This window comes from Loxodonta africana, chromosome 10 (assembly GCF_030014295.1).
Source record: "Loxodonta africana isolate mLoxAfr1 chromosome 10, mLoxAfr1.hap2, whole genome shotgun sequence".
In the NCBI taxonomy this organism is placed as follows: Eukaryota; Metazoa; Chordata; class Mammalia; order Proboscidea; family Elephantidae; genus Loxodonta; species Loxodonta africana.
This window is the reverse complement of record NC_087351.1, coordinates 109908027-110129277: the sequence shown is the minus strand read 5'-3', so window position 1 is coordinate 110129277 and position 221251 is coordinate 109908027. Positions and strand designations below refer to the sequence as shown.

The following is a 221251-nucleotide window of genomic DNA, read 5'->3' as shown; positions in this document are numbered from 1 at the left end:
TCCTGTCCAGGTCCAGGTCCTCCAGCCTTTCTCCAGCAACCCTGAACCTGGCAGGGCCTGTGCAGCACCCTGTGAGTTGGGCTTCCTTTGTCTGTGACTGAGAAGAGAGGGTGCTTCCCAGCTTTGGAGGCTCTGCCCTCAGGTTCCTTGGAGATGTCCAGGTGACAGTCCTGAGCCAGCAGCCAGAAGACTCAGGTTTGAGTTCTGGTTCTGCCTCCAACTTCCTGTGGGGTCTGAACAAGTCACTTCCCCTGTCAGGGCCTCAGTGTCCATGTCTGTCAAATGGGAGCAATGATCCCTCCACGCAGGCTTTTTGGGGTTGCTCTGAGGGTCATATAAACCCTGGCCTCCAGGCTGTGACCAGCAGAGAACTGGCCCGGAAGGATGATGGAAGATATCTGACGATGTGCCTTGGTGGGTACTGACCCCTGCCAGACACCGTGGGGGGCGTGGTGAAGGGTCGTGATCCTGTCGCCATGACTCTAGCACTTGGCTCAAGGTGGGCACTCAGCGTGTGTGGAGCTGACCTGAAGAATAAAGGAAGCTGAGCATGGGTCTATAGGAAAGGGGTCTGAGTCCCTACGAGTGCCTAGATTTCAGACTTAAACCACACCAGCCACCATGTAGGCCACCTCGTCCTTGTCCTCTAAGAACTGGGCATCCAAGCTCTAGGAGCACATTTAAACCTTGGGTGTGGGTCAGAACCAAGGGGCTACTGAGGCCCTGAGAGGCCCAGGGACAGGCTCAGGGGGGTCTTAGGGAGCCAGTCTGGCCCTGGGCTGGAGGCTGCACTGCCCCCTTCCCTGAGTCCCCCTAGGTCCCCTGGACACAGTACCCTGAGAGTCTCTGCTGCCGTGCCCTCTGCCCAGGAGAAGCAGATGCCAGGACGTGCAGGAACACCGTGGCTGCTAATTAGTCACATCATTTTTGGCATCTCACACAGCCTCGGGGACTGGAGAATGTCATTGTCAAAGTATTTTTGAATATTTGCCTTCTCAGCAGAAGATGCTGTGAGAATACTCCGTCTTGCATATGGCTGGATGATAACAATAATAACAAGCAGCAGGAGCTGGAAGGATCTGGGAGCTGGGGAGAAAGGTCTGGAGGAGACCCTGGCACCTCTGTGTGACCATGAGGCAGAGATCCGGCCCGTCTGTGCCTTCTCATTGTTCTTGCCTACAGAATGGCTCCTTCATTTCTCAGATATCAGTGGAAGCCCCACTATGGGCAGGCCATGCTCCAGGCTCTGCAGAAACAACAGTGAAGAAGACAGACGGACACCACTGCCCTCAGAGGGCTGCCATCCAAAGGGGGAGCCAGACAGTAAAAAGTCAAATAAAGAACACATAGGGTATGCTAGCTGGTGACTCACGCAAAGAAGAGAGCCAGGGACAGGAAGAGGGTGTGTTGGGTTGGGGATAACCTTTTTCAAGAGGATGGTCAGGGACAACCTCACTGAACAGAAGGCATTCAAGTGAGGATATGCAGAAGGTAAGGGAGTGAGCCAAGGGGATAACTGGGTGGAAGGGCATTCTTGGCACAGGGAACAGCATGTGCAAAGGCCCTGTGGTCTGAGTGTGCTTGGATGATTTGAGGATCAGCAAGGGGAGAAGTAGGACCAGGGCAGATGGCAGGGCAGGAGATGGGCTCCAGGAGGTCACGGGGGCCTGCTTGTGTCAGGCCTTGTAGGCCACTGGGAAGCCTTTGTTTTCATTCTAGGTGAGGTGGGAGCCACTGCAGGGTTTGGAGCGATGGAGTGACATCCTTTGGTTTCTGCCTTAACTGGATCTCTCTGGTGCCCCATGAGTTAAGAGCAGAAGCAGGAGGCCAGTTGCAAATGTCCACGTGCGCACCCCCACTGGGGTTGGGGGATGGAGGAGTGTGAGGTGGCTGGATTCCGGATGTGTCTGGAAGCACCACGACAGGATTTTGTTCCCTGGGGGTTGTGGGTTTGAGAGCAGGAGAGGGGTCAAGGGTGCCTCTGAGGTGAGTAAGTGGGAAGGTATAGCCAGAATGCAGTGCCAGCTGGGGACAGATCTGGGAGTTCTCGGAGTAGGAAGGCTATTTAAAGCCATGAGCCTATCTGAGATCACGAAAAGGGTGAGCGAGAGAGCAGAGGCCCAGGGGTGGGTGATAAAAGCAGCACCTGCGCTTGGGGCAGCTGGGAGCCTGCATGGGGTGGTGCTCAACCCAGCACAGATATTTCATTATTATTATAACACTCGTGTCCGCAGTTCAGGCCTCTTCATCACAGGTTCCTCCTCTAGGGCCTTGGGTCATTGTCCTCCAACCCAGGCCTTGTCCTTTAGACAAAGGAGTGGGGTGGGAATGAGAGGGATGGTGAGGAGGGTCCGCAGCTGTGTCTGGATCCAGGGCCACCCTGAGCAGACCATCACTCGCTGGGTCTGACCCTTCTGGTCTGTGTTGGGGCAGGCTGAACTAACCGGTGTCTCGTCATCCCCTGAAGGCGGGCCTGGTCTCGGAATTTGAAAGCCCGGTTCTAGCTTTGGTCCCTCCATTCTTTCTCTTTTATTAATTTTTTTTATTGTAGTAAATATATATGACATAACATTTACCTTTTTAATCATTTTTGAGTGTACAATTCAGTGGCCTTAAGTACATTTACAGTGTTGTGTAACCGTCACTCCTATCTATTTCCAGGTCTTTTTTTATCACTCCAAACAGAAACTCCATACTCATTAAACAAGAGCTCCCCAGTTCCCCTCCCCCCAGCCCCTAGTAACCTCTAGTCTATTTCCTGTCTCTCGGCATTTGCCTATTCTGGGTATTTCATATAAGTGGGATCATCCAACATTTGTCCTTTTCGGTTTTTTTTCACCCTGCATAAAGTTTCCAAGGTTCATCCATGGATCAGAACTTCATGCCTCTTTATGGCTGGATAACATTCCATTGCATGGATCTAAGGAGCCTTGGTGGTGTGGTGGCTAAGCACTGGCTGCTCACCGAGAGGTAGGAGGTTTGAACCCAGCGGCTGCACCGCAGGAGAAAGATGTGGCAGTCTGTTTCTGTGGAGATCTACAGCCTTGGAGACCCTATGGGACAGTTCTGCCCTGACTTATAGGGATGCTATGGGTTGGAATCGACTCAGAGGCAGCGGGTTTGGTTTGCAGGTTTGTATGTATACAAACCAAAAAATCAAGCCCATTGCTGTGGAGTCGATTCATGGTGACCCTGTGTGTGCAGGGTAGAACTGACCCATAGGGTTTTCTGGGGTGTCATCTCTCTGGGAGTAGACTGCCGGGCCTTTCTTCTACAGTGTCACAGGGTGAGTTCCAACTGGCAATCTTTAGGTTAATGAAAAACAAAACCAAACTTTTGCTGTAGAGTCGATTCCTTGTGGCGACCCTGTAGGACAGAGTAGAACTGCTCCATAGAGTTTCCAAGGAGCTCCTGGTGGATTCAAACTGCCGACCTTTGGTTAGCAGTTGTAACACTTAATCACAATGCTGCCAGGGTTTCCTTTAGGTTAGAAGTTGAGTGCAAACCACTCGTGCCATCCAGGAGCTTTGATGTACACAGATCCCGTCATTCTTGGCCAGCTCTGTGACCTGGGGCAAATCACTGCCCCAGCAGGACCGTCTCCTACCTGTTTCATCAGGTTCTCAGGAGGAAGCTTAAATATTGAGTCACTTCTCACTGGATGGGGCAGGGCTGGCCCCCGGGCGTGGGCCGGGAGCACTGGGCACGGATTCCCTGCTTAGGAGAAGGAGGGTCTTTGGAGTTAGGATTGCTTCTCAGCTTTCCTCACTGACAGTGTTGGATCCAACTTCAGCGGGTTACTTGCCCACCTGATTGTCAGCCCCCAGATTTTGTTGCTGTTGTCGGTTCTTCTGCTGTAACAAATTTGCTTCCTGTCCCTTTCTTTTCATTTTGCTGGGGCTGGGATGGAACGGGAGATAAGTGAACAGACTCCGCTACCACCTTTCCAGTCATTCTGTATGAGAACTTGTACAGTGTCCTAACAGCCCTTTGGGACAGGCTTCAACCCCTTAGAGGGGACAGCAGGCAAGAGAGGTCTGTACAGGGCCCTCATCTGGGGAAGGTGGAGCAGGCATTTGTGAAAGGGTTCCAGTGTTGTTCGTGATTTCCCTGTCTAGCCTCCCCCAGTGCACCCACCCAGAACCTGAGACGTTTACCAAGGCCCACTCTGAACCAGGCCACATGGGAGACAGATGTGGGACTCGGAACACCGACATGCTTGGAGGAGGAAGTCTGGGCGCGATGGAATGGGGGTGGGGCTGAGAAGGATCCCTGCCACTTGGGCCATGACAGTCCCTCCTGTGGAAGTGGCCACACTGGCCTCACCTTCCCCTGGTCACCCCTGCAGCCTGCAGCCTGAGAGGGAGGAAACTGAGACATGGTCTTCTCTGCCAGGCACAGGTCCATGCTGGAGTCTGACTATAAGCAAGCAAGACAGGCAGAAGCCCTGTGCCAGGAGGAGTCTAGTGAGGAAGAGATAACAAACAAGCAAAGAGTCACAACCGTAACTGAGATAAGACTGAGTAGGGAGGGGCCCTGAGGGAGATGAGTGGACTGGGAGGCTGCCTGAGGAGGTGACTTTCTGCCTGAATGAGGAAGAGACAGCTGGTGAAGACCCAGAGAAGGGTGTACCAGGCGGAGGAGCCCAAAACCAAACTCACTGTCATTGAGTTGATTTCGACTCACAGGGTTTTCCAAGGCTGTACTTTCTCCCAGGCTGACGCATCTTTCTCTCTTGGAGCAGCTAGTAGGCTTAAACTGCTAACTTTTCGTTTAGCAGCCGAGGCTGAAAGAACAGCATGTGTGAAGTCCCCGAGGCAGGATTGGAGAGGGAAGCAGAGAGTAGAGACTGAGAAGGGAGGTGGCACCAGGTCCCATGGACCTAGCAGCCTGCTCACTCTGAAGGGTCTGAATTTTATCCTTGGAATGGCATCAGGTAGTCCCAGGTGGAGACGGATGGGGGAGTTGTAAGCCAGGGAAGGATTGATCCAATCTGTTTTGAAGATTAGTCTCTGTCTGTGGAGTGGAGAGGGTATCCTGACATCTAAGCTTGTAGGGGAAGAGGGATGGCCGGGGTCTCCTGACACCCAGGACACTTTTGTGTGACTGCTGACCTGACTGGGCACTGCCCTGCCTTAGGGAGGCCCCATATGGCTCTTCTGAGCCAGGGCACCTGCGGGCACGAGGCAAGTGGGAGCTGGTGCAGCTGGGCCTGGCCCGACCTATCGTCAGCGACCTGTCGCCGGGACTAATAGGCCACTCTGAATTCCCACCCCCACTTCCATGACCATCAGTCTCTGTCTGTCTCGGGGGGAATTGAGCTGTTTGGCCCTTTCTGATCCAGTGTCCTGTGGGGGAGGAGGTTGTCACTCCTACTGTCACCCCGTGGACGGGGGCGGGCCCTCGGACAGGAAACCACAAGTTGGAAGGCAGTTTCTAGATGCAGCAGCGTCTAAAGGTCTGGGGGCAGTAGGGGGCAGGCCAGAGGGCCCGGGAAATAGCTCATAAGCCAGCCTCTGCCAGCCCACGGCCACCTGGGAAGCCAGAGCCATGCTCAGCATTTGTTTCCCTGGCAATATGTCTGCCCTCTTGCCTGGGTCTTGTTCAAATGTTCCAGCCTGACCCCAGGACGACAACAAAAACAAAACCTGTTGTGGTCGAGTCGATTCTGACTCATAGTGACCCTATAGGATGGAGTAGAACTACCCCATAGGTTTTCCAAGGAGCAGCTGGTGAATTCGTATTGACAACATTTTGGTTAGCAGCCTAGCCCATAACCAGTACGCCGCCAGGGCCCCAGGACACCACCAGCGGTGGAAATTTAATAAGCCAGTATTGTGTTGAGGTTCCGTGCTGGGTGCAGGGTCCCAGAGACATGGGACCACAGCTGGCCTCAGGGAGATTACATTCTTGGGGGGCAGGAGGAAAGGCAATTAGATAACCCAGGCATCGGGGCTGGACACGGACCTGACACGATCAACCAGGCCAGAGGGCTCCCTGGAGGAGGCAACTTGTAAACTGAGACATAAAGAATGAACAGGCAAAATTGGGACTGCATGCTCAGGGGTGGGAGCAGCACCCCTGGACAGCCCCAGGAAGCAAATGTTCCCTCAAGGTGGGGAACCTTGAGTCAGACTTGGGACTAGGAGAGTCACTCCCCTCCCACGTGGAGACTTCCTTGGGCCACCTTTGGGGCTGGGGCTGGGTTCTGTCACACCTGGTTCACCCACACGCCTGTGGTCCCTGAAGAGAATCACCTGCGAGGCCCCCAGCCCCATCCCTACTGCCCACCCCCAAAACGTCTGGGGGAGGCTTCCTTGACGGTGAGTAAAAACTGCTCCTGAGGGTATTTAAATTAAAAAATAAAAGGCAAACCCGTTGCTGTCAAGTTGATTCCAACTCATAAGGACCCTAAAGGACAAAGTAGAACTTCCAAGGAGTGCCTGGTGGATTCAAACCCCTGACTTTTTGGTTAGCAGCCAGCCGAGCTCTTAACCAGTGCACCACCAGGGTTTCCTATTTAAATAAAGGGCTAGGCAAACTGGGAAGGAAAGGGCAAGAGGAGCCTGATGCTTCATTTCCCAAACCACACCCTCATGGAAAGCTCCCCGTTCAGGCCACCATTTACTCAGTGTTACCAGACTGGAGTTGGGGCTGACAAATCTGTCAAGCGGGGGCCTGATCAAACAGGAGCGCTTGGGAGGAAGAGCCCTCCGATGGCCTGTCTGTGCAGTGGGCTCCCCAGGGCACACCACCAGAGTCAGAGCTCACCAGCAGCGCCTGTGTGGAGGCCGAGTGGGGAGGCTGGTTCCCCTACACCCACATGCCAGGGACTCACCAAAGCCTAAAACAAACCTATTGCCATTGAGTCAATTTCAATTCCTAGTGACCCTGTAGGACAGAGTAAAACTGCACCATAGGATTTCCAAGGCTGTAATATTTATGGAAGCAGACTGCCACGTATTTCTCCTGTGGAGCAGCTGGTGGGGGGTTTGAACCGCCGACCTTTCGGTTAGCAGTAAAGCACTTAACCACCAAGCTACCAGGCCTCTCTGCCAGGAATGCAAACAAACCCAAATACACAGAAATGTGAAGCCCACATCTGATGTGTCCACTGTGTGCTGCTGCTTCCTCTTCCTCCTCCTCTTTTTTCTGTCTTCTCCTCCTTGTTCCTCTTTTTTAAAAAATTTAATCCTATGTTGTGAGCAGCTTTACTCAGATAAAATTTACATACCATACAACTTACCCATTTAAAATATACCATTCAGCTGTTGTTAGTATAGTCAGGGTTGTGCAGCTATCACCCCAAAAAGAAACACAGTACCCACTGGCAGTCACTCACCATCCCCCCAACCCACCATTTCTTCCCTCAGCCCCTGACAACCACTAATCCACTCTGTCTGGACATTTCTTATAAACGGGATGATACATGGCCTTTTGTGGCTGTCTTCTTTCACTTAGCAAAATGAATTCAAGGTTTATCCGTGTTGTAGCGTGAATCAGTATTTTACTCTTTTTTAGGGTGGGATATTATCCCATTGTATGCATGTACTGCATTTATTCATTGATCAGTTGTTGGACATTAGTATTGTTTCCACTTGTTGACTATTAAAAATGATGCTGCTATGAAGAAGTTTCCTGAGTAAACTGAACGCTTTGAAGGCCAGCATAGTGTGGGGGGGGGGGGAGGGGGGTTTGGGGACCTTGGTTTCAGGGGACACCTAAGTCAATTGGCATAATAAAATCTATTAAGAAAACATTCTGCATCCCATTTTGGAGAGTGGTGTCTGGGGTCTTAAACGCTAACGAGCGGCCATATGAGATGCATCAATTGGTCTCAACCCACCTGGAGCAAAGGAAAATGAAGAACACCAAAGACACAGGGTAATTATGAGCCCAAGAGACAGAAAGTGCCACATAAACCAAGCCTACATCAGCCTGAGACCAGAAGAACTAGATGGTGCTTGGCTACAACCAATGACCACCCTGACAGGGAACACACAAAGAACCCCTGAGGGAGCAGGAGAGCAATGGGATGCAGACCCCCAAATTCTTATGAAAAGACCAGACTTAATGGTTTGATTGAGGCTGGAATGACCCCGGAGGTTATGGTCCCCAGACCGTCTATTAGCCCAAGACGGAACCATTCCTAAAGCCAGCTCTTCAGACAGGGATCGGACTAGACTATGGGATAGACAATGATACTGGTGAAGAATGAGCTTCTTGGACACATAAGACTATGTTGGCATCTCTTGTCTGAAGGGGTGATGAGAGGGTAGAGAGGGTCAGAAGCTGGCTGAATGGACACAAGAAGAAATAGAGGAGGAAAGGAGTGTGCTGTTTCATTGGGGGAGAGCAATTAGAAGTATATAGCGTGGTGTTTATAAACTTTTGTATGAGAGTCCAACTTGATTTGTAAACTTTCACTTAAAGCACAACAAAAATTTTTAAAAAATGATGCTGCTATGAGCGTTAGCATACGAGGTTTTGTGTGGGTATGTTTTCATTTCTCTTGGGTATATACCTAGGAGTGGAATTGGGTCATATGGCAACCCTATGTTTAACCTTTCGAGGAGCTGCCAGACTGTATTGCAAAGCAGCTGCACCATTTTACATTCCCACCAGCAGCGTATGAGGGTTCCAATTTGTCCACCTCCTTGTCAACACTTGTTATTGTCTGTTTTTTTGATTCTGGCCATCCTAGAGGTTGTGAAGTGGTATCTCATTGTGGTTTTGATTTGCACTTCCCCGATGACTAGCGATGTGAGTCTCTTTTTGTGTGCTTGTTGGCCATTTGTATATTTTTTTGGAGAAATGTTTATTAAGATAGTTTGTGGTTGTTAGGTGCCATTGAGTTACTTCCAACTCATAGTGACACTATGTAGGATAGAATGAAACACTGCCCGGTCCTGCACCATCCTCATAGTCGTTGCTAAGTTTGAGCCCATTGATGCAGCTGCTGTGTCATCCATCTGGTTGAGGATCTTCCTATTTTTTGCTGACCCTCTACTTTACCAAGCATGATGTCCTTCTCTAGGACTAGTCCCTCCTGGTAACATGTCCAAAGTACATAAGACGAAGCCTTGCCATCCTCCCTTCTAAGGAGTATTCTGGCTGTACTTCTAAGACAGATTTATTTGTTCTTCTGGCAGTCCATGGTGTATTCAGTATTCTTTGCCAACACCATAATTCAAAGGCATCAATTCTTTTTCAGTCTTCCTTATTCATTGCCCAGCTTTCACATGCATATGAGGCGATTGAAAATACCATGGCTTGAGTCAGGCACACCTTAGTCCTCAAAGTGACATCTTTGCTTTTGAACACTTTAAAGAGGTTTTTTTGCAGCACATTTGCCCAACGCAATGTGTCATCTGATTTCTTTTTTTTTTTTTATTGTGCTTTAAATGAAAGGTTACAAATCAAGTGAGTCTCTCGTACAAATATTTATATACACCTTGCTATATACCCCTAGTTGCTGTTCCCCTAATGAAACAACACACTGCTCCCCCCCCCCCCCGTATTTCCCGAGTCCATTCAGCCAGCTCCTGTCCCCTCTGCCTTCTCATCTTGCCTCCAGACAGGAGCTGCCCACATAGTCTCATGTGTTTGCTTGAGCCAAGAAGCTGACTCCTCACCAGTATCATTTTCTGTCTTATAACCCAGCCCAAACCCTGTCTAAAGAGTTGGCTTTGGTAATGCTTCCAGTCTTTGGCTAACAGAAGGTCTGGGGACCATGACTTCCGGGGTCGTTCTAGTCTCAGTCAGGCCATTAAGTCTGGTCTTTTTACGAGAATTTGAGGTCTGCATCCCACTTTCTCCTGCTCCACCAGGGATTCTCTGTTGTGTTCCTGTCAGGGCAGTCATTGGTCATAGCTGGGCACCATCTAGTTCTTCTGGTCTCAGGCTGATGTAGTCTCTGATTTACGTGGCCCTTTCTGTCTCTTGGACTCATAATTACCTTGTGTCTTTGGTGTTCTTCATTTTCCTTTGCTCCAGGTGGGCTGAGACCAATTGATGCATCTTAGAGGTCTGCTTGCTAGTGTTTAAGACCCTGGATGCCATTCACCAAAGTGGGTTGCAGAATGTTCTCTTAATACATTTTGTTATGTCAATTGACCTAGATGTCACCTGAAACTGTGGTCCCCAGATCCCCGCCCCTGCTACCCTGGCCTTCGAAGTGTTTGGTTGTATTCAGGAAACTTCTTAGCTTTTGGTTTAGTCCAGTTGTGCTCATTTGATTTCTTGATTGCTGTTTCCATGGGCTTTAGTTGTGGATCCAAGTAAAATGAAATTCTTGACAACTTCAATATTTTCTCCATTTGTCATGATGTTGCTTATTGGTCCAGTTTTGAAGATTTTTGTTTTCTTTATCTTGAGGTGTAATCCATACTGAAGGCTGAGGTCTTTGATTTTCATCAGTAAGTACTGCAAGTCCTCTTCACTTTTAGCAGGCAAGGTTGTGTCATCCACATAATGCAGGTTGTTAATGAGTTTTCCTCCAATCCTGATGCCCCGTTCTTCTTCATATAGTCCAGCTTCTTGGATTATTTGGTCACCATACAGATTGAGTAAGTATGGTAAAAGGATACAACCCTGATACACACTTTTCCTAATTTTAAACCACACAATATCCCCTTGTTTTGTTCCAATGACTGCCCTTGGTCTATGCACAGGTTCCTCTTAGCACAATTAAGTGTTTTGGTATTCCCATTCTTAGAAATGTTATCCATCAGTTGTTATGATCTACACAGACAAATGCCTTTACATAGTCAACAAAACACAGGTAAACATCTTTCTGGTATTCTCTGCTTTTAGCCAGGATCCATGTGACATCAGCAATGATATCCCTGGTTCCACATCCTCGTCTGAATCTGGCTTGAATTTCTGGCAATTCCCCGTTGATACACTGCTACAACCGTTTTTGAATGATCTTCAGCAAAGTTTTACTTGCATGTGATATTAATGATATTGTTTGATAATTTCTGTATTCTGTTGGATCCCCTTTCTTTGGAATGGGCACAAATATGGATCTCTTCCAGTTGGCTGGCCAGGTAGCTGTCTTCCAAATTTCTTGGCAGAGATGAGTGAATGCTTCCAGCACTGCATCTGTTTGTTAAAACATCTCAATTGGCATTCATCAATTCTTGGAGCCTTGTTTTTTGCCAATGCCTTCAAATGTCAATGCCTCCAAAGCTTGGATTTCTTCCTTTAGTATCATCGGTTCTTGATCATATGCTACATCCTGAAATGGTTGAAAGTTGACCAACTGTTTTTGGTACAATGACTCTGTGTATTCCTTCTACTACACAACTGTCAGTTTGTTGTACTGTGGTGGCTTGCATGTTGCTGTGATGCTGGAAGCTATGCCACAGATATTTTAAATACCTGCAGGGTCATCCATGGTAGACAGGTTTCAGAGGAGCTTCCAGACTAAGACAGACTAGGAAGAAGGACCTGGCGTTCCACTTCAGAAAAAATTGGACAGTGAAAACCTTATGAATAGCAGTGGAACATTGTCAGATATAGTGGCTGAAGATGAGCCCCTCGGGTTGGAAGGCACTTAACATATGACTGGAGAAGAGTCGCCTATCCTCAAAGTACAGTCTACCTTAATGATGTGGATGGAGTCAAGCTTTTGGGACCTTCATTTGCTGATGTGGCATGACTCAAAATGAGAAGAAACAGCTGCAATCATCCATTAATAATCAGAATGTGGAATATATGAAGTATAAGTCTAGGAAAATTAGAAGTTGTCAGGAATGAAATGGTATGCTTGAAGATCGGTATCCTAGGCATTAGTGAGTTGAAATGAACGGGTATTGGCCTTTTTGAATCAGACAGTCATATGGTCTACTATGTCGGGAATGACAAATTGAAGAGGAATGGCGTTGTATTCACTGTCAAAAAGAACATGTCAAGATCTATCCTGAAGTGCAATGCTGTCTGTGATAGGATAATATGCATATACCTACTAGAAAGACCAGTTAATACAACTATTATTCAAATTTATGCACCAACCGCTAATGCCAAAGATGAAGAAATTGAAGATTTTACCAACTTCTGTAGTCTGAAATTGATCAAACACGCAATCAAGACACAATGTTAATTTCTGGTGATTGGAATGCTAAAGTTGGAAACAAAGAAGAAGGATCAGTAGTTGGAAAATATGGCTGGTGATAGAATCAAACTCGGAAATCGAATGAGAATTTCTCAGGACCAAGGACCTATTCAGATACTTTACCCATTTTTAAATTAAGTTATTTATCTTTTTATTGTTGAGTTGTAGAAGTTCTTTGTATATTCTTTACACAAGTTCCTTATAAGACATGATTTACAAATAGGGTCTCCCATTGCATGGGTTGTCTTTTCACTTTCTTGATGGTATCAGTTATAGCACAAAATTTTTAATTTTGATGAAATCCAATTTATCTCATTTTTAATTTTGTTGCTTGGGCTTTTGGTGTCATATTTAAGGGGGTTTTGCCTAACTCAAGATCAAAATGATTTACTTGTTTTCTCCTAAGTGTTTTATAGCTGAAGCTCTGACAGGTGTGTGATTCATTTTGAGTTATGTACTGAGTTAGTAAGGGTCCCGCTATAAGGTCGCTATGAGTTGGAATCAACTCGATAGCAATGGGTTTGGTTTTTGGTTTTTTTTTTGGGTGGCACAATCGGTTTGTGCTTAACCACTAACCTGAAAAGGTGGTGGTTTGAACCCATCCAGAGGCACCACAGAAGAAAAGGCCTGGCGATCTGCCTCTGTCAAGATTATAGCTAAGAAAACCATATGGAGCAGTTCTACTCTGTAACCCATGGGGTCACCATGAGTCAGAGTCAACTTGACAGCAATGGGCTTGGCTTGGTTTTACTGAGTTATTGTTATTAGGTGCCACTGAGTCGGTTCCAAGTCATAGTGACCCTGCATACAACAGAACAAAACACTGCCTTGTCCTGTGCCATCCTGACAATCGTTGCTATGTTTGAGCCCATTCATTGTTGCAACACTGTGTCAATCCATCTAGCTGAGGGTCTTCCTCCCTTTTGCTGACCCTCTACTTTACCAAGCATGATGCTCTTCTCCAGGAACCAATCTCTCCTGATAACATGTCCAAAGTATGTGAGATGAAGTTTCACCATCTTTGCTTCTAAGAAGTATTCTGGCTGTACTTCTTCCAAGACAGACTTATTCATTCTTCTGGCAGTCCATGGTCAACACCATAATTCAAAGGTATCAATTCTTCTCAGCCTTCCTTATTCATTGTCCAGCTTTCGAATGCATATGAGGCAATTGAAAACAACTTGGCTTCGGTCAGGTGCACCTTACTCCTCAAGGTGACATTTTTGGTTTTTAACACTTTAAAGAGGTCTTTTGCAGCAGATTTGCCCAACGCAATATGTCATTTGATTTCTTGACTGTTGCTTCCATGGGCGTTGATTATGGATCCAAATATAATGAAATCCTTGACAACGTCAATATTTTCTCCGTTTATCTTGATATTGCTTATTGGTCCAGTTGTGAGGATTTTTGCTTTCTTTATGTTAAGGGGTAATCATAATGAAGGCTATAGTCTTTGATCTGAGTTACCAACACTTTAAATAGCAAGATCTAGCAGCAGTTCTAACAACTTGAGTGATTTAGAATAGAGATGAGGATAATGCTCTAACTGAGACTAGAAGGACCCCAGAGGTCATGGTCCCCAGACTCTCTGTTAGCCCAAGACAGGAACCATTCCCAAAGCCAACTTTTCAGACAGGGATTGGACTGGACTATGGGATAGAAAATGATATGGGTGAGGAGTGAGCTTCTTGGATCAAGTAGACACATGACACTATGTGGGCAGCTTCTGTCTGGAGGGGAGATGAGAGGGCACAGAGGGTCAGAAGCTGGCCTAATGGACATGAATATAGAGAGTGGAGAGGCGTGCGCTGTCTCATTAGGTGGAGATCAACTAGGAGTATATAGCAAGGTATATATAAATTTTTGTATGAGACTGACTTGATTTGTAAACTTTCACTCAAAGCACAATTAAAAAAAAAAAGTGCCTGGGATGGCTAAAATTCCTGCCTGAAGCTTCTCAGGTTCTGAACAGTCTTTTGGGGACTTGTTCTCTCCCACAACTAGCTTCAGAGCTGGTCTGTCGTACTTCTGCCCCCCAGCTCCTGCCCATACCCTGCCCTCTGCCTGGCTCCATCCTTGGGGAAGTGGTTCCTTATCAAGCAGGATTTTCAAACAAGCCATCTAATAATAATGATGACAATGAGATACTAATAGCAATAAGAATTATAAACAGTGTGTGTTTAGAATTAGGTCTTTAGCACACCTCATTACCCCTTGCTTTCCCAGCTGTCCTAGGAAGGATGCCTGAGATGTACCATTGGCCAGCTGCATGACTTTAGGCAGATTATGTCATCTCTCTGTACCTCAGGGCGCTCACCAGATGGGATTATCGTGTGGATTAAAAGAGTTTACGACTTCAATCTCAGAGCAGAGCCAGGCACACAGTCCCATCCTAAAGACTGGCTATTATAGCTAGGCCTTTCATAGGCGAGGGGAAGGGCTATCTCCTCTGCCTACAATCACTGCCCCTGCTCTTCACTGGGCAACTATGTAGTTATTCGCATCATTCAGGATTCTTCGTGTTGTAACAGAAATTCAAATTGCCCCATTTTAAGAGCCAGGATGTCAAGCCTAGCCTGTGGGAGGTGACTGACAGCAGGGAGAATTTAAATGATTCTGTCAGGCCTCAGCCACCTTCTCCCCACCTCCACCCTACTTTTTCATAGACTGTTTGGGGCTGGGAGGTCTCCCTCTGTGCAGGCCAGACTAGGCCATCCTCATCTCAGAAAAGGAGAGGTTCTTTTCTATGAGTTCCCAAAAAGAAGTCCCAGGAGGGCCTTGATTGGCCTGACTAGGTCATGTGCCCATCCCTGAACCAATCACCGCACCTCGTGTGCTGGGGGAGCTCTGATTGACCAGAGCTATGTCATGTGCAATCTGGTTGGGAAACCCCAAGCAAAACACCTGGAGGTAAAGTGGGGGAGGTTTCCCTAGGGAGATGCTGATCTGAGAAAACCAATGGTGACTCTTCATAGGGCACATTTCAGGTCTTAGGTGGATGCCACTTGCTTCAGGAAGCCTCTTTTCAACAGGCTCCTGCTCTCACAGCACCTAGTATTTCCTGTCATTCATTCATTCATTCCTCACTGAACAAATACTTGATAAGCACCTACTATAAGCTAGGCACAGAGAAGGGAAGAAGGCCCAAGTGGAACCCCAACATTTACCAGTTGGAAGGAGGGGGTGGAGGCTGTAAAGGAGACTGAGGGAGAGCGGTCAGTGAGGGAGTAGAACCAGCTGAGAGTGGTGTCCAGACTTCAGAAAAGTGAGGGAGTTTCTGGAAGCAGTGGTCAACTCCTGAGGTGCTGCTGAGAGGCTATGTGAGTCTAAGAAGTGACAGCTGTATTGGGCAGCCAGGCGGTTGTGGGTAGCCTTTGCAAGAGCTAAGGGATGGGAGGAGTGGTTGGGAGAGGAGGGAGTGACAAGGTGAGTGTAGACCAGTCTTTGGAGAAGGTTGTCCGTGGAGGGAGTAGAGAAATGGGGAGGAATCATGAGAGTGCTTGGGTGCAAGGGAGGCTTTCCCCATTTTGGAAGATACAGGAACACAGGTGTTTGCTGATGGGCCCACCCAGGGGAAGGTGAGAGGCCGCTGCCTGGTGCTGGAGGGCAGTCAGGGGTGGGAAGCAGGAGCTAGATGCCTGAGGTCAGGGTGGGAAGGCCTGAGGAGGAGGTGGGCATGGCAGGGAGGTTTGTCAGTTGGGAGACTGGAGATGACATCCCATCTGATGGCTTGGGTCTTTCTCCCTGAAGAGTGAGGTGAGGCCATTGGCTAGGAGCGAGGGCAGAGGGGCCATGGGTGGTGAAGGAGAGAGGAAAAGGCCTGAAATCTGTCTTCAGTATGGGAGAGTCAGTGAAGAATGGGGCTGCTAGGGCTGTGTGGAGTGCCAGTTTGAGATCCACCTGCTTGCGTATAGCTGCCCTTCCCCCCAACAGTGGGCAGGGCAGGAAGGGGGGTTTCCCCCAGGGTTGAGGGTTCCCAATGGTGAGGGAGAGCGGGGGCAGGGGAGTTGGACTGTAAAAATCCATCATGCTGGGAGGTAGGTACTATTATCTTCCTTTATCAATGAGGAAGCCATTTTTAAAGGGGTTCTCGGCCAATATAGTATCCGTGTGGCTTTGGAGTCAGACAGCCGAAAAAACAAGACCTGGCACATGTTAACCAAACCACTGCTGCCCAGTCCATTCCAACTCATAGTGACCCTGTAGGACAGAAGAACTGCTTCAGAGGGTTTCCAAAGCTGTAAATCTTTACGGAGGCCGACTGCCCCATCTTTCTCCTGCAGAGCAACCGGTGGGTTTGAACTGCTGCTTTTGGTTAGCAGCCAAACACTTAACCACTGCACCACCAGGGCTCCTTAGGTATGCATGTTAAAACAAACAAAAAAAAAAAACAAAAAACTTGCCGAGTTGTTCTGACTCATAGCAACTCTATAGGACAGAGTAGAAATGCCCCTTAGGGTTTCCAAGGAGTGGCTGGTGGGTTTAAACTGCTGACCTTTTGGTTAGCAGCTGAGCTCTTGTTCACTGTGCCACCAGAGTTCCTTAGATATGCATGTTAGGTGTCAATAAATATTTGAAAAAATTGAATGGTTGGAGTGTCAGGCCACAGCCAGGAAGTGGCCCCCACCTTGAGTGTTGGTGGGTGGGGGTGAGGGGTCCCCATGTGTCTTCTCATTCCTGCTGCCCTAAATAAATGGATCAGTATAATCTTTGTGCCCTTGAAGGTTAATCTCCCCAGGGTGCGGTAGAGGAACTCATAGACACCAAGGAAGCAGGGCAGAGTACTGGTAACCTCATTCCTCAAACGGTGGTGTCACCAGATGAATCACGGCCACGCGCGGGGCCCCTTCGAGAGGCGCTGGCCTGGGAGTGCCGCTGCTGGCTCCTCGCCCTTGGCCTTCTGTCTACACCCCGACCCAGGCCAGCTCAGGGAGCATCCCAGGGGCATACACCTGCAGTGCCCAGGGCTCAGCGAGGAGAAGGGCGTCCTTGTGGGTGGAGCATGACCCTGAACTTGGTGGGGGCAGGGCTCTTCCAGAGCCAGGGCTTCCAGCCCTGCTTCTGAAAGGCCATTTCACCCTAAGTGAACATGGTCAGTTCAATGAGGTTAGTAATGCCGGTTCATGCTGCAGAAAATGTGGAAGAGAAAACCTTGATTACTTATGCTGGCTTTAAAACCATAAAACTCCAGATTTCTCCCTGTAGCTATTTATATCCTGAGCTGGTGTAAACTGTCCCCAGATTAAGCTCAGGTTTGAAGTAACATCGAAGAAATATAGCCATCCTCTGCTTTTTTTTTTTTAAGATTTCATTTATAGACCTCTTAATTACCTATGAACAGAGCGATGTTTTTTTGGGGGGGGTTGATGGGGTTGGGGGAAGACACAGGCCTCCCAAAGGAGTCACACTCCCCTCCCCACCCGCCATCCGGCTCTAAAGCAATCCCTGGCCGGCCAGAGGTCGCTGTCCAGGGCAGGGGTGTCTCAGGATGGCTCTTGGCCGACCCCCACCCGCTCCGTGCCGCCTCGCTCCTCCTCGCTGGGGGGCCGGGGCGAGTGGAGGAGGCATGGCCAATAGCAGATCCGGAAAAGTGGCTCTGCCTCGGAGGAAGTTGGCCCTCCTCCCCTACCGAGGGCTTAGGATGGAAATAGCTTCTTCCTCTTTACCCTCTCTGGCCCCCAGCCCATTTCTGTAAGTCCTCCTCCCATTTCTATAAGTGCCCCCCCCCCGACAATTTGGCCCCTTTCATTTGTCTCTAAGGATGGCTCGAGTCGTCCCCGCTGTCCCGGACACGGCGTCCTGGTAGGGCCCCCGAGCCGCTGGGAGCCCCTCCCCGCAGGCCCCCGCAGCAGCGACGAGCCGGCCACTCGGGCGACCCCGCGACTTCTAACCTCCCCCGATCCAATTAGCCAAGAGCACCACAACCCCGAGCTCCCAAACTGCTCCCTTTCTCTCCAGGGGAAACTACCATTTGGGAACACTGTTCCCTTGCACCACGGCTCCCCGGCCCTGGGTACAGCCCCGGGCCCCTCGGGAAAGGTGGGGGTGCAATTAGTTTCTTCCAATTAGTTTCCCCTCTTTGTATAGATCCCATTCAAACTGTGGAATGTAGTCCTCCGCGAGAGGGGAAAAATAGTCCCGACCTTGTGTTCCATTTCTGCTCTCGCGTCGGGAGTATTTTACTTTTTAGAGCAGATGGGACTCTCAGTGGGGCCCTTTGCAATGTGGGGGCAGAGGCCGCGGGTGCACGTACAGGTGGGAAGCCGGGGGCCTCCGCAGAGGGGAGGAGGCGGAGAGGGCAGCTAACTCCTCGCTATTGCCTAGAGAGATGGATCATGGGGCGTAGAGAGATTGCAAACCTCAAACCACGTACAGCGGGCGATACGCGTCAACCGAACCTGACCAACGGAAGCCCGGAGTCTCCCCCTCCCCGCGTCCCCGCCCTCTAGACGGACGGGAGCCGAAAGCCAACCACACTGCCGCCTGCCGGCCATGTCCCAGGAGAGCCAATGGGAACGCGAGGGGGGCGGAGCCCCCGGCGTCGGGTTCGGCTGCGCGCGGCTTCCCCTGCTCGCCAGGCCCCGCCCCCCTCCCCGCTCGCTGCTCCCGGAGTAGTTAGAGCCGTGAAGTGCGGGAGGCGCTGAGAGCGAAAGTTGCGCTCGGCGCGGCGCGGGGGGCTTGAAGCGGCTCGGCGCTCCGCCCGCCAGGGCCGTCCCCGGCCCTCACTCGAGTCCGCGGGCTCCAGCCCCGCCCGCCCGCCCGCCCGCCCGGCCGGCCGGCCCTCCCGCGCCCCCTCCCCCCGAGCGGCGCCCCCTCCTCAGGAGCCGCGGGTCCCGCCGATGCCGGCCATGGTGGAGAAGGGCCCCGAGGTCTCAGGGAAGCGGAGAGGGAGGAACAACGCGGCCGCCTCCGCCGCCGCCGCCTCGGCTGCCTCAGCCTCGGCCGCCGCCGCCTCGGCCGCCTCAGCCAGCCCAGCCTCGGCCGCCGCCGCCGCCGCCTCGGCCGCCCCCAATAACGGCCAGAATAAAAGTTTGGCGGCGGCGGCGCCCAATGGCAACAGCAGCAGCAACTCCTGGGAGGAAGGCAGCTCGGGCTCGTCGAGCGACGAGGAGCACGGTAGGTGGCTGCCCGCCCCGCCGGGCCCCCTCCCCGCCGCGGCCGCCTCCTCGCCCGCTGACCGGCTGCTCTGCTTCCCCCGCAGGTGGCGGCGGCATGAGGGTCGGCCCCCAGTACCAGGCGGCGGTGCCCGACTTCGACCCCGGTGAGTAGCGCCCCGGGCCGGGGCCGCGCCGAGACCCCGAGGGCTGCAGAGCCGGCCGGCAACTTTCTTTTTGTGTGTGTGTGTGTGTGTGTGTGTGTGTGTCCGCCCTGCCGTCCGCGGGGGGAACAGCAGGGTCAGGGCGAGGAGGAACACAGACACGAACGGTGCTGCAAACGTGGGGGGCCCAGCGCGCCCCCGCAGGGGTGCAGCAGGCGGCCCCGGGGACGACCACACCTGGCCTGGGGGACCGAGGGTCCGGCCAGGTGAGCTGCGCCCCGGCCCACGGAGGGGTCGCGGCGGCGGTGACGGAGAGTTGGAGTCCTGCCTGCGAGCCCCCGGCGCCTGGGAGAGCCATCGCGTCGCCTGGGAGCCCCCTCCTCGCCTTCCCAAATGTTGCCCCCCACGCTTTTCCTCCTGGCAGTCCCTGGGCGCTTGCTTGCTCCTGACTCCCCCTCTCATCCTAAGGGCGACCCCCCCGCCGCCCCCCAAAAAAAAAAAACCCGTTAATAGAAGAAGTGTGTTTCCAGAGAACGCCTGCCCGGGGAAGAGAGGCTCGCGAGTGGCAGTTCGATTTTAGGACCTATTTGTGTATGTGTCTTTCCTTTTTCTGAAGGGAGGGCTTGTGAAAGAATAGAGCCATCAGAAGCTTTAGCCCCACAAATGATTTCCACCTACAAGGCATCCCTACACCCTGGAATAGAACATCCACTCCCCTCCGTGTTATTCTGTGTGCAAGCAAATTTAAAGTGGTACAAGAAAAAAAAAAAAAATCTCATCAGACAAAGGAATTCGTCGGATTTTAATGCTGTGAGATTCTAGCCCGGCTCTGTATGAGACTGTCTCCAAAGGTTGTTGGTACAGAAAATGTTTGAAAGGAAGTGGGTTTTATTTCAGAAATGAAATTCAAAAGGGAATCTTGTGGAGCTGGAGTTAACAGTCCTCCTGGTTGGAGGGCTTTAGAACTGGAGATTCTCAACACTGGCTCCATCAGTAGTTTATTTGAAATGTGTAATGTAGAAAGGTAAAAATGCTTCTCCTTGGAAACAAGATTGCAGAAAATTGCAAGAATCTAGTCCTTGAAAAAGGTGTGATCCCTTTTAAGCTGTTGTTAAGGTACTAAACTCTGGGTGTTCATGGAAGTGAAAATACACGGGGATGTCTGGGTGAGCTGTTGAGCACTCTGGAAATAAATGACTTTTCCCAGATTGGCTTTCTAAATTTTGGTCTGTTGATTTAAATCTCCTAAAAATGTATCTTTCGACACCTAGATTTGTATCGCTTTTAAACCCACGTTACTCTTGATAGTTTCCCCTTCCCCCACATCTTCCTTTTTTGGTAGTGACAGCAAAGGACTAGGAGGGCAGGCTTTTTCTCTTCTATGCGTGGTTCCTCCATTCCTTGGTTGGCCACCAGGGGAAGCATGCTGTTTTTGGTTACTTTTCGGTTGACCCTATCTTCTTTTTGTAGGTCAAGTCCATCTTTGATTTAATACGCAGAATATAAAACTTGTCACCGTTTCCCACACATACTGTTTTTAAAAATCAACTACCACAAACATTTTAGTAATTTCGGTTGATTTTTGGTACATTTCGGTTATATTAATTTTGAAAGCTTTTACTTAAATATGTTGGATGTGACTGAGGAAAAGGGCTTATTTGATGTCAGCCATGGAAATTAGATTTTTAACATTCTTTTAAGTATTGGTGTTTATCTCTGTGTTGTTAGGGGTGAGGCCGACTTCTTTGGAATTGTACTCTTCTTTGAAACAGCGAATGTAGTAGGACCATGTTTTGAACTGCCCTTGCACTTTTTGATGGAACATGGACAAGCATAAACTTGATAGAGACCTGCTGTTCTAAAAAATAAAACATTGTAGATGTTCTGGTGCATAGTCTTAACTGCCAGTTGCTTGAATCTTTGGTATTAACATTTCCATATTTCTTACTTTGTGTTTGTTTTAACCTGGAAAGGAATCTTAAGTGGTGTGAAGTTAATTTCAACCCTGTTTTGCCAGTCTGAGCAGCTGGCATATATTCTTAGAGATGATTGAAAGTTGTGAGACTTTACTATTTCCTAGTAATTTTTAGGTGTGTTCTCATTTGACTTATAAGGGAAGGAAAGACTTTCATTTTGGGATAGAAATGGTATACCATGTTTGTTTCATGGCAAAGAATTTATTTTAGGGCTTTAGACTTAAGACAGGTTTTTGCCATGCGTACAAGTAAGGAATAACATGAAATCAAGGATGTGATTGTTAATGCCTGAGTTTTGGACAGAATTTGAACAGCCAGGTGGATGCAAAACTCATCAGAAAGCTATTTTTTTTCTCATCTTGTTTTTAAACTCTCTCTGGTAAAGATGTTTGAATGGAAGAAAGTGATACTCAATTTTTTAAGTCCGATTTTTGCTTAACGACAGTATCTCAACTTGACCCTATTTAGCTTTAAGAACTGATGGTTGGGGCAAGAACCACCTGACACTATATGGTTGGAGGAAGATTCTGTTCTGTCATCCCGTAGAAACAGTGAATGAAGTAGGTGGAGCACTGTAGTCCTCAAATGCTGATTCAGCTCGTAGACAATGCTACGTTAGTGGTGTATGGCATAACGTAGTAATGAAAGTACCAGTTAGGTTCACAATGAAGGAGAAAGTCTTATTATTTAGAGTTAAAAACAAAGGCCAGAGTACAGCACTACGCCTTTCACTTAGGCTTTGTTCTCAGTGTGGTGTGCAGACTGTCTTTTCATGCTCTGTGGCATAGGATTTCTGTTGTCACTGGTTTCTTTTAGAATTTAGTGATGACAAGAGAGAATAAGGTAAGAGGGAGGAGTGCTTACTCTGGCCTGCCTCTGGTTAGTTCTTTCCTCCACCAGCAAAGCCTAATCTATTTTGATTAGTGTTTTTCTATACAAGAAAGTGAATATTCCCGTAATCTCACCCGTAAGTGTACAAAGGAAGAATCTGTAACCTATTTCTTTTGTTATTTATTTGGTACTCTTACCCTTTACTGTTTTCTAGCTGTAGGGGCACCACGATGGGAAGATTAGCTCAAGTTCTTTTTTTTCTAAAGCATGTTAGCAAGTCAGCTTTTATTCCTAGTTGGTTTTTAGTTTGCTAATAAAATTAGGATTCTTACAGAAGAGAAAATTGTTTTCCTGCGAGAACTTTGTGGTTTTGGCTTTAACATTTAGGCACTTAGTACATTCTGAATTACTTTTTGTGTATGGTGTGAGGTATGCGTCCTGCTTTGTGTTTCTTGCATGTGGAGATCCAGTTTTGCCAGCACCATTTGTTGAAGAGACTGTTCCTTCCCAATTGGATGGACTTAGCACCCTTGTCGAAAATCAGTTGTCCATAGGTTTAGGAAATTGTTAATGGTGAATTTTTTTTGAGGTAATGATTTTTTAAAAAAGCAACCTTTATTTTGAACATTGAATCTGATTATACTTAATCAGATTTGAAAATTTGTGGTTGTCATTGCCTTAACTGTCACTTCAGAGTTGACTTGTATTAGTAATTAGCCTTACGTGGAATATGAAATAGATAGTTTTACTGAACAAAGTATCTTGACCTATTTTCGTTTGTTTTCATTGGTAGTTCTGTGTTTCTCTTTGGATCCATCGTCCTCTTTGGTTTCATTGTAGAAAGCAATTTTTATAGATAACCTAAAATTCGTAAGCCATGGTGAATGCTTAGTGATTTAAACAGACTTTAACGCTGTGTTCACCCAGATGAGAGGTCAGGGTTTTAGCAGGTAATAATACATCCTGTGAGCGTTCAGCTTCATTAATTAGTGTGGTAGAGAGACACCAAGGTTGATTGTCAGGAAATTGAATATCTTGTTGCTGTGACTGAGAAGGTGGTATAAAGTGGAACTGGTTATTTTATCTTCAGGGGCCTCTATTTCCTCAATCATGAATCAGGGGTTTTTGTCGTCATTAATAGTCTATGATCATGTCAGTTAAAGAATAATGTCTTTTTAAAACTCATATTCCTTTTGGCAGCAACATAAAGGAGACTTGAGAACTTGGTCTGTGAGAGTCTGTCAAACCTGGGTGCAAACCTAGCAGTGCCTCTTGCCTAGTATGTTCTGACCCTGGTCTAGTTACTTCACTTTTGCCTTTGTCTGTAAAGTGAGGATAATAGACCGTCTTCCTCAAGAGAAGGAACTAACTGAGCTAATGAGTAAAATGCTTAGCACAGTGCCTGGCACACCGTGAATGCTAAGTTGAACATTTTACTGCTGTCCTTATTATAATTATTGTTTATATAACTTTGGTTGCCAGGTAGTGGTGCCTGCATTGCTTGCTTTACTTCACAGGTAAGATTAGATTGTAATGAAGCCATTGATTTGGGTGAAAATCATGCACTGAGATATTTGAAGATGATTGCTTTTAGGTTAAACACACCTGCTGCACGTACTCTTTTCTGGAAGAGAGAGGACTAGTCTCAAACATTCTGTATAGCAGAAGAGAGAACAGTGAGGTCTAGAGAGGATAGGTAAACTTGTTAAAAATCAAATTTGTTTTTCAAACCTTTTCTAGATAGTGCAAAAAAGAAACCTTGAATTCAGGCCTGGGCTGGAGGAAGTACACATTAACCAGGTTCTGAGTTTTGGAGTTTTCTCTCTAACCTTTCAAGTTCTTGTCCCTGAGAGTTAATGCTTTCGAAGAGGGGTTCTGCCACATTACATGCTTCCATGCATGATGACCAGGATTCACAAATTAGGCTGCTTGAGGCTGACTAGGGCAGAGTTGTTTTAAAAGCAGCGTTAAAGGTCATTTGTACTAAAGAAATTTAGGCTTCCTCTTAGAAGGTCATTTTCCTTGGCATTATGAAGTTCACTGGTGCAATTTGGTTGAAAAAAATCGTCATAGTCTTTGGAGATCAAACATCAAAGTTCTGTCCAGGTGACTATTTCTCCCAGTTTGGCAAACTTTTAATATTTTTTACTTTCCTCATTATATAGAGTCTTGGAGTTTAGTTTATAGTTTAGTACTGATTTTTTTCTGAGGCTCCATGCATATTGTAAAAATAAGAAATGAGGCTTTTTTTTTGTCCCCTTACCCTAATGGAAGACAGATGGTATCTGCTAAGGAGTACATGTTAAGTAGGAGCCCTGGTGGCACAATGGTTAAGCTCTTGGCTGCTAACCAAAAGGTTGGCGGTTTGAACTGACGCAGTGGCTCCTCAGAAGAAAGGCCTGGCAGTCTGCTCCTGTAAAGATAACAGCCTAGAAAACCCTATGGGGCAGTTCTACTCTGTCACGCGGGGGTTGCTGTGAGTCAGAAATGGACTCTGCAGCACCTAACGACAACATGCGCTCAGTTAGTATTTATATTCAAAACTTGAAATCACTTTCTGAGTGAGAGAATCTCTGTAGCATTTGGTGATTAGGACTGGATTAATTCCTGTAGCTTTAAATAGCAATGCGGAAAATGCTTTTGACCCTAGAAATGATAGGGATATAGTCTTGATATAAGCAGTTTCTTCCGTTGTGTGTTCCGGAAATTTTATTAGTGCATATACCCAATTTCTGGTTGGGATTTATGGTTCCTGTTGACTTCCTAAAATGAAATATTTTAAAGTTGGCTTAAGGTGGCCAAAAATGTTTTGCTAACATATTTTAAAATAACTTTAAATTGTCACTTAAATGAAATGTTAGTAGTAAGCTTTAAAACTTCTGTTTTCCCCCAATTAATTGAACTCTTTAAAGATGTTGATCTTAGTAAGAATTGCACAGTGGACATAATTCTTTGAAGTTTCTGGATTTCCTGTACTTCAGGGTCATCAGAGAGTAAAGTTCGTCTAATTAGTGCCCATCTAATCCAGCCTTTCTGTTTTCTAGATTATGAAAGTAAGGCCTGGAAAGATAAAGTGACTTGAGTTTGTCTTGCATTACTTTGTCATTAAAAGTGTCTCAAGGTAGCCTGTTTACTTGAGTCCATATGAGGCCAAACTTTGAACTTTTATACTTCTGGGTGTTATAGAGCCTTGTTATTCGGTGCAGTAGTTGGGAACAGTGATATGTGTTCTTAATTTTAGAACCAGAGCTAAGGATTAAACTTTAAAAAAAATTGAAATGATGAGATAGTTATTGAGTATAATTTAAATGCCTTTTGGCAAGTGATCATAGAGTAGTATAGAATTAAAAAGACAATGTTATTAAAAAATTAAGAAACATTTCAGACAGAGCAGAAAATAATGCATACACTTATGTACCTAACACTGTGATTAAATGGTGTTAGTATTAGGCTATATTTGCTTCAGGTACAGTTCAGGGCTAATCTCTCCTTACTATGTGAAGTTGATTTCTATAATTTTTGTGATAGAACCCATCCTCCGAGAAGCAGATGCCAAGACAGAATTACTGGATGTGTAAGAGATTCTCTGGGTGAATGCCTGTGAAGGATAAAGCGAAGAGAAAGGAGGTTTAGACTGCAAGAGCTTTCAGCCCTTGATGCAGGTTTGACCCCTATGAAAGAAGAGAGGGAAGGAGGAATGATTGGATAGAACAAGCTCAGACTCCGGTACAGCTCCAAGAACATCCCAGTCACAGCAGAGATTGTTAGGGAGCCCATTGGGCAGGAGTGGCTGGGCTCTAGCACACCTGCTTTGTTCAGCTGTAGGCTGGGAGCAACCTGGGGACAGCCTACCTGGCCTTGGTCGGAATCCTGCAGGGGATCCTGAGGGTGCTGGGCAGTTGGGGGCTGTCAGCTGTAACTACATTCCTCACAGCCTGTTCTCTTGAAGGGAAACCTGAGTGGCACACTCACCAGGTGGTCACGATTCCCATGCATTCTCTTTGTACTTGAATACATACCTATGTACAATAAACAGTATATTTTATTGTTATCAAAATCTTCATGTAAATGAAATCAGGTTGTACATTTCCTCTTGTATCTTGTTCTGTTCACTTAAAATGTTGGAAGTACATACATGTAGATGTTGTTAAATCATAGTAATCTCTGTGAAGTAGTCCTCTGTATGAATAAGCCCTAGTTCATCCATTCTCTTACAAAGGCTTGGTGGGAGTATTTATATTTTCTTATTATAAGAGTACTGTAAGCGTTATCACTGTACACACATGCAAAGGTTTCTCTGGGGCATAAGCTGAATAGATGTGGTGTAGGATATGCAGTTTATTGCACTGTGGTGGTTTGCATGTTGCTGTGATGCTGGAAGCTATGCCACTGGTATTTTAAAAACTAGCAGGGTCACCCATGGTAGACAGGATTCATTGGAGCTTTCAGACTAAGAGAGACTAGGGAGAAAAGGGCCTGGTGATCTACTTCTAAAAATATTGGCCAGTGGAAACCTTATTAATAGCAGCGGAATATTGTCTGATAAAGTACCAGAAGATGAACCCCTCAGGTTAGAAGACACAAAATACGACTGGGGAAGAGCTGCCTCCTCAAACTGGAGTTGACCGTAATAATGTGGATGGAGTCAAGCTTTCGGAATCTTCATTTGCTGATGTGGCACAACTCAAAATGAGAGGAAACAGCTGCAAACATCCATTAATAATTGGAATGTGGAATGTATGAAGTAAAAATCCAGGAAAATTGGAAGTCGTCAAAAATGAAATGGTATGCATAAAGCTCAATATCCTAGGCATTAGTGAGCTGATGGCCATTTGAATCGGGTAGTTGTATGGTCTACTATACCGGAATGATGAAGTGGAATGGCATCACATTCATCGTCAAAAAGAACATTTCAAGATCTATCCTGAAGTACAACACTGTCAGTGATAGGATAATATCCATACGCCTACTAGAAAGACCAGTTAATAAAACCATTTTTCAGATTTATGCACCAACCACTAATGCCAAAGATGCAGACGTTGAAGAGTTTTTTACCAACTTGGGCAGTCTGAAATTGATTAAATGTGCAGTCAAGATGCATTGATAATTACTGGTGATTGGAATGTGAAACTTGAAAGCAAAAAAAGATCAGTAGGTGGAAAATACTGCTTTGGTGTTAGAAATAATGCCGGAGATGGCATGATAGAATTTTGTAAGACCAACGACTTATTCATTGCAAATACCTTCTTTCAATAACAAATGATGGCAATAGATAATATACATCGCTGGATGGAATACATAGGAATCAAATCAAGTAAATCTGTGGCAAGAGTCTACAGGGATGCTCAATATCATCAGTTAGAACAAGGCCAGGGGCCAACTGTGGAACAGACCATCAGTTGTTCATATGCAGGTTCAAATTGAAGCTGAAGGAAATGAACACAAGTCCACAAGAGCCAAAGTACAACCTTGAGTATATCCCACCTGAATTTAGAGACCATCTCAAGAATAGATTTCATGTATTGAACACTAATGATTGAGGACCACTTGGGTTATGGGATGACATCAAAGATATCATACATGAAGAAAGCAAAAAGTCACTAAAGAGACAGGAAAGAAAAAAAAGACCAAAGCAAATGTCACAAGAGCCTCTGAAACTTGCTGTTGAATGTAGAGTAGCTAAAGCGAATGGAAGAAATGATGAAGTAAAAGAGCTGAACAGAAGATTTCAAAGGGTGGCTCAAGAAGACAAAGGAAATACGCAAAGACCTGGAGTTAGAAAACCAAAAGGGAAGAACATGTTCAGCACTTCTCAAGCTGAAAGAACTGAAGAAAAAATTCAAGCCTCGAGTTGCAACATTGAAGGATTCTATGGGCGAAATGTTGAACGATGTAGGAAGCATCAAAAGAAGACAGAAGGAATACACAGAGTCACTGTACCAAAAAGAATTGATGTTCATCCATTTCAGGAGGTAGCATATGATCAAGAACTGATGGCACTGAAGGAAGAAGTCCAAGTTGCCCTGAAGGCACTGGCAAAAAACAGGGCTCCAGGAATTGACAGAATACCAATTGAGATGGTTCAACAAATGGACGAAACGTTTGAAGCGCTCATTTGTCTATGCCAAGAAATTTGGAAGACAGCTACCTGGCCAACCGACTGGAAGAGATCCATATTTGTGCCCATTCCAAAGAAAGATGACCCAACAGGATGCAGAAATTATCGAACGATATCGTTAATATCACATGCAAGTTAAGTTTTACTGAAGATAATTAAAAAAATGGTTACAGCGGTACATCGACAGGGAACTGCTAGAAATTCAAGCCCGATCCAGAAGAGGATGTAGAATAAGGGATATCATTGCTGATGTCAGATGGATCTTGGCTGAAAGTGGAGAATATCAGAAAGTTTACCTGGGTTTTATTGACTGTGCAGAGGCATTTGACTGTGTGGATCCGATAACATTTCGAAGAATGGGAATTCCAAACCACTTAATTGTGCTCCTGAGGAACCTGTACGTAGACCAGGAGGCAGTCTTTTGAACAGGAAAAGGGTATACTGCATGGCATAAAATCAGGAAAGGTGTGCATCAGGGTTGTATGCTTTCATCATACTTACACAGCCTGTATGCTGAGCAGATAATCCGAGAAGTGGAACTATATGAAGAAGAATGCAGCATTAGGTTTGGAGGAAGACTCATTAAAAATCTGCGATATGCAGATAACAGAACCTTGTTTGCTGAAAACGAAAAGTACTTGAAGCACTTAACTGATGAAGATCAAAGACTACAGCCTTCAGTATGGATTACAGTCAACATAAAGAAAAATATCATCACATCTGGACCAGTAAGCAGTATCATGATAAGTGGAGAAAATGTTGTTAAGGATTTAATTTTGCTTGGATGCCCAATCAAAGGCCACGGAAGCAGCAGTCAAGAAATCAAACGATGTATTGCATTGGGCAGATCTGCTGCAAAAGATCTCTTTCAAGTGTTGAAAAGCAAAAATGTCCCTTAGAGGACTGAGGTGCACCTGACCCAAACCATGGTATCGTCAGTAGCTTCATATGCATGTGAAAGCTGGACTGTGAGTAAGGAAGACTGAAGAAGAATTGATGTGTTTGAATTATGGTGTTGGCAAAGAATATTGAATATATCGTGGACTGTCAGAAGAACGAACAAATATGTTTTGGAAGAAGTACGGCCGGAATCCTCCTTGAAAGCAAGGATGGCAAGACTTCGTCTCACATACTTTGGCTGTGTTATCAGGAGGGTACAGTCCCTGGAGGAGGGCATCATGCTTGGTAAAGTAAAAACAGGAAAACCCTCAATGAGATGGTTTGACACAGTGGCTGCAGCAGTGGGCTCAAACATAGTAATGGTTGTGAGGACGGTGCAGGACCGGGCAGTGTTTTGTTGTGCCGCACATAGGTTTGCTATGAGTCGGAACTGACTGGATGGCAGACAACAATGATAACACCAACAGCAGTATGTGCTCGTTTTCAGCTTGCCGAAATGCTTTCTGGACAGGTACATTCCCACTAACGAGGCACAAGTTCCTTTTTTCTGCCCCATCTTTACCATGGGGTTAGATTTGTTAAATTTTGCCCGGTGGTGAAATGCTATTTGTTTTGTGGTTTACACTGCCATTTTTCTAATTACAAGTCACGTTAGTTATGTTTTCCTTTTCCTGTACTTTTTGGCCCTTTGTGTTTTCCTCTGTGAATTGCTTCTATCTTTCGCTGCTTTTCTATAGGATTTTGTCTTTTCCTTACTGCTTTGTGTATATATATATATATGTGTGTGTGTGTGTGTATATATATTTGGATACTGACCCTTTGTTAAAGTTGCGTGTATAGAGTTTTTGTTCTCTCCAGTATTTGGGAGGATAGAGTAACTTTGATAAGAAGAAATAAAAATATATCTACTTGACCGGAGACTCTGCTCAAGGACTGCCCCTGTAATAATTGTCACCAGGATGCCTGGTTTCCAAGATGAATGTCATTGAGAATTAAGACTTTTTTTTGTTTTATTTCAAATGAATGTTATTCAGTTCCTTTTGGTGTGCTGTTAACTGGTTGACCCAAATTACAGTGCAGATGACTTGAAAAGCTCCGGCTTGATTTTTATTCAGCGTGTAGTTAAAGTAGCACACCAGTTAGAAGTTAAAGTTATGGCTCTAATTCTTACAGTGGTCAGTTAGTTTCCCACAAAGGTCAAGATGCTATGATCTCTTATGGATTTGTTGCTGATTACAAGGGAATGGTGTGTAGACGGGTAGGTACAACTTGTAGTTGGTAACAGAAAACCCTCAAAGGAAAGACCTATTAATGCTGGGTCAGTGTAGTGCTTACTGTGTGCCAGGCTGGTTTGAATACTTTATGAAATCATTTAATCCTGGTAACAATCATATGGGGTGGTTATAGCTGTTATCTTCATTTCCAGACGAGGCAGCAGAGGCACAGAGATGTTTTGAGTTATGGTTCAACCCAGTAACTTGCATGCCACCAGTTGTAAGATGTATTACTATTTTATGTATCACTAAGAAAGAAAAAAAACTCCAAGATGCCATTAATTGTGAGATGCAATCAGATTTCAATCTAGTGTATTTCAGAGAGAGTCAGCCAGAAATGCTCTTTAAAGAAAAACGTTTAGATAGAAACAGTGCTTTGTTGGATCACTTGATGTTTCCATGTGGTCCCAAGTGTAGTAGAGTTTTATGTTTAGGGTTGCTGAAATTTGCTTCATGTCTGTTATGTTTCCTTTTACTAGTAGTGAAAACACAGATGAAATGGGAGGTATCTGGCTCGGTTAATTGGGAACAAATTGGAGTGAGCTGCTTTGCTTCTGCGTGTGTATTGAAATAGTCATAGCTTAGAATACAATTTTTTTTGTGTGGGGGGGAGTAATTTCTTGTGATTGTCTGGGTAACTTAAGGTTTCCAACTAGCGTTATATAGGCCACCCTTTAGTTTTAACAGATGAAAGAGTATAACATTTAGATATCTTCTGCCTCAGTCCTTATATGTGTTTTTTAGGTTCAGCTGTGGAATGAATTTAAGAACCATGTCTTGAATAAAGTGTGAAATGATAAAATATCTAAGAGAGTATTTTTAGAAACCTTGATTTCACCTGTACAGCTAGGTTCTAGTTTGAACCCCTGTTGAGAATTTGCATTTCTAACAAGTTTCCAGGCAATACTAATGCTGCTGGTTAGGGACCAGTTCTGAGAACCACTGGTAGAGAAGTGGTGCTCAGAATTTATTATACTTAGGAATCACCTGGGGATCTTTTTAAACTGTAGCTTCGATTCAGTGTGCCTGAATCGAAATACAAATTCTCAGCTGGGGTTTGAACCCAAACTAGCTGGTTGAAAGCCCTGTGAACAGCAAATGTAGCTGTCTGGTTAGTATTATTCTGAGGCGAATTTCCCTTTCTTGCGTATTATTCCCATCCTCTCTCCCCTACCAAAAAAAAAGAGAAGAAAACAAAAGACACTGAGTTACTTAAAACCAGTGTATAGATATAGTTCTTGGTGTTATTAGGTGATTTCGTTCTGTCTTTCAGTGGCTAAGAAAGACTACTTGATGACCTTACGTCTGAAAGGTTAACTTGAATTTTTGGGTTGGGTAAACATTTTTATTCACCTGCACTTAGGGTATTCCTGTGCTGTTTTATACACACACACACACACACACACACACACACACTCACTCACTCACTCTCTCCCCCTCTCTCTATCCCTCACTGTGTTACAGTTCCTGCTGTACCTTCACTAGTGTACAAGCTTCTGGGATTGGGGCTTGTTTTGCTTGTAAACTTAGCATGAATATGGGGAGATCAGTGTAGGAGGAGGAGTGTAAGTAATTATCTAGTCTCCTCTCCTGGAGGAGCTAGCGGGCTCGTGCACATCTGGCCCCTTTGAGGGCGGTGGTGTCAGTTTTTGAGCCCTCAGTAAAGTGTGTCTTAAAGTGTATCATCTTCTGCTAGCTTGTCAGGACTGAAGAGTGGTTCAGCAGTTCATGTTGCTGCTTTGTGAACATGGGCTTGACATGGCCAGCTTTTTAAATAAGCATTTTGTAATGGACATTTGACATTTGAGCACTGAGTATAATTATTTAAAAAATGAGCTTTTAAAATGCAATTAGAAGCTGATCTTCCCCCCCACCCTGTTTTTGTGCCTTTCTTATAATGAATTGGTATGAATTAGAGAGATGTACATCTTGTACAAGATATATATATGTATGTATGTATTTTTTTGTATAGGGGAAACACATAATAAAGTTAGCCATTCAGTAGTATTTAGTACATTTACAATGTTGCACAACCACCATCTCTCTGTACAGTAGATTCTTGTTATTCTCAGTAGTTACAGTCTATAAAGTTGCCTCAGACACTGAATTAGTGAATTCTGAACCATTGTTCCAGGGGAAGTACAGAGTTAGGGTCCTGTGAGCCTCTGGCCATGACATTTTCATCAACCTGTTGATATATAATCTTGTTTTATGTGTGTTTCCGTTTAAAGACACCTTATTTAATATTTATTGTTGATTCATTAACATTGAACTCAGTGCCAACAGCACTATAACTCATGCCTGAATGAAGCTTATCTAACATTTGCATTCTCTCTTTTAGGCACATCACAGCCTTCTTGTACTTAGGAACACAAGGCAGTACTTAGGCACTATGCTTGGGGGCCATTTTAAACAGCAAAATCACCAACAAAAAGCACAGAAATGCAAAAAGCCTGGCACTAAATAAGCCCCAGAAGGGACTCTTGTTTACAGTATGAGAGCTGAAAGAAGAAGGCAGAGTGTCACCTTGTTCAGCCTCAACTGGGACATGTATGTCCGGCCACTCAAGGTTTCTGAAGCTCTGTGAATGACTGCAAAAGTGCTGAGTATTGATTTTGGAGTTACAAATACATTTTAGTGAGTAGGCAAATTCACAAATAAAGAACGCACAAATAATCAGGATCAAGTGTAGTTCCAAAACGTTTTCATCACCCAGAAGAAAACTGCATACCCGTTAACCAGTTACTTCCCTTTCCTCAGCTCCTGGCAACCGCCGAACTGCTTTCTGTTTCTATGGATTTACCTATTCTGACTATTCCATATAAATGGAATTATATAAAATGTGATCTTATGTGTTTAGTTTCTTTCACTTAGCATAATGTTTCCAAGGTTAATTCACATTGTAGTATGTTTTTTTTAATGACTGAATCATATTCCAGTATATATGGATGTATGAATATGTACATCAGAATTTGTTTATCCATTCATCTGTCGATGGACACTGGATTGTTTCCACCCTTTGGTAAATAGTGCAGCTGTGAGCATTTGTGTGCAAGTATTTGTTTCAGTACCCGTTCTCAGTTCTTTTGAGAATATCCTTTGGAGTTGAGTTGCTGGGCTGTATGGTAGTTCTATATTTAACTTTTTAGAGAACACTAGACTGTTTTCCAACAGTGTCTGTACCATTTTACGTTTCCACTAGCAACGTATGAGGTTCCAGTTTCTCCACATCCTCACTGATGCTTTTTTTTTGAATTATTGATAAAATACATTCTTCTTTTCTCTCCTTTGAGTTAATTTACAGAGCAGAGGTTCATTATATTCCTTCGGTGTGTATAGGGCAGCATTAGGGGTTAGAATAGAGATTAAGATCCACTGTCTGCCCTGAAGGAGTTCCACCTAGTGGAGGAGTTAAAGGAAAATTCTGCTGAGGGAGATGCACGGAGGATAGTGTGAGACATGGTGGAGTCCCTGGATCCTTCCTGAGGTAGAAACCTACGCCCTAAGAAGTGAGAGTTAGTGTTCATGATGTTTATTAGTTAAAAAATTTAATGTTATGTAATACCTGTAAATGTTATAAAATCATTTGTTTTAAAAACGCTAATCTTAAAATTTCAGTCTAGATTTTCTTGTTGTCTAGAGCTGTATTGTCTAATGATGTAGTTATTTAAATTTAAATAAAATAAAATAAATAATTTAGTACTTCCATTGCACTAGTCACATTTAAAGTGCTCAGTAGCCCTGTGTGGCTACTGACTACAATATTGGACAGTACAGAATAGAATATTTGCATTATCTCAGACAGTTCTCTTGGACAGTATTGATCTAGAGATTCTGATAAATTGAAAGCTTCATTGTTACTGATTTTTATAATTAATTCAGAAGTCTTGCCTCTTTGATCAAGCCGCCTGATAAAATGTGAGATGGGTACAGCTAATCAGGTATTATGTCTGTATAGTGAATTCTTACTAGTAGATAGAGTATTGGTTAAAATATTGGTATTGAAGTATTCAAAATAAGGGTCTCAAAAAGCAAGTAGAAATGGAAAGCTTAGGAGAGCTTTGTTTTTTTTGGTGGTTATTTAGTAGCTACTAAATAAAAAAGATCTTTAAGATGGATGGCTTTATTAAAAGTAAATGTAGGACTTAAAAAACCAACAGTATAAAGGTTCAGTCTTGTCTTAAAAGATTAGATTTTTAAAACAGCTTTATTGAGATAAGCTGATGTACAATACATGTACATATTTAAGGTGTACAGTTACGTGTATATTAGGCTGCTTGAACTCTCTCCACTTACTGATGCTCTGTTCAGTTTTTAGTCTTTTTTTTCTGTTTCTTTTGAATATTTTCTATTGCTGTATCTTCAGGTTTACCAAGCTTTTCTTCTGCATTGTTTAATCTGCCTTTAATCCTGTCCAGTATATTTTTCATCTCAGACTTCATAGGTCTTATATCTAGAAGTTCATTTGGGTCTTTTTAACATTTACTTAATGTCTGTTTAACATGTTCAGTTTTTTCTCTAACTTCTTGAACACATGAAACACAGTTATAATTGCCTTAGTGCTGTTATGTACTAATTCTATCATCTGTGGGACAGTTTCAGTTGATTTTTGTCCTCATTGTGGGTTGTCTTTTCTTTGCTTCCTTGCTTATCCCGTAATTTTGTTTGGATGCCAGACATTGTGAATTTACCTTGTTGGGTGCTGGTTATTTTTGTATTCCCATAAATATTCTCGAGTTTTGTTCTGGGACATGGTTAGGTTACTTAGAAATAGTTTGATCATTTCAAGCCTTGTTTCTTAAGCCTCCTTAGGTGGGATCAGAGCAGCATTTAGACTAGGGCTAATTATATCCTATTACTGAGGCAAAATTCTAGTGTGTTCTCTGCCTGATGCCCCATGAACGATAAGGTTTTCCCTTTGGCCTTTGGGAACAGGCACTATTCCTGTCCCTGTGTGAGCCTCGTCGATTGTTCCCTTTGATTCTTTTGGGTGGTTCTTTACCCAGAAACCTTGAGTAGTTTCTTTATAGGTTTCTGCTGATTGGTACTATGCTGAATACCAGGGGTGGGCGTGCATCTTTTTCTGGATCCCTGGAATACTCCTTCTGTACGGCTTTTTCTCTGCTCTGATATTTTGCGCTACAAACTCTAGCTACCTTGGCCTCCTTGGACTTCTTGCTTGATCTCTTCTACTCAGGGAGACTGCCTGACTCTGTCCGAGTTCCCTTTCCCCGGGCTGCTGCAATAAACTTGGGGCAGTTGTAGGATTTATCTCATTTTCCATCTCATCAGGGATCATGTACTTTGTTGCCTGATGTCCAATATCTTGGAAACTGTAATTTCAGATACTTGTCTGGTTTTTAGTTGTTGGAAATGAGAGGGTACGTCTGCTCCATGTTACTCTAGCTTGACCGAAAGTGGAATTACGTATTTTGTAAAAAAGGAAAGTAGTGGAATTACTTATATTCCCTTCTCTTTATTGTTGTCGTTAGCTCCTGGTGACTCGATATAGAACGGGGTGGAAGCAAAACACTGCCCAGTCTTGCACCATCCACGTAGTCGGTTGTGGATCAGACCATTGTGATCCATTAGGTTTTTATTGGCCGATTTTCAGGAGACCTCCAGGCCTCTCTTCCTAGCCTGTCTGAGTCTGGAAGCTGCTGAAGCCAGTTCAGCATCGTAGCAGCAGCTAGCCTGCAGTGCGTGAGGTGCATTGACTTGGGAGTGGAACTTGGGCCTTCCATGCTGGGATTCTGTCACTCAGCCACTGATACATCACTTCTCTTCGTTGGGAAACATTACTGTTTGTAAGTTGTCTCTCAGCCCTAACCTATTCAGTTTCTTCTTAAAATCGTTATGACTTTTAAACTTTTAAATTTGGGTTTTATGTTCATGGAAATGTTCTGTTTTTAGAAACCAGAATACCAAATTACATATTTTTATATAGCCACTGTTCATTTCAATATTTGTGATAAAATGCTCAGTCTGATGATTATATTGTTAATCTATCCTAGAATTTCCAAAGGAGGATAGTTCTTTTAAAATTAACTATCCTTTTAAAAATAAGTTATGTAAAAATTACTACTTTTAATTAATTTACTTATGAGAAGAGTGTAATTTAGGAAATATCTTTGGACTGTCATGGACCTCTTTCTTCCTGGAATATAGTCAAGTTGAGTATTTGTGCTTGTGTGTGTGTGTTCCTTCGAAACACTTAGAGAATTTTTATTATCCCCTATTCATTTTTAGCTAGCTGTCTTAAAATTTTGAACATTTGGTGCTTTCATATGCCATCTTTCAATACTTCTAAACTGAATTAGGACTTTACATATCAGCGGATGAACTCTAATTTTGAGTTGCTACATGGTGGCTCTGCTTGCCTGGCAACAGGTCAGTTTCCATGGCATTGCCATTTTATACAGCATTGTTAGTGCAGCTAAGAGGCTGGGGGTGGGGTGGGCTGCAGGCCCCTTACCCTGCTTTAATCTAGAATACTGAGCTTTTATCTGGCTTTGCATATTAAGTTTCTGGGTCATAATTCTTTTTATAGATGAGTTTATTGCTGTTAAAAAAATTTTGATGAACCATATTTTCTGCCTTATTAAAAACAATTAGTACTAGGGCGGTGAAAGTGTTGATACCAGCGATTTGAAGTGTAGGTTCCACAGACTTAATGCAGTTGAGGCAAAGCTAATGATCATTGGGCATTCTGAAAGCATGAAACTTACTTCAGTTCGACACGGCCGTTGGTTGACTGTTTAATTGTGAAGAAACAACACAATTTAAGAACAGTTAATTACTTGAAGATAGAGAGGTATCACAGAGGTATGTAAGAAGGTGCAGCAGGAACATGGAGGTGTACCTAAAGAGGCAAGAGAGAAAAGTCTGTGATGATACTCAATAAATGTTGACTGAATTATGTGCTAGAGTTTCATTTAATCTCCAAGGTCCTATATTGCGTATTTCAGTGAATGGTACTATCAGTCAGCAAGTCACCTAAGCCAGAAATCTAGGAGTCGCTGTGGCCTCCTTGTGCTCCACATCCAAACTGTAGTTAAATTCTGTCTCTTCTGGCAGCTTAAGAGCTTTCAAACCCATCCTCATTTCCTTCCTGAATTACTCTAAGGGCATCCTCTCACCAGAATTTAATTGCATTAGGACTAGGATGTCTCTTGTTTTCACTATTTCTTACACAATGCCTAGGACAGTGCCTGGCACTTATTAAAAAAAATTAAAAAACCGAACCTGTTGCTGTTGAGTCGATTCTGACTGTCCCATAGGGTTTTCAGGGAGTGGGGGTAGATTCCAACTGCCAGCCTTTTGGTTAGTAGCGGAACACTTAACCACTGAATCACCAAGGTACTGCCAGGCGCATAGGACATGCTTGAATATCTTTTCTACCTTTGGTGAATCCATTCCTAAAGCTCTCCTTAACACTTCAGTCTAATCTTTCCAAATGGCAATTATGTTCGCATCACTTTCTGACTTAAAGTCCTCCATCGTCACTCACTAGCGAGTAATGATTCTTAAAGGTGGAGTGTTGTTGATGTTTGGTACCATCTAGTTGATTCCGTGTCATAGCGACCCCATGTGACGGAGTAGAACTACGCCATAGGCTTTTCTTGGCTGTAATCTCTCTGGAAGCAGAATGCCAGGCATTTCTCCCATGGATCTCTGGGTGGGTTTGAACTGCCAACCTTTTGCTTAGTTGCAGAGCGCTTAACCGTTGCTCCACCAGGGCTCCCAAGGTGGAGTTGTATAGTTTAAAAATGCATGATCAGTATCATATTTTATATTTGGCAAAAAATATTACAGTACTGCTTTCATAATACAAACATTAAAGGAGGGTGTGATTTAAAAAAATTTTTTTTTAGTGTATCAAAAAGAGACATGAGTCTTTAATGGCTGTTAAATCTTCGCATTTAAAAATAAATTCCAAATGGGGGGTGACCACTAATGAGTATGGGGCTTCTTTTGAGGTGATGAAATGTACTAAAATTAGTAGTGGTGATGGTTGCACAATTCTGAATATACCTAATAACCACAAAATTGTATAGTTTAAAAGCGTGACTTTTATGACATGTGAATTACATCTAAAAGCTGTTACTGAAAAAATAAAAATAAATTCCTTAGCTTGAAACACAAGGCCTGCCCTCCATGATTTGCTTCTTGCCTACCTCTACAGCCTACCCTTACACTTTCTCCCCTTATCAGGTAGCTTCTAAGTGTCAGTTACTTCAGCCTATTCGTGAGCCTCAAAAAGTCAAGCACTCCTAGCTGTAGAACTCTGTATCTAAACATGGGGCTCCCTCAGCCTGAAGTACCTTTCTGTTGCCTGCACCTCTGCAAAGCCTTCCCTTCCATACCCAATTTCCTCCACCCCACTCTACCTCCAGGGCTTTTAGAGTACCTGGTGTACCTTTGTCACATGGCATTTATCATACCAGAGTAAGCACATCATGACTTTGGAAAATAGTAGGTACCCGATAAATGATTGTGTAATATACGATTTTATTTTCTATAACGTGCAAATACCACTTAAAAGCAAGCTTACTAAACTTAAATTGTGGTACAAAAATACATATAACAGTATTTGCTAATTCAACATTTTTTGCGTGTATAATTCAGTGATGTTATGTTGTGCAACCATCACCACTATTCCTTTCCAGATTTTTCTGTCATCTTTAACAGAATCTCAGTATCATTGCATTGCATTGCATTTTAATCTACAGATTTTCCCCTCTGTTTTTTCTTGTAATTTATTTGTTGACAAACATTGTCTTACTAACAGTTATCTTGTTGAGTTTCTCTCATTCTGGATTTTGCTGATTGCATCCCAATGGTGTTCTTAACACGTTTCTTTGTCTTCTATGTTTTCTGTCAGCTGGTAGTTAGATTTAAAGGCTTGATCAGTATGTGATTAAAATTATTTTTGGCGAGAACAGTTCTTGCCGAAAAGTATTTTGACTGCCCTATTTAAAATTTTAAAATTACAGTTTCCACCACACTTTCTTATCCTGCTCTTTTTGTTTTTCATCACATTTAACACCTTCAAACATACTATAAAGATATATGTTTTTAATATCTGCACTGGAATGTAAGTTTCACAAGGAAAGACATCTTTGTTTTGTTTACTGCTGTATCCTCCAGGGAAACGCTGGTGGCGTAGTAAGTACTACAGCTGCTAACCAAAATGTCGGCAGTCCAGATACAACAGGTGCTCCTTGGAAACTCTTGGGCAGTTCTACTCTGTCCTATAGGGTTGCTGTGATTCGGGATCAACTTGACAGCAACGGGTTTTGTTTTGGGTATCCTCAAGTGCCTAGAACACTTTTTAGCACATAAACAAAGACAGAAAAAACCCATTGCTGTCGAGTCCATTCTGACTCATAGCGACCCTATCGGACACAGTAGAACTGCCCTGTAGGGTTTCCAAGACTGAAATCTTTATGGAAGCAGGCTGCCATATCTTTCTTTCAAGGAGAAGCTGGTGGGTTCCAATTCACCAACCTTTCAGTTAGGAGTTGAGTGGTTTAACCACTGTGCCACCAGGGAGTCTTTTTTAGTACATACCCATTCAGTTGCTGTCGAGTAGATTTCCGACTCATAGCGACCCTATAGAACCCCAGAGTATAACTGCCCCATAGGGTTTCCAAAGAGCAGCTGGTAGATTTGAACTGCAGACCTTTTGGTTAGCAGCTGATCTGATCTCTTAACCGCTGTGCCACCAGTGCTCCATTTTTAGCACATTGTTGTTATTGTTAGGTGCCATCAAGTTGGTTCCAACCCATAGCGACCCTGTGTACCACAGAACGAAACACTGCCCGGTCCTGTGCCATCCTCACAGTCATTGTTATGCTTGAGCCCATTGTTGCAGCCACTGTGTCAGTCCATCTCATCGAGGGTTTTCCTCTTTTTCAATGACCCTGTACTTTACCAAGCATGATGTCCTTCTCCAGGGACTGATCTTTCCTGACAACCTGTCCAACATACGTAAGGCGAGGTCTCGCCATCCTTGTTTCTAAGGAGCATTCTGGTTGTACTTTTTCCTAGACAAATTTGCTTGTTCTTTTGGCAGTCTATGGTCTATCCAAAATTCTTCACCAACACCGCTATTCAGAGGCATCAGTTCAAAGTAAAGTACTATGATGACATGTGCAAAGAGCTGGAGATGGAAAACCAAAAAGGAAGAACATGCTTGGCGTTTCTCAAGCTGAAAGAACTGAAGAGAAAATTCAAGCCTGAAGTTGGATTAGCGAACGGTTCTATGGGGAAAATATTAAATGATGCAGGAAGCATCAAAAGAAGATGGAAGGAATACAGAGCCATTATACCAAAAAGAATTAGTCAACATTCAACCATTTCAAAAGGTGGCATATGATCAGGAACCGATGGTACTGAAGGAAGGAAGTCCAAGCTGCACTGAAGGCACTGGTGAAAAACAAGGCACTAGGAACTGACGGAATATAATTGAGATGTTTCAACAAACGGATGCTGCACTGGAAGTGCTCACTCACCTATGCCAAGAAATTTGGAAGACAGCTACCTGGCCAACCAACTGGGAGAGATCCATATTTATGCCTATTCCCAAGAAAACTGATCCAACCAAATTCAGACATTATTGAACAATATCATTAATATCCCATGCAAGCAAAATTTTGCTGAAGATCATTCACAGGCAGCTGCAGCAGTATATCGACAGGGAACTGCCAGAAATTCAGGCCAGATTCAGAAGAGGACGTGGAACCACGGATATCACTGCTGATGTCAGATGGATCCTGGCTGAAAGCAGAGAATACCAGAAGGAAGTTTACCTGGTTTTATTGGCTATGCAAAGGCATTGGACGGTGTAGATCATAAAAAATTATGGGTAACGTTGCGAAGAATGGGAATTCCAGAACACTTAATTATTCTCATCAGGAACATGTACGTAGATCAAGAGGCAGCTGTTCGGACAGAATAAGGGGATACTGATTGTTTTAAAGTCAGGAAAGGTGTGTGTCAGGGTTGTATTGTTTTCACCATACCTATTCAGTCTGTATGCTGAGCAGATAATCTGAGAAGCTGGACTGTATGAAGAAGAATGGGTCATGAGGATCAGAGGAAGACTCATTAACAACCTGCGTTATGCAGATGATACAACCTTGCTTGCTGAAAGTGAGGAGGACTTGAAGCACTTACTGATGAAGATCAAAGACCACAGCCTTCAGTATGGATTACACCTCAACATAAAACAAAAATCCTCACAACTGGACCAATAAGCCACATTACGAATAAACAGGGAAACGGTTGAAGTTGTCAAGAATTTCACTTTACTTGAAGCCACAATCAACACCCATGGAAGCAGCATTCAAGAAATCAAAAGACACATTGCATTGGGTAAATCTGCTGCAAAGGACCTCTTTAAAGTGTTGAAAAGCAAAGATGTCTCTTTGAAGTCTAAGGTGCACCTGACCCTAACTTCGGTATTTTCAATTGCATCATATGCATGTGAAAGCTGGACAATGAATAAGAAGAATTGATGCCCTTTTGCACATAATAAAACCTCTTGAATAAAGAAGTAAGTGAATTCAGAGTGCACAGAACTGGGTGAATAGATTGTCCTACACCCCACTACTACGTACAGGAAAGTAAAACTTTCTATGAGAGTACTTGCGCTTGACAACGTTATTAGAAAACAGTGTGAAATCCTCTGGGATTTGGGCAGTTAGAAACTCCAGAGGTGGATTCTGGAGGAGGGGCTGTGTGAACAAGCTCCACTCCTTCCTCTGAGAATAACCTTCCATTTGGTTGCTTGTTGATACTGTTTGGTGCCACCGAGTTGATTCTGACTCATAGCAATCCCTTGTGACAGAGTAGAACTGCTGCATAGCGTTTTCTTGGCTATAGTCTTCACAGGCACAGATTGTCCGATCTTTCTCCCAGGAAGTCTCTGGGTAGGTACAAACCACCAACCTTTCAGATACCAGCCAAACATTTAACCCTGGCGGTGCCAGGGCTGTTTGGTAGCTGCCAGGAATTTGTTGGCTCTTTAAAATCCTAGCTCAGCTGGAGACTTCCCTTAGCAGAAATTCGGAGAGTGATCCTGTGCTTAGGGCAGGATTGTCAGTCTTTCAGTCTAGAGGCTTCAGCAGAAGTTAACTGGAAGCCCCAGAACTTCACGTGCTCCTGGCAAGACCTCCCAGCCAACCCATCCTCATTTCCCTCCTACTCAGAGCCTCTCCATCACTACAGTATTTGTCTTGGGACCATCACTATTGATCTCATCATGTGCCCCCTGCTTTTTTTTTTTTTTTTAATAATTTTATTGTGGTAAAATATATATAACAAGTTTTTGCCATTTTGCCCATTTTGGTATAGTTCAGTAATGTCAGTTGCATTCACTGTATTGTGCGACCATCACCACTATTCATTTCCAAAAGTTTTTCATCACCCCAGGCAGGAACTCAGTATCTCTTAGGCAGTAACTCTTCATTCCCCTCTTCCCTCCAGCCCCTGATAACCACTAATCAACTTTGGTCTCTATGTATTTTCCTGTTCTAGATATTTCATATAAGTGGGGGTCATATAATATTTTCCCTTTTGTGTCTGACTTAGTTCACTCAGCATGTTTTTAAGGATTGTCCCTGTCGTGGCATGTATCAGAATATCATTTCTCTTTGTGGCTGAATAGTGTTCCTCTGTATGAATATATCATATTTTGTTTATTCATTCATCTGTTGATGGATACTTGGGTTGTTTCCGTCCTTCGGCTGTTGTGAATAATGCTGCAATGAACATTAGTGTTCAAGTATCTATCTGAGTCCCTGCTTTCAGATTTTTTTTTTATCTAGGAGTGGAGTTGCTGGATCATAACAATTTTACGTTTAACTTTTTGAGGAATCACCAAGCTGTTTTCCACACCAGCTGCACCATTTTCATTCTCACCAGCAATGCATGAGAGTTTCAGTTTCATCATATCCTTGCCAACACATATTTTCCATTTTTCTAGTAATAGCCATTCTACTGAGTGTGAAGTTGTATCTCATTGTGGTTTTGATATGCATTTTCCTGGTGACTAATAATGTTGAGCATCTTTTCATGTTCTTATTGGCCATTTGTATATCTTCTTTGGAGAAATGTCTTTTCAAATCCTTTGCCCATCTTAATTGGGTTGTTTTGTCTTTTGTTGTTGAGTTATAGTTCTTTCTATAGTCTGGATATTAAACCCTTATCAAATATATGGTTACCAAATATTTTCTCCCATTCTATATAGGTTGTCTCTTCACTTTCTTGATAAAGTCTTTTGCACAAAAGGTTTTAATTTTGATGAAGCCCAATTTATTTTGTCTTTCGTTGCTCATGCCTTTGATGTCATAGTTAAGAATCCGTTGTCAAAACAGGAACTTGAAGCTTTACCGCTATGTTTTCTTCTAAGAGTTTTATGATTTTAGTTCTTATATTTAGGTTATTGATCCATTTTGAGTTAATTTTTGTATTTGGTGTGAGGTAGGGGTCCAGCTTTATTCTCTTGGGTGTGCACATCTAGTCGTCCAGTTCTCGTGCACTTTTTTCTTAGTTATCCTTAACCGAGAGAGCCAGGACTCGTAGGTCATCCCTCATTCCATGAATCCTGAATTCTCTAAGACTCTTCACATTTTCTTTTCTGATCCCACCTTCCACTTCGACCTTCTTTTTAAGCCTTTTCACTGAGCTTTCTGAAACGTAAGGTACATGAGCGAAATCCCTTTAACCTGCAGTTTTTTTTTCTGTGAATTTTCTCTCACATTCTTGTTCTAACTGACACTAGATTGTCTCCTGGTGACAGTTCTCCTGCAGCTCTCTCAGGGAGTGCTGGTTTTTGCCCCCCGCATCTCTCGTATCACTGGGTCTAGAAGTGGGATATTCTCCTTGTACTATTGATATTTTCATACCATTTTTCTCTCCTCTCTAAAAGGGCCCCTGCTATGAGTATCATGTCATCAGATTATACTACTTACTACAGCTTTGGCTATAATTGGCCTTTTTACAGATCACTTTCTTTCATTCATTAAACATTTGTGTGGTCCTGACATTAGAGGAGGACCCCTTCTCATTATGGAATCTCTCTTCTTATCTCTAGTAATGCTTCTTGCTTTAATGTCTGATTTGTCTAATATCAGTACAGCTTTGCCAGTTTTCTTTCTGTCAGTGTTTGCTTTTTTCCATTTTTTTATTTTGACCTTTTTTTAAATTCTGATGTTTTAGGTATGTCTAAACAGGTTTTGATCCAAATCAAAAAGCAAATCTTTGCTTTTAACTAGAGCTTTTAGTCTTGTTTACAGCTTCGGGACTGCACTGGTTTTTTTTTTTGTTTGTTTTGTGGAACAGCTTCGTTTAATGTAATTTCTGATATATTTGCATTTAGATCTTCTGATTCAGATTTCAGATTGTCCCACCTGTTCTGTGTTCCTTTTTCTTTCCCTTGGAAAAGGGATTCATTACTTACTACTCTACTCCCCACCCTGCTCCTTTAGCCCTGTAGAGATATGCTTTTTTTTTTTTTAATACCGTAACTATTAATGGTATCCTGAAACTGAAACCAAACTCACTGCTGTCAAATCAATTCCGACTCACAGCAACGCTGTAGGACAGGGTAGAACTGCCTCATAGGGTTTCCAAGGAGCAGTGTATTCAAACTGCTGACCTTTTGATTAGTAACCTAACACTTAACCATTGTACCACCAGGGCTAGTGGTATCCTAGAGATTACAGTTTACATCCTTGATTTATTAACCTAATGTTAATTTGATACATTTATGCTTTTGCAGGGCAGTGCAACTTCAGAACATTTAAACTCCAGTTGCCCTCTTTCCCCAAATGTGCCATTCTTGTCATGTGTTTTAATTCCAATAAGAAACTATTACCCTGTTACTTCATTGGATTTATCTGTTAAATATTTGCCTTTTTTGTTGCTCTTCATTCCTTATTGCGTTTCTATCTGAGTTTACTTTTTTCCTGCCTAAAGAATATCCTTTGAGATTTTTTTAGTGGGAGCCTGCTAGAGATGAATCTGAAAATGCTTTTACTTTCACGTCATTCTTGAAGGGTATTTTTGCCAGGTAGAATTCTAGCTTGGCAGTTAATTTCTTTCAGTGGTATTTCATTGTGTTTTGGCTACCATTTTTTTGTAGTATTAGGATAACTGTCAGTATAATTGTAATCTGCCCTTTTTTTTAAGGCTGTTTTGAATTTTTTCTCTTTGGGTATATTATGATGTACCTAGGTGTGAATTTTTTTTTTTAACTCTTATCAGGATTCTTTGGGCTTCTTGATTTTGTGGCTTGCTGTCTTTCATTATTTTCTGCAGGTTCTCAGTCATTATCTATTCAAATATTGCCTCTGCACATTTTCTTTCTGGGATTCTAATAACAGAAATGTCCTGCATCTCTGCCTCTTAGCCTCTAGTCTATGTTTTCTAGTTTTTTATATCTCTGGACTTCATTTGAGATATTTTACTCTGAGCGGTTTTTCTCCTTTTGCCTATAATTATCTGCTGTAAGGAGTCCCTGGGTGGTGCAGTGGTTAAGTGCTCAGCTACTAACTGAAAGGTTGCAGGTTGGAGTTCACTCAGAGGTGCTCTGGTAGAAAGGTCTGGGGATAGAATTCCGAAAAAAACAGCCATTGAAAACCCTGTAGAGCACAGTGGTACACTGAAACGCATGGGGTTGCCATAAGTCATAGTCAACTCAATGGCAGCTGGTAATCTGCTCTTAAATCCGTCCATTGAAGTCTTAGTTTCGGTTGTGTAGTTTTTGTTTTTTTAGTTTTAGACTTTCCCTTTGGCTCTTTTTTATAGCTTTTGGTTCTCTGCTAAAATTGTGAACCTTGTCTTTTGTCTTCTTGAACATGGTAAGCATAGCTATTTTTAATTCTGTCTGATAACTCTAGTATCTGGAACTCTTGTGTGTTTCAGTTTTATATTTCCTCTGATTTTTGTTCATGGTGTATTGTTTTCTTCTTCATGTACCTGGTAATTTTTTATTGTGTGCTCTACATTAAATTGGAAACCCTGGTGTCGTAGTGGTTAAGAGCAATGGCTGCTAACCAAAAGATTGGCAGTTTGACTCCACCAGGCGCGATTTGGAAACTGTATGGGGCAGTTCTACTCTGTACTCTAGAGTTGCTGTCAGTTGGAATTGACTCGACAGCAACCTGTTTGGTACATTAAATTTACAGATTTGCTTATAGAAATAGTTTGAGGCTCAGGGTAATATCTTTTTTCAGATTGGATTTGTATTTGCTTTTGCTAGACACTAGCTAGCAGCTTTTTTTAATTTTGTGCTTTAGGTGAAAGTTTACAGTGCAAATTAGTTTCTCATTCAAAAATGTATACACAAATTGTTTTGTGGCATTGGTTGCAATCCCTGCAATGTTTCAGCGCTCTCCCCCTTCCCCTTTATACCCCAGGGTCTCCATGTCCATTTGTCCAGTTTTCCTGTCCCTTCCTGCCTTCTCGTCTTTGCTTTTGGGCAGTTGTTGCCCATTTGGTCTTGTATACTTGATTGAACTAAGAAGCACGTTCCTCATGTGTGCTGTTGTTTGCTTTATCGTCCTGTCTAATCTTTGGCTGAATGGTGGACTTCGGGAGTGGCTTCAGTTCTGAGTTAGCAGGGTGTACAGTGGCCAGAGTTTTGAGGGTTCCTCCAGTCTCTGTTGGACTAGTAAGTCTGGTCTTTTTTTTTTTTTGTGAATTTGAATTTTGTTCTACATTTTTCTTCTGCTTTGTCTAGGACCCTGTATTGTGATCACTGTCTGAGCAGTGGGTGGTGGTAGCCAGGCAACATCTAGTTTTTGTGGGCTGAGGCTGGTGGAGGCTATGATTCATGTGGTCCATTAGTCCTTTGGACTAATATGGTCCTTGTGCCTTTGTTTTTCTTCATTCTCCTTTCCTCTGGACAGGATGGGACCAATGGTTTTATCTTAGATGGCCGCTGTTAAGCTTTTAAGATACCAGATGTAGCTAACTAACACTCAATCTAATTTTAAGACTTAAGATAAAAAATAGATGGTTCAGAGCTGAACTGAAGTCTCTTTGAAGGTCTGTCTCCTTCAGTTTCATTCTTAACTCCTAGGCCACAGCCTTTTGGGGTCCACCAATAGAAAGTGCAGTTCACTGGCCTCTGTCCCTTTCCCATTTCTTTAGTGACAGTCCCTGGAGCCTGGTATCTGCTGCCTTAGCCCCAAGAGGCTGTCAGAAGCATTCTCAGATTCTCAGCTTCTTGGCGGTCCCCTCAGTGTTTCAGACCAGGGCTTTGAGCTGATTCAAACTGGTTCAGTCATGGCCAGTGACGCAAAATCAGAACAGACCTGAGTTTTTAAAATTTGAATAAAGCAGACCAATGACCAGAGCAGTAAAAATTATGGGTCGAAGCCCTAGAATGGGAGACTTGGAAGAGGCGTAGTGAGCCCTTTCAGGAGCCTGATGCGTGAGATTGAATTATTGCCAGAACTGTGGAGAGTGACACATATTCAAAGTGGTGCAGCTGGCCGCCATCTTTGCCCTGAGCACCGCTGTTTCCGACTCTGCTGGTCAAGAGAATTGGTTGCTATGCAATGCTTATGCTATCCTTGTTTTCTAAAAGGAAGATTAAGTTTTAGCAGGGCTTTGTAACTTTTCCTGTTCTGGGTATTATTCTGGTGCACCCACATTTAAAAAAGTCTGAACCGTTCAGGTTTTGCATTGTTGGCCATGACTGAACCAGGAAGAATTGGTATGAAGCCCTGGTTTGAACCCACCCAAAAGCACCTTGGAAGAAAGACCTGGCGATCTCCCAAAAGGTCACAGCCTTGAAAACCCTTTGAAGCATTGTTCTGCTCTGTGCACATGGGGGTTGCCTGAAACTGGCAAATACCTTGGTGGGGAAAGGTGGCCCCAGTAGCTGGACTTAACCTTCTTGGGCCTCAGTTTTTCCTGATGCTTTCAAGCAGATGTTTAAAATATTTTGTTCAGTTTCTCTAGTATCCTAAGTGGGAGGGGATCTGAATTAGTCTGCTAGTACTAGAAGGAAAGTGGCTTCTTTCTGTCACTTAGTCCAGTACAAACTCTGTCATAGTCCTTTGTGACTTCCCAGAACTACTGTGAATGGCTGCCAGAAATTGAGCAACCCAATGACCCTGATCCTTCAAAAACCTTGGCTCTTTAATTTCTTAATCTCCTTTCCAAGGATCCTGTTCTGCACCCCACCTCGGCCACCTATCCTGTTGCATTCCCATCATCTGAAACTCCTCTATCAAATCAATTTTAAACTTAGCCATTTGACTACCTCTTCCTGATTTTGCCAGCTCACACTTTCCAACATCCCAGCTCCTGCCGGCTTCAACCTAACCATGATCACCAGTTCATGAATCCTACCACCTTTTTCTCTGATTTTCGCATGTCTTTTTTTCCCCTCTTTACTGACCTTAAATTCCATAGGTAGTCATTATAATCAGGCCTTTGTGTACCACCTGTATTCTACTCTCTTGTATTCCTCTTCTTTCATCTACTTCATTTGCTAAGCCACAACCTGCATCTTAGATTGGAGTCCCTACAAAACAGTATAAGGCAAAACTTATCTGCTAACAGGGAAGCCAGAATGAGGGGGAAAAAATAGGGATGCGGGGAAGGAGGGAAACAAATACAAAGAGGCACGTTACTGAGCTGGCCATGGCTTCACAAGAAACTTAGCCGGTTGCCTGGTCACGCTGGAAATCCCTGGAGATGGCACCTCTCAGTACAGTCCCAGAGAGCAGCTATGTGGGAAGGATGGCCATGAAACTTATTTGTTGGCTCCTCATCTCTTGTCTCTGATCAGAGTTACCCCACAGGGTCTTAACTGTTCTGTACTTCCGGGTTGTGTTACCTGGTCTCTTCAGGCAGCTGCTAGAGAAGCAGCAGCTGAACTTGGGCGTTGGAGCTGCTATGGTTTCTGCTACAGTAGATATGATGAAGGCCACCAAGCCCAGCCCTACTGCTGGGGGAGGTAGAGATGGCTGGTGGTGTTAGATGAGACACTGTAGTAGGCTGTGACCTTATGGTCCTGGGAAGCTTGTAAGCTCTTGCTAGGACAGCTGAGACTGATCCAGCTGGGAAGTGGAGCAAGAGGCTGAGGCCCAGAGAGGCCAGTAGGACTGAGTGGATTTGAGGAAAGGGTGAATGGACTGCATCTGATACATCTTGTTTAGTCTAGCTTTTTGCCCATTCTGTGCTTCCATCTATACAGCTGAATGTGGCTGGAGAAACCATGCTGACTACCCCACTTTAAAGTCATGATCACCAAAATCACGTAGGCCTATTGAGGGTTACATTCTGTTTTCTTGTTCCTGTTACTCTCCTAGACACTAGTTTAAATATCTCACTGTAAACCTCTCATTTGTCCTTCCCCATCCTCCTTTTACTTCACTGAGGAAATGAAGCAATTAGAAGAAAACTTCCACAGGGTCCCACTACCATATGTGCCACCTCCTCACATCTGTGCCTAATACTTTGGCTTATCTTCTGTAACTATTTACGCCCCTACCCATTGCCATCGAGTTGATTCGGACTCATAGCGAGCCTGTAGGACAGAGTAGAACTGTGCCATAGGGTTTCCAAGATTGTAAATCTTTACGGAAGCAGACTGCTACATCCTTCTCCCATGGAGCGGCTGGTGGATTTGAACTGCCAACCTTTTACTTAGCAGCTGAGCGCCTAACCACTGCACCACCAGGGCTCCTTGTTTATGCTTCCAGCTAAGGCTAACCCCTCTGCATGTGTACTGGACCTGTCCCCTCCTGCCCACTCATGGACCTCACTCCAGTAATTCATCCTTCATTTGCATCATCAGATTTTTTTTTCTCTATCGTTTTTTTATCATTCTTATCAGCATACAAACTCTGTTATTTCCCCCTTGTTAAAAACAAAAACACATACTACAATAATTCCTCTTGATCATTGTCTATATTCTGTCTCCAATTTCTTCTCCTTTCTTTTGAACACATTCTGGCCAGACTTTCACCCCCGTTGCTCCTTCAAAATTGCGCCAAGGTCACCAGTGACCTCTGTGCTGCTAAATCCAGTGGTGAGTGTGCAGTGTTCACCTTATTTGACCCGTCTGTCCCAGGAGACTCACTTTGTCACTCTCTGAAATTTACTTGACATCTAGAACAAGAGTGCCAGTACAGTCCTACAGGACCCCTGAGGTCAGCTTCAACTACTCTTTCCTTTCTCCACCCAGTCACGGTGGCCTGCTTGCTATTTCTTGACCATTTCTGGATATGCTCCTGCCCCAGGGCCTTTGCACTCATTATTCTTTTGCTTGCAGTGCTTTCTCCCCCTTTGGAATCCTTAGGGCCCACAGCCTTATTTCTTTCCCATCTTCATCAAAATGGTACGTTTTCAGTGAGACTTCTGCTGGTCGATCTATCTAAAATTTCAGCTGTGTCCCTGGCACTTCCTGTACCCTTCCCTTGCTTTATTTTTTTCTCATTAGTTCTTATCATCATCTAACATACTTCCTTGTTTATCTTGTTTACTCTCCGACTCCTCTAGCTAGAAGCTCTGTGAGGTGAGGGCTTTTTATCTTGTAGCCTCTTACATTCCCAGTTTCTAGAATAGTATCTGGTGTAAATCTGGCTCTGAATACAATAACAACTATTTTTTTTTTTTTTTTAAAAAACATGGACAGAAACTTTTCCCAGGAAGTTTACAAAATATAGGTTTCTGGCTTGAAATTCTCAGCAATGAATACCTTTATTGGCTTACAAATGCCTTTTATAGTCACTGTGGAGGAGCTGATGTAATTCTGAAGTCATCTCGCCAACCTTCTCACCTTCTTCCCTTTTAGCTCCTTGTGTGTGTGTCTAAGAACCAGCACTATGCTAAAGAGCTCTATAAACATGATCTTATTTAATCCTCATAACAATCCTGTGACATTAGTGGTATCATCCCCCTTGTACAAATGTTGAAACCAAGACTCAGAAAGCTTAAACAACTTGCCAGAGGTCTCCAGTAGTAAGTGGCCAAACCTAGTGTAGGGTGTTTAATGTCAATCCTATATTCTTGACTTATTACACTGTATACCAACTCCTTGATATAAAGGTGTCATTTCATTTTTTGTCATGTAAGAATTAGGGGATCGCGGGCAGGTTATTTAACCCTTTTAAGCCATACTAATATACCCACTTATATCTGTTCAAAGTTCCTGCTTAGTATGTACTCAGTACAACATTAGGAATCCTCTCTAGGATCAGTGAAAAAATAAAATTTCTTCTAAACCTCCAGCCATTCTCAGTGTTTGCCCTCCCAGATCTTCCTCGGACCTTCCTGTTAGGTTCCTGGATCTGAAGTACTACCTTGTCCAGAAGATTGGAGGCTAGTGATCATTGCCATCAGGAAGGATCTTATACTTTCTGGCTCAAGTTCTCAGCCGTCTCCACCCACCTCTGGGGGTTTATTCACAGGAGTACCTTTCTCCCTCATGGAAGTGTAACTACTGTAAGATTTAATGGCTTAAAATAGCAACTATTATTTCATGATTCATGTTTAACTGGGCAGTTGTTCTGCTGGTCTTACTTGGAGTGTCTCGTGGTTTTATCAGAGGGCAGCTGGGGCTGGTGTCATCTGGTGGCTCCACTCTGATGCTCCCATGACTGGCCCTCTCTCCCTCTCCACCCCATGTACCCTCAGGGCTATTTTTTTTCTAGTGGGAGAAGTCTCCATATGGATAGCCAGACTTCTTTCATAGTGGCTAGGGCTTCCAAAAGCAAGCATTCCAAGGGGGAGGAAGTTTCAAGAGGGAGGAAGCTGAAATTGCTAGACCTTTTAAAGGGTAGGCCCAGAACTGGCACACATTACTTCTGCTACATTTGCTTGGTTAATGTGAGTCACAGGCCAGCCCAGATTCATTGTGAGAGGGAACTACCCAGGGCATGGTTCTTTGGGAGTAAACTAGCTACTGTATCATCCAAACTTTTGAGAATGAAGAGGGGTCTGTTAATAATCAACGCCAGTCTGGGGTGTTAAATGCTAGCAAGCAGCCATCTAAGATGCATCAGTTGGTCTTAACCCACCTGGATCAAAGGAGAATGAAGAACACCAAGGACAAAAGGTGATTACGAGCCCAAGAGACAGAAAGGGCCACATGAACCAGAGACTACATCATCCTGAGACCAGAAGAACTAGATGGTGCCTGGCTACAACCAAAGACTGCCCTGACAGGGAACACAACAGAGAACCCCTGAGGGAGCAGGAGAGCAGTGGGATGCAGACCCCAAATTCTCATAAGACTAGACTTGGTAGTCTGACTGAGACTGGAAGGACCTCGGTGGTCATGGCCCCCAGACCTTCTGTTGCCCCAGGACAGGAACCATTCTCAAAGCCAGCTCTTCAGACATGGATTGGACTGGACAGTGGGTTGGAGAGGGATGCTGGTAAGGAGTGAGCTTCTTGGATCAGGTGGACACTTGAGACTATGTTGGCATCTCCTGCCTGGAGGGGAGATGAGAGGGTGGAGGGGGTGAGAAGCTGGCGAAAAGAACACGAAAAGAGAGAGTGGAAGGAGAGAGCAGGCTTTCTCATTAGGGGGAGAATAATTGGGAGCGTGTAGCACGATGTATATGGGTTTTTGTGTGAGAGACTGACTTGATTTGTGAACTTAAAGCACAATAAAAATTTAAAAAAAAAAAAATTACGCCAGGTCAACTAGGTGTAAACTGGGGCTGTCCAGGACTAACCCGGACATATGGTCATCCTAGTCATGTTTATGCCCTGGAGAAAGCAAGAGATAGGTATTTCCTTGAATCTGTTGTGCATTTCTGAGTATGAAAATATGGCTGTGGGTGGTTCTTATATTTAAAGGTAACACTTTCTATTGAACATGGCCCCTAAACACAACCCAACAACTATTTGGGTGCTCGGTGATGACAAAGAGTTACCTATTTTAACACTGGAGTGTCTCAAATTACATTTTAGCCTTCCTAGAATATGTCCTGTGTGTACATGCATGTGCACTCACACATGTTTATGCTCTAAGGATAAAAGATGAGGGTCAGTTTGTCTTTCCTCTGAAGTCTATTGTCTAGTAGGGGAAAAGGATGTAGTTCCTATTGAATGCTTGTCTGATGCAGCTCTGTTATCTTGTCCTGATTGGGTGGGGTGGTGTCAATGAAAAGTCTTGACTTGAATGCAGCGTAATCATCTCCTTAGTAATCTTGACTACAGTATAAAAAGCAAAACAGAACAAACCTCTCTAAACCAAGCTTCTAAGCTTCTGTAGATATGAATAATTGTGAGATCTCTTTTTGGCTAAGCAAGTCACTAATGTGACTGGTCACATGAAGCACTGTGCCTCATGCCATCTAGGTAATGTGTACCATATGGATGTTCTTTTTTATGACGTCTTTTCACAGCAGCATGTTTAATATTACTCTTTTTTTTTTTTTAAGTGATGCAATATCTCTAAGACAAGTTGCATTTGTAGTAAGGAAGGCTCATTTCATAAATTGCTATTTCTCAACTTTGAAAGAAGTGGAGGAAGGTAGATTGGTAAATCAGGATGACCAGTGAACTTAATTTGCTTTTGTTTGAGAGGCTTATATATTGAGATTCAGAGAAAATGTTAACAAGTTTGTGTACTTTTAAGGTAGCTTTGGTATAGACAATGTCAGTTTTTAAAATTATTAAATAATTATATTATAGGGAGGGGATTACCATTTATAGAGCTGGGATTTGGTCTCAGGTATGTTTGACTCTTAAAATTCTTATGCTTTTCCTTCCCCATTTTGGTTTAAAAATTGATTTAATTTTCTTAAGAACTTATATGATGCTCTTTCTTATTTTCTTCCATTAAATGCACGTATCCAGCCACCCTGGAAGAACTATTCCATTTGGTTATATTGCCCTGATACTTCCCGTATGTGTATTTCTTTGTTGTTAGCTGCTTTTGAGTCACCCCAGACTCAGGGGTGCACAGTGGAATAGAAAGTTGCACAACCCTAGGCCGTTCCCATGACCTGCTGCAGGTTGGACAGTTGTGACCCATAGGGCTTTCACTGACTGGTTTTTGGAAGTAGATCACCAGGCTTTTCTTCCTAGTTTGCCTTAGCCTGGAACCTCTGTGCTTGGGTTGCATTGGCTAGAAATTGAACCTGGGTTTCCTGCACGATGTTGTTAGGTGCTGTTGAGTAGCTTCTGACTCATAGTGGCCCTATGTACAATAGAATGAAACACTGCCTGATCCTGCGCCATCCTCACAATCCTTGCTGTGTTTGAGCCCATTGTTGAAGCCGCTGTGTCAGTCTGTCTGGTTGAGGGTCTTCCTCTTTTTTGCTGAGTCGCTACTCTACCAAGTATGATGTCCTTCTCCAGGGCCTGGTCCCTCCTGATAACATGTTGCAGTGTGATGGGTCATTTTTATATGGCCTTTCTCACCATAGTCTTGTAACTCCCATCAAATCATTGGGTGGGACCATGCAAATAAGGTGCTTGTAGCCCACCAAGGGGATTGATTAGACAGCTTGCTAATAATACAAATAAGGTGCATGGCACCCTTTTGGGAATGGGGCTGTGAAAGTAAGGTGTGTGGCATGCTAACGAGGGGATCAGTAAGATTTGCCATTCCACTAGGCTTAAAATGAACCATACCAGAGGCAGAAAGGAGGGAACCTCACTACCACCAAGAAAGAAGAACTAGGAATAGAGTACGTTCTTTGGACCCGAAATCCCTGTGCTGAGAACCTCCTCGACCCAGGAGGTGGAGAGAGAGAGCTGTAATGTTGGAGGTGATGATAGACAGTGAGAAGTAGCGGCAGAGAAATGGCGGCAGCGGAGGCAGCAGAACCAGGAGACTGGTGCGAGATGACACAGTGGGCTTCCCGGTCCATGGAGCAGGGTAGTTACAGTGGGTATGCTGGGCCATGGAGAGAGAGAGCTGTGAGCGTCTTTGGGTAGGAGGCTTCTAGGCAGAATGGGATATCTCCAGTCACTTGTTGGCAGAGCTAAGCTTGCCAACCCACGGAGTGAGAGCGCGGAGTGCCTTTGGGCTGAGGCTTATTGGAGAGTGAGGTGTCTCTGGGCACTTACTGGTGGAGCTAAAGAGCTTTGTTAACACTTCCCTGAGCAGTGGAAAGGCAGGTTAGAGGCTGGGCTGAGGGGCCAAGGGCCAGAGAGAAGCAAGCATGGCTGAGAAGAGACTGTCCTGATTGAAGAACTTTATCCTGAATTGTAACCTGTTACTTCCTTGGTAAACCCCGTAACTGTGAGTATAGTCTGAGTTCTCTGTGCCCATTGCAATTAATTATCCAACCCAGCAGAGAAGTAGGGAGTACCGTGGGAGAAGGCTGGTGTCAGAATTGATAAAAAGGTTGGAGAGAGGAGGTATATGTGAGCCCCGCCTTATAGAAATCAGCCTTGGGCTCTTGATGTTGCTAATGATTCTCCTCCCCACTTGTGAAGTTAGACAAGGTTGGAAGACACTGCCACCACACTATTTTTTTTTTTTTTCAAATGAAATTTACCTCTTTTATTTACAGAAAAATTTTGAAAAAGTGACACTTTTAATTAAAGAAAAATACACTCGTTTTTAGCCTTTGTGTTAACTACTTAGATGCAAGAGAATGTGTTCAGTAAAGCAGTCTCATGGGAGGCCTAACTGGTGTTTTATTGATATACATTTTTATCCATTTGACACATTATTGAACAGTAATATATTTCCGAAAGCTTAACTCCATCCATGTCATTACTGTTGACACTACTTTGAGAAGATAGCCCTTACCCGGTTGTATTTTCAGTGTCTTCCAACCTGAGAGGAGCCCTGATGGCACAATGGTTAAGAGTTCAGCTGCTAACTAAAAAGGTCGGCAGTTCGAATCCACCAGCCACTCATTGGAAACCCTGTGGTTGTACCCTGTCCTACAGGGTCACTATGAGTTGAAATCGACTCGATGGCAGTGAGTTTTGTTTTTTTGGTTCCAACCTGAGGGGCTTATCTTCCAGCACTATGCTCCACTGCTATGCATATGATTTTCACTGACCAATTTTTGAAAAGTAGACTGTCAGTTCCTTCTTCCTAGTCTTACTCTGGAGGCTTTACTGAAACCTGTCCACCATAAGTGACCCTGCTCATATTTGAAGTACGGGTGGAATAGCTTCTAGAGTAACACTCTGGAACTAACACTCAAGATGCCACAGTTTGATGAACTGACAGATAAGTGGTGGACTCAAAATGAGGAAAAACAACTGCAAAGATCCATTAATGATTGGAACGTGTGCTGCATGAAGTATCAATCTATGAAAATTGGAAGTCATCAAAATGAAACAGAACTTGTAAAGATCAGTATCCTAGGCATTAGTGAGCTGAAATGGACTGATATTGGCCATTTTGAATCAGTTATATTGTCTGGTATACCAGGAATGATAAATTGAAGAGGATGGCATCACATTCATCATCAAAAAGAATATTTCAGTATCTATCCTGAAGTGCAGCGCCGTCAGTGATAGGGTAATAGCCTTATGCCTGCAAAGAAGACCAGTTAATATGACTGATATTCAAATTTATGCACTAACCACTAAGGCCAAAGACGAAGAAATTGAAGATTTTTACCAACTTTTGCAGTCTGAAATTGATCAAACATGCAATCAATATGCATTGATAATTACTGATGTGAAAGTTGGAAACAAAAAAGAAGATCAGTAGTTGGGAAATAATGGCCTTGATGATAGAAACAAAGCAAGAGATCGCATGATGGAATTTTGCAAGACCAACGGCTTCTTCATTGCAAATACCTTTTATCAACACATAAAAGGTGATTATAAATGTAGACCTTGCCAGATGGAATACACAGGAATCAAATTGACTACATCTGTGGAAAGAAGCAATGGAGAAGCTCAATATCATCAGTCAGAACAAAGCCAGAGGCCAACTTCAGAACATACCATCAGTTGCTCATATGCAAGTTTAAGTTGAAGCTGAAGATAATTAGAACAAGTCCAAGAGAGGCAAAATACAACCTTGAGTATATCCCACCTATATTTAGAGGCCATCTTAAGAATAGATTTTATGCATTGAACACCAGGGACCAAAGACAAGACAAGTTGTGGAATGACATCAAGGACATCATACATGAAGAAAGCAAAAGGTCGTTAAAAAGACAGGAAAGAAAGAAAAGACCAAAATGGATATCAGAAGAGACTCTGAAACTTGGTTTGAACACAGTAGCTAAAGCAAACAGAAGAAATGATAAAGTAAAAGAGCTGAACAGATTTCAAAGGGTGGCTCACGAAGACAAAGTAAAGTATTATAAAGAAATGTGCGAATACCTGGAGTTAGAAAACCAAAAGGAAAGAACACACGTGGCATTTCTGAAGCTGACAGAAAAAATTAAAGCCTCAAGTTGCAATATTGAGGGATTCTATGGGTAAAATGCTGAAAAATGCAGGACACATCAAAAGAAGATGGAAGGAATACACAGAGTCAGTGTGCCAAAAAGAATTAGTGGATGTTCAGCCGTCTAAGGAGGTAGTATATAATGAAGAACTGATAATACTGAAGGAAGAAGCCCAAGTTGCACTGAAGGCATTGGTGAAAAACGAGGCTCCAGGAATTGACGGAATACCAATTGAGATGTATCAGCAAATGGGTGCAGCACTGCAGGTGCTCACTCATCTATGCCAAAAAATTTGGAAGACAGTGGCCTGGTCAGTGGGCTGGAAGAGATTCATATTTATGTCCATTCTGGAGAAAGGGATCCAACAGAAAGTGGAAATTATCAAAAAATGTCATTAATATCACACACAAATAAAATTTTGCTGAAAATAATTCTAAAACAGTTGGAGCAGTACATCAACAGGGAACTACCAGAAATTCTAGCCAGATTCAGAAGAGGATGCACCACACTATTTTTATATGTGTCCAAAGTACCTGAGACGAAGTCCCATCACCCTCCCTTCTCAGAGGCGTTCTGGCTGTACTTCTTCCAAGACAGACTTGTTTGTTCTTCTGACCACCATTGTTCTTCTGACAGTCCATCCTATATTCAGTATTCTTTGCCAACACTGTAATTCAAAGGCATCAGCTCTTCTTTAGTCTTCCTTATTCATTGTCCAGCTTTCACATGCAAATGAGGCAGTTGAAAATACCATGGCTTGGGTCAGGCGCATTTTAGTTCTCAAAGTGACTTCTTTGCCTTTCAACACTAAAGAGGTCTTTTGCAGGAGATTTGCCCAATGCAATATGTCATTTGATTTCTTGACTGCTGTTTCCATGGGCAGTGACGGTGGATCTGAATAAAATGAAATCCTTGACAACTTCAGTCTTATTTCCGTTTATCATGATGTTGCTTATTGGCCCAGTTATGAGGATTTTTGTTGTCTCTATGCTGAGGCATAATCCATCCTGAAGGCTGTAGTTTTTGATCTTCATCAGTAAATGCTTCAAGTCCTCTTCACGTTCAGCAATCAAAGTTGTGTCATCTGCACTATTGCAGGTTGTTAATGTTGTTAACAAGTCTCCCACCAGTCCTGATGCTGCGTTCTTTATAGCCCAGCTTCTTGGAATGTTTGCTCAGCATACAGATTGAGTAAGTACGGTGAAAGGATACAACCCTGGCGGACACCTTTCCTGATTTTAAACCGCCCAGTATCCCCTAGTTCTGTTCAAATGACTGCCTCTTGGTCTATGTACAGGTTCTGCATGAGCACAATTGAGTTTTCTGGAATTCTCATACTTCTCAGTGTTATCCGTAACTTGTTACGATCCACACAGTCGAGTGCCTTTACATAGTAAAGCACAGGTAAACATCTTTCTGGTATTCTCTGCTTTCAGCCAAGATCCATCTGACATCAGCAATGATATCCCTGGTTCCACGTCCCCCTATGAATCCAACTTGAATTTCTGGCAGTTCCCTCTTGGTGTAATGCTACAGCTGTTTTTGAAATATCCATAGTATTTAGTATACTCACAGTGTTGTGCAGTCACACCTCTATTTCCAAAACATTTTCATCACCTCGAAAAGAAAGTCCACGCCCAGTAGCAGTTAGTCCGCATCCCCCCACTTGTCTCTCCCAAGCTCAGGCAACCACTAATCCGCTTTCTGTCTCTGGATTTTCCTGTTCTGGGTATTTCATGTAAATGGAATTGTACGATGTGTGACCTTTTGTGTTTGGCTTCTTTCACTTAGCGTGCTTTTTTTAAAATAATTTTTATTGTGCTTTAAGTGAAAGTTCACAAATCAAGTCAGTCTCTCACACAAAAACCCATATACACCTTGCTACACACTCCCAATTACTCTCCCCCTAATGAGACAGCCTGCTCTCTCCCTCCACCCTCACTTTTCATGTCCTTTTCGCCAGCTTCTCACCCCCTCCACCCTCTCATCTCCCCTCCAGGCAGGAGATGCCAACATAGTCTCAAGTGTCCACCTAATCCAAGAAGCTCACTCCTCACCAGCATCCCTCTCCCACCCATTGTCCAGTCCAATCCATGTCTGAAGAGTTGGCTTCGGGAATGGTTCCTGTCCTGGGGCAACAGAAGATCTGGGGGCCATGACCACCGAGGTCCTTCCAGTCTCAGTCAGACTACTTAAGTCTGGTCTTATGAGAATTTGGGGTCTGCATCCCACTGCTCTCCTGCTCCCTCAGGGGTTCTCTGTTGTGTTCCCTGTCAGGGCGGTCATTGGTTGTAGCCAGGCACCATCTAGTTCTTCTGGTCTCAGGATGATGTAGTCGCTGGTTCATGAGGCTTTTTATGTCTCTTGGGCTTGTAATCACCTTTTGTCCTTGGTGTTCTTCATTCTTCTTTGATCCAGGTGGGTTGAGACCAATTGATGCATCTTAGATGGCTGCTTGCTAGCGTTTAAGACCCCAGATGCCACTCTTCAAAGTGGGATGCAGAACGTTTTCTTAATAGATTTTATTATGCCAATTGACTTATATGTCCCCTGAAACTATGGTCCCTAGACCCCTGCCCCTGCTACGCTGGCCTTCGAAGCATTCAGTTTATTCAGGAAACTTCTTTGCTTTTGGTTTAGTCCAGTTGTGCTGACCTCCCCTGTATTGTGTGCTGTCTTTCCCTTCACCTAAAGTGGTTCTTATCTGCTATCTAATTAGTGAATACCCCTTTCCCATCCTCCCTCCCTCCCCGCTCTCGTAACCATCAAAGAATATTTTCTTCTCAGTTTAAACTGTTTCTCAAGCTCTTATACTAGTGGTCTTATACAATATTTGTCCTTTTGTAGCTGACTAATTTCACTCAGCATAATGCCTTCCAGGTTCCTCCATGTTATGAAATGTTTCACAGATTCCTCACTGTTCTTTATCGATGCGTAGTATTCCATTGTGTGAATATCTCGTAATTTATCCATTCATCCGTTGATGGGCACCTTGGTTGCTTCCATGTTTTTGCTATTGTAAACAGTGCTGCAATAAACATGGGTATGCATATATATCTGTTCGTGTAAAGGCTCTTATTTCTCCAGGATATATTCCAAGGAGTGGGATTGCTGGATCGTATAAAAAAAATTTTTTTTTCATGGTAGTTCTATTTCTAACTTTTTAAGGAAGCGCCAAATCAATTTCCAAAGCGGTTGTACCATATTACATTCCCACCAGCAGTGCAGAAGTGTTCCAATCTCCACAGCCTCTCCAATATTTATTATTTTGTGTTTTTTGGATTCATGCCAGCCTTGTTGGAGTGAGATGAAATCTCATTGTAGTTTTGACCTGCATTTCTCTAATAGCTAATGATCGTGAACGTTTCCTCATATATCTGTTAGCTACCTGAATGTCTTCTTTAGTGAAGTGTCTATTCGTATCTTTTGCCCATTTTTTAATTGGGTTATTTGTCTTTTTGCAGTTGAGTTTTTGCAGTATCGTGTAAATTTTAGAGATCAGGCGCTAATCAGAAATGTCATAGCTAAAAACTTTTTCCCAGTCTGTATGTAGTCTTTTTACTCTTTTGGTGAAGTCTTTGGATGAGCATAAGTGTTTGATTTTTCGGAGCTCCCAGTTATCTAGTTTTTCTTCTGTGTTCTTTGTAATGTTTTGTGTACTGTTTATGCTATGTACTAGGGCTCCTAATGTCCCTATTTTTTCTTCCATGATCTGTATCATTTTAGATTTTATATTTAGGTCTTTGATCCATTTTGAGTTAGTTTTTGTGCATGGAGTGAGGTATGGGTCTTGTTTCATTTTTTTGCAGATGGATATCTAGTTATGCCAGCACCATTTGTTAAAAAGACTGTCTTTTCCCCCATTTAACTGTTTTGGGGCATTTGTCAAATATCAACTGCTCATGTGTGGATGGATTTATGTCTGGATTCTCAGTCTGTTCCATGGGTCCATGTATCTGTTGTTGTACCAGTACCAGGCTGTTTTGACTACTGTGGCGGCATAATAAGTTCTAAAATCAGGTAAAGTAAGGCCTCCCACTTTGTTCTTCTTTTTCAGTAATGCCTGATTTATCCGGGGCCTCTTTCCCTTTTTTTTTTTTTTTTTTCCTTTCCCTTCCATATGAAGTTGGTGATTTGTTTCTCCATCTCATTAAAGAATGTCGTTGGGATTTGGATCGGAATTGCATTAAATGTATAGATCGCTTTTGGTAGAATAGACATTTTTATAATGTTAAGTCTTCCTATCCATGAGCAAGGTATGTTCTTCCATTTATGTAAGTCACTTTTGGTTTCCTGCAGAAGTGTACTGTAGTTTTCTTTGTATAAGTCTTTTACATCTCTGGTAAGTTTTATTCCTAAGTATTTTATTCTCTTGGGGCTACGGTAAGTGGTATTGATTTGGTGATTTCCTCTTGGATGTTCTTTTTTTTTGGTGTAGAGGAATCCAACTGATTTTTATATGTTTATCTTGTATCCCGATACTCTGCTGAACTCTTGTATTAGTTTCAGTAGTTTTCTGGAGGATTCCTTAGGGTTTTCTGTGTATAAGGTCATGTCATCTGCAAATAGGGGTACTTTTACTTCTTCCTTCACTTAGCGTGCTTTTGATGTGCATCCAGCTGGGATGTATCCATCCTTCATTCCTTTTTATGGCAGACTCGTGTTCCATTTTATTTATATGCCACAATTTGTTTATCCAGCAGCTTTTTCTTTTTTGGTAGTTGTAGTAGAAACAAAACATTGGCCAATTCAGCCATTTCTGTATGGTATAATTCAGTGACATTGATTGCGTTCTTCATGTCGTGCAGCCATTGTTGTCCTTTTGCAGAGCATGCCAACACCATTAACATAAACTCCGTGCCCCCTAAGCAAAAACTTCTCCTTCTCTCCTCTCCCCCACCTCTGGTAACCACTGAAAATCTTTGCCTTCTACTCATAACTTTTTAAGGCCTGGGTACACGGAATAGAATATTACTAGACCTAAGCAGCCCCTATCGTTGGCTGTGTCTCGGCTGCTTTTCATTTTTTTTCTTAAAGTAATTTTGAGATAATCTCTGTATATTTGTAATACTTCTTCATATTTTGGATTATTTCCTTAAATTCTCAAAGTTGAAATTACTGGGTCAAAATGTATGAATATTTTTAAGGTTCTTTACATGTATTGACAGATTGGTTTCAGGAAAGCAAGTAACAGTGTATATCAGCAGTATATTGCAGTGTCTGTTTTGCTATATATACTTGCTTGCACAAGACAAATAGCTAAATTTAACATGCAAATGATTATTCCATTTAATATGTATTTATCCAGTTTCTAGAGAGGCGGAGCATTTACTGTGTTCTCTCTTGTGAATTGTTTTTTTGGCCTTTCCCCATTGAATAGGGTTTTTATGTCTTTCTTATCAATTTGAGATATTAACACTCGGTCTCATCTGTTGCAAATATGTGCTCTCAGGTTCCTTGCCTTTTAAATATTTAGTTACAGATTTTATTTAGTTAAATCTGCTTTCTTTTGTGTGTGCTTCCATTGCTTCTGATTTCTAAGTCCTCCTTCCTCGAACCATTTCTCCTGGTTTTTCTAGTGCTGCATACACCTTTAAATTTTCCTCTATATGTATATTTAGAATCTCCCAATATAAAAAATACTGAAGCAATACGTGTTTATTAAAATGTGTTTATGTGACTGGAGAAACCTCGGGAGTATGCCCCCTGGACACCCACTTTTAACTCAGTAATAGAGTCACTTCAGCCAAAGATCAGACAGGCCCATAAAACAAAACGAGACTAAATGGGCACACCAGGCCAGGGGCAAGGATGAAAAGGCAGGAAGGGACAGGAAAGCTGGTAACAGGGAAGACAAGTTTGAGAAGGGGAGAGTGTTGACATGTTGTGGGGTTGGCAACCGGTGTCACAAAATATGTGTATTAATTATTTAAAGAGAAACTAATTTGCTCTGTAAACCTTCATCTAAAGTACGATAAAAAAAAAAAGTGTATATGCATATACGGAAACCCTGGTGGCCTAGTGGTTAAGAGCTACGACTGCTAACCATAAGGTTGGCTGTTCGAATCCACTAGGCACTCCTTGGAAACCCTATAGGGCAGGTCTACTCTGTCCTATAGGGTAGCTATGGGTTAGAATCGACTCAACGACAGTGGGTTTGATTTGGTTTTTTATATGCATATACAGAGACAAGCTAAAGGCAGCTATATTTCTTCATAATGATTGTGTGGAGTGCTTGTATGGATGTAACCATAATTTGACCCTGTTGATGGATATTTTGGAGCCCTGGTGCCACAGTGGTTAGGAGCTCAGCTGCTAACCAAAAGGTTGGCAGTTTTACTCCACCAGGTGCTCCTTGGAAAACCCTGTGGGGCAATTTTGCTCTGTCCTGTAGGGTCGCTATGAGTCGGAAACAGCTTGATGCAAAGGGTTTGGTTTTTTTTTTTTTGGTTTTGGGTAGACATTTTCTTGTGTCTAACATTACTTATTACAAATAATTCTTCAGGGATTGTCTTTCTACATATAATCTCTGCTTTACTTAACTTTTTGTAGGGTCTGTTCCTAGAAGTGGAATTACCAGTGCTAGTACGTTGATTCCGACTCACGGGGATCCTATGAGCATCAAGGTAGAACTGTGCTCCACAGGGTTCTCAGTGACGGATTTTTCAGAAGTAGATCACCAGGCCTTCACTCTAAGGCGCCTCTGGGTGGACTCAAACCGCCAGCCTTTCAGTTAGCAGCCGAGCAGTTTAACTGTTCGCACCATCCTGGGACTCCAGAAGTGAAACTGCTGGATAAAGTTTAGGTAGAAACGGCCAGGTTGCCGTCTGCAGAGGCTGAGAGGGCCCTCGGTTAGGGAGAGGGGTCATCAGTCCCTTTAACTGGTGAAGTTAAACATCTTTTCATCTGTGTGGACCATTTGTATTTATGTGACCTTTACCTGTTCCGCTGAGTTAATTACGGATTTATAAGAACTCTTTGTATGTTAAAGGGAGTAGTCCTTTGATGTAGGTTTTCTAAATCTCTTCCGTTAATGTTATGGTCAGTTTGGCTATACAATCAAGTTTTAAATTTTATGTAGACAGAGTCAGCATTTTCTTTATGACTTCTGGGATTGTTAGTCTTTAGTTTTTGTCAATCTGCTAGGAGAAAGACGGTGTAAAAAATTATACCTTTTTATGGTGCTGTTAATAAAATTTTACAGTTTAGGAAAAATTATTTGAACAAAGGAAGAATATCCTTAAAATGCAATGAAAGAATGTTCATTTCTTTTTTCTAGTTGTAGATCCAGATTTTTTTTATTTTGGTACTTACAGTTTTTTTTTAATAATTTTTATTGTGCTTTAAGTTCACAAATCAAGTCAGTCTCTCACATTTAAACTTATGTACACCTTATTACATACTCCCACTTACTCTCCCCCTAATGAGTCAGCCCGCTCCCTCCTTCCAGTCTCTGCTTCCGTGACCGTTTTGCCAGTTTCTAACCCCGCTTTACCCTCCCATCTCCCCTTCACACAGGAGATGCCAGCATAGTCTCAAGTGTCCACCTAATGCAAGTAGCTCACTCCTCATCAGCATCTCTGTCCAACCCATTGTCCAGTCCAATCCATGTCTGATCAGTTGGCTTCAGGAATGGTTCCTGTCCTGGGCCAACAGAAGGTTTGGGGACCATGACCACCGGGATTCTTCTAGTCTTAGTCAGACCATTAAGTCTGGTCTTTTTATGAGAATTTGGGGTCTGCATCCCACTGCTCTCCTGCTCCCTCAGGGGTTCTCTGTTGTGTTCCCTGTCAGGGCAGTCATCGGTTGTGGCCGGGCACCATCTAGTTCTTTTGGTCTCAGGATGATGTAGTCTCTAGTTCATGTAGCCCTTTCTGTCTCTTGGGCTCATAATTACCTTGGTGTGACCTTGGTGTTCTTCATTCTCCTTTGATCCAGGTGGGATGAGACCAATTGATGCATCTTAGATGGCTGCTTGCTAACGTTTAAGACCCCAGATGCCACACTTCAAAGTGGGATGCAGAATGTTAATAGAATTTATTTTACCAATTGACTTAGATGTCCCCTGAAGCCATAGTCCCCAAACCCCTGCCCTTGCTCTGCTGACCTTCGAAGCATTCAGTTTATTCAGGAAACTTCTTTGCTTTTGGTCCAGTCCAGTTGTGCTGACCTCCCCTGTATTGAGTGTTGTCTTTCCCTTCACCTAAAGTAGTTCTTGTCTACTACCTAATCAGTAAATAACCTTCTCCCCGCCTCCCCCCATCGTAGGTATAGTTTTTAAACACTGGAAATAAATACTTGAAAATAGTTGTTTTCACAATTTAGATTATGCACTCCTTTTTCTCTCAGTGTTAGTACTTAAAGTAGGTTACAGATTTAAAATGTAGAATGGGTGTTTACTTGTTTTCAAGCCAATTTGACAAATTTGCTATGTCAGAAAGAGCAGAAGGCTGGGTACCAATCCTGAGAATAACACACATACAAATGGCTAGAGGTCACTATCAGCTCCGGTGCAGTGTTCTACTGTGAAGTCTTATTTTTAGAGACCCTGGGTGGGGGCTAAGGATCCCTGGTGGCACAGTGGTTGAAGTGCTGAACTGCTAATGGACAGGTCTGCGTTTCAGACCCACCAGCTGCTCCATGGAAGGAATATGTGGCAGTCTGCTACTGTAAAGACAGCCTTGGAAATCCTGTGGGGGCAGTTGTACTCTGCCCTGTAGGGTGGTTATGAGTCGGAATCAACTCGTCGGCAGTGGATATGAATGGAGGCTGGTTTAAGGAGGGTTTATTTTGGACTTGCAGGGGATGGAGAGATGAATTTTAGTGGGAAGTGTACTAGACTGTATTCCTACCTTTTTAGTATTGTTTTCTATCCAAGATTTAAGTATGATTCTCTTGGGATTCTTTTCTTGATTTGTACAACTGCCACTGTACTGTTCTTGACTGTAGCCATGGGAACATAAGTAGGCTGACATGAGTTTGTAAGTTGTTGCTAGGCAGATAAAGCTCAGAATGTATTAAAATCTTCTCATTAAGAAGTGTTTGAATGTTTTGCCTTTTGTGGTAGAAGGTAACTAAACAGGGTAGTTTGGAATTGCAACTGAGATTGTACAAACGCTTTCTAGTAGAAGGGACTAAGTTATGTGTTTAATTAATTGAATGTTTGAAATTGAAGAGAATTATTTGAAATGATTGTGTGTCTTAGCCCAGCCTCTGAGGCTTACAAGGTTAATATTCAAATGTGTGTGGGCTAGATGTGAACACTTGATCCATCCTAGTGTGTATATCAAAGTCCAGGATGACTCTGAAAGACATGGTGATTGAGATACATGTCTCGTATTTTGATTATAATTTAAAATTTTTTAATTAAAAATTTTGGTAGATAATGCCTTAAACCAAAAACCAAACCCATTGCTGTCAAGTCAGTTCCGGCTCATAGCGACCCTATAGGACAGAGGAGAACTGCCCATAGTGCTTCCAAGGAGTGCCCGGTGGATTTGAACTGCCGACGTTTTGGTTAGCAGCCGTAGCTCTTAACCACTACGCCGCCAGGATAATTTGTTACTGGTATAAAATTCATCAATTTAAGAAAGGTTTAGAGTGAAAAGTAATTCATCTCTTACCTGTGCCCTCTAAGTCATACCGTTTCCTTCCGTAGAGGCTACTGTGCTTACTAACTGCTTCTCTGATTATGATGTAGAGGATTATTTGAGTAGTTACAATAATAATAGATAATATTTATGCATTTTTAACATTATGAAGAATGGGAATTCCAGAGTGCTTAATTGTGCTTATGAGGAACGTGTACATAGATCAAGGGGCAGTTGTTCGAACAGAACAAGGGAATACTGCGTGGTTTAAAGTCAGGAAAGGTGTGTGTCAGGGTTGTATCCTTTCACCATACTTATTTGATCTTTATGCTGAACAAATAACCCAAGAAGCTGGACTATATGAAAAAGAATGGGGCATCAGGATTGGAGGAAGACGCATTAATAACTTGTGATATGCAGATGACACAGCTTTGCTTGCTGAAAGTGAAGAGGTCTTAAAGCCCTTACTGAAAAAGATCAAAGACCATAGCCCTCAGTATGGGTTATACCTCAACGTAAAGAAAACAAAAATCCTCACAACTGGACCAATAAGCAAGATCATGATAAATGGAGAAAAGATTGAGGTTGCCAAGGATTTTATTTTACTTGGATCCACAGGCAGCACCCATGGAAGCAGCAGTTAAGAAATCAAGACGGGATCACAATAGAGGGTCCTGGACAGAGATGGAGAAAAATGTAGAACAAAATTCTAACTAAAAAAAAAAAAAGACCAGACTTACTGGCCTGATGGAGACCAGAGAAACCCTGAGCGTGTGGCCGCCGGACACCCTTTTAGCTCAGTAATGAAGGCACTCCCGAGGTTCACCCTTCAGCCAAAGATTAGACAGGCCCATAAAACAAAACAAGACTAAAGGGGTACACCAGCCTAGGGGCAAGGACTGGAAGACAGGAGGGGCAGGAAAGCGGATGATAGGGAACCCGAAGTCAAGAAGACAGGATGTTGACATGTCGTGGGATTGTTAACTATTGTCGTAAAACAATATGTGTACTAACTGTTTAGTGAGAAGCTGGTTCTGTAAACCTTCATCTAAAGTGCAATAAAAAAAAAATCAAAAGATGCATTGCATTGGACAAATCTGTTGCGAAAGACCTCTTTTAAAGTGTTGAAAAGCAAAGATGTCGCCTTGAGGGCTAAGGTGCACCTGACCCAAGCCATGGTGTTTTCGCTTGCCTCATATGCATGCGAAGCTGAATGATGAATAAGGAAGACTGAAGAAGAGGTGATACCTTTGAATTGTGGTGTTGGCGAAGAATATTGAATATACCATGGACTGCCAGAAGAACAGTCGAGTCTGTCTTGGAAGAAGTACAACCAGAATTCTCCTTAGAAGCAGGGATGGGAGATTATGTCTCATATACTTTGGACATGTATCAGGAAGGATCAGGTACTGGAGAAGGACATCCTGCTTGGTAGAGGGGCCAGCGAAAAAGAGGAAGACCCTCAACAAGTTGGATTGACACAGTGGCTGCAACAATGGATTCAAGCATAACAACAATTATGAGGATGGCACAGGACTGGGCAGTGTTACATTCTGTTGTACATGGGGTCTTTACGAGTCGAAACCCACTCGATGGCACGTGACGACAATGTGCCAGCCACTGTGATAAGTGCTTTACAGGATAGTGTTACAAAGTAGTTAATGTTAACTCCACTTATAAGGAGGCTTAGAGAAGTTAAATAACTTGCTAAGGCTTAATTTAGTCTAAGTTGCATGTAGTGCCTCCAGTTTCTTACCTTTGAATCTTAGGAAAAAATTTTTAGAGCTGGGTAAGGTTATTGATTTTTGGTAAGAGGAAATTGAGAGCCAACTCAATTCCATAGACAATTATTAAATGCATTTTCTTTGTTAAAACCCAGAAACCCATTGCCATTGAGTTGATTCCGACTCACAGTGACTTAGGACAGTAGAACTGCCTTGTAGGGTTTAAATCTTTATGGAAGCAGACTGCCACATGTTTCTCCTGTGGAGCAGCAAATGGGTTGGAACCTTTCGATTAGCAGCTGAGTGCTTAACCACTGTACCACCAGGACTGCTTTAGTTAAGTGGGGGTCATATTTATCTCATAGGGCTCATGTGGGGGTGGTTGTTGTTAGTTATGAGGTGCTGTCAAGTCAGTTCCAACTCATAGCAACCCTGTGTACAGCAGAATGATGTACTGCTGGGCCCTGCGCCATCTTCATAATTGTTACCTTGCTTGAGCCCATTGTTGCAGCCACTGTGTCTGTCAGTCCATCTCTTGAGGGTCTTCCTCTTTTTCGCTGACCCTTTACCAAGCATGCTGTCCTTCTCCAGGGACTGATCCCTCTGATAACATGTCCAAAGTACGTGAGATGAAGTGAATTATTAAGACATAATATTTATAAAGTCTTGTGCTGATGATTTTAATGGTAATACTAATAGTTAAATTTGCTGAGCACTTAGGGTCTGCTAGCATAATATGGACAGAAAATTATTCTGAGATACAGTATAGGAGGGATTGAAGTGTGGAGGAATGGTGTTAAGGTTATTTTAAAGATGTAGTATTCTGAACTTGGTAATGAAGGCTGAACTAAGCATTAGAAATGGAAAAAAAGGTTATATATGAAAGGATGTGAATAAACCTTATAGGGATGGCAGGAAGGAAGAAAGGTAAAAAGATTGAGTTTTGATGCCTTGGATAACAGGATACTATGAACAGTACAGCAATCTGGAGATGTCACTAATGTTTTAAAAACTGAAAAATAGTTTAATGTATAGTAATTACCTTGTCAGAACTGAGAAAACTGAAACCTGCGGGGGCGGTCATAGTAAGAAGCATGCCTGTTGCTGCTGTAGAAACTCAGAAAGGCCTAGGAAGTGAAGTACTGGATACCTCCAAAGGCGTAGGCCTGTTGTGTGTGGGGCCAAACCGAATGACTGACTAAAAGTCTCCATAAGAAGTCCTTAGATCCCTTAAGTATGGCTTTCATCACAAAAGCCCAGTAACAAAGGGCCAGAGGGCCTCTTCCCTATCCCAGTTGGTTCTGGTTTGAACTCTGGCTGAGAATTTGCATTTCTAACAAGTTCCTAGGCGATGCCAATGCTCCTGGTTAGGGTGCACTTCTCAGAGCCAATAGTAGAGCAGTGGCTCTCAAAATTAATTCTACGTAAGAATTACCTGACGATCTTCTTAAACTTGTGTATCTGTATATCTGGAACGAACAGAATCGAAGCCCTGCTAGGGGCATTCCAGATCCCCACAGCCTGGTTTATTCCCATTAGGCAGACTGGGAAATTCCTCTTTGGGAGAACACAGATCCAGGTGTGAATATCTACAGACTTTGAAAATTGTGTATCACCCTATATTTCTAGTTACTGCTTTCTAACAACTATTGTCATTACTGTCGCCTTAAAGCAACCGTCATTTTATCATTTCTCTTGGTTTCTGGTGGCCAGGAGCTTAAGAAAGGTGCAGCTGGACAGTGCTGGCTTGGGTTTCTCATCAGGTTGCAATTAGATGGTGGCTGGAGCTGGAACTGCCGGGGTGTGAAGCAGCTGGCTGAACATCTTCTTCCTATGGTCTGGGCCTTCCGTGTGGTTTTTCAGCTTGGGCTAGTCTGTGCTTCTCATAGCATTGTGGCCTCTGACTGCTTACAGGGCAGTGCAGGCTTCCAGGAGAACCAAATCTCCTTTTATGACTTAGCGTCGGAAATCATATTGCATCATCTCTGTGATAGTCACAGGCCTCGTCAGCTTCAGGGTGACGGGGAGGGGAACCTTGCTAATCTCAATAGGAGTTGAATCAAAGTCACATCGTAAGTGCACGTGGGATGAGAATTGTGGTGTCCTTCTTTGGAAAACACATTCTGCCAGTTTTGGTATTTGATCAATAATTCACTTTCCTCCCTACATGCAGATTACACTCATACCCTCTCCCATCACCCCCAGTCTCATCCTGTTACGGCATTAGTTCCAAGTTCAGGATCTTGTCATCTAAATCAGGCCCAGTTGTGGCCTGATAAGGCCGCTCAGGTGTGGTTCCTCCAGATCTGAAGACATGCTCTCAGAGTTTTGTTCCACCCCTGAGTCATTCTTTTTCTGTAAGAAATGGCTGGTGTTTATAGCTAAGTAGTTTTCTCAGTCTTTAGCATGCTCACAGTATTTTGAGAAGCACAAAGGCCTCCCTTCATTTTTTACTGGTTTTGTTTCTTTCAGGCAGAAGTGGTACAATTCCTTTAAAAAATTTCTGGGCTCTCTGTGTCAATTCATAATCCGTTCCATTAGACAGAAGCCACACTCGTGTCTCTTTGTGATGAGTCCTTTACTTCCTTGGGGTCCTTGTTGCACCTGCTATGGGACAGCCACCCTTAATATTCTTAGCTCTATTGTTGAATGGAGAGTATCTTCAGAGGCAGCCCCTAAGGTCTTAGAAGGCCCTTGGTCTGTTTGAAAGGTCAGTATGGAACCTTATTTATCCGAGTTTGTTTTTTTGAATAATTTATTTTATTTTTGTTGTTGAGAATATACGCAAGAGAACATACACCAATTCCATAATTTCCACACGTACAATTCAGTAACATTGATGACATTTTTCAAGTTTTGCATCCATTCTCACTCTTCTAAATTGTTCTCCCTCTATTAACATAAACTCACTGCCCCCTAAGTTTCCTGTATACTCTTTTGAGTTGCGGTTGTCAGTTTGATCCGTATAGATAGAGACTGAAAGAGCGCAGTGCTCAAGGCAGACATTCCTTACTAATTAAGCTGAACTGTTGTTTGGTGTTAAGACCTCAGGGGATATTTTTGGTTTAAAGTTTAAAGATTATCTCAGGGCAATAGTTTCAGGAGTTCGTCTCGCTTCAGTGGATCCAGAAAGTCTGGATTCCATGAGAATTTGAAATCCTCTTCTGTGTTTCCCCCGTTTTGATCAGAATTTTTCTATAGAATCTTTAACCAAAATATTCAGTACTGGTAGCTGGACACCATCCAGTTCTGGTCTTATGGCAAAGGAGGCATTTGTTCACTGATGCAGTTTGTCTTTTTGAGGTTTAAAAAAGATTTATAACCTGAATTTGACCTTTCCTCGTGTAGCCATTTCTTATTTTGAGAATCATTTTGACGTCTGGAGAAGCTGGGGATGAGATACAGTTTTCTTTTTTTTTCCATTCTTTTTGCTTTTGGTACGTTTTTATTAGCGTTTGCGAACTGATATATTCTTTCTTTTGTAATGTTCTCAGAGCTGGCCCTCTTATTCTTTTTTTTTTTAATTGTGCATTAGGTGAAGGTTTACAGAGCAAGTTAGGTTCCCATTCTGTAGTTTGTACATAAAGGGTTTCATGACCTTGGTTTCAGTCCCCACAGTGTTTCAGCACTCTCTCCATTTCTGCCCTGCTTTTTTTTTTTTTTTTTTTTTTACCCCTTCTGCCTTCTTATCTTCTCTTTTGGGCAAATACTGCCCTTTTGATCTCGTACAATTGATCTAAGGAGCGCAGACTTTTTGGGTGTTATTGTTTCTTTTATGGGCTTGTCTATTGTTTGACTGGAACATGGTCTCCGAGAATGGCTTCAGTTCCAGGTTAGAAGGGTGTCTTAGGGCCATAGTCTTGGAGGTTTCTCCAGTCTCTGTCAGACCAGTAAGTCTGGTCTTTATTGTGAATTTGATTTTTTGTTCTACATTTTTCTCCCGCTCTAAGACCCTCTGTTGTGTTCCAGTCATAGCAGTTGGTAGTGATAGTCAGACACCATCTAGTTCTTCTGGCCTCGGGGTTGCGTAGGTTGTGGTTCATGTGGTCGACTAGTCCTTTGGACTCATTGCTGCCTTGAGTCTTTGGTTTTTTTCACTCTCCTTTGCTGTAGACTGGAAGAGATCAGTAGTTGTATTTCAGATGGCTGCTCTCAAGCTTTCAGGACCTCAGATGCTACTTATCAGGATGATGTGGAATGTTGTCTTTATGAACTCTGTTGTGCCAATTGATGTAGAAGCCCCCTGAGGTTATGGTCCTTTGCCTTGGAGCCTAGGAGCTTCATCCTAGGTGTTTGGTTCTGTCTAAGAGGTTTCCCTGACTGTGCCACTTGTGTGCTCTATTGTTTATATTAATATGTGAGGACGATCTATGGTCATATTTTTGGAAATATCCACCACCAAACCTATATCTGCCAGTGGGTGTGTTCCCTTAAACCTTCCCACACCTCTTGGCGTATGTACCTGTATATCCATTTGTAAATTATTGTTTGTTAATACTATTGTTGCAGGATTGTCTGTGCTGTAGTAGTTCCTGTGCTGTCGTTGTTAGGTGCCATTGAATCAGTTCCTACTCATAGTGATCCCACGTATAACAGAATGAAACACTGCCCGGTCCTGCGCCATCCTCACAATTGTTATGTTTGAGCCCATTGTTGCAGCCACTGTGTCATTCCATCTCGTTGAAGGTCTTCCTCTTTTTTGCCAACCCTCTACCTTACCAAGCATGATGTCCTTCTCTAGGAACTGGTACCTCCTGATAACATGTCCAAAGTATGTGAGATGACATAGTAGCATTCTGGCTGTACTTCCAAGACAAACTTATTAGTTCTTCTGGAAGTCCATGGTATGTATTCGATATTCTTCGCCAAGACTGTAGTTGCCCTTTATTCCTGCATTCCTCAGTGGTCTCTCTTGCCTTGGTCATGTTGTGCTGACCTCTCCCATATTATGGATTGCCTTTCCTTTCAATATTATCGTGTGTCTACTGTCTGGTAATTTTCCTCCCTCCCCCTCCCATTCAAATAATTTTTTTGTTTGCTGTGTGTAAACTTTTTGTTGTTACTTTATGGTAGTGGTCTCATACAATATTTGTCCTTTTGTGATTGACTTATTTCACTCAGCATAATGTGCTCCAAATTCATTCATGTCGTGAGATGTTTCATGGATTTGTCATTATTTTTTATTGTTGCATAGTATTCCGGTGTGTGTATACTACAGCCTGTTAATCCATTCATCTGTTGATAGACACTTAGTGTCATGGATTGAATTATGTCCGCCCAAAAATCTGTGTATGAACTTGGTTAGGCCATGTGTGGTTGTCCTCCATTTTGTGATTGTAATTTTATGTGTAGAGGATTAGGGTGAAATTGTAACCACCCTTATCCAGGTCACCTCCCTGATCCAAGGTAAAGGGAGTTTCCCTGGGGTGGCCTGCACCACCTTTTATCTCTCAAGAGATGAAAGGGAAGCAAGCAGAGAATGGGGGACGTCATACCACCAAGAAATCAGCACCGGGAGCAGGGCGCATCCTTTGCACATGGGATTCTTGCGCCTGAGAAGCTCCTCGACCAGGGGAAGATTGAGGACAGGGATCGTCCTCGAGAGCAGACAGAGAAAGCCTTCGCCTGGAACCGACGCCCTGAATTTGGACTTGTAACCTGCTATACTGTGAGAAAATAAATTTCTCTTTGTTAAAGCCATCCTCTTGTGGTATTTCTGTTACGGCAGCACTAGATGACTAAGACACTTAGGTTGTTTCCGTCTTTTTGCTATTGCGAGTAATGATGCAGTGGACATGGGCGTGCGTGTGTCTATTTGTGTTATGGCTCTTATTTCTTTAGGGTATGTACCTAGGAGTGGGATTGTTGGATCATACGGTGTTTCTGTTTCTAACTCTTTGAGGAAGCAGCATACCGTTTTCCATAGTGGTCGTACCATTTTACATTCCCACTAGCAGTGCAGAAGAGTTCAATCTCCCTACAACCTTGCCAACATTTGTTATTTTCTGGTTTTTTTTAAATTAGTACCAGTAATGTGGGATGAGATGGTATTTCATTGTAGTTTTGATTTGCACCTCTCTAATTTTTTAATTTGGAGCCCTGATGACACAGTGGTTAAGAGTTCGGCTACTAACCGAAAGGTCAACAGTTCAAATTCGCCAGCTGCTCCTTGGAAACCCTATGGGCCAGTTCTGCTCAGTCCTACGGGGTCGCTGTGAGTCGGAATTGACTTGATGGCAATGGGAATTGCTAATGATTGTGAATATTTCTTATCAGCCTGAATGTCTTCTTTGGTGAAGCGTCTGGATATATCCTTTGCCCATTTTTTGATTGGACTCTTTGTCTTCTCTTTTTTTGAGGCGTTGAAGTTTTATAAAAATTTTAGAGATTAGACCCATGTTGGATTTTACAGTTTTATTTTCAAACCCAGCAAGTCCTGGCTCTTTTATTTTTAACCGTTTGTTTTCTTAGCTTCTCTTGCTCTCCTCTCGTTTTATCATAGGCAGTGTGAGGAAGCTGGGTGGTGCTTTCAGTATTCTGCCTAGAAATCTCCTTAGGTAGATCATTGAGCTTATTAGATACACTTCCTGTTTTCCATGTTACTGTAGGTCATATTTTCCATCACTTCATAGCAAAGGTTCCCTTTTCTCCAGTGTACAGCAGTATTTTTCTTACTTTCCTTTAAGCCTTTATTTGTAGTCTCCTTGTTGAGGCCCTTTGGGGTTTCATTAACAGCCTCCTCAAGACCCTTCAGTTTCCACCTGCCACCTAGCCTTGAAGTCATTGTGCCATGTTCTAAGTTTTTGTTGCAGCAACATCACACCTCCAGGTGCCAAAATCTGTCCTACTTATTCTTGCTGCGTAACAAATGACCCCAGAATTTAGTAACTGAAAAAAAAAAATCTTTTTTTTATATGTTTCTGTGGGTCAGGAATTTGGGAAGAGCTTGGCTGGGTGATTTTGGCTCAGGCCACTTATGCGGTTGTAGTTAGGTGGTGGAGTTAGAACAGTAGTGGGCGCGAGGCACTTGAGGCAGTATGTGCAACTTCGGGGAGTGGCTGGATATCTCACTGCTCTCTGTGTAGTCCCCAAGGCCTTTCCAGAAGGTCTTTCTGTGTGGTTAGTTTGCATTTAATCTTCTTCAGGGAATTCTGCTGACATGGTGGCTTAGCGTCCAAAGGTGTGTGTCCCAGGAGAACCAGCAGAGTCTGTTTTACCTTTTATGATTTAATCTTGAAAATAATATCATATCACAAGCTTGCCCAGGTTCAAGGGGAGGAGACATAGACTTTGTCCCAGAGGGTGAGAGTGTCAGTGGTCACACTGTAAGGAGATCATGTGGGTTGGGAGATACTGTGGCCAGCCATAGTCCTTAGTGAAACACCTAAATCCCTGTTGGATCATCCTGCAGGGAAGCCTTGCCACCTTATAAGCTCCATGTGTGAGCATGAAACTAAAACCTATTTTTTAATTAGTACTTCTTTCTTAACTATGACTGAATAGTCAGGGATCATCAGAAAACATGAAGAAAGCTTCTCACAGTATAACACAAACAGATAAAGAAACTTTGAAGAAACAAGGAAATACAAGTTGTAGAAGGAAACATTAAAAAGCAAAAAGCTTGAAGAACTAAGATGTTTCCTTCATGACACAAAAATAAGATGGTATAAAAAAGGAGACCATTCAGAGAATAAGAAAGAACTCTTGGAAAATAGCAAGAAAAAAAAAAATTCAGTAGAAAACTGGGAGAATCTCCCAGAAAGTGGTAGACAAAGACAGATGAAAGAGAATGGTCACTGCTGAGCCCTGATTGGATACTTGATTGAAAAATATTGTTCGAAGTGGGAGGATGAAGTGTGGAAATGTGAATATGGATTATAAATTAAGTGATAATACTAATTTTCCTTCAGTGTGGTGAGGGTACTATATTTATGTAGGAGAATGCTCTTATTCCTAGAAGATGTGTATTGAAGCGTTTTAGAAGTATCATGATGTCTGCATTTTTCAGATGGTTGTGTGCATGTATGTATTTGTACATATATATGTGCATATATATAAACACTGAAACTGAGACCATGAGCTTGTGCATGCATTAGAATGAGAAATAATTAAAGCGATTATAGTATAATTTTAATAATTGATGATGAATATAAAGCAAAATAGAAGGGAAAATATCAGAGTTAATGAGTCATTTCAGGAGCTCCAAAATCTGAATTAATAAGCACTCCAGAGAGAAGGAAAAGAGAAAATGAAAATCGAGAGGGGACGGTGGTTAAGTTAATACTTAAAAATTTTCCAGAGCTGAAGGATGTAAGTCTCCAGATTGAACAAACTCATTGAGTGCCCAGCACAATGAATGGAAGAAAGGAAAAAAAAAAAAAAAAGGGTACATCACAGTGGAATTTCAGACCTTCCAGCATCTTCCAGAGGGAGAAAAATTCAAGTTGCATAAAAAAGGATTGAAAGTCATATGGCATTGGACTTTTCAGTAATACGGGAATGTAGGTGACAGTGGAGCAATGCTCTCAAAATTCGAGGAGCATTACTTCTGGTCCAGAATCCTATGCCAAACTGTCTATGTGAAGTGTGAAGGTAAGACATTTTTTGGCATGTAAGACATTTTTGCTTGGGAGAAGAACCTTATTGTCCCTCTTTGTGAATTGTTATTATTGTTAGGTGTCGTCAAGTCAATTCCAACTCATAGTAACCCTGCATACAAGGGAACGAAGTGCTGCCAGTCCTGCACCATCCTCTCAGTCATTGCTGTGTTTGAGCTCGTTGTTGCAACCACTGTGTCAGTCCATCTCGTTGAGGGCCTTCCTCTTTTTTGATGACCCTCTAATTTACCAAGCACGATGTCTTTTTCCAGGGAATGATCCTTCCTGATAACATATCCTAAGTACATGAGACAAAATCTTGCCATCCTCCCTTCTAAGGAGCATTCTGGCTGTACATCTTCCAAGGCAGATTTGTTAGTTCTTTTGGCAGTCCATGGCATATCCAGTATTCTTTGCCAGCACCATAATTCAGAGGCATCAGTTCTTCTTCAGTCTTCCTTATTCATTGTCCAGCTTTCCCATGCATATGTGGTGATTGAAAATATCATGGCTTGGGTCAGGTGCACGTTAGTCCTCAAAGTGACATTTTTGCTTTTTAACACTTTGAAGAGGTCTTTTGCAGCAAATTTGCCCAATTCAATGAGTCATTTGATTTCTTAACTGTTGCCATGGGTGTTGATTGTGGATCCAAGTAAAATGAAATCCTTGACAACTTCAATATTTTCTCCATTTACCCTGCTGTTGTTTATTGGTCCAGTTGTGAGGATTTTTGTTTTCTTTATGTAGAGGTATAATCCATACTGAAGTCTGTAGTCTTACTTCATGTCCTTCTTCACTTTCAGCAAGCCAGGTTGTGTCATCTGCATATCTCGGTTGTTAATGAGTTTTCCTCCAATCCTGTTGCCCTGTTCTTCTTCATATAGTCCAGCTTCTCAGATTATTTGGTCAGCATATAGACTGAAAAAATATGGTGGAAGAATGCAACCCTGACACACACCTTTCTTGGCTTTAAACCATTCAGTATCCCCTCGTTCTGTTCAAATGACTGCCTCTTGGTCTAAGTACAGGTTCCTCATGAGCACAATTAAGTGTTCTGAATTCCCATTCTTTGCAGTATTATCCATAATTTTTTATGATCCACACAGCTGAATGCCTTCGCATAGTCAATAAAACACAGGTTAAGTATCTTTCTGGTGTTCTCTACTTTCAGCCAGGATCCATCTAACATCAGCAGTGACATCCCTTCTTCCTCATCCTCTTCTGAATCCAGCTCGAATTTCTGGCAGTTCCCTGTGTATGTATTGCTGCAGTTCTTTTTGCATTATCTTCAAAATTTTACTTAAATGTGATAATAATGACATTGTTTGATAATTTCTGCATTCTGTTGAATCACCTTTCTTTGGGATAGACACAAATATGGATCTCTTCCAGTCGGTTGGCTAGATAGCTGTCTTTCAAATTTCTTGGCATAGATGAGTAGGATTGCATTCGTTTATTGAAACATCTCAATTTGTATTTCATCAATTCTTGGCGCTTTGTTTTTCGCCAGTGCCATCAGTGCAGCTTGGACGTCTTCCTTCAGTACCATCGGTTCTTGATCATGTGCTACCTCCTGAAATGGTTGAACATCAGCAATTCTTTTTGGCACAGTGACTCTGTGTTCCTGCCATCTTCTTTTGATGCTTCCTGCATTGTTCAATATTTTGCCCATAGAATCCTTCAGTATTGCAACTTGAGGCTTGAATTTTTGCTTCAGTTCTTTTCATCTTGAGAAATGTTGACATGTTCTTCCATTTTGGTTTTCTAACTCCAAGTCTTTGCACATGTCATTAGAATAGTTTGTCTTTTTAAGACACCCTTTGAAGTTGTCTGTTCAGCTCTTTTACTTTATTCCTTCTGTTCACTTTAGCTACTCTGTGTTCATGAGCAAGTTTCAGGGTGTCTTCTGACATCCATTTTGGTCTTCTTTTTCTTCTCTTTTTAGTGACTTTTTGCTTTCTTTATATATGATGTCCTTGATGTAATTCCACAACTCATCTGGTCTTCAGTCATTAATGTTCAGTGCATCAGATTTATTCTTGAGATGGTCTCTAAATTCAGGTGGGATATACTCAGGGTCATACGTTGGTTCTTCTGGACTTCTTTCAGTTTTCTTCAGCTTCAACTTGAACTTACTTATGAGCAACTGATGGTCTGTTCCGCAGTCACCCCGTGGCCCTGTTCTTATGATATTGAGCTTTTTCATTGTCTCTTATCACAGATGTAGTTGATTTGATTCGTGTGTATTTCACCTGGCAAGGTCCCTGTGTATAGCCGTCATTTATGTTCTTGAAAAAAGGTATTTACAGTGAAGAAGTTGTTGGCCTGGCAAAATTCTGTCATGCTGTCTGTCCTCGTTTCTGTCACCAAGGCCGTGTTTCCCAACTACTCATTCTTCTTTGTTTCCAGCTTTCGTGTTCCAATCACGGGTAATTATCAGTGCATCTTGATTGCGTGTTCCATCAATTTCAGACTGGAGAAGTTGGTAAAAATCTTCAATTTCTTCATTTTTGGCATTAGTGGTTGGTGTGTAAATTTGAATACTAGTTATACTAACTAGTCTTTCTTGTAGGCCTATGAATATTATCACTGACAGCATTGTGCTTCAGGATAGATCTTGAAATGTTCTTTTTGATGTTGAATGCAGTGCCGTTCTTTAGCTAGTCATTCCTGGCATAGGAGACCATATGATTGTCTGATTTAAAATGGTCAGTATCAATCCATTTCAGCTGACTAATGCCAGGATATCGCTGTTTTTATGTTCCATTTCATTTTTGACAGCTTCCAGTTTTCCTTGACTCATATTTCGTAGATTCTACATTCTGATTACTAATAGATGTTTGTAGCTGTTCTTCTCGTTTTGAGTCATACCACATCAGCAAATGAAAGTTCTGAAAGCTTTGGTCTATCCAGGTCATCGAGATTAACTCTACTTTGAGGAGGCAGCTCTTCCCCAGTCGTATTTTGAGTGCCTTCCAACCTGAGGGGCTCATCTTCCAGCACTTTATCAGATAGTGTTCCGCTCCTATTCATAAGGTTTTCACCGGCCAGTTGTTTTTCAGAAATAGTCCACCGTGTCCTGCTTCCTAGTCCGTCGTAGTCTGGAAGCTCTGCTGAAACCTGTCCACCATGGGTGACTCTGCTGGTATTTAAAATACTGGTGGCACAGATTCTAGCATCACAGCAACATGCAAGCCACCACAGTATAATAAACTGACAGACAAGTGGTGGGCTTCATATATAGATATTATAGATATATATATGTATATATGATCCCTTACCCGGATCTTCTGGGAGTAAGTTGAGGACATGATGCTCCATTAATTTTTTCCTGAGGTTTTTTAAAAATTAATACCTTTGAGATAGAATTTGCATGCCATACGATTTACCCATTTAAATATACAATACAATGGTTTTTAGTATATTTACAGAGTTGTGGAGCCATCACCACCTGTTGAGAACATTTTTATCACCTAATGAAGAAGGCTTGTACTTGTTAGCAGTCCCCTGTTTCCCTGCAGCTGCCCAGCCCTAGGCAACCAACAGCCTGTTTTCTGTCTCTGGATCAGTCTACTCTGGACATTTCATATAAGTGGAATTATGTAATATGTAGTCCTTTGTGTCTGGCTTTTTTCACCTAGTGTAATGTTTTCAGGATTCGTCTATGTTGTAGTGTGTATCAGTACTTCATTCCTTTTTATTGCCAAATCATATTCTATCATATGGCTGTACCACATTTTGTTTACCCATTCATCAGTTAATGAATATTCAGAGTGTTTCCACTTTTTGACTGTTATGAATAATGCTGCTGTTAACATTCATATTCAGGTTTTTGTGTGAACATCTCTTGAAAATACCTAGGAGTGGAATTGCTGGTCATATGGCAACTCCATGTTAATTTGTTTGAGAAACTGCCTGACTGTTTTCCAAACTGGCTGTACCATTTTACATTCCCACCAGCAGTGTATAAAAGTTCTAATTCCTCCGTATCCTCATCATCACCTGGCATTGTCCATCTTTTTGATTATAGCCATCTTAGTGGATGTGAAGGGGTATCTCATTGTAGTTTTGATATGTATTTCTTGTGTTTGGGTAGTGCAGACACTTAGCATGCTCGTCTCTTTACTGAAAGTTTGGCAGTTCAGGTTCATCTAAAGGTACCTCTGAAGAAAGGCCTGGCACTCTACTTCCGAAAAATCAGCCATTGAAAACCCTGTGGAACACAGCCTACTCTGACACATATTGGGTCACCGTGAGTTGGAGTGACAGCACTGTACTGGTTAATACCATCTAATCCATGGACCCCATTTAAATTTCACCATTGTCCAGTAATATTCTTTAAAGACGTAGAATCCAACCCAATATTATGTGTCGTATTTAGTTGTCATGTCTACTTCCATTTTCTTCCTTCAGTCTGGAGTTGTTGGTCTTTCCTGATGTTATTTTTGAAGAGTACAGACTCATTATAGAATGTCCCTAAAATTGAATTTTTCAGTTGTTTTCTCATGATTAGAGTCAAGCTTTTGCATATTTGGCCAGGGATGCTGTGTTCTTGTTAATACATCCTGTCAGGAAACACAGGGTATAGATTTGTTCCATTACTGGTCATAGTAACCTTGATGTCTTGATTTTAAGATTTTTGTCTCCCTGCATTCTCTCTACTGTTAAATTATTTCTGAAGTATTTTTGTACTCATTAATTAGTAATAAGTGCTTTGTGGGGATTCTGTAGGGTTCTCTGCTGTTTATTTATTCATGACAGGATGGACTCATGGTTTCCCATTTTATCCGCAGAGTTATAATCAATCCATAAATCGTTATTTCTTTGACACTCAAAATTGTCTCAGATTTGACCAGTGGGAACCACTTCAGGCTGGCTCTTGTGTTCTTTTGACAAATCTCTGTCACACTTTGAGCACTTCTTTGATTTCTGGTATATTAAAATATTCCAGGTTCATCTTGTATTTTCCCTGCTTTGTCCTGGAGTAAACTGTTTCTGTAAGGAGCCATTAGTTCCTTTTAGTGGAGAATAGAAACCAAGATCTAGGCATTAGGTGTGTTTATTGCTGCTGGAGTATCACTGCTTCTAGGTCCTCTCAGTGGACAGTGCTAGGAAATAAATCTGTGGATATACACATCTATTATCTATTTCCATATCTATACATTTATATACCAGTGATAACATTTCTGATTCAACACCATAGGGTTCATTCTAGTCTTCCTCTTTTCCTTATTTGCAACTCTCTTCTCCAACATTGTCATTATCCTCAGTATATTTATCTGTTTGCTTAATCTCCCTGAACACTGGCCCAGACATAGGATCCAGGAAGTGGGGAATCCAGCGAGGGCAAGAGGTGAAGAAAATTCCTAGGGTGATGGTAAAGAGAAATATTGAGATGATAGCTATGCAAGCATTGACCAACCAATCCAGACTGGAGAGTGAAGGGAGGGCTCCAGAGGGATGTCTTCAAGAAATAAACAACTGATAACCCCATGCGTTGAAATTTCCACTTCTAGTGGAAGTTTGGAGGTGGGTTAGTGATAAATATGCAGAAAACCAAGCAAGGGAGCAAAAAAAAAAAAAAGACAGTTATTAGTTCTAGGTAAAACAACTTATACAAGAAAGACATGTTCCAGGATAATAGTAAGCACCATGATTCAACTAGGAGTGGTACTTATATAGCCAGAAACAATGAAAATGTTGATTTAATCAACATGTTAAACTTACTGTGGGGTGTATGGGGGGAGGGGAGAGGTTGTTTGTGTAAGAAAGCCAGACCCTCTTCCTTTATATTAGGTAGTGTATAGATGGCATGGAAACTGGGGCGGATAAAAAGAATTTCAGGGAGCGAATCAGGGCATAAGCGAAAAAAAAAAAAAAAAGACAGGGGCCTTAGGGGGCAAGTGGCTAGTAGCGTTACACTGGTGATGGATATTTGTTATGTTTTATTGGCCACCAGCACCTTTTGGGCACCCTTTCTTTGGGGGAATTTCTCACCTGATTAGTCTAGACTAGGAGCTAGAAATATGTATACCCCCCTCTCTTGGGGTCAGTCTTAAGCATGTGACTTTTACTTCTTGCATCAGAGCTTAACTGAGATTGGGAAGCAAATGAAGCACAGGCAGGTATGGCTGAGAGACGTCCAGCTTTCAGAGGTAGCAGGTTCTAGTGATAGTGTCATTGCCCCGTGCCCTTGTTGTGTGCTGTGTCTGTGTGCAGCCCTTGCAGCAGTAAGATGTACAGTGAATCAGTTATGTGTTGTAATTTTGGCGTTCTCCTAGCTGCATGGCCTCTAAGGCTGATTCTCTCGCCCTCTGAGAGACTATGTGAGCCATTTTAGTTGGTTAAACTAGCTAGAATGGATTCTGTTTACAATAAATTATTTGGCTGATAAAGAAATTGGCACTGGGAGTGGACCCTAAGAAAATGCAATTGGTTATCTATAATTGCTGAGATTAGTCTATTATGAAGTCAGTATGTTAATAAGGTTTGAGGGATGGGGAAGTGAGTGAGATACACAAATTCTACTAACCTCACCACACTTCACCATTCAAAATTAAACAGAATTCATTTGGATGAGTGGGAAAATGAGATCAGACCTCAAAGTAGTGGACAGAATTAACCCATATAATTTGTCTAAAAGAGACCCTTTTCCAGTCCACTCATTTTACTGGTAAGGAAACTGAGTCCCAGATGTTTTTGGAACTCCTGTATTCGTGCAGGAGATTGGTTATTCTGCAATTGTTTTATGGCAAGAAATAAAAGTTGGCATTATTGGGCTCTGTTTCTTCGCATTGGCATTATAAGTGGTTCTCACATCTGAGTTGGGAACTGACTTGCAGAGATAGCACAGCGATATGGGACTCGTTTTAGGGCACTTAACCTCAGTGGTTTAATGTTGGATGGTTTGCCTTCGTACTGAGTAGCTTAGTTACCTTCTCACTGATAATTGCTGTGCCAGGCAATGAGCCTTGGACATGTAATAGAATCCAGATATCTTAATGAGAATGTTCTCATTTTTAGAGTTAACTTCCCAATTTACTAACAGCAGATGGAATTACTGTTGTTGCGCGGTAATTATGTTGAGCACCTTCTCATGTGCTTATTGACCATTTATATATCTTCTTTGGTGAAATCTCTGTTCAAGTCCTTTGCTCATTTTTTAGTTGGGTTGTCTTTTTGTTATTCAGCTTGTTGATTTAACATCATAATTTGTTTTATCTCTTAGGAGAAAAAAAAAAAAACTCTTCCCTCTCTTTTTACAGAATAGAAAACTGAGGATCCTACAAAATGAATGTCATTGTAGTTAGAAACCATGCCTTTTCTGCACTTGTCCTTCCTTCTCCAGTGCTCTTCAGATGGTAGGCCCAGCAACATCCGGAAATTCTTCAAAGGGGTAAAGCACTGTAAAGAGAGACTTTGAAGCAGGAATCTAACAAAATCCCCACAAATCTGGATTAATTATCAATAAATCAGTTATTATTATGTAGGTTTTAAAAAATCTGCTACATTTATTTGTGCTTCATTTTTTATTCTACCAAAAGATAGGGTATTCATTCTTCCTCTCAGTATTGCTACCTCAGTGGCATTGTGCTCAGCACCCCCCAGCGTCATAAGACTTCAGAGGGACGAAAATAGTTTTCATGAAGAAAAATGTAGTTAATATTATAATTTATTAAGTGTTGTTAGTTTTGGGAAAAGCACTGAGGATAAGAAGTAAACATGGATCTTTCCTTCAAAGTCTAGCGAGTACTTTCAAGTGCCTGAAGTGCTCTGATTAGAGGTAAGCACAGGAGAGGGGCATCAGGGAGATGGGATGGGATTAATACTTTTTCTAGACTAACTGGTTAGATCGTAATCTTAGTATATGTAGTTTTGTTTATGGAAACACAATTTTACTTGCAAATAAGATGTTATAGTGAATGGTTCTGTAATATATAGTGCTTCTCAAACTTCTCCAGTCTTGGAGAGAAGAATAAATATTCCAAGGGAAAACTTTTAACATTTTAGCATTGATTCGTTCCCTCTTTTTATTTTTTGGAGTACGTATCTATTTGCTCCTCCACGGCGACTATACATATGGACCTCGCCAGATGTAACACACAGGAATCAAATTGACTACATCTGTGGAAAGAGACGATGGAAAAGCTCAACGTCATCAGTCAGAACAAGGCCAGGGGCCGACTGCGGAACAGACCATCAATTGCTCATACGCACGTTCAGCTTGAAACTGAAGAAAATTAGAACAAGTCCACAAGAGCCAAAGTACGACATTGAGTATATCCCACGTGAGTTTAGAGACCATCTCAAGAATAGATTCGACGCATTGAACACTAAGGACCCAAGACCAGATGAGTTGTGGAATGACATCAAGGACATCATACATGAAGAAAACAAGAAGTCATTAAAAAGACAAGAAAGAAAGAAACGATCAACATGGATGTCAGAAGAGACTCTGAAACTTGTTCTTGAACATAAGCAGCTAAAGCAAAAGGAAGAAATGATGCAGTAAAAGAGCTGAACAGATTTCAAAGGGCAGCTCAGGAAGATAAAGTATTATAATGACATATAGGGAGCTGGTGATAGAAAACCAAAAGGGAAGAACGCACTTGGCATTTCTCAAGCTGAAGGAACTGAAGAAATAATTCAAACCTCGAGTTGCAATAGTGAAGGATTCTATGGGGGAAAATATTAAACAATGCAGAAGCATCAAAAGAAGATGGAAGGAATACACAGTCATTATACCAAAAAGAATTGGTCGGCGTTCAGCCACTTCAGTAGGTAGCATATGATCAGGAACCGATGGTATTGAAGGAGGAAGTCCAAGCTGCACTGAAGGCATTGGCAACAAACAAAGCTCCAGGAATTGACAGAATACCTATTGAGATGTTTCAAAAAATGGATGTATGGATGTAGTGCTGGAAGTGCTTGCTCATCTATACCAAGAAATTTGGAAGACAGCTACCTGGCCAACTGACTAGAAGAGATCCATATTTATGCCTATTCCCAAGAAAGCTGATCCAATCGAACGCAGAAATTATCGAACGATATCATTAATACCACATGCAAGTAAAATTTTGCTGAAGATCATTCAAAAGCACCTGCAGCAGTGTATCTACAGGGAACTGCCAGAAATTCAGGCCAGGTTGAGAAGAGGACGTGGAACCAGGAATATCATTGCTGATGTCAGATGGATCTTGCCTGAAAGCAGAGAATGCCAGAAAGATGTTGACCTTTGTTTTATTGACTGTGCAAAGGCATTGGACTGTGTGCACCGTAAAAAATTATGGATAACATTGCGAAGAATGGGAATTCCAGAACACTTAATTGTGCTCATGAGGAACCTGTACATAGATCAAGAGGCAGTTGTTTGGACAGAGCAAGGGGATATTGCGTGGTTTAAAGTAAGGAAAGGTGTGCGTTAGGGTTGTATCCTCTCGCCATACCTATTTAGTCTGTATGCTGAGCAACTAATATGAGAAACTGGACTATATGGAGAAGAAGGGGGCATCAAGATTGGAGGAAGACTCATTAACAGCCTGTCTTGTGCAGATGACACAGCCTTTCTTGATGAAAGTGAAGAGGACTTGAAGCACTTACTGATGAAGATCAAAGACCAGCCTTCAGTATGGATGAAACCTCAACATAAAGAAAACAGAAATCCTCAAAACTGGACCAATAAGCAACATCATGATAAACGGAGAAAAGATTGAAGTTGTCAAGGATTTCACTTTACTTGGATCCACAATCAACACCCATGGAAGCAGCAGTCAAGAAGTTAAAAGACGCATTGCATTGGGCAGATCTTCTGCAAAAGACCTCTTTAAAGTGTTGAAAAGCAAAGGTTTCACGTTGAAGACTAAGGTGCTCCTGACCCAAGCCATGGTATTTTCAGTTGCATCATATGCACATGAAAGCTGGGCAATGAATAAGGAAGACCAAAGAAGAATTGATGCCTTTGAATTGTGATGTTGGTGAAGATTATTGAATAATATCATGGACTGCCAGAAGAACAAACAAATCTGTCTTGGAAGAAGTACAACCAGAATGCTCCTTAGGAGCAAATATGGTGAGACTACATCTTACATACTTCGGACATGTCAGGAGAGATCAATCCCTGCAGAAGGACATCATGCTTGGTAAAGTACAGGGCCAGTGAAAAAGAGGAAGACCCTCAATGAGATGGATTGATACAGTGGTTGCAACAGTGGGCTCAAGCATAACGATGATTGTGGGCATGGCGCAGGACCAGGCAGTGTTTTGTTCTGTTGTACACAGGGTCGCTATGAGTCAGAACGGACTCGATGGCACCTAATATCAACAGCTGGTTGCAATCCCCAGATGTGACAGCACACTTCCCCTTTCCACGCCAGATTTTCCATGTCTATCCAGTCAGCTCCTGTCCCTTCCCACCTTCTCATCCTGCCTCTGGACAGGAGCTGCACATTGGGTCTCATGTATCTGCTTGAACTAAGAAATACACTCTTCACGAGTATTATGTTTTATAGCCCAGTCTAATCTTTGCCTGAAGAGCAAGCTTTGGGAATGGTTTTAGTTCTGAGTTAAGAGTATCCAGGGGCCATGGCTTTGGGGGCTCCTCCAGTCTCTGTCAGATATTGTCTAGTCTTTTTAAGTAAATTTGAGTTCTCCACACTTTTCTCCTGCTCCCTCAGGGACTTTGTGTTGTGTTCCCTGTCAGGGCGGTCATTGGTGGTAGCTGGGCGCTGTCTAGTTCATCTGGGTTCAGGCTAATGGAGCCTCTAGTAAATGTGAACCTTTTGTCTCTTGGGCTAAAATTTTCTTTGTGTCTTTGGTGTGCTTCATTCTCCTTTCCTCCAAGTGGGATTGTACTAATTGATACATCTTAGATGGCCACTCACAAGCTTTTAAGATCCCAGACGTCACTCACCGGAGTGGAATGCAGAACATTCCCTTAATGAACTTTGTTATGCCAGTTGACCTAGGTGTCCCCCGAAACCATGGCCCCCAGACCTCAGCCCCTGCTGCTTTGTCCCTCGAAGTGTTTGGGTTGTATTCAGGAAACTTCGTAGCTTTTGGTTTAATCCAGTTGTGCTTCCTTTCCCTGTATTGTGTGTTGACCTTCTCTTCACCTAAGATGGTTCTCATCTACTATCTAGTTAGTGAATTCTGCTCTCCTCCGGTCCCCAGCCTTGAAACCATCAAAGAACGTTTTCCTTTGTGTTTCAGCGTTTTCTTGAGTTCTTGTAATAGTGGCCTCATACAATATTTGTCCTTTTGCTCCTGACTAATTTCACTCAGCATAATGCCCCCCAGATTCATCCATGTTGTGAGATGTTTCATGGATTCATCATTGTTCTTTATCGTTGCGTAGTATTACATTATGTGTACGTACCATAATTTGTTTACCTTCTCGTCAGTTGATGGGCACCTTGGTTGTTTTCATCTTTTTGCTGTTGTGAACAATGCTGCAGTGAACATGAGTGTGCATATATTTATTTGTGTGATGGCTCTTTATTTCTCTAGGATATATTCCAAGGAGTGGGATTGCTGGATGGTATGATAGTTCTATTTCTAGCTTTTTAAGGAAGCACCAAATTGACTTCCAAGGTGGTTTTACCATTTTACATTCCCACCAACAGTGCATAAGTGTTCCAGTCTCTCTACAACCTCTCCAACATTTATTATTTTGTGTTTTTTGAATTAATGCCAGCCTTGTTGGGGTGAAATGGTATCTCATTGTAGTTTTGATTTGCATTTCTCTAATGGCTAATGATTGTGATCATTTCCTCTTGTATCTGTTAGCCGCCTGAATGTCTTCTTTGGTGAAGTGTCTGCTCAAATCCTTTGCACATTTTTTGATTGAGTTTTTGTCTTTTTGTTGTTGAGGTGTTTCAGTATCTTGTAGATTTTAGAGATTAGACACTGATTGGATATGTTGTAGCCAAAAATTATTTCCCAGTCTGTGGGTTGTCTTTTTACTCTTTTGGGGAAGTCTTTTGATGAGCCTAAGTGCTTCATTTTTAGGAGCTCCCAGTTACCTAGTTTCTCTCCTGGTGTTCATGCATTGTTAGTAATGTTTTGTATTCCATTACGTTTGTTGTATTCGGGAAACTTCTTAGCTTTTGGTTTAGTCCAGTTATGCTGACTTTCCCTGTCATTGACTTTCATATTAGGGCTCCTAGCGTTAGCCCTATTTTTTCCTTTATGATCTTTATCGTTTGAGATTTCGTATTAGGTTTTCGATTCATTTTGAGTTAGTTTTTGTACATTGTGTGATGTATGGGTCTTGTTTGATATTTTCCAGAAGAATATCCAGTTATGCCAGCACCATTTGTCAAAGAGATTGTCTTTTCCCCAAACTTTGGGCCTTTGTCAAATATCAGCTGCTCAGAGTTGGGTGAATATACATGTGGATTCTCAATTCTGTTCCACTGGTCTGTGTATCTGTTATTGTACCAGTACCAGGCTGTTTTGAGTACCGTGATGGTATAATAGGTTCTAAAATCAGGTATCGTGAGGCCTCCCACTTTGTTACTCTTTTTCAGTAACGCTTTACTTATCTGGGGCCTCTCCCTTTCCATATGAAGTTGGTAATTTGTTTCTCCATCTCATTGAAAAACTCTTTGGAATTTGAATTGAGATTGCATCGTATCTGTAGATCACTTTGGGTAAAATTGACATATTCACATTGTTGAGTCTTCCTGTCCATGAGCGTGGTATGTTATTCTACTTATGTAGGTCTCTTTTGGTGTCTTGGAGTAGTGTCTTGTACTTTTCTTTGTATATGTCTTTTACATCTCTGGTTAGGTTTATTCCTAAGTATTTTAACTCCTTGGGGGCTATTGTAAATGGTATTGATTCAGTGATTTCCTTTTTGAAGTTCTATTTGTTGATACAGAGGAATCCAACTAATATTCGTAGGTTTATCTTGTATCCTGATGCTTTACTGAAATCTTCCATTAGTTGCAGTAGTTTTCTTGTGGGTTCTTGGGGGTTTTCTGTGTATAAGATCATACATGTGCAAATAGGCGTACTTTTACTTCTTCCTTAGCAATTTGTATGCCCTTTATTTCTTTTTCTTGCCTAATTGCTCTGGCTAGGACTTCCAGCACAATGTCGAATAAGAGTGGTATAAAGGGCACCTTTGTCTGGTTCCCATTCTCAAGGGGAATGCTTTCAGACTCTCCATTTAGGATGATGTTGGCTCTTGGCTTTGTGCTTTGTATAAAGGCCCTTTATTATGTCGAGGAATCTCTCTTCTCTTCTTATTTTGCTGGGAGTTTTTATCATGAATGTGTGTTGGACTTTGTCAAATGAGTTTTCTGCATTAATTGATAAGACTATGTGGTTATTGCCTTTTGTTTTATCTGTGTGATGGATTACATTGATTGTTTTTCTAATGTTGAAACATCCCTGCATACCTGGTATGGATCCTACTTGGTCATGGTGAATTATTTTTTTGATATGTTGTTGAATTCTATCAGCTAGAATTTTGTTGAGGATTTTTGTGTCTAAGTTCATGGTGAATATTGGTCTGTAAGTTTTTTTGTGGTATCCTCACATGGTTTTGCTATCTAGGTTATGCTGGCTACATAGAATGAGTTTGGGAGTATTCCATCCTTATCTATGTGCTGAAATACCTTTAGTAGTAGTGGTGTTAACTCTTCTCAGAAAGTTTGGTAGAATTCTCCAGTGTACCTGTCAGGGCCATGGTTTTTTGTTGTTGTTGTTGAGGTTTTTTAAAATTACCTCTTTAATCTTTTCTTTTTGTTACAGGTTTATTTAGTTTTTCTACTTCAGTTTGTGTTGGTTTAGGTAGGTAGTGTGTTTCTAGAAATTTGTCCATTTCCTCTAGGTTTTCAAATTTGTTTGGAGTATAGTTTTTCATAGTATTGTGATCCTTTTAATGTCAGTTGGTTCTGTTGTGGTATCACCCATCTCATTTCTTTTTTGGGTTATTTGCTTTGTCTCCTGTTTTTCTTTTGTCAGTTTGGCCAGTGGTTTATCAATTTTGTTCATCTTTCAAAGAAGCAGCTTTTGGTATTGTTGACTCTTTCAATTGTCTTTCTATTCTCTATTTCATTTATTTCCGCTCTCATTTTTATTATTTCCTTTCTTCTTGTACCCAAGGGCTTCTTTTGATGCTCACTTTCTATTTGTTCCAGTTGTGGGGTTAATGTTTTCATTTTGGCCCTTCTTTTTTGATGTGTGCATTTATTGCTGTACATTGTCCTCTGTGCACTGCTTTTGCTGTGTCCCAAAAGTTCTAGTAGGATGTGTTTTCATTCTCATTTGACTTTATGAATTTATTTATTCTGTCCTTGACTTATTCTATAATCCAGTAGTTTTTGAGGAAGGTGTTGTTTAGTTTCCATGTATTTGATTTTTTTCCCTTGATTTTTCTGTTACTGATTTCTACTTTTATGGCTTCATGGTCAGAAAAGATGCTTCTTAACATTTCGATGTTTTGGATTCTGTTAAGGCTTGCTTTGTGGCCTAATATGTGGACCATTCTGGAGAATGTTCCATGTACATTGGAAAAGAAAGTATACTTGGCTGCTGTTCGGTGGCATGTTCTGTGTATATCTATAAGATCAAGTTGGTTGATTGTCGCATTTTGATCTTCCATGTCTTTATTGAGCTTTTTACTAGATGTTCTGTCTTTCACTGAAAGTGGTGTGTTGAAATCTCCTCCTACTATTGTGGAACTTTTTCTCTTTTTAGTGCTGTTAGAGTTTGTTCTATATATTTTGGGGCTGTGTTGTTGGATGCCTAAATATTTGTTATGGTTATGTCCTCCTGGTATATTGACCCTTTAATCTTTATATCATGTCCTTCCTCATCCTTTGTGGTGGATTTTGCTTAAAAGTCTATTTTGTCAGAGATTAGTGTTGCCACTCCTGCTATTTTGGTTGTTGTTTGCTTAATATATTTTCTTCCATTCTTTGAGTTTTAGTTTGTGTCTTTAAGGTGTGTCTCTTGTAGGCAGCATATAGACGGATCATGTTTTTTTTTTTAATCCTTTGTGCCACTCTCTGTCTTTATTGGTGCATTTAGTCCATTTACATTCAACATAATTATTGATAGGTATGAGTTCAGTGCTTTGATTTTGATTTTTTTTTTTTTTTTGTGGTGTTGATGGTTTTTGTTCCACTTAATTTTCTGTGTTGAGTTGTTTTTCTTTATGTATTTTCTGGTTCGTTGTTACTAACTGGAATTCATACTATATTCAGATTTCCTTAGTTTTTACCTAATGTCCTTTTTCTGTCCAAGGTTACCATCTAGGATACCACATTATATTTAGTTGTTGTGCCTCCTAACTCTGTTTTTGGCTGTGACAGGTTCTCAGACTTCACTTGATTTTGATGACTTTGGCAGTTTTGAGGATTCTTGGTTAGGTATTTTGTAGATTATCTCTTGGGATTTGCTGTTTCTCTCAGGATTTAACTGGGATGGGCTTTTGGAGGAAGACCACAGGTAAAGTAGTATTTTCATCACGTCATATCAAGGATATATAATACCAACATGACTTATCACTGTCGTCGTTGACATTGAGTTTGTGTTTGTCATCTTTCTCCACTGTAAAGTTAATCTGCTCCACATGCATACTGTATTCTTTGGAAAGAAGTCACTACGCAAGTCCACACTTACGGAGTGAGGAGTTATGCTCTCTCTCTGTGGCAGGATTTTAAATATGGGAAGTAATTTAGAAAGATTGCTCTAGCTGTAGTGGAAAGATTGAATATGGGGCCAGGATTATATTCTGGGTCTTGGTTAATCTGGAGCCCTTAAGACAAGACAAGGTGAGAAAAGACGAAGGCCTAAATGTAAGGCAGTGGCAGTGGGATGGAGATTGAGGAGGTATAACTGACAGATTTCAATGGATTGGGGGTGATAGGAGATGAGGGAGGAGGAGCCCGCAGTAACTTGTAGGAATCTAGCTGGAGTTGGTGACTGTGGAAGTGATAGTGTCAGTTTTTGAGATAAGAAGAAACAGCTTGGTAGTAGTGGTGGTGAGGGTGAATGAGAGGGAATAAAGTTTAGTTTTAAACATGTTGATTTGGAGATGTTTTTTGAGTGATGTTAGATTATATACTTGGCTCCAGAGATACAGATTTAGAAGTTATTCGTAGGCACTGGATTTAGTATGGACATGGTATAAGAAGTCCTGAGTGTAGTAGGAAGAGTAATACTAGAGAAAAAGAGGAACCTAAGGAACACTGATGTTTAAGAAAAGGGTGGAAAAAGAGGGGGGAAAGATCAATTTAGGTTAAAATCGGTTATCACTTATTAGTCATTGGCCGTTTAATTCGTTTGCATTACCCAGAAAAACCCAGTGCCGTTTGCATTAGATTCTGTATTTTGCTAACCCTGTAAACAAAACACTGTCCATATGTGAGACATTTCTTCCTAGTGTAGTTATTGTTCTGATTATACTAATCAGAGCACATTTTGCTAAGTTTAAGGATCAGGACAGCTGAAGAACTGTAGAATGTAATTGACTTAACAGCATTACTTGGTGCCAGGTACTATGCCCTAAGCAGTGGCAATACAAAGATGGAAAAATGGGTTTTCTGTTCCCAAGGAATTCACATTATAATCGGCTAAGTATTTACCAAGTACTCTACCATCTAAAAAGCAAGCAGTGATAACTGGTTAAAAAAACCACCCAGTGCCGTCAGCCGATTCCGATATACGTTAATGACTGCATGTGACTGGATAGCTTCTAACTCCACTATTATCTAAGAACCAACTGCTGTTATCTAAGAACCTGCTGAAACCCTTTCTCTCTTTCCTCCCTCCTCACCCTCTGTAGCTTCATCCTCTCCTTTCCAGTCGATTTTCTGTTTTTCAGTGCCATATAAAGTCTTTTCCTCCCACACAGGCAACCCACAAGTATCCCGTCGTGAGCAGTTCACAGAGTGGTCTAATTTACCTTGCACTGAAAGCTGTTACACGACAGAGCCAGTAAGGTGTCTTATACGAATTATTTTACCTTTCTGTACCTATCTCTTCACCTGTGACCGGGGCATGGTATTAGCTGTCTCGGTTTTTTGGTGAGGATTAAATATGAAATGAGTTAATACATGTGATGCGCATAGTAGTCGCTCAGTAAATGTTAACAATTGCTGCCCCTACTGCTACAAGAGAGAAGATAATGCATACATATAATATCCTACAAAGTTCTGCTGCTAAATCCTCAAAATTCTGTACAAAGTTGTTTGTAGCATTTTATCTTTATTTTCTTTTTTTAAAATTGCAAAAGAACAATTGATTTCACAAGTGCATTTATTAAGAGAGCATACATCTACAGTTCTATTTATGTATATAACAGATACAGTAATACATAAATAGAAACAAAGACCTTTGTTGCCACTGATCCTTAATAATAAGGTACAAGCTCTAGGAGAAAATTGATACTGTGCACTTCAGTGAACTTAGGTCTTTTTTTTTTTTTTTCTTATTTTTGTGATTTATGTGAAAGTTTACAATTCAAGTCAGTTTCTCATACAAAACCTTATGCTCACACTGTTATGTGACCCTAGTTACTCTCTCTATGACAGTACACTCTTCTTCTCCACCCTGTATTACCCATATTACTTGTGTCCATTCAACCAGCTCCTGTCCCCCTCTGCCTTCTCATCTCGCCGCCAGACATGAGCTGCCCATATAGTCTCATGTGTCTGCTTGAGCTAAGAAGCACACTCCTCATCAGTATCATTTTATGTCTTTTAGTACAGTCTAATCTTTGAAGAGTTGGCTTCAGGAATGGTTTTAGTTTTAGGCTAACAGAGAATTGGGGGGCCGTGGCCTTTGGGGTCCCTCCAGTCTGTCAGAGCATTAAGCCTTAGTTTTGGGCTAACAGAGAGTCCGAGGGCCGTGTCTCTCTGCTCCTAAACAGTTGAAAAATCTAATGTGACATTACAGAATGAGAAATAACTAATTCAAGGCTCCAGGGCAGAACAGAAAATAAGCCAAGAGAATATTTCTCTTAGTGTGGGCCAAGATAATTTTAATTTGGAATACAGGAATATATTGTATTATTGTTGCTTTTAGGTGCAGTCTAGTTGATTCTGACCATGGCGATCCTGTGTATAACAGAGCGAAACACTGCTCAGTCCTGTGCCATCCTCATAGTCACTGCTGTTTGAGCCCACTGTGGCAGTCATGTCTCAGTCCATCCCCTTGAGGGTCTTCCTCTTTTTCAGTGACCTTCTACTTTACCAAGTGTGATGTCCTTCTCCAGTGACTGGTCTCTCCTGACAACATGTCCAAAGTATGTTTGAGATGAAGTCTCCACATCCTTGCCTATAAGGAGCATTCTGGCTGTATTTCCGAGACAGATTTATTCCTTCTTCTGGCTGTCCATGGTATATTCAATATCCTGTGCCAACACCATAATCCGAAGGTGTCAGTTTTTCTTCGGCTTTCCTTATCCATTGTCCAGCTTTCACACGCATGTGAGACAATTGAAATTACCATGGCTTGGATCAGGCATACCTTAGTCTTCAAAGTGACGTCTTTGCTTTTAAACTCTTTAAAGAGATCTTCTGTGGCAGATTTGCTCAATGCGGCGCATTGTTTAATTTCTGGTTCCCTTTTTAACACTCTGAAGTGCTTTTTTAACACTCTAAAAAGGCATTTGGCAGCAGATTTGTTCAATGCACTACATTGTTTGATTTCTTGACTGCTGTTTCCATGAGTGTTGATTGTGGGTCCAAGTAAAATGAAATCCTTGACAGCTTCAGTATTTTCTCTGTTTATCTTGATGCTGCTTATTGGTCCAGTGATGAGGATGTTTGTTTTCTTTATGTTGAGGTGTAATTATACTGAAGGCTGTAGTCTTTGATAGGTAAGTGCTTCAAGTCCTCTTCACTGTAAGCAAGCAAGGTTTTGTCGTCTGCATGTTGCAGGTTAATGAGTCCCCAATCCTAATACTGTGTTCTTCTTCATATAGTCCAGCTTCTCTCGATTATTTGCTCAGCGTACAGGTTGAATAAGTATGGTGAAAGGATACAACCCTGGTGCACGCTTTTCCTGGTTTTAAGCCATGCAGTATCCCCTTGTTCTGTTTGAATGACTGCCTTTTGGTCTGTGTACAGGTTCCTCATGAGCACAGTTAAGTGCTATGGAATTCCCGTTCTTCACAATGTTGCCCATAATTTGTTATGATCCACATGGTTGAATGCCTTTACGTAGTAAGTAAAGCACAGGTAAACATCTTTCTGGTATTCTCTGCCTTCAGCCAGGATCCATCTGACATTAGCAGTGATATCCCTCATTCCACGTCCTCTTCCAAATCTGGCTTGAATTTACAGCAGATCACATAGTGAAAGCTTCTTCCATTTTAGTTATTTTAAAAAAATGTTTTGAAATTATACATATATAAAAAATACAGAAAATAGTATTTGCATACCTACCATCCAGTTTTAGCAAGCATCATATATCCTTTCCCTTTTTTACTCATTCGATCTGTATGCTGAACAAATAATTCGAGAAGCTGGACTATATGAATTTCTCATATGCAGCTGGGAAATAAGATATTTTCATGTATAAATGTATTAAATACCCACCCCCCCGCCCACCATTGCCTTCAAGTCATTTCCCACTTATGATGACCCTGACCCCATGGTGCTTCAGAATACAACTGCTGCTCTGTAGGGTTTTCAATGGCTATAATCTTAACCCGGGCCTTTTTTTACAGGTGGATTCGAACTGCCAACCTTTTGGTTAGTGCAACTCTTTGCACTGCCCATGGACTTACATGTATGTTGTTGTTAGGTGCCGTTGAGTTGGTTCCAACTCATAGCAACCCTACGTACAACAGAACGGAACAGTGCCCGCTCCCGTACCATCCCTACAATCGTTGTTATGCTTGAGCTCATCGTTGCAGCCACTGTGTCAGTCCACCTCGTTGAGGGTCTTCCTCTTTTCCGCTCACCCTGTTACCAAACATGATGTCCTTCTTCAGGGACTGATCCCTCCTGACAACACGTCCAAAGTACGTAAGAGGCAGTCTCGCCATTCTTGGTTCTGAGGAGCATTCTAGTTGTACTTCTTCCAAGACAGATTTGTTTGTTCTTTTGGCAGTCCATGGTATATTCAATGTTCTTCACCAACACCACAATTCAGAGGCTTCAATAATTCTTCGGTCTTCCTTATTCATTGTCCAGCTTTCACATGCATATGATGCAGTTGAAAATACCATGGCTTGGGTCAGGCGCACCTTAGTCTTCAAGGTGACATCTTTGTTCTTCAACACTCTAAAGGGGTCTTTTGCAGAAGATTTGCCCAGTGCAGTGTATCTTGTCACTTCTTGACTCCGCTTCCATGGGTGTTGATTGTGGATCCAAGTAAGATGAAATCCTTGACAACGTCAGTCTTTTCTCTGTGTATCATGCTGTTGCTCATTGGTCCAGTTGTGAGGATTTTTGTTTTGTTTATGTTGAGGTGCAATCCATACTGAAGGCTGTGGTCTTTGATCTTCATTAGTAAGTGCTTCAAGTCCTCTTCACTTTCAGCAAGCAAGGTTGTGTCATCTGCATAACGCAGGTTGTTAATGAGTCCTCCTCCAATCCTGATGCCCCGTTCTTCTTCATATAGTCCAGCTTCTCGTATTATTTGCTCAGCATACAGATTGAATAGGTGTGGTGAAAGAATACAACCCTGACGCACACCTTTCCTGACTTTAAACCAATCAGTATCCCCTTGTTCTGTCCGAACAACTGCCTCTTGATCTATGTAAAGGTTCCTCATGAGCACAATTAAGTGTTCTGGAATTCCCATTCTTTGCAATGTTATCCATAATTTGTTATGATCCACACAGTCCAATGCCATTGCATAGTCAATAAAACACAGGCAGACATCCTTCTGGTATTCTCTGCTTTCAGCCAGGATCCATCTGACATCAGCGTTGATATCCCTGGTTCCACGTCCTCTTCTGAAACCGGCCTGAATTTTTGGCAGTTCCCTGTCGATATACTGCTACAGCCGTTTTTGAATGATCTTCAGCAAAATTTTGCTTGAGTGTGATATTAATGATATTGTTCTATAATTTCCACATTTGGTTGGATCACCTTTCTTGGGGATAGGCATAAATATGGATTTCTTCCAGTCAGGTGGCCAGGAAGCTGTCTTCCGTGTTTTTTGGCATAGACGAGTGAGCACCCCCAGTGCTGCATCTGTTTGTTGAAACATCTCAATTGATATTCCATCAGTTCCTGGAGCCTTGTTTTAGACCAGTGCCTTCAGAGCAGCTTGGACTTCTTCCTTCAGTACCATCGGTTCCTGATCATATGCCATCTCTTGAAATGGTTGAACATCAACTAATTCTTTTTGGTATAATGATTCTGTGTATTCATTCCATCTTCTTTTGATGCTTCCTGCATCGTTTAATATTTTCCCCGTAGAATCCTTCACTAGTGCAACTCGAGGCTTGAATGTTTCTTAACTTCTTTTAGGTCAAGAAATGCTGAGCGTGTTCTTCCCTTTTGGTTTTCCATCTCCAGCTCTTTGCACATGTCATTATAATACTTTACTTTGTCTTCTCGGGCCGCCCTTTGAAATCTTCTGTTCAGTTCTTTTACTTCATCAATTCTTCCTTTTGCTTTGGCTGCTCGACGTTCGAGACCAAGTTTCAGTCTCCTCCAACATCCATCTTGGTCTTTTCTTTCTTTCTTGTCTTTTCAGTGACCTCTTGCTTTCTTCATGTATGATGTCCTTGCACAACTCGCCTGGTCTTCAGTCACTAGTGTTCAGTGCATCAAGCCTGTTCTTCAGATGGGCTCTAAATTCAGGTGGGATATACTCAAGGTCATATGTATGTATACACACATCTATATTTCTGTGTCTGTTGATATTGAAAACCATGAGTTTGTACTGATAGGGCTGATTCGAGTCCAGCATCACAGAGTGCATTATTGCCTTCCCCTTTCCATATTTGTTTGTACTCTTCGACTCAGCATAATTATTTTGTGATACGTTTATGCTGTTGTGTGTCGTTAATTCGTTTTTATTGCTGAGTAATATTCCATTGAATGGACACACAGTAAAACCTGGGAAAGCCAGAAACTGTGTAAGGCAGAAACCTGTCAGAGAAGGAAAACTCAAATATTTTCCACTAAAATGAACAATAGAAAATTGGTAAGACTGCACTCTGTCAAAGGCAGAAACCTTGTGAGACCTGGAAAAACAAGGCAGCCTTGTTGAGTTCCGGCTCTCACAGGTTTCACTGCACTACAGTTTTAGGAAACTACCAAGCTTTTTTCCCCAAAGTACTATTATTGTACATTCCCACCAGCCGTATGTGAGAGCTGAAGTTCCTCACTTTCTCCCCATCCCTTGGTATTGCCATTCTTTTTACTTTTATACTTTTTAAAAGGTATGTTGTGGTATGTCATTTTTGTTTGAATTTGCATTTCCGTGATGGCTGATGGTTTCAAGCATCTTTTCATGTGCTTATGTTTTGGTGAAGTGTCTGTTGACATTTTTTGCTCATTTTTTAAAAAATAGGGTTTTCTTAGTCCGTTTCGAGAGCACTTAATATATTTTGGATACAAATTTTTATCAACTATATGATTTGTAATTATTTTCTCTTAGTCTCTGTCTTGACTTTTCATTTTCTTAATAGTGTCATTCAAAGAGCAGAAGTTTTTACTTTTGGTGAAGTCCAACTTATGAATTTTTTATAGATTGTGCTTTTGATGTTCTATCTAAAACCTTTTCTAACCTAGGGTCAGAAATTTTTTCTCTTAAGTTTTCTAGCAGTTTTACAATTTTTGGTTTTACATTTAGGTCTGTGATCCATTTTGAGTTAATTTTTGTACATTGTACAAGTTATGGATCCAAGTTAAAAACCATCTTTTTGCGTTTGTTCCAGTGTCACTTGTTGGAAATGTTGTTTTTTCATTGTATTTTACCTTTGCACTTTTATAGCAAATGAATTGATCGTGTATGTGTGTGGTTCTACTTTTGAACTCTATTTTGTTTCATTTATCTATTTCTCTTTCTTTATGTCAGTACCACACTGTCTTATTAATCTTCGTAATTAGTCTTGAATCAGAGTGAAAGTCCTCCTTGTTTTTTTTTCAAACTTCTTTTGGCTATTTTAGGTACTTTCCATTTCCATATGAATTTTAGAACCAGTTTGTCAGTTTCTACAATGAAGTGCACTGGGATTTGGATTGGGATTGCATTGAATCTGGAGAGCAATTTGGGGAGAATTGCTGTCTTAATAATATTTACTCTTTTGATCTATATATGGTATAATCTATTTACTTAGATCATTTGTTTCTCTCAGCAATGTTCTATAGTTTTCAATTATAGGTTTTTTATATCTTTTGTCCGACCTATCCCTGTTTTTCATGTTTATTTGTAATATTTTTCAATTTTGGTTTCTGACTGTTAGTTGCTAGCACGTAAAAACACAAGTCATTTTTTAAATATCGATATTGTTTCTGGCAACTTTTTAAAACTAACTTATTTTCATAGGTATTTGTAGACTGTAGAATTTTCTACACAGGTAATCCTGTGGTCTGTGAATAAAGACAGTTTTGATTCTACCTTTCTAATGTGGATGCCTTTTATTTATTTCTTTTGAGATACAGCAAGTCTTTTTTTTGTTTATGGATCTCATTTGGTCTCCCTATCGCCACATCCTTGTTGATTTTTAAAAATTTTTTGGATTATGAGTAACATTAACATTGTTATTATTAACTGTGTGAAGAAGGTACACTGAAAAATGATCACCTCTGTCACTTTTGTTGTATTCTTTTCTCCTCATCCTTTATAGCCTGTTCCCACCCACATCATAAATTCATCTTTTAATCTTGCTTAATTCATAGTGTATAACTTTCACATTTTCAGAGGAGTTTATTTCAAAAAAAAAAAAAAAAGGACTAAAAATGCCTTTAGAATGAATCAATTTAGGCCTAACCAGTGTAACGGCATGGTTAGCTGAGCCTTTTTTGTACCTTTTGAAGATAGTTTTAAATGCCTGTGTTGTAATATATGACTACTGCTTGCAATATATCTACTTTTACATGTCAGCTCAACACTTGACACTTATAAAACTTTTGGCCTACTGGTTCCCATTACAGATTTTTAAGAATTTAAATGTGTTTTCTTTCAGGTTAGATTTTGTTTTGGTTTTTAATTTTTATTGTGCTTTAAGTGAAAATTTACAAATCAAGTCAGTCTCTCACATAAAAACTTAAATATACCTTGCTACACAATCCCAATTACTCACTTTTTTTTAATGAGGCAACCCGCTCGCTCCCTCCACTCTCTCTTTCCATGTCCATTTCGCCAGCTTCTAACCCCCTCTACCCTCTCATCTCCCCCTCCAGGCAGGAGATGCCAACATAGTCTCAAGTGTCCACCTGATCCAAGAAGCTCACTCCTCACCAGCATCCCTCTCCAACCCATTGTCCAGTCCAATCCATGTCTGAAGAGTTGGCTTCGGGAATGGTTCCTGTCCTGGGCCAGCAGAAGGTCTGGGGGCCATGACCACAGGGGTCCTTCTAGTCTCGGTCAGACCATTAAGTCTGGTCTTATGAGAATTTGGGGTCTGTATCCCACTGCTCTCCTGCTCCCTCAGGGGTCATCGGTTGTAGCCAGGTACCATCTAGTTCTTCTGGTCTCAGGATGATGTAGTCTCTGGTTCATGTGGCCCTTTCTGTCTCTTGGGCTCATAATTACCTTGGTGTGACCTTGATGTTCTTCATTCTCCTTTGATCCAGGTGGGTTGAGACCAATTGATGCATCTTAGATGGCTGCTTGCTAGCGTTTAAGACCCCAGACACCACTCTTCAAAGTGGGATGCAGAATGTTTTCTTAATAGATTTTATTATGCCAGTTGACTTGGATGTCCCCTGAAACCATGGTCCCCAGACCCCTGCCCCTGCTATGCTGGCCTTCGAAGCATTCAGTTTATCCAGGAAACTTGTTTGCTTTTGGTTCAGTCCAGTTGTGCTGACCTCCCCTGTATTGTGTGTTGTCTTTCCCTTCAGGGAAGGTAGTTCTTATCTACCATCTAATTAGTGAATACCCCCTCCCACCCTCCCTCACTCCCCCCTCACGTAACCACAAAAGAATGTTTTCTTCTCATTTTAAACTGTGTCTCAAGTTATTATACTAGTGGTCTTATACAATATTTGTCCTTTTGCAACCAACTGATTTCACTCAGCGTAATGCCCTCCAGGTTCCTCCATGTTATGAAATGTTTATCGATGCTTAGGATTCCATTGTGTGAATATACCATAATTTATTTATCCATGCATCCGTCGTTGGGCACCTTGGTTGCTTCCATGTTTTTGCTATTGTAAACAGTGCTGCAGTAAACATGGGTGTGCATATATCTGTTTGTGTAAAGGCTCTTATTTCTCTAGGATATATTCCGAGGAGTGGGATTGCTGGATCGTATGGTAGTTCTATTTCTAACTTTTTGAGGAAGCGCCAAATCGATTTCCAAAGTGGTTGTACCATTTGACATTCCCACCAGCAGTGTAGAAGTGTTCCAATCTCTCCACAGCCCCTCCAACTTTTATTATTTTGTGTTTTTTGGATTAATGCCAGCCTTGTTGGAGTGAGACGAAATCTCATTGTAGTTTTGATCTGCGTTTCTCTAATGGCTAATGATCGTGAACATTTCCTCATGTATCTCTTAGCTACCTGAATGTCTTCTTTAGTGAAGTGTCTATTCATATCTTTTGCCCATTTTTTAATTGGGTTATTTATCTATTTGTAGTTGAGTTTTTGCAGTATCATGTAGATTTTAGAGATCAGACGCTGATCCGAAATGTCATAGCTAAAAACTTTTTCCCAGTTTGTAGGTAGTCTTTTAATTCTTTTGGTGAAGTCTTTGGATGAGCATAGGTGTTTGATTTTTTGGAGCTCCCAGTTATCTAGTTTTTCTTCTGTGTTCTTTATAATGTTTTGTATACTGTTTATGCCATGTATTAGGGCTCCTAACGTTGTCCCTATTTTTTCTTCCATGATCTGTATCATTTTAGATTTTATATTTAGGTCTTTGATCCATTTTGAGCTCGTTTTTGTGCATAGAGTGAGGTATGGGTCTTGTTTCATTTTTTTGCAGGTGGATATCCAGTTATGCCAGCACCATTTCTTAAAAAGACGGCCTTTGCCCCATCAAACTGTTTTGGGGCCTTTGTCAAATATCAGCTGCTCATATGTGGATGGATTTATGTCTGGATTATCAGTTCTGTTCTTTTGGTCTATGTATCTGTTGTTGTACCGGTACCAGGCTGTTTTGACTACTGTGGCGGTATAATAGGTTCTAAAATCAGGGTAAAGTAAGGCCTCCCACTTTGTTCTTCTTTTTTCAGTAATGCATTATTCATCTGGGGCCTCTCTACCTTCCATATGAAGTTGGTGATTTGTTTCTCCATCTCATTAAAGAATGTCGTTGGGATTGGGATGGGAATTGCATTAAATGTATAGATCGCTTTTGGTGGAATAGACATTTTTATAATGTTAAGTCTTCCTATCCATGAACAAGGTATGTTTTTCCACTTATGTGAGTCTCTTTTGGTTTGTTGCAGAAGTGTACTGTAGTTTCCCTTGTATAAGTCTTTTACATCTCTGGTAAGATTTATTCCTAATTATTTTATTTTCTTGGGAACTACTGTAAATGGCATTGATTTGGTGATTTCCACTTCGATGTTCTTTTTGTTGGTGTAGAGGAATCCAACTGATTTTTGTATGTTTATCTTGTATCTCAATACTCTGCTGAACTCTTCTATCAGCTTCAGTAGTTTTCTGGAGGTTTCCTTAGGGTTTTCTGTGTATAAGATCATGTCATCTGCAAATAGAGATACTTTTACTTCTTTCTTGCAAAGATGCCCTTTATTTCTTTATCTAGCCTAATTGCTCTGCCTAGGACTTCCAACACAATGTTGAGTAAGAGCGGTGATAAAGGGCATCCTTGTCTGGTTCCCGATCTCAATGGGAATGCTTTCAGGCTCTCTCCATTTAGGGTGATGTTGGCTGTTGGCTTTGTATAAATGCCCTTTATTATGTTGAGAAATTTTCCTTCTATTCCTATTTTGCTGAGAGTTTTTATCATGAACGGGTGTTGAACTTTGTCAAATGCCTTTTCTGCATCAATTGATAAAATCAAGTGATTCCTGTCTTTTGTTTTATTTATGCGATGGATTACATTAATTGTTTTTCTAAAGTTGAACCATCCCTGGATACCTGATATGAATCCCACCTGGTCGTGGCGAATTATTTTTTTGATACGTTTTTTAATTCTGTTGGCTAGAATTTTGTTGAGGATTTTTGCATCTACGTTCTTGAGGGATATAGGTCTGTAATTTTCTTTTCTTGTGGTATCTTTACCTGGTTTTGGTATCAGGTGGCTTCATACAATGAGTTTGGTAGTATTCCGTCCTTTTCTATGCTCTGAAATATCTTTAGTAGTAGTGATGTTAAGTCTTCTCTGAAAGTTTGGAAGAGCTCTGCAGTGAAGCCGTCTGGACCAGGGCTTTTTTTTGTTGGGAGTTTTTGGATTACCTTTTCAATCTCTTCTTTCCTTATGGGTCTATTTACTTGTTCTACCTCTGTTTGTGTTAGTTTAGGTAGGTAGTGTGTTTGTAATTCATCCATTTCTTCTAGGTTTTCAAATTTGTTAGAGTATAATTTTTCATGGTAATCTGATATGATTCTTTTAATTTCAGTTGAGTCTGTTGTAATATTGCCCATCTCATTTCTTTTTCGGGTTATTTGGTTCCTTTCCTGTTTTTCTTTTGTCAGTCTGGCCAGTGGTTTATCAATTTTGTTGATTTTTTTTAAAAAACCAGTTTTTGGTCTTGTTAATTCTTTCAGTTTTTCTGTTTTCTATTTCATTTAGTTCAGCTCTGATTTTTATCATTTGTTTTCTTCTGCTGCCTGTGGGTTTCTTTTGTTGCTCTCTTTCTATTTGTTCACGTTGTAGGGATAATTCTTTGATTTTGGCCCTTTCTTCTTTTTGGATGTGTGCGTTTATTGATACAAATTGACCTCTGAGCACTGCTTTTGCCATGTCGCAAAGGTACTGATAGGAAGTGTTTTCATTCTCATTGGATTCTATGAATTTCTTTATTCCATCCTTACTGCCTTCTATAATCCTGTAATTTTTGAGCAGGGTATTGTTCAGTTTCCAAGTGTTTGATTTCTTTTCCTGTTACTGATTTCTATTTTTATGGCCTTATGGTCAGAGAAGATGCTTGGTAACATTTCAGTGTTTTGGATTCTGCTAAGGCTTGCTTTATGACCTAATATGCAGTCTATTCTAAAGAATGTTCCGTGTGCACTAGAAAAGAAGTATACTTGGTTGCATTTGGGTGGAGTGTTCTGTATATGTCTGTGAGGTCAAGTTGGCTGATTGTGGCATTTAGATCTTCCTTGTCTTTATTGAGCTTCTTTCTGGATGTCCTGCCCTTCACTGAAAGTGGCGTGTTGAAGTCTCGTACTATTATTGTGGAGCTGTCTCACTTTTCAATGCTGATAGAGTTTGTTTTATGTATCTTCCAGCCCTGTCATTGGGTGAATAAATATTTAATATGGTTATATCTTCCTGGTGTATTGTCCCTTTAATCATTATATAGCGTCCTTCCTTATCATTTCTGATGGATTTGACTTTAAAGTCTATTTTGTCAGAAATTAATATTGCCACTCCTGCTCTTTTTTCATTGTTGTTGCTTGATATATTTTTTCCATCCTTTGAGTTTTAGTTTGTTTTTGTCTCTTAAGTTTAAGGTGTGTCTGTTGTAGGCAGCATATAGACGGATCTTGTTTTTTAATCCATCCTGCCACTCTCTGTCTCTTTATTGGTGCATTTAGTCCATTTACATTCAGAGTAATTATGGATAGGTATGAATTTAGTGCTATCATTATGATGTCTTTTTTTGTGTGCTGGCAGTTTCTTTTTCCCACCTGACTTTATGTGCTGAGTAGATATTCTTTATATATTGTCCTTTCCTCATAATTGTTGTTGTTGATTTTGTTTCTGCTGAGTCTGTATTTTTTCCTTGTATTTTATTTTGATGAGTAGGATAGTTTGTCTCCTTTGTGGTTACCTTATTATTTACCCCTATTTTTCTAAATTTAAACCTAACTTTTATTTCTTTGTATTGCCATATCTTCCTCTCCATTTGGAAGGTGTATGATTACATATCTTAGTCCCTCTTTATTATTCTAATGTTGTCTTCTTTTATAGAATAACATCGCTGTTACCCTTTTTTGATGCTTTTTTTTTTTTAAATAATCTTGCTTTGTTTTTTTGGATTTCCCTGTGTGGGTTGACTTCTGGTTTCTCTGCCCAGTGTTCTAGTCTTGGGTTGATACCTGATAGTATTGATTTTCTAACCAAAGAACTCCCTTTAGTATTTCTTGTAGTTTTGGTTTGGTTTTTACGAATTCCCTAAACTTGTGCTTATCTGGAAATGTCTTAATTTCACTTTCATATTTAAGAGACAGTTTTGCTAGATATATGATTCTTGACAGGGAATTTTTTTCCTTCAATTTTTTAAATATGTCATCCTATTGCTTTCTTGCCTGGGTGGTTTCTGCCGAGTAGTCCGAGCTTATTCTTATTAGCTCTACTTTGTAGGTGATTTTCGTTTATCCCTCGCTGCTCTTATGATTCTCTCTTTATCTTTGGTTTTGGCAAGTTTGGTTATAATATGTCTTGGTGACTTTCATTAAAATCTACCTTATGTGGAGTTCGATGAGCATCTTGGATAGATATTTTCTCATCTTTCATGATATCAGGGAAGTTTTCTGCCTACAAATCTTCAACATTTCTCTCTGTATTTTCTGTTATCCCTCCCTGTTCTGGTACACCAGTCACTTGTAGGTTATTTCTCTTGATAGAGTCCCACATGATTCCTTAAGGTTTCTTCATTTTTTTTTTAATTCTTTTTTCTCATATTTCTTCAAATACATTAGTGCCAAGTGATTTATCTTCTAGTTCAGTCTAGCTTCTACTTGCTCAGTTCTGCTCCTCTGACTTTCTATTGAGTTGTCTACTTCTGTAATTTTATTGATAATATTCTGAATTTCTGATTGCTGACTGTGGATTTTTTCCAGCTTATTAAACTTTTCATTATGTTCCTGAATAATCTTTCTAATTTCTTCAGTTGCTTTATCTGTGTGTCCTTTGGCTTGTTCTGCATATTGTCTCATTTCCTTCCTGATGTCTTGAAGGGTTCTGTATATTAAACTTTTGTATTCTGCATCTGGTAATTCCAGGAAGGCACTTTCATCTAGAAGATCCCTGGATTCTTTGTTTTGAGAGCCTGTTGAGGTGATCATGGTCTGTTTCTTTATGTGACTTCATATTGACTGTTGTCTCTGAGCCATCTATAAGTTATTGTATTAGTTTATGCTTGCTTACCGTGTCATAGCTTCTTTCTTTGTTTTGTTTTGGTATACCCCTGTGGGTTGCTTCAGTGAGCCAGCTTGATTATTTTCACCTTTGGAGCTCTGGTGTCCTGTCCCCAGCTGGCTAGAGCTGTTATCAGGTATATCAGCCTAGGAGTCCATTCAGTTTTCTTGTATGAATTCAGCTCAGGTTTCCAGGTAGCTGATCATCCAGTGTGTGGTCCAGGCTCCGCCCTACAGTCTTAGAGGGGCAGGGGTGATTGGCGTGTATACTGGTATCTGATTGCAGTAGGGGGTCACGCTCTGAACAAGGCAGGGGGTTGAGAACCGACCCCTGAGTGTCTCTGAGGAAAGCGCATCCCTGTTCCCTAGAACGTGCAGGTGGGTGGGTTCTGCAGACAGACTGTGGGCACCCAAAGTTTTTGGTTGTAAGGACTGGGAGGTGCCAGTTATCTTTGGACCCCTGTTGTGGGTGGTTGGGTGACCTGAGTGGAGCTACCAGTCCTTAGGTCCCTGATGTGGGTAGGTGAGGACCTTGTTTAATAGGCAAAGCAATATCAAACATCAGACACCCACCTGTCCACTGTACAGCTGAAATGGTTGGAGTCTGCCAACAAGGGCCTATTCTCCCGAAATGGGCCCACACGGGTCCATGCAGAAGGGAAAGGTGCTCCAAGTCCACAGACAGTTTATGCCTGGACAGGAGCTGCTTCTGTCCTGAGCTCCCCTGGTTATTGGAGCTAGCAAATTATCTTTTCCCCTAAATGCAATTTTTTTTTGCTCTCCCAAGGCCGGGACGATGGCTCTGGGTGCTCACCAGGGTCTATCTCAGACCCAGGGATTCAGCCTCTGAAGCCAGCTTGGGGTGCCGGGGCCCGGTAACATATACACAAACACTTAGCTTTTGCCGAGAGCACGGTTCTCAGGTTCCAGAGGTGTGTGTGGGCTGTGTGGCTGCTGCTTGTCCCTGAGGAAACTGCTGCCGAGTGCTAGTACCAGCCCGCTGCTGCTGCCGCTGCTCAGGAATGGTGCCTCAGGGCTCCCCGCCTTTCAGGTCTGGTCAATCCTTTCCGCTTCTGAAAGGTCTCTTCCTTCCCCTGCCCCTCAGTTCGTTGTCTAAGCTTGCCTTTGAAGTTCAGGGCTCCCAGCTTGTCACAAATATACTTGTTTCACTCGTTTTTTCGGGTGTTTGTTGTAAAGAGGGCTCGCCGGAAGCGCCTGTGTATTCCGCCATCTTGGCTCCCTCAGGTTAAATTTTTAAAATAATGTTGTTAAAAGAATCTTTGGATTTCTATTGTCAAGTCACTATAAAGTTATTAATGGCAGAGAAGGGTGAGGGTGATCAAAACATACATTAAATTCTCTGGGAGCGTTATTTCAAAGAGAAATGTTGGAAGGCTGGGGAGGAAAGACCCAAAGTGTGAGCACTATGAATTACACAGGATCTGTCAAATAGGAATAACTGTAAGATATTCGTCTGTATGGATCATAACAAATGGATAACATTATGAAGAACAGGATTTCCAGAACATATAATTGTGCTCATGCAGAACCTGTACATAGACCGAGAGGCAGTCATTCAAACAGAACAAGGGGATACAGTGTGGTTTAAAATCAGGAGAGGCATTTGTCAGGGTTGCATCCTTTTACCATAGTTTTTCAGTCTGTACGCTGAACAGATAGTCAGAGAAGGTGGACTGTATTTACAAGAACGGGACATCAGGATTGGAGGAAGACTCATTAACAACCTGTGATATGCAGATGACAAAACCTTGGTTGCTGAAAGTGAAGAGGATTTGAAGCACTTACTATGAAGATCGAAGACTAGACTACAGCCTTCAGCTTGGATTACATCTCAGCATAAAACAGAAATCCTCACAACTGGACTAATAAGCAACATCAAGATAAATGGAGAAGATATTGAAGTTTTCAAGGATTTCATTTAACTTGAATCCACAATCAATGCCCATGGAGCAGCAGTCAGGAAATCAAAAGACACATTACATTCGGCAGATCTGCTGCAAAAGACCTCTTTAAAGTGTTAAAAAGCAAAGATGTCACTTTGAGGACTAAGGTGTGCTTGATGTAAGCCATGGTATTTTCAGTTGCTTCAATATGCATGTGAAAGCTGGACAATGAATAAGGAAGACGAAGGAAGAATTGATGCCTTTGAATTGTGTTGGTGAAGAATATTGAATATAAATGGACTGCCAGAAGAAGGAACAAATCTGCCTTGAAAGAAGTACAGCCAGAATTGCCCTTCAAAGGGAGGGTGGTGAGACTTTGTCTTTTGTACTTTGGACATGTTATCAAGAGGGACCAATCCCTGGAGAAGGACATCATGCTTGGTAAAGTAGAGGGTCAGCAAAAAGAAGAGGAAGACTCTAAATGAGGTGGATTGACAGCAGTAGCTGCAACAATGGGCTCAAACATAGCAACGATTGTGAGGATGGCACAGGACTGGGCAGTGCTTCTTTCTCTTGTGCCTAGGCTTGCTATGAGTCGGAGCTGACTCGACAGTACCTAACAACTCTACATGGTACCTGTTTCTTAAGTTAAAAAAAAAAGGTAAGATACAAAAGTGCTTGGCAGTAACATTGTCTCAGCTGATTTGGGAGCCACCCCCACCCATCCCATCACCCTATAATGCTAAGCACATGGGTCCCATTAAGGCAGGTTTAGGTAAAAGGTGGGTGATGTCATCACGCTCTCAGGCTTAAAGACCAAAGTCTTGTTGTTACTCATTGCTTGTTATATCTGTTAAATTATAATAATTACATAAGAATTTTCTTTTTTATTTCTACCAAGCTAAACTGGCAAGACGCAGTCAAGAAAGAGAAAATCTTGGAATGCTAGTCTGGTCACCTAATCAAAATCTCTCAGAGGCAAAACGTAAGTCTTCAAACACATTTATTTTTCACTCTTTTTATTTAACGTAAGGTTTTAAAGGTACCTTTGTGGCTAAAATTCTCAACATATATTTCATTTCTCATAAATTCTTTTTCATTTCTCTATTTAAAAGAAATAATTTGGAGTTTGGAAATAACTTTTTTTTTTTTTTACTGTGGTCTGTCATAATGACTTAAAGATTTTTAACCTTGTGGTTTCATCATTTCCCACTTTTTCCACAATGCTTTGTGTAGCTAATTCTGAAGTAACTAGAAAGAGAGACTCAGAGTGGGAAGAAAATCATGACTCGTCATGTACCTCCCTTAGCTGGGAATTTATAAATTTCTAAGGACAGAGAAATGGTCAGATTTTTAAGGTGAAGATTAAAAAGATGACAGAGTCCAAATGTGTATTATTGGAAATAGACCTTATAAGACCTGCCTAGCTGGAAGGAAAACTTTGAGTTGGCAATTTATTTGTTTTATGTTTTAAAAGTTTATTAGGATGAATATTCTGAGCTACATTTCATTTTTGGGGGGGTGGGGGTGGAAGGAAGGGGCCCTGTAGCTGTTGGTAATATTAATTGTATTTTCAGAGTCTGATTTCTCAGCTTTTCTGTCCCATCTGTTCAACTGATGCCATACAAGATTAATTTTTTGTTATACTTTTCCATAAGTTAAACTGCCATTTTCAAAGTCTTTATTTTCTTCATAACTTCGTAAGAGAAAACCCAAAAACCTGTTGCTGTTGAGTCGGTTCCAACTCATAGCGATCCTATCGGACAGAGTAGAACTACCCCATAGAGTTTCCAAGGAGCGCCTGGTAGATTTGAACTGCCAGCCTTTTGGTTAGCAGTTGTAGCACTTAACCACTAAGCCACCAGGGTTTCCTCATGAGAGAGAAGAAGACTAAACTCCTTTTTTGAGAATTTTTCAGCAGGGATTTGTGAATGGTCTTTTTGGGGTCTGTGAACTTGAAATTCACATGCGAAAAAGAATTTTTTTCATTGTACTTTAGAAGAAGGTTTGTAGGACTAGTTTCTCACCAAACAGTTAGTACACACATTGTTCTATGACACTGGTTAACAGCCCCACGACGTGCCAACACCGTCCCTTTTCAACCCTGGGTTCCCTATTACTAGCTTTCCTGTTCCCTCCTGCCTTTCAGTTCCTGCCGCAGGGTTGGTGCACCCCTTTACGCTTGTTTCGTTCCATGGGCATGTTACGTCTTTGGCTGAAGGTGAGCCTCAGGAGTGACCTCATTACTGAGCTGAAAGGGTGTCGGGGGCCATACACTCAGGGTTTCTCTAGACTCTCGTCAGGCCGGCAAGTCTGGTCTTTGTTTTTGAATTAGAATTTTGTTCTACATTTTTCTCCAGCTCTGTCCAGGACTCTCTGTTGTGACTCCTGTCAGAGCAGTCAGTGGTGATAGCCAAGCACCATCTAGTTTTACTGGACTCGGTCTGGTAGGGTCCATGGAAGATGTGGTCCGTTAGTCCTTTGGACTAGTCTTTCCCTTGTATCTTTAGTTTTCTTTATTCTTTGCTCCTGAAGGGTCGAGACCAGTGGAGTGTCCTAGATGGCCGGTCACAGGCTCTTAAGACCCCAGACACTATTCATCAAAGTAGAATGTAGAACATACTCTTTATAAACTCTTAATGCCAGTTGAGCTAGCTGTTCCCTGAGACCATGGTCCCCACAGCCCTCAGCCCAGCAGTTCAGTCCCTCAGGCATTTTGGATGTGTCTATAGCACTACCATGACCTTGCCTTGTAAGGTTGTGTTGGCTTCCCCAGTATTGTGTACTGTCTTACCCTTCACCAAAGTTTCCACTTATCTATTGTTACTGTTTTTCCATCCCCACCCTTCCCCTCCCTTGTAACCGTCAAAGATTGTTTCTTTTTATATGTAAACCTTTTCATGAGTCTTTATAGTAGTGGTCTCGTACAGTATTTGTCCATTTGTCAATGACTTATTTCACTCATCATAATGTCCTCCAGATGCACACATGCTATGAGATGCTTCCCAGATTCATCCTTCTTCATCGCTACGTAATACTCCATTGTGTGTATGTACCATAGTTTATCCATTCATCTGCTGAAGGGCATCTAAGTTTCCATCTTTTTGCTATTGTGAACAATCTTGTAATGAACAAGGGGGTGTGTATATGTCTGTTCGTCACATGCAAAATTTTTGATGAACGTGCATTTTTCTGGAGAGAGGCATTGAATTCTATAAGGGGTCTTTTGACAAAAACAGGTTAAGAACCATTGCTCTAGAACACGGCAGGGCTTAGAAGGCCATCAGTGGTAAATGTCTCTAAGGAGTCTATTACATTGAGAGTAAAATTGGAACTCTTAGGCTTCCATCAGGATTTCCCTAATTGTGTTTTGAAGTATTAAAATAGTTGTTAACAGGTTTCCGCTGCCAAGTAAGTGTGACAGATGATGCATACTATATTCTTCTCTTGGATATTCAAAATCCATGCTCATCATATTTAGGGCGCTGAGAACATATCATCAAAGAAACATGTTTAATCTTTACCCAGAGGGATCTTGGTTTGTTGTTTTATGTGCAACACCCTCCATGGGACACAGGAAATTTGACTGCTCTTAGTAATGTCAACTTCAGCAGTAATAAAGTAGTTTTCTCAGTATAATCTGTTTTTTTAAAGAATATCTTAATTTTACGTTCTTCGGGGTGCTATTTTATGAGTTTATAATGGAGAACAGAACGGGAAGAAAAGAATATTGGCACTTCTGGTGCCTTTGTGCTAGGAAAGACCTTTTAAGAATTTTCTGAGTTTTTTTTTTTTTTCTTTCCACACTTGGAGCAATTTACAAAAATAATCCATTCCATTTTAGAACATGCTGTTCTTTCTTGGATGGAGCTGAAAATATGCCTCCCTGTAATTTTTAAAGCTTTATTTCCCTGATATCTGTTAATTAAGTCTGCTTCCCTGTGAGTCTTAGATATTCATTCATCCTGCCTCCCTGATGACCTTAATCCAAGCTAAACCTACCTCGTTGCTTTAAGTTTTTTTCAGATGATATGAGTTCTGGGTCTCTTTACATCTCTGTTGCTCTCCTGGATACATTCCAGTCGGTCACAATGCCCATCTTAAGTTATGGTGTCCAGGACTGAAAATTAATAATAGTAAGTGTTTGATAAATTTTTATGCCAAGCATGGTGCTAAAATGCTTTCCATGATCCTATATCATTCAGTCTTCAGGATAACCCAAGAGCAAGTTCTTGCCTCCATTTTACAGCTGAGAGTTTAACAGTTCAAAGAGTATTACAAAACTAACGCAAGTAGTCAGTGATGGAACCAGAAGTAGTGTCCAGGCTTGCTGACTCTTCACTCATGGGTCATGTTTCTAAACATTGCTCCCAGGTTGAGTTTGTTAAGTCTGTTTCCTCTTCATTCCAGCCATGCATACCTCTGTTACTATGGTTTAAGATTGTATTAATACCTTTTGCTATTTATTACCCACTGGAGTCTTTGGAGTCAGAACTTTGTTTTGTTTTTTCTAGACCTAAAAGAAAAGAGCAGAATATGGGAAAGTTAGTGGACTTTTAAACAAGGGCAATTTGTAAGCCCTGTCAATATAGGTTAAAACTTTAAAAGCCATAAAAAGTAATGTTTATATATTGGTGAACATTCAGAAGACACAGAAAAGTATAAACAAGAAAAAAATCACCCATTATTCTGTTACTCAGTGATAACCATTATTCTGCATTTTCGAATACTTCTTCCAGTCTTTTTCTCTGTGCATGTTTGCATAATTGAAATGGTGGTGTGCCCATATGTGGGTGTGTTTTGTCTTCCTGGTGCCCCCTAGAACTTTCACTTTGGAGCCGTGGTGGCACAGTGGTTAAGAGCTTGGCTGCTAACTTAAAGGCTGGCAGTTCAAATCCACCAGCTGCTCCTTGGAAACCCTATGGAGCACTTCTACTCTGTCCTGCAGGGTTGCTATGAGTCAAAATCGACTTGATGGCAATGGATTTGCTTTGAGTTTTGGTTTGTCTTCCTAAACCTTGACCTAAGCACTTCCCCATGCTGTTAAAAGCCTTTTACAACATTGTTAATAACTGGGTAATATTCCATCATATTCATATCAATGTATGCAGTCATTGTTCTGTTGAATATTTAGGTCACTCCTAATTTGTTGCTGTTGTAAAAGAAAGCTACACTGAAAATTGAGTCACAGCATGTTGGCCTCTATTTATTTTTAATATTTTCTTAAGACATATTCCTAGAAATGGAATTGTGGCCTGAAGAGAGCTTTCCTGAGTGCCTGAATGCAAGGATGGCGGTGTAGTGTGGGTTCCTTGATGTGGTTTTGGTTCTTTTTTTGTGCAACATTGGGCATCATACTCCTTGGCTAGTAGTCTAACCATAGTTAAGCCTCACAATATTTTAAATGTAATTATAGTGTTAAAGCAAACAAGTATATAAAATTTGCTCATTGCCATCTGTCCTCTCCTCTTCACCTCCCCCCGTTCACAAGCAAAAAAAGAGAAATCTTTTCTAAATGCCTTTTTCATTTTAAAATAATGTGTAAGCCTGGGTTATTTAGCATTTATTCTGACTTTAAGTAGAATTAAGAGATATAGTACATATATGCAGTTCTAGCAGGTATCTAAAATTCTAAGTAAGATTGTCTGTAAATCCCTGGCTTTTTCTGTATTGGTTTCTTCTCAGAGGGCTGTTCTAGAATTCTGCCTGATAGGGTTACTGAAACTTTTTTTTTTTTTTTAACTTTAGTAATACACTTTATTCATTCAGTATATTGAAAATGGTATCATTTGAATACACATTCAGTTTTTATAATATTAATGAGATGGATGTTTTACTTTTTTTTTATATTGGAAATCCGGTGTGTGTGTTATACTAGCAGCACACCTCAGTTCAGGCCAGCCGTACTTCCAGGGCTCACTAGCCTTGTGTGGCTACTGGTTACCACACTGGACAGAAGAGAATGTTGCTCTTTACTGTGGTTTTCTTAAAGGAGCAGGGCAAGAGATGTTACACAGCGTATAAAGGCAAGGTCCCTCCCTAGATGGCACAAATGGTTTGTGCTTGACTACTAACCTAAAGGTTGGCAGTGCTAACCCACCAGAGGCACCACAGAAGAAGGCCCTGGCGATCTGCTTCCCTAAGATTACAGCCAAGAAAACCTTGTGGAGCAGTTCTACTCTGGGATCGCCATAGTTGGAATTGGCTCAACAGCAACAGGTTTGGGTTTTTTGTTTTTATCATAAAGGCTACGTCCTTAAAATCTGCTTTAGACAACTCTCTCCGAAGTTTCCCACTCAGACAACTGCTAAGATTCCCCCACCCCACTGACCCTCAGCTCCCTCTCTACTCTGTCTCACTCTCCACTTTCACTTGCTCCTTCTCAGTTTACCTCTCCTGCCCCAAACCCTGACACTGAAACCACTAATTCTCCGAAAATCACTTCTCCTGCAATTGTAGTGAAAACAAATTGCTACCCTATTTGCTTGTTCTTTTTTTTTTTTTTTGTAAACTTCAGATGAAGGTTTACAGAACAAACTAGTTTCTCATAAACAGTACACATATTGTTTTATGACATTGGTTAACAGCCTCATGACATGTCAACACTCTCCCTTCTTGACCTTGGGTTCCCCGTTACCAGCTTTCTTGTCCCCTCCTTCCTTATTGTCCTTGCCCCCTGGGCTGTTGTGCCCCTTTAGTCTCATATTGTTTTATAGGTCTGTCTAATCTTTGGTTGAAGGGTGAACCTCGGAAGTGACTCATTACTGCGCTAAAAGGGTGTCCGGGGGCCATACACTCAGGGTTTCTCCAGTCTATGTCAGGCCAGCAAGTCTGGTGTTTTTTCGTGAGTTAGAATTTTGTTCTACAATTTCTCCAGCCCTGTCAGGGACCCTCTATTGTGATCCCTGTCAGAGCAGTTGGTGGTGGTAGCCGGGCACCATCTAGCTGTACTAGGCTCAGTCTGGTGGAGGCCATGGTAGATGTGGACCAGTCTGTGGACTGATCTTTACTTTGTATGTTTAGTTTCGGTTACTGACAGTTTTAAAAATTGTCTTATGATTATAAAAATATATGCTCATTACCGAAAATTCAAACAATACAGGATGTATAATGTAGCCAGTGAGAGCCTCCCATAGCCATTTTTTACAATGTCTGTATTTTCCCTAATATTTTAATGCATATTAACAAGTATTTAAATTTTTTTCATAAAATATGAGCTGTTTAGCAGTGTTCTTAATATATCTGTGGCTTTGTACCATCCCAGTGCATTTGCCTAATTTTTAACTGTACCAAATATGAATGTACCATCATTTAGCCTTTTTTTGGGGACAGATATTTGAAATCTTTTTCTTTTTTTTTAAACTCTTTTAATAAAAGCTGCAGTGAACATTTTCATTTATTTATTTAGGATAAATCCCTAGAAATAGAATTCATAGTTCAATGGACAAATAATATTATTTCTTTTAAACAAACAAACAAACAAACAAACAAAAAACCCAAAACTCAGTGTCTAAAATTTTAAAAAGTGAAAAACTGTCCTACTTTCCCCAAGTTAACAGTTGTTAATTTTCTGGATGTCTGTTAGTCCCTGTAAAAAAAACCAGTTGCCATCGAGTAGACTCTGGCTCTGGCGACCCCACGTGTGTCAGAGTAGGACCGTGCTCCCCAGGGTTTTCAGTGGCTTGTGTTTTGGAAGTAGGTTGCCCAGGCCTTTCTTGTGAGGCGCCTCTGGGTAGACTTGAATCTCTCCAATCTTTCGGTTAACAACCAACCGCGTTAATCATTTGCACCACCCAGGGATGCTGGTGATCCCTGTAGATTTATCTTTTTCCTGGAATGACTTGACAGCAACTAACAACAGCAGACATGATGAGTGTTCCATAGTTTACGCATTTCTGAACGGTGCTACAGTGAACAGCCTGTGGGTGCGTCTGAAAGACAAGTTCTTACAAGCTGGGTTGCTAGACCAAATGGTACGTATATTTTAAATTTTGGAGGATTTTTCCAGATTTCCTCTAAAGAGATATATGTATGTGTGTCTGTTTTCCAAAACCACCATGGCACTAGGTATATAAATTTTTGAAACTTTGCTGAACTGATAGAAAAGGATTTTATTAATTATTACTAAACTTAAAAGGCATTACTATAATTTAATTCTTTTTATGTCTTACTCCATTTTTGATTTATGCGTATATATGTACACAGACACACAGCTAAAATTTATTAATCTTATTTTGATTTAAATATATACTTGAACAAAAAATGTGTATGTGTATATATAAATTTATTAATCTGTGGCCCCTAGTATACTCTCACACTGAAAAAGGTTCCCCCTGCTACCCCCCAAAAAACAAGCTACAAAAATATATACCTGTGTTTTCTTGTGATCCTGTCCCCACTCCCTGCTTACATGTTTACTCCATTTAGAATTTATTGAATTATTTTTTTCCCTTTACTTATATTAAACTCAAAGGTCTGTGTTGGGCTCGGGCTCTTGATTTTTATTTCATTGACCTGTTGATTCCTGTTTGAGTAGCATTTTCATTCTTTTCCATTTTTCTGTCTCAGTATTTATTTGTCTAGGTCAATCTTAGATTCATGGTGTTAAATTCCCTCCAGAAGTATCTCTGTGGGGGCTACAGGTAGTTCCTGGCTTACAGTGGGGGCCCGTTCCGACGACTTGGTCGTAAGTTGGTTCTGACATTAAGTGAAACACCTTTCTTTTTTTTTTTTTCCTTAAGTTTCTTTACTAACTGCCTTTTATTATTAGTATCTTTATAAATCCAATCTTTATTTGTCTTTGGGGGTTGGAAACATTACATATGAACTTAAAGAAATGATGACATCAGCAAATTATGCGACGCAGCATTGTATGTAGTACTTATTACCAGCAATAATAACGTGTACCAGAAAAACCAAAAATGGACAGTCGGAAGTGTGATTTGTCGTAACTTGAATTACATCGTAAGCCGGGGACTACCTGTATACTGAATTTGATTTTATATAGTGAGAAGTGATTTTCATTCATTTTTATTGAGCAGCTTTGTGTGCCTGGAATCAGGTGTTAGGGATTCTGGAAATTTATAGTCTATCTGGGGAGAGAGAGAAGAAAATGAACATGTAAACAAGTAATTTACTTGTATTTTCTCTAGTCGAACTCACCTCTTTTTAGAGGTGAAAAACTGAGTCTAGGAAGTTAAGTGCTGCAGCCTCACAGCTAGTTTGGAATGGAGTATGGGCTGGATCTCCAGTCTCCAGCCTGCATTTTATTTTTGTTCATGTATCTGCCTTCGTGTGCTGCTTCATTTAATAAATTGTAAATTGAATACTTAAAGCACTGCTAATATCACACTAGTTGCCTTGGGTGCTGTCTAAAACATTCAGTGGCGATTCAGCTTATATGTACCTAGGTACCTGGTAGTCCTGGAGGAGTGTACCTTGTAGAGAGACTCCTTACATGTAGAGAAAGTCGACATGGTTCCAAGCAGCATAGATAGGGACCCGAAAAACCCACTGCCGTCAAGTCGATTCTGACTCATAGTGGCCCTATGGGACAGAGTAGAACTGCCCCATAGGGTTTCTAAGGCATGGCTGGTAGATTCGAACTGCCAGCCTTTTGGTTAGGAGCCCAGCTCCTAACCACTGCGTCACCACGGCTCAGTGGATAGGAACAAGAGAGTTTAAATAGTATTATATCAAATGATTGTGGAAATTTACTTAGTAAAAATTACTTGATGAAAGAATGACATGAGATTTAGGGGACAAAGGAGTGAATGAAGTAAAAATAAACATGTGGTGGAATCAAGAACTTTGGCAACAGTGAGGGAGAAATGGAAAAATGCTCACTAATTGGACAAGAGGACAGTCGGTCTTACATTGTTTTAACATCCAGCATCTCTGTGTACCATTTAATGTTCTGTTGCTTCCATTGGGACCCAACGTAAAGCTCCATCTTCTCCTGCATGAGAACAAGGAAAGCTTTGGAGACTGTTGACATTTGAGTAAAATGTAGAAGAATGAATAGGAGTTCGCAGGATGGACAAGGGGCACAAGTGCACTCTAGACAGAAGAAATGATGGCATTTGTATTCGTAAAGGCAGGGAGAGAGGGAGATTGGGGGGGAGGGGTCCAGTGCTTTAGTTTTGAGACCTGCTTAACTGGAACACATGTCTTTGGGGGAATGAGAAGCAGTGATACTGGAAAAGCTGAATTCTTAGAGCTGAGGATTCCCTGAAGGATTTTTAGCTAGAAGGGGTAAGGTTTACATTAGAAAGCTAACTGACAGCCCTGTGGTTTAGAGAAGAATAGGGAATCCAAACCAAACCAAACCCACTGCCCTCAAGTCGATTCCGACTCCTAGCAACCGTATAGGACAGAGTAGAACTGCACCATAGAGTTTCCAGGGAGCGCCTGGTGGATTTGAACTGCTGACCTCTTGGTTAGCAGCCGTAGCACTTGACCACTACGCCACCAGGGTTTCCGATTAGAGATGGTAAATTGTTGATACCGTTCCAGGGGAAAGGAGTAGATGCCCTAACCAAGGTCAGTGCTGTTAAACAGAGGTTTGATGGATTTAGGAAGTCAAATCAGCAATGATCCAGAGTGCCTGGATATGCTCAGAGGAGATGAAGATCATTCCAGTATGGGGTTAGGTGAGTGGTCCAGGTGCCCTTTAACATGCCTGCTAACCAGATGGTCAGTTGTTTGAACCCATGAGCTACTCCTCAGGAGAAAGATGTGTCAATCTGATTCCATAAAGATTTATAGTCTTGGAAACCCTATGGGGTAGTTCTGCGCTGCCCCGTATGGTTGCTTTGAGTCAGAATCAACTCGACAGTAGGGAGATTTTTTTGTTGTTGTTTAAAGCGTGATACTACATTTATTCCACCAATATCTGTTGAGACCAACTAGGCCGCCTGTTTCTGTGCTGTGACATCATCTCCGTGTTGGCGGTGCTCCCCAGACCCTGTTGTGATTGTACAGCTGCCCTCCTGCATGGATGTTCCCCTTCTCTCCCCTTCCCCATCTGTAGGCATCCTCCTCACCCCATTCCAGACTGCCCTCCCTCAGGGTCTTCCTCCTAAGCTTACTTGGTCTCCACCCCAGATGCTCAGCTCTACCTAATGGCTTTTGGACTGGCTTGCTGGGGAAGAGGAAGAGAGAACTCCTGATTTTGACAGAAAGACCTGGGCCAGTTGCCATTGAGTTGACTCCCAACTCATGGCAACCCCACGTGTGTCAGACTAGAACTGTGCTCCATAGGACTTTCAGTGGCTGATTTTTCAGAAGTAGATCACCAGGTCTTTTTTCCTAGGCACCTCTGAGTAGACTCAAACCTCCAACCTTTCTGTTAACAGCCAAGTGCATTAACTGTTTCCACCACCCAGGGACTCCAAGACACAGGGGCCTCCTGCTATTTCACACTCTACCAGAGCACCAGCCCCCAGAGTACACCCTGTGTCACCCAGTCCCAAGTGACTGGTCCTTCTGGTTCTCTTGGCAACCCGCACCGCCTTTTCTCTCCTGGGGTCCTGCAGCAATGGATGCCGTAGCCTGACTTCTCACACTCGTTGCTTGCGTGTGGAGAAGCAGTTCAAAGTTAGCAAAACAAAGTGATGTTGGTAACAAATCGAAAAAGGCTTACTAGATAAATAGTCTTGTCTTCTTTGACGTGTAGGTACAGTCAGGCCAGGTTTTAGTCCCAGTCTTTTTGTAGAAAACCAAAAAGTTTTCTGAGGCAGCTGTAGTCAAATGTGATGCAGAACTGTGGCCTGGGAACTCTTAGAAGGGAGTCTTCAGAGGATTTTGAACACAAATGGGGTCATACTTACAGTGTTTCAACTTTGATTTTCCTGTAATTAAAAATTAAACTGAGTTTTGATACTGAATGGTATCCTGTTTTGTACCTTAATTTATTTAACCGTGTCCCATTGTTGAACATTTAGCTTTTTTTCAGTTTTTTACTACTGTAAATAACACGTGAGTTAGTAGGAATTTATAATGTGCTTTTCCAGTAGAAGAGAAGCCTGCCTTCATTCTGCAGCTCAGGTTTCCCAGTTAAATGCGTTCATGTTTCTTTTTCTCTGGCATTGTAATAATTGGAATTAATTATTTATATAGTTATTTCTCTTACCAGCCAGAATATAAGTTCCATGAGGGCAGAGATTATTTATTTTAATCATGACTATATATTATATAAGTAGCACCAGGCACACAGTAGGCCTGAGAATGTTGTTGAATCAGTGGATAATAATTAAATGTGAAATATGTTACTTTGCCTGTTTCTACAGCAGTTCTTATTGAGGGTTTCTTTACTGAATAAAGCAAAACTCCTCTCAAGATTCAAGCATTGAAAATGGTAGGACTTACAGTGGGAAAATCTGCCCCCTCCCAGCATGCCTGCTGTATGCCAGTACTCTAACGGCCCCCCTCACCGCCCCCCTCACCGCTCCCTCACCATTCCCTCACTGCCCCCCCCACCACCTCCCTCACTGCCTCCTCACCATTCCCTCACTGCCCCCTCGCCATTCCCTCACTGCCCCCTCATCGCCCTCTCACCAATCCCTCACTGCCTCCTCACCGCCCCCTCGCCATTCCCTCACTGCCTCACCATTCCCTCACTGCACTCTTCACCGCCCCCTCACCATTCCCTCACTGCCCCCCTCACCACCTCCCTCACTGCCTCCTCACCATTCCCTCACTGCCCCCTCGCCGTTCCCTCACCGCCCCCTCGCCATTCCCTCACTGCCCCCTCACCGCCCCCTCACCATTCCCTCACTGCCCTCCTCACCACCTCCCTCACTGCCCCCTCGCCATTCCCACACTGCCCCCTCACCATTCCCTCACTGCCCTCCTCACCACCTCCCTCACCATTCCCTCACTGCCCCTCACCGCCCCCTCGCCATTTCCTCACTGCCCCCTCACCGCCCCCTCACCATTCCCTCACTGCCCTCCTCACCACCTCCCTCACTGCCTCCTCACCATTCCCTCACTGCCCCCTCACCGCCCCCTCACCATTCCCTCACTGCCCCCCCACCACCTCCCTCACTGCCCCCTCGCCATTCCCTCACTACCCCCTCACCGCCCCCTCACCATTCCCTCACTGCCCCCCCACCACCTCCCTCACTGCCCCCTCGCCATTCCCTCACTACCCCCTCACCATTCCCTCACTGCCCCCTCACCGCCCCCTCTCCATTCCCTCACCGCCCCCTCGCCATTCCCTCACTGCCCCCTCACCGCCCCCTCGCCATTCCCTCACCGCCCCTCACCATTCCCTCACTACCCCCTCACTGCCCTCCTCACCACCTCCCTCACCGCCCCCTCACTGCCCCCTCACCATTCCCTCACTGCCCCCTCACCGCCCCCTCACCATTCCCTCACTGCCCCCTCACCGTCCCCTCACCGGTCCCCTCACCACCCCCCTCACCGCTCCCCCTCACTGCATCCTCACCACACCCTCACTGTGCCAGTGTGCAGCTCAGCTTTCAGTCCCAGGGCCGACAGAGGGAAAGTGACTTGTACCCTGCTGTTTGTGACCAGACCTTGTAGTATACCCATGTACGACCTGTAACATAGCCCCTCTCTGTGTTTCCCTCGTACATACACATTCATGTATGCACATATACACAAAACAGGGAAGGGCCTAAGAACCAGTATCTTAAAAAAGTTTATCAGATAATTCTGATCAATTAGGATTGGGACTGCTAAATTAGAGCACAGCATTCACTAATGCAGTTAAAGGATTGGCTTTGATTATTCTTGTTAAATCAGTTGTATGGTCATGAACTATATCCCCACCTCTATTGAATCTCCACAAATATGTATGAAGGGTTAACTTTAATAATATTTTACATTTATGTATTTTGACTTCCCTAAGCAAGCTCCTTACAAAGACCAGGATTTTGACTCGTGGTCCAGGGCTGTCTCCACTGTAGGTTTTTTTGAGGTTAGGGGAGAATTAACAGTGTCAGTTTTCATACCTTTCCTGCCATTTAATGTTAGAGGATGTTACTGTCCTTGTTTTAAACATGGCTCATTCCTTCGGCTTGTAGTTTACAAAGCAAAGCATAAATGGTAGCTAATGAAATTATTTTGAGGACTGAGTTGCCTGCAGAAGGAAAGTGTGTCACTGCACTGATTGTGTTCTTTACCATGTATATTTTGGACATTTTTAAGGAGAGGATGTGCCTTGTCTTGATTTTTTTTTTTGAAAAAATCAAACCCCTTGTCGTCAAGTTGATTCCAACTCATAGCAACCCTATAGGACAGAGTAGAACTGCCCTATAGGGTTTCCCAGAAGTGGCTGGTGTATTTGAACTGCCACCCTTTTTGTTAGCAGTCGAGCTCTTAACCACTGAGCCACCAGGGCGCCTTGTCATGATTAGTCATAGCTAAATGTCATTCTAGTGATTATTCGTTTTAAAAACATGTGAGTTTCTACATATATATTATGTATACATCTTACATAGTGATATATAAGAATGTAAATACTTAAACTCCCTGGAAGGATACACGAATGTGTGAATACTAGGGTAACAATGGAGGAATGCTCTTATCCTTTTTCTCTTGGGATTTAATTGTTTTTTAATGCAGCACATGAAAGTTTAAATTTAACATTAAAAACATTTTTTTTAATTACTCATAAAATATTAACTGTGGAAGAGACTTTTAAGGTCATATGGTCAATCTGTTCTTTTACCGGTAAGTAAAAATAAGGCACAGAGTGGGGGGATATAGGATGTATCCAGTCATACACTTGAAACTGGAAGGAGGAGATAGGGTATTTAGGTAGGAATAGATGGCAGAAGCTGAATCCAAACGTGTGTAGTTAAGTATGGTGTTCCTATTTCCTATCTCCAGTAGATGGGGTTGTCTGAGACTGGGTGGGATTTTGTAGAATTAACCGAGAGGTGGGGGTGGGGGCTCATTGAATAACTACATTAGTAAATAGCCTCTTCATGAGGCTGGAGGAATCCCTAAGACTGTTGCCCTGAGATCCTCTTTAAACCTTGAGCAGAAATTACACCCTGAAAGCACCTTTTAGCTAAATAGCAGCTTAGCTCAAAAAGTAAAGAATTTCACTCTTGAGAACTGTGCCTTCATAAAAATTTTTCTGGTAGCTAACTAGCAGCTTAGCTCAAAAAGTAAAGAATTTCACTCTTGAGAACTATGCCTTCATAAAAAATTTTCTGGTTGAGACCAAAGAACAGTTACTGTCAAGCATAGTTGGAGAATAGTTACACTAAAGCATAGATGAGAAGAGTAAGACTAAATTAATAGGAGTAGAACAACTAGAACGGGAATAATGAGAATGTTGACACACACTGAAGAATGTATAACCAGTGTCACTGAACACTATGTGTAGAAGTTGTTGAATGGGAAGCTGCTGGGCTGTGTATACTTTCACCGAAAATATAATAAAGCATTTAAAAAGAAAGAAAGACACAGCCTCTTCAAAAAGAAATCACATTTTATTGCTGTCTTTGAAGGACTGGTAGATTATATTAACACTCTGGCAAAGCCCTTTAACATCATTAATGTTGTTGGGTGCTGTTGAGTCAATTCTGACTCCTAGTGACCCTATAGGGCAGAGTACAACTGTCCCAATAGGGTTTCCTAGGCTGTAATCTTTACAGGAACAGATCTCTGGGTCTTTTCTCCTGCTGAGCCACTGGTGGGTTTGAACAGCTGACCTTTCGGTTAGCAGCCGAGCACTTAACCATTGCCGTACTCCGAAACCCTGGTGGCATAGGGGTTAAGTGCTACGGCTGCTAACCAAGAGTTTGGCAGTTTGAATCTGCCAGGCACGCCTTGGAAACTCCGTGGGGCAGTTCTACTCCATCCTATGTGGTCGCTATGAGTTGGAATCGACTTGACGGCAGTGGGTTTTTTTTTTGGCTAACCCTGGTTGGAACCCTGGTGGTATAGCGGTTAAGTCCTCAGCTGCTGACCAAAAGGTTGGCAGTTCAAATCCATCAGCTGCTGCTCCTTGGAAACCCTATGGGGCAGTTCTACTCCGTCCTCTAGGGTCACTATGAGTCAGAACCAACTCCATGGCACCTAACAACAACAATAATCCTAGTAGGTCAGAAGCATCTGATAAGCTTCTTTAGTGTATATGTCTTTTCTTGTTTCTTGTGTCTTCTTCGCTTCCTCTAAAGATAGATGCAAGGAGCCCTGGTGCCCCAATGGTTAAACACTTGGCTGCTACTGAAAAGCTGGCATTTCGAACCCACCAGTGGCTTCACAGGAAAAAAGACCTGGCGGTCTGCTCCGGTAAAGATTAAAAAAAAAAAAATTACAGCCTAGGAAACCCTATAGACAGTTCTGCTGTGTCCTGTAGGGTCGGTGTGAGTCGGAATCAACTAGGTGGCACACAACAACAAAGATACCTGTTCAGAGATGTTAACTGTAGTAATGTCTGTGCCCACCAGGTGGCATAATTGTTTTGCTTAAATGATTTGAGCTGGTTTTGATTCTTAGTGAGTTACAGTAATAACTTATTTCTCATTTTAATCATAAAAGGAGTAAAAGGAGATGCCATGATATGTTACTGTATTCTTGAAGAAAATTTTGGCATGCTTAGTTTGAGTTACGAGAGAGAAATCGGTGCCGTGTTCCCTTTGCAGTGCCTAATGCTACTGCAAATGTTATGATAATTTTAAAAGGCTGTATTAAAGTTGTAGCTCTGTCCTCAAACCACCTTAGGCTGTCCTCCCCTTGCTCTGCATAGAATATGCAAGATCACAAGGTGTTCTGCTGAATCTCTGCAGTATTGGGGGAGGGGTGAGTTGAGGTTACTGAGACAATTTTCATCTGCATCCTTCCCTGTTTTGGAGGAGAATTTGAGACTCTTACAAATGGTGCTAAGGGCATTTAGTTCATTGGATTAAAACATGAATATAAAAAGGGAAGCTCAGCACGAGGCCACCATCTGTCTCTCACCCTCCATTTCTGTCACTTTCCTCGTCACGGTTGTTCTTAACTCCATTCAAGCTAGATAGAGTGTGTTGATCAGCCTTGCTTAGTTCCTTTTCCCATGCAGCCTCGTCTCCTTATCTAAAATGCCCTCCTTCCTCTACTCAAGAGATGGATAGCACAGAGAGATTTAAGGCCACGGGCTCTGGAGTCAGACTGTCTGAAAGTTCTGTTTTTGCTATTTACCGCTGTGTGACCCTGGGCAAGTTACTTAACTTCTTTGAGCCTCATTTGTGAATAGGGGTGGTAATAGGATTATTGAGGAGAATTAACAAAATAACCTTTATAAAGAGCTTAGAACAACGGTAGCTATTGTTATTACTTAGCACTGTAGCTGTTGAATCTCTAGGAAGCTTTTCCTCCCTTACCTTCGTTATTATTATTTACAGGTTATCTTGCGTTTCCGTGCTGTCCTACATCTACGCTGTTACCTCCTGTGTTCCTGTTCTCTTCTGTTACCTGTGTGTTAATTAAGCTGCTGCAGGAAATTGGTTAATTTTTGCTTTTATATTTTGGCATCATACATAATGCAGTGTTTTGTACCAAGGAAGCACAGCTCAATAAGTGTTTGACTAGGGTTTAGGAATTTTGTAAATTCGAGTGAGGGACACACACATGGGTGCGCGCACACACACTGTATTTAGATGATCTTAGCCCAACAACATATTGACCTATGTGCTTTCCACGTGGCTAGTTTCTGCCTCTTCAGAAAAAAACCATTGACTTGTTCAGTCCTTGCACGCATTGTAGGATCTCAGTGATTCATATCTTTATTCGTCATAATTTAATATTAAACAATTTTTCTTGGTTGTCTTAATAGGAATTTCCAAGTTTTTTTTTTTAATTTTTATTGTGCTGTAAGTGAAAGTTTACAAATCAAGTCAGTCTCTCATATAAAAATGTATATACAGCTTGCTCTTTACTCCTAGCTGCTCTCCCCCAAGGAGACAGCCCGCTCCTTCCCTCCACTCCCTTTTTGTGTCCATTCCGCCAGCTTCTAACCCCCTCTGCCCTCTCATGTCCCCTCCAGATAGATGCCAACGTAGTCTCATGTGTCTACTTGGTCTAAGAAGCTCATTGGTCAACAGCATCTTTTTCTATCCCATTGTCCGGTCCAATCCCTTTCTGAAGAGTTGGCTTTGGGAATGGTTCCTTTCTTGGGCTAAGAGAAGATCTGGAGGCCATGACCACTGGGGTCCTCCTAGTCTTAGTCAGACTGTTAAGTCTGGTCTTTTTACGAGAATTTGGGGTCTGCATCCCACTGCGCTCCTGCTCCCTCAGGGCTTCTCTGTTGTGTTGCCTGTCAGGGCAGTCATCAGTTGTAGCTGGGCACCATCTAGTTCTTCTGGTCTCAGGTTGATGTAGTCTCTGATTTATGTGGCCCTTTCTGTCTCTTCGGCTTACAGTTACCTTGTGTCCTTGGTGTTCTTCATTCTGCTTTGCTCCGGGTGGGTTGAGACCTATTGATGCATCTTAGATGGCCACTTGCTACCATTTAGGACCCCATACGCCACTCTCCAAAGTGGGGTGCAGAATGTTTTCTTAGTAGATTTTATTATGCCAGTTGACTTAGATGTCCCCTGAAATCATGGTCCCCAAACCCCTACCCCTACTGCGCTGGCCTTTGAAGCATTCAGTTTATTCAGGAAACTTCTTTGCTTTTAGTTTAGTCCAACTGTGCTGACCTCTCCTGTATTGTGTGTTGTCTTTCCCTCCACCTAAAGTAGTTCTTATCTACTATCTAATTAGTGAATGCCCCTCTCCTTCCCTTCCTCTCTCCCTCCCCCCTCTCGTAACCATCAAAGAATATTTTCTTTTCTGTTTAAACTATTTCTCGAGTTCTTGTAATAGTGGTCTTATACAATATTTGTTCTTTTGCAGCTGACTAATTTCACTCAGCATAATGCCTTCCAGGTTCCTCCATGTTATGAAATGTTTCACAGATTGATCACTCTTTTTTATCGATGCGTGACTACACCACAATTTATTTATCCATTCATCCATTGATGAGCACCTTGGTTGCTTCCATCTTTTTGCTATTGTAACCAGTGCTGCAGTGAACATGGGTGTGCATATATCTATTCATGTAAAGGCTCTTATTTCTCTAGGAAGGAGTTTCCAAGTTTTAAAAACTATTGCATGTGTGCCATAACAGAATTGTTATTAAAGCAAAGGACAGTTAGCCCAGTGATTAATTCTTCGGCTTGTGTAACAGATTAAAATGTCAGATAAACTGCACAAGGCAAGCCTGCGCGTTCTCCCTTCACAGGTGACTCGTTGGGACTTCCCTGAGAGTTGGGGGAGGCTGGTACATACATACATGTGCCCAGGCCCAGGAAATTTCCCAGCAAGTCCTGAAGCCACAGGAACTTTGCTCCTCGTCCTGATCCCAGTTCACCTGACAAATCCCTGGCTCACCATGGCTCCTCAGTCCCAGATTGGGATTAACTCTGGGTTACTTTAGTCTTTTGGGGTGAAATTGAGATTGTTACTGCCAGAGATAGAACTTACTGGAAAAGCCCCCAAGGATCCCTGCTTTCTTGGCTTCAGGACAGCTTGTCTCAGGTAGCTTGTATTTCTCTTGCTCCTCTTTCTGTTTCATCTTTTATCCACCCACCTTAAGCATCTGGTTATCCTTTGTTTTTTTTATGAGGGCAATTGAAAATGGATTTCGTTGTCTTAAATTGAAGGCTTATTTTGCTTTAGTTAAGGAAACCACTTGGGAGGTGTTTAAGAATGCACTTTCCATTTTATTCACTGCCCTACTGGCATACACTATAAAGGGGTAGGGTGGGTGGTGGACATGGGGCATTCTGGAAGTTATGGTAGGTAGCCATGCCCTTCTGATTACTAAAGAGAAGAACTGAGGACTGTGGAGTAGGAAAGCAGCAAGAAATAGGGCCCCTCACCAGCATTATTTGTACAGATGGCTGTATCTACTGGGGAGAGCTCATTCCTAGAAAGGCCAAGGAGGTTACTTAAGGAGTACAGTCCTTAAATGTAGTGCTTGTTGCATACTAGGCAACAGGATCTGAACTCGGTTTATCAAGAGGCAGGGACAGGACTTGACCTGGGGCTTTCTTATTGTTTAGTATTGTCGTGTAACCCCGTATCTAAACTGTGCTGCCTTTTACCTTGCTGGGGAAAGAATCCAAAATACTGCCATGGTACTTAGCACAGCACCCCAAGCGGTCATTCATTAAGTGTTTGCCTAATCTTTGTTGGACAGTGAAGACAGAAGAATGAAAAGTATATTTGCTGATGGCTGTCAGATGGTAATTCGTGAACAGATTACAAGACTTTCCGTATATTAACTTATTTTATCACAGCCTTCAGAGCACCTGGTAGAAGTGGCCATTGACCTCACTTATGTAGCTATGACGGTAGAGTTCTATATCTTCCTTTACTTTAGGTCTGAGTCCTCAGAGTGGTCTCCAAGAAAATCTGAAAGGTATGTAATTTTAAAAGGCTACCTTAGTAAGAATGTCTTCTGTTTACAACATGGCAAATGTTATAGTCAGCCTCAGCTGCCACAATCAGAATGACCTTGTCAGTCAATTTTAGCATTTCTACCTCCAGCCAATTCTCATGTTAAAAAACAAAACCAAAAGAAAATAGAGTAGCGTGCAAAGATGCTTGTAATTTTTCAGCTAAATTTCGGTGGAGACAATGGGGACAAAGGACTTGTTATGCCCTCGACTAGTTTAGCAGAGCAGACTGCTGAGCAGGCAGCGTCTGCCAGAACTGCGGAACCAGGTGACCGGCCCCCAGGTGACCACTGCAGGGCCTCCTGTGCCCAGCCAGCCAATGTGCTCAGGTGCTTAAAGGTCACGTGACACACACTCCGTGCTCAGCTAAGGTAAATACTGTGTCTGGAGATCTGTGTGTACAGAGTTGAGATTGTGCAGCAGGAGTGTGGGGTTCCTTGTTCAGTCAACAAATACTTATTAAAAGAAGGAACCCTGAAAGCCACTCCAGAACCCTCTGAAAGCCACTACTGGGCAGTAAATAAGCAGACCTTCTCCAGGGTTGACCCCGAAGTCACTGTAGGTTGTTTTCTGTCACACGTTCTTGACCCCGAGTTCTTGAATACCTCTCCTTACCCATTTTTATCTTCTGCTCTCGTGTGCTGCCCCATGCATCGAGGTCTCCTCCAGTGTGATCCTTGGCCCCGACGGCTCTCGGCAGCACTCTGCCAGTGTGCGTGGTCACTTTCTGTGCAGCCTTACGGGGAGCATCTTCAGAACCTCAGCGCACTCTTCTCTTACTTGACAGAACCCACCCTGCTGTGAAGTAAAACCAGGCAACATGTTTTGGAATAATCCCCTCCCCCTCTTTTTTTAATCAATAGTTTCAACTTTTGTTACAAACTAAGATAATCTAGTTTGTAATTAGTTGACTTTCAGGTAAATTAGAATTTTAGTGCATTCTGGGTGAAGTAACCAGTTAGTTTGCATTCATTATAGAGGTTAAAAAAAAAAAAAAAAAAACAGAAAATTAGTGCCTTAGTATTGAAATTAGTACTGAGTTGCACTATGGGTGATTACTGTTTGAATTATTTCCACTTTTTCTTTTGTCAATGGAAACATTCTTGTCTGAATTATAAGAATACATACTAATAAAATTGCTCAAATTCTTGTTCACAATTGATTTCTTTTTCCTAAATTGACTGTCAGTTATACCACAATTAGAAGGATAGTTATGGTATAATTGAATAGCATAATGGGATTTAGAAGACCTGACTTGTAATTCATTGGATCTTTTCTATTAACTGTTAGGGAGTCCCTGGGTGGCATAAACAATTAAGCACTTGGCTTGCTCACTGAAAGTCTGGCGGTTCGAACCCACCCAGATGTGCCTTGAAAGATAGGCCTGGTGATGTGTTTCAGAAAGGCCACAGCCACAAAGGCCCTCTGCAGCAGTTGACTCTGCCGCACAGGGGTTGCCATGAGTCGGAGTTGCCTCAGCGGCAGCTGTTTCTAGTTGTTCATTTACTAGCTGTATGACAGTAGGTGAGTGGACTGCTCTGAACCTAGTTTTTCAACTGTATATTTGGTTGTTGTACTTCTCCGTCCCTTATTGGGGTTGTAGGGTTCCAAGTGAGATCATGTATGACAGAGTTATTTGGCAAAACCAATTTGATATATTAAGGGTATGTGCACTTTCACAAGGATATATGTACGGGAACATTCATGGCAGTGTGTAAGAGAAAAAACTAGATGTCTTAGTGCCTCTGACTCAGGGGCTAATTAAATAAGGTAAATAGGTACCATAGATATGGAAAGATAATCACATCCAAAACCAAACCCACTGCCGCTGAGTCGATTCCGACTCATAGCGACCCTATAGGACAGAGCAGAAGTGCCCCACAGAGTTTCCAAGGAGCGCCTGGTGGATTTGAACTGCCGACCCTTTGGTTAGCAGCAGATGATCACATATTGTAAGTAAAAACAAGTCGCAGACAGCAGTTAGCATGACCGCATTTCTACTTAAAAAAATAAACCATCAGACAAGGTCTGGAGAGAGAATCTGAAACTGTTACTGGTCACCTGGAGAGTGAGATTTAGGGAAGGGAGGGAATAAGGGGTAAAGACAGATCATAGGTGTGAATGTAAAGCAGTGCTATCAGCTGTTGTTGTTAGTTGCCGATGAGCCTATTCAGACTCACAGCAACTCCGTGTAACATAGTAGAACTGCTGCCCCATAGGGTTTTCTTGACTGTAATCTTTACGGGAGCAGATCACTGGGTCTTGCTCCTTCAGAGTTGGTGGGTGAATTCGAACCCACAGCCTTTTGGTTAGTAGCCGAGTATGTAGCCAGAGCACCACCAGGGGGTACACCTGGAAAGAAAGACTAGAGGAAACCCTTAGGGAGGAAGTAGACTCACCTTTGAAGGTGGCCTCTTCTGCTGGGCCTGAGTCAGCCTTTTCCGTGGTGTTTCCTTAGTGCTTGGCAGCTGGAACTTGCCCCTTATACTGAAATTATCTGCTTGTGCCTAGCTCTCCCACTAGACTCTTAAATCCCCAAGGGCCCAACCATGCCCCCCCGCTTTATAACTCCAGTAGAACATATTGATTGTAAATAGATACTTGTTGAATTGAGAAATTTGTTCAAATAAATTATGATTAGTTCTGCCAATGCTGAACTAAAATATTCTCTTCGTTTTGTCCGCCCCCCCCTTTATAACTTGGGGCTACTTGCCCATTCCTGTCTATGCAGTAGTGTGCCCAGAGCCTCCTAACCCAGAAGGTCTTTGAGAGTTTTGTGGTGATCATAGATATCTTCATTATTGGGCCTCACCTTGTATTGCTAAGCTTTTTTTTAAGGCGCCATTGCCTTTATTTATTATAATTTTTTATCATGGAATTTTAAAATCACATGCAGAAATAAAGAGAATACTATAAATTCCTATGTAACTGTCACCTACTCTAATTAAACTATTAATATTTGCTGATTTTATTTCACAGGTCTTTCCCCTTGCTCTTTTTGCTCGGAGTATTTTAAAGCAAATACCAGGCGTTGTGTCATGTCTCCATAAACACTGAAATATGATATGGACTCAAAAAAATATCGTGCCGTTTTCACATCTAACAAAATTAGACAGAATTCCTTTAAAACGTCTAACACTCAGTTGTAAAACACTTTTCCCCATTACTATTACAGGGTGCTTTTTAACATTGTAGGTTAGCGGTGTTCTGACTTTACAGATGGAACTCTAAATCTCAGAGCAGCTGAGTGTTTTGTTCAAGGTTACAAGCTAGTGAGCTGAGTAATAAGGTCAATGGGAGCTCAGGACTAGTGGTGGATCGCTTAGATAAAATTTGGAATTCATCTCTAAGATTTTTTTATACATAAAAATAGTTTACTTGTTCTTTAACCTTAACTGAGACTAAAAAGGAACCCCAATTTCCTATTTCTAAATAATTATTTTTCAAAGTACCAAAGTAATACTTTGTTGTAGAAAATTGAAGTAGAGCCAAGTTTTTTTTTTTTTTTTAAGTAAGAAAATAATTGTAATCTTACCATTCAGAGATAACTACTGTTAATATCTGAGTATGTTCTTCCACCTGTTTCTCTGTGGGATTTATACATGTAGGATCCTTAATGAGTTTGTTTTGTACAATGCTGTTTTGTTACCTTCTGTTCTCTATTCTTAGTCTCTATTCTGTGTACACATGTCAGTTCCATAGGCTGGCTTGAAGTGTGTGTGTGTGTGTGTGTGTGTACACGTCAGTTCCATAGGCTGGCTTGAAGTGTGTGTGTGTGTACACATGTCAGTTCCATAGGCTGGCTTGAAGTGTGTGTATGTATACACATGTCAGTTCCATAGGCTGGCTTGAAGTGTGTGTGTGTGTGTGTATACACGTCAGTTCCATAGGCTGGCTTGAAGTGTGTGTGTGTATACACATGTCAGTTCCATAGGCTGGCTTGAAGTGTGTGTGTGTGTGTATACATGTCAGTTCCATAGGCTGCTGTGTTCCTCAGGCTGTTTACTGGTCTCTGGTCTTGTTTTTCAGTGGACGAATACATTGCCATTGCTAAAGAGAAGCATGGGTACAACATGGAGCAGGTAATGTCATGATTTTCTTTTGTTGTTAAAAATGGGTTTTTGTAGCCAGCCTGTTAAATTTTTTTCTTTTCTGTGCTGAGTAGCAGTGTTTCCTCATTAGCAACTTTTTGGTGGTTATAACAGTGTTACACAAGGAAGCTCTGGTCACTTTCACTATTTGAGGTGAGTACTTGAGGTCCCTGTGATTGGAAAGTCATCTATAGGTGTCTGTGGGTCTGCAGCAGTTTGGACAGTGGCAGTTTTAGGTGTAGCACACTGTCTCATTTGTGGTGTGCTTGGCATTCTTCTGGTTGTGTGATCCCCCCCCAGCCATATTATCCCAGTTAGACCTACAGTGTTTTGATATTCATGATTTTGAATGACTTTCAGGTCGTAAGAATTTGACCCAAGTTTTTTTTTTTTTTTAATAAAAAATACTGTTTGGAGCCTATTGATGAGAGATCCATTATTTTCCCCCCACAGTGTCATGAAATTTTATCTCAGCCTTATTTCAAACTACTCTTTGAAGCATATTTAGTGGGATTTGTGCTTTTCATGGCATTGATCTAGTTCCTGCAGCCTGTACGTTGCCATCATTTCTCATTCATCCTAAGAACAGAAGACTCCACTGTTCTAGGTTGTATCGATTACACTCTTTCTTTCATCCTTAGCCTTACTTTTAATTATCCTACATGGGTCGTTGAAGGCACTTTCAGAAAAACAAGGCACAATAAAATATCTCCAGAATCTTTCAAAGCAAGAAATGTATGCTTCTCTTTTTCCAGACCCTGAATATGGACTTCACCAGATGGCTCAGAAAATCCTCGGTTTTAAATTCTATTTAGAAAGTATTATTGGGTGGTTGTAAAATATACTTGTATGAGTCCTTAAGGAGTTTAGTCTTCAAAAGTATGACCCTTTTCACTTTAGAATTGTAATATGGAAAATTTTCTCAAGAAAGGGTTCCTAAATAATCTATCTCTTTTGTGTCTAATTTGTTCCTTGCCCATGTGTACATTTTTTTGTTTTTCCTTTCTGAGGTGAAAAGGTTTATAATAGCTTATAAGTGACTTTCTCCTTTCACAGACAGCGGTGTTAGTATGTGCCTGCTAAGAGCGCAGATTCTAGGCCACACTGCTTGGATCTGGATCCTGCTTCAGCCACTTACCTACAAGTTATTTAGTAATGTCTCAGGGCCTCGATAGTCTGATTTGAGAAGTGGAAATTACAGCGTTTGCCTCTCAGAGCTTGTGAAATAAATGAGTTACGTACAAAAAGCTGTATAACTGTGTCTACCATTTAACGCCACATACAAGTTGGCTCTTCCTACTTTATCTGGGTGTCAAGAAATGCATGCTCTTCTGTCACCTTCCTTCCATTGTAATGTTTAATCAAGTCTTTGTTCGCGCTAAAATTTCACTGCTGTTATTTTTCTAGGCTCTTGGGATGCTATTTTGGCATAAGCATAATATTGAAAAATCATTGGCTGATTTGCCCAACTTTACCCCCTTCCCAGATGAATGGACTGTGGAAGATAAAGTCTTGTTTGAACAAGCCTTTAGTTTTCATGGGAAAACGTTTCATAGAATCCAACAAATGGTAAGTGCATTAGCCTCTTCTCCTCGCCCTCAGCCCAGCCTCGCTTCTCTGCAGCACACCTGAGAGATGAAGTCTCGCCCTCCAGCATGGGTATCCCCATTGTTAACAAAGCTCCCCTTAGAAAAAGCAGCTCGTTCTAGAAGCTGTTGGTGTACTCCTACCATCAAAGCTTAACTGAAATTTGCATTAAGTATTAAAGGGATTCTTTTCTAAATAAGCCAAAAGTGTGTTAAGAATATTGTGTATGTAACAAACTCTGACTTGTTTTGATGGGGTTCATCTTTCCTGGGATAAGTTTCACTTACAGTCAAGCTTCAGTAATTTGAAAATGTATCGATAAAGGTTCTTTTAATATATTTTTCCTTATTTAAAAAAAGAGGCTTGACTTATTTCTGAATATGTGAGTGACCTTTATGAAATGTATCTAAATATGTTTATTTAGTCTTCAAAGACTACCTTTAAATCTAAACCAACTGATTTTTTATATTTAGCTTCCTGATAAATCTATTGCAAGTCTAGTGAAATTTTACTATTCCTGGAAGAAGACGAGGACTAAAACCAGTGTGATGGACCGCCATGCTCGGAAACAAAAACGGGAGCGAGAGGAAAGGTCAGTGCAAAGGGGGGCCGTTGTCTCACCACATAGGGGAGTCTTTGAGTCGCTAGAATTCCTAGGAGCTAGAGGATACACTACAATTCCTAGGAAAGGCCAAATGACTGCATTTCCCCCAGTAACTTCCTGGTGGAACCAGAAGTTACGGAAGTACGCCCATGATGTGTGTTAAAGCTCCATGTTGGTGAGGTGTGTTAAATCCCAAGTGTTGGTCTTCACAACTCTCTCCCTGAAGTCAGGGAGCTTCCACTGCAAATGACTAAACTTTCTCAGATACCTGCCCTGTCCCTTAAGGGTCTTAAGTGTGTCTCCTTTTAATAAAAAGGAATCTTTTATTTTCTTGGTTGAAATTTATTTGGTATGTTTATGTAAGACGTATTTGACATGTTTTTATGTTTGGTATGTAAAAAACAAACCAAAAAAACGACAACACAGTTTAAATTTTCTTCTCCGCTTTTTGGCCACATGTTTTGTGCCTGTGTGTGTGAGAGAGAGAAACATTTGATAATTCTTTAGCAAGTATGATAGACAGTCTTTAAGGATAGCTTAGTGAGTAGGATGTTTCTTAACCGTTACTTTCTCAGTCTTTTCTTAGTCCTTTATACAGCATAGAGTGGTGGAAATGGCTGTGTACTCATATTCAGAAGCGGGGTGAGGGCAGTGTGTAGTGCAGTGGGTGTGCACCTGGGCATGCGTACAACTCTGAAGGTTCTACTTACACACTCACAGGCAAGTTCGGTGGCCTCTGTTTCCTCAACTCTGAGGTGAAGGTGCTGGAAGTCCAGAAGGCGGTACATAGTATACGACATGGCTTTTGTGTTAGGGTGGCAGGAGTATAGGTGACTTTTAAAAATTACAGTTTCCACATTTTCTACATTATTTTTATAAATTAATAGTACAAAATAAAACAAAGAAGGATGAACTAGACAATCTCAAGGTCCTTTCCGAGGACATTATTTCAAATGAAAGAGAGTAACATGTAAGGACAGATTGAGAGAATTCAGATCTTTGGGCCCAGGTATAAAATGAGAGCAATACTGAGAACATCTCCAGAGCTCTTTCCAACTTTAAAATTCTAGAAAACTGTGGACCTTGATACATCTGCCTGTTTCTTGGTCTGCAGCATGCATGCTAGTGGGTATGTTTATGACTCAGTTCTCTGTGAGTCAGACTCGACTTGATGGCAGTGGGTTATTCTTACCAAAGGAAGGTAACAAACACTACTACATTTGTTTTTAGTATTGCAGCAACTTTTGATTAAATTTTTTCATTTATTTTTATTATATATTAGGTCTAGTTTATGGTTTTATACAATAAGGCCTATTACTAGAAAGAGGTACAGTCTAGTAAACAAAAGTTAGAATTAAATCAAGAAATAGATGGGATTTGTCATCCTTGACTATGAAATCTTAAGAGTAAAGGCCAACACACCTCCGTTCTTGCTACCCAGGTGCTTTTCTTTGCATTTCTGCCAATGGGGCTGAGAAGTGCTGTGCTTCCACCTCCTGGTGCACCTTTTTGTATTGTCAGGATGCAGACGGGGGCACTCTGCCACGGCAGTAGCATCTGAGAGGTTGTTGCCTGTGAAAGTAATGGCAGGGACTGGGACAAAATTCCCTCAACCCCAGGCTCTTTCTCTGCATGGATACTTTCCTCAGCTAGAATGTCTTGCCACCTTGGGGTGGAATGGGCACGGTGTGTAGTGGGTGTGTATCTGGCTTGGATGTTGGAGACGGAATGGGATATTGGCAATTGATGACGTGCGTTTTCTGCTACCACCACTCTGCACTTGTTTTTAACCGTGGGCCAACTGGGCAGGCTGCTGGCCTCCGCGAGCTTGGTTTTCTCATTTTGTAAGCCTACCAGAGGGCTTTTTCTTTTTTTTGGTTAAGAAGTACTACATGGAAGAATAGTAAACAAAAATATGGGAAGTATCATACAAACGTGAGCTGTCTTTTTAAAAATTTGTTACACAGGCCACCAAAAAACAGTTCCCATTTTAAGACTTGTATGGTCACGAGTAAACAAATGGGACTTCAAAAATGGATTTTTAGATTACCTACAGATGGGGAAAAAGTTTTTAGCTATGACATTTCTGATCAGCCTCTGATCTCTAAGATCTACATGGTACTGCAGAAACTTAACTACCAAAAGACAAATAACCCAGTTAAAAAATGGCCAAATGATATGCACAGGTACTTCACTAAAGAAGATAATTCAGGTAGCTAACAGATACATGAGGAAATGCTCATAATCACTAGCCATTAGAAAAATGCAAATCAAAGCTACAATGAGATTCCATCTCACTCCAACAAGGCTGGCATTAATCCAAAAAACACAAAATAATAAATGTTGGAGAGGTTGTGGAGAGACTGGAACACTTATACACTGCTAGTGGGAATGTAAAATGGTACAACCACTTTGGAAATCGATTTGGCGCTTCCTGAAAAAGCTAGAGATAGAACTAACATACAATCCAGCAATCCCGCTCCTTGGACTATATCCTAGAGAAATAAGAGCCTTTACACGAACAGATAAATACACATTCATGTTTGTTGTAGCACTGTTTATAATAGCAAAAAGATGGAAGCAACCAAGGTGCCCATCATCGGATGAATGAGTAAATAAATTATGGTATATTCACACAATGGAATACCTATGCATCGATAAAGAACACTGATGAATCCGTGAAACATTTCATAACATGGAGGAATCTGAAAGACATTATGCTGAGTGAAATTAGTTGCAAAAGGACAAATATTGTATATGAGACCACTATTACAAGAACTGAAAAAGTAGTTTAAACAGAGAAGAAAATATTCTTTGATGGTTATGAGAGTGGGGAGGGAGAGGGGTATTCAGTAACTAGATAGTAAACAAGAACTATTTTAGGTGAAGGGAAAGACAACACACAGTACAGGAGAGGTCAGCACAGCTGGACTAAACCAAAAGCAAAGAAGTTTCCTGAATAAACGGAACATTTCAGAGGCCAGTATACAAGAGGCGGGGGTTTAGGGACCATGGTTTCAGGGGGCATCTAGGTCAATTGGCATAGTAAAATCTATTAAGAAAACATTCTGCATCCTACTTTGGAGAGTGGCCTCTGGAGCCTTAAGCGCTAGCAAGTGGCCATCTAAGATGCATCAACTGGTCTCAACCCACCTGGAGCAAAGGAAAATGAAGAACAACAAAGACACAAGGTAATTATGAGCCCAAGAGAGAAAGGGCCACATAAACCGGAGACCACATCATCCTGAGACCAGAAGAACTAGATGGTTCCCTGCAACAACTGATGACTGCCCTGACAAGGGAACACAACAGAGAGCCCCTGAGGGAGCAGGAGAAAAGACCGATAACGAGACCAGACTTAATGGTTTGAGGCTAGGCGGACCCCAGAAGTCATGGTCCTCAGACCTTCTGTTAGCCCAAGACAGGAACCATTCCCAAAGCCAATTCTTCAGATAGGGATTGGACTGGACTATGGAATAGAAAATGATCCTGGTGAGGAGCGAGCTTCTTGGATCAAGTAGTCACATGAGACTATGTGGGCAGCTTCTGTGTGGAGGGGAGATGAGAGGGCAGAGGGGGTCAGGAGCTGGCCGAATGGACACGAAAATAAGAGCAGCTAGGAGTGTATATATATATAGCAAGGTGTATATAAATTTTTATATGAGGGACTGACTTGATTTGTAAACTTTCACTAAAAGCACAATAAAAGAAAATTTTTTTTAATGAATTTTTACTTCTTGGCAAGTTTGCTTCCAGTGCATTGGGACTTCATTCTTACTACATTCTTATAAAATTTTACATAATTTCTCTGTTATATTTAATGATCATGTCTTAGCCCTCCAGTAGATAATTATGGGGAAATAAAGTAAATTTCTTTGAAATTTGATATTCTGCAGCTGAGGGTTCATTCCTTTGGTATAGAAAACACTTCAGAAATATAAAGCATTAGTATTTGAGACCCGGTTTGGGTGGTTAGAAGTCTTTTTCAATATTTTTTCATCATTTAGACTAAAAGAACTATGGAGTTACTAGTATTTCATTTGAATTGTAAAAATGCTTTTATCTCAGCAGGCTGAAAACATACACTAATTTTTTATTACATCTGCCATTAAATCAATTTATTGCTTATATTTTTATAATTAATAGAAGTAGTACAAAATAATCTTTCAGTAACTTGTTCTTGTCTTCCAGTGAGGATGAACTGGAAGAAACAAATGGAAATAACCCCATTGACATTGAGGTTGATCAAAACAAGGAAAGCAAAAAGGAGGTATATTTTTGTGTATTGTTCAGATGAAGTAAAACATTCTGCTTACTCACTCTGTTCAGTATCTTAAGTGCTGTCTATAAAGGATTGTGATACGACTTTTTAAACAATACTAACTTGGCTCTGGAGTCCTTGGGTGATGTAAATGGTTAACACACTATCAGTTGGCAGTTCACGTCCACCCAGAGGTACCTTGTTAAGATAGGCCTGGTGATCTGCTTTCAATCAGCCATTGAAAATCCTATGAAGCATAGTTCTCCTGTGACACACATTGGGTTGCTGTGAGTTGGAATCAACTTGATATGGCAACTCGACAAACTTGCTTTATAGAACTTAGAATTTTGTTTGCCAAGAAAGATTAATGACAGAAGCCTTAAAGAAGAAAATAGCATTTATGACAGTGAGTAAAGATTTTGCCTGATAGGTAGCAGTCCTAACTGCTTTATTTTCTAAGGCTTTAGCTTAGTAGGTTAGAAAGTGGCGCTGGTGAGACCAGGCTACATATATCTCCACAAGAGCCAGGTTGGCTCCTCTCTGGGCCCACTGGGATCTGTACACTCTGGGTCATGAGGTGACTGCAGGGGCTCGCAGGTTCAGTGCAGGCCTGTTGTTACTCAGAAATAACAGTGAATGTCATGAGACAGCCAGGACCATCACCTCTCACACAGTGAATTTTTTAATATCTCTCATCTTAAAAATCATTATGTAAGACATCTAAACATTTTTATTTATTGTGTTGTTGTTGAGAATATACACAGCAAAGCATACACCAACTCAACAGTTTCTACATGTACAATTCAGTGACATTGATCACATTCTTGAAGTTGTACAACCGTTCTTATCTTCCTTTTTGGAACTGTTCTTCCCTCATTAACATAAAGTCACTGCTCCCTAAGGTTCCTGTCTAGTCTTTCAAGTTGCTATTGTCAATTTGCTCCCATATAGATAGTTCTTAAAAGAGCATAATGCTTAAGGCAGACATTATTTACTAGTTAAGCTAAACTATTGTTTGGTTTTAAGAAGACTTCAGGGGATATTTTTGGTTTCAGGTTTAAAGATTATCTGAGGGCAATCGTTTCAGGGGTTCATCCACCCTCCATGGCTCCAGAAAGTCTGGAGTTCATGAGACTTAAATTCTGATCCGTACTTTCCCCCTTTTGATCAGGATTTTTCTACAGAATCTTTGATCAAAATGTTCAGTAATGGTAGCCAGGCACCATCCAGTTCTTCTGGCCTTATAGCAAAGGAGGCAGTTCAGCCACACATTCCATTTCCTCCTCCTATTCCTGACTGTCCTTCTTCTGTTGCTCAGGCTGCGCAGAGATTTTTTAATCTCTGGATTCAAGGGGCGTGTGAATCCCTACAGTTATACATGACTTTCACTTGTATTTGCAAAAATATTTTTCTGAAGACAGTCTATAGTTTCAATAAAATTCTCACAGGATTCTCTGTCCCCCAAGGTATGAGAACAGCTATTCTAGACCTGAAAAAAAAATCTAAACATACTTAAGCTTTAAAATTTCATCAATAATACATACTTTTTATAGACAAAGTAGGAAATGCAGCTAAATAAGAAGAAAATTAAAATTATAGTATTACTCAAAACCACTGTTTCGGTGACTATCTTTCCACACAGTTTTCTTTGTAAAATATGTACGCATTTGTACATAATTCTGACTCCGTACTTACTTCTTAAAAATATACATGGGATCTTAATATATCATATTTTGTATCCTTTTACATTTACTCTACTTTGAACATATTTTTATGTCAAATATATTTTTATGCATAGCTACATATGATTCCATCATACAGATCTACCATAACTTAGTTAATCCTATATGGATTTCTGTGTTTTGTTTTTCTCCCTGATTTTTATAAACAATGCTGAAATGATGATCTCGTAATTATCTGTACCCTTAATTTTTTCTATTAGAGTTATTTTTTGAAAGTTGAGCAGTTAGGTCAAAGTGTTCTATACACGTTTTTAAAGCTTCTTTTGATAAAAATTTTTGATACTTATCACTAGTTGGAGACCGGTAACCTTCTCTGAGTGGCACTCTTGCCAGTGGTTTATATTGTTGTTAGTTGCTATCGAGTTGGCTCCAACTTAGGATGACCTTATGTGTAACAGAAGGAGAGATTGCCCAGTCCTGTGACATCTTTGTGATCCTTGGTACGTTTTGATCGTTGGTATGAGTCCATTCTGGCTGTTGTGTCCGTTCATCTTAAGAAGGGTTTCCCTTGTTTTTGCTGACTCTCTCCTTAAACATAGTGTCCTTTTTTTAGAGATTAGTCTTTCCTGATGGTGTGTCCAAAGTAAGTGAGCCGAAGTCTTGCCATCCTCACTTGTAAGGAGCATTCTGGTTATATTTGTTCTAAGGCTGATCTCTTTGTTCATCTGGAAGTTGGAAGTTCATGGTATATTCCTTATTTTTTGCCAACCCACAGTTTGAATGCATTAATTATTCTTCTGTCTCCCTTTTTCATTGTTCAGCTTTTGCATGCTTATGAGGCAATTAAAAAGACCATGGCTTGAGGTAGGTGCACCTTAGTCATCAGAGTGACATCTTTGCTTTTTAACACTTCAAGGAGTTCTTTTGCAGCAGATTTGCCCAGTGCAAAGCATCATATGATTTCTCGATTTCTGCTTCCATGGGTGTTGATTTTGAATCCAAGGAGAATGAAATCCTTGACAGCTTCAATTTTTCCTCCATTTATCATTATGTTTATCTGTCCAGTTGTCAGGATTTTCATTTTCTTTATGTTGAGGTGTAACCCATATTGAAGGCTGTAGTCTTTGATCTTTATCAGTAAGTGCTTCAGGTCCTCTTCACTTTCTACAAGCAAGATTGTGTCACCTTTGTATCACAGGTTATTAATGAGTCTTCCTCCAATCCTGATGCCTTGTTCTTCTTCATCTAGTCCAGCTTCTCAGATTAGTTGCTTAGCATACAGATTGAATAAGTATGGTGAAAGGATACAACCCTGACACACACTTTTCCTGATTTTAGATCACACAGTATCCCCTCGTACTGTTCAAACAACTGCCTCTTGGTCTTTGTACAGGTTCTGCATGAGCACAATTAAGTGTTCTGGATTTTACTGCCTTTTATTTCTGAAGGTTTTGCTTTTAGAAAAACACTTAAAAAACTAGTAGCAGTCACCTATTTAAAAATAATACCATGTAGTTTTTGAAGCAAGTTGTACAAATTGCCCTAAAAGTTAAGTGCTATCCAAAAAGAAAAGGTGTGTAAAAAGTCATCATTTCATATCGAAGTTTATATTTCTTAATGGCAAGATTTAAAAAAGTACTATGGATCTTTTTACATGTACTGAAACATTTTTCTCTCTGTGGCCATGTGTCCATCTATGCTGCTAGGGACTGTTAAGATAAAATAGCTCCCTAGTCTTAAAAACAATAAAAACCTTACAGGGCCGCAAACCTTACCAGAGGGAAATACTGATTGTTTTTTTTTTTTCCTTCCTGTATACTACAGGAAGTTGAGAATATACTGTGCCCCAAAAGAATTCTCACCATAAGAGGCTTAACGTGAAAGAGTAAGCGTGTATCTGCACAAGAGCGAAATGGAATTCACTTGGAGTGTTTAGTCAAATTTCAGTAGCCAACGTTTTGCCTGTTAACTGCCTGTCACAGTCCGTAGGTGGTAATTACGGTACGGGATGGTGTTCGTCTTACACTCTTTGGAGTCGTGTTAAGGAAATATGTTCATTACTACTCCTTTGACATTAAGTTTTATTTTTTAAGAGTCTAATTAGTCAAATATGTGTATCATGCAGGTACCCCCAACTGAGACAGTTCCTCAGGTCAAAAAAGAAAAACATAGCACGCAAGCTAAAAATAGAGCCAAGAGGAAACCTCCAAAAGGAATGTTTCTTTCTCAAGAAGATGTAGAGGCCGTTTCTGCTAATGCCACGGCTGCAGCCACGGTGCTGAGACAGCTGGACCTGGAACTGGTTTCAATCAAACGACAGGTGGGTTTCTGTCAGCCCGGGCCGGAGTAAAGTGATGAACCAGCACTTCAGACGTGCTTTCATTTACACACACGCATATGTTCTCTTGCCACAATTTCACTTTATTTTTAAGGAATTAATAGAAGATTATTGGGTACTGTCTTTTGTTTTGTTTTTAAATTGAATTATTTCAGTTTAAAGCCTATCAATCTATATAATCTTAAGTGTGTGTGTGTGTGTGTCTATCTAAGGGATGTTTTACAAAGTGGATATACCCATGTAACCTCCATTCAAATCAAGAAATGGGATTCTGCCCCGAGTTCCTTCACCCCATCGCTGTCCTCAAGAAACGCAGCATCGCTTCAAAAGCTCCACTCATGCCCCCTGTTCACTACCCTTTGCTCTCAGTGCCAAAAACCAAACCACTTGCCTTTGAGTCACTTCCAACTCATAGCTGTCCTATGTAGAAATGGCTCATTACTTCTTATCTGATTGCATAATACATTTAAACTGAAAATTCAACCTAATAGCCTAATATTGTCCTTTTATTAGTTTGTGTCTGCTCTCCTTCCTTCCCTTTAGAATTCAAAGCAAATTGTGGGTTGATGGTTTACTGTTAGATTTTGCTGCTTTTGCCTTATTTGTTGAGTTTGATGGTTTCCTTGAAAGGTTAAATTGGAGGCCAACTGTCATTTCACAGTTGAGAAGAATGAGGCCTGTGGCCCAGTCTTAGTTCAGCTTTCAGAAGGAAGCACAGACTAGGACCACAGAATCAGACGCTCTGCTTCTTAGCTTGGCTGCTGGCACAGCTGCACTCTAATCTTGAGAATCACTTGATCTTTCTCGGCCTCTTTTAAAATGCAGAGATTAATCCTGGCTGCCTGGTCTCACAGGCTCTGAGGGCTGCTGTGAGTGAGAGCAGAGTTTCAGCTCTCTTCACGCTGGGAGAGCTCTGGTTGGGATGGGAGCTCCGGCCCGCATTTCCGTCTGCCTCATTTCCCCCTCTGCTGAGTGAGCTCCTAGTGCTTGCTGTTTGATGTTAATACATCCAGGAAAGAAAGGGGAGAGCCCCTTCATCCATGAAGTGTTACTGGCTCTGTAGTACAGAGGTGTTATGGCTCTGTAGTATGTGGTAGGTAAGAGAGTTCTGTTTTTCACAGCAGGGTCAGGAGCCGGAATTGTTTTATTTGAAGGTAGCTATTCAAAGTTTACATTGATGGAGAGAGAGAGTTTAGGGTCTAACTTAGTAAGGGACGAATTAGGATTGTTTCTTTCCACAACATTTCAGTACTGCATTCCAGCAGTGAGTTCACTGCCAGGTGTACTTCTAGACTCAAAATGGCCGTCACTCACATAGAGGGTGTTTTATTCTGGAGCAGTGAGTTCACTGCCAGGTGTACTTCTAGACTCAAAATGGCCATCGGTCACATAGAGGGTGTTTTATTCTGGATGCCTCCCACTTTTGGTGGTGTATCAGCTAGGAAAATGTTTGCCTGAAAATAACAGGAAACCTGACAACAGCCTGAACAGTTAAGGTTTATTTTTCTCACCTAACAAGACGTGCTGCCATCAGCAATTGCTAGCTTTAGTTCATGTGTTCAGTGATGCTCTCAGGGACCCAGGCTCTTTCTGTTTTTCTACCCCACCATACTTAGCTTATTAGCTTTTCAGCTTAATTGTTGCCTCATGTCTGAAGCTGCAGAGTCATTTCACAACCGTCACATCTGCATTCAGGGCAGTAAGAAGAGGAGCTGGAGGTAGAGCTCATCCATCTGTCCCTCTTATCAGGAAAAGCAGCAGCCTTTTCAGAAACTCCTGGCAGATTTCTGCACACGACTTCTTGGCAGAGCTTTGCAATATGGCTCCTCCTCGCTCCCAAGGATGCTGTCCGTCTCCAGAGAAGGAAGATATAAGTGGGAGGAGAGCTAGAAACGTCTGTTAGATTAGCCAGCAGACAGTATCTGCTGCGTTGGATTTTTCTCTGAGTGGAGAGTGAAAAGGTGTGACATTAGAGAGGAGTCACTGTGCATGTAATAAAGTAGAAAAAAGAAAGTCATGTTTGATTGGGAGGTCCTAGATTAGGCACCAGACCAAAAAAAAATGCCTTTTTTTAATGCTGATAACTTTTGTATCCTAGTTCTTCGCCAGCTTGATGCCACTCTGGCTTCCTTTCCAACTGGTGTGATGTTGGCAACTAGCCCCCAGTCTTACTCGGATTAGTAGATACTGGATCTTTCTGATACAGAAAATGCCTCAGGAAGAGAGATGCAGGCTGATGAGAACGTAGACGCTACCCTTTGGTTCAGAACTTGTGGGTGTTTTACTTTGTAGCCATTCATTTAATCTCTGCTGCTTCATTGATTTAAGGCAGAAAATGCATGTGTTAAACATGCATGTTGATTTGTTTGGAAAATGCATGTTATTTAATCACAGGGGAAAAAATCCACTTTGTAGTTTATATCAACAGAGAATAGAGTAACGCATCTAACTGTAATGCTGGGAGGCTTGCAGTACTCTAGACTCCTGATGTTTGAGAATTGGCTTATTATTCCTTGTCGGAAGTTTCTAAGTCCAGGTGTTGTCTTACGGGGCATTCAGTGACCGTCATCTGAATACTATGTAGTATCTTATGGGCTGTTGGTAACTGAAAGAGCACGGGGTGAAAGTCTTCAAGATTACGCAGGCCAAACCAATAGTCATATATGGCATTTAAATTTAGGTGAATTAAAATTGAAAAAATTAAGAAGTCAGTTCCTCAGTCACACTAGTCACTTTTCAAGTGCTCAGTAGCAACATGTGGCTAGTGGCTACCATATTGGACAGCACAGCTTTAGAATATTTCCATCATTGCAGAAAGTTTCTTTGGGCAATTTCTTTGGGTTTAAGAGCTTGGCATGAATTTCCTATTGTGTAAATTTTAAATTAAAACAAATTTCACCAACTTGAGGTACCCATTTATGCTTTTACTGTAGAGTAAAATTTGTGCCCATTTCCTGTATTTATCTTTTCAGTTGTCTTTATGCTCTCATTTGGCATTAGTACAAAAAGATACAAAGTATGCTATACTTCTGGTAGATTCTGAGGTTCTTACGAATGGTAAACAGTCACAGTCTGATCGTTAGCAGTGCTGCTGGTTCTTGTTTACTTGGCCACTGGCCCAACGACATGGAGAATCTTCACCCCGGCCCGACTCCACCTTTTAAACCTTTTGGAAGAAGTAAAACATAGGAAAGAATGTGTGAAACTGGAATTCTGTGAAGTGTAAGCACTTGGAAAAAATTCAACTCTGGAATTCTTTAACATTGTAAAAGTTTTTAAAATGAAGCTAAGAGCAAGAATTGTTACGAGGTATCTGAATGGCTGTCTCCCCCTACCCCACCCCCACCCCAGTCCTCTTTTACCCCTCCTGTTTTGGATTGAATTATGTCCCCCCTAAAATGTGTGTCATCTTGGCTAGGCCATGATTCCCAGTATTTTGTGGTTCTCCACCATTTTGTCATGTGATGTGATTTTCCTATGTGTTATAAATCCTTCCTCTATGATGCTGAGATGGGATTAGAGGCAGGTATGTTAATGAGGCCGGACTCAATCTAAAAAACTAGTTTTTATCTTGAGTCAGTCTCATTTGAGATATAAAAGAAGCAAGTAGAGAGACAGAGGGACCTCGTGCCACCAAGAAAGTAGGGCCAGGAGCAGAGCGTGTCCTTTAGACCTGGGGTTCCTGTGTGGAGAAGCTCCTAGTCCAGGAGAAGATTGATGACAAGGACTTTACTCCATAGCAAACAGAGAGAGAAAGCCTTCCCCTGGAGCTGACGCCCTGAATTCCAACTTCTAGCCTACTAGAAAGTGAGAGAATAAACTTGTTTGTTGAAGTCATCTGCTTGTGGTATTTCTGTTATAGCAGCACTAAGATACCTTTGCCACTTCTAAAGTCCTGCTTTTCTTCCTTTGCCTTGATAAGATTTCTTCTGTGAGGGGCGCTTTCTACTCATGAGTGTCATTGATGTTTTCCTTGGGTAAATCAACCAGTATTTCCCCCTGCTTTCTGTTTGCTTGTGTGATTATTCAGAGACGACAGATGTCAGAGTTCTTGTAGTGCGTCACTCAGAATTGCCCCTCTGCTTAGAGCTGAGAGAAAAGGGCATGCTTCTGTGACCAGCTTGTTCAGAAGCCCGTGGGGTGAGGGAGAGAAGGCTCAGCCATGGGCCGGTGGGTTGGTTGGTGGTATTCACGTCTTTCTTTTGATTAGGCAAGGGCAGTGAGAGATTAGAGGCATGAAGTCACAGCAATAATGTAGGAAAAGATAATTGTGAGAAAATGAAAACAGTTACAGTTGATCCAAGTCAGGCTTGTGGTAAATACCCTGGCATGCAGCCTCCTTTTTTTCTCCCCGTTGTGAGTCTGCCCACAGGCGTTTTTGCCCTGTGTAGAACCAGTGCTGCCTGGGCCTAGACACCCAGTGCTAGGAGCTCAGTGAGGCCATCTGTGTGGTTCTGCTGTAAACACTGGTCTCTGTGGAGGTCACGTGCCTCTTCTGCCTCCTGGGGCTGCTCTGTTACTCCAGTTCTGTGGTGTAGGAATCCCAGACATCTCCACTGTCTGTGTGTCAGACCCCAGGTACACAACTGCTGCTGGTCAGGTGATCGCCTCAAACAGTGGATTAGGACTGTGTGCAAAGGAGCTTTTTCACCACTTCCCCCTCCTTCCTGCTTGTCCCTTGTCTGTTTGCTCTAAGCAAGCCCATTAAGGACTCTAGTATATGCTCTCAAAAGATAATATAGAGATCTTAAATTTTGTCTATGAAGAAGTCAGGAACTTATTTGCTCTTGGTTTTTTGTTTTAGGTTTTTTAGTTCTTGATTTTTTTTTTCATATCTTTATACAAGTTTTTCATTTTAAAATAAAATCTTTTTTCCTTCTTAGATTCAGAACATTAAACAGACGAACAGTGCGCTTAAAGAGAAACTTGATGGTGGAATAGAACCGTATCGACTTCCAGAGGTAGGATTATCTTAACATCACCTCAGGAGTCATCCAGGTTTTACATGGTCAGGAATTTGGTTATCTGTGTAATGCATCTCCATATACATCTCTTGGAAGGGCATAGATATAATTTTATAAACCTAGTTGATATTAACATTCTAATATGAGAAAAAGGAAGATGCGTTTGTCCTCATACGGACATACTCACTCTAAATGTAATGTGCTAATAGGACTTGTTTGGATATCTAGGTCGTTCAGAAGTTTAACGCACGTTGGACCACAGAAGAGCAGCTTCTTGCCGTACAAGGTATGGGAAAGGTTCTCTTCAGACCAGTTGAGCAGCAACGATAGCTTTTAGGGAAAAGTTAGGCCCTGCCCTGTTCTCAGCACATCATTTGTTTTGAAACGGATTCTTAGAGGATTGCATTCTTTTAGTGGACATTTCTGCAAATTACTACATTCCCTTATTTTGCTTTCTCATGGCTCACAAGTTATACAAATTAACTTGGGAGCCTCAGTTTCTAAGGTATATTTTATTTGAGCAGTTGCTTGTTCAGCTCTGAATAGTGAGCAAGAACAAAACCCTGAAAGAAGCAGACACGGAGTGTTGAGATTCTGAGATCGGAGCTGTTCTGGACCTGGGGAGCCTAGAAGGGAGGATACAATGTATTCAGAGCTGTAGGGTAACTGTCGGTGACTTCACTTGTCCTGTGGCGCATGAGGGGAAGACATTGATTCCTTAATGACAGGTTCGCGCTGAACTTCTTTGATCCGTCATCTGCAGGATATGTCTAGAGTAGCCAACTGCTTCTTTCCACGGATATAATACACTAAGATAGTGCCTGCTATTAAAAGCTGTGTTTATTTATCTGGATAAGGGCTAAGTCTCAATTGTGTTTTTTAAAAAATTGTTTTTCTTTTGTATTGAAAAAAAAAAAAATGCTCTCTTACATCCTTAGCCATCAGGAAATATGGCCGAGATTTTCAGGCAATCTCAGATGTGATTGGGAACAAATCAGTGGTACAAGTGAAAAACTTTTTTGTAAATTACCGACGCCGCTTCAACATAGATGAAGTTTTACAAGAATGGGAGGCAGAACATGGCAAAGAAGAGACCAATGGGCCCAGTAACCAGAAACCTGTAAAGTCCCCGGATAATTCTATTAAGATGCCTGAAGAGGAAGACGAGGTAAATCTGAAACAACACAATCTCTTCTCTGCCAGGTTCATGCTCACTATTCCAGTTAATTGCTAAATTGATGACCCTTTCAGCTGTGGAAACCCTGGTGGCGTAGTGGTGAAGAGCTACGGCTGCTAACCAAGAGGTCGGCAGTTCCAATCCACCAGGTGCTCCTTGGAAACTCTATGGGGCAGCTCTACTCTGTCCTATAGGGTCACTTTGAGTCAGAATCAGCTCAACAGTGATAGGTTTGGTTTTGGTTTTGTTCAGCTATAGAAATATTTTTAGGTTTCAGCTATGTTGTTAGCTTGACTTCTACCTGTAAAGACCATAGTATGTTTGTTGACTCAATTCTTGGTCACTGTGTATATTATTCACACTTTAATGTTTGCATAAATTCTTAATTCCATCCTGGTTTTCTCCAGCCACAAAATATTCCACGTTATCATTATCTTCTTAAATACAGTATAAATTCTGCCATAAAACAATAGGCCAGGTAGGAAGTGTCAAAAAGAAAAAAAAACTCAGTTATGTAAAATACGAGTTTACTGGGTGAGTCTGCGTACTTAGTCAACAGGAGCTCCTGGGGCCTGTCTCTGCTCTCTGGCTCACCCAGGCTTTGATGCTGTTGGGGGCTACCTGGCTTCAGTATTGATGGGGACAATTCTGGGTCCTGTGACTGGCTGGAGCTTCAGGACAGTGGCTCATATTCTAGTAATCTCCAGGATAGTGGCGCCAATGTCATCAGCCCCGTCAGCAGAGATTAGGCAGGAAGATTACTGAGGCTGCAGGGACCCATCTGCTACCTCCCTGTCTCCTGTGACAGGGTTGCTTGCCACTTTGTCATCTAGCCGGACCTTCCCTATTACATACCTACCACCCCCACTTGCCACAGAAGAGGAGAATGGAGGCTGGCCGTAGACAGGAAGGAATCACCAGTCGCTGCACATCTGACTTTGTTCAGTGACGTGGTCATGTAAGCATAACTTAAGCTTTATAAGGAAAGTCACTTTCTCGTCAGAGTGTTCCCAAACTGTGCAGGAGTGATTGAGCATGGAAGTGTCCCCTAAGGAAGATGGCATCCCCCCATCTGCAGTGCCTTCCTGCCAGTTAGTTAGGAGAGGGCCTCGAGCACCTTACTTCCATCTGTCAGAAAAGTGTTGGCATAGATTGATTTTGTTAGATCGGACTGTGTAGAGCCTTCCACCAGAATAGCTTTGTAATAAGTATACAGAATCTGTGCTATCGATACTGTGAGAGGCACCCTGTGACCACGCCACCCCCCTACCACCCACCAATGCCTGGCCCAGCCTGACACCCATGAACGTAAGAGCAAAATGACTATGTTTTCATCTGTTGCCACTGATTTTGTTCCAGTGCTAATTACTTCTTTAGCAACAAATTGCTGTTGTTGTTGTTAGGTGCTGTCGAGTCAGTTCCGACTCATAGTGACCCTGTGTACAACAGAAGGAAACACTGCCCGGTCCTGAGCCATCCTTACAATCATTTATATGCTTGAGCTCATTGTTGCAGCCACTGTGTCAATCCACAACAGATTAATTTTCCTGAAGTCCTGGACTTAATTTAGGAAGCATTGAAGCGATGGGGATTCCTGGGGCAGGAACATCAAAATTTGCAAAAAATGAGCACTTTCTTCCATGTGTATTTTCAGCTTCAGTCCCAGGGTTACTAGAAGCAGAAATAAGAAACTGGCCATGAACCCTCTTCAGATTTAATCAGAACGGGTGTTAGTAGGTAGGGCTGATGTGAAAAATCTGACAGTAAGTTTAAGACCAAAGTCGTCACCTTTTCCTTATGTATACATTTCTTCTTTCTCTTCTGCCTGGTGCATTTACTGACAGACTCAGATGCGTCTAGTTCCTTTATTGGTGGCTCAGAAGGCCCGTCCTTACTGATGGCGCCCACTTACCAAGTTGATTGCACATCACAGTACCCATATGACGGTCTCTTGTAGTGTTGGTCATCCATAACTAGACCTCCCACCGAGCAGCAGATCTTAGTTATCCTCCACCTTTCTCTTCAAAAAGAACAGGAGATAAGTAGGATGGTATTATCTAACTCACCTTTAATGAGTACTCTTTATATTCTCTTTAAAAACTTTCCACCCTTTTAGTCGTTTAAAACACACACATTCCTCTATTTCCTTTTATTTAGTTCTTTTATGCTTCTTACAGCACCAGCCTTCTGCCTCCCCCTCCCAGTTTTTTGTTCTCCATATGTTAGTTTGCGGAAGGAAATTAATCTGTAATGAGCAGCTGCTTCTCCTTGTCTACCCAGGGCCTAAGGGAACTTGTTAGAATGCTGGTTAATTGTCTTTCTGGGCAGTGCTTAGAAGTTGGCGTCTTTGTTACTTGACAAATCTGTTTATCCCATGGGTCAAGCAGCTAGGAGAGAGGTGGGCTGGTGGCCTGTCTGCCCCCTGCCGTGATGCAGTACCGACAGGGAGGAGGAAGAGCATCAGAAGTGCCATACGGTCTACATTCTGTTAACAGTGGTCTGTCAGTTACAGGCTTCAAGGGATGAGTCTATTCCCTTTAGGGCTAAGAAGGGAGGTAGCCCAAGGGTTTGAGCTTTGGAGATTCCAAGCTCTCTGAGGTGACCAAGGACGGGGTACCACATAGGGTGGGATCACATCCAACCTCACATTCAAGAAAGGACATGGAGGTTTACTAAAAATGACAGGAGTGGAGAGAAAGAGCCTTACTTGAAATTATGAAATGACTGAATGTATTATCAGTGAGGAGAAATCTCCTGACTTAGCTAACAACAGTTCTAGTCAGTTGTGATTCCTTCCAGTGGGAGGAACAGCAGTCTTCAGGCTTTTGGATTCATAGCCCAGTTGTTTTCCTAGCCATGTGACCCATGTGTTGGTACTCATGGAACCTTTAGATTTGGGTCCAGGAGACAAGTTGTGAAAAGTGCAATAGGGAGTTAAGGAAGTGCCTTTGAATCCTTTAAAGAAAACCCTGCACTCGTATGTGTCTATGTATGTCTGACCCAGCAGAGCCAGAAGCTCTTGTTTAGTGAGGTGGCCCCTCTAGCCAGCGTGAATGGTCATGATTGCTGCGTACCTTGAGCATTACTGTTTGCCATATTTTCTGCTAACATGCCACTTACAGATCTTCTCATTTCATCCTGTGACGTACATCTCATTATTATGTACGTTCTGCAGGTGAGGAAACTGATGCTCAAAAAGAAATGATACTTGTCCAAGGTTACACAGCTAGAAAGTGGCAGAGCCAGGATTTGAGCCCTAGACACCTGGCTGTCAAGGCCTTGCTCCCACCCTGCCCTGTGCCAGCCTTGCTTGGCGCAGCTGTCGCCACAGGCCCTGCCCTTAGGGGTGTGTGGGTTTGTACCACACTGGGTTTGCAGTAGGTGTGGGGGAGTGCTCCTGCCCTGCCTCTTTCCGTGGGCCAGAGTTAGCGGTTCCTGTTGTTTACCTGCTCTCTCTGATTCTCTTTTTTTCTTCTGCTCAGGCTGCTTCTGTTCTCGACGTCAGATATGCATCTGCCTCCTGAGACCCTCTGGTAGCTTTGGACACTCGGGTGGACTACTGCATCATCAGGAAATCAGGTATTACTGGACATCACCTAGCCATCTGCATCACATCTCTGTGGACAAGCAGCTATTACCAAAAAAGGCATATACTTTAGTCCTGTGCTACATCTGCCTTAATTCTTTGCTCGTTCCTCCATGTCGGCACCACTTCCCGGAGAGCTCCATGCGTCTTTCACATTCTGCCTCAACACTGGGGAGGCCTCCCGTGACTCGGGGTGCGCCTCCTCAGCCGGAGCCCCGTGCCCCACCGACGGCAGCTCTTCCCAGTCAGCAGCTTCAGAACAGGTCGTTGGCCTGGAAGGCTCGACCTTGTTCCTGCATGGCTTGCAACTTCTACTTTGTGCATAATGTAATTTTCAGAGTAACTGTGACCCTGTTGGCCTTCTAGAAAGTTTCTCATGTTCTTTTCTGAGGCAACCACCTCAGTGATACCACGCGTCTTTGGAAATCACAATACCATGGCCGACTGCGTTGTGACCTTTATCGCGCCAAGCGTCCTGACACAACTCCCATCCCCTAAACTGTGGATAGAATCATGGTTGATAAATTTCATCGGCTTAAATCTCCCCCTTCTCCCTTCCCAAGTGGTAGAACGCTCGGTCACAGCATCTGTCTTTGGACAGTGTAGCCTAAAGGGAGTGTGAACCTCAGAGCTTTCTGCCTTCTCTTCAACATTGTAATCCCAGGATGGGTGCCCCCTCGTCTTCGCTGACCCCACCCCATCCCCACCACCCCGCCTCCAAGAGATTGGGTCCAAACCACTGTACCTGGTGCTTGTACATTTGGAATTGGTGCCTTCTCCTTTTGGCAACCATAGTATGAGTCCTTTTTCTGTTTCAGTGTCTTATTTCTTCTTGAAAGTTTATTGCTTGCCAAAGATGACATCGCTGGGATTAGGAGACGGAGAGCTTGCTGCAGGTTCTGGCGGAATGCGGATGGAAATGTCAGCTTAGCTCAGTAAAGGGTGTTGAGTCGCTGGTGATAGTTTTGTAAAAGCTGCATGTTTTTTATTCCTGTTCTGTTGGGATGCCTGGCCTGTTCCCCGGCACGCCGCGTATCCCTTTGTGTCCTTCACACGCAGATGCGATCACACACGCACCATCTCCTCGCTTCAAGTCAGAATTCAGGGCTGAAGAGTGAACTTCCTGGTCTAGTATAAGACCAGGATGAGCAGAAACAATCTACAGAGCAGGAGGTAATGCCTTTTGGTTGGACAAGTAGAAATTTCTAGTAAATCTTCCAGGATTGTTTTGGTGTCTGTATGGGACTGTGGGTCTGCTGAAGGACTGCATTCTAAGGTAGCCTCGCCCCTGCCCGTGGTCCCTTCAGCCTGCATTAAATAATGTCAGAGGAGCCTTTTTTCCTTTTTCTTCTTTTTGTTGCATCATTTAGTTAAATACTTTTTTGCTTTTAATACCAAAAAGAGAAAAACGCAGGTGCTTCAAGGCATAAACAGAATTCTTCAGAATTTAAAATATGCAATTAGAATTTGATGTGTTTTGAATCCCAAGCACCTTGCCTTTTTTTTTTTTTTTAAAGTAAGTCAGCTGATTTTTTTCTTTAGAAAGAGAATCAGCTAGAACCTTAGGTTGTTTGGAATTCTTTTTTTTTTTTTCCCCAGAAAGCTGGAGAAGGGTCACTCAGGAGGGGGAGTGAATAGCCTCTCCGAGCTTTTGCAGCCTTGTACTGCACTTGGCGTCTGTTGGTCAAGTAAAAGCCTGTGAAGAATAGCAGCAGAGGGGGCGGAGGGCAGTCACAGCCCGCTTTTCCTACCTGGAGACAGGTAGCCAAATAACACTAGCAATGACGTAGGCTTTTGTTTTTGTGTTTATCGTGAGCCTGCTATGTAACTGAAAAACGGCAAGAGAGCCGCGTGGGGAGAAGTGGGGTAGTTTTTGCACGTCTTTTAAAGGGGACACTAAGGCATGAACAGACGCTTTAGGCTCTCCTTGCTTCTCAAGACCTCCTTCCCCCTGATGGGATCAGCAGGCAGCTTGCTGCAGTGGGTTTCCACTCTGCCAGTGGGGCTGTTCCTCTTCACGCCCAGGCTGTTTTCCTTAAGAATTGATCCTTCCCGGCAGGCAACGCTTGAAAGCTGGATGGATATCCTCAGTCAGCATGGCAGGCAGGCCGGCTGTGCCAGGCCTTTCTCTGTGTTCTGCACGGTCCCCTCACTCGCTCCTGGCACCGAGTGGCCTCCCATCCTGAAGAGTCACTGCTCTGCTGGTGTACTTAGGAGCATTGCAGTGGGATTTAGGCTTTCTCTCCAAGGTCATGTCCTTATTGTTTGACAGAAAGAGAAAAGATGGTTGTCTTTGCCTGACTGCCTTTGTTGGAGCTTCATGCATAAGATAGCACTGTGTTTTAAACTTTTCTTCGTGACACTGTCTTGCGATGATGTTGTAAATGCAAGAAATCACCTAGCTTTAAAAGTTACGTGGTTTGGTCTCATTTCTGTGAAGACCCTTCTTAACATATCAAGAATGAGGTGCGTCAGCAGGCAGCGTTGGGATGTGAGGGTCCACAGTGATAACTGCTTAAGATGGAATGTTCACTTAAGCTTTGTCTTCGTAAAAAATTATCAATGTGAATGTCATAATTATATATATTTTTGTGGAAAATTTCTCCTAAGTATAAGTTATTGTGCAAAATATAGTATCATTGAAGCAAATGATAGTTTAACTTTTAGTTTAGAAATCCTAAAAGATAGAAATTGTATTGCATATGCATTAAAAGTTTGTTTTATTTAATTTTATATAGATGTGTAAAGTGTTAGGTAAACGTTTTTTTTTTTCACTTACCATTTAAACACCTTGTTACTTGAATATTGTGTTAACTGGTCTGAAGCAGTGATCGATTTTGTACTAGAGCGCTTTGACCCCAGGACCCCATGCCTCAGTCGTGCTGGTAGATTAGCAACAGCGCACAGTCGGGTGCCAGCGGCGGCAGAGCCGAGGCTGGTGGAGCACGTCCGCTGTGCTGTCTTGGTGAGTTGGACCTGCCAAGACTCCAGCTCCTCAAAATGGGTTTTGGTAGTTTTTCATTTGTAAGACCCTTTGATGGCCACAAACCTCTAATCAAAAACAAGATGAAAAAATTGTTTAGTTTTAAAAGCTTACTGTGGTGGACTAATTAAGCGGTTGTTTTCTGTGTATATAAAGTTTCCTCAAATATCACACACCACTATAAGTGTGCTCATTGTCACTTTAAATTTCAACTACGTCCTATTTTTCTCTTTCTAAATATCAGATGTACTATTGGTATAATTGCACACCAAAAATAAGCCAAACAGTGCATTACACTAACTGGACCCCTGTTGATGTGAGCAAAGGAGAGATGGGGCCAGCTCCCAGGAGGGCCTGGCACTCCACCTGTCCAGCCTGTTTCCAAATCTAGTGGCCCAGGACTCAAGCTTTTCATATCAAGGGAAACTTTGCCTCGAATTGACGCAAGGTAGTTAGCTAATCCGATCTAGTGATCTCGTGCAATGCTCGGAAACAAACCCTCTTCCTGCCACTCCTGGATCTCTGCAGCTTTCCCCGGTTACAGTAAAGCACAATGCCGTAAAGTCACAGCTCAGCACGGTGCCGTAAAGTCACAGCTCAGAAGGACGGTCAGTATAGTCTATGCATGTTGTATCATAATGAGTGTTTACAGTCAACTCCTCCTAAAGAGAAACTTTATACTGGAGTGGATAGGATCCCATTATGTAGACTTCTCAACTTTGCTAAGTGCTTTTTAGATTGCTTAAAAATTTTCAAGATTTTAAAAGATGTATAAGGTTAAGTTCACAGATACAATGGAAATGCTGTATATCTTTTGAAGTGATAAAATCCACGTTGGAATTTTAAAGAAAATACATTGTAATAATGCTGTTGTAATATTTTAATGTCTCTGCCTGTTTTCTATTTCAGCACAGTCATTGTGGTGAATGTCAATAGCATTATAATTGCTTAGCCATTGAATGATAACATTGGTTAGTGGAAATTGGAAAATTTATTTGTGAAATTCTGCAGAATTCATTTTTCTATTTCCAATATTTGCTGAAGTTAAATAAAAATTTTCAAGGCATTGATGTAATAAAATATGAAAGAAAAAAAAATTTTTTTCTGCACCCCCATTCTCCATCAAAGCAGTGTCCACCCTAATACAGAACAGGTAGTTTCTTCCCTTTGCATCGGGTCTTGGGGTTTCTACTGTATCATTTTTGCAGACTTAAGCCCTGTGGAAACACACCAGGGAAGCCTTTTGTTTTTTAGCCTTCAGCTCCACCTGAACTACATTTTCCTTTCTGTGAGAAACCTTACGTGGTTGGGATCAAATGGCGGTTTGTGAGTGTATAAGGTTTGCAATAGTTTGATGGCTTAAATGAAAAGGTTCAGTAAGAGAAAAATTTTTTCCCATTAGTGGTTTTATACCCCAGCATGTCCAGGCTTTGACCCCTGGAGGCTGGCCCCTCCACAACCCCCAGCTATGGCTGTGAAGAGGCAGGGACCACCGCCTTGGCCACCTCTGGTCAGTCCACAGTGGGCGCTTACAGCATCCATTGGCCGTCACAGTTTTCATCTATGGTCTCCCTTTTTTTTAAGCTGGATTTGGTTAGATAACTACTGTGAGAACTGGACACCCAAATCCAGTGTGGCCTCGAACAGTGTTTAAAATAGGGAGATGGGATCCCTGTATGACTTAGGGTAGAAGGGAGTATACACGACAGGGCCTGCCATCTAGAAAACTGAACGTACATTCCAGGTTATAGCATTAAGTGTCTTGGGAGAGAGTACCGGGCTGTGGAAGTGCCGGGGAGGAAGGGATCGGCCCGCTCATGCCTTCAAGGAGTGGATGACTCTCCAGAGCTAACCCTGGGGGAGGATACCGTCTCCTGGGATGAGACCTGGGTGGTGCCTGGGAGTGGAGGGCTGAGGCTCAGCAACCCCCGTGACAACAGGTGCTAAGGCCAGACCCTGGACTTCCCTGCAGGGAGACAGGGGAAGGGAGGCCAACAGGGAGTCAGCCCAGCAAGGGGGGATGGTTGGGGAGGTGGCCCGTTGTCAAATGCCACAGGTGTCTCCTAGGATGGGCTCCACCTTTGTTGCCTTAGAAAAATAACTTCAGATGACTGCTAAGGGCGGGACGTGGAGGGTGTTCAGGAGGTATTGAAGGAAAGGACCTTTTAGACACTTGGACAGACCAGCACTTGTGGATAGCCATAGATTAGAAAGGGTTAGGAGACAAGTCATGAGGCCCGAAATCAAGGACGTGTGAGAGGTGAGTCCAGGCTGCCTTCCTTGAAACTAGGAGGAAAGAACCCCTGCACAGCTGCCTCTGTGCCCACACATCTCCTTCCAGCCTCACACAGATACCGCTGACCACTCCTCACATGGGGGCAGCAGGAGGCAGGAGCTCAGGCACCTGCAGCCTGCAAACAGGTGGGTGCCCTGGGGGGCAGCCTTTGGGTGGGGGCTTGGGGTGCTCCTCTGCTGTCCTGCAGGCAACAGGTTTCCGGGCAGTTCTCTGGGCTCCGCCCCTTGCGGCCCACAGCAGTGACCAGTTTTCTTCATCCTCCACTCTCACTTCCAAAATCAAGCTCTTCACTCACAGACCCTCATCTCAGGCTCTGCTTCCGGGTAAAATCTAGGTCAAGACCACCTGCACAAGTGAGAAGAATTTCTGTATCCCCACCAGCCCAGTGCTGCTGGGTAACTTCTTTTGCAGGGAGGGGTATTGAGAGCACCTACAAAGGGAAGGGAAGGGCAATGCTCATGTTGGGATTGCCAGCTTCTAGAGGCTTCCTTCACATCTTGCACTAAGAAGAGGAGTGGGCTGTGCAGCCCGAGGCCAGCTCTCCGCATTCTCTGTGAGTGTAGCCTCCTTGCGTTGTGCTCTCCAGGTGCTGGGCGCTGACTCCTACAGTGAGCGAGGTGGACAAAACCTCCCCAGGGGTGGTTTAAAATGTTGAATTGGCAAATGTGTTATATATATATTTTACAACAATAAAAACAAACAAACTTGTTGCTGAGTTTATTGAATCTCTTCCCGGCAGATCTCAAGCCCTGCCTATCACTCCACAGCTGCGTCATGCTTGGGCCATCGTTTGAGCTGAGACTGGCCACTGGGTGGTCCAGATGTGCTCATTGGTTCTGGGCTGGATGGAATCAGTACCCCAGGTAGCTGGCAAGCACACTTCCCCCTGTCCTGGAAGTAGCAGGTGGAGGCCTTAAAGAAAACAGACACCAGCACACACAACCTCTACGCCAGCCCTGTACCTGGGCTGGCAAACAGCAGCCTTTCCATATCAGGACACGTGTCTAAAATTGCTTCATTGTTTTGTATCAGCTTCATGGTATTCTTTTAATGGCTATAACAATCTTCCTAAAACTGCCATCTGTTGATGGACACAGGATCGCCATTCATAGCATCAGAGGACTGGAAATAACCCGCATGGTTTTGCACAGCTGTACATGTCCTTGTAGAATAAACATCTAGAATTGGAGTTTCTGGGTCAGAAGACCTGCTCACTCGACAGTTGATCTGGATTGCCGAATTGCCTCCTACAGGAGCTGTAGCAGTGTCCCATGCGTCTGCCCTGAGTGAGGAGCCAGCTCCGCACCCCCTTCCTAGCACTGGTGATGAGACGCTTTATGAGGTTTGCAGCCCAGCAGACTGAGCTCCTTGAAGTCAGGGCTGTCACGTGTCTCTCAGTCCCAAGAGCTGGCGGTGACCGGCTCTGAGTGCCTGGTCCAGGACTGGGTGCTGGGAGCACTGCAGAGGAAGAGAAATGCCTGCTGGGCTCGCGCTTGCAGGAACAAGGCTCCACTGTGGCTTCTGATCGACTCCTGGGGAGTGCGAGGCGCAGCTGCCAGTTCCTGGTATCCAGAGAAGGATCAGCTGAGCTTTGGGGTTTTCTTAGGCCCTTGGCTTGTTTTATTGAGCAATCTGCTGTTCAGCTATTTATTGCCAAAGTAATGAGAAAAGAATTCAAATTAAAGATCTGGTAATGGTAGACCTGGAATGTACTGAAGAGTGCAGCACAGATTCTGGCTCTCAGGTCCGCCGCTCCCATCCATTACTCACTGTGCACCTCCCTCCCGTGGAGAGATGGTCGGATGGTAAGTGTGATCGCGTGTTGGCAGCCACTTCAGCTGAGATGCAGGCAGGAGAGCTCTTCAGAGCCAAGTGAGAGGCGGGTAGGGACATGTCCTGCATGCGGGCTCTTGGGGAAAGCTACATGGACGGAGGTGACAGCTGAAGAGTGACCAGCATCTGGCCCAGGAGAGAGCAACTCCAGGAGACCCGGCAGTTTTCCTGGGACGAGCCGGCCCCCATGGTGAAGTCAGGGCTCTGTTTCCTCCTCATCCAATGAAGGGGGTTAGAATTTCCTGTGGTTCCCCAACCTAACCTGGTACCCACCCAGGCCGGGTTCCCCTGCAGACACTGCAGCCTTGGGGGCGGGGTGCGGCGTCCTCTTCCGTCATCCCCATTGACGGAGTCAGAGACGAGCGGGTCCAGCCAAGGCACGGATGACACTCTGCAGGCTCAACCTCTCTGTACAAGTCCACTCGCACAGGCCTGGGCAGACTCGGACATTAGCTCTCGAGGTGGGCGCCAGGTCACCCTAACCTTCACTCACCAGTGTTTGGCCCAAGCAGGGAACCTTGCTGGGTAGCCTCCTACTCTTCCTGCAAAGACTTTGTGTAACAAAGGTACTTTGAGTGTGGTGGCTCATGGCATTTAATTGATTCAATAGAGTTAGCAATAAGTAAGTCTTTTTTTCATTGTAAGAAATATAACACATTGCCAATTCAACATTTTAACCAGTCTTTATACTGTGAATAATTGTGTACAGCAAGTTATTTGTGTTTGTTTTAGTCATAATTGCTTATTTAAGATCTGTCCTCTAGGGACCGAACATGCGATACTTTATTTAATCATCACAGCAGTCTCTGGAGTAGGAACTATTGTTCTCCCTGTTTGTAGAGGAGGAAACCAACACTGAGATCAGCCTGTGTTGTCCAAGGTCGTACAAGTGGAAAAGGCCAGAATCGGAACTAGACAAAATAGAGCCTTGGCTCCAGGGTGCGGCCTCTTCTCCTGGACCAGGGAGGCTACACTGCGCCCTCACTACGCAAGATCCATGTGACCTCAGCCACTCCCTTACCTCCTGGCCTTCCCTCACTTGTGCCTCAGGGATCTGGCCGCCTGAGGAGGGTGAGCTAAGTAAGAGAATCCATGTAAAAACTTCTGCCCAGTTGCTGCGCATGGAATAGGTGCTGGATCAATGTCTGATACATTCGTTCTGTGACGGTTAATTTCGTGTGTCACCTTGGCTAGGCCATGGTGCCCAGTTGTTCGCTCAAACACTAGATGCTGTTACAAAGAGAGTCGCGTGTGCTTAAATCAGTTGGCTTCAAGGAAAGCAGATCACCCTCCATAATGTGGATACGCCTTATTGAATCAGTTGAAGGCCCTAAGAGCAAAAGGGGTGTTTTCTCGAGGCAGCATTCTGTCTCTAGACCGTGAATAGATATTTTTGCCAAAATTCCTCCACTTCTCCCGTCGAATGACCTATGGATTTTGGGTTTGGGATCATAAGACTGAAGGAGTCTCTAGTCAGTCAGCTGACATACAGATTTGGAACTAGCCAGCCCCCCACAACTGCATGAGCCAATTCCTTCAAGTCAACCAACCTCTCTCTGATTATACTCTGACTGGTTCTGTTTCTCTAAAGAGTCTTAAGACACATTCTATAAAGAAAAGTCTTGGGGTTGTGTTTCTGGCATCTTCTATGGGGCAGAGTAACTGCCGAGCTTTCCCAGCTCATCGGCCTCCACAGGAAGCCTCGCTTCTTGAGCACACCACCTCTAATCTTAGCCCCAGAGCAGTGGTCTGCTGTGTTTTTGATGGCATACTCTGTTGGTAGAGTGTTCTGGCGATGCACTGGCAGCGTGTCTGCATTCATGTATAACTGTGTACAGGTGCTATTTGTGGTCAGTTCAATTTTAGTAAAACTGACAAGCTGTTTTCTTCCCACACCCACTGTTCTAGACGACTCAGTCACACTGGCAGTCCCTTGCCATCGTTAGTCTGTGGCATGGGACTGCCTGGGATGTTAAACAGGCAGGATGGCACTTTTCTAATGAAGAAACTAAGGCCCAATGGGTTGATGTGACTTGCCCAAAGTCACTTGGCCCATAAGTAGCAGTTGGGCTGGAGACCTGGGTGCCAGCTTCAAGACAGACCTCCTGCCAGGGGGCCTGGGTGCCACAGCAGCTCGGAAGTGGAGAAGAGGTGGGCTGGGGCATCGAGGTGTGGGTTTGAGTGTTTCCACTCGAGGTTTGACCCATGGCTGAGCCTGCCCTAAGCCCCCCGTAGTCCCTGCAGAGTGCAGCTGCCAACTCCCCCTCAGTCTCAGTCACAGGCCTGAGGGCCACTTGAGGGATGTCCTTTCTAGCCTTATGCAACGGAAGGTCCTTCTCCAAAGCCTCCTGCATAGTCCTCTCCAGGTTGCCTGCCAGCCTCTTACAGGCCTTGATTTCCCCTCACCAGGACCGTGACAGTAGATGTGGCTCATTGTCCGGCTTGTAGCAGAGCCTGTTGTTATTGTTAGCTGCCATCGAGTTGGCCCCTGACTCGTGGTGACCCTATGCACAATGGGATGAAATGCTACCCAGCCTTGCACAGCTACCGTCATGTGTTGTGGATCAGAGCATTGTGTTCCATCAGGTTTTCACTGGCTGATTTTCAGAAGTAGACTGCCAGACCTTTCTTCCTAGTCCATCTTAGTCTGAAAGCTCCACTGAAACCTGTTCAGCATCATAGCAGCACACAGGCCTTCGATGACAGACAGGTGGTGGCTGTGCGCGAGGGGCGTTGGCTGGGAAAGGACCTGGGTCTCCCGCATCGAAGGCTTCTACCGCTGAACCACCACCGCCTCTGTAGCAGAGCACCTGCTGGAAAACACAAGTGGGTAGACCTACTAGAGCTGGCATCGTGCCCTCCTTGTTGGCGAAGTCCTGGTCATCCCCCCACCACCGATCCACCTCTCCGCCACGGCTCCATCCAAATTGGACTCTGCCATTTCCCCATCTCATCCTTTTTGGGCCCTTGTTGAAATGCCAGCCAGCCATTGATTCGATCCTACAGGTTCCGTCCTCCCTAAAGTGTGATGTCTGGTTCCTCTCTCTAACCCAGAACCCTGAGCCTGAGTACCTGGGGGTGTTCAGTGAACAGCTCACTGTCAGCACCATGAAGCCAGGGGCTGGATGAGTCCTTGGTGCTACTGATCAGTCACCGCAGCAGGGCCAGTCTGGCCCTCCGCATACCCTGGGAGGAGGACCTCCGCGTACCCTGGGCGGAGGGGTAGGCCCTTCCTCGTGAACTCTGCACTTGGTCTACTTTGATCAGTGGAGCATCCGCAAGAGGGACGTAAGCAGAGCTTGGAAAGCACTGTGCTTTAGGGCTTGCCCCTTGCTGCAGAGATGTCTGCCTCCCAGTGAAGAAGCTCCTTTGGGAGACTGGGGTGGGGAGTTGGGAGGTGGGGGTGGTGCTGCACCAATCACTAAGCTGGTGAAACAGTCCATCCTAGACCACAGAGTTATTGTGAACAAATCAAATGCAGAGGGGAGTGGGACCCAGGCACTGTGACAAAGCTTAGGCCACAGAAGGGGGCTGTCACTCAGCTCCTTGGTGCCAGGGTGCTGCTGGGTCCACAGCTTTCGGGGGCTGGGCCACTTGGCTTGGAGCTGCAGGGTGGGGGAGGGGAGTGTGCACTTCTGCCTGCCTCAGGCCAGATGGCCACCTCCTCAAGCCACAGGGAGTCACTTGGAACGGCCCCCCTGAGACCTGCCCCTGGCTTATTGGGGGAGGAGGAGGCTGCTGGGGCCTTCTTGGCAGCTGCTCCCAACAGCCCTCTAAACTCATAAAGTCTGGGGCCTGCTGGTTGACTGCCTTTTTTATTAAGGAGATTCAGAATTGAAATGCTTTTCCCTACTCTTTCCAGACACACACACACTCTCTCTCCCTTCCCCCCCCCCCCATTTCCTTAGCCTGCATTCTCCTGCCTTGCAGCTCCAGTCTCCATCTGCCTGGAGCACCTTCAGCTCAGTGGAGCCGGATCTTACTGGCAAGGGCTCAGGGGCTTGGATTCTGTCCCTGGACTCCTGTGTGGCCTGTGCTTTCCCATTGCTTTGGATACTGCAGTGAAGGTGTGGCCTCCCAGTTGCCTCCCCAAGGGACAGTAGCATTCCTGCTCCCCACAACATGGGCTAAACGGGTGGGGTACAAGGAAGAATGGGGCTGGGGGAGGTTCCTAGTCTTTCTGGGAGGAGCCAGGACCGACGCCCCTTCAGCCTGAGCAGATTCCAGGGCCCTGCATTCTCTGCACAGCCTTGAGCACCCTTGGGACCCAACAGCAGGGGAGTGGTCAGGGGAGGGAGGGGCTACCCTTGAGGTGGCCAGCCTGGAGCCCTGCTCTGCCAGGTGAGCAGGTTCATTTGCTGTCCACAAGGGGAGAGGGATATGCAAGGGAGGCCCTGCCTTCTGAGGCTCGAACGCCAGTGGTGAGACAAGAAGTAGAAACAGACAAGCAAGGAAGATACTGCATGTTCCTGTGAAAGAAATCGTTTGGTGCTGTAACCCAGAGGAGACGGGAGGATCACTTACTTGGTTAGACTGGGGCAGCCTCCAAGGTCTGGGGTGCAGGATGGGCCAGAGGTAGTTATAGGCCTCCTCCCACCTGGAGCTGAGCTCCTCTCTCCCTGTGTGGTGTCCAGGAAGGCTTCTAACTTCTAACAATCCTATAGGACAGAGTAGAACTGCCCCATAGAGTTTCCAGGGAGTGCCTGGTGGATTTGAACTGCCAACCTTTTGGTTAGCAGCCATAGCTGTTCACCACTACTCCACCAGGATTCCCAGGAAGGCTGTAGCAGCATCCACTGGTATGACTCCAAGAGACCTGGCCTGGCCACTAGGGGCATGATCCTCCCATGAGGCAGAAGGCTTTTGATGGTGAGAAAGTCGACCAGGCTGTGGCCCAGGTGTAAGCTTGGAGGAGGAGGCTGGCAGCCCCAGGTGGGGATTGGAATAGCCTTTATTTACAGCCCACCTCCCAAGCCCAGATAACATGCTCTGAAGGCCACTTCCCACTGAAAGGGACCAGGGCTTTTTGGAGAGATGGCTAGTTCCATTCTGGAGGAAGTGCACAAGACGAGCCCTGGGATCCTTCTGCTAAAAGTAAAGAGACTACTGGGGCCCTGTCTAAGCACTCAGGAGACAACCTCATGGGGCTGTCACTGGCCTAAGGTGGAAGCATTTGACATCGAAATAATCATGACTGGGACTTCCAGCCAAGATGGCACCATATCAGCGGAGCAAGGGCGGGGGTTTGGAGACTATGGCTTAAGAGGACTTCTAAGTCAATTGGCAAAATAATTCTATTATGAAAACGTTCTGCATCCCACTTTGAAATGTGGCGTCTGGGGTCTTAAATGCTAACAAGCAGCCATCTAAGATGCATCAATTGGTCTCAACCCACCGGGATCAAAGGAGAATAAAGAACACCAAGGTCACACGATAACTATGAGCCCAAGAGACAGAAAGGGCCACATGAACCAGAGATTTACATCATCCTGAGACCAGAAGAACTAGATGGTGCCCGGCCACAATCGATGACTGCCCTGACAGGGAGCACAACAGAGAACCCCTGAGGGAGCAGGAGATCAGCGGGATGCAGACCCCAAATTCTCATAAAAAGACCAGACTTAACGGTCTGACTGAGACTAGAGGAATCCCAGTGGTCACGGTCCCCAAACCTTCTGTTGGCCCAGGACAGGAACCATTCCCGAAGACAACTCATCAGACAGGGAAGGGACTAGACAATGGGTAGGAGAGAGATGCTGATGAAGAGTGAGCTACTTGTATCAGGTGGACAGTTGAGACTGTGTTGATATCTCCTGTCTGGAGAAGAGATAGGAGGGTAGAGAGGGTTAGAAACTGGCAAAATTGTCACGAAAGGAGAGACTGGAAGGGCTGACTCATTAGGGGGAGAGTAAGTGGGAGTATGGAGTAAGGTGTATATAAGCTTATATGTGACAGACTGACTTGATTTGTAAACGTTCACTTAAAGCTCAATAAAAATTATTAAAAAAAAAGCACCATATACAGAAGCACCACGCCATCCCTCCACAGCAAAGACCTGAAAAACTAAGTAAAACAGAGACAAACGTCATTCCTGGAACCCGAAGTGCCAAATGAAGAGATAAGGAACTCAGTCAAGCACTGAATGGAATAAAACTGACAGAGGATGTAGAGCAAGGGAGAGAGAAGGCAGCACGGATCCGCCATGTTGGGCCCCAGTCTGGGATCGGCAGACAGGTAGCACGGGAAAGCAGCTTCACAGGACCCCCAGCAGGAGACAGGGCACCCTGTAAGCAACTATACACACTTAAAAAAAAACCACCATTATCTCCTCACTCCTGTACCCCCCCATTATCTCCTCACTCCTGTACCCCCCCATTATCTCCTCCTGTACCCCCCATTATCTCCTCACTCCTGTACCCCCCCATTATCTCCTCACTCCTGGACCCCCCCATTATCTCCTCACTCCTGGACCCCCCCATTATCTCCTCACTCCTGGACCTCCGAGCTTCCTGGCTGGCTGCAGTGGCTCGGCTGGCTGCGAATCACAGTGTCCATGCTGCTTGGATTCATTCCACCCATGTTGGAGATTGGTGGACAGGGAGTGAGGGGAAGCAGCTTCACGAAGTTCCCAGCTGGAGACAGAGAACCCGGTAACAATAGATATATGCTTTCCTAACCCCGCCCCCCCTTCCTCCCAGCTTCAGGCTCCTCTGCTTCCCGCCACCCGCAGTTTCTTGGCCAGGAGGCAACTGCTTTGGCCTCAGGCTGCTTAGATTTGCCTTCCCCACACTGGCCAGGCCCCTGAGCTGGTGTTTGTTCTTTCCATCTCTTTTGGTTTCTTCTGTGCCTACTACCACCTCCCTCTCCTTTCTCTGGAACACCTGGCTCCCTGTGCCATCTTTTCTTCTTCTTCAAAGTCTGTGAAGCCACGTTCCAGTGGGGAACCACTCCCCCAGCCCGTGACACCATGCTGGTGGGATCCCTGGGGCTTTTTTTTTTTTTTTCTTGTTTTGCTTTGTTCTGTTTTATTGTGTTCATTTTCTTCTTTTTTTTTTTGCAGTTTGGGAGCCCCTTCCAGCCTGGCTGCACAGCACAGCTTTAGAGCCATTCCCTTAATCTGTGCAGCCACATAGATAGGATCCCTGGGGACATTTCTTTTTTTCCTCTCTCTCTCTTTTTCCCTCTCTGTCTTTCTTCGTTTCTCAGTTCTCATCTCTCTACACTTCTTTTCCTGTCTTCTGAATACCTGGTGCTATGTGACATCTATACCCCCTCTAGCCACGTGTACTGCACAGCCTGAAAGCCACTTCCCCAGCCTTAGCAGCCCCACCAGTGGGACTCCGGGACTCCTGGGGGCTTTTCTTTTCTTTTTTCCTTTTCCAAATTTTTATCTAGTTATTTTTTCTTTCTTTCCTTTTTTGTTTTCTCCATTTCTCGGTTTCTGATCTCTCCACTCCAATGGCAAGCTCCCTTAGCATTCTTTTTTAATTTTTTTCTTTCTTGTTTGTTTTTGGCTCCTATTTGCCTCTCCGTTCTCTCCTCTTTCCCATACCCATATTAGCTCCACACATCACAACCTACCCCTTCTGTCCTGCCTACCTGCAGCACACTGGACATCACACCCCTGAGCAGCGCAGGCACAGCCTACTGGAACCTGCCCAGCACTGTTCCCTGGCCTGCCCTGTCAGCCCTAGTATGTGCCACAAACAACCCATCCCAGCCCCTTCCCCTTCAGCTGGAACTGCCCTGCTGCACCACAGCTGAATGACTGGCCCTGCCTGTTGGACAAGGAGGTGAAAAGTATCACAACTACAGACAAGCAAACAACAAAGAATGCACAGCCCATCTGCTCAGACATAACCAAATAAAGCAAAAAGCAGGATGAAACAATCAAATCTACAATCAAGAAATGAAGACAATAACTACTGAATGTCCCAAAGACAGCAGACAAGATCAAAACATTAAAAAAAAAAAAAAAAAAAGGACAGAAACACCAGATGACTTTCCAGTAGAAGAAAAGGCAGTAGAACTACCTGACAGGGAATTCAAATCTCTAATATTCAGAGCAATCCAAGAGTTGAAGAAAATGCAGACAAAAATGAGGAAAAAATAGACAAATTTATGGAAAAGGCAGACAAATTCATGGAAAATACAAAAAAAAGTGGAACAATTCAGGAAAGTAATACAGGAACAAAACGCCAAAATAAATTCACAACTAGAAGTCATACAAAAACAATTAGAAACCCAAAAGATAACAAGATTTCAGAAACGGACAGTGTCATAGAAGGGCTGAGGAGCAGGTTTGAAACGATGGAAGACAGAATCAGTGAAATTGAAGACAAACTTGGGTACAACTCAGAAGAAAAATCAGAAAAAAAGAAAAAGAAACCCTGAGAATTATGTGGGATACAATCAAAAGCAAAAGTCTGCAAGTGATCGGAGTTACAGAAGAGGAAGAGAAAACAGAAAATACAGAGAGGATCATTGAAGAATTGCTGAGAGAAGATTTCCCTAATATGAACGATGAACAGCTAACCATCCAAGAAGCTCAGCGAACCCCGTGTAGGATAGACGCCAAAAGAAAAACACCAACGCATATCATAATCACTCTCGCTAAAACCAAAGACAAAGAAAAAATCCTACGAGCAGGTCGAGAAAAATAAAAAGTCACATACAGAGGCGAAACAATTAGACTAAGCCCTGATTATTCGGCAGAAACCATGCAGGCATAAAGCCTTGAAAGAAAAAAAAAAATCGCAAACAAGAATAAACATCCTGCAAAACTTTCATTCAAATATGCTGGTGAAATTAGGATATTTCCAGATAAACAGAAATTATGGGAATGTGTAAAAGCCAAACCAAACTTACAGGAATTATTAAAGGGAGTCCTTTGGTCTGAGAACAAACAACATCAGACCACAGCCTGAATCTAGGATGCAAGATTGTACCAGCCAGATACCAACCTAGGAAATGAACTTTCAAGGACTATCCAAAACCAAAAGAATTGCAACAGGGAACCAGAGAGGTTAATCTGTAAATGACAACAATGTCAGAACAATAAAAGAGGCAAGAAACAGTACAGATATAGAACTTTCTAATGGAGAGGAAGGCAAGGCGATACCAAGCAATAATAGACTGGTTCAAACCTAGGCAGATAAGGATAAATTTCAAGGTAACCACAAAGAAAGTTAACAAACGTACTCATCGAAATACAGAAGAAAAACAAAGTCTCAATAAAACAAAATCTACAAAAACAAATGAAAAAGAAATCCACAAACAAAGGAACTCAGCACGGGAGAGTAAGAGGAACAAAGAAAATGTTAGCAACACAAAAAAAAAGCACTACAAAATGACAGCAATAAACTCACACCTATCAATAATTACACTGATTGTAAATGGCCTAAATGCACCCAAAAAGAGACACAGAGTGACAGAATGGATAAAATAGATATGTGTACACTCGTGTTCACTGCAGCACTGTTCACCACAGCAAAAAGATGGAAACAACCTAGATGCCCATCAACAGATGCATGGATAAACAGATGGTGGCACATACACGTAACGGAGTATTGTGCACGATAAAGAACAACGATGAATTTGTGAAGCATCTCATAACACAGGTGCATCTAGAGGACATTATGCTGACTGAAATAAGTCAATTAAAAAGGACAAATATTGTATGAGACCACTACTGTAAAAACTCATGAAAAGGTTTACATACAAAAAGAATATTTGAGGGCTACAAAGGAGGAGGGGGGTGGGGATGGAAAAACACATAATAGACAATAGATAAGTGGTAACTTTGATGAAGGATAAGACCGTGCACAATACTGGGGAAGCCAGCACAGCCTGTGCAAGGCAGGGCCATGGTAGCTCCATAGACACATCCAAACTCCCTGAGGGACCGAATTGCTGGGCTGAGGGCTTTGGTCATGGTCTCAGGGAACATCTAGCTCAATTGGCATTAAGAAAGTTTATAAAGAAAATGTTCTACATTGTACTTTGGTGAGTAGCGTCTGGTGTCTTAAAAGCCTGTGAGTGTCCATCTAGGATACTCCACTAGTCTCACCCCTTTGGGAGCAAGGAATAGTGAAGAAAACTAAATACACAAGGGAAAGATTAGTCCAAAGGACTAGTGGGCCACATCTACCACAGCCTCCACCAGACTAAGTCCAGTACAACTAGATGGTGCCCAGCTACCACCACTGACTGCTCTGACAGGGATCACAATTGAGAGTCCTGGACAGAGCTAGAGAAAAATGTAGAACAAAGTTCTAACTCAAAAAGAAAAACCAGACGTGCTGGCCTGACAGACACTGGAGAAACCAGCAATGTATGGCCCCGGGACACCCTTTCAGCTCAGTAACGAGGCCTCTGCTGAGGGTCACTCTTCAGCCAAAGATTGAACAGGCGCATGGAACAAAACAAAACTAAAGGGGCACACCAGCCTTGGGGCAGGGACTGGAAGGCAGGAGGGAACAGAGAAGCTGGTAATAGGGAACCCAGGGTTGAGAAGGGAGAGTGTTGACATGTTGTGGGGTTGTTAACCAGTGCCATACAACAATGTGTGTACTAACTGTTTGATGAGAAACTAGTTCTGTAAACCTTCATCTGAAGTTCAATTTTTAAAAAATTATTTAAAAAAAAAAAAGGAATAATGACTAATTGAAACACGGCAAATGTAAGAATCCAAAAGTTAACGATCTGTTTAAAACAACACCCACTGATCATCACTGGAGTCTAGGGTATCAGACACGCAGCCAACTTTCTTATACAAACTATTTCCAGGTAATCAAATTGTTGAGGGGAAAAGATCTTTATAGAAAATTCCAGTTCATAAATGCAGTACGATATGACAGAACTAGAAAATGACTATTTTGCAACTCCTTGTGAAATCGTGGATCTAGTCACCAGTCATCAGTGTCTGCTAAAACCATCCGGTGAAAGGTTGACAGAGAAGTTGATAATGGAGGGGTCAGGCTGGACCTGAACCCACGTACTAAGCTTAGAATGTCTACCAACGGGCCAGCAAAATATGCCTTATGATGCTGTTGCAATAGGAAGAACACAATGCCCCCCAAAATATTGAACTTGATTTTTTTCCATTTTAAACCAACTTTATTGAGATATAACTTACAATCAAATGCACCCATTTCAAGTATATAGGTCAATGAGTTAGACAAATGCACACACCTGTGTAACCACCAGCAGCCACATTAAGGTAGAGAAAATGTTTCCAGAAAGTTCCCTCTTGTTCCTTCCCAATCACACCCCAGCCCCAGGCAAATTTTAATTGCTTTCTGTCGCTATACATGAGTTTTGTCAGCCCTAGCATTTTATATAAATGCAATCTTACAATAATACAATCTTTTATGTCTGGCTTCTTTTGCTCAGCATAATGTTTTTGAGATTCAGTCATGTCATTTATTAGCAATTTGTTCCTTTTTTTATTGCTGTGTAGTATTCCACTGTCCGAATATACCATTTCAGGAGGTAGCATATGATCAGGAACCAGTGGTACTGAAGGAAGAGGTCCAAGCTACATTGAAGGCATTGGTGAAAAACAAGGCTCCAGGAATTGACAGAACACCAATTGACATGTTTCAACAAACACATGTAGCGCTGAAAGTGCTGACTAGTCTATGCCAAGAAATTTGGAAGACAGCTACCTGGCCAACTGATTGAAAGAGATCCATATTTATGCCTATTCTCAAGAAAGGTGATCCCACCAAATGTGGAAGTTATCAAACAATATCATTAATATCACATGCAAGCAAAATTTTGCTGAAGATCATTCAAAAGCAGCTGCAGCAGTATATCAAAAGGGAACAGTCAGAAATTTAAGCCGGATTGAGAAGAGGATGAGGAACCAGGGATATCATTGCTCATGTCAGATGGATCCTGACTGAAAGCAGAGAATACCAGAAAGATGTTTACCTGTGTTTTATTGGCTATGCAAAGGCATTCGACTGTGTGGATCATAATAAATTATGGATAACATTGCAAAGAGTGGGAATTCCAGAACACTTAATTGTGCTCATGAGGAACCTGTACATAGATCATGAAGCATTTGTTTGAACAGAACAAGGTGCTTCTGTATGGTTTAAAGTCAGGAGAGGTGTGTATCGGGGTTGTATCCTTTCACCATACTTATTCAATCTGTATACTTAGCAAATAATCCAAGAAGCTGGACTATATGAAGAAGAACATGGCATCAGGATTGGAGGAAGACTCATCTACGTTATGCAGATGACACAACCTTACTTGCTGAAAGTGAAGAGAACTTGAAGCACTTACTGACGAAGATCAAAGACCACACCCTTCAGTATGGATTATACCTCAACATAAAGAACACAGAAATCCTCACAACTGGGCCAGTAAGCAACAGCATGATAAACAGAGAAAAGATTGAGGTTGTCAAGGATTTCATTTTCCTTGGATCCACAGTCAACACCCATGGAAGCAGCAGTCAAGAAATCAAAAGACACATTGCATTGGGTAAATCTGCTGCAACAGACCTCTTTCAAGTGTTAAAAACAAAGATGTCACCTCGAAGACTAAGGTGCACTGACCCAAACCATGGTGTTTTCAATTGGCTCCTAGGCATGCCAAAGCTGGACAGTGAATAGGGAAGACTGAAGAAGAATTGTTGCCTTTGAATTAAGGTGTTGGCAAAGAATATTGAATATACCATGGACTGCCAGAAGAACTAACAAATCTGTCTTGGAAGAAGTACAGTCAGAATGCTCCTTAGAAGCGAGGATGGTGAAATTATGTCTCACATACTTTCAATATGTTATCAGGAGGTATCAGTCCCTGGAGAAGGACATCATCCTTGGCAAAGTAGAGGGTCAGTGAAAAAGAGGACGCGCTTCAACAAGATGGATTGACACAGTGGCTGCAACAATGGGCTGAAGCATATCAGTGATTTTGAGCATGGTGCAGGACTGGGTAGTGTTTCATTCTGTTGTACATAGGGTCGCTATGAGTTGGAACCAACTCCAGGGAACCTGACAAGAACAACAACATCACCTGTTAATGGACATTTGGGTTGTTTCCAATCACTGAATATTATGAATAATCCTGATACTGTGAAAATCCTTGTACGAGTCTTTGTGGACAAATGTTTTCATTTTTCACAAATAAATTCTCTGAGTTGCTGGGCAGTATATGTTTAACTTTCTCAGAAACTGCCAAACTGTTTTCCAAAGTAACTGTAATATTTTACAGTCCTACCTGCAGTGTATGAGAGTTCCAGGTGCTCCACAGCCCTGTTGACACTTGCTGTTGTCAGTCTTTTTTTATTTTAGCCACTATAGTTAAAAGGTGACTCTGAAAAAATACAAAGGTCTAGAATAACCAAGATAATTTTGAAAAAGGAGACAAAGTTGGAGAAGTCACCCTATTTGATGGCCGAGCTACAACAATTGAGTGTGGTATTGTCATATGTAAACATATAATCAGTGACACAGAATAGAGCCCAGAAATAGTCCTTTTGACAAGGAATAGTCTTTTCAACACATGGTGCTGGAGCCATCCTTATGGGGAAAACACAAACCTTGATCCTCACCTTACACCATGTGCAGAAGTAAAAATGGCCTGTAAACCTAAAGATGAAAGCCAAAATTAGAAAACTTCCTGAAGAAAGCATAGGAGAAAATCTTTGTAACTGAGTAAGCAAAGACTTCTTATCAACAAAAGCACCAGCTATAAAAGTTTTTGATAAATTGAACCTGTTAATTGAACCTCTAGATATAAATGTCAGTTTGCACAAAGTGAGGGATACAGGCATAGCTTAAGGATACCTCAAGAGCATGATCGGCCCAATCTCAAAAGTGGGAAATTCCCTAGAGCAGATGATTTCATTTCTGCCAATAAATCAGTGGTCTAAAAAAGGGGAAAGTGGGAATTTAAAGAGACTAGAAGACTTAACAGCCAAATGCAATGTGTGGACTTCCTTTGGCTATGATGATACGATCTGAATATTGACTGGGTTTAAGAAGAGATTACTTGTAGTGGTGTGATACGGACTAGATGGTTATGTTAAATATATATATATATATTCCTAATCAGAGATACAATCAGAAATATTTGTGGGAGGAAGACCATGGTGTCTAAGATTTGCTCTAAAATGCTCCATCAGGAAGATGAGGCCGGAGAGTGGCAAATGTTGCTTTTTATTTGGGGAGAAAAGGGGGGTGATAATTGTAAATTCAAAATGTTGTTTTAAATTGCAGTGAAATTCACGTAACACAAAATTAACGATTTTAAAATTGTGCATTTGAAAGTGAACAATTCAGTGACTTTTAGAACAATCACAGTGTTGTACAACCACCGCCTCTATCTAGTTTTAAAATGTCTTCAGCAGCGCAGACTAAAACCCCACCCCATTAAGTAATCAATCCCCATTCTCCCCCACACCCGCCCCTGGCAACCACCAGTCTGCTTTCTGTTTCTATGGAGATTGTTGCTTTTTGAAGCTGGGTCTGTTATCCTGTCTTCTCTAGTTTCCTGTGTGTTTGAATTATCATCATAGGAAATGCTGGGGACCACACAAAGTCAGGTGGGTCTGCAGTCCTTTGCTCTGTGGTACCTGTCTCCTGGTGGGTCACTTAGGTTGTTTTGGGCGCAAATAACCGGAAACCCCAACTTGAACTGACTTAAACCATAAAGAGGCTATAACAGCTCATGTGGAGTTCTGGGTGGTTAACACCCTTGGCTACTAACCAAGCGGCTGGAGGTTCGAGTCCACCCAGAGGTGCCTTGGAAGAAAGGCCTGTCGGTCTCCTTTTAAAAAATCAGCCACTAGAAACCCTATGGAGCACAATTCTATGCAGACACACATGGGGTCACCATGAATTGAAGTGGACTCAATGGCCAAGTGGTTTGGTTTGGTTTTTAACAGCTCGTGAGGCTATAAAACTGGGACCTCGATCTTGGGAAGTTGAGGGGCTCTGGCTCCCTGACATATTTTCTGTGCTGTCTGCAGGTTTTCTCCTTGTCTGGCAGGTTGCGAGATGGCTTGGCAGCCTCCCAGTGCCTGGTCACATTCACCTTCCCTTCTCTGCAGCCCTGATGCCCTCACTCCTCTCCCTGCTCCTCCTCCTTCAGTCCCTGGAATCTCCAAGACATTCTAGGGCAGGGACTGTGCCTGTCTTCTGGGTTACAGGCTAGCAAGGCTACTCTATTAAGGTTTCAAAACTTTACTTTTCTCAGAAGAAGAGGCCAGGGGTCTGAGTCCTGACTGGTCTCCCAATACACATTGATTCAAAGAAACAGCAGTCCAATAGAAATATAATAGCAAATGATGCCATTTTTCCCTTATTCTCAGTAAACTGCCCACGGGGGTGGGAAGTATATTTTTACTGTGCAGCAAAATCTCTTACAAGTCGCCTCCCAAAACACCACCTCAGTTTCCCCTGCTCTCCAGGAGCTGGGGGGAGACAGTATCAACTGTTTTCACTGACGTTTGCAATGCCTCTTAGTAGGTTACCATTAGTCACAGTTCTCTGTCTAGTCTTTATTCTTGGCTCATATGGTTTCCGGATAGCAGAGCCATAGAGGGTCTAGTGTCTTCCTTGCCCATGTCTGCATTAGCCATGGCTACCCCAGAACCGGAACCCGGATGTATCATGAAGCTAAAGCACCTTCCAGGGCCCTGTTTTTATAAAATTTGTGAATGCACAATATTTTAATTGCAAACAATTAAGACAGCTGTCCCCTTCCATTCCGACTTCCTCTCTGTCATGCCTGCCTTTGTGTCCCGTGGAGCTCAGGTGGCCGTGGACATTTTTGAGATCTGGCTAAGGAAAAGTTGAGTTGGGGATACATTTAGTTTGCACTTAGCCTATTGCCATTGAGTCATAGAGACCCTACAGGATGGAGTACAACTTCCCCACAGCATTTCCAAGGCTGTAATCTTTACAGAAGCAGACTGCCACATCTTTTTCCTGTGGAGCCACTGGTGGGTTCGAACCGCTGACCTTTCACTTAGCAGCCCAGCACTTAACCGCTGCACCACCAGGACTCCTGGTTTGCACTTAGTGAGGCATTTTTGTGTGTGTGTGTGTCGTTTGCTGTCTCTTCTCTGTAAAGTTACTGCTAACTGTCCCGGGGTAGGAGTAGTTTCAGGAATATACCCACTTACCGCTCTGCTGACTGACTCCAGGCCCAAGTCCCTACTCAAAAGTACAGGACCAGAAGCTGAATCATGAGAGGGGCATGTCTTGGGGTGCCCAGCTCCAGAAGTATGTGGGGAGTGGAGAAACACAGTTTGAGGTACACAAACTCAGAAGCTAATCTATGGAAAATCCTTTCTCTCATCAGAGATAAAACATTATAAATGGAGGATTCCATTCCCATTGATACGTAGTCAAAACAGAAGTTTTGTACACTCAGTATTGCAACGTATACAATGTTAAATGTACCGGAGAAATATTCATGGGAATTGCATACCATAGAATATATCAGAATCCCTGTGTACAGGTTTATGCACCCCCAATGTATCAGCATAAACAGGTGCCCAGAATCGCCCCCACCAAAAACAGTCTACAAAAACCAGTTTTCTGTAGTACAATACATCCTAACAGTGATTTTAAAATACACTTGAATTGCTCTTAAGTATGTCTTAATATTCTGTGGCAAAGAGCTCTTTAGAGTGTTAACCAAAGATGTCACTTTGATGACTAAGGTGTGCCTGACCCAAGCCAAGTTCTTTTCAGTCACCTCATGCATGTGAAAGCTGGTCAATGAAAAACGAAGATTGAGGGAGAACCGATGTATTTGAATTGTAGTATGGGTAAAGAATATTAAATATACCGTGGACTGCTGGAAGAGCAACAAGATTGTCTTGATTGGAGAGAAGTACAGCCGGACTGTTCCTTAGAATTGAGGATGGTGAGACTTGTCTCACTTAACTTTGGACACTTCATCAGGAGAGACCAGGTGCTGGAGAAGGACATTATGCTTGGTAAAGTAGAGGGTCAGTGGAAAGTGGGAAGACCCTCAATGAGATGGATTGACACAGTGACTGCAACAGTGGGCTCAAAGGTAGCAATGATTGTGAGGATGACACAGGCCTGGGGAATGTTTTGTTCTGTTGTACATAGGGTCACTAGGAGTCGGAGCCGACTCTATAGCACCTAAGAACAACAGCATCTTAATATCAGATTCATTGTGTTGTTTTCAGAATAATTGATGAGAAGTAAGTATCCTCGGGAATCCAAAAAGTTAAACTAGAAATATTACAAAAATGACATTATGAAATTGTTGCCTTACAAAAAGACATCTCTCCTTCCAGTGGGGAGAGAGGTTCGATTCCCAGCCAACGTATCCAATATGCAACCTCTGTCAGCGGAGGCTTGCCTGCTGCTATTATGCTGAACAGGTTTCAGGAGAGCTTCTAGATAAACTAAGGCAGACTAGGAAGAAAGACCTGGCAATCTGCTTCCAAAAATCAGCTGATCAAGACCCTATGGATCACAACAGTCCAATCACAGGATGACATAGAACCAGGCGATGCTTTATTCCGTTGTGCATGGAGTCACCATGAGTCAGGGGCCAACTCGACAGCAGCTAACAACAGCAACAAAGGCAGTTCACTGATAAAAATACGTTATTTTTCTTTAAATTTGTGATGTATGTGTTATTTGGAAATTTGCAGTTTGCTGAAAATTCCTTTTTATTCAAATTATGTATTAACTTTCACATCTAATATTTTAATCATAATTTTGTATTTTTCTTGAAGACGCCCCCCCCCCCCCCCCGACCGATTTTATAGGCTTCGGGCCCCACAGGTTTCTTCTCCTGCTGGACTTTTCTTCATTCTCTCCGCTCTGTTAATCCACACTGCTAACCATCATAACACATAAACATTGATATCCTGGGCATTAGTGAGCTGAAATGGACTGTTTGCCATTTTGGATCAGACAATCATATGGTCTACTATGCTGGGAATGACAACTTGAAGAGGAATGGTGTTGCATTCATCGTCAAAAAGAACATTTCAAGATCCATCCTGAAGTACAACGCTGTCAGTGACAGGATAATATCCATACGCCTACAAGGAAGACCAGTTAATTCGACTATTATTCAAATTTACGCATCAATCACTAAGGCCAAAGATGAAGAAATTGAAGATTTTTACCAGCTTCTGCAGTCTGAAATTGATCGAACATGCAGTCAGGATGCGTTGATAATTACTGGTAATGGGAATTCAAAAGTTGGAAACAAAGAAGAAGGATCTGTAGTTGGAAAATGTGGCTTTGGTGATAGAAACGATGCCAGAAATTGAATGGTAGAATTTTGCAAGACCAACGACATTTTCACTGAAAATACCTTTTTTCACCAACATAAACGGTGACTATACACATGGTCCTTGCCAGATGGAATACACAGGAATCAGATCGACAGCATCTGGGGAAAGAGATGAAGGAAAAGCTCAATATCATCAGTCAGAACAAGCCAGGGCGTAACAACGATTGTGAACATGGTGCAGGACTGTGGCAGTGTTTTGTTCTGTGGTACGTAGGGTCACTGTGAGTCGGAACCAACTCAACGGCACCTAACAACAACAAACCAACAGGGCTTCTCAACCTTGTTTTACAGATGAGGGGCCCTAAAAGGTAGGCCCTGGGCTCCAGGACCTGGCACTCTGGATATGGCTGTCCAGAGAAAGTGGACTAAACCATGTGGTTCTAAATGGTATGTGCTTCTCATATGCCTTGGAGCTAGCACTTCAGGCGCCCCTGCTCCTTGGCGCCTGCTAAACCTTCTCCCAATCACATTGTCCTATTTCTTTTTCTTTCTTTGGCTTTTACCTGAATTTATTTTCATCTGTGCATAGCCTCAGTGTGGTGTTGCTGTCATGGATTGAATTATCTCCCCCCGAAAATGTGTGTATCGACTTGGTTAGGCCATGGTTTCCAGTATCGTGTAGTTGTCCTTCATTTTGTGATTGTAATTTTACGTTGAGAGGATTAGGGTGGGATTGTAACACCACCCTTACTCAGGTCACCTCCCCAATCCAATGTAAAGGGAGTTTCTCTGGGATGTGGCCTGTACCACCTTTTATCTCTCAAGAGATAAAACAGATGAAAGGGAAGCAAACAGAGAGTTGGGGACCTCACACCACCAAGAAGGCAGCACCAGGAGCAGAGCGCATCCTTTGGTCACGGGGTCCCTGAGCCTGAGAAGCTCCTCGACCAGGGGAAGATTGAGGACAAGGACCTTCCTCCAGAACCGACAGAGAGAGAAAGCCTTTGCCTGGAGCCGACACCCTGAATTTGAACTTGTAACCTATTAGACTGTGAGAAAATTAATTTCTCTTTGTTAAAGCCAACCAGTTGTGGTATTTCTGTTATAGCAGTACTAGATAACTAAGACGGTTGCTTTAGGATTTTCTGTTTTATTTTAGTTAGTTAGTTGTTGTTGAAAATATACACAGCAAAACATACACCAATTCAATAGTTTCTACATGTACAGTTTAGTGACGTTGATCACATTCTTCGAGTTGTGCAGCCGTTCTCACCTCCCTTTTCTGAGTTGTTCCTACACCATTAACATAAACTCACTGCCCCCAAAGTTTATTATCCTGTTTCTTCTCACAAAACTCTCTGTAGGCTCAGAGAGGTTAAGCGACTTTACTATAGATCACACAGCCAATGGGTTGTGGAGCAAGAATTTGAACTCAGACCTTCCAGCTCCTGAGCCAGTGCTCTGTTCTCTGCAATACTGCCACCCAGTCAGCACTCTTTATAGCACGCTGGCGAGGTGAGAAGTCTTCGGCTGCAAGGAACAGAAAAAGCAGCTGTTATCTTTCCCAGTAAGTAGTCCAGAGAGAGGGGATTTCCAGATTGTGAATTCAGTAGCTCAAGGATGAAAAAAAGGGAGCTAGGTTACCCTGTTCTTTCTCTTTTTATTCCCCTTTAGATGGTTGCTGCAGTACCTCCTCACAGGACCGTGTGGAGAGGCAGGAAAGTGCAGTTCCTCCTCTCGTGCCTGTCTTTCTCTTTTTGAGAATACACATTCTTGATTCATGACATTCTACTTTGAATTAATGCATTTACCACTTGCCAAACCCTACTTACCTCCCTCTGGCCCTCTGTGCTAGTCTTGTCATACGTTCTATATATAAGTCCATGCAAGAGTTTATGATCACAGTCAGCAAGCTTTCAACAATTTTGCTTCTCTGAAAAATAGCATTCCTTTTTCCTCTGAATGTTTTATACAAATTTCTTCTTTGTCTTTCAACAATTTGATTTTGATTATCTTAATGTGGGCTTTCTTTGTATTTGTTCTGCTTAATTAACCTCCTTGGGGTTCACTGAGCTTCTTGAGTCTGTGGGTTGATGTCTTTCATCAGATTTGGAAAATTCTTGGTCATTATTTATTCAAAGGTTGCACTGTCCCTTTCTTTCTTTCCTTACTTTTTGGGGCTCCAGGTATATGTCTTGCACATATTTTTTATACTCGGTTTTGTTTTCCCCCCCAATATTTTTTCTCCCTGTGTTTTAGTTTGAATATTTTATGCTGACCTGTTTTTTTTATAATTTTTATTGCGCTTTAAGTGAAAATTTACAAAGCGAGTCACTCTCTCACACAAAAACCCATATACATCTTGCTACACACTCCCAACTACTCTCCCCCTAATAAGACAGCCTGCTGTCTCCCTCCACTCTCTCTTTTCATGCCCATTCCACCAGCTTCTAACCCCCTCTACCCTCTCATCTCCCCTCCAGGCAGGAGATGCCAACATAGTCTCAAGTGTCCACCTGATCCAAGAAGCTCACTCCTTATCAGCAGCCCTCTCCAACCCATTGTCCAGTCCAACCCATGTCTGAAGAGTTGGCTTCGGGAATGGTTCCTATCCTGGGCCAACAGAAGGTCTGGGGGCCATGACCACAGGGGTCCTTCTGGTCTCGGTCAGACCATTAAGTCTGGTCTTATGAGAATTTGGGGTCTGCATCCCACTGCTCTCCTACTCCCTCAGGGGTTCTCTGTTGTGTTCCCTGTTAGGGCAGTCATCTGTTTTAGCCGGGTACCATCTAGTTCTTCTGGTCTCAGGATGATGTAGTCGCTGGTTCATGTGGCCCTTTCTGTCTCTTGGGCTCGTAATCACCTTTTGTCCTTGGTGTTCTTCATTCTCCTTTGATCCAGGTGGGTTGAGACCAATTGATACATCTTAGATGGCTGCTTGCTAGCATTTAAGACCCCAGACGCCACTCTTCAAAGTGGGATGCAGAATGTTTTCTTAATAGATTTTATTATGCCAATTGACCTAGATGTCCCCTGAAACCATGGGCTTACCCGTTTTTGAATTTACTAATCCTTTCCAAGGAGCCCTGGTGGCATAGTGGTTAAGAGCTTGGCTGCTAACCAAAAGTTTGGCAGTTTGAATCCACCAGCTGCTCCTTGGAAACCCTATGAGGCAGTTCTACTCTGTCCTATAGGGTTGCTACGAATTGGAATCAACTCAGCAGCAGTGGGTAATCCTGCCCAGGCTGCTACTGTCCCATTCAATGAGTTCTTAATTCCAGATACTTATGTTGCAATTCCAGAAAGGCCTTTTCATTCTTTTTATATATATATATATACTCTAATTTTCTTTTGAAATACTTTCATCTTGTCATCCGTTTTTCCATCTTTTCCTCTATTTTGCTTAATATGTTAATCATACTTATTTCGAAGTCTTTGATAGCTTCAATATCTTGATCATTTCTGGGTCCGCTTCTATTGATTGTTTTACCCCTAGATTATCAGCGGAATCCCTGGGTGGCACAAATGGTTAAGTGCTGGGCTTCTAACTGAAAGGTTGACATTTCAAACCCACCCAGAGGTGCTTCAGAAATAGGGCCTGACAATCTACTTCCGAGAGGTCACAGGCTTGAAAACCCCAAGGAATGCAGTTTTATTCTGCACACGTGGGGTCACCATGAGTTGGAATTGACTCGACAGCAACTACCGACAACAACAAAGATTATTAGTCACTTTTTCCTACTTGTTTGTATGCTGCCATGGATTGAACTGTGTCCCCCCAAAATGTGTGTCAACTTGGCTGGGCCATCATTTCCAGTATTGTGTGATTGTCCACCATTTTGTCATCTGATGTGATTTTCTTCTATGTTGTAAATCCTACCTCTATGATATTAATGATGCAGGATTAGAAGCAGTTATGTTAATGAAGCCAGACTCAATCTACAAGATTAGATTGTGTCTTAAATCGATCTCTAGAGATATAAAAGAGAGAAGAGAGACAGGGAGACCTCATACCACCAAAAAAGTAGTGCTAGGAGCATAGCGTGTCCTTTGGACCCAGGGTCTCTGTGCTGAGAAGCTCCTAGACGAGGGGAAGATTGATGACAAGGACTTTCCTCCAGAGCTGACAGAGAAAGTCTTCCCCTGGAGCGGATCCCTGAATTTAGACATCTATCCTCTTAAACTGTGAGAGACTAAATTTCTCTTTACTAAAGCCATCCATTTGCGGTATTCCTGTTATAGCAGCACTAGATAACTGAGACATACGCCTAGTAATTTTTATTGCACGCTAGACATTATTAATGGTGTATAATTTTTTTTTTTAATGGTACCTGGATTACATTATCTTTCTCTAGAGTGTTTAGGCAGGCATTTAAATTGCCCACAGATCACCTTGAATCTGTCCAGCTTAGTTTTAGGCTTTGTTAGGGTGGGCATATTTCAGTTTTGTTTTTATCCCTATGGTGGTATTTCTGAATTCTCAACTAAAAGTGTGGATTGACAGAGAGCCTAAATTAATGATAATGAAGCAATATGGGTAGAGATAAAATGGTGATACAATGTAAAGTATGAAACTAATGTTACTGAACTGTTCATGTAGAAACTGAGAATGGATGTATGTTTGGTTCTATATATTGCCATCAAAATAAATAAAATATTTGTGTGTATATATATGAGCGCTGGTGGTGGAGTGATTAAGAGCTCAGCTGCTAACCAGAAGATCAGCAGTTCAAATCTGCCAGCCGCTCCTTGGAAACCCTATGGGGCAGTTTTACTCTGTCCTGTAGGGTCACTATGAGTCAAAGTCAACTTGATGGCAGTGGGTCTGGTTTTCTGTGTTTCATTTATAAGAATATGAGTTGTTCATCAAGGTCTCTCCATTCCAGCTGAACCCAAATTCCAGTGCCCATCTCCACAGCACTGTATGCTGTCTGAAATCTCTGCTCAGCTCTTCAGTCTCCCAGAGGCCTCCAGGTAGGTATCTCACTATGCACATGTACAGATTAGATGGTGGCCAAGTGCCTTAGAGAAACCGCCACACAGATTTTTGGGGCTTTTTCTTTGTAGTAACCTGCGCCCCAAATCCCAAGCACCTTAGCAGCCCTGAACTCCAGCCTCTGTTCCCTCAGCCCAGTGAGGCTGTTGCTGTCTGTGTGGTCTCTTTCTGTGCCGCATTTTGTGTGTTTTCCGCCTCTGGAGGATCGTAGCCTGCTGCTTGAAGAAGATATGTTGCCCATTTCTCATAGTCGTTTATAGCAGGAGGGTAAGTCGGATGCATGTCCCCTTTACAGAGCTAAGAAACCTTTCCTGGAGGACCCCCGAGAAGACTTCTCTTCATATCTCAGGGCCAGAATTGGATCAGGGACCCTGCCTAAATCTTAACACAGTCACTGGCTGAGGAGTGAAATGACTACGGCCAGTTAGGTTAATCAACAACCTGTCTGTCCTCATCTTGCCGCTCTCCGCCTCACTCCGCTCGTCGCGGCCTCCTTGCTGTTCCTTGAGCACAGCGTCGCAGGTCCTTTGCACGTGCTGTTCCACTCATCTGAAGTAGTAGTCTCCTTCCGAACAGTCGCACTATCTGACATGCTATAGAGTCACTCGTTCATGTTTTTGTTATTTGTCTCCACCCTCCCCCGTGAGAATGTAAGCGCCATGATAGAAGGGGCTGTTTTGTTGCCAGTTATACCCACAATGTCAGAAATCCTGGTATATTGTAAGTGCCCAAGAAATTCTCATTGAATGGATGGCTGGAGTATCACCTCCTGGGGCTGAGACAAACGTGAATGCCCATTACCTTCCCAACAACGTTTGGGCTGCATGGAAACTAAGGTTCAGAGAGGCTGTGTTCTGCCCAGAGTTCACATGTGGTAGGTCAATCTGAGAATTAAATGGAACTCAGCTGGCAAGAAAGTAGAGGAAAGGGAATGAACTGAACGGGTTAACAGCAGTGCCCCCCACCAAACACTCATACACTGCTGCGGGGCAGGGGGCTTGCCTGTTCCAGAGGGCTTCCCCAAGGACCACTGCAGCCCCACTGGGTCCAGGAAGTCTCACTGTCTCCATGCTCTTGTTTGTGTGTATAGCAGGAAGTAAAGACCCAGGCGGGGTGCTCAGATGGGGGTGTGTCACTGAATTAAGGATAGGAGTCCTTCTCTTGCTGCTCTGCCATGCCGGGCACTAACAGCTGAACCACCCAGGGTCTGGCTGCCAAGAAGGGTTGTCTTCCAGCTGGAAGGTGGAGCCCTAGAAAGGTGAGATAGCACACCCCTGTGGATGCCAGGGTCTGGCATGAGCTGGAGTGTGCAATCTTGTTGCCCTTTCCCTGTCCAGTCTGACAGCAGCTACTAGGGGACAGGTGAGGATGGTGGCCTGTAGGAGGGAGAAGCAGTGAGAGAAGAGCCACAGGGAAGTTGGGGTCGGGCTGCTTGGGGGTCTGGGCACCTGAGTGGCTGGCAAAAGAGCTGCCCTCTGGGGCTTGCTGGAAGCCAGGGACTGTGTCCTGCAGTTTGTCCCACAGACTGGGATGCACACATGTCCTCCTGTGCATCATCCTGGGAAGACTGCCACCAGCACCACCACCACCCCCCGCCCCCAGTGGCAACCTCAGCTTTGGGCCAGGAGGTGAAGAATTGTTCGCACCAAGCCCAGGGGCTCAGAGACATGGGGTCACCTTGGCCAAAAGGCCTCCAAGACCAGTCCCTGCTGACCCTCACTGTGCCAGAAGGAGCAAGGCGCCAGCGAAGGCCCTCAGCTGTGAGCTCTGGAAGGGCCAGATAACCTCCTCCCCTGGCGTTCCCAGAAGCCCTTTTTTCCCTGGACTTCTCCATGGCAACCGGGAGCCCTCAGCACAGATGGGTACAGGGAGCCACTGCACTGATCTCCAGCCCACACGGCTACGGTGAGAAAGCAGAACGCCAGAAGGAAGCAACCTGGAGTGTCAGCCCCAGGGCTGAGGGAAGGCGAGGCCTCGGGCTCTCAGAAGAGTGACCCAAGTTGCCCAGCTTGCTGGGTCTCATGCCAGAGGCTGAGCAAACTTTCTGCATCTTCAGTGGGCCTGGGAAGGGGTTACAGGAGTCTTTGTGGAAGTCTGCCCTGTTTTCTCACTGAGCCACCTGGGAGGCCCAGTCCAGAGCCTTAGCCCACCAGGGAGAAGGTGTGGTCACTGGCCTCTCCTGACAGAACTCCACGTGATGGTGGTCGGTGGTCTTTGTGCTTTTTCAAACGCCTATGCCCATCAGCAGCCCCAGGATCCTCAGGACCAAGGGGGGTGTCTCAGTGCTAAAGCTGGGAAGTCCTGGGAAGACAAGATCAGTTAGTCACCCTAGCTCTGCCAGAAAACAAAGGGCTGGTCCAGACCCAGGAACCCCAGGGCCCTCAGGGGGATCCCCTGGGTCAAAGGACAGCTTATGGGTCACTGTCCTGGGCTGGCCCCAGTCTTTGGACCCCACTGCCCTCCCCCAAAGCCCACCCTTTCCTCCTCTCAGTCTCAGAGCTCTGCATCAATGGGCTGGAGGGGGGAAGAGGGGCCAGCACTTCCCAGCCCGGGCTCAAAACCAACAACAGACTCTTCCCTCGTGGGTGCCGAGGCCCTCTTCTCTGGAGCACGACCTGGGGTTGCTATGCTGGCAGCCCTGCTTTGGGGCCCTAGGCACAGGCTGGTGGGCATCACCAGGAGTGGGTGGACAGGCTCTGAGTCAGGCAGGGGTGGTGCAGATATTAAACTCTCCTGGCCCCCAGATCTGCTCGGGTGACCTTGAGGTGCCTGGACTTGCTGCTGCACTGCAGCCTCAGCCCCTAAAGGCCGGACCCTGCACACCCGGACCCTGGGACCAGGCTGGGGCCTGCAGCTGAGCTCCATGGGCACAGTGCCCTGGCGGAAGTGACATTGCCCTCTACCTGGGGGGGGCCCTGGACTCCTGCTTCGAGGGTGTCTTAGTCACCTAGTGCCGCTGTAACAGAAGTACCACAAATGAATGGCTTTATCAAACAGAAATTGCTCTTCTCACAGTTGAGAAGGCTAGACGTCCAAATTCGGGGTGCCGGCTCTAGGGGAAGGCTTTTTCTCTCTGTCGGCTCTAGAGAAAGGTCCTTGTCATTTTCAGCTTCTGTTCCTCGGCGATCTTCACACGGCTTGGCATCTCTCTTCCCTCATCTCTGCTTGCTTGTTTTGCTCCTTTAGATCTCAAAGAGACTGACTTAAGACACACCCTACACTAATATTGCCTCACCAACATAGCAAAGACAACCCATTTTCAAATGGGATTATAAACACAGATATAGGGGTCAGGATTTACAACACATACCTTTGGGGGACACGACTCAATCCGTAACAGACATACTGAGATGCTGTTTCTTATTCAGGAAGCATCTGCTTTTGTACCCCTTCTATGAGCTTCACTTTATGTATTGCCCCAGACATACCCACATGCCTCACTTTCTGGTCCTCCATCGGCTTGCCCTGTTCCTATGATCGTAGGTCCAGGTGTGCTACAGTGGCCACTCCTGGTCTCATGCTTGAGGACATACTCCAACAGTGGCTCACCTCACACCAGGACTTTGTGGCCCCTGCCTCCAGCCCCAAGGCATCCCTGTTGTCGCTGAAGTGCAGGACACAGCAGGATCTGTTAGTCAAGGATTTCTACGAAGCTCGTAGTCGATTTGGAGGCTCATTGTCTTGTGGTAAGCTGAAGCCTTACTGGCTCAAGCTACCGGAGGACACAAGTGGACAACCTGGAGCTGCAACAGGTGTTGATGCCCTGGGAGGTGAACTTCAGCCAATAGGAGATGTGAGCCAGCTGTCCTACCCTTCTCCCTTCTTTCCCCCATGGTCTGTTCACTATGTAGTGGCTTCACAGGCCTCTCTGAAAATGTACCAGGAGACCCAGCAACTCAGCATGTCCTGAAGCTGTGGCCATTCAGTAATGCACTCTCTTTTATATGCTCTCACGCCTTCCCTGTCAAACGCCCCTTTATCCTCACTTCAGCTTCCCAGCAGGTGTTGGCATGCAAGCTTTTGCCTCAGCCTCTGCTTTCTAGGGAAGCTGGCAATCCACTGTCCTCTGACTCGTCACCCCAGTTACAAGCCGGAGCTGAGGATGTGCCTCTGTGAGGACTCCCACTTGCTGGTGACAGAAACAAACTCTGGCCAGTTTAAGCAGAAAGGGGAGTTATTAAAAGGATATTGGGGAATGGAGACTTCCCTTAGTGGTGGTGGAGTGAAGTGGTTTTGCAACCCCATTTGCAGACAGCAATGATAAAATCTGAATAAAATACTAACGAAACAAAACAATCAACTCCAACTATTCAAAAAGACTGGGAGGTACCCAAAAGCAGAAAGGAGCATTCCTCCTGAAAAAATGCAGCTGGAAGGGATAATTGTGAGTTTGTGGCTTTCTTGCCCAAGGATGCTCCCTAAGCCCCATTGCCATGGTGAAGAAAAACAGCAGCAGAACGCCACATCCTTATCATCTTAAAGTGGCAGAGAACTGAGTTCAGAGCTGGAAGAGAAGCTGGGGGAAAACTCTGGAAGTGAGAGAACAACAGATAAGACACAAAATCTGAGTAAAACTGCTCAAATCCCTGGCTGACCACAGAACTACACATGTGCTGAAGAGACAGCAGTGTGCCCAGCAGCGATGCAGGGGAACCTGCCCCTGAAAGGCAGCTGCCTTGAGATTTGTGATGGGAAATTTGTGAGTTTACTGCTTTTTTTAACTGAGTATATTCTCCGACTGTGTGCAGCCTGGATGGCAGAAAGCTGAAGCTTTACTGGCTCAAGGTATCAGAAGGTAGAATCTTATGCTGGCAGAAAAATCTCTGAATTTAGCGAGAAGGCATCAGAAGCAAGTGAACCACAAGAGAATGAGCCCCCAAATCTGAGTATGATCTCTGAGGAAATCCTTGACTGGCTGCCAGACTATACAGGCACGAGGGAGACCCCCAGGGTAGCAGGCTAACAAAAGCAGCAGCTAGAAGCTGAAGGTATTGAGCAGAGATAACGGTGACTGCACACTGTAAGGAAGAGAGACTTTGTGCTTTGAATACAGGAGAATTAACTGCCCTCTAGAACGACAACAACAAAACAATCATAAGAACAAAACAGAATGCAGAGTCACGACAATGTGTTGTCTACAATGTCCAATTTTCAACCAAAATTAATAGCCATGCAAAGAAACAGGGAAGTGTGACTCATGATTAGGAAACAGACAATAGAAATTGACTCCAAGTTCATCCAGTTTTTATCTGCATTTAGCAAACAAAATCCTCAAAACAGCTGTTATTATAAATATGTATCAATAATTAAAGAAAAATTATTTTAACAAATGAACAGATAGGGAATCTCAGCAGAGATTTAAAAGCAATTAAAATGGATATTCTAAAGATGAAAAGCATAATAACTGAAATGAAAAGATCACTTGATGGGTTGAATAGCAGCTTTGAGACAGCAGAAGAAAGAAATGATGAACTTCAAGACAGAGCAGTAGAGATTAACCAATTCAAAAAATGAAGGAAAAAGATTGAAGGAAAGCGAGCAGCACCTCAGAGACATGTGGGACAATATCCAGCAGCCCAACAGGAGAGGAGATGGAAAAAGGAACAGGAAAATATTTGAAAAATATTTGTGGAACTCATTAAATTATAGATCCAAGAAACTCAGTGGAAACCCAAAGCAGAATAAATACAGCAGAAACTACTTCTAGGCACACCACAGTGCAGTGCTGAAAGCCAGTGATAATGAGATAATCTTGAAAGCAGTCAGAGAAAAATAACATGATAGAGGGAAGACAATTGTGCAATTAACAGCTGACTTCTCAACAGAAACAATAGAGGCCAGAAAACAGTGGAATGACATATTCAAAGTGCTAAAATACAAAACTGCCAGCCAAGAACTCTACGTGCAATGAAATTATTCTTCAAAATGCAAGCAAAATAAGCACATTTTCAGATAAACAAAAATTGAAAAGAATGTTTCACCAGCAGATCTTCACTATAAGAATTGCTAAAGCAAGCTCTTCAGGCTAAATGAACCCAGGTTGCGTTTCAGATCTACAGGTAGGAATGGAGAGCAACAGAAATGGCAAATATGTGAGTGCATAGGAAAGACTGGATATAAAAAATATATGTATAAAAGACTCAGTCAGGAGACAGAAACCATGACTGTAATTTGAAGGGGGTGACTTTTTTTTAATGGACTTTATTTTTTAGAGCAGTTAGTTAACAGAAAAACTGTAGAAAGTACAGAGTTGCCATTCACTCCTTCCCACCTGCCTCTTGGTTCTCTTATGAGCATCCAGCGCTCGTGTGGTACATTCGTCACAGTTGATGAGCCAATATTGATACAGTGTCATTAACTAAAGTCTATAGTTTACATGGAAACCCTGGTGGCAGTGGTTAAGAGCTATAGCTGCTAACCAAAAGGTCAGCAGTTCAAATCCACCAGGTGCTCCTTGGAAACTCTATGGGGCAGTTCTACCCTGTCCTGTAGGGTCACTATGAGTCGGAATCGACTTGATGACAGTGGGTTTGGTTTTGGTTTTGGATAGTTTATATTAAGGAGCACTGGTGCTGCACTAGTTAAATGCTCAGGTGCTAACTGAAAGGTTCGAACCCACTGGTGGCTCTGCAGGAGAAAAGACCTGGCAATCTGCTCTCAAAGATTTCAGTCTAGGAAACCCTATGGGGCAGCTCTGCTCTGTCCTGTAGGGTCCCTATGAGTCAGAGTTGACTCGGTGGTGCACAACAACAACAACATAGTGTGTATTAGGGTTCGCTCTGTGTGTTGTACAGCCGTGTGGGTCTTGCCAAAAGCTTGATGTCATGTGTCCACCATTACAGTATCACACAGAATAGTTTCACTGTCCTGAAAATTCCAAATAGGAAGCTTTTTAACAAAGAATTACAAATTAGTCAAAGATCTTTAAGTACTAAAATAGGTAAAAGAAAACTTTGAAGAATACAGAAATAGTAAATGCAGGAAAGACCTATTATATCTGGTGCTGAAGGAGAATAAATAAAGAAGGAATTAAGAACTTAGACGGGGAATCTCCCCTGCACAACAAGGCTGAGATTCGGACTTCATGGCGAGGTTGAATTGCCGCAGGAACACACAACCTGGCTGTGATAAAGAAACCTGACAAAGGTGCTGGCTGGAGCTGGTTCATAGGAATAAGCCCGCTGGAGGGCCAAGAAACTCACTGGAGAGTGAGTACCAGTGGGCCTTCTGCAAGTTACTGGCAGTTTTGCCCCCGGAGGAGAAAAGTACACAGGAACCAGGAAGAGAAGCCCCTTCCTTAGCTACGGCCTTGCAGTGTCCCTCTAGTGCCCTCTATTGACAAAGCCTAGCATTACTCCAGCTGGCAAAGGAGAAATGTTTACATGGTCCAGCTGCAGTATCACAAAGCAGGGCAAAAAAGGGTGGATTTGGAGCTGAGAGGCAATAAGTTGATAACTGACACACTCTAGTTACTTCCACTTGTCTTTTTCCTAATTTCTTTAAAAGACATAATAATGTTTACATGAAATATGATAATGCTGTATTGCTGTGTTTATAACATGTTGATGTAACATAGATGACAATAGCTCTCAGGACAGGGGTAAATAGAAAGGTCCCACTGCCATTTTCCTATATTTTCCCTGAATTATTTCAATTCAATATTAATTCTAAGCAGATTGGAATAAGTTAAAATGCATGTTGTCTTTAGAGTAATTAATTAAAAATGCAAAGACATATGGCTAGAAATCTAATCGAGAAATTATGGAGTACTTGAAAATAACAGATTAACAAAAAAATGAAGGAAGAAGAGGATCATAGGAACCAAAAAATAGGAGACAGCTTTCAAAAAAAAAAAAAAATTGCAGAACCTAAATCCAACCTAATTATATGTAGATGGAAACACTCACATTAAAAGGTGAACATTGTCAGACTAGATAGGAAAGCAAGATCCATCCACATGCTGTCTGCAAGAGACACACTTTAAATATGAAGGCACAGATAGGCTGAAAGTAGAAGTATGGGAAAGATACATGCATGCAAACAGTGAGCATAGGAAGTTGGAGTGGCTTATTAATATCACGCAAAATAGACAGCAAGACAAAGTGTGTTACTAGAGACAAGGAAGGACAATTCATGATGATTAAAGGGTTAGTTCCTCAGGAAGACATAACAATTATAAACATATGTGCACTTAATAACAGAGCTTCAAAATACATGAAGCAAAAACTGACAGGACTAAAAGGGAAAAGCAGACAAATCCATAATTACAATTGGAAGTTTTAACACCCTTCTCATGGTATCAATAGAACAGCTGGATTTTTAAAAAGTTAGTAATAACATAGAACTCTGGAAAGGAAATTAAGAAATCCGCAGAATCTCTGAGAGGACATGAGAACCAGGCTAGGAGGCACTGAGGTCAGGAAAAGTCCCCGAAATTGCAACCCAGAAGCGCTTGCATGAGGATACCATTGCCTTGGCTGTTGGACTCAGATGCTGAAGCATGCGCCCACCTGTGGCCACCAATGCTGGACACTGGAGCTAGACCCAGAGCCAACAGGGGACTGACACCTCGTCCGAATGGATTGCACACAGTCCCCAGCTCTTCACATCACCTGCTTCTGGTTCACTCCCTGAGCTCATCCTCTGAGCCGGCACAGGGCTAAGTCATCTCACGCAACTCCATTCTCCAAACAGTTGTCATTTGCTGATGAGACAGGGGTTTGGAGAGGTTGAGGACTTGCCCCAAATTCTGCCACAAGGAAGTGACAAAGGCAGGATTTGAACCCAGGCCAGGGTGACCCCAGTGCCCGGACTGTGGAGGGACACGTGACTCCCTCCCTGCTGATGGACACCTATCAGGCCAGGTGGGTGGTCCCCTCCAGCTCAGAGCTGTCAGTGCTGTGGGGTTTGGGGAGAATGCTGGGTGGGCAGGACAAAGATGGAAAGAGGGGAACAGCCTGAGCTAGGGCTTGGAGGGCAGCAGCTGATGCGGCCCCAGAGTGCAGACGCACATGGCCAGAGCCATCTGGATCACCTTGGGCCACTGCAGGGAGAGCCCAGCTGAGACTCATGGGTCCTGGGGAAAGAGGTGGCAGGAAGGAGGGGCTGCAGCTGCAGGGTGGCTACTATCTCCCAGCTTTGGCTTCACCTCATGCATCTGCATCAGGGTAAGGAGAGATCTAGTCTGAAGGGCCCCTCCACTGAGCATGGTACCCTCTCTGTCTCCACCACACCTAGCCAGGGTCTGGTGCAGAGTCAGCTCCCAACAACTGCTGGCTGCAAAGTGGGGCCTGTGCAGCACCGGCTTCCACCTATGGGCAACTGGGTCCCTGGACCGCACAAAAGGTGAACGTGCTTAGCTGCTAACTGAAAGTTTGGAGGTTCGAGTCCACTCAGAGGCCCCTTGGAAGAAAGACCTGGTGGTCTGCTTCTGAAAAACCAGCAGCTGAAAACCTTGTGGAATCGTTCTACTCTGACACACGGGGGGTCGCCAGGAGTGGGAGTCGGCCGGAGGACGAGTGGTTGCGGGCAGCTCCGCCATCTGTGGGGAGCGTCCACAAATGCAGTCTTGTCTGCCAGGCTCTTGCTTCGGCCTCCCAGTGTCCACAGCAGATGTCTGCAGATGCCTATCACTGGCAGGAGGACAAGGTCTTGGTGTGGACAGGGCTGGGCTGTGGTCATGTTCTCAAACCCCAGGCTACTCCTGCGGCCACCTCAACAGCTTCTCAGGGGGCACGTGGGGCTGTCCTTCCCAATGCTGTGCACGATGTATAGCCACAGCCCCAAGACGGGCTCCCACCTGTGCTCACCTGGCCCACCTGCACCCACCTGTTCCCAGGTGCCCGGAGCCACAGGGCTCTGATTTCAGGCCTGGGAGCGAGCTGCTCACGCTTACTCATAAAAAGGAAGAATCAAAAAAAACAAACCAAACCCACTGCTGTCGAGTCGATTTCGACTCATAGTGACCCTATAGGACGGAGCAGAACTGCCCCATGGAGTTTCCAAGGAGTGTCTGGTGGATTTGAACTGCCGACCTTTTGGTTAGCAGCTGTAGCGCTTAACCACTACACCACCGAGGTTTCCATAAAAAGGAAGAGGAACGCAAAATCCCCCCACTCTCCAGGCCAAGCTGGGAGCAGTCACGCGGTGTGATATTTTGAAAACATGAGCTCGACTTCCAGGAGTGTGTCCGGCCTTTTCCCCGGCCGCCTGGCGCCTTGAGCGCTGTATTTTGGTGACCAAACCTTTTTAGCCTGCACAGCCTGTCATGTCCAAGAAGTTTCAGACTGGAAAACCCCCAGGCAGTGGCCTGTTCTTATCAGGTGTCCAGGGATGGGGTGGGGGGAGGCCTGGGCAGGTCCCTGACTGTGGTCCTCTCTGAGCCCACCCAGTTCCCGGTCCTTGGAGCCCAGCTCACACCTACCTTTTCCCCACGCCTGCCCTGGAGATGTCAGCCAGAGGTGATGGGTCCTCCCCTGGCCCCTGAGCTCTTGGCTCTTAGCAGCACCTCTCCTCCCCATCACCTGTGCCCCCGCAAGGTCGGACCATGGTGCCCTGTGTGCGGATGAGGAGGCTGCACCCTGGAGTTAAAGGACACACCAAGTCACACAGCTAGTACATGGACTGGGACCCCTGGTCCGGCTCCAATGTCCAGGCCAGCACTGCTGGGAAGCATGGTGAGCCCTGGAGCCTTTTAGTCGTTCCCTTCCTTATACTTAGCTTGCTTCCCTGTCCCCAGTAGGTAGGGATCCCCTAGCAGGGCCACAGCCCACTCTCCCTCATTCCTCCTTCATCTCAGCTCCAGGACTTGGGGTCCCCCGAGGCTGCTGCCCCTGACCATGGCCAGGCAGGCCCCTCCCTCATGAGCCTGTGCCCTCCCTTCCAGGGTCCTGGCGCCTATTCCTGTCCTGCCACCTGCCCAGCACCCGCCCGCCGGAGTGAAGTGGGCTCAGGGGGCAAGGTCCTGGCTATTTTTAGTGCCTGCGGCTCCCCTGCTGCTGTCAGCATGAGTCCCAGACTCTCTGGGCCCAGGAGGCCTCCCCTCCCCAACTGCGGCTGTCACTGTCCCTGTAGGGGTCGCCCTGCACACCCAGCCCGAGTCGTGACTTCTCCCCACGCCGGATCCTGGCTGACTGCAGGCGGGACGGGTCAGTGTGTCCCGGCACTGCCACCCTGCAACCCGGGGACGCAGCTCGCCTCCCCCACGGCGCTGACACTGGCGAGCCGCTGCGCGCAGCCCCGAGAGCTTGTGCCGGGACCCTTCTGGATGTTCCCAGTTGCATATGTCCCTGAATACACTGGCGCTGATCAAGGGGCTGCCACCCAACCCCTGTCCCTGCGACGCGGTGGCCCCTGCGCGCAGGGTGGAAAGGGCCCTGGGCTTTCCGGACCGGGCTGGGGATATCTCTCTGTCTCTCCGGGTAATCGCTCTGTTTGTTTCCCGGAGAAGGTGGGGGCAGGGCCCTCGCTCTCCGGTGCCTTATGTGGCGTGCGCTGGCGACAGTGGGGTGCCGCGCGAGGGCAGAACGTTCTGGTTTTGCTCGAATTAGCCAGGAAACAGCAGGGAGTGCGGTTTGAGATATTTGAATATTTGTGGCTGTGCAAACCCAGAATCAACAAATAATAATGAGCAAATCAACAAAAATTATACCAACAATCAACAAATAATAATACACCGGAATCCACCAGTACTGAGAGCAGTGTTCAGCGCAGGGGCGCCCTCGGCTCAGGGGTGTTCTTCAGAGATGTTTACAGAGCCCCTAGGTGGCGCAAATGGTTTGCTATGAGCGGCTAACTTAAAGGTTAGCTGTTCAAACCCAGCCAGTGGCACCACAGAAGAAAGGCCTGGTGACCTGCTTCCATCAAGATTACAGCCGAGAAAGCCCTATGGAGCAGTGCACTCTGTAACACATGGGTCGTGGAATCAGCTTGACAGTCAGCTGGTGTGTTTTGTTTGCCCGTGTGCAGAGCTGTGCTGGCCTCTTGGGCTCAGTCCTCCGAAAACCTCCAGAGGGGGTTGTGCAGGCTGTTTGTACACTCCTTTCCAGGAGGGAAAGCTGAGGCTCCGGGAGGTCCCAGACTGTCCAAGTTCCCTAGAAAGCAGAGGCTGAGCAAGAACAGGGGTGCAGGCAGAGCAAGAACGGGGTGAAGGCAGAGCAAGAACGGGGGTGAAGGCAGAGCAAGAACGGGGGTGAAGGCAGAGCAAGAACGGGGGTGAAGGCAGAGCAAGAACGGGGGTGAAGGCAGAGCAAGAACGGGGGTGAAGGCAGAGCAAGAACGGGGGTGAAGGCAGAGTAGGAACGGGGGTAAAGGCAGAGCAAGAATGGGGGTGCAGGCAGAGCAAGAACGGGGGTGAAGGCAGAGCAAGAACGGGGGTGCAGGCAGAGCAAGAAAGGGGGTGAAGGCTGATCATCTGGAAGATGACCTTAGTGCCACTCCAAGCCAGTCACCGAGCAGGTCACTTCTGTGGGCACCTGGGGCTCAGGCCAGCTGGGGATCATAAGGAATCACGCAGCACGCGGGGAGAGCACAAAAAGAGGGGGGTGTAGGCATCTATCCAGTGACTCCTAACCTTTGTTGGTTGAGGGTGCTCCCCAGGTGGTAATTCTCTGGAACCTTCTGCTGCATTGGGCTTTGAGTGGCCTTCAAGACTTCAGAGAGAGCCCTGTGACCGAGGGTCAGCATGCCCCCCTGGCTTGCGTGGGCCTGAAGAGGACTTGGCTGTGTGGAAATTGAGGTGCAGTGTTTTCCAGGTTCATCTGTGTTATAGCATTATCAGAACTTCATTTCTCTTTGTGGCTGAGTAATAAATACTCCACAGTATGGATAGGCCACATTTGGTTTACCCATCCATCTGCCGATGGCCATTTAGGCTGCCCCAACCTTTGGCTATTGTGAATAGTGCTGCTGTGAGCATTTGTGTACAAGGATTTGTTTGAACACCTGGTTTCAAGTCTTTGGGCATATACCTAGGGGCAAAATTACTGGGTCGTATGGCGGTCACGTGAATCCCTGAGTGGCACAAGTGGTTAAGCACTTGACTACTAACCGAAAGGTTGGTGGTTCAAACCTACCCAGAGGCACCTCGGAAGACAGGCCTGGCGATCAGCTTCTGGAAGGTCATAACCTTGAGAGCCCCATGGAGCAGTTCTACTCTGAAAACATGAGGTCACTGTGAGTCAGAATTGACTTGACAGCAACTATGACAACCACATGGTGACCAGGTGGGTGGGGTCTTGAGGGGTGGGGGAACAGCAGCCCCTGTTTTGCCAGAATAGAGCTTGGCAATGTGCTGCTGGTCCTGGAGGTTAGGGCTGTGCGGCTGGCGAGCAGCGTATTTGTCAGATCCACACATAGCCCCTGGCAGTGCCTACCAGACGCCCTACCTGGCAACCAGTAGAATGCCATACAGGTTGGCCGAGCGACATTCAAGTGGAGCTGCCCTTCTGGGCAGAGTGCGCATAAGGCTCTTGTCCAGAAAACCAAAAAACCTGCTGCCACCGAGTCGATTCCGACTCATAACAACCCTATAGGACAGAGTTTAACTGCCTCATAGGGTTTCCAAGGCTGTGATTAAGCATTCGGCAGTTCGAATCTACCAGCTGCTCCTTGGAAACTCTATGGGGCAGTTCTACCCTGTTCTATAGGGTTGCTATGAGTCGGAATCGACTCAACCGCAACAGGTTTGCTTTGGTTTGGTTTTTGAAATCTTTACGGAAGCAAACATCTTTCTCCTGTGGAGTGGCTAGTGGATTCGAACCACTGACCTTTTGATTAGCCTCTGAGTGCTTTAATCACCACACCGCGAGGGCTGTTGTCTGATACAAACCCCTAAAGTGAACAGAAGAGATACCAGACATCTAGGGGCGCTGGAACTGCAGGAAAAGCCCACTGGATTCCTTCCCTTGCTTAGTCTTTCCGCCCTTTTCTCCGGTGTCCACCACACAGTCCCTCCCCACAGGTCAGCTCCGCTCTCACCACCAGGGAAAGTTTTGGGTGTAAAGGAAGAAGAGCAATGGCCACAAAGGGACCCTCCCAGAGGCCCCTGTCCCAAGTGAGGCCCAGGTGGTGTCACCACAAGGCCTGCTCCAGACACTGGCCGTGGCAGTGATGAGATCATGGCCCTCCGTCGAGGCCGGATTCCAGCTCCTAAGTATAGATTACGCTCCATTCTCAGAATATAGATAAATCCTTATTTTGGGATTGGCCATTTGGTGTCAACGTCTGAGGTCGCCTGATCTTTCCCTTTGGCAGGAGGGGCTATATCAGGGAGGTCACTAACTTGGACTGAAAGAAAAAGAAATGAATTTAGAAAGCCCGGGACTTGTACACTGGGCCCCCGTGGCGACAGAGGGCAGAAGGGAGCCCGCCTCCCTGGGAAGTCACTCGAGGACATCATAGACCCAAACAGCCCTTGTCATTTATTTTGATAGGTGGAATTTGGTTTTAATAATTTAAGATAATACTTCAGAAGGTATTTTCAAAGAGGAACGAGAGCTTAATAATCAGAGTGCTCATTACAGCTCTCCGCTCTTAAATCTTTATAAATCTGTGCTGGCAAGTGAGGAGAGGGGGCTGGGCTTGGGAAAATGAGGGGAACTAGGGGCTGAGTGAGTGGAGAGTGTGCTTGAACGTGGTAAGGGGATCAGGTCTCCACCCGGGGCCTCGAGCTGGAGGGTGAGGTCTGCTCCCAGGATGAAATCATGGGAAGGAGCAATTTTGAGAACGACAATTGACAGTGGGGGAAACTGATGCAGTGGTAGAGCTGGTCTCCAGCTTCCTCTGGCCACCGGCATCCTGACTCCCAGGACAGGCCAGAATTGGCAAGGCTGCCTGAGGGGATCCAGACAGAAAACTGTCCTCCACGGAGTGGGTTCAGTTTCACTCTTAGTAAAGTTGATCCCACTCTGTTAAAGGATTTCAGCACCTCAAAGGAGAAATTATTGAGCTTAAATTATTATTATTATTTTTAATAATTTATTTTCTTTTTTGTTGTTGAGAATATGAGCAGCAGAACACACACCGATTTAACACGTATAATTCTGTGACATCGATTACTTTCTTCAAGTTATGCAACCAATCTCACCCTCCTTATCCAAACTGTTCCTTCCATTAACATAAACTCAAGAGCTTGAATTATTTTTACTACCCCAAATTAAATGCTTGTCCTCATTAAATGTGCACATCACAGGGCCCAATTCTCCCTTCCCTCCTTCAAGTCCTGACCACCCGCCAGGCTTCTGGCCACCAATCTGTTTCCTGTGGACAGGAAGGCCCAGCGAGGCCTGCGGTGGATTTTCTAGCTCCCTTTGGCCCCCTTGTCCTCATCTGAGGAGTTCCTGGGTGGTACAAACAGTTACTACATTCAACTGCAAACCAAAAAGTTGGTAGTTCAACTCCACTCAGAGGTGCCTTGGAAGAAAGGCCTCGCGATGTACTTCTGTACTTCTGAAAATCAGCCACTGAAAACCCTACGGAGCACTGTTTTCCTCTGACATACATGAGGTCACCGAGAGTTAGAGCCGACTGGTGGCAACTGGTTTACTAGGCCTTGTCTCAAAAGCTTCTATCCTGAGGTCCCCCCTGTACCCCACATCTCTCTGGGACCCCTGGGATGTCCCACAGGAGCCTCAAGCACCACTCGTCCAAGCTCCTCACAACCCTTTCTCCCAAACTGACCGAGTCTCCTCAGCCTCCTACCCCAGGGAGAGGCCCCTGCCTGGATGCCCGAGCCAGACTCCACAGCCTCAGCGTCCCCTATGCTTTCTCCGCCACTTCGTCCAGCTGGTCAGCCAATCCTACTTAGGACAGAGCCTAAGCCCACCTGAGACCCACCTGGTCTCCCCCAGCCCTCGAGCAATGCCTCTGCCCACACTGCCTTGGTCCACACTCTCCCCTGAGTACCCTCCCTAACAAGGACCTGCACCTCACGTCCCCCTCCCTCAGCAACTTCAGCTGTGACCCCGTAGGAGAGGGTTCAGACCTGCCCGGCCTCCCTACCTTGCCTAGCGATGACTGTCATGGCTCTGCTGCCCCTTTGTGCCCTGAGCGTGTGCCCACTGCCCTGGTGTCTGTCCCCTCCCCCCAACTCGGGTCCGTAGGCTGAAGACCCCCATCTCCTTTCTGGGCCTGGAGGCCCCAGCTGGTCTTTGAGAGGCAGCTTAGGAACTTAATACACGTTGTGGAATACATGAACGAATAAATGAATGAATTCTCCAGAAGAGGGAGAAGGGGGCCTGGGTTCCTCCTACCACCTGTCACGGTCACCACAGCATCTAGCACGTCTGAGAAAGGAGGGACGTGTCACCCTCTGACAATGATCCGTTGACAGTGGGGAAACTGAGGCAGCCTCCTGACTCCCAGCACAGGCCAGAGTCCGCAAGGCTGTGGAGTCTCTCCGAGATCTTCAAGGCTCCTCACCGCTGAAGCAAACCCCCCGGTAGACCTCAACAGAGCCTCCTCTCCCTAGAAGCTCCTCCCCTGGGGACCCTCCTGGGAGAAAGATATGATGTTGACCCCAGTTCTGGAGGCCTCTCCGGAGTACCTCTGAGAAGAGGCGAGGCCAAGAGTCACGATGTTGATGGATTTTGACATCCTCTCTTCTTCGGTGTCAAGGATGAGGTGTCAAAGAGAAATTCAAGTGAAGGGCACTTTTCCTTTCTAGCAAGCAGCCCTGGGGCAAAGCAACGGATCAATCAGAGACCTGGAAGCTCTGTAAGTACCTGCTAGAAACAAGAGTGTGTGCTTCAAGGCCTAAACAACTGAATGACTTGCTTAGAAACTTATTTGAAAATTATCCCCCTCAGAAACACCACCCTATGCTGACGACAGACGCCCTATATCAGCAGAATCCCTGGTCATTGCCGTTTGGGGCGCTCTGCACTTGGCCTGCTCCTCCAATCAGGATGCCTTTGGTTGCTGGTGGCAGAAACCTGACTCCCCTGTGACCTTTCCCAAGGAAAGGCAGCTCTAGGCTGATCAGCTTGGCCACTTAGTGGCACGGAGGGGCTGCTGTCTCACCTCATGCTTTGCCAGCTCAGTGAGTCTCCACGTGGTTGTGAGGTGGCTGACGAGGTGCTGGGTGTCACCTGCAGACACAACTGTCAGCACAAGGGAAGAAGCCATTTTGCCTCTGTGTGTTTTTATCAACAAAGAAACCTTTCCCAGCATTTCCTCAATAGCCATCCCCTCACATCTTATTGGAGAGGCTTGGGTCACATGCGCTGTGCTCAGCCAGTCACTGGCTAGAGGAGTCATTGGCCTAACTCATCAGAATCTACCCCTGAGACACAGGGGGCGGGCAGGAACTCAGGAACAAAACTGGACTCTGTTGGCAAGGAAAAAGGGTAGCCATTGGGTATGGGACCCATGGGGTCTGCGGCCCATATTCCCTTGCTTGATTTCATAAAAAGCTTTCATAAAAAAGCCACTTCTAATCTATTGTGACCAAACTTTCAGATGTTGCCGTACCCTGCCAGAGCCTGAGTCGGCCTGAGGTCCTTCTGGGAGGAGAAGGCTACTTTCCAGAAAGTAGATTCCTGCTTGAAGTCCCTGGGTGGTGTAAATGGCTAACGTGCTTGGCTGCTAACCGAAAAGTTGGAGGTTCAAGTCCACCCAGAGACACCTTGAAAGAAAGACTTGGTGACCTACTTCTGAAAAATCAGCCACTGAAAACCCCATGGAACACAGTTCTACTCAGCATATATGGAGTCACCATGAGTCTGTATCAATTTGATGGCAATTGGTTAAGACTCCTGCTCAGAGGAACTAGAAGAGGTGTCCCCTCTCAGGACAGTCCATTGAGTGTTGCCCCAGGCCATCCTCACCAGGCGGTCTAGGAGGTGGTACAGTCTAGCGTGGACAGGTCAGGAGTGGGTGGAGTAGGTGAGGGCCAGTGTCCTGTCCAGAAAGAGCACAGACCAGGTACTCCCTCTCTGGCCCTCGGAGCCAGTTCTGTGTCTGGCTGCATGTCTGGCCACCACCTCCCTGTGTGCACTGCTGTGTCTGCTGGAAGGACACTAATGTGACCGTGCCTAAACTGCCATGAGGACCAAGACTCCGCACTTCACCAAGCACGGCTCACAGAGTAGCTCAATGAACCCTCACACCAGCTCCGATGCTGAGGTAAGCTGCCCAAAGCCCCATAGTGGGTAAGTGGGGAAGCCAGATTCAAACCCAGGGGCTAGCTACTCACACTGTATCCCATGCCCATTCAGACAAAAGTTCTTTTTTTAATTGAATATAATTCACATACCACAAAATCCACCATTTTAAAGTGTAAAATCCAGTGGTTTTTAGTATATACACAAGGTTATGCAACCATCACCGCAACAAATTTTAGAACGAGTTCATTACTCCGAGAAGAAAGCCGGCACCCCTTAGCGGTCACCCCCTGCTCCCCTCCCCACAGCCCCAGGCAACCACTAATCTACTTCCTGTTTCTATAGATACGCCAATCCTGGACATTTCATATACTCAGAGAGCCATACGATACGAGGCCTTTCATGTCTGGCTTCTTTCACTCAACATAATGTTTTCAGCAATCATCCATGTGGTGGCATATGTCAGTACTTCGTTCCCGTTTATGGCTGAATAATACCCACCGAGGGACAGACTACATTCTGTTTATCCATGAATCAGTTGATGAACATTGGGCCACTATGAATCCTGCTCCTATGAAGATTCGTGTACAGGTTTTTGTGGGGACGTATGTTTTCAGTTCTCTCGGGTAGATACTCAGGAATGAGATTGCTGGGTGGAAGTGTGTGCACACTTAAGAGACGAGCACCTGGGATTGGAGTGTTTTGAGCACTTTGCGGGGAGTCAGGAGGCTGGAGCTGTGGTCCAACTGTTCTCTCAGATAACTGGAGGACCTTGGGTAATGGCCTTCTCTGGGTGGATCTCAGTGACCCAGGGGCTGAGTGACAAGCCCAGCCCTGAGTGAGTACCCCGCATGCCTCAGTCCTCCCTGGGGAAGGAGCAAGTTTTGTTTAACCCCTGCGTGGGGAGAGATGGTGGTGTCCCCCACAGAGGGGCAGAGGAGGCGCTCAAGGGACAGAGGGGCAGGCCCTGCGTTGGCTCTCTGACCGGGGCCCTTTGCCCAAGAGAGGGGCCTCAGCTTCAGAGAGCGGGATCCCTGTCCCTCCTGCAATTCTGGGCACCGTGTTCTCATTTGCACTTGAGCGTCTACACTGCCTTACTCTGGTGTCCACTTAGGCTTAGAAGTAAAACTTCCCTGATTCCTCAAGATAAACGTACCAATCTCCATCAGAAATTTGGTTTCCACAACCAAACCAAACCCGTTGCTGCCGAGTCGATTCCAACTCTGAGCGACCCTGTAGGACAGGGTGGAACTGCCTCATAGGGTTTCCAAGGAGTGACTGGTGGATTCGAACTGCCGAGCGCCGAGCTTTTGGTTAGCAGCTAAGCTCTTATCCACTGCGCCACTGGGGTTCCTGTGTTTACTAAATAGCTAATAAATATTTACTACAAACTCACTGCTGCGTGAAATTGAAGACTGCAGCCTCTGCCTGCCTTCTTGGCTGTGAGGCATGGCGGAGGGGAGGGAGAGACAGGCTGGGGAGGAGAGAGGAAGGTCTGGCCGTCTCCCTCACAGGCTGACTGTGGTCCTCTGGAAGGTGTTTTCGGTAATGTAATCAGATGTGGCCGGTGCCTTTGATCTGAGCTTGATAATTTTATTCAGAACGTCTGCTCTTACAAGGCTTCGTTTCACTTGCGATTTCAAACCAGCTCGTTTGGATTATGCGTGGAAAGCTTACAAAATTTTCCACTGAGATGATTTTTGAATTAACTGAAAACATAGCAGTGTCATAATTTTGGAATTGTAAATTTTCTACTCCCCTTCTTGGCCTTGTAAGTCCCTCACTGGGTCTTTTTAAACCTGAAATTTGCCATAGGCAGAGTCCTCGAAGAAAGGGATATACCCTTGATATCTCAAAAAAAAATTAATGGAAAATCACTAAATCCTTTCAAATGCTACATTGGAATGTAGTAACAGTCTCTCCCCATGTCCAGTGAGAATTTAATAACAGCAAAATCTTAATGTTTAATATTGAAATCTTTATCCAGGAGACCCAAAACATGTTTTGCAAGAGACAGCTTGGCCCTTCCCAAGCCTGCTGACAAGGCATCTTGGCTCTAACCTGGAGCTGGGGTCATTGGAGAGATGACTTAATGCCCCGACTTTTACCCAAACCCAAATCTGGGGCCCCAGGGAAGGTCAGAGCCACAAGGGCAAAAAGCATGGGTGTGGCAGGGCTGTTCTGGGAACTCCTCAAGGGCTGGTTCCCATTTGCCTTCAGAAAACTTCGGAGCCCCAAAGTCTCTAACTGGGCCATGTTGTTACTGCTGTTAGCGGCCATTGAGTCGCCCTGACTCATGGCAATGCCGTGCAACCTGGAACAAAACGCTGTCCAGTCCTGTACCATCCCCATGATTGGTTGTGGATCGAACCATTGTGATTCACAAAGTTTTCCTTGGCTGCTTTTCAGAAGGGGACCACCAGGCCTTTCTTCTTTGTCTTAATCTGGAAGCTCCACTCAAGCCTGTTCAACATCATAGCAACATGCAGGTCAACACCGATGGAGAGAATCAAACCCAGGTCTCCAGCGTGGAAGGCGAGCCTTCTACCACTGAACCACTACGGCCTCAATTGGGCCGGAGGTCTCACTTACGTGGAGGGGGCTCTGGATGATCAAGGAAAAGTCTCAGGTTAGGGCTTGTGCTGGTGAGCACGAAGAGCAAGCCAAAGGGTAAGAGGACCAGAGGGCCAGAGACCTCAAAGTTCAGGCCCAGGAGAAAGTCCCTCCTTTTCTCCATCGACACAATTGTAGAGGGTGAGCAGACCTTTGGATCCACTAGATTTCCGTAGTGGACACCATTGGTGCCCATATTAGTTAGTGTTTGTTATGTAACAGATGACTCCAAAACTAGTGACTTAAATAAACAATCGTTTATTGGCCCTTGAGCCTGTGAGTTGATGATTTGGACTGAGTTCAGCTGGTTGGTTTTACTGGTCTCATCCGGGCTCACTCATGTGACTGAGCTGAGGCTGGATGATCTAAGATGGTGTGATGGCTAATGGTACATGTCATCTTGGCTAGGCTATGATTCTCGGTGGTTTGGCAGATGCTAAACCAGGTGCTCTTGCATAACGTAATCACCCTCCATTTTGTGATCTGATGTGAGCAGCCAGTCAGTTGAAAGATTTTCCTTGGGGGTGTGGCCTGGCTTCAGTATATAAATGGATGTTCTGGCAAGACTTGCTTTCTCTCGACCCTGCACTATTCTCATTGCCTGACCTCTGGTTCTTGGGCTATAAGCCTGCAGCAGTCTCCATCCTGTTGCCTGATCTGCAGAGCTTGGATTCACCAGCCCTTGCAACCCTGTGAGCCAGCAGAGGCCTCCAGCCTATCACCTGACCTGCAGATTTAGAATTCATCAGCCCCTGCAACCCCGTTAGTCAGCAGAGGCCTCCAGCCTGCCACCTGACCTGCAGATTTTGGATTCATCAGCCCCTGCAACCCTGTGAACCAGCAGAGGCTTCCAACCTACCACTGGACCCACAGATTTGGGACTTGCCAGCCCCTACAATTGTGTGATCCATTTCCTTGAAGTAAATCTCTCGCTATATATATTTACATATATGTTTCACTGGCTTTGCTCCTCTAGAGATCCCAGACTAAGACAGGTGGCCTCATTCACATTTCTGGCAGTTGAAGGCTGTTGGCTGGAAGGCCTTGGCTTCCTTCCATGTGGCCCTTCCAGAAGTCAGCTCAGGCTCACACCTGTGGTCTCAGGGCTCCTAGTGCAACAAAACAGAGTAAGCCCCAGTGCACAAGCACTTTTCAAGCCTCTGCTTACATCTCATTTGCTAATGTCTCATTGGTCAAAGCAAGTCACATGGCCAAGCCTGGATTTAAGGGGTGGGGAATAGACTTCTCTTGATGGAAGGAGCAGTAGTCACAGGCAAAGGGCATAGACTCAGGGATGGGGGGCCATTTTGCAGTCTACCACAGAGCCCCCCAGACCACCTTTATGAAACTGTGTCCCCATTCTCCAGTTGCTGTACATGTTGGCTGCAAACAGCTCCCAAGGGCCTCCTTCTCTGGAGAAGGCTCTTGGCTGAGGGGAAGACATCTTGTACCAGCTTACATTCCCTGCTGCCCAGGGTGACTCCCAGCCAGTGGCTGACTGATATGCGGGTACAAAGGTCTGGGTCCCTTGCTTCAAGGGGGGCAGCTCCGTGGTGTGATTTATGCTCCTGAGCCTTTGGGCCTCAGGCCAGGGTAGACTCTACCTGAGCCCACGTCCTTGCTTGCTCAGCTCTTTCCCTTTCCTGTCCTGCTTCTCACTCCCTCGTGGGTTACTTAAGGGAGAGCAAACCTCAACAAACCACATACCCCCAAACCCATACTCAGGCTCTGCTTCCCAGAAACCCCACTGTGGAGACTGTGTTTTCCAAAGATGGCCACAGTGATACTTCCTATCCCACACGCCTTTCTACAATGTGGTCTTGACATTCCTCCCATTGAGAGTTGGGCACAATGTCCTTTCACCTTGAATCTAGGTGTGTTAGTGACTTGCTTGTAACCAATAAAGAATATAGCAAAAGTGACGCTGTGGGACTTCTGGTGGTAGGTATAAAAGGTGAGACCTTTTCTGCTTTATTGGCTGGAATATCTGCTCATGAAGCCTTCAGGCACCATATGAGCGGCCTGACTGCCCTGAGATCACCACATTGTGAGGAAGGTCAACCTAGCCCATGTGGCCAGATGGCTGGCCAGCCCCACATTGTTCCAGTTTCAGCCATTGCCTGACACAAATGAAGGAGAGAACCTGCTCAGCTAAACCCCCAGAAACCCTGAGAGAGAATAAAAAGATTGTTGCTGTTTTAAGCCACTTAGTTTTGGTCTTAGTTGATATGCAGTAATAGTAACAGGGGAGCCTTGGTGGCATGGTGGTTAAGAGCTCAGCTGCTAACCAAAAGCTCAGCAGTTCGAATCCACCAGCCGCCCCTTGAAAACCCTATGAGGCAGTTCTGCTCTGACCTATCGGGTCACTATGAGTCCAAGTCAACTCGACGGTGATGGGTTGGGTTTGGTTTTGGTTGAATAGTAACTGGGACACTGACCCGAGACAATGTCCATCTCCCTGTTGCCACCAGGGGCACAAACAAGAAGGGCTAATTGAGGACTTGGAACACTGTGTCCAAACCGCTGGTCCTCCGTTATCACTCTGTGCCCTGATTAACTTTGCGACTGTCTGTCTGTCCTGTTAGCTCCTTTTCTCTTTCAAGCCCCAGAGCCTCTCCAAGGGCCTGGCTCACAGCAGCATCAAATGTTAGCTAAAACCCCTACACATCTGTGGGATTCCACATCTGTGGCTAGGCCTTCCTTGTTCTCTAGCAAGCCATTCTGCCCCTCTAACCTCTCTCCCACCAGAGACTCCAGGTGGGAAACTTCTAGAACAGGTGCCTATGTGGTTGCTGAGTGGAAGGGACAGTGGTGGTGTTGGTTAAAGGTCTCTCTCTGTTGGAAATCCTGGAGGATGCCCATCTCCAAAGGAGCAGCCATTTGTCTGGGTTCTGCACAGACTGCTTCCTGCACCTCCATCCTGTTGAGCCAGGCCCTCAGTCCTGGGGAGTGCGTCTCTGCAGAAGGAGCTGGAGTTTTCAAGGACTCAGAGGGTGGGGGAAAGGCTAGGAAAGATGTGGCCCCTGAGATCAGAGCCCTTGGGGTTAAGATGCAGTTTAGGGGTTTTGGCGTCCGTTCCAGCCCCCGGAGGCATGCCTACTTTTCAGCCTTTGCTTTACAGCTCGGTTTGGGGACAGGTGGTAGGGGAGGGAGCTGTGTTTCACTACCCAGAAAGCTGAGAATGATAGGTGGTGGGGAATGGTGGGGAGATGGCATGGGGGACTAGTGGGAGGGAATGGTTGAGGGAGATGTGGGGTAGATGGTTGTGGTGAGGAATAGTGGGACAGAACGGAAGGGGATGGCAGGGGGATGGTAAATGGTGGTGAGAGGTGGTGGGAGGGGTAGTGAGTAGCAGGGGATGGTTTGGGGAAAGTCCCAGCACTTTTGCGATGACCCCAAGTGCAATGCATACAGCCAAGCAATGCTCCTGGGTTTTGCCTAATTTCAAAAGGTGCCAGGATTGTTTGTTCAGGTGTCATATTTTTTAGGGCAAGTGTCAGAGGCTATATCGCATTTTGGGAGCTGCAGGCCCTTTGATGATCCAGTGAAAGCCGGACACTTATGCGGGAACAAACACCCAACACCACACAATTCTGAGCCACTGTGAGCAGGTTTGTGGCCACACTTCTTCACAGTCCATCCCGGGGCTCCGGAGGCTTCGGTGGAGTGAGCATGAAGAGGAGAGAGGGGAGGAAGATGTCTTTGAGGTGGGTCACCAGCACAGCACTGCTGGGGCTCGCAGGAGGGGCCCTCCCTCTCCCGCCAGGCTGGGCAGTTTATCGGGGTTTACAAATGGAACAGGCCTGGGGTGGACCCCATTCCTCAACCATCCGGTGGACATTCGCAAATGAATGAATGGATGAGTGAATGAAGACTTCAACGATACGCAAGTGGATGTTAATTTGGGGCCAATTCTAGGGCAAAACAATCTTACTTGTCATTAAAGATGGAAAGAAAAAAAAATGAACTCAAGGCTGTGGACAAACAGTACATTTTTTTTCCTTAATTCTATTCTAACTTTTGTTTTCTTTTTGGAAGCATCTCTAAAAATCTAAATTAGGGTGGGAATCAAGAGATATGCCATCTATTGACCTCAAAGTATGAAAGGAAAAGCCAAATCCCATTTCCTAATCGCCCTGGAAGTCTCTGACAAGCCCGAGCCTGTCGAAATTGCCTTCCCTGAAAGCACAGGGCCCCAGGGGGCTGAGGAGACGTGACGGCCTCTCTGGGGATGCCCTGGAAGTGGCTGCTCGGAAGGGTCTGCGTTCCGGCGCCCTGGTGGTGCAATTTCTGCATTCGGACTTGCAGAATGAGGTGCCCCATCAGAGGAGCAAAATCCCCAAACCAAAGTTAGAGCGCCCAATTTTGGTTCCCTAACCATCTGCAGGGAAAGTTTTTGGTTTGCCACACACTCAAAAAGAAACAGCAAGGGGGGAAAGGCCGTTTCCTGTGACCCAGCCCAGACTTCATCCAAGGCCGGCAACACCCAGGGGCCTTAGGGGTGGCCAGGATCTTCCCAGGGTCCTCTCCTGTGAGCCCCGCCTTGACTCTTGAAACAGGCTGGTACCTATTATTACCCACCTCCCACCCCCCCAAACACACACACACACACACACACACACACAAACCGGTTGCCACCAAGTTGATTTCCAACTCACAGCAAACCCAACATATTGCAGAGTAGAATTGCACTTCATAGAGTTCTTATGGCTATGACCTTTTGGAAGCAGATTGCCAGGCCTTCCTTCCGAGGTGCCTCTGGGTGGGTTGAAACCGCCAAAGTTTTGGTTGGTAATTGACAGCTTAACCATTTACACTACCCAGGAACTCCTTTATTATCCCCCAACAGAGGGGAAATATGTCACCCAAGAGGTACAGGGAAGTGCCCAAGGTACCTGGGCGCTGGGCACAGGGCCAGAAGGGAGCTCAGCTGGACGTCTCTCTAGTCCTTGGGTCCCTTTGAATTATATCCTCAAGGCTCCTTATGGCTGCTTTTCGTCCCCAGCTTTGGAAGTACAATATAGCTGGTATTTAGCAAACTCTTGTTAACCTGATGACACAGTGTTGTTTACTTAGCCTGCTAATCCAAAAGAGAATTGTTATTTACTTAAAGAAACCCGAAAGATCTTCGTTTCAGTATCAGCTTGTAAGCAGTGTTAGATGTCCACTGTGAGATGAGCTTATGTTGGGTCCCTGTTGAAAAATTGTTGAAAAAAATTCAAACTTAGTAATTATGACAAATCACCTACCCTGCGATCAATAGCGGAAGTCAGCAAGAGAGGAAATTCTTGGTCCCAGCAATGGATTAGCCACAGAGGGGTACCTAGAACCTGAATTTGTGATTTAGGTGAAAGTTTATGGCCCAAGTTAATTTCTCATTCAAAAATTTATACACATATTGCTTTGTGACGTAGGCTGCAATCCCCACAATGTGACAGCATGCTCCCCCTTTCCACCCTGGGTTCCCTGTGTCCATCCACCAAGTTCTTGTCGCTTCCTGCCTTCTCATTCTACTTTTGGACAGGAGCTGCCCATTTGGTCTTTTTTTTTTTTATCATTGCTACCCAAACAGAGAGTCCCCAAGGAGTGGTGCAAACTGTTAATATGTTTGGCTGCTAACAGAAAGGTTGGAAGTTCAAGTCCACCCAGAGGTGCCTCAAAAGAAAGGCCTGCTGATCTATTTCTGAAAACCCAGCCACTGGGAATGCTATGGAGCACAGTTCTGCTCTGACGCACGGGGGTTGCGATGAGTCAGAGTCAATGCGACAGCATATGGTAACTGGTTTACCCAGGACAGAGACCAGAGGAGGTCTGGCAATGATGGGGCTGATTAGCTCCACTCAGGCCTCCGAACTGGAAACTCCAGGCCCCATTCAAGGTGGGAAAAGCCCCCTCTTCTTCCTCACGAGTGGCTTCCACAGAGCCAGTTCCACAAAGGATGGAGCCCATCATACCTGGCCCTAGCATGCCCCAGAGTTCAGGAGTTCTAGTTGTAGCTGACTTTATGAATTATAGCTCAGATGGTTCCAGTGAATAACGAGATACAAGTACAACTGGGCTGCCCCAAATGCAACTTGGGTGGAAATAAGGAAGTCAGAGTGGATTATTGTTGCTATCCCAAAGGACAATCAATCGCATCCCAAAGGACAATCAATCGCATGGGTCTTGAATGGGTTCTTGATTAGCCTAGGATTGGTGGTCACCAGGCCTGAAGGTTTTTTGTGCCCATACTCAGAGGGTGACCAAAGACCTCCAATCTTCAACAGCCCTCCAAATCCACCTTGAATAAACCTATTAAATAAAGGCGCCATGATCGTTATGATAATGTGGGTTCAAGACAAGTCCCTTGGACTCTCTTCCAATCAGATGGTCCCATCAAAAGCCCCCCTCGTGTGGAAATTCGGGAGCCAGCCACAGCTCTGAGCCCAACCAACCCTGGTCAGGGTTCTGTGCTGGGAACCGTGTACCCATGAAGTTTGACGAAGTGAAACTGTGAGCCTCTGGCGTGGGGCAGATGGTCCATTCATTGACTCATTTACTTATTCACTCGTTCATTCACTGGCTGCTCTTCTCCGCCCAGGACAACTTCCTCCTATGTCAGGCCTCTAGCAGTCCTGGTGTGGAGTTTCGAGGGACCTGGAAAAAGAGAGAAATGGCCAAGCAGACCAAAGCATTCTGTGAATGAAGTGGGGTGAAAGGAGGGAGTAGGGGTTTCTGTCCAGGAGGGCACACACAGTTTGAATCCCATCATCATTTATATTTTGAATATAGCAAACTTTGTTAATTCTGACTCTACTACATTTCTTTTTTTCTTTTTTAAGGTCATTGTTACTTGCCATCAAATTGATTCAGGCTCATGGTGACCCCACATGTGCAGAGTAAAAAGGTTTTTAAAACTGTGACTTTTCAGAAGCAGATCACCAGGCCTATCTTCCTAGGTGCCTCTGAGTAAGTTTGAACTGCCAGCCTTTCCGTTCATTAGTAGTCCAGCGCTAAACCGTCTGTGCTACCCAGGGACTCCTTAGGCTCTACTAACTTTGAGTATTTCACCCTGGGGTCAGTGGAACTTTCCTATACACACAAAAAAAACCGTGTTGGCAGATGTAATAAAAAGAACTTTTAAACCATGATGCTTTTATGCAATGTGTACAAATTATAGGTAAGTTGTATCTCCATTAGTATGGCGCTTCCAAACCTCTTTACCACCACCCACAGCGAGAGAGACGTTTTACCTCAAGACACACAAACATATTTATGTATACCCACACGTAACTGAAAGAAAAGTTTCATAAAACTATGTTGCTGTTGTTAGTTGCCATCGAGTCAGCTCTGATTTCTGGTGACCTTATGTATAACCGAATGAAACGTTGCCTGGCCCTGTGCCATCTTTATGATTGTTGGTAGGCTTGAGGCCATTGTTGGGGCTACTGCGCCAATCTCATAGAGGGTTTCCCTCACGTTTTCACTGACCCTCCTCTTTACCAACCACAACGGGCCTTTCCTGATGATGTGTCCAAAGTAAGCAAGCTCAAGTCTTGCTGTCATCACTTCTAAAGAGCACCCTGGTAGTATTTCTTCTAAGATTGATCTGCAAACTACTGTTGTTGTCGTTAGGTGCCATCGAGTTGGCTCTGACTCACAGTGACCCTATGTACAACAGAATGAAACCCTGCCCAGTCCTGCACTTTCCTCGCAATAGTTGCTTAGTCTGAGCCCGTTATTGCAGCCACCGTGTCAATCCATCTCATTGAGGGTCTTCCTCTTTTTTGCAGACCCTCTACTTTTTTTTAAGCAAACTATATCTGACCTTTATCAGGCACGAAGTATTCTGCTATTTTCTATTATTTCATTTCGAGTAAAAAAAAAATGGTGGTCGCACACACTCAACCGATGTTATGATATACCTATGGATTGTGACCTGTAGTTTGCAAAAGCTTGCATCCCAGGCCCTGGGGCTGGCACGATTCTGGTACCTCCCCTGTGGAGATGAGAGGACCAACGATTTCTCAGAAAATACTTTTCAGTGAATGAATAATGATGTTTGTCTATCAGCTTCATATCACAAGAGCTGGTACCCCCCGAAAGCGTGATAAGAAAGTACGTAGGTGATGTCCCCAGCACATATTAGGGCAACTGTGATTTTTACTCACGATGACTGATCATGCACACCTGAAATTGAAACAACCCTTCATGCCTGCACACCTTGAAGCGAGCCAAGCCAGGCTGCTCGTCCACATGTGACGATAGCATCAGCATCTGAATGCCACCCTGCACCTTTCTTCTGGGTTATCGTGGCCCCTCCCAGGGACAGGCTAGCCGCGTGGTCCTCTCCGGTACAGCTGCCTTCTTGCAGCCCCCTTGGGGTAGGGCAGGCAGCCGTATTTCCGTTCTACAAAAGGGGAAACCCGGGACCAAGAGGGTAAAGAGCCTTCCTAAGATCAGTTAGTCATGAGTTGAGTTCTGCTTTTTCGATTTCTGATCTAGAACTCTCCTACTCTAGTGAATTCCTCTCCAGCTTGCCTTTCCTGGGGAACATATCTCCATGATACTTGCAGGGCCCTTGACAAAAAGAGCTGGGGGCTTGTCCCATGGCATCATTCACAGTGTCAGGCCAGGGGTCCATTTGGGTGGCAGAGACAGTGGGTCCAGGAGACCCACCTTTTATCTGGAATCACCCCAACTGGCTATGGCTTGAAGGAAGAGCGGGGCGGGGGGGGGGGGGGCGGGAGGAGGCACATTGGCACCCAGCCAGGCAGATGGAGCAGCTTGTGGAAAGGCCCTGGTCTACTGAGGATCCTGAAGGCCAGTGTGGCTGCAGTAGTGAGTGAGGTGACTTCCATGGCCCCTCGGTTCTTCTTGGGGACTCACCACTGAGAGCCACTGGGCAAAGGCTCTCATGTGGGGACAGTGGGGCCATCACAAGAGCCACTTTCGCTCGTGGGCCATGTGCTGGGTGCTCTCATCCCCATCAGATGTTTGCTCTCCAACTGCTCTGAATCTTTTTTTTAACTGCTGGACATCTCTCTATGGCATTTGGAATTTAAAATGCAAACCCTAACATGCAGCCATTAAAAACTCGATCGTTGAGTAGCCTGCCTGTGGAACGTATCTGAGTCACACACCCGATAGCAGGGTCATTGACCTGAGTATTCATTCCACTGTTGGAGAACCCACAATGACCACCAATTATAGGGCAAGTGCTCCATCCCCCTTTCCTTTGTCTTGAAGGTGGATGGTCCCATGCTTCCCCAGAGTATGGTGTTCTTTCTGGAAGAAAGTCCCAGACGTGGGGTCAGTGGGTCCATAGGAACTTACCTCCTTTTTCTAACACTCTGGATGTTTGTGTTTTAGTTGCTAGCCCTCAACTCTGTGCTAATTTGCATTCCCACCAACTCAGCATCATTGGTTGTCCATTACGTAAAGAGAAGAGCATGGACCACTGCTGTGTGAACTTCCCTGATGCTCAACATATGGCTATCAACTGAAGGAGAATGAAATAAAATCAAACATAAGGTTAGTTTTGATGGAATAAAAACTATCAATCAAATGTTACAATGACCACTATTATAGATTGAATTGTGTTCCCAAAAAGATATGTTGAAGGCCTAACCCCCATACCTGTGAATATGTGACCTTGTTAGCTAATAGGGCCTTTGAAGATGTTTCAGTTAACACCCAGTCACCCTGGGGTAGTGTGGGCCCTAATCCCATCTGTGTGGTGACTATAAAAGAGAAGAGGCACAGAGAGATACACGGGTAGAAGACTGTCTTAGTCACCTAGTGCTACTATAACCGAAATAGTGGAAGTTTAAATACCTTCAAAGAACAGAAATTTATTTTCTCAGAGTTTAGGAGGCTAGAAGTCCCAATTCAGAGTGTGGCTCTGGAGGGAGGTTCTTCTCTGCCTATTTCAGCTTCTAGTAGCTAGCAACCCTTGGCTTTCCTAGGCGTGTAGATTCATCTGCCTCTTGTCTTCAGAGAGCTCCTTTTGTGCTTGCTTATCTGATCCTTACAACTTAGAAGTGATTAGGTTTAGGACACACCCTACATGATACGGCCTTATTAACATAACAAAGAAAACTATAACCAAAGGGATTAAACACACAGGTATAGGAGCTAGGATTCCAACTCATATCTGGGGGCACACAATCTGATCCATAACAATGTCCATATGAAGGTGGAGGCAGGTACTGGAGTGATCTATAAGCCAATGGATGCCAAAGATCACTGATCATCACCAGAAGCTAGGAGAGAGGCATGGAACAGACTCACTCAGAGCCCTCAGAAGGAATCAACACAGCTGACACCCTGATTTTGGACTCTTAGCCTCCAGAACTGTGAGAGAATAAATTTCTGTTCTTATAAGCCACCTTCTTTGCAGTACTTTGTTATAGCAGCTCTAGGAAACCAATACACTTCCCATCTAAAAGTAAAAACCAAAGTCCTACCAGTGACCCCTAGGCTCTGCACCCCTAGTACCTACACCTCTATCCCCGACCCCAACCCCGTCCTCTGTGGTTCTCACTCTGCTTATCAGCTCCAGACACCCTGGCCTTCTGGAATGCTCACTGACCTCAAGTCCTTTGCACATGCTGTTTCCTCTGCCTAGTACCCTTCCTGCTGAGATTCACACAGTGCCCTTCCTCCGTTCCTTATTTTATGTTAAGTCAGATTTGACAGTGGCAACTGCTCTAATGGAAACCCTGGTGGCATAGTGGTTAAGTTTTACGTCTGCTAACCAAAGGGTCGGCAGTTTGAATCCGCCAGGCATTCCTCGGAAACTCTATGGGGCGGTTCTACTCTGTCCTATAGGGTCGCTATGAGACGGCACTGGGTTTGGTTTTGTTTTAACTGCTCTAACTGAATTCAATCATCTAACTACAATGGGGTTGACTGGAGCCCAGGGTAGTAGGGGCCACGCGGTGGAGCCCAGGGTAGCAGGGGCCACGCGGTGACACTCAATCAGCAAAGACAAGGTGGATGTGGTTACCGTAATGGTGGTTACCATAATGGACAGCAGAGTCAAAACAGTAATCAGAATAGTCTGACTTGTGTGGGTTTATGGTGTTGGCTACTTAGCCATGGTGTCCCTAGGAGTGAAATAGATAGGAAATCTACTAAATATGTATTTGATCTGTACAAGTGGAAGAATTCTAGGTCAAGTGAGCAGCAGTCTAACACGAGTCTCCAGAATAGTCACAGCCCCTAAATCAATTCCCAGACTTGAGTGAGTTTACAGACCCACAACCCCTTGAATGAAGGGTCCCCTTGAAGTGGGACCTCACTACACTACCAAAAATGTATACTGTCAATCTTTCTCCCAGCCTTCCCCAAAGGGATCTATGGCCTTTTAAGAGAGTGACTGTTCATTGAGGACAAGGAAATAATCAGACTTTTCAGGGATTACTGGATACTGGCTCTGGACTGACACTAATCTCGGGAAACCCAAAACATCACTGTATCCAACCAGTCAGAATGGGGGCACGCTGGGGTTGGGTTATGAATGGACTCTTAGCTCATGTCAGTCTCACAGTAGGTCCAGTGGGTTCCCAAACCCATCCTGTAGTGATTTCCCCCGTTCAGAAATGCATAATTGGAATAGACATACTCAGTAACTGGCAGAACCCCCACACTGGATCCCTGACAAGTGGAGTAAGAGCTATTATGATAGGAAAAACCAAGTGGGAGACATTAGAACTGCCCCTATTTAGGAAAATAGTAAACAAAAAGCAATACCACATTCCTAGAGGAACTGCAGAAATTACTGCCACCATCAAGGTCTTGAAGGATACAGGGGTGGTGATTCCCACCACATCCTTTCGGTCTACATTCATATGGCACCTCAACTGCTGCATAAAATGGCAGCTCGTTCCCGGCTTCCCTCTTCCCCTTCTTGGCCTTAACTTTCCCCATAGCTCTGGTTACAGATTCCCTTGTGATTTGTTTCTTTTTATCTCCATCTGCTAGAACACAAGGGCAGGCACTTGATTCAGTTTTGTGCTAGAGAGTGCTGGAAGGAAAGAGCCCAGGAAATAGGTCTTGAATGAAGTAATAGACACGAGGAAGATGGGAGGACTTACTTCCAGGGACCATGTGACATTTCAGCGTTGTTATCAGCCTTCAGAAATGAGAAGGGCACATTTGCCATCCTTCATAGCAAGATGACATATTGCAATTTTGATGAGTTTGAACCATTCTTCTTTTCAAACATTTTATCTCATTAACCAAGACTTGACCGATCACTAGGAAAGAACATCACGGTTGGTAAAGGAGAGGGTCAGCGAAAACTAGTGAAACCCTTTACGAGATGGACTGACGCAATTGCTGCAATAATGGACTGAAATATCCCAACAATCATGAAGAAGGCACAGGGCCTGGCACCACTTCACTGCTGGGGGTTGCAGCCCACCAGATAGCAACTAGCAACAAACCTGCTCCTGCTCCTGATGTCTAACGTGCAGGGAGAAATGGACCTCACTTCCTTGGATGCTGCTCGTGGCCTCTTTTAGGAGTTTTGGATGAGCTGGGCCCTCCCAGGGGGCTGCTCTGCCTACCATAGGCTTTTGTTTGCTAAGTGGAGAGCTGAAGCTGAACTGCTTGAGGAAGCCAAGGGGCTACTGTGTCCCTGTGGGGTGGGGGAAAGGGTCATTGATGAGATAGAGGAGTGGAGCCTCAGAAGGGGTTTGAAGGCAGGCACCGAGATTTTCACAGTAGGCCTTGTGAGCTTTGCTATGTGGTGTCTGACGTGACTCGCTTCCCTGTCTCTCTTGATGTCTGCGGTAAAATAGCCCTTTTCTGCAGGCACGTGGTAGAGTTGAATCTTTCTTCAGAAAGTGTTGAAGGTCAAGGTGTGCATGAGACTCCAGTCAAGGCTGCCTGTGTGACGCCAGCTACACCAGGACTCATGTTCTCCCGAAGGGAGAAATTCCAGGCCGATCTTCCCTAAAAGGAGGATATCTTGGTCTTCCTGACTCGCCCACAGAAAGGAGAGAAAATTGTATCTGTCTTTATGTGGGCAGTTACCCCACACTTCCCACCTTCCTCCATTGTCTCCTTATCATTTACACAAAACCCTGGCTGTGTTTGCACCCCCACCCTTAGGATGCCAGGTCACCCAGGCTGTCCAGTCCCAGACTCCTCTGAGCTTGGTTTCAACTGTCCTCTTCGCAGAGGCCACCCCAGAGAAGTGGCACTGGAGTCTGTAGCCAGGGTCAGCTCGGGGCTAGGGCCTGGGCCGGAAGGGGCAACTGATGTCCTTGACTTCCCAGCCTGGCTATCTCGGGGGCTTGGGGTGGAGCAGGAGGAAGGAGTGATTTCACACCATGACCACCCCAAGCCCACGCCCCCTCCACCACCTTCAGTAGCTTGTGTAGTCTAAAACAGTGATTTTAAACTTCAGGTCATGAACCAACAGTAAGTTTAGAGGGTCATGACCAGTATTTAAAAAATAAATAAATAACCAGGAAGTATCAGAGATTAAATATTGCTTTATGTATACTTTTATATACACACATAAATATACAAATATATATATATACACACGTACACAAATATATATACACATGTAATACAAATATACATACACACATATATACAAATATATATGTATACACATATATACAAGTATATATACAAATATATATACACACGCACACAAGTATATATATTTATACACAAACACACATATATAGGAGTCCCTGGGTGGTGCACAATCAAGTGTGTGGCTACTAACTGAAAAGTTGGTGGTTTGAACCCCCCCGTAGGCACCTTGGAAGAAAGGCCTGGCAACCTACTTCTGAAAGGTCATGGTCATAAAAACCCTATGGAGCAGTTCTACTCTACTCACATGGGGTTACCATCAAGTTGGAATCAACTCGATAGGCAATTGGTTTTATATATGTGTGTGTGTGTGTGTGTTTTGCATGAACTGGCTCATTATGTAAAAGGTACATGAAGAGTATTCACTGTCTAAACAATTAGTGTAGCTGGTTTTGATTTTGCCATGTAGCTGGTCTCCTCTGAGGTGATATTTAATATATTTTCGTGAGAGAAGTTGCCAGCACACTTCAGCCCAAGTTAGACTCCCAGGGGCCAATCGTCTTTGCGTGGGGAGATGTCACGTGAGGGATTGATCCTCACATTCTGGGAGAGGCCTGACGAAACCCCCATCCGAGGCCTGAAGCCCCTGACACTGTACAATAAGCACTTTTTCTTTTGTCTGGACAACAAGCGGGACTGGCTTTCTGAGCTATGTTGCACTCACGCGAGTAACTCATATCTGCGTGCACGTCTCCCAGAAACACCACAAATGGACCATGTAATGCTACATATATTTCCTGGGAGAAATGTCTTCCTCCAGAAATGGTGTCCGCTTGTTGCTCCACGTTGCCATAGGGAACAGAGTGCTCTCTGCCTTTGAAAGGCCGCAAAGAGGGAGCTCTGATTGGCTCTCCTCTCTGCCCATCATTGCTGCCCTGCGGCTGGGACTGCAGAGGCCAGAACACCCGCCCCTGAAGCGGTTGCCCTGTTTGGGGCAAACTTCTTTGCGCTGCTCCTCACACCCTGCAAAAAGCAGGGGCTCCAGAATTGCTCAGACAATTGGAGAAGACGAAGTGGGGGCGGGGAAGCAGGAGGGAGAGGAGGAAGAGGAAGAGGGAGGAGGAGCAGAAGCAGGTCTCACCAGGGGAGCAGGTCTCACCAGCAGAGGGTCTATCTGGAGCCCTTCATTCTGAGTGGTGCTTAGTATCGTCTTGGTGGGGAATGAGAGGAGCCTAAAAGATCCCTCTGACGGATCTTTGAAACTTCTGCCTTGTTGCTCATTTTAAAAGAACCCAGGGAGTCTTCCCTGCTTTTGGCAAACTCTTAAAACCCATCCCTGGCAGTACGCAGTGCAAGGTGGATAGGTGGGAGTAGGCATGGCTGTCTGGTCGACAGTGTCCTGGGACTGTGGCCTGAGGGACTGGGGACCTGGGAGGAGGTGGGCAAGAACACCAAGGCCTTGGGGCCTGGTGGGAGGGAAACTATCAGGACCCTGACTCTTCAAGGTTATCATTAAAACCTGTGACTGGCAGGGAAAGATACTCAAGGCTCCAAAGTGAAACTCACCTGAGGGAAGGGGAGCCCTCTCTGGGGACCCAGACTCACTCAGGGCCCAGGGGTGGCCGAGGCTGGCCTGTCACCTTGGCATCATCCTGTTTTGGAAACTGCAGCCATCTTGGATCTGAACTCAAAGACCTGTGCTCAGGTGGTCCAAGTGAGGGCGCCACTGCAGCCCGGCAGAGCCTGGGCAGGAAGGCCCCCTCTCTGTGACCATTGGACAAGTACCTGTTGGACTGATGGGGCCAGAGCCATGGCACCAATAGCCTGGTCAGACTATCCCAGGGTTCTGGAACATTCCA

The 221251-nt window shown here is 43.7% G+C and overlaps 1 protein-coding gene across 2 annotated transcripts; it reads left to right on the top strand.

The window, feature by feature from the left end:
• Positions 1–18942: 18942 nt before the first annotated feature.
• RCOR1 (REST corepressor 1) lies at positions 18943–165230 on the top strand. 2 transcript variants are annotated; one of them, XM_064292942.1, is made up of 13 exons: positions 18943–19234; positions 19320–19379; positions 78920–79003; positions 110923–111006; positions 134516–134568; positions 135985–136146; positions 136638–136756; positions 140960–141038; positions 144837–145031; positions 149933–150010; positions 150242–150299; positions 150952–151181; positions 154673–165230. In XM_064292942.1, the coding sequence occupies exons 1-13, from the start codon at positions 18958–18960 to the stop codon at positions 154712–154714; spliced, it is 1521 nt and encodes a 506-aa protein (XP_064149012.1). In that variant the 5' UTR covers positions 18943–18957; the 3' UTR covers positions 154715–165230. The 2 variants fall into 2 exon arrangements, with proteins under 2 accessions (XP_064149012.1, XP_064149013.1); XM_064292943.1 differs by lacking the exon at positions 78920–79003 and having other exon boundaries at positions 154673–165229.
• Positions 165231–221251: the final 56021 nt, after the last annotated feature.

Excerpts from the sequence above, each read along its gene's own strand:
- RCOR1 (XM_064292942.1), top strand. The coding sequence starts at position 18,958 with ATGCCGGCCATGGTGGAGAAGGGCCCCGAGGTCTCAGGGAAGCGGAGA. Across the intron at positions 145,032-149,932 it reads TGGTTTCAATCAAACGACAG|ATTCAGAACATTAAACAGAC; the intron begins GTGGGTTTCTGT and ends TTTCCTTCTTAG. Across the intron at positions 150,300-150,951 it reads GCAGCTTCTTGCCGTACAAG|CCATCAGGAAATATGGCCGA; the intron begins GTATGGGAAAGG and ends TTACATCCTTAG.